This window comes from Giraffa tippelskirchi, chromosome 13 (assembly GCF_054371585.1).
Source record: "Giraffa tippelskirchi isolate mGirTip1 chromosome 13, T2T-mGirTip1v1.2.pri, whole genome shotgun sequence".
Classification (NCBI taxonomy): Eukaryota; Metazoa; Chordata; class Mammalia; order Artiodactyla; family Giraffidae; genus Giraffa; species Giraffa tippelskirchi.
In genome coordinates, this window is record NC_137287.1 from 100,883,116 (window position 1) to 101,170,688 (window position 287,573).

Sequence of the window (287,573 nt, forward strand, 5' to 3'; positions counted from 1 at the left end):
TCATGAGAAACGCTGGGCTGGAAGAAACACAAGCTGGAATCAAGATTGCCGGGAGAAATATCAATAACCTCAGATATGCAGATGACACCACCCTTATGGCAGAAAGTGAAGAAGAACTAAAGAGCCTCTTGATGAAGGTGAAAGAGGAGAGTGAAAAAGTTGGCTTAAAGCTCAACATTCAGAAAACTAAGATCATGGCATCTGGTCCCATCACTTCATGGGAAATAGATGGGGAAACAGTGGCTGACTTTATTTTTGGGGGCTCCAAAATCACTGCTGATGGTGATTGCAGCCATGAAATTAAAAGACGCTTACTCCTTGGAAGGAAGGTTATGGCCAACCTAGATAGCATATTTAACAGCAGAGACAAAATAAAAAATAAAAAAAATAAAAAAATAAATAAATAAAAGCAGAGACATTACTTTGCCAACAAAAGTCTGTCTAGTCAAGGCTATGGTTTTTCCAGTGGTCATGTATGGATGTGAGAGTTGGACGGTGAAGAAAGCTGAGTGCCAAAGAATTGATGCTTTTGAACTGTGGTGTTGGAGAAGACTCTTGAGAGTACCTTGGACTGCAAGGAGATCCAATCAATCCATCCTAAAAGAGATCAATCCTGAGTGTTCATTGGAAGGTCTGATGTTGAAGCTGAAACTCCAATACTTTGGCCACCTCATGCGAAGGGTTGACTCATTGGAAAAGACCCTGATGCTGGGTAGGATTGAGGGCAGAAGGAGAAGGGGACGACAGAGGATGAGATGGTTGGATGGCATCACCGACTCGATGGACATGGGTTTGGGTAGACTCTGGGAGTTGGTGATGGACAGAGAGGCCTGGCGTGCTGCAATTCATGGGGTCGCAAAGAATCGGACACGACTGAGCGACTGAACTGAACTGAACCAGACCACCTGACCTGCCTCTTGAGAAACCTGTATGCAGATCAGGAAGCAACAGTTAGAACTGGACATGGAACAACAGACTGGTTCCAAATAGAAAAAGGAGTTCGTCAAGGCTGTATATTGTCACCCTGCTTATTTAACTTATCTGCAGAGTACATCATGAGAAACGCTGGGCTGGAGGAAGCACAAGCTGGAATCAAGATTTCCAGGAGAAATATCAATAAGCTCAGATATGCAGATGACACCACCCTTATGGCAGAAAGTGAAGAACTAAAGAGCCTCTTGATGAAAGTGAAAGTGAAGAGTGAAAAAGTTGGCTTACAGCTCAACATTCAGAAAACTAAGATCATGGCATCTGGTCCAATCACTTCATGGCAGATAGATGGGGAAACAGTGGAAACAGTGGCTGACTTTATTTTTCTGGGCTCCAAAATCACTGCAGATGGTGATGGCAGCAATGAAATTAAAAGACGCTTACTCCTTGGAAGGAAAGTTATGACCAACCTAGACAGCATATTAAAAAGCAGAGACATTACTTTGCCAACAAAGGTCCATCTAGTCAAGGCTATGGTTTTTCCAGTGGTCATGTATGGATGTGAGAGTTGGACTATAAAGAAAGCTGAGTGCTCAAGAATTGATGCTTTTGAACTGTGGTGTTGGAGAAGACTCTTAAGAGTCCCTTGGACTGCAAGGAGATCCAACCAGTCCATCCTAAAGGGGATCAGTCCTCTGTTCATTGGAAGGATTGATGTTGAAGCTGAAACTCCAATACTTTGGCCACCTGATGCGAAGAGCTGACTCAGTGGAAAAGACCCTGATGCTGGGAAAGATTGAGGGCAGGAGGAGAAGGGGACGACGGATGATGAGATGGCTGGATGGCATCACCGACTCGATGGACATGGGTTTGGGTGGACTCCTGGAGTTGGTGATGGACAGGTAGGCCTGGCGTGCTGCGGTTCATGGGGTTGCAAAGTCGGACACGACTGAGCGACTGAATTGAACTGAACTGAACTGGACTGTGACGCACATACGCCAACTATGAATATATCATCTGGCTTCCCCCTCCCCCTTTATGAATATCTAAAGGGAAAAAAAGGGGGGGGGGGATTGTGGTACATACACTGAACTTTCTCCTTTTCTTCTCAGTGTAGGCTGTGTACCAAAAACCTTGACGTCCGAGGATCCAAAGGACCTAGTTATAGAATGAAGATTCGGAAGGTCTAGTGTGGGTCTAAGAACCTACAGTTCTAGCAAACTCCCAGCTGAAGTCGCCAAATGGACCACAGTTGAGCACCAAGAATCTATATATTTAGAAATCACTTGGGGAAACTTTTTAAAAAATAACTGATGCCTGGGCCTCACTCTTGAAGATTCTGATTTAGCTGGTTTGGGGTGGAACAGAGGGGATTAATACTTTTTAAAAGCTCTCTTGAGTGATTCTAAAATGCAGCCAGAGTTCAAGAACTCTAGTCTAAATAATGATAATAGCTCGTTTATTATCTGGCTGCTCCATCTCCTGTAATTTCCAGAGCAGGCCTATAGGGTAGCTGTCTCCATTTTAGAGAAAAAGAAAATGAGGCTGAGAGAGGTAATGTGACTCGTCAGACATCACACAGCTGTTAAGCGACAGAGCCAGTTGAAGTAGGTCCTGTACCTACCTCTCCCAACCAGCAAAACCTTAGAATCATCTCTGACAAGTACTCCCTCCTCAGTGACACCGTTCCTCATTCTTTCCCACATGAATCATCTCATACCATCTCTCCTTTCATCTTTCAAAGTCCTTTCAGTGCTTATCATATTCTGTCTCATACAGTCATGGGTGTATTTGCCTTGTCTAGCTTCCTAGATTTTAAACTTTGTGTTTTACGCCCACATATATAGCACCGAGCACAGTCTTGCATATTTTGGTGTTTAATATGTGTTGAATTATATTTTCCATGTCCAAGGACTCTTCTAGAAGCCTCTGTTATATACAGATTCTTGTATAGTATTGGTTATTCAGCATACTTTAAAAAAATCTTTCTGCTGTTTAGGAATATGTAATTGACAAGCTGCTTTTCCATACCCCATCAGTGGAACAATGGTAGCAGCCTGTGTACCAAATGTAGCAATAACATTCCAAGAGTGTTATTCAAACCCACACTTGTCCTAACAGTTACACTACAGAATAGCTATTATTACTGTTTTCCCCATTTTACAGTCAGTGAAACCAAGGCCCGATTGTAACTTCTCCCAGTTACAAAGGCGGTGAGTAGATGTGGAACTGGGATGCAAGCAGCCTGCCCCTCAAAATATGACTTTACAGATGGAAGACAGCCTGTGGTGTCACCTAACTTTTCCCCTCAGAAACAGGAAGAGGGATCAAAACCATCTGTATCAGGGGGTATGATTATTGAGCCATAAAATCAAGGTGAAATTATGAAAAATTAATTAAAATTCAGTTTTGTTCATGGCTATTATTCACATTAGTAAATCCTTCTGCAGTGTTAACACAAGGGGCTATTTATGAATGACTATAGAGCTTCCCAGGTGGTGCTAACAGTAAAGAACCTGCCTGCCAATGAGACGTAGAGAGTTGCAGGTTCGGTCCCTGGGTTGGGAAGACCCCCTGAAGGAGGGCATGACAACCCACTTCAGTATTCTTGCCTGGAGAATCCCATGGTCAGAGGAGCCTGACAGGCTACAGTCCACGGGGTTGCAAAGAGTTGGACATGACTGAAGCAACTTAGCACGCACACATATAGTTTATATTCCATTTTTAGCTGAGTAGAGACTGAATATATTTGTAATTTTAGTATCAATTTCTTTTCATTTGCAGTGATCTTTAATTCTTCTATTTCAAAAGTCCTAATATGTTGTCTTAGGTTTTTGTAAATAGCTTGGTTGCAATGAAGCACACATTAAGTGTAGCGTTACAAGGAATTGGGGGCATCTAAAGCTGACGATACAAAACGGGTTCCTGTGTAGAAGTACTCAGTCTCACACAGAAAGCCTCATGGTTTTCACAACCTCTTGTATCTCAGACTCTTTCACCCCATTCCTGAAAACAAGGGCTTGAAAATATTACAAGGAAATGTCCACCCAAAATAGTGGAAGAATTTGAGAGAACTATAGAGCTTCTGCCAGCAGAGGGAGAGCTTGACTTCTTTTTACAAGATTGTTTTCTTGGTGAACAGAAGTCCAAACAGAAGTAATGTTTCTCAATAGTTTACTACAAAAACATTCCGCTGAAAATATTTTTTAACATCTATGTACTTGTGGCTTAGCTTTGACAGCATCCCTTCTTTTCAGCATCACTGAAGAGGTATTTACATCAAACAGTTCAAATGAGACACTAAGGGAAGTCATAGATGGAAATCCTGGACTGTTTTTTTTTGCCTGTTTTGTAGAAAGTGCAAAATGGGTTTATTTTCCCATGAAATCATGACTTCTGAAATCAATTAGCATCATCAATGATGACAGTTAAATTTCCCAGAAACCTGGGGATATTATGAGAGCTTTTATTTTACAAGGGTGATTATGAGCCCTTAAGGAAAAACCAAGATTCTCTGAACATCTTACTGTTGCACCAGTTTTTATTCACTTTAATTATAAACAGATTCCAACCCAAATGTTCTTTCTTGATTAAAATTATGAAAATATTAAAAATAAATACAGATGGTAGAGAGGATGTCTGTTGTCAGATGCCATTTTAAACATGTGCCTATTTTACAATAATCCTTTTTAGAAACAAATCTTAAGACTTAGAATTTTAGCTGGGTCCCAAACAGCTATTAACATTAACTTTTCATCTGTATCTAATAAAGATAGGGAGCTAAGCCCAACTGCAGTGTATTTTGCTCTCCTTTCTCCTCCCATTTTTGTTTCCCAAAATAAATGAAAATTAGTTTACATAAATTTCAAACATAAACTTGAAAGGAATTTAATTATCCAAAGTGAATGTATCTGCAAACCTTTTTCAAATCTATTTTCAGATTTTAATGACTATGGTAGATTTTTTATTTCTCCTCATTTTGACAGTATATCCTAATCCAGACCTTCTGTGGCTTAACCACATATTTCTAAGTTAGTATTTTCCTCCTTTACAAAACTTGTCAAAATTCAATGATTATTAGATGTTAAGGGAGGAAGCGTTGTATACATTCAAAGAAAACTTGCAATTTATAACATGTTTTTTAGAATTTGCAATAGTCTCACAAGTAAGTCAAATTAATGGTATACTAGAATATACTCAAGAGGAAATATCTGGTTCTGATGTGACTAGAGAACATAACGTAACAGGCTTGACATCAGGGACCCTTACTGGGCAGTGTGCATGCCTGGCCACACACGACACACTTGACAAGCACCAGTACCATGATTAAAGCATGAACTATGGAGTCAGACTCCCTGGGAGTAGGTTCCAGCTCCACTGCTTTGTAGTTATGTGACCTTGGGAAAGTTACTTAACCTCCCTGCATGTTTGATGCCTCATCTGAAAATGGAGATAGGAAAGGTACTTGCTCATAGGGTTTCTGTGAACATGAAATTAGTTAATGCTGGTAAACACCTAGAAAAATATCTGGCAACATAATAAGTGCTATACAAGTATTTTCTTTCATTATTGTATTTGACCTTATTTACCTCTTGAGTAGGGTTGCCTTACACCGGGGCAGTCACACAGGGCCTCGTGCTGAGTTTAAATCTCTGCTGCTGTCATCTTGAAATTCTTAATAACTCTGAAACAAAGGACCTACATTTACCTTCTGCACGGGGCCCTGAATATTCGGTACCTGGTCCTGCCCTGGAGGTAGATGGTGTCACTGTCCCCTTCTGCTACATCTGGCTGGGGCTTTAGACAAGCAACAGCCTCTGTGTTCTCACCTGTAAACTGTGAATCTAACTACTGCCCTGACAAGGCTCTTGGGAGAGTTAAGTAAGATAATATGTAAGCAGTGATTGGCGCATATAAATTCTCAGAGGTATATTCTGTTCACATTTATCGTGATAAAAATTAACCCAACATTTCATCACTTCTCCTGTAAATACATATTCTTGCCTACAATTACAAGAAAGTTTTCAGTGCAGTTAAAAGTTTGTTGAAAATACAGAATAAAATCATAAAACTAATCTCTGGAAAATTAAGATAGGTTTATGAGAGGAAAAGATCACACCTTTACTGTTACAGATAGGCCTTATTAAAATTTGAGGCTTCTGTAAATCTTGAAGTTGAACAAGTTCTTTGTTCTATAAACCTAGGCTAGAGAAGAATTCAATTGAATTTCAACTTGAATTTGGGTGAGAACTGATAAAACCCTGGGGAGATTTTTCAAATAAGTATATTATTAATAAGAAGTATGCTCAAAATCTAATCAAAGCACTGAGGATTACCTCAACCCAGTATTTATTCATAATAAACATTACCATTACTTTCACAGTGAATGACTGAGGCATGACCCCTACACTATGAAGGCAAAGGAAAATGTAACTAAGAAGAAACTGCTGGATACTTGCATTAATTTGCAACCTTTAAAATTTAGGTTATTATTACTTTTGTTACTGGGGCTTCCCTGGTGGCTCAGACTGGTAAGGAAACCTCCTGCCATGCGAGAGACCTGGGGTTGATCCCTGGGTTGGGAAGATCCCCTGGAGAAGGGAACGGCTACCCACTCCAGTATTCTGCATAGTCCATGGAGTCGCAGAGTCGGACACGACTGAGTGACTTTCACTTCACTTCTTCACTTTTGTTACTAATAGGATATTTCATGCCTTAACATTACTTGTACTGTAGAAAGTAAATAAAGCATTTCTGCAGACTTTGATGACATGTGTTAGACATTTTTTCAAACAAAATTTAAAAGTCAAAATAACATACATTCTTCTATGATTTAATTTAGAACATAGGATAGAAATTAATCTCTAAGAGAATGATAAAGCCTTCTCGAGAAAATTAGAGTATAGCATTTTTTGACAAAGTTACAATTATGAAAAATTATTATATTTTACCTCTACAAAATGAAGAACATTTGTTCTTTCCACAACAGTATCTACTGCTGAAAACAAAACTAATGAAAAGCCTCTTGTGATCACAAGATATATTCTGACATATTTTTATATCCACCCACCAAATTTTAATTTATTAGGTAAGTACACTCTGGAAAGATAGTCTGATGAGAGGAAGGTCAAAGCTTGAATTTCTGCCTTCATTTTAGAGTCTCCCATTATTTCCATCTGTCAATAAAAGTAAACTATAGTCATACCAGAATCCTTTGCTACAGTTCTGTCAACTCAAACTGGTACATCTAGATTTGTTTTAGTCTCCAAAACCATGGGCAATAAACTTTAGGTCAGCCAGAATATTCTAGAGCTGCTACAGCTAAAAATATTAGTATGGGTTCCTTCAATTATTAGGAATGGTCTGGCATCTTTATAATTTCCTTTTCTGCTTTTTTCCTTCATGAACTAGGATAGAACCGTAGACAATAGGTATTTAACTATGATGAGAATAAATTAGGTCAACTCCACCCAGCTAATCTTATCTATTAGCATTCACAATTCAATGTTTCAGCAACAATTTACTGCCAAACAATGCACGTGGCAGTTGCTGGTTATATAAAAATTCAAGAAGGATAGCTTCAAAATATGATGCAAATAGCCACTGCTAAAAGTAAAAAGCAATAAAACATGACATTTGCATTTTAAAAAGAAACATACTTCTTTTCTCCAAAATGGTTGGCAAGTAATATAAGGTCTCTTTAGGATGCTGTCAAGTTTCATCTGGTCCCGTTTTGTCAGTGGAATTAAAGTACCTTTGGGTATATTTAATCTGGGGGGAAAAATAGGTGAAAAAAAAATCAGTAAAAACAAAGTGCTCCTGTAACTTTATGGTCACATACATTTCATTTTTATTTATCATGCTATTTCAAAAGACTCAGAAATAACAGATGAAAAAATCAGTACAGGTTCACTTTTAAATATGGAGTTTGAGGGAATCTGGTAGGTCTTCGACCAGCAAGTGTTCAAGATCATAGTGGAAGTCTGTTTCAAGTTGTTGTTTTCTTTCATGCCACACTCACAGGATGATGACAGGAAGATAGACATTGGTTATAAAACAAATGCCGGGAGCACTAACATCATGTGTCTCAACACCAAGGCTGCCCCCAGAGCACCGCAGTCTTAGAGCAGTGAGTGCCAGTGTGTGTGTGGCCAGCAGTGAGATCCACTGTGGGATTTCAGGTCCCACTGAATCCTTAATTCTTTGTAATTCAATGAGAATTTTCTGGGCCAAGGAAGTTAGTCTATCAATTTTCACTTATGCACTCATGCGTGCACACAGACGTACGTACACACATCTATCTTGTTTCAAATTTTTAAAAAGTGGATTGTAATTTTATCTTGGTATGTGTTTTAAAAATAGAACATGAGAGGTCCAGGATTTATGCTGTGAATTGCTTTTTGAAGTCACAAATCCTGGATTTCCCAGCAGAGCTCTAGTTTCAAACAGTCTTTCTCAATGTCCCCACAATAATGACTATTTGCCACTGGCAGCTCCTGGATAGGGTAACAATTTGATTGAAAGGGAGGCCTAGAGGATTTCCCTTGAAGCCATGTTTGTGTAGTTATCATGCTGTTTTTTCTTTGATTGTATATTTATTTAGAGTACATTTTATATTGAGGGCACTGGTGGAATTTATGAGATACACCTAGAGTTTCTTCATTTTCCACCTTAATCCTATTCTCTGTCCTAAACTTGTATTAGAAACAATCTTCATACAAATAGATCACCCCCAAGGGATTTTGACCATGATGTATACACTAAACTGAACAAAACTTTGCTTCACTACAGCGTAAACATTCAAAAGTCAAAGCCTGAATGTTTTCTCTTGTGCCCTCATTTTGTAAGAAGCAGTGATCATTCCATTTTTAGAAAATAAGCGCCTTTAACCAAGGTTTGCTCACTGCTTGAAGAAATCCAAATATGTTTAATTTCACTCTCACCTCTCACTAGCCAATTAAAACAATAAAATATCTTAAAATATCACATTAGCAGAGATGAATAAAGTGATAATGTCTTATGCTGAGGGGCAGGTGGGCTCTTACTCTCCAGGGAAGACAAAATAATTAACCTATCCGGAGGGCAGCTGAAGCCTTAAAAATGTGCATACCCTTTGACCCAGCAATTCCTGGAATTCAGCCTATGGGACTAATTAAGGATACAGGCAAAGATTCAGTCACAAGAGGGTCGGTCAGAGGACTATCTTTCAAAACAGAGATTTGGAACCCATCCAAATGTCCAGCTACAAGGGACTGACCAAACAGACGCACTCAGAATTGAAACCAAGTGGAAGAAGACATTCAAATAAGATCATAGGGATGTATTTATTGATAAGGAAGTGCAATTACATTGTGTTGTGGGAGAAAAGATTACAAAATCAAGCTCTTCCAAATTCTTTTGGAAGAAATTATGGCAACGCACAGCAAATAATCTACAAGGGCAGAACTGTTCGTCTATAGGTGACTTTTATCCTGTTACTTAATGATATTTTTTTCTATAATGAACACATATATCTTAAAACTGACAAAATGTGGATCCCCTAACTTTAAGTAATCTTAAAATGAGATTTTTAAATGAAATTAAGAACCTATGATAAAATCAATTCAGATGGCAAATGGTGTTGTCAATGATTACTATTTAGATTCAATGTCTTAATACTTTCTATGCATAAAAAAATTATTAAAGGCTTTAACCATAAGGGTAAAACAAAAAAATGTCTTCTAACTAGCTAAAGGCTCAATTAACCAAATATATTTAAGTATTTTAGTAGTTGAAACAGAAACATCGATAAATTAAATTTATAATGATATAATCCTGAGTTATTGTGAACAACATAAGTAAAAAACAGTAAGCGCTTCTCCTGGTAGTGACTCTTCAGGCTGAATGCTACATGTTACAGTGAGTCATCATTTTAAATACCTTCATTCTGCTAACTGTCTAACCTTTTGATATCAGAAGGGAGGAGACCAAGCCATCTAATAGCTGGAACTGTGAGATTATGGGCTTCAAAAGACATAGCCTAAAATAAAGAGCAGAAGTATATTAGCTAAACCTTTTGCAGAGAACTAGCATACTCGTTTTTGCAGCAATTTTTTTTCAACTTTTTAAGGACTAGTACTGAAGACTTCACACTCCCCGAGGCCACAGAAGTAAGAATATCACCAAGAGCTTAGCTAAACTGAACTTTCGGTGGAGGTTTTAAAACTGCTCTATACTATTTCTGTGTTGATTTTCTATAATGTGAAAGTACAAATGACCCTCTCTGACCCAAATTTATTGTTATTTGTGATTCCACACCTTAATCCTTGCTCCACCATCCTTTTCTTCTGCTATAAACATATATATCAGGGACACGTAAAGTGTATACCAATGGTTCCTAAGCTTTACCATGAGTCAGGATCACTTGGAGAGCCCACCCTTAGAATTCCAGACTCAGGAGGTCTGAATGGGGACTGAGATTTGCATTTCTAACAACTTCCCAGGACCACATTTTGAGAACCACTGATGTTAGCAGTTGTCGTCCCTAGTGGTAAAGTTTGGTGGTCTTTGCATTTCTCCTGATGGTTGAATTGGAAAAGTCAGAATTCAAGACTATATATAATTTTCAGGGTATAATTGGTAATCAGTGTTGTTATGCTGAGGGCTTGCAGTTACTTCAGCAGGCCAGGAGAGTGGAGGATAATTAAGGCCTCTTGCCCGAAGGTAATCCCACTCTGTCATCTGCAGTCACACTGGTTATGCTGGAAGCTGGAATCACAGACTCTGAAACAGAGCGCCCCTAGACTAGGACAGTAGCTTCCCTGGTAACTTTTGGGGGCCCTCAGCTTACTAGGGGCTGATAAGTAAATGCAGAAATCACTCCGGTGAATAATATAAACTATCTCAATAGTGGAAAAGGAAAAATATTTTTCTATACTTACCATAGATCCGTACTTGTAGATACACATTATCTCTATGCCTGTTAAAAGAAAGTTAACTTTGAAATTTGTCTTCTTGCATATTAGAGTTAGATAATTATATCTAACATCTGCAATTTTTATTTTTGTGGACGATACCAATGGAAAATTTATGGTTCAGTTTAATACAGTAAAAAATGATAAATGCCCCAAATGATTAGTCATTCATTTAAATCTAATAATCATATTCTTTTAAAGTATTTTATGAAAGTGTTCTATGAGCAGAAAAACACAGCTATAAATATGATTTGATTATGACTATTTCAAATAGTCTAACAATAAATTACCATGTGGATCAGCATCTACCAGAGTGAAAACAGGAATGTGAAATGTATCCCACAGCTTCTTGACTAGAAGTCTTGTATTCAGATCAGGTACCCCCTTTCCCTAAAAGCAAGGATTGAAATCACGCATTTTAATTTCAGTAGAATGAAACTGATGACACTGTATCCTTATTTTATTATTAACATAAATATCTTCATAACTTTGACTTAGCTATCCCAGTCCTAGGAAAATATTTTAGCAGAAACAGAAATAATAAAAAATGTGACCTACATAAAGATGTCCACTGCAGTGTTACTTAAAAGGACAGAAACCACAGTAAATATATAAAAGATCTAACAACAGGCACGTGGAAAGGCAGCATAGCACAGTGGTGACATGCATCAGCTTCAGGGCTGACTGCCTGCGCAGGCGTCTGGCTCTGCTACTTCCTAGCAGCATGGACCTCAACAGTCATGAAAACTCTTTGAGGTTTGGGGCTTTGTAATAACACCTTCCAATATTATTACAGAAACTAAATTATATTTAATAATTAGAAAGCATTTAAAAGTATCTGGTTTAAATTCAGGATTTAATAAAACCAAACAGTAGAATAGTATTATGAAGTCACTAAAACAATAAGTATGTAGAAAAATAATTTGAAGAGCATTACAATAATGTTAAAAGAGAGAACAGGAAACCAAATGAAATGTGGAACAGGGAGGAAGCAAGTAGAGATGAGAACGGGCTTTTGATGGGACAGCCCTGAGTCTGAATTCCCTCTCCACCAATCACTAGTGGGTTTCCTAGTCTCTTTAGGCTGTGGCTTTATTTATAAAACTGGGATAAATACGCCTACCACCCAGAGTTATGGCACTGTAGCAATGTGGAGTTGAACTATCTTAATCCCAGTACTAGTTGTTTTTTTTTTTAATATGTATTTATTTAATTTACTTCTTTGGCTGTGTCTGGTCTTAGTTGCAGCACACAGGATCTTTTGTTGTGGCACTTGGGCTTTGTTGCCCTGTGGAGTGTGGGATCTTAGTTCCATGACCTGGGATTGAACCCACATCCCCTACACTGCAGATTCTCAACCACTGGACCACCAGGGGAGTCCCTCACCAAGTCCTAGTTTTGACCAGCCTTGAGATTGTGGTAAAATACCTTCCGGGGTCCCAGTGTCCTATTGTTAAAATGGGGATGATAATAATACCTATCTCATAAGGCCTGGTAGGCTGCAGTCCATGGGGTCGCTAAGAGTCGGACATGACTGAGCAACTTCACTTTCATTTTTCCCTTTCATGCATTGGAGAAGGAAATGGCAACCCACTCCAGTGTTCTTGCCTGGAGAATCCCAGGGACGGCAGGGCCTGGTGGGCTGCCGTCTATGGGGTCGCAAAGAGTCGGACACGACTGAAGTGACTTAGCAGTAGCAGCATAAGGCTGGAGAGACTTTAGAAGTTGATATGAGGGCATGAAGAGAAGGGGGCAACAGAGGATAAGATGGTTGGATGGCATCACTCACTCAATGGACATGAGTTTGAATAGGCTCCGAGGGATGGTGAAAGAGAGGGAGCTGGTGTGCTGCAGTTCATGGGGTCTGAAAGAGTCATCAGACACAACTGAGTGACCGAACAACAAACAACGTAGAAAACAGCAGTAAATGTGAACCCTTATTATGTAAAGTGCCTAGCAGAGTTCCTGGTACATCACGAATACATAGTGAATGGTAGTGTATTTTAATTGTTTCCTTTGGGAGAGATAACCCATATATGTGGTCGAGGAGTCAGACAGTACCAAAGATTCCTTCCCAGCCCAGCCCTTGACTCTCAGCTCCCCTCTGCAGGGGCAGCTACTACAGGCCAGCTTCTAGTGGGTGTTTCACCATAGTAACAGCAGCAATTATCAATGGGTGCCATGACAGCACCAACATGTATGTAGATAAAGACTAGAAGGCAGCATTCAAGAGGAAAGACAAGGTAAAGAGAGAAATGTGACCAAGAGCTGAGCTTTATGTGCATCTCCAGTGCACTAGTACTAGCTGTGATTCAAACTCCAAGGGCTGAAATGGAGGCCTGGGCCACTGTTGGTTTCTTTGTCTATGACGGCTTGTCTTCTGATCAGTCCAGCAAGCATGCACTCTCACCAGGAAGGTGTGAGAGCAGGAGGACTCCACCAAAAGTGAACCACAGGACAACGCCACTGAGAGATCACTTCAGGGGTTCAGGTATGGCCTTTATTACTGACGAGGTCTCAGTGTACATTTTCTTTCACAACTGTTCTCCCCTCTCTTCAAACTGGGCACATGCCACTAGGATCTCCTGTTATCATCTCAAATTTTTATTTCTAAGACTACGTTCAACATCTTTTTTCTATGAAGAACCAAGCCTCCCTGCCACTTGTTCTATAGCATCCACAGGGACATTGTGGTAAAGCTCCACACACCAGAGTCATTTTGACTCATTCCTCTCATCCCGTGGTCATCACGTCCTTTTAAACTTGCCTTGGAATGTCCTTTGCTTGAGTCCTTTCTCTTTAACCATTTCCCTGGCAACCTGCCACCACGGTAACTACCTGAAAGCCTCCAGACAGGCTCCCTGAATCCAGTTATCTCCCTATCCATCTAACTGATGATGCTACCACACGAATCCTTGTCATTTCCTTCCTCACCAATCCTCACTTTTGTTAACACTTGATATTTTTGCACTAAATCAGGATGCCTCCTGGGGGTGGCCAGGCCTTCCAAGATGCCAACAGCTGCCCAACATCCTGCTCCCTCGGCAGGGCAGCTCTCCTCACTGCTTCCACAAACATACCTCACAAGCATCATACTTACCATTAATAAGCCAGGAGAACTGTAAGTAGATGAGCTTTTTTTTTTTACTCAGAGAACTTGGTCTTTATGCAGATCTTTAAGAGTGGAGGAAGGCTGGCACAGAAGGGGGAACCTGATGTGTCTGTTGCTCTCCCATCATCTCACTGACCCACACCCCTGGCTTCCTGGACTGCCACCTCCTTCTTCCCCAGGCCAGCAGATGTCATTGGTCTCCCCGGTTTTATGAACACCTCCCACAATACCCTTTGCTAATTATTGCCTGTAGCTCTCTATGTATTACCTAAACGTATGCTTCTGTGTTCTTTGCTCTTCTTTCAACATTTATGTTAGAAAAAAAAAATACACCAGTATACAAACCATGTGAGGAAGAACAAGAAGTGGCTCTTGTTCATTCAACCCTGTCAAAGCTCCCATGTTACCATATTATAGTCAAGACAAGTAGCCCCTGTGCGAATGGTGTGAGGGTGATACTGAGAGCCTGTGTCAACTTACATTTTTATTAGACAATCTCTGGTATTTAGGAATCGGGACCATCACCTTGATTTCAGTCAGATTTGAGGATGGTTAAATAAACGCCTTGGAAATTCTTGTTCTATAATCCCAAAGGATGCTTCATAGTGAAAAGAGAATGCTGTTCAAGCTCATAGATGATGTTATAAACCACTCTTGTGTGTATATGTGCTTCAGTCGCATCTGACTCTTTGCAATTCCATGGACTGTAGCCAGCCAGCCTCCTCTGTCCTTGGGATTTCTCAGGCAAGAATACTGGAATAGGTTGCCATTTCCTACTCCAGGGGATCTTCCTGACCCAAGGATAGAATCCATGTCTCCAGCATTGGCAGGCGGACTCTTTACCACTGAGCCACCTGGGAAGCCATAAACCCCTCTTACTGATCGCCAAAGTAGTACGTTAGTCTGCTAATTGAGGTAAAAGTAGATAATATACCGTAATCATGATGCATGGAGACATTTTGTTGCAAAAGTTGTCATCCAGGAGTCGCTGAAATGTCGCATCTTTTTCTACAATTAGTAGAAATTTCGCATCCGTAATTAAATCTGTGAAGTTAAGGCTGATAAATTTAAGGCATGTGTGTTTCAACTGAACCACTAATTATAAGTAACGATGCCATACAGATCAATTCAAAAGTAGCTATAGATATAGAATTTTTGTTTTTACCTTCACACTTCAGATACCTAGTCTTTTCCAGGGCATCTTCCCAACCCAGGGATCGAACCTGCTTCTCTTGCCTCTCCTGCATTGGCAGTCAGATTCTTTACCACTAGCGCCACCTATTTATACACAGTATTTACATATCTGTCTTTCTTACTAGATAGTGAGCTCCTAAAAATATCCTAGAAAAGGGAGCATGGTGTGTTCATCTTGACCAATACAGGGTATGGCTTACTGGTTACACATTAAGGAGGCTTTATTTATTAAAGTAAAAATGAATGAACATTCTGTAAGTTTAACTAGCTTTCTCACTCAAAGGATACTCTGAATTCCTTGAATATTAGATGGCACAGCAACAGCCTAAGTTAACAAAAGGAGAAAGTTTTTATTTTAAATAAATAACAAGTATAACAACATTTGGGTTTTTCTGGTGGCTCAGACGGTAAAGAATCTGCCTGCAGTGCGGGAGACCTGGGTTTGATCCCTGGGTTGGGAAGATCTCCTGGAGGAGGGCATGGCAACCCACTTCAGTATTCTTGTCTGGAGAATTCTCATGGACAGAAGAGTCTGGCGGGCTACAGTCCACGGGGTCACAAAGAGTCGGACATGACTAAGTGACTAAGCAAACATACACAATAACATTTAAAAATTTATCAAGAACACTTTTTGTTGTTGTTTAGTCGCTCAGTTGCAACCCCCGTGGACTATAGCCTGCCACGCTCCTCTGTCCATGGGATTTCCCAGGCAAGAACACTGGAGTGGGTTGCCATTTCCTCCTCCAGGGGATCTTCCCAAGCCAGGGATTGAACCCATGTCTCTGAGTCTCCTGTATTGCAGGTGGATTCTTTACCACTGAGCCACTGGGGAAGCCCTATATTTTCATTTTTTAAAAATACAGTGGTCAGAAGTCTATGCCTCAGTAAGAAAATAGTAGGACACAGATTTACTTTTCAATAAGAAAACAGACATACGACCCAAACTACTTCCCAGCAGGTGAAAATTTCTTGGAAACTTTATAGATATGTGGCTTAAAAAGCAGAAACTGATGAAGGAAAGACTTCCTTATGTAGAATCTCATAGGTGTCATTCTCCTCTTTCCAAAATGGTGAGTTGACCATTTCCAAACTTCCGTGCTAGTTCTGTGACTTTCTACGTACTAAAGCCTAGCAAACACTTTAGTATCAAACTTACAAATTTCAGAACCAGACAATTTTATGAAGATTACATAAATAGCCATGCTAAAATGGTCAAGTCACACTCTACCTGAAAACAACAAACAGTGCATTTAAAAAAGGAATGTATATGTTTGTTTATTTCAATACGACATCTGACAATTGGCATATTTGAAAATTGGGTAGTGTACAACCCCATAAAGCACATACCTATTCATCCTTTCCTTTTATTTTAAAGTCTTAAGCTCTGAACTACATAACAAGGCCAGTCAATAAAGTGCATTTCAAACACAAAGGAGTTTGAAATGGAGTGGAAGCACGTGAACACATTATGATGCTTACTGTTGCACGTGTGCAGTTCACCTTGGTGCCATCTTCCTCGAGGTACTTTAAATCGCCAGCAATTAAACCTTTTGATGTAGACAGCTGAAAAAAGTAATAGTCATATATGAAACCTTTTTCTCAAGTGCATTTTATGCTTCCAAGTCCCTTCTCATGTTCACCTGCTAAATTATATAGGCATTTTGGATTAGACTGGAATTTAAGAAATAAAGGAGAAAATATGTAAGCGTTTAGGAATGAAAAATATTTGAAAATTCATCAGTTTTGCTTCCTTTAGCCAAGGGGATACACTGAGACTATATTATTCAAATTCATAGTGAGAAAAATATAATATCAAATATATGAAAAGAAGGCACAGGTTACATTTATTCTTCTATTATAATTTTCATATATTTTGTCTTAAAATATCTTGTATTAAATGCTACTTACTATATGCAGACTCCTCCTCGGGACTTTTAACATACAGGAAATATCATTGATAATATTGTCCACAACAGTCTGATTACCAAAGAGTTGGCTATCAGTGTAATAAATGTCTCTGTGAAAATTTTAAAAATATATATTTTAATTAACCATATTTTCTCTGAATATAAGTATTGGAATATTAACTGAAGAAAGCTTTGAGTGGATGTAAACAAATAATTTATTACCCACAGTCTAGTTTTATGTAACTTTTCAAAACACATAATGAAAGTCAATCCCACTAAACCTCACAACGCATTTCAAAAAGTAATTTATTAGAACAATGTACTTACCTTTTGGTTGCATAAGTGTTGCTCTGTACTAATTTATAAATCATGGAAAATATTTTAAGAATTAGTGCTGGAAAATAAGATGCAATAAGTGAGTTATTCATCACTTACAAAAATCAAAACATTCTGTGATCAAGGATTAACTCTCTTCAGTTACTTTCCACAACATTATAAAAATTATCTTTCCAAAAGAGAAGTGTTAAGTACAGAATGATAATTGTCTACAAGTTAGATAAAATTAAGTGTTCTATGTACAGCAAAATTGAAAGAATATTTTTCCACTGAATCATATACTTGAACATTCATTTTGGAATAATACTTTACTTCCACAGTTATTGACAATGCAAAATTCTACAAATTTATTTCAAGTACAGGAGGGCCTATTAATGAACAAGTAAAATTATTTAGCTCAGAACAACTATAACCCAGAAAGTAATCAAAATTATTTATTTTACCACTAAAAGCTAAGAAAGATGAATTTACCAAAATTTTTAACTGATTTTGGTGAATCACTTTTGATTTTTCTTGTGGTACAATGAGATACCATGTGAAGACCCACAGAATCTTCAAACCTGTCATTTTGTTTAAAGCAAGGGAATAGAATAAAAAAGAGTTAACTTCTGAACACCAAACAACATATGATTAATGTCTTCTTCTGAACATCATTTAAATCCACATTTCTTCTCAATGTAAGCACTGAAGTTTTAGGATAACCTCGTTTATAAGCTTAGAGAATTCCAAGTGGTAATTAGGTAATTATCTTTGCAACATACAGAGGCACTAAAAGACTGTTTGAAATACATGAATTAAATACTTTTGATTATAGTGTGTGCATGTGTGTGTATTTCTTTTCTGGGAAGACATTTAGAGTATATGAACTATTATAAATTATTTCACAATTTTATTAGAATTTTGCTTATTGATTTAATACTTTTATTCAATTTAACAAGAAGTTTTGAAATATTTCATTTAATTTACCCCCAAAGTTACAGTAATGAAATAAGTTTATACTAAGTTGTTAAATTGAACTGCCAAGCCTGTCCTAAAGATGGCAGAAGGCACCAGGCAAACAGGCCAGGTGACAGCCGCTTCAAGACTTGGTGAAATCCACCTTGCAAAATATGATTCAAAAGTTTACAGTTTCACTAATTATACTGATCATAAAAGAATAATGAATGACCAAAGAGCCTTAAGATTTCTTTAATTCTTTTCCTGTAACTCTTACTGAGGACTAATCTTGCAGTGTTTTTCATTGTTTAGTGAAAAGGGTCTACAAGTTGAGGACCTGAAAGAACCAAACTATATAACTAGATTCCAAGACTCTGATAAAGCTGATTGCCGATTTTACCCTCTTGGGGACATGACTTCGCATGGGGAGATCTGCTAAGAGAATGAGCCATTGCAATGTGTTCTGTGCTCAGGATACATTTATTTTGGTCTCAATATCAGGGCTGGTTATAGCTCCCCAGAGCAAGTGGTTTGCTTCTGCAGTACAGATAAGAATTCTGATGGTGATATTTTCCCCCTTGAGTGCTAGAAAGCTTAAATCCAAGGCTGGAGCCTATTTTTAGCAGGACTGCAAGACTTTATCATATGCATTTTGAATTCTAACTTCTTTTGGTGCTCCATTTTTTTGTTCCTAGCATTGTTTTCCCTTTGCCTTATCTTTTACACCTACTTCTAGTTTACATAACCTGCCTGTATGGTATGTATTTTATAAACTTCCTTAAATCCTTTTTGGCAGGGTAAAGGCAACAAATAGAATTAAATCCAACTAGAACTCTAACTCAAATAAATTCTAATAATGACTTAGATAATGCACTTAAAAATTTAAAAATGCAAAATGCCCACTTTATATTTTCCCAGCTTGATCTGTTGTCTATTGTGAATGCAGGCGCTTCATTTCTTGCCAAGCTTGTGACTATGTCTTGGATAATTTTTTCTATAGATGAAAGAACCTCAGAACTGAAACAATAAACACAATGATTCAATCTTAATTCTAAATTAGACCTTTACAATAGGTAACATTTCCCCAGAATATTAATTTTTTGTTTCATTGGTTGTTTTTTAAGACTAGATGATACATGTCAATAATATTCTCTCCCATAAATTTTAACATGAGTAATACATTAAAACAATTGTATTTATAGTGGTGAATTTCAAAGAAATTTCATTTGCTTATAATTTTACTTCTCAATTACCAACTTAAGTAATATCTCCCTTTTAATGACCAATTTATAAATACATATTTATCTACTCTTCAGATCAACCTACTTTAAATACAAACTCATTGACTTGAAATACTACTGATAAATGTTTTAATTGATGTAGTACTGGCTTTGAATTTATTTCCCCAAATGCAATGTGAAACTATTTCAAAAGAAGTTCTTACTATAGTATGTTACCCTAATTGATGTCATGCCATAAATCAGCCCTTTTGAATTTTAGTGATACAAAAAGAAAAAAGTTTAATCATTACCATAAAAGGGCTTGGCAACTACTACACCACAGAAAATTATTAAGACTTAGCCCAGTTTTCTGTCAGCTGACTCTTAATTTCACAAGCCATCAGCTTCAAAAAATGTTATTCTGTTATGAACACCATAAGAATATTGCCTAGGAAGGAAAATCATATTAAATCTAGAAAATGCACAAAACGTAGTGTTCTAATTTCCATAGAAACTTCACAGCTTTCATTGAAAATGCATGTATCATAAAATAACTTTTAAAACATTCAATATTTTCTAATTTTGAGAGGCAAAAACTGATTCAAGTATCTTATTCATTTTCCTAGTTTGGAAAAAAAGCTGCAATAATATTATGACCAACCTTAAAACAATCAGATTTACATCTGAAACCTAAACAGGGACTGCCACCCCCTTCTTTTACCCTCTTCTAGTACTCCCTTAAACTAAAACATTTTGTAAAATTTGTCTGTCACTTTCTAGGGCTTCTTGTTTTTTTTGGTAGTTGGTTTGGGCTTAAATAACAGTAATTTGTTTAAGTGAAAAACCTTGCTGATAAACTGGAAAAGCAGATCAAGTAAGCGGAAAAACAGACCATTTTAAGTGAAAGTGGTGAATAGTGTAAACATATTTCCTGCAGTTAACTCCAGGTTGGGCAGCTGGAGAATCTCTGTAATTGATTTTATCAGCACCACACTCTGAGCTAAACTCTAACTGCTTTAACTGATTTAAAGAAATGTGTATTTTCTTCCCTTTCAGGTCCATAAATCCCATTGTCTTACTATAAACCACTTAAAATGTGTTGACTTCCTCATTCATTTTGATAAAACACTTATTAAGAACTCACAACATTGATTTCCCACCTTTTCTTCAAAAAAAAAAAAAATGCTTGAAAATCTCTAGATTGTCACAATTTAAAAAAAATAAACACCAAGCCAAACTGTGCCTTAAACTCCTCAAACTGTCCAGATCTCAGGAAACCTGTGACCCTAGCTGTGGAGATGCTCCTGGAACATTCTAGAAGACACAGCGAGGGGCTGATGGGGTGCGGTGTAGGTGCGGCTGGCACCAGGCTTTTTGAATTGAGAATAAGTTAACAGAAGAAATAGGGGGCACTAAACAAGGGCCTTTCTTGGGGTTCAGGGCTGGTGAGCCAAACAGGCCTCAACATTCTGAGGCGGCCTTGCTCCCCGAACTGGGGAGATGGGAAGGGGGCCCAGCATTTCTCCACAGAGCACCTCAAGCCGGGCTGGGCAGAACCTTCTTGAGCCCTAACTCCCAGCAGTCTGTGCCCCAGAAAGAGCCCGTATACCTAGAAGCCAAGCGCATCCCCCCGCCCGCGGGCTCCTCGCCGCCTCTCCTCAGGGAGGCCAGCAGGGAAGCCCTGTGCTGGTCCAAAACCTCGAAAAACGAGGCCTCAGGGCCCCTGGGCGTAAAGGCCATAAGGACCGACTGCAACAAAAGCGTCCAACAACAGGAGCTCCACCTGGCCTGAGATCACCCTTCTCTGTACCCACAATGCACTTCCAGGCGTGGGGCCTGGAAGGACAGCGCTCCTCTCCCGAGCTGGGGGCGGGGTGGCGGGGCGGACTGCGCATGCGCACACCTCACCCCACAGTAGGGCTGGACTAACGCATGTGCATAGCACTTGCCCTGACTGAGACATCTGAGCACAGGACTCTATCAGGTGCAATCTCATCTGGGAGACGAAGTGATGGGCCCCTTCCTGGGTCCCTTCTGACAAACCTCAGGGACCAGCGTCAGGGACCAGCAAGATATATTTGGGATACGGGACCAAGATTTGAGACCTTGAAATGGTTTTATATCTCCTTTTTTTGGCTATTTAGGAAAAGTCCTATCAGTGATTTTTCACTAAAACAAGTAGCTATGGCTGTCCAACTGTGTATCAGACACAGTTCTAGGCACTGGGTTCAGATGAGGATCAAGGCAAACGAAATTTCTGCCCTTGCTAGCATTTATGTAGTAGCCCAGGGCTTAAAAACCTATTTCATTCAGCCTCTCCCTTTAAATTCTCATAACCACACCAGTGGGGATTTTGCAGGAGAGGAGAAAGCGGTCCACAAGCCCAGGCAAGCCTGGGTTAACATCCCAGCTCCATCACTTTGTTGGCCTGCCAGATTTGCAAATTACAACACAGGACCCTCAGTTAAAATTGAATTGCAGATAAACAGTGAATACTTTTTTTTAAGGATAACTTGGTCCCATGCAATCTGTGGGACACTCTTTTACTAAAAAGTTATTTCATTGTTCACCCAAAATTCTTTTTTAATTGGTCATCCAATATTTTAACCTAGCAATCCTCCCCTTGCAGATTTGAACTGAGCCTTCACCCCTACTCTCTTCTAGAGCAGAAGACAGAAATTCTGAAGCCTCAAGGAAGGAGTGCAGCCCCTGGGGGACAGTTTCCTTGAGGGAGAGGAAACAGGGAGAGGCCCTGGAACAAGGTGGCGCTGAGGCCTTCCTAGGGAGTAGGGGGCAGGATGGTGTCCTGGGGTCTTGACCCCAGAAGAGCCACCTGACAGCAGGCTCTCTCCAGAGAACTGTTTCGTTCCCTCAGTTCCTGGTCATTTGATACTGTTGAAACAAAACCTGCTTCCCACCGTAAATAACGAACTCCCTGTGTTGATAATGATGATTGTGCCAAGCCCTGTGCTGAGGGCCTTTATTATTATTAACACTAATACTTCCTCACTGCCTACCCTGCACTAGGCAATTGTAGTCTGCACTAGGCAATTGTAGTTACTGAGGACACGTCTGTGAGCAAGGCAGGCAGAGTCCTTGCCCTTAGGGGACTCACAGTCTAAGGGGAAGGGGGAAATTGAGGAGAAATAGGTGAACACCGAAATAATTGAGGGCGAGCTGTGCATTTTGAGTCAACAACCCTACGCAGTAAAAATTATTTTCCCTATTTCACAGATGAAGAAACTAAGGCTTGGAGAGCCTGAGTGGGTTGTGCAAGACTGCATTGTGATCAGCACGATGAAGGTAAATCTCGACTCCAAAGTGGAGCTCTTACCATTAGGTTATGAGGCACCACTGAGGGTCTGGCTGGAAATGGGTCATAATTTTGTGGGCGTTTCTTTGGTGGGTGGAATTGCCCCTCCGGCCTCAGGTTTCTCACCTTTCAGATGAAGGCTTTGCAGCAGGTGGGTTCTCCATAAGAAACAAACAAATAAAAGTCTTTGAACGGAGAGGCTGAGTGGGGTGCCTCTCTCCCAGGACTGGAACCATCTGACCACTGGTCTCTGTCCCTCAGGAGGGCAGACCCTTCTGTATCACACAGTGCTAACACTCAGCCAGAAGCCAGTGGCCTCTCTAGACCTGACATGAAATGAAAGGTCCTGAGCTGGGTGGGGGCCGGGGCAGGGGATCAAAACAGTGAAGGGAACAAACCCATAATAAAGCTGGCCTTCCTACAGGTAGAAACTGCAAGGTGCAGACTTGAAAGGGCCTCTCAGGGATTCTCCCTGCATGGACCAGAAGGGGCGCCCTGAGCCCTCCTCCCAGGCAGCACATCCCTGCCCTCAGTTATCCATCTCCACTCAGGTAACCCGCATGCACCTCCTTTACATCAAAGTGAACTGGCCCAGCCCTGGGCTGAGAGGAAACCAGAAAAACAGATTCCACCCCTAGCGACAGATTGCAGAGGAAACTTGCAGGTGTCACTTTGCAGGGCAGTCCCGATACCAAGTTCCCTCCTCCTGCTGGTCTGCTGCGCTCAGCACAGGGACGAGCATCGGTGTCAGGGAGCTCCCGAAACTGCATTCCAACTCCCACACCTTACTTGCGGGTCTTTCCTCCAAGCTCGGCCTGTCACTCAGAAATGTGTTTGAGGACCAGTGGCTTCACGATGGTTGGAAAGAGCATCATTTAAATTAGGTGCAATGATTCTTTCCCTGTCTAACGAACCAAGAGGTGGGGAAGGATGGGGAGGCCCTTTCAGCAAACCAGACAGGACAGGATCCTGTGCTTGGTACATTTAAACAAAGTGGTTTTTTTCCTTGAAGCAAATGTGAATGAATTTTAACATCTTGTAGAATTCTTGAGAGGAAAGAGTAGAGAAAATGCTATAATAATTTCTTTACTTCTTGGGGCTTTATAAGGTGTTTTACTTTTGTGTGTATATTTTTAAATTTTTTAAAAATTGTAAGAATGATACACGCTTCCATAAAATATTTACATAATTCAGAAGGTATGACGTTAAAATGAAAGAACTGCAACTCCATTGCCCTTTGTCCTGCTCTGGACTCTGTGATCCTTCTGACCCTGGAATTAGTCCTTCTTGCCCTGAGGGCCTTTGCACTTGCTCTTCCCTTAACAGCCTGGAATGCTTTGTCCTCTTTTCTCTCCGTGCTTTCTGCCCGCCCTCCCTAAATCCAGCCTGGCTCGTTCTCCTGTGTCCTTCAGATCTGGTCTGGACCTCTTTCCACACTGCCCCTAAGTCTTGACCCCTGCTTTTTCCTTGTCTTGACATGCCTTCTTTTCTCTTCCCTGGGGAGCAGGCGCTGAGCTCAGCGCTGGTCCCAGTTCCTCTGTGCCTGACACAGCTGTGCTTGTTGAATGAAGGAGTGATACCCTGAGGGATTTATCTCTGTGATCATCTCTCTTTAGTATTTCATCCAGTCATCTTTCTACAGATGCCCAAAGAAGCATAATTTTTTAAAATAATTTTATTTCTTTATTTTTGGCTGTGCTGGGTCTTTGTTGTTGTGTGGGCTTTTTTCTAATTGTGGCAAGTGGGGGCCACTCTGTAGTTGTGGTGTGCAGGCTTCTTATAGTGGTAGCTTCTTCTCTTGTGGAGCATGGGCTCAAGGGCTTCAGCAGTTGCGACTCCTAGGCTCTAGAGCACAGGCTCAGTAGTAGTTTAGTTGGTCCGAGGCATGAGGGATCTTCCCAGATCAGGGATCGAACCCATGTCTCCTCCATTGGCCAGCGAATTCTTTACCACTAAGCCACCAGGGAAAGTGAAAGTGAAAGTCGCTCAGTTGTGTCGGACTCTTTGCAACCTCATGGACTATACAGTCCATGGAATTCTCCAGACCAGAATACTGGAGTGGGTAGCCTTTACCTTCTCCATGGGATCTTCCCAACCCAGGGATTGAACCCAGGTCTCCCACATTGCAGGCGGATTCTTTACCAGCTGAGCCACAAAGGAAGCCCAAGAATACTGGAATGGATAGCCTATCCCTTCTCCAGGGGCTCTTCCCAACCCTGGAATCGAACCGGGGTCTCCTGCATTGCAGGCAGATTCTTTACCAACTAAGTTATGAGGGAAGCCCAACATAATTTTTTAATATGAATAAGCCTCTACTGTGAATTATTCTGGTGTTGCTGCCACTGGTCATAGCATCAAACATGCAAAATCTCATTTACTCCTTCCCATTTTAGGAGAGAGAGTTGAGGCTCTGAGAAATATAAGTGAATTTGCTGGGTTTTCTAGAGATGCAGATGACAAAACACAGACAGGAATAGTTTCTCGGCTCTCAGCCACTATATGATATTGCCTCTAAGTCAAGCTAACTTAGTGCTGATGAATAAATTTGTACATTTTTCATAGCCAGTGTTTGTATACCTGGATGTAGGTTGTAAGGCAGAGCAATGAAACAAAGTTAAATTGAATTTTAATAAGAGCCCCAAAATATTTGTAAGCCTGTAGGTCATTTGATTGATGAAGTCATGCTTGTTTTCAGGGAGGGGCTATGTAATCCACTCCCATAGACCCAACACCAGCTGCCAGGATTGGTTAACCAGGAGTTTGTTTGGATTTTCCCATAAAATGTTACGGAAAACCCCAAACAAATGTTTTGGCCAATCCAGAACATCCTCCCCTTCCCCACCCTCATTCCAGATTATTTAGAAGCAAATACTGGGCATTGTATTACTTCATCCACAAGTATTTGAACAAATATCTCTAAAAAATAAGGATCCTTTAAAAAATAACCATGATCCATTATCATATCAAAACTTGACTTCACAATCATCCTTTCATATCACCGAATATGCTATCACTGTTGAAATTTCCCAGCCATTTCATGAATTGTTTTGTTTGTTCTTGTCAAAATGCAAACAAGGTGTATCTGTGCATGGCTGTGGATTGATATTTCTCTCTTTGCTGTTGCTGCTAAGTCATGTCCGACTCTTCGAGACCCCATGGACTGCAGCACACCAGGCTTCCCTGTCCTTCACTATCTCGCTGAGTTTGCTCAAACTCATATCCATTGATTCAGTGATGCCATCCAACCACCTCATCCTCTGTTGCCCCCTTCTACTCTTGCCCTCAATCTTTCCCAACATCAGGTTCTTTACCAGTGAGTTGGTTCTTCATATCAGGTGGCCAAAGTATTTTAACTTCAGTTCAGCACCAGTCCATCCAATGAACGTTCAGAGTTGATTTCCTTTAAGATTAACTGGTTTGATCTCCTTGCAGTCCAAGGGACTCTCAAGAGTCTGCTCCAACACCACAGTTCAAAGGCATCAATTCTTTGGCACTCAGCCTTCTTCATGGTCCAACACTCACATCCATACATGACTAGTGGAAAAACCCTAGCTTTGACTGTATGGACCTTTGTTGGCAAAGTGATGTCTCTGCTTTTTAATACATTGTCTAGGTTTGTCATAGCAATCTTCCAAGGAGCAAGCATCTTTTAATTTCATGGATGCAGTCACCATCCGCATTGATTTTGGAGCCCAGGAGAATGAAATTTGACCCTGTTTCCACATTTTCCCAATATACCTGCCATGAGGTGATAGGACCAGATGCCATGACCTTCGTTTTTTGAATGTTGACTATTAAGCAAGCTTTTTCACTCTCTTCTTTCACCTTCATCAAGAGACTCTTTAGCTCCTCTTCACTTTCTGCCATTAGAGTGGTATTATCTGCATGTCTGAGGTCATTGATATCTGTGTAGAAGCTAAATAAACAGGGTGACAATATGCAGCCTTGACATATTCCTTTCCCAATTTGGAACCAGTCCGTTCTTCCATGTCTGATTCTAACTGTTGGTTCTTGACTTGCATACAGATTTCTCAGAAGGCAGGTAATGTGGTCTGGTATTCTCATCTTTTTAAGAATATTCCACAGTTTTTCGTGATCCATACAGTCAAAGACTTTAGTGTAGTCAATGAAGCAGAAGTAGATTTTTTTTTTTTTAATTCCCTTGCTTTTTCTATGGTCCAGTGTATGTTGGCAATTTGATCTCTGGCTCCTCTGCCTTTTCTAAATCTAGCTTGCACATCTGGAAGTTCTCCATTCATGTACTGCTGAATCCTATCTTGAAGGATTTTGAGCATAATCTTTCTGGGATGTGAAATGAGTGATATTTCTCTTAAGACTCTTTCATTCTAGAGGATTCTCTCTTTTCCTTCCTTGCAGTTTACTTATTGGAGACACCAAGTCATTTGTCCCAGAGAGTTGTGTAGTTAAGAGTTCGTGGGTTACATCCCTGTGGTACCATTTAACATGTTTTTCTGTCCCTGGTAGTTCCTACCAGTAAAAAGTAAAAGTCCCATTTAGGGACTTGACTGTTTCTGGTTTGATTTTTTTTTTTTTTTGGGAATAAAAATATTCAGTAGGTGGTTGGAAATGTTTAGAGCCTCCAGTCTAATCTTCCAGGGTCTCTGTGGCTGAGACCTCCAGCTCAAGATGCTCCAAGCAAGCCTGAGCCTCTCATTAACAGAAGGAGAAGCCAAGCCTAGAAGGTTTAGTTATGCACAGCAGAATCCCTGCAGAGTTCAAAATCCCTTAGCGGAAGACCACCCTCGAGGAGGAGGCCCGGGAGAGCTTTAGAAACTGCAGGTCCATCCACTTCCTGTGGGTCTGCGGGGGAAAGTTCCTCAGACTGGCTCCCTCTCTGCTTGCCGGCATGCAGGGTGGCCCACAGCCCCACTCTGAGTCATCCTCTCTGCCTCATATTTCTTTCTTCCTCACACCCCAAGCGGACTGCTCATTGCTCTCCTCCACTCTCCCCTGTCGTCCGAACTGCTGAAGCTGGGACCTAGAGACACCCCACCACGACTACTTTCCACTCTTGCTCCAAGGTCTAGTCCCACTTTATTTGAAAAATCAGCCGATACTTAGCAGAGTCTTGCTCTGATTTTAAAAGACTTTAAAAATTTTAAAGTAATTCTCATCTTCCTCTTCTGCTGTTTCTTTTCCTTCTGTTATTGTTTGTTTTCCATCTTAAAGACTTCTTGGCAACCAGTTTTAGGAGAAAGAGATCTTTTACAAAAGACCAGAAGGCATGTTCCATGCCCGCAGCCAAGGTGATAAAACTCCTCAGGTGTTTTTCCCTTCCACTGCCAGTGTCGACCGAGCCCGGGCACGCGCCAGGAGGGCTTCCCAATACCTGTGGACAGGTTCGTGATTCATCCAGCACTCAGAGACAAGCTGCTGCCTGGCACCCAGGTTCTTCTTGGCACTGGATATTCAACGAACAAAAGCACCAGATGTCCACACACACATTGCTGGTGTTTTAGTGAGGAGGACAGATTTTAAGGAAGAAAACCCAAGTACACGTCATAAATTCAGTAATGGTGTGTTACAAGGAAAATGAATCCGGGTGTTACAGGAGTGAGTGACTGGGTGGAAAACAGCAAAGAAGGTGGACAGACAAAACCTGAATAATGAGGAAGTTGGGTCCAAGTCTTGGCACTGTCCCTTGGTGCCTGTGTCATCTCCAGCAAGATTCTCAACCTCTCTGGGCTTCAATGTCTTCTTTGTGAAGTGAGAGTATTAATAGTATCTACCTTATAGGGCTAGCATAAGAAGTAAATTAGTTAATATGTGTAAATGAGTCAGTGTATGTCTGGCCCATTGTGAAAACTCAGTAAATATTATCTTTTATTAAGACATGTTCCTCTTAGGAGTGTCCTTGTGCATATCTACAAATTGAAGGCTCTGAGAAGTCCTGCATTAAAACCTTACTGAACTTGTTTGGTTTACATTTGCCGAACTTTCTTTTTTCATGACATTCCCTCATGAATGTTCAGGAAACCAGAGCTCCTTAGAACACACTTTAAAAACAGCTTTATTGAGTTATAATTCACATATAAAATTTGCGCATTTAAAGGATGCAATTCAATAGTTTTTGTAGTATATTCACAGAGTGTGCAACCATCATCACAATCTAACTTTAGAACATTTTTGTTCCTCTGAAAAGAAATCCTGCATCTACTAGCAGTGATTTCTCATTTTTCCCTTCCCCCAGCCAATATAACCACTAATCTGCTGCTGTCTTTATAGATTTGCCTATTCTTCACAATTCATATAAGTGGAATCATACATTATGTGCCCTTTTGTGACTCACTGCTTTCATTCAGCGTAATGTTTTCAAGATTCACTCACACCATGGCATGTATCTGTGTTTCATCCCTTTCTATGGCCAAGAAGTATTTCACTGTATGGACATACCACATTTTATTTATCCATTTATTAGTTGATGGACTTACATTGTTTCCACTTTTATGAAGAATGCACTGCAAACATTCCTGCAGATGAGCATTTTGTTGGTGTATGTCTTCATTTCTTTTGGGTGTATACCTGGGAGTGAAATGACTGGGTCATGAGATAGCTCTGTTTAGCATTTAGCAGAAAAGAGCACTCTGTTTGGTGTGTTGGTGCTGTCGTTTTATCTTCTTTGTCGTTTTCCTTCCTCTTCCTCCCCCCTACCACCACCCTCCCAACCCTTCCTACCATCTAGGGAACAGGTCAGAACTTTGCCACTTCCCAGCTGTGTGTGGTTTTGAGCAAGTGAAATTTACATTTCTCAGAACCTCCATTTTCTCACCTATAAAATGGATATAAAGATGAAATGAGATTATTTATGTAACATTCTTACACTAGTGTCCGGCCATCAATGGTAGCTGTATTCTTGTTAGTAGCATCTGTGCATGTGTTGGTGAGATCTTACCAGTATAAGCATTATATGTTGGTAGATGTGATTGTAAACACTGTCATGACCAGGAGTCCTGTGCTTGCCTCCCAGGAGGCTCATATGTGTAAATGAGTCAGTGTATGTCTGGCCCATTGTGAAAACTCAATAAGTATTATCTCTTATTAAGACATGTTCCTCTTAGGAGTATCTCACCCTCACCTCCACTTGATTCTGCCAAATGAATCTCTAAAGTAATTGCATTGATGTGCAGTGTCAGTGGAAGCTTCACTCACTCACATCCTTGTCAACCTTTGATCATGTTTTAGCATTCTTTACTTTTTGCCACCTTATGGTTTTGATGTGGATACCAGGCACCTTATCTGGACTGTTTCATTCAGCACCTACACACACCCCATGAGGTAGGTACAAAAATTCTCCCTGTGTTGCAGATGAAGAAACAGGCTTTGTGAGGTCAAAGGCCAGCCCTTAAGATATGAAGGCAGGCGGTCTGGCTCTGCTGCCTGGGCTCTCAGCCTTGGCTTCACTCTGCTTCCCATGGAGCCAGGGCTGGCAGATGCACATGAGAGTGACCTCGGGGTGACTATTTAAAACCATTAAGAAACTTAAGAAACATGTTCTTCCTTTCATTCAACAAATATTTATTGAGCATCCACTCCATGCCAGACGCTGCAAGCAAAGTCAAGTCCCTGTCCCCAGGGCTTAAGAGTCCAGTGGGGGAGACAGATCAAATAAATCTTCAAGAGCACTTCAGCTCCAGGGAGAGAAACGAAGCAGGATCAGGAGGCTGCAGAGGGACGGGGGCGATGGTTCCGATGGGAGGTCGGGGAAGGCTTCCGAAGGAGGTGGCCTTTATATGAAGGCCTGAATGAAGTGAAGGATGGGCCACATGCCAACCTGCAGCGAGAGCTTTCTTGGAGGAGGGAACAGCAAGCATGAATCTTTGAGGCAGGGCTTGGTTGGGATGTTTGAGGAACAAGGAAGCTGTCGTAGGTGGAATTCTAAAGCCAGACCGCCAGTCTCTGGTCATTTGACCAAACACGAATCCAGCTAGTGCCATAAATGGACTTTGTGTTTGTAATTAAGGTCCCAAGTCTGTTGACCTTGAGGTGTGGAGATGAATCAGGTAGGTTAGGTCTAATCAGTTGAGCTCTTTAAGAGCAGAGAGCTCTCTCTCTGGCTCCTGGCAGGGGAATTAAAAGGTGGTTGAAGCACAGGAAAGATTCCATGTGCTACTGCTGGCTGCAAGTCGAGGGAGGCACATGACAAGGTGGCCTCTAGGACCTAAGAGCTGAACACCATGAAGGAAATGGGGACTACAGTCCTACAACCACAGGAATGGAGTTCTGCCAGTTACAGGCAACAGCTCGGAAGAGAATCCTCAGCTCCAGACAAGAGCACAGCTGGCTAACACCTTGACTTGCACTTGAGTGAAGGGTCCAGCTCACCCAGCTGGACTTCCAGCTTCCAGAACTGTGAGCTAATAATCAGGTGTTGTTCTAAGCTGTTGACTTGGTGGGTAATGTGTTACATAGCAGAGAAAATGGATACAGAGTCCTCGTGGCTGGGAAGGAGGATGGGAGAATGGTGGCAGGGAGAGGAGATGGGGCCTGAGAGGTCACATCGGGCCAGATGCTGTGGGACTGCGTAGGTGGTGGTGAGCACTTTGGCATCTGTGCTAAGGGACACAGAGAACCACCACAAGCTTGTAGTGCTCAGCCCGCCTCGCTGTCCGTTCCCAAGCTTGCCTCCTCTAATTTTCCATCCTGCCCAGTGTTCCTCCCCCCCCCCACCCCCCTACTTCCTGGTGTCATCTACCGATGTGTGCGTGTGAATTGGTTGGGGCACTATTGATGGAAAGTGACTGGAAAACAACACAAACTCCTTAACCCGGGAGTCCATGGACTTCAGGCTTAGCCGGATCCAGGAGCTCAAGTTACCTTCAGAAATCTGTGCCTTTGTAACTCTCTACTTTGCTTTCTTCGTTGCCTTCATTCTCAGGCAGGCTGTCCCGGTTCTGGTGGTGGAAATGGTTATCAGCAGCTGTGAGCTCACATCCTGCCCTGTTATCAATCCAAACAGAGCCATCCCATCTCTCCTGCATGGTTCCCCTAAGAGTCCTGGGATAACTGGCACTAGCCCAGGTTGGGTCACATGACCACAGCAGAGCCAGTCACAAAGGCTGGGGATAGGATAGGGAGAAGACTTTCAGTGGCCAGGCCACCACTGTGTACCTGTTCCAGGACATGGAGCACAGGGGAGGGTGGGGAGCAGGGGTCTTTAAGCCTACCTGGAAACCCCTTGAATGGAGAAAGGGAGAGATGGTCCTTGAGGATCCTCTAGGTGGTCACTGGGGTGCTGGAGCAGCCAAAGAGGGTCTGGATGCTGGGCGGCACAGTCAGCAAACGTCCACTAGAGCAGCCAGCCCCATCTACTCCTCTGGACGCCATGGGTGCCTGTGGCAAGGATACAGCTTCTGCATGGGGCTTCCAGAGCCTCACGCTGGGTCCTGCTCAGATCACAGGGCCCTCACATCTCCCCTTGTTATCTCTGCATCCTATTAGGTCTTGGCACCGGCGTCAGGGGTTGTGGAAATACCACAGAGCCCTGCCTCTGCCCTGTTGTTTACTGAAGAAATAAATAGAGAAAGAAACTCGACTGAACAGATGCTTGGACCAGCAGAGCAGCCCTGGGAGATTCATGCCACAGAGACTCATCGTCATAAACAGGCGCTGAGAGGGGCAGCCTGGAGAGTCTGTCCAAGTCCCAAACAAACGGGGACCCGCAGCCAAATGCGAGGCCAGCTGGAAGGCCCCTAGCCAGGGAGGAGGGGAGCCCCTCGGCTGGAGGAGGGTCCAGCAGGACGCTCCAGCTCGTTGTCTGTGTGGAAGGTCGGAGTGGGTGCCAATGGCTGCATCTGCTCCTTGTTGCTTTTTAGAGGCAGCGTTGGAAACAGATCTGGGAGGACAGGTGTGCTGCATGGTTTGGATAGAACGCCTCCCCTCCCCAGACACCAGTAATTGTTGTGCTTGGCCTCACAGTGGCTGACAAGGACATCATCGGGTACCCCTCCTTCCCCACCCTGCACCTCCCGCTGCCACACTTTACTCCTGGGGCCGCTCCAACCACACCAGCCTCCTGCTGTTCCTGAAATCTACCAGCACACCCCTGTCTCCGGGCCTTTGCATCTGCTGTTCCCACCACCTGCAGTACTTCAAACTCATTGCCTGACAGCTTACTCCCTCACCTCCCCTAGGCTTCTGCTCACATGTCCCCTTATGACACAGGACTTTTCCATCAGGCTGTTTGCTGCAATAACAAACAAGCCCCAATTCCTCACGTCCAGGCACAGCCAGTGCTCATCTCTCACACACACTGCATATCCGGTGTCATCACCTGGGGGCTCTGATGATCACCCAAGGCTCCATCTCTACTTATTTTTTGCGGCAGTGCAGTGGGTGGGATCTTAGTTCCCCAACAGTGGATAGAATCTGCCCTTCCTGCAGTAGAAGCCTGGAGTCTTAACCACTGGACCGCCAGGGAAGTCCCTCCATCTCTGCTTGTATTTTCACGGTTATAGTGGCCACGGGACGGGAGGGTGGAGAAGCACATGGTGGCTCTGCAGGTCCTCCAGGTAGTCACACCTGTCACTTTCATTCACGGCTTGTGGCCAAAGCCAGTCACGGGTATCTGGAAGGAGAACCAAAAACATTTGGTGAACAGCTCAGTGTCACCCATTTTCTTAATCACCCTGCATCTGTGGACCCCGCTCTGCTTTAATGCCTGTCCCTGCCCTGCTCCCTGCCTGACATTACATTTAGTTTTTTTGCCTCTTCCACTAGAATCTAAGCTCCGTGAGGTCAGGCTTTGTCAGATTTTGTTCACTGCTGTACCTGCAGCACTTAGAGCACTGCCTGGTATACAAAAGACACTCAGATAAGTTTTATTCAGGTGGATTAGCAGTAATACCAACAGGCAGTGAGTTAGGGTTGATGATGATGTGTGTGCTCGGTCATGTCCAATTCTTTGCAACCCCACGGACTGTAGTCCGCCCAGCTCCTCTGTCCATGGGATTCTTCAGGCAAGAATACTGGAGTGAGTTGTCATTTCCTCCTCCAGGGGATCTGCCCAATCCAGGGATTGAACCCACATCTCCTGTGTCTCCTGCATTGCAGGCAGATTCTTTACCTGCTGAGCCATCAGAATCTTGGGTTAGGGTTATTGCCTTATTTTATAGCTTTAGTGGGAGTTGTCACCTGGTCCCCCACTGTAGAGGGAGCAGCAGAGAAGGCATTACTCTATCTCGAGACCCTCTTTCTTCTACCTGTGTTGAAAACGATACCCACGTGTTTGGAGCTGTTTATTCATCTTGCATGTGGAGGTGATGCTGGTGGCTGGACAGCCCTTGAACTCAACTATCCCAGGGCCGCTCAGCATCCCTGCCCGGTCTACCACTTGGGTTTATTCGCCAGCCGTTGTATCGAACAAGTGGGTTTCATTAAGAAGCACTACCAACCATTCAGACCTTCTCAGGTAACTCATTAGCATATTGTCTAGACAAGGTATATTCTGGAAAGAAAACAGCAGTAAGGCAGGCAGAAAGGAGCAGTCACCAAATTCGTGGTTGGGGAACCTCTCAGGCGATTGTCCCCAATCACAGGGCATCCAATGACCAATGGCTTCTGTTTCTACCGCATTCGATGGGGAGTTTGTTTGGCATCTCTTTCAGAAGATTGGTTCAAGCCTCCACAGTCAAGACCAGTAGCAAAGACCTCCCTGAGAGTAAGCCAGCCTGCCAGCCGCAGGCACAGTTCACGTTGGCTTTCATAGTGGCTGAGAGCACATTATCTGTGGCCAGAATTCTTGGGTTCACACTTGAGTCCTGCCAGTTATTAGCTGTGCTATGTGCGGTGCTTAGTCACTCAGTCGTATCCAGCTCTTTATGACCCCATGGATTGTAGCCCTCCAGGCTCCTCTGTCCATGGGATTTCCCAGGCAAGAATGCTGCAGTGGGTTGCCATTTCCTCCTCCAGGGGATCATCCCCATCCAGGGATCAAACCCGCATCTGTTGCATCTTCTGCTTTGTCAGGTGGATTCTTTAACACTGGCACCACCTGGGAAGCCATCATAGGTTGTTAGGAGGATTAAATGAATTAATACATTTCCTTAATTAATTAATACAAACATTCATAAGTAACGAGCTTAGAAAGGGGCCTATCACATAGTAAGTGCTCAGTAAAATTTAACCATCATTATTACCACCATTATGATGATGATGATTATCTTTCTGTTGTGATGTAGATGTCGGTCAGTATAAGCACATGCTCAGAACTCTGGTCATATCTTTTCTGTGTCCCTTTTCAGCAATTTGATCAAAAGTCTGGCTTTTTTGGCTAAAGGATATGTTCTGGCTCCCTGCAAGATGCTGGAGTGTGTTAACTGTAGCATCAGCTTTGCCCCCTAGAACTTGGGAATCTCACTCATTTAGTTTGCTCCAGCCATCACCTGCAATCTCCCCCATGCTGTTGCCTCTTCACACAGAATGCTGCCTCCTTCCACTGGTTGGTGTTGTCCATTCTTGGGGACAATCTTCCCTATAAGTCTTCCTAACACCCCTGCCCACTCCACCTCTTACTCCTTCTCATTCTTACAGCTCCCAATTCTGGAAGCACCCACGTAGAATCTTCTCTGGAGACCCACCTGCCCACTCAGTCTCTTATCTGTAAGTGGGACATTGGATCCAATCATCTCTAAGATCCTTTTCAGTCTGATGTGGGTTTTTGAAATATAATTAAGAGAATATTAATGAGATCTTTACAGGGAAAATCATAAAACATTATTTAAGGTCATGAAAGAAGGCCAGAGTAAATGGAGACATATGCCATATTAGTGGGTGTGAGATTCAATATTATAAAAACAAGTGTGTGCCCGAAACAACTTAGTCCCAATGAAATTCCAATAATTATTTTTGGAATATGCATTCTCAGTGGAGGTTAGCAAATCGATTCTAAAGCTTGTATGGAGAAACAGGCAAGAATAATTTAGACAAATTAAAAGAAGATCATGGGGTAATTTAAGACATCAAGATTTGTTATAAAGCTCGAGTTTTTGAGAGAGACTGATATTGAAACAATGATGGATACATAGGTGAATGAAACAGTGGAAACTTGTTCTGCAACTCAGGTGACCTTGAAGATACAAGGAAAGGATGGACTACTTAAAAAACAAATAGTGCTTTAGCAACTGTTTTTCCAAGTTAATTTTTTTTTAATTCCTAATATGTATCATACTCAAAATTCAATTCAAGGTGGGTTAAAAACCTATGTATGAAAAACAGAACTTCAAAAGGAAAGCATAAGAGAAGATGACTTTGGTTAGGGATGAATTTCTTTAACACTGTAGGTGGGAAAGTTCAAGAAGACTAGTGGCCAGGCTGTGGGTCTAGAATCAGCACCTGCCTGCAGTGCCGTGTTAGACACCCAGCTTCATCTTTCTGCACCTCAACTCATTTCTCATAAAGGGTGGGTGAACGTCTGAGAAGACACCATCAACTCTCTCCCTCCCCCAGTTCCCCTCCTTTCTGGCAAAGCCCACTACTCACCCTGGGAGGTGAACATTCAGGCTAACTCCTTGCTAGTGAACTGCGGTGCTAAATGGAAGGCTGTGCCCCAGTCCTGGGAGTTGACACCCAAGAGCCTTTGTGCGTTAGGTTTAGGGGGAAATCTTCCATCCCTAATAGACATAGATAAGGCAAATGCCTCTCACCAGGATGTTGTCACATCTGCTGGAGCTGCAGCAGCCTTTCGTGACCATGAGGAAAGAAGTAGGTCTGCTGTCAATGGGGGAGCAAGAAGATGAAGATAGCCTAGGTCCTTGAAGAGTTCACAGGGACACCAATCCTGCCTGGACCAGCCTGCCAGCAGACATCAAGTGCTGGGAGAAAGTCCAGTTTCCTTCTTATTCCATCTGATTTGAATTGGTTGACCTGTGACCTGCTGTAAGAAGTGTTGCAGTGGTCCTGATGTCATAGGTTTGCTGGGAAAATTAAGTTAGATAATGATATTTGTAAAACGCTTAGCACGATCCCTGGAGGCTGAGAGAGTTGGACAAAGGGCAAGCTTTACAGTCACAAGAACACGGAAGCCCTTCAACATTGTGCATGCTAAATTGCTTCAGTTGTGTTAGACTCTTTGTGACGCTATGAACTATAGCCCACCAGGCTCCTCTATCCCTGGAATTCTCCAGGCAAGAATACGAAGTGTGTTGCCTTGCCCTCCTCCAGAGGATCTTCCCAACCCAGGATCAAATGTGCATCTCACCTGTCTCCCACATTGGCAGGCAGGTTCTTTATCACTAGCGCCACCTGGGAAACCCCTTCAGCATAGTAACCACAGTAAAAGTAACAGGGACTGAGAGGTACTCACGGTGGGGAGGAGTGGGGAAGGGTTTCCAACTAAAGGCTCTTGGTGAGTCCTCCTAAAGGTCCTTTGAGATTGGTGCTATTATTGTGCTATTCACACAACAGGAAGCTGAGGCTCAGAGAGGTTTAAAACACTTGCCCCAGGGCTCCCAGCAAGAAAGAGGTGGGGCTGGGACTTGAATCCTGGCCTATCCCTAACTCTGAGCTTGTCTGCAGCACTGGGCTGGTTTTCTTGGGACAGGAGCCCTACTGATTCCCCTCCCAGGTGGAAGGACTTGTGCGATCAGCAAACCCTGCAGAATCAAGTGCCCCTCCACCCCTGGAGATCCCAACTCAGGGCCTCTGGTCGTGTTTCTGCTCTTCCCTGCGTTATGGCTGGTCCTGACGTGCTCCCCAGAGAGGCAGGGACGAGCCAAAATTGCTGGCTCACATGCCTCCCTAATAGAATTAGAATGTTCTTGTCAAGATGGATTTCTTTTGGGAATGGCCAAGCAAGCCACGTACTCAGCCGCCAGAGGCAGAGGACAAACATGCTGTGTCATCATAGCTGACACTTTGTCTGCAGGGCTGGGCGGGCAGAGAGGGGCCTGTTATTTGCACTTCAAATCCAGCTTCACTGGTGGGGAGTGGGTTGGGGAAGTTTTGATAGTTTTTGATAACTTCGGGCTTTCCTCCCACATTTCTGTCACTTCTCTCCTTCTTCTGAGGCCACTCTCCCTGTCAGCTTGCAAGCGCCCCATTTCAGGGACATGATGTGGTGTGGTGGCCCTACTCCTTTGGGGGTCTGATCAACCCATAACGGGAACAGCAGGTACTGATCTGGAGTAGAGGCCCCTGCTGGTCTTCCTTGACCACCTGAACATCACCTGCTTCCAGGAATTCCACTGACTGTGGAGAGCCCTGGGTCAGAAATTGCTGTTTCTGTTGGCTTTCAATTCTGTCCTTGGCTGTCTTCTCGGATTTCTTGGCTGGCTTCAGCATGGACCCTGCAAGGCGGACTCCTGCCGGAGCACAGGACGCGATGCTAGTGAGGTCACCACTGAGCTCCCAGAGGCTTCAGAGGGGAGAGCAGCTGAGAGGCTGCAGACCAGGGCCTCCACGGGACACAGCTCTTGAGCTCCAAGACTCAGTATCGGGAGACAATTGCATGCAGACCTGAGTTCTCTTTCTTCTTTGTCCAGTGTCCTGCAAATTTAAAATGAAAGTGTTAGTCTCTCAGTCATGTCTGACTCTTGGCAACCCCATGGACTGTAGCCCTCCAGGCTCCTCTGTCCATGGGATTCTCCAGGCAAGAATACTGGAGTGGGTTGCCATGCCCTCCTCCAGGGGATCTTCCCAATCCAGGGATCAAACCTGGGTCTCCCGCATCACAGCTAGATTCTTTACTGTCTAAGCCACCAGGGAAACCTGCAGATCTAAAACACCGATGCCCTTTGGCATGATTTGTGACCAGCAAAATCGGCCATACTGTCCTCTGCCTGTGAATCCCTGTGTCAATTGGCTTCTCACCTGTCCAGCTGCTGCAACTTTGGGTTTAGCGTCTACATTTTATTTACCCTGTTGAAATTCCATCCTGGAGTTCTCAGCTCTTGCGTGCTGGTCACAGATGAAGGACGTCCTAATCAAGATTATGCTGAGCTTTTGACCACTCACCTAAAAGAAGGCGATATAGGATTCAGAAGACTCCTTCCCAAGTTGGCTAAGTGGGCCAGGGAGGCTCATGTGGACACCATCTGCTGGGAGCTGTTCCTGTTTTCACCCTGTGTCGTTGGCTCTGAAAGTCCGGGCTGGCAGGGGTAGGATCTAAGGAGCCCACCCCTAGGTTGACCTCATCGACCATCCCTCTCTGTTGTCATTTCAATACCCGTGTTACAACTCTCACTGCTACATGTTGGCATTTAATTTGACCAAAGCATGACAAAGTCACAAATACATCACCTTTGGAACTTTTCTCAGTGTCCCTCTCATTCTAAGAATCCCACATTTTCAAGCAGACTATAAATTCTTTCCTTTTCAGCTCCTGCCTGTCTCTTTCCCATTGTGAAAGTGAAAGTGCTAGTCACTCAGTCGTGTCCGACTCTTTGCCACCCCATGGACTGTAGCTTGCCAGACTCCTCTGTCCATGGGTTTCTCCAGGCAAGAATACTGGAGTGGATTGCCATGCCCTTCTCCAGGGCATCTTCCTGACCCAGGGATCAAACCCAGGTCTCCTGCATTGGCAGGTAGATTCTTTACTGTCTGAGCCACCAGGGAAGCCCATTGGACAGCTTTATTTTTCTTGGCATCACATCTGACGTTATACTGTAATTTTACATAGGTGACTCTCAGGGCACTGTCTGTCTCCTCCACTGGAATGGGAGCATCAGGAAGTCAGGGACCTTGCAATCTTTTGGTTGCTCCATTCTTGGGGTATAGAATAGTACCCCAGGCATGCCACGGGCTGAACCAGTATTTCATGACTGATTGCATTAATCCATCCACTAAATATTGACCAGTGGATGCTCCACAATGTGTGTGGAGTCCTGTGGAGGATAAGAATAACTATCAAACAATACAGTTTATGGACAGCCTGGTGCATATGCTCTGCGGTATGTGTTTCACATCTGTCATCATACTGAACTCGGGAGCGTTGGGGCCAGCGGTCAGAAAGCTGGGCTCCACTGTCCAAATGCCTGGTTTTCAGTTCTGGCCCCAGCACTTGCTAAGTCTGTGACCTCAGGCAGGTTGTTCAGGCCCCTTCTGCATCAGTTTCCTCATCTGTAAATCCCCCTCATCCGGGGAAAAGATTAGTACCTGTCCCACTGGGATGTGGTCCAGATTAGATGAGGCCACGCATGTAACACACTTAGAAAGATGCCCTGCACAGGATAGAGGCTCAGCAGAGGCCGCTGTCGTATGAAGCCGGAACCCCCAGAATCCCCATGTGGCAGATGGGGAAACAAAGTAGGCTCCTGAGCAGACAGAGCCAGATGAGACCCACCCTGCCCCTCAGGGATTTGCAGTGTAGTGGAGGGTCAAATGCAGACAACATACTTCATTTTCACTACTCGGTTCCCAATTCTTACAGAGGGACTGGCTCCAAAGCCTACACCCAGCTCACGAAACTGTATTTCATGACTTCTAGTACGCCTTGGACTGATCTGTGTCATTTCGAGAGAATCCCAGTTATGCAAGGACACTTGGGTGTGACCTCAGTGTCATGTGGTGGGGAGTATCTCATACAAGCAGCAGGATGTTTGAAGAGCGCTGTGTGAGTGGAAAAAGCTCCAGTAATACATATCACAGCCCAGGATGCTCACAGCCAAGGAGCAGCCCCAGTGATGGTTTAAGGTGGGCGTGCTGTTCCAATTCTTTCATAAGCCAAATTCAGTTATGGGTTTTTTTGCATTTCTGGCAATGTCCATTCATTGACTGTTCCATTTCTGCAGAGCCTGGGGCCTGAGAGAACCAGCAGCAGAGTTCCCGCATGCTTCTTATTCCTTAAGCGGAGGTGAAATGCTCCGTGCAAGGCGAGGCTCTCTGCTACAGCCTCACCTAAGAGAAGCTCCAGGCCCCGCCTAGCATGCTGGAACATGCCTTAGACTAAGGGCCCATAAGGGTAGTCATTACCCGGCCCTGGCCTTTGAATCTTGCCGATGGTGGTATTTATATTCTTAAAACCTGGCTGAGCAGGCAGGCATTTCATTGGGGTGGGCCTCGTTTGGAGAGTTAGGTCATCGGCTAACAGTGCCTGCAGATGACTTCATGGAGACCGCCTGGGAGATGGCCAAGGGCTGGTCTCCTCTTTTTTAATCCTCAAGGTCACAGGTGGCTATGGGCATTAGTAGACCAAGGACTGGGGAGAGGCCATCAAGATTAAGAATAGTAGTCAACATGGATGAGTACTTCCTATGGACCATGCAGTGACATGGCGTATTTATAAGACTCAAGAGTAGAAAGTATTATCCCCATTTTACAGAAAAGGGAACCCAGTTTCAGAGAGGTTAAGTAATCTGCCCACGTCACACAGCTGAGATGCTTGATATCTCACGTATATGATTCCGGATTCCACACTCAGCCTTCATTGGTCCTTAATTCTTCCTCTTAGGAAAGCAGGAAGGAAGACAGCCTCTGAAAAAGGGAAGAGGGAGAAGAGATGGGGTGGGGGAACAGGAAGATCAAAGGAAGAAAGGGTTTCAGGTGTTAGAGAGCCAGGTTGGGTGGCCTTGATGGTTTGCCCCAAGCCTTCCAGAGGAGCCCAAGCCTGTTGGGCAGGAGCGTGAGCTGGCAGCTGGCTACGGAACTCCCAATGCAGATCATGGAGGTGCGGCACTAAAGCAACATCAAAAGCGATCCTGTGCGTTCTGCCTCAGGATGGCCAGGACTCTATAGGTTGCTAGTGACAGAAAACCTAATCAAACCAGCTTAACAGAAAAATAAATACGGGCTCACAGAACTTAGAAGTTCAGAGCCAGTGCCTTCAGGCAAGGCTGCGTCCAGGTGTTCCACCAAGACTTCTCTCTGTGTGGATCTCTTCATCTTAATGCATGAAGAAATTGACTGTGTGGATGTGTCATATAACCAGCCCCCTTTGTTAGATATATTTAGATTGTGGTTGCTCTTTTGCTGTTCCCAAGAGAACTACATTTAATAAGCTTGTGCAGAAATGATCTTGCCTGCATGTGAGAGGAGATCTCTAGGATTAGTTTCTAGAAGTGGCATGGCTGGGCATGAGAACCTGAAATTTTGATAGATGTTCCCAAATTACCCTCCAGAGGAACTGTACCACCGGCAACGTGTGACAGCCTCCCCAGCCTGGTGTATTGTTTTAGCCTTAGTCTCCTTCTCGAAGAGGAGTGGGGCTGGAGCTGAAGGGTGGCATCCAGGGAGCTGATCCTCTTCAGAGGTTTCTCCTGACACCCAGCCCAGCAGCTTCCACTGACATCTGGTAGATTTTATAGAAAAGGGGGGGGGGAATCACATAGCAATTGCCCATATCCCTATGGCCCATATCCCAAATGGTGCTAGTGGTAAAGAACCTGCCTGCCAATGCAGGAGACATAAGACACACGGGTTCAGTCCCTGAGAGGAGAGCCTGGCAACCCACTCCAGTATTCTTGCCTGGAGAATATCATGGAAGAGGAGCCTGGTGGGCTACAGTTCATGGGGTCGCAAAGAGTCGGACATGACTGAAGCGTCTTAGCATGCACACACATGCCGTGGCCCAAGTTTCATAATTAACATTTACTAAACTTACTTTTCCTCATTATCTCTCCAGCTTGCAGACACTAGTGTAAGGAAGCCCAGTTTTATTTTATTTTTTGGCAATTTGTGGGATCTCAGTTTCCCTACCAGAGATTGAATCTGGGGCCACAGCAGTGAATGCCCGGAGTCCTAACCACTAGTCCTTGAGGGAATTCCCAGGAAGCCCAGTTTCAAAAGTTATTGTAAAAAGTTTACATAAATGCTAAGTTTGATAGATTGAGGTTTATAGGACTAGAGTGGAGAGTTATTTTATTCACTCATTTAAATTTTTGGACTATGCGCTGTCATAGTCTTCTAGGACAAGTCTATCTCTTTCCCATCCAAAGGGCACACCTACCAGATTTTTGACACAGGAATTTTAGGGTAGGTTTTCAGTGTTAAAAGTGTATGTAAAAATCAGGCTTCCCTGGTGGCTCAATGGTAAAGAATCTGCCTGCTGATGCAGGAGACACGGGTTCGATTCCTGGTTTGGGAAGATCCCACATGCCGAGGAGCAACTATGTCACAACTACTGAACCCACATGCTGCAACTACTGGAGCTTGCACACCTAGAACCAGTGCTCCACAGTAAGTGAAGCCACAGCAATGAAAAGCCTAGGCACCACAACTAGAGAATAGCCCCTGCTCGCCACAACTAGAGAACAGCCCGCTCAGGAATGAAGGCCCAGCATAGCCAAATAAATAATTAAAAAAACAAACAAACTACTGAATAGAATAAAGTGCTATTTGGTAAAAAGGAAGGAAGGAAGGAAGGGAGGGAGGGAGGGAGGGAGGGAGGAAGGAAGGAAGGTTCTGTATATGTAAAAATTTTCATTCTCTTTTATTCATTCACTCACTCATTCAGAAACACTTGTTGAAGTCCTTTTAGGAGTCAGGCACTGTTTAAAGTACTATCAGGCATCTCCAGATTAGGACAGGGGGCAGTGTATTGTACGTAGAAGATGCTCAATCGATATTTGTGAGACAATGATATGACTCTCTAAAGAACTTTCTAGCAATGACATTCTTGGATGTTGGTTGGTTTATTAATATTTATTAGGTTTTGTGTGTGTGTGAGATGGCTTCAACATATGATGAGTTTAAATTCCAGCTTTTACAAGTAGTAAAAATTATAATATGTACAAAAAGATGTACACATTACAAATTTGGAAATTCCACAGTTGCAGTATGTGTGGTTTGAGATGAATTATTCAAATCTCTGAGCCTCAGGTTCTTGACTGTGTGAAGGGAGATAATAACCAAACCCCATTCTCCTCGTTCAGGAGATGAAATAAAATGAGCCATAAAAATTGCTAAGCACACCACGCCTGAAGAAAGCCCACAGGAACCCTCACTCTAGTTACACGTGTGACCTAGACAGCTTTGTGCCATCTCGCAGATTCTGAGTGGTTGGGGCTGGGAAGGAGAGTCTGACGGAGGTGAAAAGGAGAGGAGGATTGTGACCGCCTTGGCCCCCTATCCAGCTGTCTGCTTTCTCCTCTCCCAGTTTGAAGCAGCCGCATGCCAAGGTGGAGGAAGCTGGTTTGCCAGCTCTGAGCCTGAGGTCTCTCTGGTCTGAGCAGCCTAGAGGTCTCTCTAGGCGGCCGGAGCGACTGATACCGGCACTGCATGCCCCATTCCTGCACCTCTAAATATCGAAATGTCTCCTGGCCTGGCCCAAGGATCCCTGAGGTCAAAGTCACACTTGATGCACTGGAGGTTCCTTTTGCAAAGTAAGCGACAGCCCTTTCCAGGTCAGTGCAGTGGAATTTGACCCCTGGAGCCCAGCTCTCCCCCTTTCCAGAGCCAGCCTCTTGCCTATGGGTTCTCACCAACTCCCAGAAGCTCAGCTTCTGCCACCTCTGAGGAGGACAGTTACAGCCATTTTCATTTCAATGTCTCTTTATTGTATGACTATGTTTAGATTACAAAAGCCATGTGGTCTCATTGCAAAAATACTGAAACACGAATGTCACAGCAAATCCCTTTCCTCAGAAATCAGCAGTTTGTGAAAATTCTCTTAGAAAATTTTTTGCGTATTCTGATGATTTTTTTAAAACAACAATCGGATAACACTCTACAGATTATTTAGTCACTTCCTTTTTTTAACTTTAGAGACGTCTTGGATGTCATTCCAAATCAAAGTTGTTCTTTTTTGACGGCTGCAAAGAATCTATTGTATGGACAACCTATATTATTCCCGCCCCTGTGGGTAGCTATTTAGGTGGTTGCTAATTCTCTGCTGTTACAAATACTGCTGCAGCGAACAGCCTTATGCATTTATTGTGAAGCACTTGGGCAATTGTGAAATTGAACACTGGAATTGGGAAAGGAAAATCATTGGCTCAACTAACCATCCTAATATTAATCAGGAGACACAGCCGTCTTTGAAACAGTCATTATTAGTCCCATTTATAGGTGTGGAAACTGAATCACAGAGAGGCCAAAGGACAGTAAGTCCCCTACATACAAACCTTCAAGTTTCAGACTTCCAAGATGCGAATGTGCATTCCATCCCCATCAAGCATGAGTGAAACTGCAGCTTGCCCTCCGTTTCCTATTGTTGATGATCCTTCAGCTCTACCATTGCTCATCTCCTCTGCCACCTCCAGTAACTCTTCTTGCCTATTCACTTGATGCCAGCCCCTGTATACCAGCTGTTGGAACTGTACTACTGTATTTTTCAAGGTACTGGGCTGTAAGATTAAAAATATTTTCTTTATATTTTGTGTTTGTTTTTTATGATTATCTATGTGAAAAGTATTATAAGTCTATTACAGTACTATATAGCCGATTGTCTTAGTAGGCTAACATAGTAGGCTAACTTAGTGGACTTAATGCACTCTTGAAACAGAACTCATTCATATGCAGGGGGCTTTACTGTATTTGAGATCATAGCTGGTAAGAAGTGGGTTTTACATTTTGACCTATATTCTGATATTGATCTTCAGAAAGATTGTTTCCAAGTATGCCCTGCCATCAGGCCATACTGAGGACCAGAGATCACATTTACCCAGAGCTTCATCAGTTGTCTATGTATCATCCTGTTGTAATCTTCACAACCACCCCGTGAAGCAGGAACTGTTGTTACACCAGTTTATGACGGGGGAAAGAAAGCCCAGAGGTTAAGTGGTTGCTGGAAATCACCCAGCTGGCGCAAAGGGACTGGATATGATGACACCTCTTTCATTTTCAAATTAAAGAAAATTTATGTGAATATGTTTTAAGAAGTCTGTGGCCACCGAAGGGTTTCCTGGATGCGCCCCACCCCACCCCCGCCACACCAATGACCCTCTCCCTAATCATTCCCTGAATATGTGGATGTGTGTGGTCGGGTGGCTGGTAGTGACAGTGCCTTTGGGGGGTCTTTAGGGGTGGCTGGGAATGACTTAGGCACAGAGTTGGGAAGAGTTTCATGATTGGAAGAGCAGGACTCTTTCCAGGGTGAGGCTTTCTATCCTTCAGGAGGAAGGGGCGGGGGCAGAGAACCCCTGCAAATGTGATAGAAGGGAGTGACCTTCCACTTCCGGAAAACAACCAGGTGAGTCTTTTCTGGGAGTTTCCAGCACTTCTGGGAAAGCCACCTCCATGCCCTTCCCCCTCCCCATCCCTCTGCTGCATACACACTGGTCTGGACTCCTCTCCTCTCCATGTCCCTTTGTGGCTTGCAGGTGCTCACACCTGAGTGTCAATTGCTTTACTTGGCTAATTAGATCAGCACCTTGCCTCCTGGATGCCCAAGCCTCCCAAGGGCTTATCTGAGAGGAGACAGACTAATTTCTGAGGGAAGATAGCCCAAGGCTGAGCAGTGGAGACCAAGTGGTGGACATGGAGGGAGGAGGGAAGAGGCAGGGCTATTTTGGAGGGAAGAGGTAGGGCTGTTTTCTGACCACTTCCGGAAGAAGGTTGGGGTGGAGTTTACCCAAGAAGGTGGAGGCTTCAGGATGGCTTGGCCCCCTGGGTGACTGCAAAGCCCTTGGGGAGGCAAGGTGACTGCTCACACTGGTCAAGAAGGCCCCTGGCCACCCCAGTTAGGATGTGACCCCACCCCACATGGGGGTCCCATGGGCCCAGCTTCTCTGTGGATTCTTTGTGTCTCCTCTTTGGCACATCTTCACCTGCCCACTTTCTTTCCTCTCTCTCTCAGAGTGAAGATCTCTGGCTCTGAGTGTGAGAGGCCGCCAGGTGCCCCCTGTCTACCATCAAGTCCAGACTGCTCAGTACAGTGGACTTGGGGCTGCAATCCTTCCCTCCTTGAGCATCTCTGAACCTCCCCCTCGCAAATCCAACCTTCAGCTTCACTCAGCTGACTCTATGCTTTCTCCTCTGTACCTTTGCACTAGTTGGTCTGTCTTCCCAGAATACCTATTCTCCAACCCCAGGGACTCCCCAGGTGGCTCAGTGGTAAAGAATCCACCTGCCAATGCAGGGGACACAGATTTGGTCTCTGCTCCAAGAAGATCCCACATGCTATGGAGCAACTATGCCCCTGCACTGCAACTACTGAGCCTATGCTCTAGAGCCTGGGAACTGCATCTCCTGAGCCCAACTTGCAGCAACTACTGAATCCCTCATGCTCTAGAGCCTATGCTGTGCAATAAGAGAAGCCACCACAATGAGGAGCCTATGTGCACTGCCATTAGAGAGTAATGCATGCATCAACGAAGACCCAGCACAGCCAAAAATAAATAAATTATTGAAAAAAAAACTTTAACACCGTCAGTTTGACCTGTAACCTGCTGTTTGAAACCGCTTGGCTAAATGTCACTGCATTAGGTTGTGTCCCCCTGAAGCATAACCTGAATCATGGATTCATGTGCCCATGATTTCCAGAGGATATATGTCCAGGGGCAGCTGGACAGGGGTGGGAAGGCACTAAGCGTGAAGTGGTTTCAGGCACACACCACTAAGCTCAGGACCCCGCCTACAGGGAGCTCTGGAGTGTGAGTGACCCTCAGATCCCAGCCTGCCTGGAGGCAGGGAGCTGGATTTTTGATCATTAGTTCAGGGTGACTGGGACAGCACCAACCAGGTGTCTCCAGCTCCTTGTGCCTGCAGGCAGAGCAGAAGCAGCGGCCCAGGTGTCTTGCTCTGAAGACACCGGCAGGTCCGGGGCATCGGGGAGACAGGAGGAGAGTACAGAGCTGAAAAGGGGATCCGAAGAGGCCTGGGCAGATGCTGGCACTTGGATCTGCAGGATAGACAGGAAGGCAAAGTGGATGTTGCACTGGAAGCAGGGGGAACATGCCAGAACCCACAGGCACAAGCTGGAGCCCACAGGGATAGACTGGAACTCATGTTGGTTCTTGTCCCTTCTGACCATGGTAATGGGGGTGTCCTGCCACAGCCGAGACCTTCACCAGGGAGCTGAACCCATGTCTGGCCTGGGAGTTGGAGGAGTTGAACGAAGAGCCAGGTGAAGGGGGGCTAATGGCAGCCTCTCATTATGGGTTGAATTGTGTCCCCCCAAAAGGTATGCTGAAGCTCTAACCCCCAGGATCTCAGTGCATGACCTCATTTGGAGATAGGATCGATGCTGATTGCGGTAATAAGATGAAGTCGCATTGGAGGAGGGTGGGCTCCTAATCCAGTAGAATTAGTGTCTTGAGAGGAGAGGGGCAGTTGGACACAGATGTGTAGAAGGAGGATGACGTGAAGATGGAGGCAGAGATCAGAGAGATGCAGCCATAAGCCAAGAACACCCAAGCCACCAGAGGCTGGGAGAGGCCAGGAAGGACCCTCTCTTAAGAGTGCTGGTCCTGCCAATACCTTGATTTTGGACGTCTAGTGTCCAGGACTATGAGGGAATAAGTTCCTGTCATTGTAGGCCATCTGTGTTTGGGGTGTTTTGTTATAGCAGCTGCAGGAAATGAATGTATCCCCCCCCCCTTCAGCCACTGCAGAGAAGAGAGTTCCAGGAGATAGGTCCTGTCCTGGCCACACCAGCAGATCTGAGCCACCCAGCCTCTTAGATGACCATCACCACCTCAAGGAGGACCCCTGAGCTGAGCCCCTTGCCCAGCTCCTTCCTGGGGTCAACCATGCATGATTAAGCAGTGTCGAGTCACTGGGCATCGTTGCCAGTCTCCCCTGGGACCCATTCTCTCTGGCAGAGGCGTGTGCCATCTGGTTCCTTCTCGCTGTTGTCTCAGGCCTAGCAAAGTGCCCAGCACACTGTAGGGCCTTTTGTAACTGACAGAAGGGGTCGGAGTTTGCAGGAAGAGAGTGGTGACCACCCCTGGGCTGGCATCCGAGCCTAGGTGGGCGGGAGGGGCACCTCCTCTTCCCAGACCCACAGTGGTCAGGAGATCTACCTCTCGGAGAGAACCCAGCTTTTCTTCCTTGCTCCTTTGGACAGGCAGCCCCAAACTCTGGCTTACCAGTTTCCTCCAAGTGTTAATTTATCAGGACAGTAATAATCTTCGGGAAGATTTATGGTTTGGAGGGATTACCAGCCTGTAGTGGTGGAGCTGATAGGCGTTTATTACCTACTTAACCATTTAAGTCGAACAAAAAGGGAAAGCCTTGTTGCACAAAAGGTGATGAATGTTTCTGTTAAAACACCCTGTTAACATGATTCATTAACATGACAAAGAATGGCCTGGTCTCCCCAGCCAGAGGAGGTTGGAAGATCCCACCAGACCTGCTCTTGGGGAGGTTGTGGGGAGCTGCAAGAATTCAGGGATTTGCTTCTACTTTGCTTGGGGTGGGGGGTGAGGGCATATCTGCACAAGTCTGCTTTGTGGGAATCAGGTCTTTTTTAAGAATCCTCACCCATGTTCACCTCTACAGCTACAAGCTGTATTAGGAAGGGAGTGCGATCCCTGGGTTGGGAAGATACCCTGGAGAAGGGAAAGGCTACCCACTCCAGTTTTCTGGCCTGGAGAATTCCATGGACTGTGTAGTCCATGGGGTCGCAGAGTCAGACATGACTGAGCGACTTTGACTCACTTCACTTAGCTATGAAAAAAACCTCAGAGGTCTTCCCCCAAATCTGCTCCTATTGAAAATAGCAAAGGGATCTGCTAAGGATATCATGACTGTGCTGTCTGACTCTGGTGTCTGGTCACTCAGCAACCAACAGAGAACAGTGGATACTGAGCCTTTCATGAACAGAAATGTGCCAGACGGTGATATAGTGGAGTGTCCAAAAGCTAGGGGGTGGGCAGTGGACTGGCCTGGGTTTAAACTCTCACTCCACTCCCCCTCACTGTGTGATCAGAACTTACTTCTCCCTGAGCCTCAGTCTCTTTGTCTATAATACTATAATAGGAGCTAAAACCTGGACCTGGTTCCAGACTTGTTACTGGGGTTCAGTGAGATAATCACAGCAAAGCTCTTGGGTCAATTCATGGGCAGAGCATAGCACAGTGGCTGGCACAAGTGGATGCTGAATATAGGAACTTTGGGGGATCTCCAGGCTGCTTTATGAGATTCCTGGTTCATCAAACCTGACCACTGTGCTCTTAGCCCTTCTCTGGAGTTCTGCCAACTTGTTACTGATTTTTTTTTTTAAATACTGATGAACTTTATCTCATCTCTCTGCCTTGATTCTCTCCCCAGCCCCAAGAGTTCTGCACCGTCATTAGCTCCATTTTGCAGATGAGGATCATTGAGGCTCAGAAAGGGTTAAGTGGCTCACCCAGGATCACATGGCCAGGGAAGGATGAGTGCCCAGTTTGAACCCTAATCTGTCTGAATCTTTGTCTTTGGTATTTAAAAATGTGTCCTGCCAGCTGGGAGAGGCAGGAAATGGGCAAATGTTTCTTAAGGAATCACGTACCAGAATCTTTCATGCCTTTATCTCATTGAATCACCATGGCAGCACTTCAAAGTAAGTATTTTAATAGTCTTGATTTATAGCTGCTTGCTCATAGAGTGTTAGTCCTTCAGTACAAGGAGTGACTTTGGGGAGGTAGCCCGGCTTTGGAGCAAACCACTTTCAGCTTCAGCTTCAACTATAGAGCTGTGTGACCCAGGATAAGTTGCTTAACTTCTCTGTGCTTCAGCTGCTGATGGATAATCCTGGCACCTACCTCCTAGGTGGTTTGAGGCTCCATGACTTTATATCTCCTTGAGAGGCTCATGGTCAGGGCTCAGTACTTGTTTTCTGTTATTATTTGGCAGCCTTGGGCTAGACTCTGGCACTGCCCCCCCTGACCCCCACACCACCCATTGCTCAGTGTGTTATAATGATCTACAGGATTTTCATCACTAGAAACTATTCATGCCAATCTGACCCCACCGATAACAACTTCCCCAAAACACACCTCCTTATTTCTCTTTTATTTGAAGATGAAATTCATATTTCTACTATCTACTGTAGGTGTGTCTGAGAGAGAAAAAAAAAAAAGTAATTTAAAAGCCTGGAATTCAAAACCCAAAAACCTTTGAAGCTGCAGCCAGCTGAAAAAAAAAATTGCAGTCAACTGTAGTCACTCATGTTTATCACGGAGAGAAAAAAGCGTTCACTCCAAACAAAGCCGCTTACCGGGGAGAGGGAAAATATGAGAAGTATTTGGTCAAATGCTTCACTTGCTGCAGAGCCGGCCCCTGAGCCGCTTACCCAGCAAGGCATTTCACCCACCGGGGGCTTGGCCTCTCCCCCCCACCCCAGGAAGTTATTAAGTTGAAAATAATGAAGGTTGCTAAGTGATTTCCCCTCTTGTGAAACCGCTAGAAAGGAATCCTGTCATTGTTTAATTAAAAAGTGAAGAAGGGAAAGAAGGAAGGAAAGAAGGGGAGGAAGGAAGGAAAGAAAGAGAGAGGGAGGAGAGATGGGGGAGGGAGGGGACGGGAAGAAAGGAAGCCCTGTGATGTGCTTAGACGCTGCTGGGGCTCTACTGGGGGCTGGAGTGGGGCGGGGAGGACATCTCCGCTTATCACAGAATGAGTTCATTTCCCACTCAGCTGGAAAGTGGTCCCTGCCAGGCCCTCCTCCAGCTGCCCCCACCGCTTGCCAGCACCACTATTTGGGCAGTTGCCGCTTTCCTGCACCCAGGAGGGAACAAAGGGATTCTGAAGTTCTCTTGGCACCTTCTGTCAGCTTCTAAAGGCACAAAGGTCCAAATTAGAACACAGAGCAGAAGTTCTAGATTCGGACTGACTCCAGTGTTTCCCAGTTGCATGGCCTGGGAAGGTCCCTGGCTTTTGCTTGACTGTGACTTTGTGTGTGTGTTAGTCACTCAGTCGTGTCTGACTCTTTGTGTCTCCATGGACTGCAGTCCGCCAGGCCTCTCTGTCCATGGAATTCTCCAGGCGAGAATACTGGAGTGGGTTGCTATTCCCTTCTCCAGGGGATCTTCCCGACCCAGGGATGGAACCCAGGTCTCCTACATTGCAGGCAGATGCCTTACTGTCTGAGCCACCAGGAAAGCTTACTTATATGCAAAACAGGATCAGTAATGTATTTATTCTGTGTACATATTTAGGCTGAACTCTGTTTGTGTAGGTCAAAAATGGCCAAATATCAGTAATTCCATAAGGTTCTACCTGAATCTGGGGCTTCCCTGGTGGCTCAGTCAGTAAAGAATCCTCCTGCAATTCAGGAGACCCAGGTTCGATTGACCCAGGTTCCAGGGTCAGGAAGATCCCTGGCAACCCAGTATTCTTTCCTGGAGAATTCCATGGACAGAGGAGCCTGGTGGGCTGCAGTCCATGGAGTTCCAAAGAGTCGGGCACAACTGAGCGACTAACACTAACACCTGAATCAGTTAAAAAGGGAAGAGCATAGGAGTGTTAGGGGAAGCACACGGACTGAAACCGCCCACCCTCGCCAGGCACCATGGTAACTATTTGCATGAGTTGTTTTACAACAGGAGGTCCTGGTAAGGAACACGGAACTAATAAGCCACCACCAACCGGAAGAGTTTGGGAAAGGTCAAAAGGAGACACCACATATCCAACCACCTCCCAGAATCCTTCTCTCCGGCATCCATCTTGGCTGAACAAGGCATGCACCATCAGAAAGGACTTTGAGTTGGAATGCTTGGCTAAAGACAACTGGGAAACTAATCCCATCACCATAAAACCTGAGACTGCAAGCCAAATGGCAGAGCAGTTCTCCTGGGTTCCTTTACCCTACTGCTCTCTGCCCAGGCGCCCTTTCCCAATAAAATCTCTTGCTTTGTCAGCACATGTGTCTCCTTGGAAAAGTCATTTCTGAGTGTTAGACAAGAGCCCAGTTTCGGGCCCTGGAAGGGGTCCCCCTTCTTGCAACAGGAATATTTTGTAAGTGGTTAAGTGTTGTACTGATTTTGTTATTGTTTTTCAGTCTCTAAGTCATGTCCAACTCTTTATGACCCCACGGACTGTAGCACACCAGGCTTCTCTGTCCTTCACTATCTCCCAGAGTTTGCTCAGACTTGCGTCCACTGAGTTGGTGATAATCATCTAACCATCTCATCCTCTGCCACCTCCTTCTCCTTTTGCCTTCCATCTTTCCCATTATGAGGGTTTTTTCCAGTGAGTCAGATCTTCACATCAGGTGGCCAAAGTATCGGAGATTCAACTTCAGCATCAGTCCTTCCAGTGAATATTGAGTTTGATTTCCTTTAGGACTGACTGGTTTGATCTTCTTGCTGTCTAAGGGACTCTCAAGAGTCTTCTCCAGCACCACAGACATTAACTTATCCCACAGGGATTCCCTGAATGTCTCCAACATGCTGGTACTGGGATGTCAGCACCTACTGGGGACACTGCTTTATCCTTGCAACAACCTCAGGGATGAATGCAATTTTTCCTCATTTTATGGATGAGAAGACCAAGGTTCTTGTGGCTAGAATCACATATCCTGGGACATTCAACGGAATGTAGAGTAGCCAGACTTTGAACTCAAGCAGTCTGGCTTCCAAACCTAAATTAAGCAAGCTCTTCATCATTAAGTAATCAATCATCAGTTATTTTTTTTTCAAATCTTTATATTCATTCAATAAATATTTCTTGATTTTTAAAAATGGTCCAGACACTGTCTAGGCATTAGGAATAGAGTGATAAGGAAGATAAAGTCTCTGCTCCCATGAGGGAGAAAGACAACATACAGCAGATGAGTACAAACCATTACAGATACTGGTAGGAACAGGAAGGAAGATAAGGAGTGGGGTGGAGAGGCTTGCATATAACGGGAAACTCTTAAAGCCTTTGGAATTTTCTGAGTAATAGGGGTGATAGGAGCATTTTTTTTTCCTACTATTTGGCCTTTGATGCCAGTTCCTTTGGAATTTTGTGATAGGAACATCTTTTGCTCTGATGAGGCATCCTTTGGTAGATTCCTAAGTAGCTCCAGGATGGGGGCTGGTCACTGGAAAGACCTGATCTTGGTTAGGAGCTTGGGACTATGAGCCCTGTCCCCTCAATCTCAGGGGAAGGGTGAGGAGCTGGGAAATGAGTTAATAACTGATCATGCTTACGTGATGAAACTTCCATGGCTGTTGTCGTTGTTCAATTGCTATGTCGTTTCTGACTCTTTACAACTCCATGGACTGTAGCCCACCAGGCTCCTCTGTCTATGGGATTTTCCAGACAAAAATACTGGAGTGGGTTGCCATTTCCTTCTTCAGGGGAATCTTCCCTGACCAGTGATCGAATTGTGTCTGTTGCATTGGCAGGTGGATTCTTTACCACTGAGCCACCAGGGAAGACTGGAATTTCCATAAAAAACCCTAAGTGATGATGTCCAGGAAATGTCCAGGTTCTCAAATGCATTCACATGCTGGGATGTGGGAGCACTCCAGCTCCACAGGAACAGAAGCTCCTGGTTTGACCATTCCCAACCTTGCCCTGTGCACCTCATCATCTGGGTGTTCGTTTTTACTCTTTATAATAAACCAATAAATGTAAATAATGTGTTTCTGAGTTCTGTGAGCAGTTACAGCAAATTATTGAGCCCAGGGGTCATGGGAACCCCCAATTTATAGCTGGTTGGTCCGAAGTACAGGAGATCCTGGACTTGTGATTGACATCTAATGTCAGGTTAGTCTTTTGGGACTGAGCCTTTAATATATGGGGTCTAATTGCAGGTGTTAATATCGGGATTGAACTGAATTGTAGGATACTCAATTGGTATCCAGAGAGTTGGAGAATTAGTTGGTGTAGGAAAAAACCCACACACACATTTGGTGTTAGAAGTGCTAAGAGTGCAAACAGAGCATATAGTTGGTGTCAGAAGTGGGATTTATTAGCCCAGTGCTGTCTCATGGAAGCATGTGGCTTGAGAAGAGAGGATGAAAGGGTGTGGGATGAGGAAATTTTGATTCCTGGATGACCACGTGGCCACCTGTGGTGTGGAACAGCAAGAGTGCTGCAATCAGTTACTAAAGATAAAGTTTGCTAATGGAATTCAGAGTGGGATCTAACTCCTGGGAGGTTAGCTTACTGTATGCATCAGGAAATTGTCTTTCCTGATAGCTCAGATAGTAAAGAATCTGCCTGCCAATGCAGGAGACCTGATTTGATCCCTGGGTTGGGAAGATCTCCTGGAGAAGGGAATGGCTACCCACTCCAGTGTTCTTGCCTGGAGAATCCCATGGACAGAGGAGCCTGGCGGGCTGCAGTCCATGGGGTCACAAAGAATCGGACATGATTGAACAACTAACACTTTCACTTTCAAGAAGAAAAAAAAGCAAGACATATAATGCTTTGGTTTTTGTTGTCTGTAATAGCTAAAATGAAATTAGAACACTGAGTTGGACCTTGACCCGAGACAAAGCTCAGATTTCAGTCAGTCTGCCCTTGGTTGCCACCCTCAAAGCCACCCATAAAAGGAAAAATTATGTGAGCACCACAGAGAGTACCCCCCCAAGATCTCTAGCCACCAGGAAACTAGTCTGTTGTGAGCGGAGGGAAAAACCAAGAAACGTTTGAAAACAAGGGGGATAGCGTGAAAGGAGTTGTCTTGTGGATCGGTGTCATCCGGCTCCTGAAGAACCTTAACTAGAAGGAATTTTGAGAGTGACTAACTCAGGGGCGGTACCATTAGTGTGTAAACTGCAGAGTAGAAGAGGCTGCTTTTGATGGGTGGTCTGGGTGCTGATACTGGGGGAGGCCAGGATGGCTGGGACATCTGGAATGGAGCAAAGGCAGTAAGGAAGGGCAGCCAGAAGGGTGGAGCAACTGCGAAGTGTGACCTGAGCTCCTGCAGGAAGCTCTTCAGGCAGAAGTGATGGTGGTCAGGGTCCAGGCGCCGGTGGGAGAAGTGGGTGGAGTCAGAACCTACCTTGAAGGTAGAGGGGGCAGCATCTGCTGATGCACTCGGTATGTGAGAAAGAGAAGGCTGTGGTCTTTGAAATTCCAAGTCCACAGCTAGTAACTTGGAGAGAAAAGCCTTGAGGTCCAGGCTCTTGATACTGCTCAGATGTTCTCTTCACTGTTTATTCATTTCACAAGCATTTATTGAGTGCTTACTGTGTTCTTGTGCCCAGCACTGGGGCAGACCTGGTCTGCTCTCAGCGTACATTCTCGAGGAGAAGGCAGATTCCAAGTCACACATGTCCTCACGGCCAATATAATGAAGTGGAGGTAGAGAAGTGGGATGCCCTAGGAATACAGAGGGGACCTCATTAGTCCAGACTTCACTGGATCTGCAGAAGGACAAAGCCGGACCAGAAAGATAGCCAGCATCTCTTGAACTCTGCCCAGGGCTGGGGTGTGTGCTAAGCCGCTTAAATCCCTGATCTCATTTTAATGTTGGTAGAAACCCTAGGAGAAAGGGATTATTTTTATTCCCTTTTTATAGACGAGAAAACCCAAAGTTTCGGGGCAGTGTGGGGTGGGGTGTGGGCAGGTAGCTCAAGATTACACAGCTGGTCGGGCCGAGATTCAAACCTCAGGATTTGGTCCTAAGCTTCTCCTTCTTCTCTGTTCAAAGTTCTCTGCTATCAGCCCCTTCCCATTACTTCTTGGGGAAAAAAGGGACGTGATTAATAAATCAATATGTCACATAAGAAGCGCGGTTTACCTCCTGACAGTCCCCTGTGATAGAAGCAGGTGTGTTTTCTGGGGCGGGGGTGAGTATGAGGGAAGGTTGATGAAAGTCCAGAGTTTCTCCCACAAAGTCCACCGTGACCTTTAATTACTTACAGATTTAATAAAATATCGTCCCACGTGATTTATTCCACTGAAAGATTGATTAGTAATATAACTTGAATTGTATTCCATTTCCCCATGCAATTTAAGATGATTTAGTGCCAAATAAAGGCTAACCCCAAAGCCCTTGCTTCAAAGAACGGCAGTCCCCCTCCCTTGCTGTCCTGACACATTTGGGAGGGAGGAATTGTGCCCCCGCCCGTCAGAAAGCAACTCCATCTTTCCTAACTTTTAACTAAGCGAAGCTCTGGGCCCTTCCAGTCTTGGCCGTGAGTCTGGGTCACTTTATTCTAGCCCAGGGTTCCTCAGCCTTGGTACTGTGGACATTTGGATCAGACTCTTCTCTGCTTCGGGGCCGTTCCATGCCCTGTGGGACAGTGAGCAGCACCCATGATCTTCACCCACCAGATGTCAGTAGCGCCCCCTGCAGTTGTGAATAACTAACAACATCCCCAGACACTGACGGGCAGAATCTTCACCCCTGGCTGAAAACAACTCATCTGGACTTCACTGATGTGGGGGAAACCAACATGTGTTCTTTAGAAAAGAACAAATAAGCACATTTAAAATCTCACTTGCACATGTACAATTAAAAAAGGGGAAACTTCCTCCGAGGGAGAAATCATAGCTTTTGTTTCTTGTCTCTCTGGTCCTTGTTGTTAATGGAGACAGCATCCTTTAGGTCCACCTGGGAGACCCTACATGGACCCTGGGTTTTAACAGGGGTGTTGAACAGGCAGAATGCCGTGCCCTGTGAGCAGCTACTACGTTTCAGCCTGTTTCTTCCCTTCTGTGTTCTGGATCCTGCAGGAACTGAAGGGACTTCCGAGACCCCCAGATGAAAACACAGTGGTTAGAATGTGGCTCCCCGACGCAGTCCAAGGTCTTCAGCCAGGGAAACACATGTTCTGGTTACTGCACTGGCTCTACCAAATCCTAGGTTTTCAGCTTTTGGGAACCCCGTCCCTCTGGGAGGGGTTTCCCCAGTGGCTCAGTGGTAAAGCATCCACCTGCAGTGCAGGAGACACAGGAGATGAGAGTTTGATCCCTGAGTTGGGAAGATCCCCTGGAGAAGGAAATGACTAACCACTCCAGTATTCTATACTGGAAAATCCCATGGATAGAGGAGCACGGTGGGCTACAGTCCATGGGGTCGCAAAGAGTTGGACACGATGGAGTATGCACGCAGTTGTAGCAGTTGTCTGGGATGATATTTGATGTTACTGTGTGTGTGTGTGTATGTGTGTGTGTGCGCGTGCGCGCGCACCCGCTTGTGTGCGTGCGTGTGCATGTGTGTGTATGTTTGAGTATGGCACTAATTATGGAAATTTGTGGGACAGTCCCCCTCACACCAGCCCCCTTCCCTTTTCCATTTTAGACAAATAAAACAGCCCAGTCCTCCTCTGCGGCAGGACCACCAGGGCTGAGCAAAGGGCCGCCAGCCCCTCCCGCCGGGTCCTGCGTGCTCTGCCCCACTTGGCTCTTTCAAGGACGGCTCAATGAGTGGCCTTGTTGAGACTTCCACTGAGGCCTGGCTGAGAAGGGACCATTAAAAACAGTTTAATCAGAACAAAAGCAGTTCTGTTCGTATTGTCCTCTGGTTGCAGTTTGGACGCAACAGCTGAAAATCTATCTGCACGAAGCCACAAATCTGGACACAGCCATGCCTCGGAGTCCACCCTCCACAGGGACTTCAGGATGGATCCTTGGAGCAGATAATTTACAACGAAAGCAAAACACGAGGAGAAGTCTTTTTATTTGGCACAAATGTTTCCTATTAAAAGCCTTCCCAAGCCCCTGGTAACTGGAGCACTCCTTTTCCTGCCCAAGCTCAAGGTGATCATACTCATGCATACAGAGTGCCTTGAAAGAATTTCTGGCTTGGATGCCAGTCCTGTCTGCAAGGAACGGTGTGGAGCTCAACTGTGAAAAAAAGTACACAGAGGCAGAAGCATGTGAAACAGAGTGTCTTTCGGTTGATTTTAAACGCCTGCCCTGGAAGCTTTGTGGTCAGTGATTTTCTGCTGCCAAGAAGATTCAAACAGGTAGGGGCAATTGTGGTGAGCCTCCACAACCTTCCAGAAATGGAGAGAATTGCCCCAAAATGGAGCTGCTTGTGTGTCGTGGGGGATAGGCATTTTTGTGGCCAGCTTTTTGGGACTTGAGAAGAGCTCAGTGCCACCTATCCTTTGTAGCAAACCACCTGAAGTTCAGTCGCTCAGTCGTGTCTGACTCTTTGCGACCCCATGAATTGCAGCACGCCAGGCCTCCCTGTCCATCACCAACTCCCAGAGTCTACCCAAACCCATGTCCATCGAGTCGGTGATGCCATCCAACCATCTCATCCTCTGTTGTCCCCTTCTCCTCCTGCCCCCAATCCTACCCAGCATTAGGGTCTTTTCCAATAAGTCAACTCTTTGCATGAGGTAGCCAAAGTGTTGGAGTTTCAGCTTCAACATCAGTCCTTCCAATGAACACCCAGGATTGATTTCCTTTAGGATGGATTGATTGGATCTCCTTGCAGTCCAAGGGACTCTCAAGAATCTTCTCCAACACCGCAGTTCAAAAGCATCAATTCTGTGGCACTCAGCTTCCTGAAAGAGGTTGTTTAAACATTTTTTGTTTTCAAAAAAGACCCTGATGCTGGGAAAGATTAAGGGCTAGAGGAGAAGAGGTGACAGAGGATGAGATGGTTTGATGACATTACCAACTCAATGGACATGAGTTTGAGCAAACTCAGGGAGATAGTGAAGGACAGGGAAGTCTGGCATGCGGCAGTCCATGGGGTTGCAGATAGTTGGACACAACAATTCATTGGAAAGACTGATGCTGAAGCTGAAGCTCCAATACTTTGGCCACCTGATGCAAAGAGTCAACTCATCAGGAAAGACCCTAATACTGGGAAAGATTGAAGGCAGGAGGAGAAGAGGATGATGGAGGATAAGACGGTTGGATGGTATCATCAAGTAAATGGACATAAATCTGACCAAACTGTGGGAGATAGAGTAGGATAAGGAAGTCTAGTGTGCTGCAATCCATTGAGTCACGGAGAGTTGGACATGCCTTGGAGGCTGAATAACAACTAAATTAGTTTTTAATTCTATTTTTTTCTGTATTGGAAAAAATGAAATTTCTAGGGATGCTAGGTTCAGAAGCTCATCTTGTTCGACCTCAAGACCCCTCGTCTGGGTGTCTTGGATGGGCAGCTCATGGGGCTGTGGGCTCTTCTTGTTGTGGGGGGCTTGATGCAGCTCAGAACCATGTTCCTTCTAGCTCATGAGTAGATCTGAACAAAAAGAGCCAAAGAAACAAGTCTTACTGTTTGGGACTCAACTTGGGGGAAAATGTTGGCTCTCTTTTGCACTCCTGGTTCTCAGACCTTCAGACTCAGACTGAATTACACCCCCAGTGTTTCTGTTTCTCTAGCTTATAGAGGGTAGGCTGTGGGACTTTTTGACCTACATCGTGTGTGTGTGTGCTTTGTCGCTCAGTCATCTCTGGCTCTTTGCGACTCCATGGACTGCAACCCGCCAGGCTTCTGTGTCCATATACTTTCCCAGGCAAGAATACTGGAGTGGGTTGCCATTTCCTTCTCCAGGGGATCTTCCTGACCCAGAGATCAAACCCTCATCTCCTGTGACTCCTGCATTGGCAGATGAATTCTTTACCACTGTACCACCTCATCTCATGAGCCAATTCCTATAATAAATCTCAATAAATATTGGTGCTCTTTCTTTGGAGAACTCTGACTAATACACTCCCATGGCATCACTGTTGTTTGTCCATCTGGCAGGCCATCTCTACCTGCTTCTTACAACAACAGAGGAGATAAACATGGTACTTAGTTTCCCAGCCTCCCTTGCAGCGAGGCATGGTGATGTGACCTGCTCTGACCAATGGAATAAAAGGGAAGTTCACTAGGGACTTCTGGGAAAATGTTCATCCCCAATAAAAAGACAGAGAGGCAGAAGAGTGGTTTCCATGCCCACTCCCTTCTATCTTTGGAGCAGGTTGTGTGAGGTCATAGTACTTGGACCTGTGGCAGCCCTTTGTCACCTTAAGTTAACAAAGCAGAGAAAGAAAAGCCAACCCAGTGAGGAAGGCAGAGAGAAGGGAAATGGAGACAGCCTGAGTCTTTGGTGACTCTGTTGAATTTCTGAGTCAATTCTAAAACCATTAACCTTTTTACCTGTTGATATTTGAGATCATGTAATTGTATGATCTTCACAGGTGGCTCAGTGGTAAAGAATCCTCCTGCCAATTCAGGAGATGGGGGTTTGATCCCTGGTCCAGGAAGATTCCCTGGAGAAAAGAATGGCAACCCACTCCGGTATTCTAGCCTGTGAAATTCTATGGACAGATGAGCCTGGTGGGCTACAGTTCAAGGAGTTGCAAAGAGTCAGACACGACTGAGCATGCAGACGTACACATACAATAGTATGATGTTTCAATTCAGTTCATTCACTCAGTCATGTCTGACTCTTTGCGACCCCATGGACTGCAGCACGCCAGGCCTCCCTGTCCATCACCAACTCCCCGAGCTTACTCAAACTCATGTCCATTGAGTCGGTGATGCCATCCAACCATCTCATCCTCTGTCATCCCCTTCTCCTCCTGCCTTCAATCTTTCCCAGCATTAGAGTCTTTTCAAATGAGTCAGTTCTTCCCATCAGGTGGCCAAAGTATTGGAGTTTCGACTTCAGCATCAGTCTTTCCAATGAATATTCAGGACTGATCTCCTTTAGGATGCAATGGTTGGATCTCCTTGCAGTTCAAAGGACTCTCAAGAGTCTTCTCTAACACCACAGTTCAAAAGCATCAAGTCTTCGGCTCTCAGCTTTCTTTATAATCCAACTCTCACATCCATACATGACTGCTGAAAAAACCATAGCTTTGACTAGATGGACCTTTGTTGGCAAAGTAATGTCTCTGCTTTTTAATATGCTATCTAGGTTTGTCATAACTTTTCTTCCAAGGAGTAAGTGTCTTTTAATTTCATGGCTGCAGTCACCATCTGCAGTGATTTTGGAGCCCCCAAAAATAAAGTCTGTCACTGTTTCCACTATTTCCTCATCTATTTGCCATGAAGTGATGGGACTGGATGCCATGATCTTAGTTTTCTGAATGCTGAATTTTAAGCCAACTTTTTCACTCTCTTCTCTCACTTTTATCAAGAGGCTCTTTATTTCCTCTTCGCTTTCTGCCATAAGGGTGATGTCATCTGCATATCTGAAGTTATTGATATTTCTCCCGGCAATCTTGATTCCAGCTTGTGCTTCATCCAGCCCAGCATGTCTCATGATGTACTCTGCATATAAGTTAAATAAGCAGGGTGACAATATACAGCCTTGACGTACTCCTTTCCCTATTTGGAACCAGTCTGTTGTTCCATGTCCAGTTCTAACTGTTGCTTTCTGATCTGCATACAGATTTCTCAAGAGGCAGGTCAAGTGGTCTAGTATTCCCATCTCTTCAAGAATTTTCCACAGTTTATTGTGATCCACACAGTCAAAGGCTTTGGCATAGTCAATAAAGCAGAAATAGATGTTTTTCTGGAATTCTTGCTTTTTCGATGATCCAACAGATGTTGGCAATTTGATCCCTGGCTCCTCTGCCTCTTCTAAAACCAGCTTGAACATTTGGAAGTTCATGGTTCACGTATTGTTGAAGCCTGGCTTGGAGAATTTTGAGCATTACTTTACTAGCATGTGAAATGAGTGCCATTGTGCAGTAGTTTGAGCATTCTTTGGTGTTGCCTTTCTTTGGGATTGGAATGAAAACTGACCTTTTTCAGTCCTGTGGCCACTGCTGAGTTTTCCAAATTTGCTGGCATATAGAGTGCAGTACTTTCATAGCATCCTCTTTTAGGATTTGAAATAGCTGATAGTATTTGAGTATTTGAGTAGTATGATGTTTAAGATCATATTATTTAAGATACCAGCCAGAGTTTCCTGCAGCCAAACACATCTCAACTTACATCACCTTCTAATCCGAACCCTAACCCTTCTTCTTTTTTGGCCACATGTGGGATCTTAGTTCCCTGACCAGAGATGGAACCTGAGCCCCCTGTAGTGGAAGCACGGAGTCTTAACCACTGGACCACCAGGGAAGTCCCTAGGCAGTACCTTTTGAAGTCTAGTAAGCAAACGGTCCCCTATCCTGACCCCTACCCTGACCCAGGGGCAGTCAGATGACCATTTCCTGGTCCACAAGGTGACCAAGACCTGGACATCCTCTTCTGGGAGTGGGATACCACCCCCACCCCAACCTACCCAGGATCACCAGCCAGCACTGGAGGCATCTGTGGCTGAGACCTCCTGCCATGCAAACGAAGGCTGTCTGTGGTAGGAAGTAATGGACATTTAGACAGATGCTGAAGCAGAAGAGAGAGAGAAACAAAGGCACAGAGAAGAAAGCACCGTAAGCCCCTGGCCCAGCATGGCCTGGACGGAGCTCCCTTTTAGCGGCACCGCTTGGATTTGCACTGGTAGCCCTGGCTCCCAACAGCCCCCTGACTTGCTGTCACAGCTCAGGGAAACCATGCACTCTAATTAGACTGAGGAGCCAGCAGTGAAGGACCAGCAGTGAAGAAGCCTGCTGACGCTTCCTGAGCTCATCATTTGTTAAACCTTCCTTACCAGACATTCCTTTTCTGCAAGACCCATTGGGTCATTTTGATGATCCAAGAGAGAGAGGGCATTTCAAGTGATGAGACAGCAGAGGTGTGGAGGAAATATTTGCAACATAAAAATGCATCTAGGCGACACAGGGCTTTAAGGTAGCCTTTTGAAGCCAAATGTTGAGAATTATCTAAATCCCCCCCAAACCTTTGTATCTCTTGTAGGGTTCACTTCCTGAGGGAGGAGCTCTGTGTCAACGTGGGACCATTTTTACAAGATGACTTCTCTGAGTCACATTCCGTTGTTTTATCTATAAAAATTCTGCCTCAGAGACAGACCAGCTTTTTAAACACAGGGTGGTTTTATCTGCTTGGCCTGTTTATTGCTTAATGCCAAGAAGGCTTTCTGAAGATGCAGATGCCTTGAACTAACCTCTAAGCAAGAGGGACTCAGTGTGGCTCAACTGATTTTCTTTTTTCTCTTTCAAAAATGGAAATGAAAGAACCGAAAGTCTGTAAATTAAATTTTCTGGTTAGAATGATGCTTTTGAACGACTGTAAATCATCCTTTTGTTTCTCAGGTTCTCATCTCCCACCCCCAGAAAATTCCCACAAGGCATTTGGGAATCAAATCAAAGAATATTACCCCATAAAACCAAAAGCAGGGCCACAGTGCCAGAGATATGGAGGGACATGGGAGCTCCAGATTATGGCGGGGGTGGGAGTGGCGGCTGAGGACATTGGTAGCTTCTACCCTTCATTAGAGCCCTGGAGAAAAAATGTCAGATTCAGTATCTAAACAGCAGCTGCAGGAAAAGGTCTGGCTCTGGGGTGACTGCAATTTTGGAACCTCTTTGATGTCCAGGAACATCATGCTTCCTGGTTTTCCAGCTGCAGATAGTGTACCGGGAACACGGGCTTTACAGGCGGCTGGGGATGAGTCGGGCTGATGAGGATGGTAAGCTTCAGACCAGGAGAGATGGAGGAGTACCCAGCAACACAGTGTCTGAACTCTGCTTGGGGACAGGGACCCAAGCTGGTTCAGGCTGAGTTCTTTCAGCTCTAAGAACTAGGCACCTGCTTAATACAAGCCAAGGAGTACGTGGGGATCTTAAAGACACTAGTGTCTGGGGATCTGGGCACAGGGAACCATCACACCCCAGGAAAATGTGGAGTTAGAAATGATTTCTGGAGTCAAGCGGCCAGGATGCTCTCGAGACTCACTTTGGGGCTTTTGCACTTGCTGTTTCTTCCACCAGGAGCACCTATTCCCTGTTGTCACATGCCTGGCTTGTTCTCAGACATCTCCTTTCCAGAGAGGCTTCCTCCTCCTGTTGCTCTGAGTCTCTCTCTTGATTCTATTTTCCTCTTTGGAACTTGTCACTCACTCTTATTTCTTGTCTGTCTCCTCCAACTAGAATATAAGAAATTTTGAATGCTTTTCCACTGCTGCTACCGCAGGGCTTGTATAGAGACTGCCCAGTACATAAATGTGAATGAATCCTGAATAAGTAAAATCCCAGGGCTGCCAGAGACAGTCACTCAGAGTGTGCACTGCATAAGACTGGAGGTCAGCACTCTCAGACAAGGATGGGGTTGGGGATCCAGGGGAATGCAGTGTACAACCTGTGCTTCTGGACACCGTGGCCTTGAGCTTTGTGATGCTGGCTTGCCCACAGCCCATCATAGCTATGCTCTCTTCACTTTCTATCTCCTGGCCTGGACTTACTACTGTTTCCTCATGATAAGCCTCATTTTTCAGTAATTTTCTACTTTGAATATGAAAGAGAGTGAATCTGATAAACCTTGCTCTGGTCTGATACGTCTTGCTCTAAGCCATGCCATTGATCACTCTGGCCAGCCTGGAATGGTGGCCCTTAGGTGGCCACCTCTAGCATAATCATCTCTGACTGGAAAAGGGGCAGAGTTGCTTGTGGTGGGCACTGAGGCCCATGCAGATACTTCACCCAACATGCCAGCTAGGAGGAACTGTTATTACATTTGTTTTACAGATAAGAACATGGGCTCAGAGCCTGATATCAGGCTCTCTAAGTTCATATTTGATTCCACTGCTTTCTGGGAAAATTGCTTACTCTCTCTGAACCTCAGTTTCCTCATGTGTAAAAAGGGCTGGTTTTGAAATACTGATTTCAAAAGAGCCTCGATGATTAGATGTGGTCATGCAGGTAATGTGCCTGGAAACCCAGACTATTTAGCTTATTATTGATAAGAATGTATGTAAGTGTTTTCCTTCCATCTGACACCGAGGTGCTTCACATTGTTGTCTACAGTGTTCCTGGGGGTGGGCAGCTTGCACACACTCTGATCACTGGGTAAAAAAAGTTAAAAAAAATTTTTTTTTAATTAAAACAATTTTTTTTAAATGGGAAAAGTTGACCTTTAGGGTTTGTATTCCTGGGACTCAGTTGTCTGGGGCATAAGCCCTTGGATGAGAAGGGGAAATCATACTTGAATACTTGAATACACGGCTTTTCTAATCTGCAGCCATCATGGAGGTTGTTTGGTCACCCATGATGCTGGACTATAAGGTGACATTAGGGATGTTGCCTTGGGGACAGGGTGCCAGCTCCTGATTCTGAGTCAGGCAGTGTCCAGACAGAAACCAAGACTTGCGCTCAGGGAATCCTCACTTACTCAACAAGTACGCGTGAGCATCAACTGTACATGAGACACTCTTGTGGGCTCTAGTGAACAAATCAGCCCCAAATCTATGCCCATGTCCCAGCAGGGCGGGAAACATTAAACATGTAACTATAATATTTCAGGGGGTAGTAAGTATTGTAGAGGGCTTCCCAGGTGGCACAATTGTAAAGAATCCACCTGCCTATGGAGGAGATGCAAAAGGTGCGGGTTCAATCTCTGTGTCAGGAAGATCCCCTGGAGAAGGAAATGGCAACCCACTCCAGTATTTTGCCTGGGACATCCCATGGACAGAGGAGCCTGGTGGGCTATACAGTCCATGGGGTCACAAAGAGCCGGACACGACTGAGTACAAACGCATGCAAGTATTATAGAGAAAAAACATGGAGAGGAAGGTAGGAAGACAGGAGTGGGGAGACACTGTGATTTCTGGTAGGGTGAGTGAGGAAGGCTTCAATGGTTAAATGACACTTGAGCAGAGGATTAAAAGAGGTGAGGGAGGGAGCCATGAGCATATTGGCAGATGAGCCTTCCAGGCAGATGGTGCAACAAGTGCAAGGGTCCTGAGTTGCACTTTTTACCACAAGGTAGAACCTAAGACACAACTGATGCTTCTTGGTTTACTCAGAAGAGCCCCTTAGTGTAGAATTGCCAAATATAAAATATGGGATGCTCAGTTAAACTGAATTTGAATTTCAGATACACAATGACTAAGTTTTAGAATATGTCCCACACCATTTGGGCCATAATATTTTAAAATTTATCATGTATATCTGAAATTCAAATCTAACTGGGTGACCTATATTTTTATTTGCTAAATCTGGCAGGCTTACTCAGCAGTCAGTCATTGTGTAAGCTATGGAAATAAAAGTTGTGAGCTGGATTTAATGCAGAGGTGTGGCTGGAGGGAATAAGGGAGTCAGAGTCTGGTTACCCACGATTTGAATACTGGTTTTGGCCTTCATTAGCCAACTGGTCTTGACCAAGTTTTTTGATGTCTGTGTCTCCATGTCTTCATCTGTGACATGGGAGACACAGCATCTGATTTCAGGGTTGCTAGAAGATTCAATATAATCTGTAATAGGACTTCCCTGGAGGTCCAGTGGTTAAGACTTGGCACGCACTGCAGGGGATACAGGTTCAATCCCACCATTCGGGGAACTAAGATCCCACATGCTGCATGACACAGCCAAAAGAAAAAAAAAAAAGATAATCTGTAATGTGCTCAATACCAGGCAGCAGTGTCATTAATATTAACTTTCATTAGTCTTCGCATCATGCAAAAGACGAGCTCAGATCTGTTCATCTTTCCAACTTATCTTTTTACATGAATCAGGGCTAACCTACTTAGACTGAGGGTATGCCTGCAGGAGAGAGAGGGAGGCAATATATATAAAACTCAAAGTAGAAGAAAGGACAATTTTTCTTAAAAAAAAAAGGTCAGAAACACAGGGAGGAAGGGAAGAGAAGGAAGAAGAAGCACAGATGAGGAGAAGCATGGTGCAGAGCAGTGAAGATCTCCTGGGACTCTGGGAGCCAGGAGCCTGAATTGGAATCCAAGCTCTGCCCTGACTCACCGTACAACATCGGGCTCCAGCCCAGTTTGCCTCTGGGCTGTAACTGACGAGAAACTCAGTACATAATGGTTTAAATCATCAAACGTCTTTTTCAATAAACAAAGAAACTTCCAGCATAAATACGTCCCAAGTAACACACAGGACATACTTATACTAAAAGGTGATGCTTTCAAGTTGTGGTGCTGGAGAAGACTCTTGAGAGTCCCTTGGGCTGCAAGGAGATCAGATCAGTCAATCCTAAAGGAAATCAACTCTGAATGTTCATTGGATATTGAAGGCTTGATGCTGAAGCTGAAGCTCTAATACTTTGGCTGCCTGATTCTAAGAGTTGACTCATTGGAAAAGACCCTGATGCTGGGAAAGATTTAGGGCAGGAGGAGAAAGGGGAAACAGGATGAGATGGTTGAATGGCATCACTGACTCAATGGACATGAGTTTGAGCAAACTCCAGGAGACGGTGAAGTACATACAGGGAAGCCTAGAGTGCTGCAGTCCATGGTGTCGCAAAGAGTTGGACACGACTTAGTGGCTGAACAACAGTAACATACTAAAAAGTATTCTTTGTTTATCTGGAATTCAAATTTAACTGGGCATCCTATATTTTTATTTGCTAAGTGTAGCAACCCTACCCGCTTTCTTGCTCTATCAAATCAGAGAAGCTATGCTATTTTCTGTGTTGGCCATCTGTGGAAAGTTTCTTGACCAAAATTTTCAGCTGCTGAAAAAAAAAGAGGTCTGTAAACTTTAGATCATGTGATAGCCATGGCCCCTTTTAGCTCCTTGATGCTGTATCCTGCAGGGTTCACAGCTGTGGGCAACAGAAACCATCTGGGGCTAACTGGTGCAGAAAAAGTGTTCATCAGAGGCTCTGGGGAGGCTTGCAGAGCTCCCAGGAAGGCCGGAGAACCTTGAGGGCTTGAGGGCTCTGCAGCTGGGAACATTGCCCCAAATTGCTGTGAAGAATAATAGCTTCTGGGGTGGATGCCTCTGATTGGCTGAGACTTGGTCACATGCCAATGCTCTGGCTGCAAAGCAGGCTGGGACAGTGCATCTCGGGATGTTCAGCTCCTATTTGGGGGTGGGGGGGAATGGAGGGCAGGGTCTGCTTCCCAAGATGAGAAGTTCCCAAACCTAAGAAAGGGTTCAGATAGAGCTGGAAGGAGGGTGATGCTTAGAAGAAAAGACCAACATTCTTGCTCCTAAAGAAAGAATTCTGGGTTTTGAAGTTTCTAGGTAATTTCTGACTCAGGGTGAGGGAGAGGGTGAATTTATCAGAAAAGCAGTTGGAGAGGGAGCTGAACTCTGCCTGGGGGTGAGGAAGTGGCAGGTCCTATCTTTTCTGCCTCTGTTCCCTGAACAGTGAATTAAAGGACTCTGCTTAGAAATGCCCTAGCCATGGTGGTCCTTTGGCTTGCGGTTAGGGGAAGGCTGGGTTCGTCCTCCCAAACCAGCAGAGCCTTTTATAAAGCCGGAGGAAAGCAGCGTTTCCGAATCTGACTGGTAGAGGGGGTTTTCTTTGGTCTCACAGTTCAAAAACAAATGGAAGTCTTTGCCAACAGATGCTCATCGAGAGTGGTCACATGCAAACCCGAATTCCCAGCTTCTCTTGAAAATTAGAACTACCCAGTAACATTGGAATCAAATTCCCAGAAGGCATCACCCATGGTTCACCCTGGTCCCCACCGCTCCCCTGTTGTATCTGGGCCTGGGGTTCCTTACTAGCTGTCATCATGTCTATGTTCATGGTCCCCTTTAGTGGAATTAAGGGGAAAGCTAGTTGTAACTTCAGACATTCGGGGTCCTTGAACCAGCAGCATTGCACCCCCCTGGGTACTGGGTGAAAGTGCAGAATCTCAGGCCCCAGTGGGACCAGCTGTGTGGGAATCTGCATTTTGACAGCTCCCCAGGGATGTGTGCATGGTGGCGATGGAGAAGTGTCACTTTAGAATCAAGCAGAGGAGAAAAGATCTCCTCCCAGGCCATTAAACCACCAGAAGGTGAGGAGCCTGGGCTGTGTAGATGGATGTGGTTTTGAGTGAGCTGAGTGACTTTGGATAAGGCGCTCTCAGAGTCCCGGTCTCCTTCCTGTGGTCTGAGAAGTAGAATAAAACCCCTCTGTGTCAGAGGGTGACATGGGCTAAGGCAGTGCAGGGCTTAGCAGGTGCCCAGTGGAATAGAAAGCTCTGGAGTAGTCAGAGCTCTTAGTCATGTCTGGGAGGGAGAAAGGGCTCCCTCTAAAGCTGAACTAAAACTAGTTAGTTCTCAAAACCCATTCAGATCGCCTCCAATCAAGGAAGAAATTGCAGCCAAGCTAATGATAAAACCACATCTTGCCATTAGTTGTTTGGGAGACCCTGGAAATCTCACCTTGGGCATCAGCTTTTTCTGGAGGGATGTGTGTGTGTGTATCTTTCTGATGTTCATGTTTTCCATTTGGAGCTGTGGCTACTGCCACATGTATTTAAGACTGATAGAAACTGTTTAGTATCTTACTTCTCTGTTTAAAAAATTGTGCAGAGAAAGTCCCAGTGTGAGAAGGCATGTGTTTCCATCTCCAGCGCAATGAGAGCTGTGCATGGAAAGCAACATCGAATTACAAGTGTGCTAAAATCATTTCCTCTCTAACGTAGATCTCTTTGCACACAAGGATTTTAAAGCCCGTGCATGAGGAGGCTTTGGCCCCCTATTCCCTACTGGGCTCTGAGGCCCAGGTCACCAGGCCTTGGCCAGGTGGGTGAACAGAGGGGGCGGCCCCAGGTTCCCTCAGCTGTCCTGGGCCCCAGGGCGCCCCTAGGCCTGCTGTGCTTCCTCCAGGGCAGATGGTAGCAGAGTCCTGCCCTTGAGGATGAGGTCCCGACCTCCCACTGAATGTGTGTGTCAGCTGGATTCTTTTCTTCTTTTTATATTGCTTTCAAGACATATGCTGACTTGGTCAAAATCGCTTCTGCAAGATGTGACTGATGATGTATGAAATGAAATCTCCTTACCCAGAGCTGGGGGGCCAGCGAGCGAGTGTGTGGACACTCAGCCGGGGTCCGCCAGACACAATAACACCCCTCAGATTTCCAGGCCATCTTTCATCCCATGTGGAGCAGACCGGGGAGATCGGGTTACGGGTCCAGGAGCCCTGCGCTGGGTGCCCCGGCTTGGGGGAACCTCAACTGGGGGTGGGTGGCTGGGGGCTGTCTGCTGGGGAAATGAGATAGGCCCCAGGGAAGTTCCTGGGCCCTGGATGGCACGGGGGAAGCGGCTGGGGCACAATGGGGGACAATGAGAGGATCGGAATGCACGGATTACCCTTTCATCTCTGCTCCGTTCTCCCCTTCTGCCCTGTTCTCTCCGCTCGTCCTCACCCCTGCTCTGGATCCACTCCTAGTCAGGATACATTTGCTTTCAGTGCTTGGCCAAAAAGCAGACCCTCCTGAAAAGTTGTGTTGTTATTTTTAAGCTTAGGAGGCTTTCCTGTTAACATAGTTTCCTTTTCATCCAGATGGTAACTAACATCTATCAAATGCTTTCTCTGTGCCCCAGCCACCTTGTGAAGTCAGCTACAGGAATTGAATTAACTTCCGAATCCTCCCAGCAACCCTGGAAGACAGGCGGTCTTAGTCCTCCCCCCTTATACAGATGGGGGGACTAAGGCACAGAGATGGCAAATCCCTGGTATGGGGCTGCAAGTGGCAGGGTGGAGGTGTGAAACCAGACTGCCAACTCCCCCACCCAAGACTTTCTCCAAACAATCCTGAAGGGTTTGCTGGTGGCCTCGGCTTTCAAACTGGCATCTCATGTGCTCCTAATCAGATATTCTCATTTGTGTGATGTGCATTCATTCATTGATTGAGCAATCCAGCAGGCATTCACTGGGGGCCTGGTGCAGTCTTAAGGACTCCTTTAAGGGAGGAAGCAGGAAAGATAAAGAGCCACCTCCCGCTACTCCCAGCATGGATCACTGGAAATAGACGGCTAAATAAATAGGAGGTGGGGGGAGTTTAGAGGAAATCTGGTCTTTTCTGGGTCTCAGGTATGGAAAGCATATTGTCTCTGTCTTGGATGAGAAAAGATGGCATCCAGAGCACGGGCGGGGTGAGGGCTCTGCAAGGTGTCTTAGCCTGGTGCCTGCACACTCAGCCCTCGGTCCACCATGCCCATTAGGTAATGGCGATGTCTACTGCTATTCATTCAACAGGTACTTACTGAGCGCTTGCTGTGTGCCAGGCTCAGTGGGATTGTCGCTGTTGTTCAGAAGCTAAGTCGTGTCTGACTCTGTGACCCCATGGACTGCTGCACACCAGGATTCCCTGTCCTTCACTATCTCCTGACATTTGCTCAGATTGATGTCCATTGAATGGATGAACGCTATCTAACCATCTCTGCCTCCCTCTTCTGCCTTCAGTCTTTCCCAGCATCAGGGTCTTTTCCAATAAGGCGGCCCTTTGCATCAGGTGGCCAAAGAATCAGAGCTTTGGCTTCAGCCTCAGTCCTTACAATGAATATTCCGGACTGATTTCCTTTAGGATTGACTTGTTTGATCTCCTTGCCGTCCAAAAGACTCTCAAGAGTCTTCTCCAACACCACAGTTCAAAAGCACCAATTCTTCGGTGCTCAGCCTTTTTTATGGTCAAACTCTCACATCTGTACATGACTACTGGAAAAACCATAGCTTTGACTAGATGGACTTTTGTCGACCCAATGATGTCTCTGCTTTTAATATGCTGTCTAGGTTTGTCATAGCTTTCAAGGGGCAAGCGTCTTTTAATTTCATGGCTGCAGTCACTGTCCGCAGAGGTTTTGGAGTCCAAGAAAGTAAAATCTATCACTGCTTCCACTTTTTCCCCATCTATTTGCCTTGCTTCAGGGCCTCAGGGCCTTCCCCTGGGGGACCGGGTAGATGCTGACCAATCAGTTGTTTTCAGATTTAGACTGTTGGCACCAATACCTGGGGTCCCCACCCCCAGTCTACTGTCTTGTTAAAATCCCCCACCCCTAAAAGATTTATCAGAGGATTTAAAAGCAAATAAAGCTGCTGCAAAGGAGTAGTATTTCAGCTTTTGGAAGAAAACAACCTCCTTTATCTCAGCTGGCATTGGAGGTGGCACAGCCGCTGCAGTGGCTTTGTCCCTGGAAGGCCAGCCCCAGGTTAAGCAGGGGGGACAGGCAGCCCTGGGGAGACAGAGCCTCATGGCCACTCCTCTCTCTGCAGGGCCTGTGCTGTACTTCCTGCTCCTTCTCCCAGGGAAAGCCGTGTCTTTCTCATCTTTCCAGGACTCAGGTCAAAGGCATCTCCCCTGGGAGATCCCCTTCCCACCTCCCTCCACCTCTCCCTACTTGTTCACTCCTGCCACTTATCACAGGCCACTGTGAGCTGGGCCGCGCATGCTCCAAGTGATACTGGACCAGCCAGTGCTGCTCCAACTGTATTGGCTGGTCCCTGTGTTGTTTCTCACCCTCCACGGTGCCCATCTGGGGCACTCCCCCGGACCCTCCCACATGCCCTGTGGGAGCGTTCTGTGTCCTGCCTGAGAGAATCCATGGCGGAGCACTGGCCCTCCCACCCCCAAACCACATGTAAGGTTCCCGCTTTGTCTCCCCTGGCCTGGAAGCCAGCTTCGTAGTGGAGGCCACCGTGTGAGCTCGCTTTCTCCTGTCCCTTCCAGCCCAGCACTGTGCTGGCACTGGGATGGGCCTCATAACTCGCAGGGCCCAGTGCGAAATGAAATCGGGGCCTCTTTGTTCATAGATCATGAAGAGCTGCAATATGGCAACAGGAGAGCTTTAAGCGATGTGTGAGACCCTTCCTACCAGGTCACACGCCCACGAAGCCCACCCCGCCTGACCCCCAGGAAGTACTCAACAAACCTTTGTTGAAAAAAACAAGTTGATGGACAAATGCAGGTGGAGGGGGTTTTCACAGCACCTTACTGACAGGTGGGCAGAGGCACAGCCCTGGGCCAGGGGGCCCAGGACCTCTTCCATCTCACAGCCTGGGGCCTGCATAACAAGGCCAGGATGCCACTTGAATGGCTAGGACCTGCAGCCTTGTGTTTCTCTTCTCCTTACTTGGCCTCTGCCTTGCCTACCTCCACCCATGTGGCCCCTCACGCTGCCATCTTGTCCAAAAGCCCCCAAAGGGGGCTGCATAGCAGAACCACCTCTCCTTCAGAAAACTTAGAAGATCAGGTTCCCTTTGATCAGCCCTGGAGCTTTCTGCCTCCCCAAAGTGAGGCTTAGCCAGACCCCTCCCCTCAAAGAGAACCATTGTCCCCAAACTCAGCCCTTTACCTTTCATCCCAGACTCCCTGTGGTCACCCTTCACCTAGCCCATCATCTGGGAACCACTGATTTGTGGGTTTGCCGTGGTCGCTCAGACGGTAAAGAATCTGACTGCAATGCGGGAGACCCGGGTTCGATCCCTGGGTTGGGAAGATCCCCTGGAGAAAGGAATGGCTACCCACTCCAGTATTCTTGCCTGGAGAATCCCATGGACAGAGAAGCCTGGTGGGCTACAGTCCATGGGGTCACAAAGATTATGACACAACTCAGCGACTGACACACTCCTTGGGACAGGAGAGGAAGGAGGCGAGATTGAACTTGACCCATGGTGCTGCCATTCTGGGTCAAGTGTGATTTTGCTCCTGGTTTTACAGATGAAGAAACTGAGGCTCCGAAGAGCAGTAGTTCACTCAAGGTCCCACCACAGTTCTGAGTTGTGTGGGGTGCCCGTGTGCCATGCTCGGTGTGAGCTGGGCCCCAAGTGGCCAACTCAGTGTCATCTGTGGAATGAATGAATGAGGAGAGGGAAGAAAGAAGGTCAGGAGCGTGTGACAAGGTCTATGGCTCAGAAGTGAACTGCGTGCAAGGCCAGCGGGCCAGGCGATCTAGTCTCAGAGCTAGGGAGGAATTCTCTAGCCCACAAAATTTCAATCACTGAACAATCATGACTGTGTAGCAACAGTGGCTTCCAGGCCCTGGGTTCAAGGTTATCTGAGAGAGCACCGGCCTGGGCCCCCAGGGAGCTCCTTGGCTAGTGGGGAGACAGGACAATAAAAACAGGACAAATAACTCAAACAGTCATTCCAGACAGGGGAGGGAGGAGGAGTTAAAGAAAACAGGTGCGTAGGGATGAGGAGGGGAAGGAACCTTATCTGCGCTGGTCTGGGAGGAAGTGGCACCTGAGTGGCACCTGGAGGTGGAGGGCTGGCCAGATGGCTGGGGTGGGGACAGAGACAAGCAAGGAAGAGGGTTAAGGCAGAAAGACTGGCAAGTACATAGGCAAACTGGCAAAAAGTTCAGGGAGGGATCAGCGTGTCTGGAGTAAATGGAAGGGGCAAGAGGGGAGAAGGGCTCGGGTGCCACCTCCTCCAGGAAGCCTTCCTTATCCCCGAGCTTCCTCCGCTCTCCTCCAGCTTGTTCCACCGCAGGGCGATCCCACGGGTCCCGCTCAGGCCTCCTCCCCTGTCCGGACCGCGAGTCCGGAGAAGGCAGGGCCGGCTCGGATTCCTCTCTCCGCATCCCCGCGGCGCCCGGCCAGGCGCTGGGCACCCAGCGCGCACTCAGTAAATATTTGTAGAGCGCACTAGAAGGAATGAATGAACCTATTGGGCGCCGCTGGGGGGAGGGCGGGGCCGAGGGCAGGTGGGAGGCCGCGGGCGCGGGAGGGGCCCTTGGAAGCCCGTCCTCCTCCCCCTCCTCCTCCTCCTCCCAGGCCCCAGCGCGTACCACTCTAAGGCTCCTGAGGCGGCCTCTCGTGCGATCAAGGGCGCGCGGGGCTGGGTGAGCGACCTGAGGCCCCTGCTCTGAGCGCCGGAGTTCGGAAGAGGGTGGGTCCCTGCCGCTCGAGAGCAAGAGTGCGAGAGGAGCCAGAGGAAGGAGCGTCCGCTCGCCAGCCGCCTCGCCGCCTCCCCGGCACTCGCTCTCCCGGCTCCTGGGTTTGCTGGCTGCTCCTCCCACCCGCGCCCGCCTCCTCGCTCGCTCTTTCGCTCGCTCGAGCCGGCTTTCCAGCCCCGCGGTGCGCCCGGGCGAGTGCGGGGCGAGGGGCCCCAGGGCCAGCGCCGAGCCGGGGGCGGGGGTCCGGGCAGAGCGCAGCGGGTCGGGGAGGGGCCATGTCCGGCGCGGACGCAGCAGGACCCATCTGCAGCAAGTGACCGAGCGGCGTGGACGGCCGCCTGCCCCCCTCTGCCACCTGGGGCGGCGCGGGGCCCCGGTGCCGGGTGCCCGGAGCCCGGGTCGCGCGTAGAGCCGGCGCGATGCACATGCGCTCGCTGCGCGCCGCGGCGCCGCACAGCTTCGTGGCGCTCTGGGCGCCGCTGTTCCTGCTGCGCTCCGCCCTGGCCGACTTCAGCCTGGACAACGAGGTGCACTCGAGCTTCATCCACCGGCGCCTCCGCAGTCAGGAGCGCCGAGAGATGCAGCGCGAGATCCTCTCCATCTTGGGCTTGCCCCATCGCCCGCGCCCCCACCTCCAGGGCAAGCACAACTCGGCGCCCATGTTCATGCTGGACCTGTACAATGCCATGGCGGTGGAGGAGGGCGGCGGGCCCGACGGCCAGGGCTTCTCCTACCCCTACAAGGCCGTCTTCAGTACCCAAGGCCCCCCTCTGGCCAGCCTGCAAGATAGCCACTTCCTCACCGACGCCGACATGGTCATGAGCTTCGTCAACCTCGGTGAGTGGAGGCAGGAGGGAGGGGGTGCGCGTCTGGGTCAGGAGTCGCTTTGGGACAGGGAGGGGGCCGCTTCTTACATCCAACCCTCCCATCTCTCCACTCTTGGTCGTCAGCAAAACTGCAGCGCTTGGCCAAGGGTCTCCCACCCCCCTGCCTTAGTGGACCCCTAGCCGCGCGCGCCGCAGGTAGGGCGAGCCGGGCTCATCTGGCCTGTGGGAGTTTGGGGGGAGTAAGGACCGGTCTGAAGCCCTCTCTGGGTTAAATCCGTGGCCGCACCTCTGGGGCAGGAGGCGCCGGGCGGGCCGCGGCTCAGTTCAAAGCGCGGGGCTCGGTCATGTGAGCTGTGCCCGGCCGGCTCGGCCCGCGCTACCTGGATTTAAAGGGCCCTGCTCCGCGAAGCTGCCTTCCCGCCTTTTCTGAGCCCCTCTCTGCTCTGTCCGGCCCTGGCATCGCGGGCGTTGCCTCCCATCCCGGCCCTGGCTAGCCCTACCTGTCTCCTCCCGGTGCGCCCGCCATAGTGTGCAGCGCGCCCCGGCGCCTCGGGGGCCCCTTTCCTGACCGCTGGGCACCCCCCTCGCTCTCGGCTCTCCTGGCTGGAGCTGGGGAAAAAACAGGGCCATTGCGACCTTTCTATTTTAAATATTTAATGATAGGTCCCGGACCGGCAGAATCCATTTTCAGCGTTTATCACGTGTGGCGCGCAAACCATGGCTTTCGGCGAATGGGTGGCGAGGGATCTTCCAGCAGACGCCGCCGGAGTAGGCTAGGGGACCCGGTTTCTGACCAGAGCCCCGACGGCCCCGGGGACCCGAGGCTGGCGCTGCGGCGGGGGCTCGGTGCTCCCCTTCCATCTGTGCACGCACACTCACCAGGCTTGCTCAAACTAACCCCCGACTGAGCGCTGTAGGGCTGATGATCAAATATTTGGTTTCTGAGATAACATGCCCCGATAGCGATGTTTCCTGAGCCGCTTTCATTCTACATGTGTAACTTGCTGCGAAAATACGTACGAAGTCAAGACAGCAAACTCACGCCCACCGGCGCTGTGTCAACAGGGGAATAATGGTCCTAAAGCCCCTCGCGGGGCACCCGGGGCGTGGATGTAGGGTGGCGGGAAGCGCGGACCAACCTTAGAGTTTCTCGCACCAGATAAGGTCCCTGGAGCTCCCGGGACGCCATTGTCTGTCTTGAATAATAGCCCCAAATCAAATAGTGAAACGAGTTGCAACGAGAGCAAGGGGTGGGAGGTTTAGATGCCAAAATGACTTCAAGAAAGTTTAAATTATGCTAGGCAGCTTGTTAGAATGAGGCATGTGTCCTGATTTAGAACAATCTCCAAGATGTATGAGGTGGAAAAAAGCAAGGTGCAGATCAGTGAGGTTACATACGTGCGGTATATCATCCTTTCCCACTGGGAAAGACACCATGGACTGGAAATAGATTTCACTGCAGGGGGAGGTGTTGAGGGGTGCGGCAGGGCAGAACTGCCTTAGGGGTTGGGAGTTCGGGCCAGATTTTTTCATTGTCTGCACTTCTGTCTGTGTGATTCCCCCCCCATGTGTATTTGTGACCTATACCAGAAACTGAAGAAAAATCCCAAATATGTACATATAAATACATCAGTTAAAGCAGAGCTCTGTAGCCATCCTGAAGCCAGGGGTTAACCAGGGCCCTTTCTCTGGCTGGGGATTTATGGTATCTTTTCTGTTCTGGGTACCGGCGACTCTCGGGGAAGGCAGCAGGTCCCGGTGGCGGCCTTCAGAGCCTGGCTGAGGTCATTCGAAAGGTATTTGTAAGCCCTGGCTTCTGTGGAGGGCTCTGCAAACCCAATGCTTTGGAAAGGACCCTACGACTTACGGACCAGCAGCCTGGCCAGACCCGGGCTCCCCCCATGCCAGGAGAAAGGACCAGGTTGCCAACTGGGCACCTCTGGGAAACTTGGGGCAGGGCTGTTTGCTCCCCCATGGCGGTGGGGAGCAAGCTGGAACTTGTTTGGGAAGGCCACAGCTGGGTGGTTTTCCTTCTTTGGCTGTACACACACCTTTCAACCCGTTAGCCACATTTCTTTCATCTTGAAAGGACAAAGACCGGCTTGTCTGAGCCTCTTAATCAGTCGGGCTGGCTTTGGGCTTTGTGGGACAGTCCTGACTTTCTCAAGTCTTGCTTTCTGGAACATCACTCCAAATTAGATGGCAGAGTGGCTTTTAACAGAGTGCCCTGACCTTGTTTTCTTTCTTTCTCGGCCCCTAAAACTCGAGGTAATTAGTTGGGTGAAGACCTGGACCGCAGTTGGGCAAGACGCTTCCTGTAGATGTTTCTATGGTTGCCCTTTAATTTCTGCTCCGCAGCAGCATGGGAACAAACCTCCGATCTCTTCTGTTCTGTGGGGGTTCCGGGATTTTGCTCAGGAGGGGCTGGGGTAGCAGTGGGATTGGAGGGAGGCATGTAGGAGACTTGCTTGGAGTTCTGAGAGAAAACACACGGTTTTTCCTTGGATTGCAGTTCATATTGACCTGTAACATACAAAGTTTTCTAAAGGTGTGTGTTTAGTCTCACACTTTACCTAAAAGTGAGAAAATGTCATTTGTTGTATGCAGCTACCTCTTGTTATCATGCAGGGGACCCGAGGGGTCTGTTGGGGATTGTCGACAGAGACCTTGAAGGCAGACTGACCTTCTCCACCACCCGATCCTTGCCCCAAAGCCCCCTCCTCCTTCCACCACCCTCTTCTCCCTCACTGCCTACCCCTGCTGTCCTGCAGTGCGCTGGGGACTTCAGCCTGAATTCTGAAGGCTTTTGCAGACCTGGTACATTTCTTCTTCCCTCTGTCTGCAGCCAGACTGGTTTTTGTTCCTGCAAGTCATTCTCCTCAAAATTCAAGCTTTTTGCCAGGCTGGAGCAGGATCTAAACTAGAGAGGGAACTAGAGGAGGATTTATGACAAAACCAGGTGCTGAGAATGAGGACCTCAGACCGCACCTTGTGACAAAGACCAGCCTGTACAATAAAGCCCGTGTAACGCTAGCTGAGCTGCCAGACGGAGACTCGCATCTTCCCAGCCTGGGCCTCTTAAGTTCAATGGCGAGATTTGTAAACTGGTTTGGATTAACAAGCCCCCAACTCCTCTGTGTAGACTTAATTTTGGAATTCAAAACAGGCTACCCTCTCTTAAATTGTCCCCAGGCAATGTGAGTTCTGCAAACCGAATCTGGCTATAGCTGCCCCCCCACCCTTTTTCTTTGGAGAAATTCAGCAGCTCTTTCTGGAATCTTCTAAAGAAACCCCTGGCAGTGGGGGTGGGCAGTACACGTCTGTCTCTGGTCCATGTTATGAAGGAACCAAATTTGTTTCATCTTCGAAGTTAAGGTTAAAAAAAAAAAAGGAAGTTGGAAACCTGTCCTTATTGGGCTCGGGGTCTAGAAGTGGCTTTTGTTAATGTAGCCGAGGCACAGGGAGGAGGCACAGGGAGAAGGCCGTTCCGTTTTACTTTTATTTTATACCATCTGGCGATCCTTTTTGTTGACAAGTGTTTGGCATTAAGATCTCTCCTTTTGCCCCTTCAGAACAGGCCCTACCACTGTAGAGTATTAGAAAAAGATTCAGTTACAGTTTAAAAATTTCCTTCAGGGAGTGCTTGCCGAGGGAGCACGGGCTGCAGGCACTCGCAGCTGTAACCTGGCTTGTGTTAAAATTTGGAAAGGGCTGTCCCGCATTCCAGCGCTCAAGTGCCGGCCCTCACTGGTGAGCAGCCAGAGGTTAATATAGATGTCACCCAGCCTTCCCTCCTTCTCTCTTTCTTTCTCTCTTTTCTGCAGAGTGCCTTCGCTATAGGAGCGCACCAACAGCTGTGTTTTCAGTAACCCTTTCAACATCACTTCTTTTAAACCTCATTTTCCTGCTTATATAAATCAAAGATCTTCTCCCCCACCCTCCTCCCAAGGATATATGTGACCCAGATTTGAACTTTTTGGATCGTCTTTGTAGTTCCCTTCTGGAATCAGAGCAGGTTAAGGCCAAGCCCTGGATGCCAGCTTGCATGGCTGTTTGTGGTTTTGATTCCAGAGTTGTCACTCGGTTGTGGGGTGGCCCTTGAAGGGGGTGAGAGAGGAGACCTGGAGAAGCAGAGGCGGGGTTCTCTGTGTGCACAGAGAGAGGAAACAGCTTCTGAGATGCAGCTCCTGTGAGCTCTGGGTCGGGGCCTTCCATTGCGTCGCTGCCTGTCAAGCCTCTGCCGAGATAAACACAGCTGGCCCGCGATCCCTTGACCACCGGCGTGCCTGCGATGTGAGCGAATATCACATGTCCGCTGAACTTGGAGAGAGTGATGACTTCATTCCAGGGAGAGCTTCATCTAAATTGATTGATCACCCCTATCACTTTAATATCATCTCCCCACACTGGGTAAGGTCATATTTGGCCCATTGCGAGAATCAGAGTGTCCCGACACTCTCCCCTGTCTCCACCCTTCCCCAGCCTGCCCGTTCATTTAACCAGCTGGAAATTTTGAATGGAGAGCCCCTTGGACCAGGCGGCTGACCCCGTTCATTTTTTGGTGACCACCTCTTCAGACCTTGCTGGGGGCTGTCGGCACGGCTGGTTTGAGGCAGGGGATGCTGGAGTGCTTTGCTTTAATTTGCTCTGGCAGTGTCACCGGGGTTAGGGCACAGGCAGGGATGTGTGGGACCTGTCATGTTATTGTCAGAAGGAATGCGAGGATTAGCCTTTAAAACGTGGCTATGGGAGAACACTGCAGCTGTGTACACTTATTATAGCAGATTTAAGTCCCACTGGTAAAATCAATATATTGAATTGCTTGACCCTCTGCTTTTAATTAGTTTCAATCAAACGCGCCGGTGTCATTTTGCCTCCTCTCGCCTTCCTGGGGTGAGGAAATACCAATATTTACATAGAAACTGTTAATTTGTGGTGCAAAGGAGAATGCATTTAGCTTTGCACACCCAAATTGCTCCGACGATGTGAAGCATCGGCGTGGAGGTGAGCGGCGATGTCACCTGGGTGAGGGACTGGCCACATCAGGGATGCTTGCTGCCTGGCTCCAGGATGTGCTCACAGGTGCCTGGACCCGTAAGCGCAGTGTGTGAAGGTGCAAGTCTTTCAAGAAACTAGCCGAGGCTGACTCTGCAAGCCAGTCATGCCGCGATTCACCCCCGCCCTGGTCATCTAAAATCTTTTCTCTTAAACATTCTTACAGAACTGTGAAGCGGAGAGGCCACTGCCTTTCTGGTTGTTTTGAGTCTGTTCTCCCAGCCTGCTGGGTCCTTTGTACCGAGCGGCTCAAGGCACAGTACTTTATTTATTCCAGAGCTTCAGAGGCTTTACTTTCCAATTCCTGAAACAGTTTATAGAGGAAGGGGGGTGCTTTCGCTGCAAATGATCCCATGTACAACCACAGCTATTATGTGAACTGTTCGGTATTAGTTGTGTGTTCAGCTGCAGTTGAATTCTGGGTTTTGCAGCAAATGGCATTTGACAAATATTATTTGACAAAAAATGTGACTCGATATTTCTTAATGTGGAACAGATACTTCCCAGTTAACCTTCTGTGGGGAAAAGTTGCCCAAACCCAACGTGAAATGGCAACGTGGATGAATACCAGGGCTGCCTCTGTGTGTTCCTCCCCTCTCCAAAGTGGAGTGTTTATGATTTGGGGGGATATTAGCAGTGCATGAAGCTTGACACTTACTTATGTGAAACTCAGAGTAGCATGTGCGATGCTGTCCTTTCAACATTTGTGTCGGGAGGCATTGCTGGGAGCCGAGAAAAGCCTTAGCTGATCCGAGTGGAGTGGATTGAATTAATGACAACTCTGAGAGCACCAGTTTTAGGGTAATTGCTTTATTGTTTTGGAGCCAGGGTGCTTATAATCTGGTTCCTGTACAAACATGTTTAACGTGTGTTAATGCATTTGCAAACCAGAGCCTCTCAGCACAACCCTGCTTTTCATTAATTGATGTCGGTAGCATGGTACAGTATTTCAAAGAGCTGGCCAAGTATAAACTGTGTTTCCAATTTCCTTCCTTTCCTGTGTTTGGAATGCCAATGTTAATTTGTTCCCATGCAGGAGCAGGGGCTGCCAACTGCGGCTTTCTATAAAGGGCTTCACGGTGAAGGCTTCCAGCCCTCACTGATGCTTGGGGCTGCCTGGCCAAGTTTCCTGACACTTTGCAGCTAATTCTGGGTGATATATGGAGTGGGGGGTTGGGGGGCTTCACTGCCGTGTAGCGGAAGTTCCCAATGACAGCAGAGGGTGTGACTTGGCGAGGGAGAATGGCACGGCATCCACACTGATTCTCTTTAGACACAGTTTAAACCCCTGTGTCTGTTTCCGTTATGGTTGCATTTTAGCTGTGTGACCTTGAGCAAGTTACTTAATGTCTCTGAGTTTGTTCCTTCGTTTTAGAAAGCTGGATAGGCATCTCCTCCTCCACAGGCCCTCATAAAGACAAAATCAAATCTGGCGTGGGTAGCCTGGCACACATAAATGGTGAACCTTGTTTCTGTTTTGGTGGCCAGGTCACCATTCATGTTGGTATAATAGTCCAAATTTCAGTTTTCAAGTACTTGATCTTAAAATACCAAGATTAAGCCACCCATGTTGTTTTAGACATATGAAGACAATGGCCCTAAAGATGTACATCTTTGTGTACACCCATATACCCTTCACACATTCATTTTCTTCTTTAGAGATCAGTGAAATTTGAGCACACCAAACTTATCTGAGGATAGGTAGAGTCTAATGCTGGGGCTTCCCAGGTGGCTCAGTGGTAAAGAACCCAACTGCCAATGTAGGAGACCCTGGTTTGATCCCTGGGTTGGAAAGATGCCCTGGAGAAGGAAATGGCACCTCACTCCAGTATTCTTGCCTGCGAAATCCCATGGACAGAGGAACCTGGCCGGCTACAGTCCATGAGGTCACAAAGAGCCGGACACGACTGAGTGACTGAGCACACACACGGAGCCTAATGCTGACTTGCTCTCGATTTTAGCATCGATGGCTATTTAAAAATTTTCCTCCTAGGGCACCTGAAACTTGAATGAGGGCTGCACAGGAACTGTCTGTACTGTCCTCACAACTTTCCTGTAAATCGAAAATTATTCCAAAATAAAAACTTTTTTATTTCAAAAACTCACATTACTGACATATTTCTTCCCATCCCTTCCTGGAAGGCGGTCAAAGTACAAATTGTCTTTTCCTTTGAGGGAGTGACAAGCCCAAAGCATTCATTAACAGACCGGCACAACTTCCCCACTTTTTATGGGAGCAGGTGCAAGGCTGCTCCCCCCATTCCTCCAGCTAGGGTTGGGATAACAAATCCCCGAGTGGATTCAGTGTGTTTGGAAGCCTCTGGAGATCAGTGGACGGTGGAGGTCTCCAGGGCCTGAGACGCAGGGTGGGCTTTCTCACCCAAGGTTTCCCATAAATTCTCTTCAGCTCTTCCCACACCATTTGAAAACTCTTGACTTAGCGAGTATTAAGGTTCCCCACATCTTTGAGGTCACGTGTTATTCTTTCACTTCTTTATCTCCCCAGAGTAGCTTTCAAGTTTCAATCTTCTGTTGTCTGGCTTAATTAAATTTGGCTGTGAATAAAAACTTGCAGTGTTTCCAAAATTGCGGACTTGCATGTTTTTAAACATTGAAGTTAGGCCTGTACCGTCTTGTAATGCCAGCCTCTTTCCTGCTTTCACGTAGTTTGGAAAAAAAAAAAGAACCCAAGCACTTAGCATGGCCATCCACCTAGAATGGTCCCTGCGCTCGTCTGTCCAGTAGTTTAACCACGCACTCAAAGGCAGGCGGGTTATTCTGTGGTTTCGATGACTTGTGTTCTGGCCTTCGATAAAGGACTCTCCTCTTGACTGTTTTCTCAGGCATTCTTCCTAGCCTGCTCTCGCCCTGCCCTGCAGAATTCTCATGGTGCAGAAAGTGTCCAGACATCGGCAGTTTGTATGCATGAAAGACGTAGAGCTGTTCTAAGGCAGTGTCTTCTGAGTGTGTGTGTGTTTTTTAATATTTATTTATTTGGCTGTGCTGGGTCTTAGTTGCAGCATGTGGGATCTAATTCTCTGACCAGGGATCAAACCCGGGCCCCCTGCATTGCAAGTGCAGAGTCTTAGCCACTGGACCACCAGGGAAGTCCCCCTGAGTGTTTTTTAATACTGAATCCCTACTAATAAATCTTTGAGTACATATCCAAAGTAGAAATAGATCATATAATTACTCCAGTTTTAGGGTGGTTTGTACTTTATAAAACAAAGACTAAAAGAGAAATCTAAGTAGGAGGCACTAAAGATAAAAAAAATACAAAATTCTGATGTTCACTAATATACATTTTAACTAATGCATCATTAGTAATTAGTGCAAAGATTGCAAGTTTAATTCATTAGCAAGACAAATGTAATTTTTGCTACCACTAAAATTTTCAACGTGATGGAGTTTGGTCTTTCAAACTTGTAGTTCAGCAGTTTGGAGGCAGCGAGCTAAAGGTCTGGTCCTAAATTTTGATTATTTTGATCCTTCGTCTAGTCAGCATCACGAGTTCACAAAGAACCCCATGAATCTCGGTAGCTTGAAACCACAGAACCTTGTTGTTCTCTTGTTATGGGTGCGCTGTGGGTTGGCAGGGTACTCTGTACATCAGCCAGGAGGGAGGATGGATGCTCAGGACTCCGGGCTGATAGAGCTGCCACCCTCTTGAATGTCATCCTCTTGAATGCCACCCTTTTGAATGTCACCAGTTACAGTACCTAAGGGAAAGACAGTGTGGCTTGTCCATGGGCTTTTCATCATTCCAGCTGGAAGCAACATGGGTGCTTCTGCCCACATTTCATTGGTCAGAGCCTGTCACATGGTCAGACCTGACCCAAAGTGGCTGGAGATGACAGTCCCACCCCAACCTTGGAAAGAGAGAACTGGGAAATGGCCCTCATGATGAGCACACTGTTGTAAGTGAAGGTGCTCTCACCAGATGAAATTATGGGAATAGAGCAGGTGAACTGTTGGCTGCCTTACTGAAACAAGTATTTTTCAATCTCATCCACCAGTTGTGCAGAGATTTTTTGAATCCCCATCTTCCCTGACGTCCATCAGTTCTTGAAACTTAGTTGAGATTATGCTATTTCCTGCCCCATGTCCCACTGGATCCCTCTTGCCTACCCTAAATCCTTGCACCCCGTTTTGGAGAACAGTGTTTCTGGAAGCGTCCCGATCACTGAAGTATTCACATGGTTGGACAAGAATAACCACTTCTCTCCCTTCCCTTGTAAAATGACTCGCCTCTTTAGGACCTGTCTTTCAGCAAAAGCACGCTTCAGCTGCTCTCGGGTTCACTAGCCAGAGAATCAAGGAGCCTGACTCTCGTCTTGGCTCAAGAGGTTCTTGCCCTCCTGGCTGGTGTTTGTCCGGGCTGTGCAGGTGACTGCCTTGTCATGAGGTCCGGCTTTTCCTTCAGAGGCACCTCCTCGTCCAGCCACGGTCTCCAGGCAGGGTCTTGCAAAGCTGAATCTAGAAACTAAATTTCAGAGGCTCCTTCATTATCTAAATGCATCGCTGAAATAAATCATAGTGATAATGTGGGAGGGTTGAGATCTTTCTGTAGCGCTAATGGATTTATAACAGCCTCCCTTATCAGGTTCCACTCTTTCTGGTTCTGCATAGCAAGTTGTATCATTCCCATTTTAAGGAGGAAGAGGCTAAAGGGCCCCGAATTTACAGAGCTAGGAAGTGGTGAGGTTGGCCTTTGAATCCAGCTCTTGCTGAATGTAAACCCATTCATGCTTTCCTCCGGGGGCCCAGTGGAGGTGTGTGAAGGGTGGAGATAGAGCACAAGGGCAGTGGTGATGAGACCACCAGAAGAGCCTCTCAGCCCTTGACCCTGACTTTGTGGTTCTGTGCTCTGAAGAGGAAGATAAAGATAAGCAACTCACACCTTCCCCTTCATTCTCCACCCTGCTGTGGAAACTCCCCTCTGTTCCATCTCTGTGCATTAAGAATTAATGCCAGGGTCAAGGACCCTGAGTGCCTATGTACTAGGGTTCCTATGTGCACCCCACACCCCACTGATGGGAAAATTCCAGAGGCAGCTAGGGACTGATATTTTAATAGCAATACACTATATTGCTATTCAAGACACTGTGTGGAAAGGAGGAGGTAGTTTTTACTACATGTATGGAAATAAATATTGCATACTGATTGTAATAGCATCAAATCATCATCAGTCTAAATGTCCATGAGCAGGGGATTGGAGAAATAAATTTGTGATAAATTTATGAAACAGAAGGAAAATGCAAGAACTTCTTTTTTTGTGTATCAACTTAGACTCAAAACAGAGTGTCGAGAGAGAAGGCCAGTTGTATAGGAGGATGTTTAGGGTGTAAGCATTCCTCATGGTGTCACAACGGACACACATAAGATCACCAGATAATACTGTCTATAGTTGTTGGGCAAATACATATATGGTAACATTATGGACACTCGGCCATAGAACTCACACCAGCCGCCTTTAGGGAGACAGGAAAGGGATGGGATTGGGGAGACATTTTAAATAAACTTCAACTGTTCTGGTTGTTTCCTTTATGTTAATAATAAGACTGGGCTCCCCCCGCCAAAAACAGAAAAGTAATATTGGACTTCCCTGGTATCCAGTGGTTAAGAATCCACCTGCCAATGCAGGAAACATGGGTTTGATCCCTGGTCTGGGACGATTCTATATGCTGCGGGGCAGCTAAGCCCGTGCCCCACAACTACCGAGCCAGCACTCTAGGGCCTGCGTGCCACAACTACTGAGCCCACAAGCCACAACTATGCCTTCACACTGTAGAGCCTGTGCTCTGCTACAGGAGAAGCCGCCACTATGAGAAGCCCATACATCTCAGCTAGAGAGTAGCCCCTGCTCTCCGCAACTAGAGAAAGACTGTGCCCAGCCAAAAAGACCCAGTGTGGCCAAAAATAAGTAAATAAATAATTTTTAGAAGCAATTTTTTTAAAAATGTGTTTTAATAATAAGAAACCATTGGGAAGTGCAATGTAGTATTCTGGATTGGATCTTGGAACAGAGCAAGGACAATAATGGAAAAACTGATGCAATCTGAAAAAAATTGGGAGTCTAGTTAATAGTAATCCATCCATGTTAAATTCTTCGGTTTGACGAGTGTCCCACAGTTATGGAAGATGTGAATCTTGAGGGAAGTTGATTGAGTATGCACGGGAACTTTATACTATCTTTGCAACTTTTCTATAAATCTAAAGTTTTTCTAAAACAAAAAGTTTACAGGGGGAAAAAGGAAGCAACCGTGATATTGACTCCTGCTAATTCTTAGTTGTTTGAAGGCAGGAGAAGCAGGCAACGGAGGATGAGAAGGTTGGATGGCATCGCCGACTCAGTGAACATGAGTTTGAGTAAACTCTGGGAGAAAGTGGAGTTTCAGGAAAGGACAGGGAAGCCTGGTGTGCTGCAGTCCATGGGGTTGCAAGGAGTTGGAGACAGCTTAACGACTGAACAACAAGTTTTTGGTTGTGGGTACCTGGATATTAGTTACGTTTTCCTCTGCATTCAGGGCTTTCTTGGTGGCTCAGACGGTGAAGAATCTGCCTGCAATACAGGAGACATGAGTTTGATCCCTGGATCAGGAAAATCCCCTGGAGAAGGGGATACTGGCAACTCACTCCAGTATTTTTGCCTGGAGAATTCCATGGAGAGAGGAGCTTGGCAGACTACAGTCCATGGTTTTGCAAAGAGTCAGGCACAACTTAGTGACTAAACCACCACCACCCTCTGCATTTTTCTCTGTGATTACATTTCTCCAAGCCCCAGTGAACCAGAAACCTCTCCCACTGGACACAGAAGAGTCCTTGCTGAAAGCTCAGCCCTGAGGTGGCTCTTGGTGGTGTGGACCCGGGGAGCTGTCTTAGAGTGTGTTCAGGATATCACGCCCCGAAGACCAACAACTCATCAATCCACAGAACCATTAACCCGCCGAGGCCTCAGCGAGCAGATGAAAGCCCCACGTGGCAGCGCCCTGAGACCTCTAAAACTCTCTCTGCTTCCCTTGGAGAGATGCCCTTTGTAAAGCCGTTCTCTGTTTACAAGCAAGAAAGAGGGTGGGTGGGTGGGTTGTATCAGGTCTTTCGATTCTCTTCTTGGTCCTGAACTTTGTGAAATGCACCGACCCCCCGCCCTCCCCCCGTATCTTCCCGTTCTCGGGTTCCTTTTTCTGACTGACTTGACCTAACATTTGTTCAGGGAGAAGCTCTTAAAAATGGCAGTGGGGGCCTCAGAACCTTCCAGGGCTAGTAAATGTTTATAGGGTGGAGGCACTGGTTGGTCATTTCCTTTAGGAGGAAACAATAAATGAAGCGACTTGCCTTATACCTACTTACCCCTGAGCTCTTAATTGTCTTAATATACTGGGGGGGCGGGGATGGGGAAAGGGGATCCAGAAATCTCTGGGTCTCATGTGCGTCAAACACCCTAGGAACTTGGAAGCGGCCTTTTCAGGTAGCTTTAGAGCCGAGTTTCCAGCCTCCGCACTGCTGACATTTTCAGCTCACTCTTCTCTGTTGGTGGGGAAGGTGTCCTGTGTGCTGTAGTAGAATGTTGAGAAGCATCGCTGAGCCCTACACGCGAGCTGCCAGAAGTTGTGACAACCAACATGCTTCCAAACATCCGTCAGAGGTACCCTGCGGGGAATGCCCCCCGATTGAGAGCCACTGGTTTAGGATTGATGTCGTTTTAGTCATTAAGTCGTGTCCGACTCTTTTGCGACCTTCTGGACTGTAGCCCGCCAGGCTCCTCTGTCCTTGGGATTTTCCAGGGAAGAATAATGGAGTGGGTTGCCATTTCCTCCTCCAGGAGATCTTCCCGACCCAGGGATTGAACCTGTGTCTCCCTCATTGGCAGGCGGATTATTTACCACTGAACCAACCAGGGAAGCACTGGTTTAGGGTACCTTTCCTCAAACTTGGAAATTAACTTGGGAACTTTTGCTTCAAACCCATCTGCCCGTGGCGATGAGTTGGGGCAAGACTGAGGGATCATTTTCCAGTTGAAAGGAGGACAGATTACAATCAAAATGTGAGTCCTGTCCTGGGATCTGAGCTCTGCCTGGATTTGAAACACCCTGGAGACGAAAAGGAGGTCAGATCTCTAAAGTCTCCTGGGAGCCAAAATATTTTACAGCACCTTCTGCCCAATGATACTAAAAAATGATTGAACACACACTTAGAACTGGTGTCTCTTTGTTTCCTTCCCCCAGCTTTGCTCCGGAGCAAATAGGGCAAAACTGTCTCTGTTGCGGTTTCCCTGGTGGCTTAGATGGGTAAGGAATCTGCCTTACCAGTACTGGAGACCGGGGTTCGATCCCTGGGTTGGGTAGATCCCCTGCAGGAGGGCATGGCAACTCACACCAGTATTCTTGCCTGGAGAATCCCATAGACAGAGGAGCATGGCAGACTACAGTCCATGGGGTTGCAAACAGTCAGACATGACTGAGCGACTTTCACTATTCACTACTCTCTCTTTACCTTGTTTCCCTCCAGCAGGTAACTTGCCAGGGGCAAGAGGGTGCTGGGAGCACAGAAGCTGCATTTTCTATTTCTCAAGGCAGCTCAGAGCTGCAGTAAATAAAGCGGGGAGACCTGCTAATTTTTGTGCAGCCTGTGAGCAAAAATGACTTGCTCATTTTTTAAAAAAGAGTGGTAAAAGAAGAATATTCCATGATGTGGAAATGAGATGAAATTCAGGCTCCAGTATCTATAAAGCTTAATTGGGACTCGTTTTGTTTGCGTCTCGTCTGTGGCTGTTTTCATGCTCCATCCACGGAGTTGAGTGGGTGCTACAGAGATGGCACAGTCTCCAAAGCCTAGAATATTTTTTATCCGGCCCGTTGTAGAAGTTTATGACTCCTGCTTTAGAACATTAATAACCCTCTTCCTGGGGAAAGGTAAATAGTAAAAAAGGAAAAACCCTGAGTTTTATCTGCCTCCTTTGTTTTCTGTGGACATCCAGTGATGCACAGATACCCTTTCTCTTCCAGGTTGTTGGAGGGGCTCCTCCGAGTTTGAACAAACTCTTAGCTAAACAGATTGCTCCTTTGAACACTTTCTGGCATCTCTCATGTGGGGCGTGCATGCATACATGCTAAGTCTCTTCAGTCATGTCCAGCTCTTTGCAACCCTATGGACTGTAGCCTGCCAGGCTCCTCTGGCCATGGGATTCTCCAGGCAAGAATACTGGAGTGGGTTGCCATGCCCTCCTCCAGGGGAATCTTCCCTACCGAGGAATTGAACCCTTGTCTCTTACATCTCCTGTGTTGGCAGGCAGGTTCTTTACTACTAGTGACACCTGGGAAGCCCCTCGTGTGGGGCGGGCATCATGAATTCCCATCAAGGAGATCAAGTAGACTGCACAGCTTTTCCTAAATTTGCTTCATCCCAGCAGCCCCCTCCCTATCCTCTCTCTTTTTTTTTTTTAATCTCCTAAAACATCTCAGGTGGTAGCTAAGACTAGCTGTGGGGTCGGACATGAGTTAAATCCCACCTCTGCTACTTGTTAGCTCTGTGACCTTGGGCAGGTTATTAGACTCTAGGTCCCCATTTCCTCCTCTGGGTTCGTGTTGGTGCCTGCCTCCTGGGCTGCTGGGAGGATCTGTCCCCTCCAAGGTGGGGGGTGGTGGCGGTGGAGAGCTGAGCACAGAGCCCACAGGGCAGCAGGCGCCCCATATGTAACATTAGCGGCTGGCAGCAATGCTGTTACTTGCCCGGCCAAAACTCGGAGCGCTCTGGAGCTGGCTGGCCTGTGCAGGTCCTCCTGCTCCTCTGCCTGTTGTGTGGGACGGTGGGATGCACAGCCGCCTCCTTCTGGGGGTGGGAGCTGCGTAGACACGTATCCCACCTGCTGAGCAAGTGGGACCCGGGGTCAGGTGGTCCTCCCCTGGGTGGATGCCCTGTGGTGAAGTGCAAAACTGGTCTCTGTTGCCTGAGCACGAGACAAACCAGGAATCTGGCCTTCTTATTACGGATCCTGTTATACTAGAAAGTTGCCTCTTGCTGATGGTAATCTGTGTTTATCAATGCGGAGTTTGAAGGAAACACCCAAGGGTCAGGACTAGCTTTCGGTAAGCCCTCCAGCTTATGACACAAACACGACTATGGACTGGCCTATTTTAAAATCATAAGAATAATAAGACTTTTATAGTAAAATTATACTTTTTTTTCTGAACTCTGTCTATGTCAGACTTAATGGCATTTCCTGTGTGTGTGTGTGCTAAGTCGCTTCAGTCGTGTTCGACTCTTTGCGACCCCATGGACTGTAGCCCGCCAGGCTCCTTTGTCCATGGAATTCTCCAGGCAAGAATACTGGAGTGGGTTGCCATACTCTCCTCCAGGGGATCTTCCCGACCCAGCGATCAAACTCGCATCTCTTATGCCTCCTACATTGGCAGGCGAGTTCTTTACCTCTAGCTCCACCAGAAGCACAGCATTTCCTTGTCTCACCTCATTTTTTGAGGTGATTGACATTTCTCCACCCGAAATCAGGACCTACCCATATACCGGTCACTCATCAAATAGCATGATTTCTACATTTATTCTTATGTGTGAGGAAACCAGGGCTTGGGGGGTGACAAGTCATTTGCCCAGCTTTGGGGACAGCAGCTCTGCCTGGCTTGGAGTCCCAGGTAAAGGTGTGTGACCTCAAGCGAGTGACTGAAGCACTCAGGTGCTCCAGGCCCCAGCTTCTTCTTAGTTGTCTTGGGCTCCCATAACAGAACAACACTGCCTGGGCAGCTGAAGCATCACACGCTTATTTCTCACAGTTTTGGAGGTCCAAGATCAGGGTGCCTGCTTGGCTGGGTTCTGTTCTGTCTCTGGCTTGTAGACGGCTGCCCTCTGGCCGTGTCCTCCCAAGATGGAGAGAGAGCTCAGGCCTCTTCCTTTTTCTATAAAGGCTGTTGTGAGGATTTGGGAAGAGAGCCGAGCACGGTGCCCACATGGCAGCAGGTGCCCCACATGTAACATTAGCGGCTGGTAGTGAAGCAACTTAGCAGCAGCAGCAGCAGTGGTGCTGTCACTTGCCTGTCTTCCCAGCCCTTCATGACCTCAGCTAAACCTCATCATGTCCCAAAGCCCCTACCTCCTAATACTCTTCTGTTGAAGGTTGGGGTTCCACATATGAATTTAGGGGGGCCCAGGGCTTCCCATATGGTGCTAGTGGTAAAGAATCTTCCTGCCAATGCAGGAGACTCAGGAGACCCGGGTTCAATCCCTGGGTTGGGAAGATCCCCTGGAGGAGGAAACAGCAACGCACTCCAGTATTCTTGCCTGGAAGATTCCATGGACAGAGGAGCCCTGGCGGGCTACAGTCCATGGGGTCGCTAAGAGTCGGACACAACTGAACATGCATGCATGCACGCCAATTTAGTTCATAGCAGTTTCTCTCTTACATGGGTGGCTTAGGGACCAGGGCAGCAAGGATTAGATGGGATGAAGGCAACGATCTCTCAGTAAATGGGGGCTGCTCCTGCGACTGCCTTTGGAGCCCAGACTGGCTGCAGAGTCTCTTCATGGTCCTTCTGTGATGGTCTGATGTCCTGATTTGTCCTCATTGCGGATGCCTGTCAGTTCCTCTCCAGGTCCAACCTAGTCCTCACATTGAAGACTTTGCATTTTCCTAAGTGGGCTTGCCTGGTGGCTCTGCGATAAAGAATCCACCTGCCAGTGCAGGAGATGTGGGTTCAACCCCTGGGTCAGGAAGATCCCCTGGAGGAGGAAATGGCAACCCACTCCAGTATTCTTGCTTGAAAAATCCCATGGACTTAGGAGCCTGGTTGGCTACAGTCCATGGGATCCCAAAGAGTTGGACAGGACTGAGTGACTGAGTACATTCACCTAAGTAGTTTCACATTTGAAAAACTATATTTGTATTATTTATTCATCTCCCATTATAGATTTTGACGAGGCCTAGATGTTTTGAAAGTGTGTTGCTGCATTTGCCCTTTTGTAGGGGCTAGGCTGAAGGTAGTGGGTCAGACAGAAATTGGGCAGAGTGAAAATTACCCTTGGAATTCCTTAGGAAGATGCCACTTTGGAGATAGACACACTCTGCATGTTAAGTCCCTACTGCTGGATTTTCTTCCATCATTAGGATAGATTGTGCTTCTTCCATGACACATGAGATGACACAAGAAGCTTTAGTGTAGTGCCATATTGTACCAATATACTTATTTGTAAACACTAGCACCACTGGCACCACTTTCATGGACAGGAAGTACTGCAAGATATATACCTCCCAAACGCTACTCCTTGCTTCTGTGGACAGGAATGATGTCTCTTTTAGGATTTTTTCTAAGTTACAATACACCTGCCTAACAGTGGCTTCAGCTTTAAAAGCATATCAGTGTCTCCCGTAACAGCAAGTCTTCAGTGACATGATTCCATGTTTGGGGTAGCAGCTCAGTGATATCATCCAGGAATCCATGAACTTTCCTCCTTGCCTTCACCATCCTCAGATGCCTTATGGCTATTACCTCACAGTTACAAGATGGCTGCTGCAGCCCCAGACATCACATCTTCATATACTCCCACATTCAAGGCAAGAGAAAGGGGAAGGGCCCAAAGAGCTCTCCTTGCTTGCCTGTTTCCTGGCTTTCTCTAGAAGACGTCTCTGTAAGTCCCCTGGCCCAAACTGGTTCACAAGGCCTGATCTTGCTGCAAGGAAGGATGGAAAGTATGAAACTGGCTTCTGGCCCACACAGTAAAAGGGAAAGTGTGGGGATGGAAAGTGTGTTGAAAGTGTTCATTGGATAACCACATTCAAATATTAATAATCTAAGTTGTTTGTCTCTCCCTCTTTGTTTTTTCTATGTGGTGTGTAGTTGTATTTACACAGGTTATTTGCACATGATTTGACTCAACTCTAAACTATGCACAAAAAATTTGGAACCCTAAACTGGTTGCTTCCCAAGTGGCACAGTGGTCAGAAATCTGCCTGCCAGTGCAGGAGACTCAAGAGATAGGGATTCAATCCCTGGGTCAGGAAGATCCCCTGGAGAAAGAAATGGCAACCACTCCGGTATTCTTGCCTCAAAAATTCCATGGACAGAGGAACCTGGCAGGCTACAGTCCATAGGGTTGCAAAGAGTCAGACACGACTGAGCACACGCTCAATATATTGCTTCCATATTTAACAAGCTAGTTGCAAAGTCTCCATATAATAGTGTGCCACAGTGAATATATACAGAAAGTGGGTTGCATGTTGGCATTGATTCAACCAGACCCTCTGTAGCCTCTGGAGAGACTTCAGTTTCTCTTTAAAATCAAACCTGTGAGTAGGTGCACCTCTCACCCTGACTTTGAAGACTCTGTGGGATTCTGACCAACAGCCAGTTGTCTGCTGAAAACTGCTTTATCACTATCTCCTTAGACTAGTAGCAAAGATCTTGAAAGTGATCTGAGATGGTCAGCATCATTGTCCCCTGGAAGGAAGCAGAGGCCAGGTAGGGTTTGGACAGTTCTGCTTGTGAGATAGGAGGCTCCTATCTCCCTCTGGGAAGAGGATGAGCAGATCAAGATACTTAAGACATTTTAAGAATCTGTGTCATTGTTTATGAGCCGAGGGTGGAGGGCTGCTTGGACCCAAGGCCTGCCCATCCTGGTCAAAACCCTGTTTGTATCTTGAAAGCCTGTAAGAACTTTTTCCAGTAGTGGGTTCCAGGCCCATGGGTTACTTCTGCTTATTCCAAGAGAGATAGAAACAAGAGACCTCTGGTTGGTAGAGATGATCAGGGGGAAAGGATGTAGAGGTATTTTCAGAAATTGTTTCTGGGCAGTGTGTGTTTGCTGTGAATAACATTATATGTAACAATTCTTTGGTTGCAAACAAAAAAATATATCTTCAAACTGGTTTAAGGAGAGTAAAAAGAAAATCAATGCATGCTTAAGACTTGGGATGACTGATGCTGAAGGTGAAGCTCCAATACTTTGACCACCTGATGCAAAGAGCCAACTCACTAGAAAAGACCTTGATGCTGGAAAAGATTGAGGGCAGGAGGAGAAGGGGGAGACAGAGAATGAGATGGTTGGATAACATCACCAAGGCAATGAACATGAGTTTGAGCAAGCTCCAGGAGACAGTGAAGGACAGGAACGCCTGGTGTGCTGCAGTCCACGGGTCACAAAGAGTCAGACTTAGTGACTGAACAACAACGAGACTTTGGAAAGGACATAACAGCAACAGGTCCTTAGAGAGTCCAGGGGTTATTCACTCTAGGTCCATCATCTCTGCACTGAATAGCTTCCCTGTGACCTCTCTGCCTCACTATTCCTCTGGTACCCTGCCTATTGGGAGAAAGATGCCACCCACACCAACTTGTATTTATGGCTCTCTGGCTAGCCACATGTTTGCCTTACCAGCTTCCCTAGTGAGTTGGAAGGGCCATGAGATGCTGGTCTAACCAGTGAGATACAAGAGGAAATCTGCTGGGAGTAGAAAGGGATGGGAGGTGGTTTTGAAAATATTTTGCTTCCTGGTGAGTGACAGATAAACAAAGAGAACACTCTATCTTTTTCTTCCTTTTCTTACCTTGAATGTGGTCCTGTGAAGATGGGATGTTTGGAGCCATGGCAGCCATCTTGTGACCCTTAGGCAACAAGCCTAAGAACTAAACATCAACATGCAGACAATGGCAGGGCAAAAAGATAGAAGAAACTTGAGTTCCTGAGGACTCAATTGAGCTACTGCACCCAACTAAAATTCATGGTTAGGGACTCTTAGACAGCTTGAATTACATGTTCACTCATGAATCAGTTGGGTCTAGAAGGTAGACCATGCTACAAAGGTTAGGTTTCTGAGAGTTAGCCTTTGGCCCTTTGTGGCTGGATTGGGGAGTTGGAGGCGTGTATACTATCCAATTATTGCTAAGTTAGTCATAAAAATAGTAATAATCTTAGTAGCTAACATTTGTCAAGGGTGCTAAGCACCCTTTATCCTCTTGGCTTGTATTGCTTATTTAATTCCCATAAGAGCCATTTCAGGTGGGGGCTATGACTATCCTCCCTATTTTGGAGACTAGAAAACTGAGCACAGAGAAGCATCAGCTGGCCCAGAAAATGTATTTGAATTTGGGAGTCCAGTTACTTAATCTTGATCCTGAGCTGCACCTCAGGCTTCAAGGATGGGTTTAGAACAAGTGAATAAACAGCTTTGCTGTCATAGGGTCACAGGTCAGGGCAATAGGACGCCATGTAAGCATTTCCCAATTATTTGCTTTAGGTAAAATCTTCCATTTCTTTGATTATTGATGCTTCTGAAACCAAGAAGTCTTAAAATTGATAAAGGTGGGGCCTTCCCTGGTGGTCCAGTGGCTGAGGCTCCATGCTTCCAATGCAGGGAGCCTAGATTCAATCCCTGGTCAGGAAACTAGATTCCACATGCTGCAACTAAGAGTTCAAATGCCACAACTAAAGATCCTGAGCTGCAACTAAGACCTGGCACAGCCAAAAAAAAAAAAAATTGATAAAGATGTTACTATCTTTTCCCCAAAGAGTTAGTATTAAGTTAATCACACCTCTTAAAATAGGGGAACTATGGTGACAAATGCTTCTTGAGTAGAACTGGAGATGGATATAGCCAGCTGATACGTATTATTAACAAAATTTTATTGAAGTGTAACATGTGTACAGAAGTGCACAAATCTAGAAGAGTTAGGAATTTTCACAAAATGAGACACTTTCAGACACTCAGATGTCTGAGTACCAGTGCCCAGATGCAAGAAACAGAATGTGACTAGCTGCCAGAAGCCCTCACAGGCAGCTGCTGTCCTATCTTCTAATGCCACAGACTAGTTTCGCCTGTTTTAAATCTTCATCCATTTGATTGCACAGTAGTCAATCAGTCTTGTCTGACTTTTTGTGATCCCATAGACTGTAGCCTGTCAGGCTCCTGTGTCCATGGGACTGGAGTGGGTTGCCATTCCCTTCTCCAGGGGATTTTCCTGACCCAGGGATCGAACCCAGATCTTCTGCATTGCAGGCAGATTCTTTACCCTCTGAGTCACCAGGGAAGCCCTTTCGTACTTCTTAAATCCTACTAATCATTTCCAATGAGTTGGACAGATGACCCCTATTCAGACCTGATTCATGTAAACTGGACACTCACATTGGAAATCTGTTTGCAGTTACATTCAACAGAGGACTCACACTGTAATTACAGAACCATTGTTTGGTTTGATCTCTGATTCTCCCTCACTTACCAGAAATAGTTTCAAGGGACAGCAATGCAGTTTTCAGGATGTTTTGATAGTTCAGCTTGGGAAGTCAAGTTCAGTTTGTTAACATGTGAGCATGAAATGAATGAGGGTCTTTTTTTTTTTAAGATTTTAAAAAATGTGAACCATTTTTAAAGTCATTATTGAATTTGTTACAATATTGTTTCTGTTTTTTATGTTTTGGTTTTCTGGCCGTGAGGCATGTGGGAGCTTAGCTCCCTGACCAGGGATCGAACCCACAACTCCTACATGGGCAGGCGAAGTCTTAACCACTGGACCACCAGGGAAGTCCTCTGAATGAGGGTTTTGGTTTGCTGGTTTCCGCCAGACTCCGCCTGCTGGTCCCCTGGAGTGGCTTCTGCACGTCCCTTGATCGTCCTATTTGCAGAAAGGGAAGCCGATGCCTCTGTAATGAGAGTTTTGCTCCAAGTATGTGGGGCTTTAGAGAAGGCTCTTATTTTGAAAGGGAGATGGGAGCCCAGCATGAAGGAAACGCGGACAATCTCTTCCTTAGCTGCACCTGCACTGCTCGGGCCTAATGAGTTTAGGTTGATGGAACCCAGACCTCGGGAAGGATTATAAATTCTCATTTGATTTGATTTGCCTCTAAAATACCTTAAACCAGCTGTGCCTGCCCAGCTGACCCAGGAGTCTCTGGCTGCTTTGGGGGAAGGCCTGGGCAGGCACCCTCCTGTCCTAGGGGAGGGGGCGTGGGCTCCCGTGGTGCCTCTCCCACCCCAGCCACTCTGGGGCCTGCTCTAGGCGAGCATGTGTCCCTGCCGTGTCCCGTGATTGCTGGCCTCTGCCTCCTGGAATTCTCACCACGGCCCCATAACTGGGGGCTTCTTTGTGTCCCCATCTTAACGAAGGGAAAGCTAAGCCTCCTGGAGATGGGTTCACAGGTCCCCAGTCACTGCTGGCAGAACCCAAGTCTGAACCCAAGCTGTCAGGCCCCATCTCAGCCCAGTTTCTCTGCTGCTTCTCCAGCTGAGCAAGGCCACGAGGGGCTTTTCTGCCCTCCTAAGGGAGCCCAACTTCCCTGGTGGCTTAGTGGTAAAGAGTCTGCCTGCCAATGCAGGAGTCGCAGGAGACACGGGTTCGATCCCTGGGTCGGAAAGACCCCCTGAAGAAGGAAATGGCAACCCCCTCCACTATTCTTGCCTGGGAAATCGCATAGACAGAGGAGCCTGGCAGGCTACAGTCCCTGGCGTTGCAAAGAGTCAAACATGACTGAGCGACTGAGGACGCACACACGCATGCAAGGGAGCCCAAGGGGAACATTTCCAAAGATTGTTCACTAAGAGGACTTCCCTGGTGGTCCAGCGGCTAAGACTCTATGTTCCCAATGCAGGGGACCCGGTTTAATCCCTGGTCAGGAAACTGGAACCCACGTGAACCCACATGCTGCAACTAAAGATCAGAGATCTTGTGTGCCGCAACGAAGATCCAGCACAGCAAATAAATATTTCTTTTTAACAACTTGTTCACTAAGATACTTGAGAACTTGCCAAGTGCCAGGCAAGTGAGTGTGGTGGTTGGAACAGTGGAGAACAGCAAAATAGTCACAGTTAACATCGTTCAAGACTTTCCTATGCTCCGAGGACTCCTCAGACAATCTCTATTCTAGAGGTTCTCTAAGTGGCGTCCTTGGACCAGCAGTATCAGCATCTCCTGAGAGTCTGTTAGAAATGCAGGTTCTTGGGCCCCACCCCAGATCCCCCGTGTTAGAAAGACTGGGAGTCAGTCCAGCAGTCTGTGTTTTAACAAGCTCCCCGGCGATTCTGGAACACACTGAAGCTTGAGGATCTGTGGTCTGTTTTAATCCTATGCCAACTTAGTGAAGTCAGGGTTACTCTCCTCATCCTCGCATTTGACAGACAAAGAGTTACTTGCCCAAGTGCCCCGTGGGTGACAGAGCCTGGACTCAAACCCCATCCTGGCTCCACGTTCAAGCCTCGTACGCCCTGTGCCCTCTCCCAGGTCTTACTCTAGGAATTAAAAGCTAGAAGATAGTTAATAAACAGGTCAACAGGCCAATCAATCACGAATGCAGAGCATGAATTCCTAGGAAGGAAATGAACAATATGGGAGGGGAGGGGGTGCTCAGGGAGGGTGAATGGCCCACTCAGTGCAGGGGAGGGGATCTCGGTGCCGTGCCCCTGCCTTGCACCCCTGAACTTGGTGGGTCTGATGATTATCCAGCCTGAAGTCATCTAGCAAGTGACAAACTCCCAGGTGGCCCTGTGACCAGGGCAGGGGTCATCATGCCTGTTTTACAGACAGAACTGAGAGCCTTGGACCCATCTGTGTCCACTCAGGCCTCTCCCACAGCTCTGGAATTAAGTTCCCCCGTACATGTGTGCTAAGTCGCCTCAGTCAAATCTGACTCTTTGCGAGTCTACGGACTGTAGCCCTCCAGGCTCCTCTGTCCATGGGATTCTCCAGGCAAGAATACTGGAGTGGGTGGCCGTGCCCTTCTCCAGGGGATCTTCCTGACCCACTAATGGAACCCTCGTCTCTTGCATCTTCTGCATTGCAGGTGGATTCTTTACTGCTGAGCCACGGGGGAAGCCCAAGTTCTCCCTAATTCCATGCACTTTCTCACCCTGGGAACTTTCTGAGGAGCAACCTCCGGTGTATCTCTGAGAACATGTATTTGACCCTTATTAGCAATAAGCTCTATATCGTCATGTTGCTATCAGAAGCCAGCCCATTAATGCTGCAGAGCCATGCTATCCAATTGAAATTTCCACTATGATTGAACTTTTCTGTATCTGCTGCCCAGTATGGGCGCCCCCGGGCACATGGGGCTGTTTCAATTTAAACCAATTACTCTGAAAGAAATATAAACACTGCCACACCAGCCACATTGCAAGTGCCCAGTATATACACATGGTTAGTGGCTATCATACGGGACAGTGAAGGTGTAGAATTCAAGTTTAGGTTGAACCACATATAGGTCAAAATCAATAGAAATTTCCCAACTCTTTATGGTACAACCTAATAGAAGTGAAGATTTCCCTGGCGGCTCAGAGGGTAAAGACTGCCTGCAATGCGGAGACCTGGGTTCAGTCCCCTGGTTGGGAAGATCCCCTGGAGAAAGGAATGGCAACCCGCTCCAGTATTCTTGCCTGGAGAATTCCATGGACAGAGGAGCCTGGTGGGCTACAGTCCATGGGGTTGCAAAGAGTTGGACACGACTGAGTGACTGACACATACATACACACAACAGAAGTGAAAGGGGACTTCAGAACAATTAAATCCATTCCTTTGTTACAGAGGGAAGAACCGAGGCCCACTGAACCTGGGGTCCCACCCAGACACATGAGAGCCCAGTTGGGACTGAAACCAAGATTTCATGAGGCTTGTGTGTCTGTTAGCTCCGGTATTCTCAACTCCGTCTGGTTGGCAGTTGCGGCTGGACCATCCCCTGTAGTTCAGAGGATGTTTAGCAGTGTCCCTAGCCACTACCTACCAGATGCCAGTAGCACACACTCCCTAAATTGTTACAGGGGATGAGTAGGGGTAAGAATGCAGGCATTCATTGCCCAATAGCCCTCGGGGAAGGTAAGGGCAGGACAGAATTGCCCCAGGCTGAGAATCCCCAGTTCAGTCGAAATAGTAACTAGTTTCCATTCTTTCCCTTATTTTCAATTAGCCAAGGATGGAGAGGGAGTGGGGACCCAGAGATCCCTGGGGGTGGGTTCCCCCCTGGGGAGATGGGGTACTCATGGGGAAAGGGTGTCTGCCTTAGTTTATGGTGGAAAGGTCGATGGAAGCTTATAGCCCTTTTTTCTCTGCAGCTCTACTAGCGTCTGGGGCTTTTTAGGCAAACAACTGGCTTCAGCCCTAGAGATAATTAAACCCATCTTTTCTCCTTCTCCCCACCCCATCCCCTAAACCCTTTGGTCCATTCAATTCACAATGATAACATTGTTCGAGCAACACTGCACACATGTTGACACCGGAGTGTTTAATCTTGCGGTACAGTAATTCCCTGCCCCACCCCCACCCCACATCTGTGCAGCTGCCACGCTCATGACAAAAAGCCTGGCCGCCAGTGGGCTCGCCTCCGCGCCCCCTATCCTGGGATGCAGCCCCCGGCATCTAACAAGGAGGCAGTGTCTCTGAAGACCCTCTCAGAGCGCCCGGCGCTGGGGCTCCAGGTGGTCCTATTGGCAGCCAAAGCATTTGGTGGAAAGTTCGAGAGTTGAAGAGGCGGTTCAGGGGAGACAATGCTGCTTGTGTGCCCTCTGCCAGGCGGAGCCCACCCCCTGATTTGGGGAGCTGGGGAGGGATGATGGGGAGACGGGTTAATGCTACCCTGCCTTCAAGCTGTCAGCCTCCCTTGGGGTGACTCTGGCATGAGTGAGATTTACAAAGAGGGACCTGAGCAGGATGCAGTCTTCACTCTGAATTTAGCTTTTAAGTAGATTATTGTTGTGATCATGTCATGTGTGTTGAGAGCTTGAAGTATACTTCAGGGAGGTCTTTTTTCTTAATTTTAATTTTTTGGTCATACTGTGCAGCATGCAGGATCTTAGTTCCCCAACCAAAGATCGAACCTGTGCCCCCTGCAACAGAAGCATGGATTCTTAAACACTGGACTGCCAGAGAAATCCCAGGGGTGTCTTTTTTTCTTATCGTCTCCATGGCTAAGAGGTTGGCAGTGGTTCCTGGCATGAGGAAGAGAGTGTGGCTGAGTGGGGAAGCATTCAGACCAGCTGTGCGGCCATAGGCAAGTGACTTTACCACTCTGAGCCTCAGTGTCCTCATCTGTAAAATGGACACGATGTATGTGCTTACTTCTGAGCAGGGGTTTTATAAGAATTTGAGGAAATGTGTATGTGTGACATGTGATGTTGCATTCAGGCCAGTGGGAGGGCTTTTAGGCTGGTGACCATCTACCTCCCATCATTAAGATGGCTACTATCAAAACAGATCATCAGAAAATAAGTGTTGGTGAGAGAATGTGGAAAAATTAGAACCCTTGTGTGTTCTTGGTGCCTGAAAGAGTGCTCAATCACTGAGTCGTGTCCTACTCTGTGACCCATAGACTGTAGTCCACTAGGCTGCTCCATCCATGGGATTCCTTAGGCAAGAATACTGGAGTGGTTTGCCATTTCCTCCTCTGGGGGGATCTTCCTGACCCAGGGATCGAACCGATGTCTCCTACATCTCCTGTGTTGCAGATGGATTCTTTACTGCTGAGCCACGGGAGAAGCCCTGCATTTTTACCACGATTAAAAAATAAAAATTTAAAAATGATAGCTCTTACCTAGCTTGGGGGTTGGGTGGGTGTCAGGATTATAATCCAAGTGAGCTTTTATCAATTTCTCTCAGCTAGCAGGTCAACAGGGCTCTCTCCCTTATATTGGGCGGTCAAGAAATACTTGTAGAATGAATACAGTGTGGGGCGAGGAGACATCAAAATATTTTTGTGGCAGTGTTTATCATTTTAGACTTTTACGCAGTGTTGTTTTTCACTATGTTTAGGACCGTCTCCTCTCTTCTGTAAGAGCAGCAGAGTGTCTCATGCTCATGTTATTGAGAGAGCATTCTCCTGTAATGTCCGTTGCTATGCCTGTTCACTTCTCTAGAACTCCCGATTTATGGTATGCCTCTGGAGGCTTTTCCAAGCTCCTTAATCTTGCCATGATTAAATTCCAAGTAAATCTTGGAATGAATGAAGAACCATCATCGAATGTCACATCCCTGAAGCTGCAGGGCTGTAAATCACTAGGTGACAGCAGCCTTGGTAACATCAGCTCCAGTGAATTCTGGCCTGTGCCAGAATCTTCTGAATGGATCATATCCCCCTAGGACAGGAAGGAGATGGGGTTGAAAGCTTCAGAGTGAAATCGGGTTGAGGGGTGGAGATACTGGGCCAGGGGATCCTAAGCAGTCAGGGGTCTTTGAAAACTCAGCTCTAGTTTCTGGTTATATTGTGGACTTTGGTGGTTCTGCTGGTTCTCAGAGCCTCTTGAAAGGGGTTCAAGGGTCTGCCCCCGGCCCATAACTGGAGCTGTGTGGTCCAGACTGAGCTCCTGAGCGAGGAACAGACTTCTGATGCTGGACTTACAGTTTTTACTTGGAAAGTATTCCTTTGCTTGTACAGTTCTGGGTCCCCTCTCATAGATTAGCAGCATTTTAGGGAACAGTGAGAGAATCGCATAGTCTGGAAAGTTAACTAAGCTTTTTCTAAAAACCATAAAATTTTTGGAAGGAGCAGCTGGGCCATTAACTTGATTACTACTGTTTATCAAGTCTTCCTAGCCCTGGCCAGGAGAGCTGCTCAAGGAGGGAGTGGAGGCAGCCTTGTATGGGAGGACATTCCCCCCCAACCCCCACCCCCACTCCACGATGCAAATGTCTCTCATGTGCTGCTGGCCACAGTCTTGCTCTTTTTGCCTTTTCTGCATGGCTGTCTCGACCATGACCATTGTCTGGGGTCTCTGAGCAACTGATGACCAGATCCCGTGAATGGTCACCCTGCCCCTGTTATCTGAATCTGGCCCCAGGCTGGTCGTCTTATCTTGCCTGTCTCTGGTCCTGCTTCTTTCCCTGGGCTGAATTCTTCCCATGGCTGTGTTCTCCATCTCTCATGCAATAGTGGTCTGAGGCCACTACGTTTTTCTCTTGTGTGTGCCTTTCTCCCACAACATGTGATCCATAAATGCAATTCAACAGTCCCCAATTGGACACTCAAAAGTCCAGTCAACTTTCCCACTTGGATTTCCTGCAGGTCACCTCAAGTTTAACCTGTCTGCCTCCACATGCATTTTCTTCCTTCCTGCTTCACCTGTGTGGTTCTTCCTCCTGGTTGCGCCCACTGCTGGCATTACTGGCCACCAGGCACTCTGGGCTAGCACTCGGCTGCCCTTTTCTATGCCCCTTATTTCAAAATGCTTACCTTTGACCAATCTTTGATTTCTGTGCGTTCCCAGTCCTGCTTCAAGGTGTTTACTCCCTAGAGCTGTGTTCACCAAAAAGCAAGAATGTTCATCATGGCCCCAATTGTGATGGTCCCAAAATGGAAACTACCCAGATGCCTATAGAAAAGTCAGCTGTGGCCTGTCCATAGTGACGTCCAGTATAGCCGCTGAATGAGTGACTTGCTGCTCCACACAGCCACAAAGCAGGGGGGGCAGGGGGCAGACACGGTTGATTGAAGGACGCAGATGCAGGTGGGGAGACCCCAAGTGGGCAAAGTGAGTCTGCGCCGTCAGGTGTTCGAATGGCGGTCACCTCTGGGGACGAGCAAGGGTCTGGTGTTAGACAGAGGAGCCCTGTGAGGGTATCTTTGGCACTAGTCGGGAATGTGCTGTGTTCTGCTCTGGGGACGTTTGCGTTGAGAAAATTAACAGAATTTCATGAACACTTAGGGTCTGTGTGCTTTACTGCATGTATGCCATTCTAACAAATTATTGACTAAAAGACTAACAGGGAATTACACGAAGATGAATATACTGAATCCAGTAGACTAATGGAGCCCTACTAGGCATCAGGCTGTGTGGGACAATGGTGGTTCAGGATCGAGAGAATTACTGCTCCTGGCCCCAGAGCTGGTCAGAGTGTCAGCTTCTACTTGTACGTTATCCATGTCTGAAAATAGCAGCTTTCATGGTGGATGGCCACCTGGACACCCCCACTGTTACCTGGACATGTTTCCTGCCTGTCCATTTCCAGCTGTGTATATAATTGGGCAGGTTTCCCGGGTGGCTCAGATGTTAAAGAATCTGCCTGCAATGCAGGAGACCCTGGTTGGATCCCTGGGTCGGGAAGATTTCTGGAGGAGAAAATGGCAACCCACTCCAGTATTCTTGCCTGGAGAATCCCATGGACAGAGGAGTCTGGGGGGGCTACAGTCCATGGGGTCGCAAAGAGTCGGACATGACTGAGCGACTAACACTATATATAATTGGGCTCGGTTGTTTTGCTCAGAACTGCCTTGGTTGCAAAGGACAGCCACCTGACTCTAACTTACAAGGATCTTGTTGGAAGGATCTCCATGGGACTCACAAATTAGAAGGACTGAAACCCCAAACTTCAGGAAGTGTGGGGACCACCAGGCCAGGGGATCGAACTTGGAAGGCGTCCCCCTCAATTCTGAGCTCTGTCCTCCCAGTCCAGAATCTTCTTTCCCATGGACCAGATTTCTCTGTGAGGCAGTGTTGATGAGTGTCTGTCCAGGACATCGCATCCTTAGGGTTCAAGGCAGAGAAAACAAACAGGACTCTTTCCCACCAGGTACCAGCAAATAAAAGAAATCCTGTGTTTGGCCCAGTGAAGGGCTTGTGCTCTCTCATCCCCCAACTCTGGAGAAGGGGGTCATGGGACAAGATGGTAGCTCCCTTGGGACCATGTGGCTTGATTGGAAGAGCCATGATGAGGCTCTCCAAGAGAAAGAGATGGTGTGGATGTGGCACCCTCTGGTGACATCACAGCGAGCTGTGTCCCAGCATGAAATGATCCCCTAGGGAGCAGGAGAAATACTGTATTTTCTATATATTTTTTAATGTGTATAAGAATGTATGGTATCAGTTTATCTTTGTGTATTATTGTGTATTGACTATGCGTGCTGTGCTTAGTCGCTCAGTTGTGTCCAACGCTTTGTGACCCCATGGACTGTAGCCCGCCAGGCTCCTCTGTCCATGGGATTCTCCAGGCAAGAATACTGGAGTGGGTTGCCATGCCCCCCTCCAGGGGATCTTCCCGATCCAGGGATCAAACCCAGGTCTCCCGCATTGCAGGCGGATTCTTTACCGTCTGAGCCACCAGGGAAGCCCATAGTATGTGTATATCAGGGTGTGCATACCCCTAATTTTTAGTGTGTTAAGTATAGTTCTATTCTGAATACTTCCACTTAGGTACCCTGTAAATGTTTGCTTCCCTCTGCAAGTCAGCAACATGAGCTGCATTTGGTTATCATAATCCACTTGTGCAGAGGACACTAATTTAGTGAGGGGCACGCTTTTATGTTTTGTGTGATTGTAAATGGGAGGAGGCACCCCAGATGCTGAGAGGAGGCACCCCAGATGCTGAGAGGAGGCACCCCAGATGCTGAGAGGAGGCACCCCAGTTGCTTAGAGGAGAAGCCCCAGATGCTGAGAGAGGAGGCAACCCAGGTGCTGAGAGGAGGAACCCCAGGTGCTGAGAGGAGGAACCCCAGACGTGGAGAGGAGGCAAGACACTCCTGAGTGATGCTTGGGGATCAGGCTTGACCTAAATGTGGGGCAGAGATCTTGGCTGACATGGCAGAGGGTCAAGAGAGGAGACACCCACCTGAGGGGCCTCCTGTTCTTCTCCCCTTTACTGACACCCTCCAGCTCAGAATTTCCCCTCCCAGGGCCAGTTTTGGGGTTATTATTTGAGGCTTTTATCAAAGGAGGATGGTATAATTAATTGGCTTTGGGGACTGTCATGAGGCTGGTTACTGTCAGGATGGTTTTTCCATAATCCACTTTCTTTGGATTTATCTTTTGGTCTCAGGGATTTGGATCCTTTTAATCTTTTGAAGGTGAAAGTCCTATGTTCACATGTGTGATCTCTCTCAGTCAGTGGTATTTTGGAATACAAGGGGCTGTGGGAGAAAAAAACTGGATTCCTAGGTTCTGGGTTTCCTGAGGTAGCTTTTCTTAATGGACTCAGGGACATATCAACTCTGGACATTTATTTTAACTCAAGTCTTGGCTCATCAACTACAGTGATTTAACAACAGAGTGTAAAGACATAATTTTCTCCCTAAAAGTACAATTTTCTCCCTAAAAGTTTCTCCCTCCCTAACAGTTTAGTGGTGACTGATAAACTGTCTTGATCCCTGAGGTTCAAATTGTGTAGATTTTACACTGTGGAGTGGTGTCTATATAAAAAGGAAAGCTTGAGAAGATAAGATTTGGGATTTGGTTTGAACTTTGAATTAGTCACTGCTCTTCTTTTGAGAAATGCCTATTCTGACTTTGATAAATCACCAGATTCTGTGGGTTTCAGGAAGAATAGAATAATGTCATGGTTCATGCCTCTCATTGTCTTAAAATAATTAATGAAAGAAATTCACTTAGAAAGTCACCCCAAGGATCCTAAAGAAGTTTAGTTGGACAATTTATTCATTTATCTTTTTAAAAAAGAAGTCTTATAACCCTGATATCTCAACTGTCTTAGCAGTTAAAATACAGTTTATTTTGCACATTAAAAAAGTTGTATATACACCTGCTCCAGCAAACTGTATTTGTGATTATATGTCTGTGTTTTCTTTCTTCATTGCCTGTGATTTTAGTGATTGTACCTGTGTTAATATCATGCTTATTCAAACACATTTCTTTTCCACTTGATCTATTGTAATTTTTTTTCAAATAAAGCTATCATAGCTGAACTATGTAAATACTTGCATGCACATTTTATTTCTTTTATGGTGATTGTTTCTCTCAAAGCTCATTTGGGAGGCTCTGTAACTACGACAGACGCAGTTATTTTCCATTTGCCTGGCTCTGTCCTAAACGCCGCCTCCTGTGATCTTCCCTATGAGAAAAAGCCAGTGATAACCCTGGAGGAAGGGGCACACACAGTGGTCAAGTAACTTGGCTAAGACCTCAACTGGCACAACTGATACTTGGACTCAGGCTGCCTGGCTCCTGGGAGTGTAAAGGTTAAGAGTGTGGGTTTCAGAGTTCAGCCACTCACCTAACTTGTGACCTTGGGCAAGTTACCTGGCCTCCTTGAGCCTCAACTTCCTCATCTGTAAAATGGGGCTAAATCCTGCCTCCATGTTCCATCATGTGATGGCCAAGAGTGCTCATTGTGAGACCCATCACAGAGCATACGATGGGCAAACATGCATTTTTGTACTTTTGGGTTCTTCAGCTGTCTTCATTTGTAAACTGGGGGTCCACACCCCCATTCTCGGCTTGGCCTGGCCTGGAACAGGCAGTCGTCACCGGGGGTTGCCGGTTATAGGCAGGTCTCTATCAAGCATAGGCATGATGCTTGGACTCTGAGCTGGAGAGTGAAACGCAGTCACTAATGAGCTCTTGGTGCCCATGTGTGTTTCCTTCCCTTCCCAGTGGAACATGACAAAGAGTTCTTCCACCCGCGCTACCACCACCGGGAGTTCCGGTTTGATCTCTCCAAGATCCCAGAAGGGGAGGCCGTGACTGCAGCTGAGTTCCGCATCTACAAGGACTACATCCGGGAACACTTCCACAATGAGACATTCCGGATCAGTGTCTACCAGGTGTTGCAAGAGCACCTGGGCAGGTGGGTACCATCCCGGGGCCTGGGCAGGGTCCTGAGCTCCTCCTGAGAGGAGGCGGCGGCAGAGGAGGAGGCAGGGGCTGTCGTGGCTACTTCCCATGTTGTTGTTGTTCAGTCACTCAGTCGCGTCCTACTCTTTGCGATTCCATGGCCTGCAGCACACCAGGCTTCTCTGTCCTTTGCTATCTCCTGGAGTTTGCTCAAACTCATATCCGTTGAGTCAGTGATGCCATCCAACCATCTTGTCCTCTCTTGCCCCCTTCTCCTCCTGCCCTCGATCTTTCCCAGCATCAAGGTCTTTTCTAATGAGTCAACTCTTCACATCAGGTGGCCAAAGTATTAGAGCTTCAGCATCAGTTCTTCCAATGAATATTCAGGATTGATTTCCTTTAGGGTTGAGTAGGGGAGCACCAACCACATGCCAGGCTGTTTATCTTTTTTAGAGAAAGTGTATGGTATAGGTCGGTCTTCCCTGGTGGCTCAGTAGTAAAGAATCCACCTGCCAATGCAGGAGACGTGGGTTCAGTCCCTGGGTCAGGAAGATCCCCTGGAGAAGGAAATGGCAACCCACTCCAGTGTTCTTGCCTGGGAAATACCATGGACAGAGGAGCCTGGTGGGCTACAATCTATGGGATTACAAAGAATCGGACACGACTTAGTGACTAAACAACAACAATGGTGTATGTCGCCATTTCTTAAAACTAGCGCCATCAGCAGGTTGGGTTAGGAACAGGGACAGCCAGGAGAGCCTGGGGTTGTGTGACCCCCTGTGGATATTTATGGGTCATCTGGGTCAGTGTGTCTTTAGGGGGATGAAGAAGAGAAAGAAGCATTTCTGATAGTCTGCCTATCTCCCACGCATCACTGAAACCCAACATGTGATGTAAGGCCACCAATGAAAGTGGTTGTTTGTAATGAAATGTTTAGGGGATAAAAATCCACAAATGAAAAATAAACAGGCAGAGAACTCTTAGCCTTCCAAGAATCTTGAGGTCAGGAACTGGAAGCTTCTGTTGAAAGACTTTAATTTCTTGAGACCTTTTAGTTTTGTTTCAAAGTCCTCCAAGGGGTGAGAAGGCTAAGAGAATGAGCTGGAACATTCCCCTAACAGGGACATTCTGAAGTCTGGAGATGGACGCTGTCTAGGTTGTGCTACCCAGTGGCTGAGTGTTTGGACCTCTTGGGATGTCAGACCTCCCCCTTCCTACCACTCATCATAATTAATGGAAGGAAGACAGTGTGGGTGCCCCCTTTCTGCTGGACTGTTATGGCCTCTTCAATGGGAAAGGGAACCTGTTAGCACATTAGGCTTGGCAAGCACTGTCACTTGGGGGGTCATCTTAAATACTAGAAAACCAAGTTTTTCTTGAGTGTTTCCAGTGTTTTGCCTTAGTTAACTGTCTCTGCCCCCAGTTTCTTGAGTTCTTTCAAATCAGCAAGTATATTTGTGCATTTAAATATTTTTACAAATGGTATCTTATCATGCGGTGTCTCTTGCGCCTACATCTATCACTAAACCTTGATGATCTTGACAGTGAACCTTGTTGATCCTTCCACATCACTTCCCGGGGGTATCCTTGTTCTTCTCATCACCATGCATCTCTCATCGTGCAGATTGTACTAGAAGGTATTTAGCCAATTGCCTGTGCTCACACACTGAGCTCTCAATTTTTACGAATTATAAACAGCATGGGCTGTGTGACCAACACTTGCCTATCAGTCAGATACAGTTCTAGAAACGGAGTTGTGGGGTCAAGGGCCCACATGTCAGTAACTCTGATAGATTTGGCTGAACTGTTCTCTTCGGAGGTTATGTCAGTTTATACTCCCACCAGCCACATAGAGGAGGCCTGTGGCCCTATGGACTCCCGAACATGGTCTGATCACACCGTTCTGATCTTTGTCAGTCTGTCTGATGGGTGACAAATGGCATCTCAGTGTAGACTATATCTGCATTTTAGGGTCCCCACTTGTCTGCACTTTCCTGTACTGCCCCCCTGCTGGAGAGGATGACAGACCCTTCCGGTGGGAAGGAATGTGAGTGTGGTTCCGGGCAGGCAGCGACAGCCTTGGCAGTCACCTCCAAATCTTGCTGAAGGCCTTCAGAGGCCCCAGTTAACCTTGGCAGGCTGGACCCTGGCTCCCAGACCCAATTACAACAAGAAGCATTGAGTTCATTCCCCAAGGGTGACATATGTTTGCTCCGTACTCTCACAAAGCCCTTGGGGCTCTTGAACAAGAGCATATGTTTGACTTTTTTTTTTTTTAGTGAAGGCTGATGTACTGGGGGCGAGGCAGGTACCCAGAGGCTATTGGTTAATGGCACTCTATCGGTCCACTTGTGCAAACCTCGAGCCCAGCTCATGTTCTGGGCTTTCTGGCAGGCTCCCCAAACCTGCCTCAGAAACCTCCATCAAGAGGTTTAACCTCAGGAATGTGGCTGCCCCAACTGGGTTTGGCTGAGCAGGACTGCAAGGGTTGATTGGTGTCGCCTGGGTGGCTCTTCCTCCAAGATCTCCAGGCAGGAATGTGCTCCCCCTCCCTGGCCGGGTCGTTGGGGTCAGCTGGGATGCTGCTGATGTGGGTGGAGCTTGTTTCAGGACTGGAGTGTCCTCAGGCACTGCTCCTGATGTGAGGAGCACCCCAACTAGCACCTCAAGCACCTGCGATGCTTACTCCCTCCGGTCCATGTGCTGGGAAGAGCAGCAGAGACTCAGTGATGGCGAGATGGGGCTGGTGGGCACGAGCTTCCCCCACAGGACACAGAGGCCACTGCATTTGGAGAGATCCATGGGAGCCCAGCCATTTGCTTATTCAATCACTGTTATTAAACCACTGGGATAAACCAGCCCAGCTCATGGAGGCAGGGACCTTGTCTCAAAGCTGGGCAATTTTTTATTTTCAATTTTTTTTTTAATGCAGTGTCTTATTTTTTAAGTCTTTATTGAACTTGTTACAATATTGCTTCTGTTTTATGTTTTGTTTTGTTTTGGCCATGAGTCATGTGGGATCTTAACTCCCAGAGCAGGGACTGAACGTCACCCTCTGCATTGGAAGGCGAAGTCTTACCCACTGGACCACCAGGGAAGTCCCCGTCGGACCCACTGGACCACCAGGGAAGTCCCCGTCGGGCATTTTTAAATGCCCTCACAAAGCGCCACACATGGGGTGGCTGGGAAAGATAGAAATGTGCTCTCTCACAGAGCTGGGGGCCAGAAGTCTGAAATCCGGGTGGCAGCAGGGCCGTGCTCCCTCTGACATCTGCAGGAACGGGTCCTTCCTTCCTCTTCCAGCTTCTGGAAGCGGCTGGCCGTTGACTGCATCCCTGGCTCTCAGCCGCGCTGCTCTGGTCTCTGCCTCTGCTGTCAGATGGCTCTGCGTCCTCTCTGTGTGCCTCTCCTCCTCTGATAAAGAGACCAGTCATCTTGGCATAGGGGCTGCCCTGCTCTAGCATGACTTCATGACTTACCTAATTACATTCGTAAAGACCCTAATTCCAAAGAAGGTCCCAATCAGAGGTCCCCACGGTAGGACTGGTGTGTATGTTTGTAGGAGGTACAGTTCCATCCATAATGGGGTGAAAAAGATGGGCAATCAACAGGTTAGCAAATAAGTAGACCCACTGGCCTGATAAGGCAATTGGTGTTCCTAGACGGCTTGTTGAGCTGGGTTTGTTTGAATGACTAGAAGGATCTGAAACGGGGTGAGGAGAGGGTATCTCAGGGAACTGTAGGGGCCACTGTCTTGAGGTGGAGACAAGCAAGAGTGGGTTGTTGGAAGGACAGAAGGGAGGCAATGATGCCAGGGTGGGGCAGGCCATCAGGTCCTCGCTTAGATGAAACACAAGACTTTGGCATCTGCAATGGTTGTCGGCAGCTCCTCGTCTTTCTGCCTGTATCAACCTACTGACTTCGTGGGCCCCTGGTTCCGTCGAGGTTTGAAGTGGCCACCTACTCACCCCTGCCTGAGATCTGTGAGGTGAATCCGGAGGCCTAGGAAAGAGAGAAGGCCTGAGTCACTGTGGTTGAAAGAGGAATGGGCAGGACAGCTGTCAGTGGCTCTGTGGCCAGCGTGGCAGGTTGTCTTGATGAGCAGCTTAGCCATAGGCCATCTCTGGGGCCTCTCAGCCCAGTGCTGGGTTCCTGCCTCAGGGGCCTTTGGGCTTTGCTGGGAGACCAAGTTCCCATCAGCAAGTGTTTGAGCACCTGCTGTGTGTTAGGTAGTGGTGGATGTGACCGGACCCCAGTCCCTGCCCCTCGAGGAGGTGACATTCAAACAGAGGAGGTGACACAGGATGATGCAGCAGGTGCAAAGTATAATGTAGAGCAGGGAGTGGACAGAGGCAGCCAGTGGGCAGGAGGGGCTGCTTGCTTTGACTTCCAAACTTCTTATCCATAGTACTTGAAAGAAAGAAGCAAGGCCCTCATTCTCCAAAAGTTAAAAGGTTAAAAATTTTTTTCCAAAATATTATTGATTTTTTTTCTGGGTGGATTTTGTTTTTGAATCCAGAATCAAAACAATCCTATGATGTAATTCCCCAGCTAGGACAGCCCAGTTCTTTAAAGTGTAGATTTGGGGACTTCCCTGGCAGTCCAGTGGTTAAGACTGTGCTTCCACTGCAGGCAGTATGGGTTCCAGCCCTGATTGGGGAACTAAGATCCTGCACACTGCAAGACATGGCCAAACAAACAAACAAACAAAAAAACAACAACCAGAGTATAGATTCAAATCCCGACACTGTACCAGCGTGGCCTTGGGAAGTAGTAACCCCTCAGAGGCTCAGCTTCCTCCTCTGTACAATGGGGATAATAACTGAACCTGCCTCCTAGGGTTGTGGTGAGGATAAAGGGAGTTGGCAAATTTACTTTGAACATAGTACGTGCTCAGTGAAGGTTTAGCAAATATTAGAAGCATCACCATCACTGTCACCATCCTCACTACCATCACCACTACCATCCTCACCACCTTCATCATCCTCATCACCATCACCATCCTCACTACCATCACCACTACCATCACCACCATCACCATCCTCACCACCATCACCACTACCATCACCACCATTACCATCCTCACCACCTTCATCATCTTCACACCGTCACCACTACCATCATCACCACCATCACCACCATCACCATCCTCACCACCATCACCACTACCATCCTCACCACCTTCACCACTACCATCCTCACCATCATTATCACCCTCATCACTGGGAATGTAGAGACCTGCTTAGGAAAACGAAGGACTCCGGGTTTTGGGGGTGGGACTGCCTTTGCCCTCTATGCTAAATCCCTTAATTCTGCAGTATCTGATGGGGGTGAAGGCCTGAGCTTGCTTGGAAGCGGAGCCCTAGTTTGCATTTCCTCAACCTGGGTCGTGCATCCTCTTCAAGCTGAAGGCCTTTGGCTGATCTGACCCTGAGAGAAGCCCTATTCCTGCCCCCGCCGCCTCGCTGTGTAGCTGCCTGCTCCCTCTGCTAAGGGAGTCATGGCCTCCCCGACCGACCGCCCAGCTGCGCAGAGCTTGGAGCTGAGACATCTGGCGAGTCTCTGCCTGAGCTCTAGGAAAGCCCTCGGGGTGCTGGAGATTAGCCGGCTTTGGGTCGGCCTCAGCATCTCTCCCCCTGTGGCAGCCACTTTCCACAGAGTCCTCTTGATCTCTTGGAATCCAGATTAAATTCCGATAATGAGCCAAGCTGGAGGCCTTCCACGGCCCTCAGGCTCAGCTTGCAGCTGGAGAAGCGTGTTGGGGCCGCCCTTGGCCTGCTGTCGGGGGAGTGGGGGCTGAGAAGCAGGTCTGGGGAAGGTGGCCTTGGCTTCAGTGGCCTTGCTGGGGAAGAGGTGTGGCGGGAGGTGCTAAGGGATTAGAGTCTTGCCCTCCTTTTCTGAACCCTGGATCAGGGGCTGGGCAGTGGGGCTCAGCTTCAGGCTCTGGTCCCACTTCTGTCCCTTTTGGCTCTAACTTTGGTTCCAACTCAGGATGAAGGTGTTTGAGATGGGGGTCCTGAAAGCTCATGGGTTTCATTTGTGGAACTTGGACATTTTCCAGCCTCCCCCTTCCCCTCCCTTCTCCTTGTGGGTCCACGCTTTGTCCCCGCAGCAGTGCCCCACCTGTAGGAGATGCAGCTAGCTGGTCAGTGAGACACCATGGGGGCAGCCGGCCAGCAGAACCCCCTCGTGGGGGCTCCGTCACTGCCAAAGTCAAGATGAAGCTGGCAGCTGGATAAAAAATGTCCCTCGGTGTGTCTCAGGGACTTTGGCTGCCAGGAGGGTGGCCTCAGAGGGACATGGTGAAAATGCAGGTTCCAAGTCAGATGGCTGGGGTGCCACCTGAGCTTCTGTGTGTCTGACAAGCTCCCAGGGAAAGCGATGCACAGAACTGGGAGAGGAACTGCTGGGGGCGAGGACGTCCCACTGTGGGGGGCCGAGAGGGGGGTGCTGTGGCATGGAGCACTGCAGTCCCCATGCCCCAGGGCAGCACCAGGGCAGCGGGTCATCAGACCCTTCCCAAGTCTGTCATGTCAGGACTTGGTAACGAGACTGCTTCTTATCTGACTTCAGGTACTGTGAGCAGTGGACAGAGGGACATGGTCACATTGCAGGGCACTTCACCTTCATTGAGGACCTTGGAGATGACCCTGAAGAGACTTGATATCCCCGTTTCACAGGTGTAGCAACTGGCTTAGAGAGGGGAGGTTATTTATCTGAGACCCCACAGCTCCAACAGGGCAGAGCTGGGACTCAGCCTCGGGTTTCTTGGATTCCAGGGCTCACATTCTTGGTCACAGCAGCACCCTGGAGGAAAGAGGCTCAAACAGGGTGACTCCAAGTTCCTGGCTGTGGTCCTGACCCTTGGCTGTTCCTTAGAATCACCTGCATAACCAGGCCTCCCAGGCAGCTCAGTGGTAAAGAATCCGCCTGCCAATGCAGGAGACGCAGGTTCAATCCCTGGGTCAGGAAGATCCTCTGGAGGAGGAAATGGCAACTCAATCCAGTATTTTTGCCTGGAAAATTCCTTGGACAGAGGAGCCCTGTCCATGGGGTTGCAAAATATGTGGATACTCAGTACACGACTGAGTATGCACAACAGCAATAGCCATAACCTGACTCTGGCTACATCAGGGTTTGGGGTGCGGCGGGGCATCAGGATTTTTTAAACTCCCAGGTGGTTCACTGTGTAGCCCAAACTGAGAGCAGTTGTCTGAGCTCTCTCTTTTCCCTTCTCTGTGGGCCATCACACATGCCCAGGAGAGCAAGGGGGAGAGATTTCTTCTAGCCCAGGCCTCCAGACTCCTCTTGGCTCAGTCTCTCAGAGAAGACTGTCTCCCTCACATAGGACTGAGCCCAAGTGTGGCCCAGGCCCTGACTCATAGCTCAGGGGCAGGGGCAGGCTGAGTGGAGAGGTCCTGTTGGGCGCTGGTTGTAGAGGCTCCAGGAGCTCCTGAAGTTGTCTTGCCCCCACAGAGGGCCTACGTGCCTGGTTCTGCGTCTCCTGGCTTTCACCTCGCACCACAGCACCTCCGCCCCAGGGCGTGAGCTCTGGTTTTGAGCTGTTTTCTTGGGAGTTGCTGGTTCAGCTCCCCAGAGGGCAAGGAGGGAGCACTGGCTGTCCAGACGCAGCTGGAATGTCCTGGAAAGTCAGGGGACAGCGGCCTGGTCCAGGGTGCCCAGGCACTCCTGGCCGCCTTCCTCCAGGCCCCCCTCCAAATCCCAGCACAGAGCAGCTTCAGCAGGACCCAGGGGCCCTCGGGGTCTACTCACGTGCTGGAGAAAACCTGCATCCAGCGGTTCCCCCACTGAGTGGACACCAAGCTGTGTCCAGCTCAAGTTGTGCTGGTCAAATCGCAGTTGGCCTGCCTTGCTCTGCAGCCCGGGACCACTTGTCTGTTGGCCCCCTGTCCTGTGGGCTAGGGCCAATGTGGGCCTTGATGCCTTTTAAAAACCTTTGTGCCTTTCATTTCCTTTTGTAATTCATCCCCAAACTGGCTTCACAGGGGAAGACACAAGTCAGTGGTGGCAAATTCTGTGCATCGAGTGCTTCCAAGTTGCCCGCACCCTCTCTAAGTCCTCATGTCATCCTCGAGATGTCTTATTCTCCCATTTTGTGGATGGGGTCACTGGGGCACAGAGAGGTCAGGTGACCTTACCGAGGCCACACACTAAAGGTGGAATTCGAAACCAGGCATCAAGTAAAATTTCAAGTGCCTGGTCCACCCCCGACCCCCAACCCCCTCTACCCCCCAGAATTCTGATGTAACAAGTCCAAGTATCCCCAGAGTGGGCTTGTTCCCTGTTCTTTCCTACTTCTTGAGGATCTGAGGGACCTTGTGGGAGTCCTGTCATCCGTTCAGTGCGGGTGGAGACTCCTGCCCTGCCTCCTCTCCCAGGACGATGCTTTGCTGGTGTGGGGTTCCCCAGAGTGAGCAGGTGGCAGCTGAGACACCTTTCTGGGAGAGGAGATTACAGATAGAGATGCTGAGGAGCCTTTATAAGGAGTTGCTTCTCTGCCCTGTTCCTGTCACTGCATGGATTGAATGCTTAATGAATGCAAAGGTCAAGGTCATCAAGTGTCCCATGAGGCAGCCCCTTGCAGACCCACCATAGAAAGGGCCGCTTCTTGACATCTTGTTCGTTTGGCCGATGTCTTCCGAATTTGCGATGTAATCTGCACGCTCCGGTTTGGGTAACACCGCTCCGAACTGAGGGAAGAGTTGTCTGTCTTTGGCCGACGGTGACGATGACAAAGCTGGATGCGCAGAGCACTCAGTGTGCTGTCAGTGTCCTTCCCACCCCAAGCCCCCGAGGGAGGTACCACCATTCACCCCATTTTGCAGGCAAGGGAACTGAGGCACAGTAGCGGGTTAGGGATTAAGGAAAGAACGTTTGTATCTGTCCCCGATCATATCTGGTTTTCCTCCTTGGCTGGTGGATAACACACATCCCTTTCTTTTCATGGCCATCCTAGGAATTGGGTAATGGGAGGGGAACATTTTCTGCACAAGGAAACGAGGCCGAGAAGACAGAAGAGGTGCCCTGCTTATCTCAGAGATGCTGTGTGGACTGTCAGTGAAGACCAGGGGCTTGGGATCCGCATGGACTCGGGTGGCTTGTGAGCCCCCATGAGCCTCGTTGGGCCTCAGCGAAGGTCTGAGTGGGAGTGTGGAGACCATCATGGTGGCCCAAGAGCAGAGCCAGGGGCGAACTCTCCATGAGGACAGGCGTCTGGTGTGCTTTGCTCACTGTTCATCTTTTGTGCCTGGAACCTGGCATACAGTAGGTGCTCAGCAAGACATATATACATGAATGGAGCTAGAGGGATCTAGCCTCCTAGCTGTGGGCTTCCTAAATGGACTAACAGTAGCAGCGGCTTGCACGAGGAGTCTTAGCACCAGGCGCAGCGGCTGGCACAAGGCTATGAGAAACAGGTACCTGCTGGCTCCCCTCTCTCACTTCCCTAGCCTTCAGCCTTGGGCCTGTCCATCCTCGCAAACCTTCCAATGTGTTCTCTCTTCCAGAACTGAAACCCGAGAACACCTCTCTTGCAATCTTTCTTCAGCATCTGAGCCCAATTTCCAAAAAGTGAAAATTGCCCATAATTATAATACTTTTCGATCCCAGGGAAGTTTCCCTGTGATGATTATAATTATATTATTTTGAGTTTGTGTGCCAGTGGGTACCCAAGGGTGGGTTGGTTCTTGTTTGCAAGTAGGGGACATGTCAGCCTGTGTGCCCTGGCCCCGGGTTCCCTATGCTGGAATGAATTTTGGAAGAATGGGCTTCAGTATTGGGGGCTGGTTGTATAACTTGATCCCGGTGCTTTAATTCCAAAAGCACTTCATACTTGGACCTCTGCTCGTCCATAGGAGTCTGTTTTTCCAAATGTATTAACATCTGTGTTTCATATCAGGGCCTGTAATTGCTTTAGCCTTTTTGGCAGGAGACAGAGAGAATTAATATTTTTCAATTTGGTCATGAGCGGTCATCTGTAGCTGGGAAGAAAAGTGCCTGCTCAGATGTGAACTCAGTAAGGATGGGAAATGCAGGCTTACCAGGAAGGGGATGTTTTAAAGGAGTCAACCGTGACTAAGGAAGCCCTTGGTTACTTCAAGTTCAGGGTGGAAGTTGGCACTTGGGTAGATGCTCAGAATGCTTCCAAACGTTGGCTCCTCCTTAGTCTTCCAATTGCTAGCCCACAGCAGCACCATTTTCTTCTTTTCCCTCCATAGTGCCCAGGGCTTTGGGCATTTGGAGGCAATTGGAGGAGTGGATCTTCCCTGGTGGTCCAGTGGTTAAGACTTTGCCTTCCACTGCAGGGGATATGGTTCGATCCCTGGTCAGGGAGCTAAGATCCCCCATGCGTATGCATGTGTGCTAAGTTACTTCAGTCATGTCCGACTCTTTGCGACCCTGTGGACTGTAGCCTGACAGCATCCTTTGTCCTGAATTTCCCAGTCAAGAGTACTGGAGTGGGTTGCCATTTTCTCCTCCAGGGGATCTTCCCCACCCAGGGATTGAGCCCACGTCTCTTGAGTCTCCTGCACTGGCAGATGGATTCTTTACCATTGTGCCACCTGGGAAGCCCAGCCAGGTACATGAGTTTGGTGCATTTGCTGTATTTAAGGAACCAATGTTGATGCATTATTATTATGAACTGAAAGTCAATAATTGACCCAGATTTTCTTGGTTTTACTCAGTGTCCTTCTTCTGCTCTAGGACATCACATGACGTTTGGTTGTCACGTCTCCTTGGGCACCTCTTGCCTGTGGGTTTCTTATACCTTGCTTTTTCCTGGTGACCTTGACAATCAGCCAGCTTTAGACAGAGCATTTAATCATAATCCTCTACTACTCTTGCTCGTCTGTCTCAACCTTACCTCTTTCAAAATCCAGCTCGACACCCACATCCTCCAAACCCGCATGCAAGTGGTCAAGATTGCCAGGTCCTCAGCCTGTGGCCCCTGGGGCCTTTGACCATCGCACCCCTGGTGCTTGACACACATCCTGTGGTTCCTCTTCTTGAGTGAAAACTAGATGATGAGAGCCTTTAAGGGGGTAGGATTTTAAATTTTGGGGGCTCTTCCTCAGAGCCTAGTTAGGGACTTTTTAAAGATGACACTTGGGTCCAAAAGCAGATGTCTCATTTCACCTTGATGCTGTGGGTGAGGGATTTGGGCTCAACGTTTGGCTCCAGGGTTGGCTCCAAAGGCCAGGGGAATGGGGGTGCAGGGTGGTTTGTGAGTTAGGTTTTCATGTGGGACAAGGGTTCGAAGGAGCTGCTCCTAGAGAAGCCAGTCCTTGTTGAAGGAAGAAGAATGGGGTGTCTTCTTGGAGAGCGTCTTCCAGCAGAGCCCTTGGAGAACATCTCCCAGCATTACACATGCAGGGTGGGCTTCCCTCATAGCTCAGTTAGTAAAGAATCCTCCTGCAATGCAGGAGACCCCAGTTCAATTCCTGGGTTGGGAAGAGCCCCTGGAGAAGGGAAAGGCTACCCACTCCAGTATTCTTGGGCTTCCCCTTGTGGCTTAGCTGGTAAAGAATCTGTCTGCAATGCGGGAGACCTGGGTTCGATCCCTGGGTTGGGAAGATCCCCTGGAGAAGGGAAAGGCTACTCACTGCAGTATTCTAGCCTGGAGGATTTCATGGACTGTACAGGCCATGGGGTCACAAAGAGTCGGACACGACTGAGAGACTTTCACACGTGCAGGGCTCGGGGCACATCCCTCCTTCCTAGGAGAAGAATCCATGAGGTCTGTAGTCTTGATTCCTGTAAGAGGGACCGCCCACCGGCTTCCCCTTTATCCCTGGGTCTTATTTCCAAGGCCCCACGCCCACAGGCGCCCCCTACAGATCATCATGGGGACGGAGTCCCTGGCTGCCCAGTATGGGCACTCCTGCTGTGTTGACCTCGCCAGCTGTGACCTGGGACAAGGCCTCCATCCTTCCTCCCTGTGACAGCTGGCTAGAGCCGCAGTCTAGATGCTTCTGCTCGGCACCGCCCTCTCCTGCGCCTGGGCTTTCTCTGACCCCAGGATGCATGCAACCCACTGCGGAGTCAAGCCCCCGGAGCATCCTTCCGTTGCAGGTGGGCAACGGCAAGTGGATATTGACTCCAGCCTCCTCATGCCCCAGGAAGTACCATGTAGAGCTGTGTTCAGACAGCGTCCGGGGGGCCTGGTGGGTGTGAGCCCCAGATGCCCACAGCTCCATGTTTTGACCTCTTTCCATCCCTGCCTCACATACCGCCCCCTTCCTGGTGGTTCCTGGGGTCACTTCTCAGACAAACCACTTGCATTCAAGCCTTTGACTCAGGATATTCTCCTGAAAGAAAGAAAGAAAGTGAAGTCGCTCAGTCTCAGTCGTGTCTGACTCTTTGTGACCCCATGGATTATAGCCTACCAGGCTCCTCTGTCCATGGGATTTTCCAGACAAGCATACTGGAGTGGGTTGCCATTTCCTTCTCTAGGGGGTCTTCCCAACGCAGGGATCGAACCCAGGTCTCCCGCATTGCAGGCAGACACTTTACCATTTATCTTCTCCTAGGGGAGGGACAAAATATAACAGAGGACAAGTGTGCCCACCTGGTAGGGCTGGCAGGGGTACAGTGGCATAAGGCACATGTGATACCTGGCACAGTGGGTGTGTCCTCAGCCTTCCTGCTCCCTATCACCTCTCTGGTTTGAGGAGCCACAGTCTCAGCACCCCTCCTTCCTCTGCATCGTGCTATTCGGATCTGGTCTTTGTGTTTGAAAACCTGGACTGTGGTCCTCACAACACTTGCTCTGTCTGTAAACTCCATTGCTGAGTTCATTTCCTTTTTCCCAGCTTCACTTAACTTTTTTGCGTCTGGGTTTGGAATCTTAAAACAGCCTGTGGTTCTTTTTTTTTTTTTTTAAAAAGGTAGGAAAGATGACCCAACATGAGTGTGTTTGTTTATTCCTTGAGTGTGTGCGTGAAGGAGGCTGAATTTACCTTGTGCTATTTCGGGCTGGAGCTGGAGGCTGGAGGAAATGGAGCAACCGGGGAAAGTCTCGAAAGATGAGTCTTCCATGCTCGGCGTCTCGCCCGCCCACCCCCGGGATGCCAGACACAGGCAGCTGCCTGGTGCGTGGGATTTCCCGTCTCAGAGCTCCACGATGTGCCCCACAAGGCCTGGTTGTTCTGGGAGCACCCAGGGGCCTTTATGTCTCACCTTCGAGCTCTGAAATCCCCAGCATGTCTCACTTCTCAGTATTTGGTTTCTGTAGGGATCATACCACCAGTTTTCTGGGAATTCTGTAGCCCAAACCCTGGAATCTTAAGTAAGCAGGAACAAGAGTTGGGTCCCAAAGTAAACTGGAGGTTGACTTTCTTCCTAGTCGAGGTCCCCTGTCCGTCTGTGTCCTCTGGGTTTCTCCTGACAACATGCAGATCGAGGAGCTGACCGTGACCGAGGGCTGAGGACACAGAAGTGGAGGAGGTGAAGCCCAGGCGGCAAGGCAGCCTCCAACTGGGGTGGGCTGGGGGCCGTTTGGCCACCCTGTGACTACCCAGGCCCTGTGTAAAGTGGGGAACGTGGAGGTACGTGGGCACGGACCAGCCTATGTGACCAGGCAGCCTGGTGCCCATGAGCTGGAACAGGACTCCCGGCGGGTGTGGAGTGGCTGTGGCCTGAGGCCCAGAGAAGTGGAGGTAAATCCATCTCCGGAGGCACCAGTGTGGGTGCGTGCTGTTGCTCAGTCGTGTCTGACTCTGCGACCCCATGGACTGTAGCCCACCAGGCTCCTCTGTCCATGGAATTTCTGACACAAGAATACTGGAGTGAGTTGCCATTTCCTCCTTCAGGGGATCTTTCCAACCCAGGAATCAAACCCATGTCACCTTCACTGCAGGCGGATTCTTTACCACTTTGCCACCAGAGAAGCCCAGAGGCACTTGAATCATTAGAAACAACACTCACTCTTCCTTTTTTTCAGTAACATAAACTACAGAAAGTGACACCAGAAAACCTCCTTGCCTGAAAAGAAACTCCAGTTAGCAGCACATTCATTCAAAGGTCTTTGAGACCTACTGTGTGCTGTGTTGGTTGCTAGATCCTGGGACTCCAACAGAGGTGAGCAAAGCAGGACTGGTTCCTGCCGCTGAGGAGCTTACAGTGTGTTGGGGTGAGAGGAAAACCTAAGAACCATACGAGCACATTTCAGCTCGAACCTGAGTGCTGGAAAGGAGAGGCTGTGAGGCTGGATGAGGATGCGCCCGTCAGGCAGGAGCTTCCCTGGGGGGTTGCAGGGTGTCCAGGTGTGACAGGGGGAAAAGGACAGGAAAGAGTGTTCCAGGCAGTGGGAACAGCATGGACCATGGCCTCGAGTAGGTGGAATCTGGCCCAGATGAAAGCTTGAAAGGAGGCTGGGGTGGCTGGAGCCCTGGGGGGCGGACAGAAGAACACTGGGGTGGGAGGAGGTGTTGGAGAGTGAGGGGGACCAGACGCCCCCAGAGCCTATAGGAAGGGTGACAAAATGCCCCCCTGTGCCCACCTGGAGTTAACAGTGCCTCCTTTTTCTGCCCAGTGTTTCCCAGTTTGGACCAGCAGTTACATCCTCTCCTTTTTCATGAAACACAGTGGGGAATTTGGCTTTTTTATTCTAAGAGCTAATAAAGGGCGTAGGGCAGGGCGGTGATCTGTTCAGAATGGAGGTTCTGAAGGCCCAGCAAGGCTGTTGGGGACGGAAGCAGGGAGGGACCAGAAGGATGGAAAGAGGATGCTGAGGTTCCTCTAGGTAGCCGCTCTCCCTCCACCCCAGGAGCTCTGTAAGCTCCCCTGAGCCTTACTCTCCTACCTGTGAAAGGGGACAACAGGACACCTCTTAGGTATCGTGGGGTTCAATGGGCCGTTTCCATGCCAGGCCTGTTCTAAGACTGCCGCCTCTCAGAGGGGCAGAACGAGGTGGTTGTGAGTGAGCTCTGCTGTACCCTGGAGCCTTGAGCCTTCAGCTCCATTCAGGCATCTCAACTGTACAGTCTCAGTTAATGCATCCTTAGAATAGTCCTCATTGTTATCCCCACTTTACAAACAAAAGAGCCTTCCCAGGATCACTACGGTGATTTGATTTCAACTTTCCTAGGACCCAAAGCCTTACTTCACAATCCTACGTCCCTGACCTCCTCAGAGTATGATCTACCCTGGGGAGAATCTTGAGCTCCACTTAGACCTCCTGGCTGTTTTCTCCAGTTGGTAGCTGCATCCCATTTTTAGTTCCAGTCCTCATCACTCTCCACCGCCAGCCCCGGTGATCTGCTTGTGTACATAAGTTCAGAACCTCTGTAAGCACTCTCCATGGCCAGAGGAGACAGTGCTTTGCGGCAGGGTCTCTCAGTTCAGTCGCTCAGTCATGTCCAACTCTTTGCCACCCCATGGACTGCAGCACGCCAGGCTTCCCTGTCCATCACCAATTCCCAGAGCTTGCTGAAACTCATGTTCATTGAGTCGATGATGCTATCCAACCATCTCATCCTCTGTCGTCCCATTCTCCTCCTGCCTTCAATCTTTCCCAGCATCAGGGTCTTTTCCAATGACTCAGTTCTTCCCATCAGGTGGCCAAAGTATTGGAGTTTCATTTCAGCATCAGTCCTTCCAATGAATGTTTAGGACTGGTTTACTTTAGGATTGACTGGTTTGATCTCCTTGCCGTGCAAGGGACTCTCAAGAGTCTCCTCTAATACCACACTTCAAAAACATTAATTCTTCGGCGCTCAGCTTTCTTTATAGTCCAAAGAACTATATATAGTTTCTTCATAGTCCAGGATCTCTCAGAGCCTTTCAAGAGCTGATGTGCATCATGAAATCTCTTAGTGCTTTCTGGGGCTTGCTCTTGGTACTTTCTGGTCTTATTTGAACACAGAACTTTGTGATCTTCAACCTGTTCATTTTCCTCTCTCGATACCTTATTTGTGGGAGACAGTTTCTGAGAGCTTGGCACACTGCCAAACCTTCCTCTTGCAAACGGGGCAACAGAGACCCAGACCTTAATGGTTGCTGATCTGCGTCCTGACTTTGATAACATAGGCCTCTTGGGCTCTGGAAAGGAGTGTTCTTGACCCTCCTGTGAATGCCCTGGTAGGTGGATGGGGAAGGGAAGAGAGGAGGGACACAGACAGACAGACAGTCTTGGGGTGGGGAAGCTGTGGGCTGGTGACTCGTGCTCTGGCTGCGGGAGGATATTGTGCTTTAGTGTGTGTATTTTTCCACCTTTCTCCCCAAATGACTTAATTTTAGGCTTCCTGGATAGGCGCAGCCTTAAGGAAAAAAAATGTTTAAAAAAAGCCTTGGACCTCCCTGACTTCATCTTCTCGTCCTGGGGTCACCAGGGACTGTCTGGGTGACTTGGAAGGAAGATGGGGCATTCCTTGAAGCCCAGTGGGGTGCTGGGATCTGGGCTGGGTCCTCCCCTGCCCGGAGGGGCACTCCCAGGACTGAGAACCTCAGGGCAGCCACGCCTCACTTCCTCCGTGGGCTCCTTTGATCTCCTTCCCCGCTTCCCTGCAGGGCTGATGTTTGCCGGCTGGGCCGACTCCAGGTGCGTGGTGGCGGGGCTGCTGCCTTCCCAGCCTGACTCATCCTTAGCAGCACCATCGCCTGCTCCCCCTCCGTGACATCGAGTTAGTCTGGGAAAGCTCTGGCCTCTCCATCGCTCACTGCCTTCTGAGGAGTGTTCTCGAGGCCCAGAAACAATTTACAACATGCAGGGTTTTAAAAGTAAAATGTCCAGCCCTGCAGTTTCCGAAAGAGCCATAGGGTGAGGGTGAGGGTGAGGGTCAGAGCAGGGCTGAGGGAGAGTCCATGTGCTGTGCCTATCGCTCAGCCGTGTCTGACTCTTTGTGAACCCCATGGACTGTAGCCCGCCAGGCTCCTCTGTCCATGGGGTTCTCCAGACAAGAATACTGGAGTGGGGATCTTCTCCAGGGGATCTTCCCAACCCAGGGATCAAACCTGAATTTCCTGCATCGGTAGGTAGATTCTTTACCACTGAGCCACCTGGGAAGCCCTAGGGAGAGTCTACCCAAAGCCAATTATTTCCATTCCCTGCTTAAAACTCTTGCCAGCCGCCCAGCTCTCCCAGCATCGGAACCTTCCTGTGGCCGGAGGCTGCCCTGCAGGTTCGTGCCACCACCCACCCCTGTGCTTACCGAGCTCCTGCACCCCCTCCACGGTTGCCTCTCTCATGAGATTTTGCACATTCTGTTCCCTCTGCTGGAACACACTTCCTGCCCTGGGCTACATCAGCCTGCTCACCCTTCTGGCCTCCCTCAGGAGACACTTTTCAAGGAATGACTTCCCTGGACAGCCTCACCCATCCAATCCGATACTTTCCTCTGTCTTGCTCAGCCTGAGGGTCCTTCCTCAGGGTTTACTTGTCCTCAGGTGGGATGCACTCACAGCCCCTGGACCATAGCTCTCGCTCCTGTCTGCAGAGCTCGAGGGCCAGAGGAATCCTCAGGCTTCCCATCCTGCCCATTTTAGGCTTGTGTTCCCAGGAGCTAAGTGTGTGAAAAGTGTTAATGATTTCTCTGAGGCCCTGGTCAGAGCAGTTGGCATCTTGCATCCTGCGTGGGGCTCTACTGCTCCAGGAGTGGGTTGTGGGTGAAGGCCCTCCTTGAGATCACAGTCTCTAAATAGTCTCTAAGGAACCACAGGGCAGGAAAAAAAAAAGAAAAGCAGAAAGAAAAGGTGGAAAGAAAAGGACTTTCCACCTTCCCACGCTGGAGATTTTAAAATATCCACTTTTCCGTCATGGTAGGACTTTCCAGAGGGAGGTGGGTTGAGATGCTGGAAACTGGGTCAGGTGATGGCATGGGCTTCCTCCTGCTTCCCGCTCTGGGTTAGATTTCAGCTGCTCTCCTGGGTGTCCCTGGGAGGGGGAGCCTGCAAGACCCAGCAGTACTCTGACCCCAGTGAAAAGTGAAGGTGTTAGGTACGCAGTCGTTTCAGACTCTTTGCGACCCCAGGGACCATAGCCCGCCAGGCTCCTCTGTCCATGGAATTCTCTGGGCAAGAATACTGGAGTAGATTGCCATTCTCTTCTCCAGGGGATCTTCCTGACCCAGGAATCAAACTCAGATCTCCTATATGACAAGCAGACTCTTTGCCATCTGAGCCACGAGGGAAGCCCACTCTGTCCCCAGGCCAGTGGTTAAATATTGACACCCCTCCCTGCCACAGAGTTGGGATCACTGGTGGTTTGTGCCTCACACAGAGCAAGAATTTGGGGGAGCCTGGGTTTGGGGAGGGGAGAAGTCTGCTTTTGGGGTCTCCTGATGTTTCTTTCATTGGAAGGTTAAGTTTGTTCCCCAGCCTGGCTGCCTCTGTGAGCCTGGAGGAGTGGGCAGAACTGTCCCTACCCCGAAGAGGGGGTGAAGCCAGGCCAGCTACCATGCCGGGGTTTGCTCCACTGACCCAGTAAAACGTGGAAATACACAAACTCGTACTTTCTCACTTCTTTCAGAAACAGATGGTGCTTGCTGACTTGAGCCAACGTTGATGTGTGTGTAGAGGAGAGAAACACTCTTCAGAAGGAACTGTTGCTGCAGCTCTGGAGTATCTGTGTTTAGGCTCCCCATGTATAGGTGTGTCAGCTTAGAAAAAGTTGTTAGCATCATGACACTGTGCTCTATATTTTGAACTTAGGTTGGCTTTATTCACTTTTTAAAATATGGCTTCACTGAGATATAATTCACATACCATCATCCAGTCAACCTTGTAAAATGTATTATTCTTTAGTTTTTAGTATATTCAAAGTTGTGCTATTTAAGGGGCTTTCCTGGTGGCTCAGTAGTAAAGAATTCTCCTGCCAATGCAGGAGACACAGGTGACGCTAGTTCGATCCCTGGGTCAGAAAGAGTCCCTGGAATAGGAAATGGCAACCCACTCCAGTGTTCTTGCCTGGAGAATTCTTGGACAGAGGAGCCTGGCAGGCTGCAGTCCATGAGGTTGCAAAGAGCTGGACAGGACTTAGCGACTAAACAACAACAGCAATGGCTAACGATGTTGACCCTCTATTTATGAGTTCACTGGCCATTTGTGTATCTTTAAAGAAATGTCTGTTCAAATTGGCCTTCTCCATCTTTGGAATCATGCTAGCTTTATGATACAGCTTCTCAATTTGCCTCTGTGTTTTCTTGACCAGTTTGTATAAGAAGCAATTTTCTCTTAATAATTTGGTGAACTTGGTAAAAATACAGTATTAAACCATCTGGGTGTGGGTTGGAGAAGGTGTTTTACTCGTATTTCAATTCATTAGTACATATTGAGTAACTTGACTCAAATTTTCTATTTCTTTTTTTCTTAACCAATATTAGCATATTATATTTTCCCAGAAATTTGCAAATTACACATCCTGTTTATGACACCTTCTTACTTAATACCATCTATCCCCCTTGTCAACAAGTACATCCTTTGATGGAGCTGTGAAGCGCTGGGATGAGCTGGGATGGTTAGTTGTCCATTTTTCTGTTCTGAACAGTGTAACTGTTGTTTGGGTTCTATCTCTGTGGTGAACAAGCCACCCACAACGCAGTGGCTAGAACAACAATCGTTTAATTGTTCAGGAATTTGGGCAGGGCTCAGCTGGGCAGTTTTTCTACTCTTGGTAGTGTCTGTTGCAGTCCTCAATGAAGCTGGGAGCTTGGCTGGGGCTGGAACGCCCTAGATGCACCTCCCGTGAGGGCTGGTTTGGTTTCTCTCTCTTTCTCCCCTCGAAGACCCTCCTCCTCCATAGCCTCTGCCTTGTTCCCCTTCCATGCCTTCTTTCTCTCCAGCAGAGGAGTTAGGGTTGCCAGTCCAGTGGGCAGCAGAGCAGATCCGAGAGCCTCTTGCGTCCTTGCCCTGGACATGGCAAGGCCTCCTTCCCACTGGTCCACAGCAAGTCAGATGGTCACTGCAGATGTGAGAGGTGTGAGCAGACTTTTCAATTTATGAGAGCGCTGCGCATGGGGAGGGAGAGGAGGAATTGTTGATGGCATATTTGCAGACAATGCATGACTGTGAACATCCTGATACACTTTGATTAATGTTGGTGTCAAAGGTGAATGTTGTTTGAGTGGATATGTGGTCTATTGTTCCGGGAATCTTAGAAAGTCACATAAGGACTGGGACCAGGATAAAGTCCCCATCCTAGAATTTCTTGCTGTCTAGCAGGGACTGTGTACCAACACTGGCATGACTTGGAGTAACTATAGCAATGCTCCAAGAGCCTTGGGAGTTTGTCCTTAGACTAGTCTTCCCTCAGCTCCCTCACCTGCTGCAGGAGAGGGCATTCTGGCCATTTTACAGAGGAGGAAACTGAGGCTTTGCAATCAGCTAGCTTGCCCTACTTGCTTCCTTCATTCCCTGCTGCCAGGACTTCATCCCACGCCCTTTCTCTAATATTTTCTCTGTTCCCCACAATGTTGTGACAATAACATGCATTGTGCAGGACTGAACAACCTCCTGATCTCTTGCCCCTTGGTGAGAGGGTGAGTTAAGGAGGTGACGAGGCTTAAGTGCCCAAGTCCTCAGGTCACGCTTCCAGCCCTGTGTCCTGGTTCTCTCACTTATAAGGTTTATCAATGTGGACTTTTGGCCTCCCCTTTCTAAACCTCACTCTACTTGTGTGTAAAATGGGAACAATAACCTGATTGTTGGAGATCAGGGAGCTGGTGCACAGAAAGCACCTAGATTCTCAGCAGTGGCAAAGGGGGGAGAGGGCATTTAGGTTCCCTGAAGCCCAGGTGGCATTAGTGGCAAAGAATCCACCTGCCAGTTGAGGAGCTGTAAAAGACATGGGTTCAGCCCTTGGGTTGGGAAGATCTCCTGGAGAAGGGCATGGCAACCCGCTCCAGTATTCTTGCTGGACAATTCCATGGACAGAGGAGCCTGATGGGCTACCGTCCATGGGGTCGCAAAGTGTCGGACATGACTGAAGTGACTTGGCACACATGGGGTCCCCACCCTGACGTGTCCAGCTTCTGCTCTCACCCAGGCTGAGTCAGGGAGGTTGATGTGGTCGTGGTGAATACACATGTCACAAAGCGCTTGTTCCTTCGTCCTGGTGTAAGAGCCATTGTGTTCTAATAAGATGCTCCAGGTGGTGTCAAGAAATTCGCACTTTCCCAGCCGTCCGTCTGGACGTGGCTGCTGAGTAATTTCTCGCTTGTCCCTTTCACGGGGCCAACCTGGGGCTGAGCCCTCTGTCTCAAAGCGCAGCCTGTGTGAGCCTCCCATTCCCCCGCCTCGACAGGGCTGTCCTGTCCCAATGCCTTCCACGAAGGCTTGGCTCTTCCCAGCAAGGCTGGAACACACTGCGAACCAGGACTCAGGGGAGGGAGACTGCGCTCGCATGCACGTTGATTCACAATGAGTCAACGCTCGCCTGTAACATCTGGCCCTCGGTGTCCCGGCTGTAATAAGAGAACGTTTAGTATCGTTTGGCAAAGCGTTCTCGCTCCAAAGGCCTGATTCTGTTCCCTGAGTTACTATTCATTGTTTTACTGTCCATCAGGGCCTATCCAGATATCTGGTCACATTTTCCTGCAAATAACAATTTTCTGGCAAAGTCGCCACCCAGGTTGATGACTTCTGTGCTGCAGTGTGGCGGTTTCCTGCTGGGGCCCTGGGAGCCTGAGCGAGTGAGGGGATTGTTTCCGGAGTGTGTTTCTTCTCTCATCTGTTAATTGTTGAGAGCAGCAAGCTGGTTCGTTGACAGTCTTGGTAACTCTCCATAGCTAAGAAAGCCATCAAAGCGAATTGGAGATGAAGACAGTGAAAATTCTTATTTGAGATCTGTGTGAACATCCTTCTCCAAGTCAGTTTTGAAGCTACATCTGAAAGGGCCCCGGGAAGAAGTAGAAGTAAATGGGTCATGGAAGATTGTCTCCTTATCTTAATTCGGTTTGGCCGTGAGTTGAACAGCATCCTCAAAATGTTCTATGGCTCTAAAAGGCCTTCCTTGCTCCTCTGATCTCTCTGTATTACAGAGACAGTGAGTATCCTACAGTCACAAGAAACTGTGGTTTGGCTGGCTAAGAGACAAGGCACCTTCTTGTATCATGGCTCTGCTTGTTTGTCCATAATCTTGGAAGTCGTATCTCAATCACATGCATGGTGGTGGGGGTTTAGTTGCTCAGTCGTGTCTAACTCTTTGCGACCCCGTGGATGATAGCCTGCCAGGCTCCTCTGTCCATGGCATTTCCCAGGCAAGAATACTGGAGTGGGTTGCCGTTTCCTTCTCTGGGGGATCTTCCTGACCCAGGGATTGAGCCTGGGTCTCCTCCATTACAGGCAGATTCTTCTCTAACTGAACCATGTAATTTCCCAGGAAAATTAGATTCCCCCCAGTATGAAAAAGATTGTCAACACCTTGGAGCAGGAACTGGTTGGATGCTGTTCATCACTGTACCCACTGCCTGGTACAGTATAGGAGCTCAAATATACTAACTAATTATCAGAGGACTCAAAATATTTGTTTCAAATCCTTATAATTAAAAGTTGCAAAAGGGACATTATGATATCTTATATACTAGGATTCTACTATCTAGGAATGTAAAAATCCATTCATCCATCCATCCATCTTTCTTCTATTCATCCATCATTCACCATCCATCCATCCTTCCATCCATCTTCCATCTATCCATCCATCCATCCATCTTCATCCATTCACCCTCCATCCATACAAGGTCAGTTGTGGTTTTAACCATTTTGCTACTACAAATCTGAGGAAAAGAATTAAAGTACTCCCTCTACTAATGATGTTAGTCTGGGGGTCCACTTCCTAATGTTTGGTGGCCTCATGAAGAAATTACATAGTGTGGAAATGAGGAGCATCTCTGCACTGGTGCTCAGTTGCCAGGGCTGAAGCCCCTAGTCTAGCATCTTCCTGGCTAAGTGACCTTGGGCAAGTCATGGTTTTATCATGGATCCATTCGAGATGGTAATACCCCCACAATTTAGTGTTGTAAGAACTGAACGAGACAACGTGTGTACAGCATTTGGGACAGTGCCTGGCAAGCGGTGAATAAGTGAACAAGGGTGAACTTCTGTTCCCTGAGACTTCTAGCATCATGGAGATGGTGAGATTCCTGCCTTCCAGTGCTCTGTATCCCACTGGTATCCCTTCAACGTTGTTGTTGTTGTTCATTTACTCAGTCGTGTCTGACTCTCTGCGACCCCATGGACTGCAGCACACCAGGCTTCCCTGTCTTTCACCATCTCCCGGAGCTTGCTAAAACCTATGTCCATTGAATCAGTGACGCCATCCAACCATCTCATCCTCTGTCACCCCCAACAAATTTGAAGGGCACGTCTGTCTTGTAGCAGCTCCTTGTCTCCTGTGTGTATCTCTTTACCCCTGTTCTGCACTCTGTCTCCCGTCAGGGGTCTCCTGGCTGGATCTTGGTCTGATGAACACACTTGGTTGGGGGAGGGACCAGCGGACCTCCTGCCAGCTCCCCCACTCACAAAGTCCTCCCATGCACCAGTGGCTGACTGGCTGACGGGGTGACCGAGCCACGACCTGCTGACCTGGAGCCTGCGACTCTCTCCTCTCTTGCAGGGAGTCCGACCTGTTCCTGCTTGACAGCCGCACCCTCTGGGCCTCAGAGGAGGGCTGGCTCGTTTTTGACATCACGGCCACCAGCAACCACTGGGTGGTCAACCCACGGCACAACCTGGGCCTGCAGTTGTCGGTGGAGACTCTGGACGGTAAGTCCCCGGCCAGCACCCCAGATCATGGCGGTGCAGCTGTAGACCCCGGGGGGATCTCAACTCATGTCTGTTAGGACCAGGTTTCCTCTGCTCCCTTCCCCATCAGCACTTCCTGTCCAGCATTCTAATCTAAATGAAAGCAGTCCCTACCCCTTTTTCATATGGCATTTATACTGTTGGCCAAAGCTGGGTTGGGTAAGGCCTCATTGCTCCAAGTGTGGTTCCAGAGCAGCACAGGTGGCCCCCCACTGTTAGAAACGCACCCTCTGGCCCATCCCAGGCCTGCCCTATCTGAACCTGCACTTCAGCTGAGCCCCTAGTGATGCTCGCACATGCAACATCTGAGCTGTGCTGATGCAGGCCCCTCAAACTCAGGACACAGGACATCCTGGGATGTCCTGGGCTTTGTAGGATGTTTCATGGTATCCCTGGCCTCTCCCCACTAGAAGCCAGTAGCCTCTCCCACTTGTGACACCAAAAATGTCTCCAGACATTGTCAGATGTCCCCTGCAGGGCAAAATCACCCCAGTGAAGGACACTGCACTGGTGTGAGGCATGAACTCCCTTCCAAGAATCCCGATACTTGGAGAACCTACTACTGTTTGCCCTCCCCCAGCACCTCTCCCACATGCCATGGCCGTGTTTTCTGAGATGGGAAGACAGGAAGGCAAGTGGAGCAGTAGGGTGGGCCCGGCTGTGCCAATTTCTCCTTCTGCAAAGTCTATTTCTTATGAAGTGGGGATGGTTTTAGGATGTGTAACGTCTTCCTTACACCAGTTTTAAAAAATGTTTATTTTAGCGTGTTATGTTGTGTTAGTTACTCAGTTGTGTCCGACTCTTTTGTGACCCCCATGGACTATAGCCCACCAGGCTCCTCTGTCCATGGGATTCTCCAGGGAAGAATACTGGAGTGGGTTGGCATTCCCTTCTCTAGGGGATCTTCCTGACCCAGGGATCGAACCTGGGTCTTCTGCATTGCAGGCGGATTCTTTACTGTCTGAGACACTAGGGAAGCCCATATTTTAGTATAGGTATTAACAATACATGTTCCAGGCCCAAAATTTAGGTTCCAGATGTGTGCAACACTGAATAGTTTCCCTCTGACGTCCTTCCTCCAGCTGCTGCATTCCGCCTCCCAGAGGCAGCTATGTCCGAGTTATTGGGTACTTCCCTTGTGACTCGGCTGGTAAAGAATCCGCCTGCAATGCGGGAGACCTGGGTTTGATCCCTGGGTTGGGAAGATCCCCTGGAGAAGGGAAAGGCTACCCACTCCAGTATTCTGGCCTGGAGAATTCCATGGACTGTATAGTCCATGGGGTCACAAGGAGTTGGACACGACTGAGCGACTTTCACTTCTTTTCAAGGATGCTTCCTGGGTATCTAAGCCATTAAATGTATAGAGTCTGCTTTTTCTCCCCCCCCCCCCCAAATACTGGCATAGTCTCTACAGTGTCCTTCACCTTGCTTTTTTCACCTGACAGTGTATCTCGGAGGCTGGTCTTTGTCCGCCGTTAAAGAGCTTCCTGGTCTTTGAAGGCTGTTGTGTGTTTGTGTGCGTGTGGAGTAAATGTAGCCCTACTGCTCTCTCACTGTGAGACTATGGACAATTTCCCTAATGTCCCAGAGCCTCCATTCCTCATCTCCAACAGTCAGGTAATGAGAGGGCCTGGGCCATTGGGTTGTTCTGAGGTTGAGTGATGTCATACAGAAGCATTTTAAAAATCATGTCCTAAGGTACACAGGAATCCCCTGGGCTTCTTGTGAAAATGCAGATTCTGATTCAGCAGGTCTGGGGCAAAGAGGAGGCTGTGGTCCAAACGCCCCCCTAAGCGATGCAGAGGCTGCTAGTCCCCAGACTGTGCTTTGAGTAGCGAGGGCTGAGAAGAGGACTCAACTCGTAATACACATAATGCACATGCCCTATAAGTTGTTACTTACCACCAAAAGTGACTCATCCAGCCCCCCCGTGATGAATGTCTAAAGTTTCCCGTCTTTCACTCTTACAAACAGAGCTGCAGTGCATATGTCCTCGGACCCTTGAGTGAGTGTAGCTCTAGGAACAGTTCCTAAAAGTGACATTATCTGCTTGTAGTTTTGATCAGTATTGTCAATTTACCCTCCTGAGAGGTCATTCTATTTGCACGAGGGCACTGGTGCCCCTTCTTTGTTGGAAAAAAGATGCTCAGTCGTTCAGTCATATCCAACTCTCTGTGGCCCCATGGACTGTAGCCTGCTAGGCTCCTCTGCCCTTGGAATTTTCCAGGCAAGAATACTGGTGTGGTATTTCCTCCTCCAGGGATCAAACATGCATCTCCCGCACTGGCAGGCGTATTCTTTACCAGCTCTCAAACTTACCTGTCTTGGCTAATCCGATAGATGATATATGGGATCTCATAGTTTTGCTTTGCTTTTCTCTCCTCTGTGTGAGGCTGAGCCTTCCTCTAAATTTGCTGTTTCCTCCTTGTCCGTCTCCTCTGTCCATTGCTTGCAGAGGGTGTTGGGCTTTTTCTGCTTTACATCTTAGGGACATTTGGTCCTTTGTGATCTGAGCTGTAAAATTGTTCCAGTTTTTAGTTTTTATTTTTACTGTGGTTAATGCTGGGTTTTGCCAAGTAGATTTAAGCAGTGTAGATACATTTTGTAATTTTTTCTCCAGAATTATCTGTCTATGGTCATGTGCTATATGGGAACAGTCACAGAGTTTAGGGCCACACTTGTCTTCTTTCCAGTCTAGTCCTCCTACTGACGGTTTCCCCCAAGCTTCCGTCCCCGCCCCAAACCTTCCCCTTTCCGTGCCCCTAACACTTTTTAGTGGGGTCCTAGAAGTTACTGTAGTTTCCTATTGTTCTATACCTGATTGACAAATTATGCATGGTGGACCAAATTCAGCCTCCAGCCTGTTCTGGGGTGCCTGTGAGCTAAGAATAGTTTTCAAATTTTTAAATGGCTGAGAAAAATTTTAAAGAGAAGACTTTTGTGACACATAAAATTATATGAGATTTACATTTTGGTGTCCATAAATAAAGTTTTAGTATTCCACAGTCACACTAACTGGTTTATGCATCACCTGAGCCTGCTTTTGTGCTGTAACAACAGAGCTGAGTAGTTGTGACAGCGACACTATGGCCCAGAAAGCTGAAAATATTGTTTTCAGAAATGCTGTTTACAGAAGGAGTTTGCCACTACCAGAATTTCTTAAACTGTGTTCTGTGAAGATTCATGATCAGTTACATGCAAGAAAGGCTAGGCTGGATGAACTAAGCAGGTTTCACTGCAGGACTTATCAGAGCCTTTATTTTGCCGATGTCCATTGTGAATCTCCTGATAGGGTCAACAGCATAGATGAATTCCAAACTCATTTGGCAATAGGTTCATTCAGTTCTTCTTTGTCCTTAAAAGTCCCTGTGGAACATATTGGAGATGGGGCATAAATGAGGGTGAGGGAGACTTGATTGCTCTCTTCAGAGTGACCTTTTCCCTGAATTTATGGATATGGGTTTGACCTGCTAACTTGACCTCAGTGGGTCTGGTGCTCCTCTGTCCTGCCTACCCTTCTGGCTCGGGGTGGCTTAGGTTTGGTTTTTCTCTTAAGTGACACTCAACCCAGTGTCAAGCCTGCCAGCCCCTTTCTCTCCCACACCCAGGGTCTTTGTCCCCCACCTTTTGCTGAGGCTCGGCATTTATTGAGGTGTCACAGCCCAGTGGTTAGAGCCTGGGCTCAGGAGCTGGCTAAATTCCCTAGTCCCAGCTCTGCTGTTTCTAGCCACATGACCCAGGGTGAGTCACTTAATGTCCCTCATCTGGAAAATGGGGTTAATAATAGCTTCCACCTCTCAGGGTGGTTGTGAAGGATTAGATGAGCTCATGCCAGTGAAAAGCTTAATTGCTTAACATGTGGTAGCTGCTAAGCACAAAGTAAGTGCTTTCTACCATTGTCTCCTATAATCCTCACCACTACCAGTTGGGTGGATGCTATTATTAACATCTCCGTGGGACAGGCGGGACAGGCGAGGGAACTGAGGCCCCTCAGGGGTGTTGAGTCTCCATATTCCATCAGCTGCCTCCATGCAGGAGGAGTATAGCCTAGTGGCCACAAGATGCTGCCTAGAGTTAGGGTAAGGGTTTGATGCCGGGCCCCTGACTTGGTGCCTCCCCTCCTCCCCTTCTAATGGGGCCCTTGGGGCTGGGCATGGATGCTGCTGCCCTTGGACCTGACTTGTCCAGGTGCCATGCACGCTGAGGCAGCAAGTTTGGTGCAGTTGCCCGAGTCAGGGAAGGCCCACCCACCCACAGCATCTGGGAGGGTCAGAGCATTCAGTGGCCAGTTGAGCATGTGAGTTTTTGTATCTCTGAAGGGGGGATGAGATAAGAAGTGAGGGAGCCCAGCATTTCTGAGACCACAGGCTCCTGGCTGGGAAACTTTTCCTCCGCAGGGTTCCTTCAGCATCAGAATGCCTGGGGTGGCAGGCACATTGAACATACAGATTCCCGGGCTCTGCCCCCAGACCCTCTGATGGCGAGTCCCCAGAGATGGGCCCAGGAATCTGCCTTTTTTCACAAGCTCCTCAGTAACTTTGGATCTGGCCCAGTGATAAGATTCTGGTGAAGTCATGCCCTGTGTTTTGGGATACGCTGTTTATAAGATGGTGCTCAGGCTGGCCATGTCTAAACATGAGTTCAAACCTTTTCATGTTGGATGCCTACACAGGTGAAAGGCCAGCGGGGCCTGCTGGGGAGTCCATGGATGCTGGGGTCCACGTGATGGGCAGATTAGTGGGCAAATACTGTGTGCCAGCCCTGCGTGGCCTGTGGAAACAGCCTGGTCCCCGCCCTGGGACCACCTGCTAGCTGTAACATGAACTCAGTGAGGGTTGCTGCCTTGGACAGCACCTGCAGAGGATGAGTTCCAGGGCATGGCACCCGCGCCCAGCTCCCACTGCCCCATCTGGGAAGAGAGGGGATGGGGCCCTGAGCTAGGAGTGCAGCATCTTACAGAGAGCTCACTTTCATCCTTGTGAAGTACAGGGGTTACAGACCTCCTTTCCTGATGTTTGGCGTGAGGTGAGGTGAGCCTGGGTCTCCAAATGCCGCCTGAGACCACCCAGGAAGCGTGTATCTGTTTCCTCTTCCCTCCAGCTGCGGCCCTCCTGTCGGAGAGTGTGCACAGCTGGGGCCTCCGCCAGCCAGCAGGCCCCTGCGGGAGAAGCCCATAAACCCCTCGGGCACCTGGGGCTCATCAGGAACCTAGTGGGGAGCCTCATCTCCGAAGATGGGATGCTGCGGGAAGGAGGGCTGGCGTCTGCTGTCCCTCCTTGCACAGAGGAGGACAGGAAGCCCCTCCCCCGCCCCAGGCACACAGGCTGGGCATCCCCCAGGAGAGGGGAGAAGGGGCCCCCTGAGCGGAGGGGACCCTGACACTAGAGTGGAGGGCCTGCCAGCTGGCAAGGGGGCTATCCAGGCAGTGCTGCTGAGAGCTGAACCCTCACAGCCTGCCTGGACCGGGGGGTCTCGTGCAGGAGCAGAAGGGGGTCAGGCCTGCGGCTCCTGCATTGACTCCAGGGCCCAGGAGCCTGGTGCTCCAGGGGGTGGCCTCATCTGATCTTGGGAGTTCAGTCCAACCTCCTCATGCCATGTCCCTTGTTCCTCGGGCATGATTATGGCTGGGAGGAAGAAAAGAGTGAATTCATGTAAAATGCTGAGCCCTAGGCCAGCACCCTCTCCGCGGAATGACGTCACCAGCGGCCACACCTGGGGGCAGTGTGTCATGAGCAAGCTCCTGCTGGGTGCACATCCGGCCATCCAGACAGAGCCCGGGACCCTAAAGCGACTTGGTTTCTGCCCGGCTGTTCTCTCCAAATCCCCTCTCCTGAGAAGAGAGTTTGAAAAAGGACCCAGAAAACAGTGAGTTTCCCACAGGACTAACTAGAGGAGCCAGTGTCACTGAAGTGGCCAGGGGTCCTCCCTCCATTCAAAAATATTAAACATTAGGTTTATAACCATCTGGGTATAACAATGAATATAATCCTAGCTGGATTAAAAATGAAAACATTGTCTCCAGCCCTAAAAACCCCATGTTTTGTGTTCTGATTTTAAGAGACGTTAGAATGTTTTCCTGGGCCCCTAAAAGTACCGTGGGCCTGGCCACAGGGCCTGATGGACATGTCAGCCCAGGGCCTGCATGCCAGCCTGGGGAGTGAAGATGAACCCTCTGAGCCCCAGCACCTAGTGGTCAGAACCAGCTTCCTACAGTCAAGGGCCTTTTGGCCCACGTTGAAAGCACATTTATTCACTCAACAAACATCTGTGTGGAGCTCTGATGGGCCGGGGGACCTTTGCAGACACTGCTCCAGGTTGAACAAGTCAAAGCTTCTGCTGCCATCCTGAGGACGGCTCAGGGGGGTTCCTGCACATGGCATTCCTGATACTGCTTCCCATTGCCAAACAGCAGCGAAGTGAGTACTGATTTGGGCTGGAGACTCTTACATCTTTGCAGACACAGAAGCACCTACTCGTTTGTTCCCAAGACAAGGGTTCCAGCCTCTTGACCTTACTTACAGGATCCTCCTTCTCTCCCTTGTCTGCTTAAGAAATCACTGATGGCTCGGGAGAGCAGTACTGATCAGCCCCAGCTCCCTGACCCAAGAATATAATCTGAGGGTCTCAGTTCCCCACTCGTAGGGGACCTCCAGCTTCCTGACCTCCCCAGAGCTCCAAGACCAGAAGGGCCCCTTCTTCTCCCACCCACCCATCTCTGCCTTCGGGAGGCAGACTCGGGCTTGTGCTGGACTTCTGTGTGCAGAGAGGGCCTCGGGCTTCTCTCCAGGGCCGCAAGAGTACATATCCCTATTCTTGATCATCCCAGATGGGATCAAATGGGATTGCGAGGCACTTAAAGGATTGAGGGCATATGCTCTGCAAGTGTGGCGCTGGCCGCAGCAGCTGGGGACAGCCCCAGGAGTGAGCCGATCGCCCACAGAGGCCGAGGAGACTAAGCCCCATCAAGCTGAGGTTGGCGAGCAGTCCACCTGAGGCACAGCCGGCTCCCAGGTGCCTTTGCCCTTGCGATTGCTTCACATCCTGTTTGTTCAGAAGCCAGAGCGAGAGAGCCGAGGAAGAGGCCTTGATGACCCAGAGGCTGGGATGGATCCTTCCAGGGCTGGTGGTGGGCACTGGTGGCTGGAGTGGCCTTGGGAAATCAGGGCAAGGAGATGTCACAAACATTAACTGTGTTCTCACTGGTCACTTAGGCTTTGGTCCATCGAGAGAAGTGGCTGGAATTAATGTGTTTTGCACAATGAAGAAGGAGCATTCTTATGCTCCGGGACTCTGAGGGGTAGCCGATAGCTATAGGCCTGGAAAACAAAGAAGCCACAAGAAAACCAAAATGTCCCCACTCTCTGCAGTTGAGCTGCACCCCCTCCTCTCCTGGGCAGCCCATCTTGTGCTTCTTGTCTGCTCCTGGGCTCTTCTGAGCTGGGCGTGCCATTTCTGCTCAGGCCACTGGGACCTGCCAGCCATGGCCTGATGTGCTGGCTCATCCTTGGTCCTCAACTCACTTCCCAGAGTCCAACATCCACACCCTTGCCCACCTGGCCCGCCTCTTGTAAGGACCTCCCCTTCGAGCCTCCATGGATCCCTCCAACTCCTGGAGGCCCCAGAGGTGGTCTGTGTCCATGCCTGGGCAATCTCTCCTTTCTGCTTTTCCAGCCACTTGCGCTTGGCAAAGGCTCTGTAGTCCATTGTAGCCTCCAGTCAGCTTACTCCATCTGTAAATGGAGTAGCTAGTAGTCAGTGGGCTTCCCTGTTGGCTCATACGGTAAAGAATCAGCCTGCAATGCGGGAGACCCAGGTTCAATCCCTGGGCTGGGAAGATCCCCTGGTATGGCAACCCACTCCAGTATTCTTGCCTGGAGAATCCCCATGGACAGAGGAGCCCGGCGGGCTACAGTCCACAGGATTGAAAAGAGTCAGACACAACTGAGTGACTAAGCACAGCACACTGCATAGTAGTCAGTAGTCCTGCCTGAGGAGCCGTACACAGAATGGGCCCCGCACAGCGCCTGGCACGAAGCACATATTCAATAATCTGCTGTGAACCAGCAATGGGTAGAGCCCACTCTTCCAGGAACCCTTTCCTCGGCAGATAATAGACAGTAAAGGCATCTTATCTCACGGGGACATTTTATGGTTTTCTTTACAAGTCTAGAATTACATGGATCTGGGTCAGTTAGTCCAGAGATCAGCAAACCATTTCTGTAAAGTGCCAGATGATAAATGTTTTAGTTTTGTGGGTCAGACGCTCTCTGTGAGGTTCCTCAACTTGGTCATTAGAGTGGCAGTGAATATATGTGCTAAAGCAGATGGTAGATGTGTGCATGGATGTGCAAGGCTTTGTTCCAACAAAACTGTATTTGCAAAAAGATGCAGAGGGCTGGATTTGGCCCATGGACTTTAGTTGGCCACCCCTGGTTAGCGTTAGCAGCAGACCCAGCCCTGCCAGGGAAGCAGAGATGCTCTGTAGCCTCCCTGGCCTCTCCAGATGGCAGGCGGGATGATGCCAGCCCTGATGGACTCTGAGAGTGTGCAAAAAGTGTGGGGAATGGGCAACACGAAGGACTGCACCTCTGCTTCACATCACAGAAATGAAGATGTAGGTCCACACAAAACCTGTCCCTGAACATCTCATGACACTTGGGCTCACCCACGCTGGAAACAGCCCACATGTCCTTCAGCCGCTGACTGCATCACCAGACTTCGTGTATCCACACTATGGACCATGAAACTCATGGCACCAGGAGAGCATCTCAGAGACACGTGGGTTGAAATAAGCTGGCACAAAAAACTAGGGGTGCCTGTATATGAAATGTCTAGAAAGTACAAACCTGTAGGGATGCAAACAGGTCAGTCATTGCTAGAGTCTGGGAGTCAGGGAAGGGGGTGACAAGAAAGCAGGGTTTCTCCTCCTTGGCACTGTTGGCATTTTCTGTGTGTTTTTTGGGGGTGGGCATGTCCTGTGGACTGTCGGATATTTAGCAGCATCTCTGGCCTCCACCCGCTCCATGCCAGTAGCATCCTTTGCCCCAAGTTGTAAAAACTGCCTCTGTCCCCTGGACGGGGCAGGCTCACCCCTGGTTGGACGCACTGAGATTAAGCAGCACAAGGGGATTCTTTGGGGTGTAGGTGCTGCCCTGTATCCTGATAGAGGTGATGCTGAGATGAACCCATACACACATTAAAACAGATCTGTTGACCAAAAGAAGGTCAGTTTTTGTTGTTCAGTCACTCAGTCACGTTCGACTCTTTGCAACCCCATGGACTAACACATCAGGCTTCCCTGTCCTTCACCATCTCCGGGCATTTGCTCAAATTCATGTCCGTTGAGTCGGTGATGCCATCCAACTATTTCATCCTCTGTTGCCCCCTTCTCCTCCTGCCCTCAACCTTTCCCGGCATCAGGGTCTTTTCCAACGAGTTGGCTCTTCACATCAGGTGGCCAAAATATTGGAGCCTATACGTTAATTTGAAAACAAAAATTTAAGAAAAGCCAAAAGGTAGAAACAGAATACCCCACAGACAGGCAAGCCATGAATTAGTCTAAGGACGAAGAAATCAGCAGTTGGCAGAGTTATCTACCTGTTGGGTGGGTGGGAGGCCTCCCCGCTGTGGTTGTTAGAGTCTGTGGCGGGGTCAATCACCATCACATGCCGGGAAAGGCTTTCTATCTTGGCTAAAGGAGCATATCTTGGCAGATAAAACACAGATGCCTGGTTCAATGTGAATTTCAGATAAACAGCAAATGACTGCATAGTATAAGTATGTCCCATGTATTGCAAACATTATTCATTTATCTGAAATTCAAATTTAACTGAGCATCTTGTACTTTTATTTGCAAAATCTGATAACCCCATCCTTGGGCAAATCTTCAGGGTTTTTTTTTGTTGTTTTTTTTTAAACCTATTAACTCTTGTCTAGGGCTTCCCAGGTGGCTCAGTAGTAAAGAATTCACCTGTTGATGCAGCAAACACAGGTTTGATCCCTGGGTCGGGAAGATCCTCTGGAGGAGGAAATGGCAACCCACTCCAGTATTCTTGCCTGAAAAATCCCATGGACAGAAGAGCCTGGCAGGCTACAGTCTCTGGGGTCCAAAGAGTTGGACACCACTGTGTGACTAAGCATGAGCACTAACGCTTGTCTAGAATATAAATCTTTTTCAGCTTTCCCAAAGATACAGACCTATGTTAAAATAAGTTGTGTCTCTTTTGCCTAGATGAATGTCCCCCACCTCAGTCCCTCTGCCTGATACGTTTGACTTGGCTCTCTATTCAGTGTGGTTTGCCCTGGACATTTAGAGACAAATAAAACAAATACTTGCAAGTGCTAAGTGAAGCCCATATATTGTAACATCATAAAATGAAAAGGAATTCCTCTCCCAGCCAACCCACGCGTCCTCTCCCCCAATATAACCTTTCTCTGCCCTTTGTGGGGATATTAAAACAAAAATAAACTTTATGTATGTACATATCCGCATATGTTGGTATACGCTTTAACTTTCTTTGCTCCCCTGTGGAATCACACCGTATCATGTTCTGCCTGTCACTTGGCAGCCCTTCCTTCTGTCGGCCTCATGAGAGCCTAGACCTGTCTCATTCCTGTCGGAACACCCCTCCACCCTCAGGCACAGAGCCGTGCTGGGCTCTGGGCATGTGGGCGCCAAGGATATTTGTAAATAGATGAGTGGATTGTTTAGGTGGCTGGTTGGTACTCCATGCCATGCCCCCTCATCCAATTGTCCTGCTTTAACAAAGCATCACATCGTCTCTGGGTTTCACATCAAAAAACTTGACCACAGTGACTTCCCTTTTGCATGTCTGTGTTGCCTGGCTTACTTTCGGGAGGGTATACATAACTGCTGGCTCTCAACCTGGGACATTTTGCCTCCCAGGGGACACTTGGCCAGGTCTGCAAACATGTCGGAGATGCATTTTGGAAGCAGCCAAGTATGCTGCTAACACATCCTACAATGCCCACAACAGTGCCCCAGAGAACCATCAGCCCAAATGCCCAGTGCCAGGTGGAGAGGTGGCTGTATTTGTGATCACCTTCTTGGTGAATGTGCTTTTTTTCCCCCTAAAGTACGATCCCAACTTTATCAAATATGTGCATGAGTAAGAAGAGAAAAGCCTAGAAGGAAAAGCTCAAACTATTTACAGAATTACAGACTTAGCACACTTTTGAGTATGAATTTTGGAAAATCCCTTTAACTGGACCAGGGTTTTTCATGCACTGTAAAATGCAGTAAAAAGGTAAAAGTTTCAACATGTAAATGCTGGGTGGGCTCAGTACAACACGCTTAAGTATGAAACTGCCACAGGTGGCATACTGGTCAGGATCTAGCTGCCTGCACAGATGGGCAGTCAGAGGGCTAGTGACCAGTCCTGCCTCTGATCTCTCCTGCCTGTGGGCCAGAGTTTTGGTGAAACATGCTTTGGGTCCCCTCTGAGAGCTCTAGCCTGTGTGGGGACAGTGGGTGCAAGGGACCATCCCTGACCTGAGTTGCTGATTATTTGTAGGAGGACAATGTGTATTCAGGGCCCAGAGAGGCCGCCCTGAGCACTATGGGGGTCCAGGGGAGGGCATGGTGGGTGGGGGCTTGTTTCTGGACCCCCATTTGGTTTCCCCTCTCCCCACTCTATCTGCTCCCCACACACCAGCCCCAGTGGGCCTCTTACGACAGAACTCTGGCCCTGCCACATCCTCTGGGGCTGCTGTCACACCTAGAACATGATTCCAAGTCCCCATTGAGACCTCATGTGACTCACTGCTGACCAGTTCCCCCTCGTCCCTGAGCACATCTCCCTCTCTGGTTAGCTCATGGGGGCTGCCACCTTGTTTGGTGCTATACCTGGCATCAGCACAGCACAGTGCCAGGCACACAATGCGGGCTCCATGAATCATTGTTGATTGAACTACTAAATGAATAAGCAAGTTGTTTGTTCAAACCTGGGATGGAAGAGGACAAGGCAAAGGGATTTGCAGATGCAAGACCCCTCAGCAGCCACAAGAGATGAGATCAACATGCATTTCATTGACAAGGAAAGATGTCCACAGTACGTTGCCCCCAAACCAGTTTTTTTGTGAAACAGCAAGGACAGCACATCACTAGGTAGTGTTTTCATAACCTCCCACCCTAACAGGAAGAAAAGCTATGACAAACCTAGACAGCATATTAAAAAGCAGAGACATCACTTTGACGACAAAGATCCATATATATAGTCAAATGTTCGGTTTTGCTAGTAATCAGGTACCAATGTGAGAGTTGGACCGTAAAGAAAGCTGAGTGCTGAAGAATTGATGCTTTTGAACCACAGTGCTAGTCATGAATCTGAGCAAACTCCAGACAGTGAAGGACAGGGGAGCCTGGCATGCTGCAGACCATGGGGTCACAAAGAGTTGGACATTGACTTAGCGACTGAACAACAACAACCCCAAGAGGAAGCCAGGGGATGGACCCAGTTCCGAGTCCTTCATTCCGCATTCTTCCCAGTGACCAGGGTCACATAGTTGATGTTTCAAGGAACACCAGGGAGTGAAGACGAGTCTGGGAGAGAGCTGTCTCCTCCTCACCCCCTGGGTGGCTCTTTGAGGTGTGGCCCTGAGCGAAGGAGGCTCCAAGCTCATGTCAGCCTCCACCCTGTGTTGGGGAACCTTGCCCTCTTTTTAGCACACGGGGCAGCCCAGGAGGGAGGCTGGGGTATTTGTAGCTCTGGGACACGCTGATGTCACAGCTGAGAACTCGACCTTTGGCTCCAACAGAACAGAGTTCAGATCCTGGCTCCACCACCGACCTGTTGTAAGGCCTTCATAGTGTAACCTTTCTTCTCTTTACAAAGTGACATCATGATATCTGCTCCGTGGGGCCATGTAGAGGGTTGGATGGACTGTGAGTGCTCCATCCACTGTTGGCATGGAAGGCATTTGTTCATTTAGTAAATGGTCATTAAATCCATGAGTGCCAGGCACTGTGATAGCCATCCTTATACTATTTATTAAGAAAAACTGTTGCCCAGCATTCAGTGGTTGGATCATCCCTACTCCTGTTTTTTTTTAAATTAATGAATTAATTTATGTATTATTTATTTTTGACCTGCTGTGTGCAGGCTTTCCCTAGTTGTGGCAAGTGGGGGCTACTGTTCATTTTGGTGCTGGGGCTTCTCATTGCAGTGGCTTTTCTTGTTGCGGAGCACAGGCTATAGAGTGAGGTGGCTCCAGTAGTTGTGGCGTGGGCTTAGTTGCTCTGAGGGATGTGAAATATTCCCAGACCAAGGATCAAACCAGTTTCCCCGGCATTGGCAGGCGAGTTCTTTACCACTGGACCACCAGGGAAGTCCTCGTCCTTTTTTTTTTTTTGTACTTTAAAAAATTAACTTATAACTCACATAACATGGAATTCACCATATAGTGATTTTTAGTACATTCACCTTCTTGTATAGTCATCGCACTGTCTAGAGGTCTTCCCCAGAACTGACTTCCTGTCCATTAGCACTCACCCCATGCCCTTCCTTCCCCAGGCTCCTGGAAACCATAAATTTACTTTCTGTTTCTATGGATTTACCTATTCTGGACATTTCGTATGAATGAAGTCATATAATATGTGATGTTTTGTGACTGGTTTCTTTCACGTAGCGTAACGTTTTCAAAGTTCATCCATGCTCTAACATGGATCTGTACTTCATTTTTTTTTATGGAGAATAATATTCCTTTGTATGGATACACCACGTTTTATTTATCCATTCATTAGCTAATGGACATTTGGGTTGTTTCCACATTCTGGCTGTTATGAATAATGCTGCTGTGAATACTTGTGAACCTATGTTTTTAGTTCTCTTGGGTGTATATACTTAGGGGTGGAATTGCTGGGTCGTATGAGAACTCTGTGTATAACTCTTTGAGGAACTGCCAAACTGTTTTTCAAAATACCTGCAACATTTTTATAACCCCGACAGCCGCGTATGAAGGTTCTACTCTCTCCACATCCTCACCAATATTTGTTTTTTGTCTGCCTTTATTTTAGCCATCTAAGTGGGAGCAAAGTGACATTTCACTGTAGTTTTCCATACTCCTGTTTTTTGTTGAAGCTGAATGTTGTGGTGACACAGCTTTTACCTTGAAAGCCTTAATCTTTTCTCATATTTGGTGACAGAAGGGGAATAATCCATACCCACGCTCTGAGTGCCTGTGCTCTGCCAGGCCCAAGATAACTTGCTACCCTGTTCCCTAGTTCCCAAGCCTCTAAGAAGACAGGGTAAGAAAAACCCTAAGATGGCAACTCGGACTAAACAATCAAAGAGGTTTATTCATTTGGGTGATTGGGGCAAGAATCCGGCCAGCTTCAGAGCTGGTTTGATCCAGTGGCTCAGTGATATCACCAGAAATCACATGTCTGTTTTTCTCTCTGCTCTTCCTTCCACCAGCTCACCCCCATTTGGTGATGTAGTCCACCTATGGTTGCCAGATGGTGGCTGTTTCTGGGCTCTCCTTCCTCCTCAATGCTGTCCAGGGAAAGAGAAGTTTGCTCTGAACCCTACACTTGGGAACTTCCATTCACTGGCTCAATTGGGTCACTTGAACCAATCACTATGGCTGGAGGGTTGGTTGCTGAGTATTAGAATACAGGCCCCGCCTGCTATGGCCAGGCTGGAGTCAGTTTAAGGCACAGCTGCCTAAATAAAAATTGAGTTGAGTAGCAAGAAATGGGGTGGGGGAGAGAGGGCATGGATGAGACAATTGGCATTGCCCCTGTTTCACAGATGAGGAAATAGAGGCCCCAGCCTGCAGCTTCCTCATGAGCTGGTCACCAGCAGATGTGGGTTTCAGCCATCTGGAGACCCTCTTCCCTCTGTCTTCCCATTTCTCAGCTGAGGCTGTGGAACCCTGGACCTGGCTGTACTGCCAGTGGCCAAAGCGAGCCAGACACCCTCCCTCAGAGGTGCAGTGACTGCATTTAGTGGATCTGAAACAGCATCGGGTTTTCAGGGAGGCATTTTTATTTTTGCATTTTTATTTTGCCCTAACAGCCTTCCGGGGGGAGGGGGGTGGTGCACAGTTCCTAGGGGCTCGACTTTAATGGTTTCTTTTATAGAATCATTCAAATTATAGATGAGTGAACTCGAGGAAACCCTGCTAAAGAATGCAGGAAAGCTGGCGTTAAGAGGGACTAAGGTGAAGTAGTGGTGGATGGGGGAGCTGTTTTGAACATTGCTGTAACACAGCTAAAGCAAATGCCCCTGATGCTGAGCTGGTCCTTCGACGTCTGGGTTTGTGGACATCTGGCCTGTCTGGAGAGCTCCAAGGGAAGTTGATTCCAGAGTGACTGGGCCCAGTGCCTTCGCTGGCCTCCAACCCCTCTCACCAAACTTGCAGGGACCATATCTGTCGTGGTTAAGCAGACTGCCCTGGTTTCAAATTCAGCTCCCTCACTTCCAAGCTCGTTGTCCTTGGGCAAGTTTTGAGCCTCTCTGAGCTGTTTTGTCTTCTTGCTTTATCTTCCTTTGGAATAGTTATCACCACTGGACATGGTAGTAGTTATTGACCGGGGGGAACTTCTGCAGAAATTAACATTTGTGGCTGGCAATTTGTTATGTAAGTGAATACTGAGATGTCTCCGATCAGTTAACATTGGAGTAACAACACGTTTTAATACGTCTCTGGTCAATAATGAGTTAAGTGTGTATTGACCAATAGCCTCATTGTTGCTGCAGCTGGTAGCCTATTCTTAGCCCCCATCATACTGGACCCACCCGCAGAGCACAGAACACCATGACTGCCTCACCCGCCTTCTCACCCAGTATCCGGGGTTGCCAATTCTCTTGGCGTCCCTCTTCCTCTTGTTCTGGCTTCCTTCAGATCTGTTGCCACCAGGCAGTGCTTGTGCACAGCCTCTGGTGCATTCCCCAGACCTCTCAGATGGAGACAGAGCCCCTGGGCTCAGCCCTCACGTTGCTTGTCTGATCTCCTGGACCACTGTCCTGAGCTAGCATCCAGTCCAATGAGCACTTCCGGTGTGCAGAGGTCTGCTGGGAGCATCTGTGTGTCAAATGGCAGAGGCCAGATGTGAACACAGGAAGGTGGGCCCAGAGCCAGAACCTGTCCTGCCTCCAAGGCTCTCTCTCCTGCTGGTGGAGTTGATTCCAGATGTGGCTGGGCCCAGGTGAAGAGGGATGGGGAGTCAGACCAGAACTCAGAGGTTCCACTGCCTGCCCACCTCTCCCTCCCTCTTCCCTTGGGCGTCAGGTGGGGGTTTCAGTTGGGAGCCTCTGAGTCACACTGTGTCACACCCCTCCTGGCTCCGTTTGTCTCCGCGCACACATCACCATGGGCTTCCTGCCCTGCATGATTCCTGCCTGCCTTCCCCACCAGTGTGCACGCCCAGAGGCCAGGGAGTTCTCTCTGTGACTCCCACTGTGTTCCAAGTTCCTAAGACAACCCGGTGTAGCGTCAGAGCTGAGGCCATGCTTGTGATGGAGGAGTGGCGAGTACACGGATGGACATTGTAAGGTTCAGCTAACATGACATCTGTTCAGTCCTTCCCACTAACCACCTGTTTCCCGTATAGGGCAGAGTATCAACCCCAAATTGGCGGGCCTGATCGGGCGGCAGGGGCCCCAGAACAAGCAGCCCTTCATGGTGGCCTTCTTCAAGGCCACTGAAGTCCACCTCCGAAGCACCCGCTCCACGGGGGGCAAGCAGCGCAGCCAGAATCGCTCCAAGACACCCAAGAACCAGGAAGCCCTGCGGGTGGCCAACGTCGCAGGTACGCCGGGGTGGGGGGTTTACTCCACAGACCCCAAGGAGCCCACAGAGGGCCCCTGCAGGACCCCAGCCAGGGGTGGCTCAACATCCACGCATGTGCTCCACAGATGGTTCTGGAACCCATGCAGCAGGAAGCACCACCCACAGAATCCCTTCCTGCCCAGAGCTCACCATCTTCATTGTGTAAATTGTGTCATAAGTTCATTTCGAAATGCAAGTAGCAGAACATGAGTATCACAGGATGCCAAATCATGTGAAATTTCTAAACAAACAAAACAAGAGCTACAATTAAATGAAGGAGAACTATTAAAACATACACAGAGGGAAGACTTCACCCCATCATCCTAAGGAAGGGAGGGAGAAAAAGTGAGGGGGAGTTGCTGTATCTTTAATTTTATTTCTTCAACTGAAATGCATCTGAAACTCATGGCAAACTTTAACACTTGCTGAACATGGGTGGTAAGATTTTCTTGTAGAGCTTTCCCAGCTCTGGGTTCATCATGAGCCGGAAAAGGCCTGGGGTTGGTGGGAGGAAGTGTGGAAGGGAGTGTAGGGGTGTTTAGAAGGGAGAGGGGGTGTGGCAGAGCAGCCCCCACCCTCAGATCCACATATATTGTCAATAGCTTCTTCTGGCTTACCTGGAAGGTCATTTCCAGAATTTTGAAATTGCTGTTCATTTTCCTTTCCAGGGAAAAGCAAAAATACAGTTACTGTGATTGGTGATGTTTTTTAAGAGCAGGGCGCCCTGCCAGATGGACTCCAGTGAGTCTGTGTGGTTCCAGAGTTTGTGTGCAGAGATTTTGTAAGAATTCTTTTCTGGCAGGTGCATCCACTCTTTTTTAGGCTGCTCAAGTGGAATCTGATCCCCCAAATTAAAAAGCAACAAAATCTCTTCATTTGTATTTTAAGCATGCTCTATGCCAGGTTCTTGGGGGTTGGGGTTCAACAGTGAAAGCCCAGCTATGGCCCACAGTTCATGCAAGGTGGGCAGAAGGGGGCTGTCATTCACAGGCACACTAATCACAGCCCTGGGAGCCAGGAGATGGTGACGAGGGACCCTTTAGGGAGTGGTTCTGAGGAGACTACTTCACGGGCAAGCCAGTGCCCCCAAGGTCAGGCTGGGTGGGCTGGAGACCAGCACTCCAGATAGTGGGACCCACAAGTGGAGGGAGTTTTCATGGCAGCTTTGGCGGGAGGTGGAGGGCAGGCCACGTGGCTGGGACAGGGAGGGTGCGGCTGGGGAGTGAGCAGAGTCAAGTGTCCTCTTGGGAGCCACATCGTGAGTTTGAATTTCATCCAAAGCAAATTTGGAGGCCTTTGCAGGGTTTCAAGCTGTGATGTGGGGTGGGGTTGATAAGCAGCTCATTCTGGCTGCTCTGAGAATGGTGGGGAGCAGGGTGGGGCGCTTGGGGAGGGTCAGAGTAGGGAGACTTGTTAGAGGCTTTTCCATGTCAGGCAGGCAGGAAGTGCTGGCAAATGTCAGCCTTACAAAATCTCCCATGTTTCAGAGGTCTGTCAGGTGTAATGGTCTAACCAAGGTAATGAAAGGGGAGGGACTGCCTTCAAAGTCTTAGAATTGCACACCCAGCTTCCCCCACCACATCCTTATCGAACCGCCATCGTCTCCACTTACATAGCCCCCGGGACGGGGCCCTCACTACCACACATGACAGCTCTTCTACCTTGGCCAGGATCTGCTTTCTGGCTCTCGATTTCTACTTCCTGGTCCTGTTTGAAGTTCACTTACATCCTGCCTGGAAGTTTAATTTAAAAAAAAAACCGAAGCCTGGGCCCCACCACAGGCTTAAAAAACCAGAATCTCGGAGGGTGTGTTTGCCTGCACATGCCCGTTGAAAGTGCTTTGCCTCCTGCCATAATGACTTCCCAGATGGTGCAGTGGTAAGGAATCTGCCTGCCAATGCAGGAGCCACGGGTTCAATCCCTGGGTTGGGAAGATCCCCTGGAGGAGGAAATGACAACCCATTCCAGTATTCTTGCCTGGAAAATTCCCATGGACAGAGGAGAATAGTGGGCTTGCATCCATGGGATCACAAAGAGTCGGACACGACTGAGCGCCTGAGCACACACACACCTCTGGTGATGGGCTGAGAATCCTGCCACAGGGCCACACAAGGAGAAGCCTCTCTCCCATGGCAGCCCTGTGTGTGCTGCAGGGACTGGACTTGTCCTGCCGGCCAGCCTTGCCTCCCAAAGGCCTTCAACTGCTCTTCAGACTGTGTGGTTTGGGGTGAGAAGCTGGGATCCTCACTTCCCTTCCACTTCCTCTCCCACCCCCATTTGGACCCAACTCCCTGGTCATTAGCCATCTTCACCAGATGACCCATGGGGGTGGGAGCTGAGACCAGGCAGCTGCTCAGGCGGGGCTTGCGGAGGTGGATGAAGCAGCTCCTGCTTGCCTGCCCGCTGTGGCTGGGGGTGGGTGGGGCAGGGCAGGAGGGCAGGCCAGCTGGGAGTCCACTTCTTGAGCATCTCTTCTTCCTTTTCCTTGTCTTTCTGTTAAGAAGAGGTCAGAGTGAATAGGAGTTCTGACCACTTCCTCCCAGAGCAGCTGCATTCCAGGGGAGCCTGGAGGAGCCAGGTGTCTGGGGTGCCTGAGGGAAGAGCCAGGGCCCAGCCCATACTGACATGCCCACAACCAGCTTCAGGAGCTGCTCTTGGCCTTGGCCTGTGGGGCCTTGGGCTTCAATATTAAACCAAATATCACTGACTTGTTTTCAGGGTTGGGGAAACTGGCACTGAGGCCCCTACTCACCATTCCTCTGCTCATGGCAGACATTACTAATCAATTACGGCACGTTCTTCTCAGTGAGTCTGCACGTACCTTCAGATTCTTCTTTACTCAGGGCACCAAACAGCCAGCAATGTTGGTCCTCAACACACAGCTTCTTTGCCCCACCCCTGGCCCAGGCTAAAGTGCTCAGACCTTTGTCTTGTTCAGGCTCCTTCACACAGCGTCATAGCTGAGGTTGCTCCTGTCTCTCCCCTCTCCCTTCCACCTGTCTACAGGGAAGGAGGGGAAGAAGGCTTGTGGAGTTGCTGCCCGGGGTTACAGGTGTGGTCACAGCGATGGAGGCCTTCCCAGATTTCCGCTCAGTGTCTGTGCCTTGCAGATGGCACAGTGAATGGTCCAGGAGATTGCTCAGTTCACCTCTGACAGGTCCCTTGGCCTTGACCTTTGCATATGAATGACCACCAGGCCCTCCAGCAGCCGTGCTACCCTCATAGTTGGTGTTCTCTCTCTCTTTGAACCCTCAGGTTAGGTCCTGAGGTGAGGAAGAGGGGCCCAGGACTCCCATTCCTGCTCCATCCTCCCTAACCTCCCTCACCCCCAGCAGTGGAGCTCAGTTCAGACCGTTCCCTTCCTTGCTGCCAAATGCCGACCCCAGCACCGCCTCTTCATTCCCATCTTTCTGCCTACCACCACGCCTGTCCTGGCTCTTGCAGACTTCTAACCCTCCTCTCTATCCCACTCCGTACTTATCCTGGAATCTCCTACCTGGCCCACCATCTCACTTCCTTTGGTTCTTACACAAGCACCACTTCCTCTGAAGGCTCTTGGTTAGCACCCACAGCACAGAGCCCCCAGCACATTCTTCCTGTCCTCCTCTCCTCCCTTAGTTCCTCCTCGATGCTCATCTAGATGGAACGTAATTGGTGTTTACTTGTTTGGTTATCATCTGCTTCCCTCTCTGGAAGATAAGCCCCTCGATGGCAGGGCTTGGTTTCATTTCACACTTGTAGCTCCAGTGCCCAAACCAGTATCTGCAAACACATAGGTGCTCTCTAACAATTTGTGTGAAAGAACAAATGAATGAATGATATACTGGGCACCAATGTAATGAGGGCCTGAGACACCCAAAGGCTGGTGCTCCCTGCCCCCTTCATTGGGATCATCTCACTGGTTCTGAGTATTTCCTAGGGGCCAGGATCCCTCCCTCCTAGAAACTTACCGGCCATTCTGTCATAATCAAGTGTCATTTCCTTGTTGGTTTGTACATTTTTTAAAATATCTTCTCTCAACTCTAGATATAAAGATGTGTGTAAAATTAGGAATATTCACAAAAGCCAACAGAAAGCCTGTGGGAAGTTTTAGATGGAAGAGAGAGAGACTGTGGTTAAGAAAAAAAAAAAGAGAATCCCTCTTGCTTCTGGGTACAGGGAAGATTGTGCAGCGGCAGCAGAGAGTGTGTGTGTGTCACAGAGAAAGGGAGACAGAGACCGACATAAGGAGAGAGACAGAGAAACAGATATTCCTCATGTTTACAAGTGCTCAGTTCCAAACCCCAAATTCCTACCAACTCTACATACTTCTGGAAAACCCCAGTGCATAATTTTCGTTCCTCAGAGAAACCTCAGTGTTGTGTTTTTCTGAAAGGTCAATGGGACTTGACTTTTTGCCCTCTCGTGTCTTCTCGGTGGTGGGGACATTGTCCCAGGCCCTGTCTGTGCCTCCTCCTGCCTCCCTCCACGGGGCTGAGCATCTCGAGGCGTGAGGCTGAGTGGAAGCAGCATACCCCCACCCCATTCAGGCTCTCGCAGCGGCATGACGGGATGCAGGTGGAGATGGATTCCCATACGGAATCCGGGCAGACGTCAGCAACCAAACCAGAGAAAACAGTGCGCACAGGAGGATCCAGAGACAGCTGTGAACTAAGACTGTGTGAGAGATGGGGGCTTTGGTACCTCCCCTATGGAGGCCATTTGCAGGGGGTAGAAATGAGTTTTGAGGCTACAGATGCTTGAACGACTTTTGTATCCAGCTCCTGAGGTTTGCTTGGGATCGCGCCACTGCCTTAGACTGAGGAAGCATTAATACCTCTGTTTCCTCTTCCTCCCCACGGTACTGCACCTCTGCTCCCCATCACTGCAGAAAACAGCAGCAGCGACCAGAGGCAGGCATGTAAGAAGCACGAGCTATACGTCAGCTTCCGGGACCTGGGCTGGCAGGTAAGGGGAAGGGTGGCTGGATCTGCCCTGCTGTCGAGAGCCTCTGGTATGGGCTCCCCTGTGCTCCCCACCATGGCGGTGGGACTGGGTCCCCTATGTGCAGTGAGCTGTGGTTCTCATCTCTTGAGATTCCAGCTGTTTAGTCGTTAAGTCGTGTCCAGCTCTTTTGAAACCCCATGGAATGTAGCCCACCAGGCTCCTCTGTCCATGGGATTTCCCAGGCAAGAATACTGGAGTGGGTTGCCATTTCCTCCTCCAGGGGATCTTCCCAACCAGGGATTGAACCTGCGTCTCCTGCACTGACAGGTAGATTCTTTACCACTGAGCCACCTGGGAAGCCTCATGTCCTAACTAGAGGCTGCAGCGGTGCCTCATGAAACCCAGGAGCAAAAACCTGGTTTCTGCTAGAGACTCAGGCTAGAACCAGAAACTCAAACACTGTGGACTGTGAACGTCATTCTCTGCGTGAACCCCATTGGCATCCTGCACTGGCTGCTTCCCTCAGATATGGCCAAGTCCATGTGCTGGAATCCAGCCACCTGGAGGGTGGGCCCCCACCCTCTGTGGTGTCTGTCTGCCCCTCCTTCCCCCATCTGTGCTTCAGACTCCCAGGGAAGGGGCTGATTGGCCCAGCTTAGGCCAGGTGCTTGTTCCTGAACCAATCAGGTATTGTAGGGCTGGGATCATGTCCTAGGACCATGGCTGACCCCCTCTGGAACCATTTAGCTGAAGCAGGGCAAAGGACAAGGGATGAGTCCTAGAAAAAGAGTATCTCAACTGTTGAGTTTCTATGACCTCCTGGGCCCTTTTCTAGGCATTGGAGATGCAGCCTTGGGCATAGCAAGGTGCCTGCCTTCATGAAGCCCAAAGGGTGTTGTCATGAGATCACCAGGGCCACTGGTTTTGTTGTTCTCCCCTCACAGGGCTTGTACTTCCGTGGGAGGGTCCAGATTCTTCCCAGGGCATTGTGTTCCCAGATGTGCCCTCAGGGCTCTTGTGCACACAGACAGCTTGGAGCCCTCCTGGGATTCTGTCCTCACTCTTAGGATAACATCCACGGTCTAAGGGGTTGCTCACGATCCAGTGTGGAATGGAGCCCCCAGGTGCACTTGAGTCCCTGAGGGGTGCAGTTATTGCTAGAGCGCCATTTCTGTGCTGAGCTGACCATGAGCATCCTTTGTTGAGTCGCACAGTATATCAGGCACTGTGCTGGGTGAAGCGAGGTCTGAAGGCTTTGTTTACAGACCGCCCATGTGCTACCATATAGCAGGGGTAAGATTGATACCCCCGGTCACCTCTGTCTATGCCACCTTCTAGTGAAGAGCCAGTGTCCATTCTGGGCTCAGCCAGCCCCCCTGGTTTTTTCCCTCATTTTTACTGTTGGGACAAGGGCTTCACAGCTGGCTCAGTGGGTAAAGAATCTGCCTGCACTACAGTAAATACAGGAGATGTGGGTTCAGTCCCCAGGTCGGGAAGGTCGCCTGGAGGAGGGCATGGAAACCCACTCCAGTATTCTTGTCTGGAGAGTCCCATGGACAGAGGAGCCTGGCCGGCTACAGTCCATCGTGTCTCAGAGTCTGAAGCGATTGAGCACTCACGCACTGGACCAATGGACCAAGAAAGGCTGCCTCCTGTTTCTTCTGCCTCTGCAGGAGCCCCAGCTGCCCAGAAGGAGGTGGGCTATGCCTTTGACCTCTGGGAGCTTCAGAGTCTGGCCCACAGGGGGAAAGTTTCAGCCTGGAGGGTGGGACCCTGCAGTTCCCACTCTCCCGGTGTTCTGACCACGTCCCCTCACGCTCTCTGCTCTCTCCCCACAGGACTGGATCATCGCACCCGAAGGCTATGCCGCCTACTACTGTGAGGGGGAGTGCGCCTTCCCTCTGAATTCCTACATGAATGCCACCAACCACGCCATCGTGCAGACGCTGGTGAGTGTGGCCTGCGCGCCGTCCAGGGTGTGGCCTGCTGCTGGAGCAGGGCCACCAGATCCGGCCTCATGCCCCTCCAAGCTGAGGCCACAGCAGGTCTCTGACACGTCGTGAGTTTCTGGAGCCCTGGGACCTGTTGCTTTCCTGGGCCCTTCCTCCGTAAAAAGTATGTTTAACAGCATATAAGTATAATCATTGTGTATGATCTTCAACCCTAAAGTGCATTTATTTCTCCAAGTTTTAAAAGCAGCCAGAACAGTTTCATGGGCTCCTAAAAGTATCATGGATAAACATCACTGTGCCTAAGGGCAGTTGTCCTGGCCTTGCCTCAGTCTGGGTTGTTCCTGGTAGTCAGCATCCACCTCTATAGGCTTCCCCCATCCCCTGCTCCACAACATCTGGGCTTCCTACAAGTGAGGCAGGCTTGAGAGTTCGTCCTTCCCAGAGTTCATGTCTTTGCCTCCTAGCCTTGAACTTCGTGGCACAGCCATTCGAGGGTGTTTATTGAGGCAGAATCATCTAATATAGCCTAGACTTGGAGCATCCAATATGGTACCCACTTTTATATGTGGCTCCTGAATACTTGAATGTGGCCAATCTCAATTGAGATGTTTTGCAACTATACAATACTCACTGAATTTTGAAGCCTTAGTATAAAAAAAGTAAAATATCTCATTCATGACTTCTTATGTTAAGTATATATTGAAGTGATAATAGCTTTGAAATGCAGGGTTAAATTATATTATTTAAATTTGTTTCACTTGTTTCTTTTTCATTTTGTAGAGTGTAGCTACTAGAACGTTTTAAATTACACTTATGATTTGCATTTGTTTTTCTTGGACAGGACAGGCCTGGTCCAGAGGCCAGCAATCTTTTTCTGAAAACAGCCAGATAGTAAATATTTTTAACTTTAAGAGTCATAAGTTTCTGTTGCAGCTATTCACCTCTGCTGTTATAAGGCAGAAGCAGCCACAAATGCTGTGTGATGAATGGGTGTGGCTGTGTGCCAACAAAACTTTATTCATAAAAACATGTGGCAGAGCAGGGTTTGACCTGCAGGCTGACCCTAGTCTGGCCCAGGGGTTCTCAACTTGGGGCAGTTTTGCCTCCCAGGGGATATTTGACAATGTCTGGCTTTCTCGGTGGCTCAGCAGTAAAGAATCCACCTGTAATGCAGGAGATATGGGTTCAATCCTTGGGTCAGGAAGATCCCCTGGAGGAGGGCACGACAACCCACTCCAGTATTCTTGCCTGGAGAATCCCATGGACAGAGGAGCCTGGTGGGCTACAGTCCAAGGGTTGCAAAGAGTCAGAGGCGACTGAAGCGACTTGGCATGCATGTACAGAGACATGTTTAGTTGTCACAGTTGAGGGGTCGGGGTGGAGTGCCTTTGACTTCTAGAAGTGGAGCCCAGGGATGCTGTCGACCATCCTGGAATGTCAAAGAGGACAGCCTCGTGAGGGAGAATGACCCGGCCCCTAGTCTCTTCCTGCCGTGTGACCCTGTCTGGTCTGGTTCTCTCATCTGTAAGTCCAGGATAACCCCGGAACTGAGTTAGTTAGCCATCAAGTGCTTAGAACTGGGAGTGCCCAGTGAGTGTCACCAGTGGGGATTCTGTCCAAGCAGTCCTGTTCCTTACAGAAGTATGGAGGCCAGGGAGGAGTGGCTCTCCAAGTCTCACCACCACCTCTGTTTTGGGGTGTGTTCCAGGTGCACTTCATCAACCCGGAGACGGTGCCCAAGCCTTGCTGTGCTCCGACTCAGCTCAATGCCATCTCCGTGCTCTACTTCGATGACAGCTCCAACGTCATCCTGAAGAAATACAGAAACATGGTTGTCCGGGCTTGTGGCTGCCACTAGCTCTTCCTGGAAGTCACATACTTCCGGGTCATGTTTTTCTGGATCCTGGGTCTCTCACCGTCCAGCACCTCCCACCGCCTCGGCGAGGAGCCAGCAGACCACCCGCATTTTGTGAGGCCTTCCCATTCCCTCTCCCCAACTATAATGCTGTAGGAGTGTTAAGGAATTTGAGAGGCAGATGGCTTTTGATCCGTTTTTCATCAGTATCCTACGGACAAGATCCTACAAGCTGCTGCAGGCAAAACCTAACAGGAAAAAAAAAAAAAATATATATATATATATATATATCAAGAAAAATTGCCGGGCCCCGATCGCTGGCTATGAAGTCTCAGCCATGCACCGACTCGTTCCCAAGGGTAATTATGACACCCTTCACCCCAGCCACCAGCAGCGGGAGGAAGGGGGTGTGGCCAGGGGTGGGCATGCTCTTGTTTGTGCAAGAGGAAGACCAACGCAGAAGTCCCTGTAATAAATGTCACAATAAAACGAATGAATGAAAATGGTTAGGATGGTACAGATATATTTTCCTAAACAATTTATCCCCATTTCTTGGTTTACTCTGATTTCATAAACAGAAGCTGTGGCTGGCAGAGGGAGTGGAGGCCCCCTTTCTGTGCCATTCCAGTTTCTTTCTGAGGCTTGCCCAGGCCCACTGTTTATATAGACTCACCCCAAAGCCAAGATTTGGCCAGTGAAGGAGAGGAAAAATTTCTCCTTGGAGTTGGGAGCGTGTTGACCTTGAAGGATAAATAGGTTCCATCGTTCAGCCGGGTGCCTGGTGGCAGAAATTAAGATAAGTGTGTGAAGCACTGGCAGACACTTGGAGTCAGTTTTCCGAGTCTCCCCCAGATAGGAAGTCAGTGAGAGGTGGCAGTTGGAGGAGAAAAGGAGTCAGGACAAAACTTGCAGCTCAATCCTGAGTTAGGGCCACCATAGCCCTATTTTAAGAAGCACACTAGCTCTTAACAGGGGTAAGTGGGCAGTAGGGTTGTCCATCCCCCAAGCAGACTCCTCTATTGGCCATTGATAGCAGCATCCTAGAGTCTGGGCTGTGACAAGGGCCTCTGTAGTCACCAGTTTTCTTTTGCAGACCCCTACGGGAGGACCCTGCAAAAGAATGAGCCCCTGGAAGCAAGGAAAGATGAAACAGTGGGAGCTTTGCTGGGGGCAGGATGTGCAGATATGCCTCTCAAATGGAAGGCTAAGGAAGCTGTTTTGAGAGTGTCCTGACTGGAAGGTACCGTTTCTGACGTGGCCCTTGGCACACGCCTCCCTCACCTTAGCCAGAAGGTCCCCAGCCTCCAGCTGTACCATGGGCCCTGGAGACCACCAGGCTGTCTGTGAACAAAGAACAGGGTTATCCAGCCTGCAGCCCCTAGGATCTGGTCTAGTGAAGAACTGTCTCTCCATGTTGATTAAATTGGTTCCTGGAAACACAAGGCCCTGGCTTAATTTTCTTTTATTTTTTCTTCTTCAGTAGCTTGGGCTGCAGCCTTCACTCTGCCTGCTCAATGGGGAAGAGTCACTGTTTTTGTTACATTTTGTTTTGTCTGTTGACAGATCTGGGGATTTTGCCGTGATTCCCTCTTGCTGCAAGCTTTCCCACCACGTACACCCCTAGCATCATTTGTACACTGAAACCTGTAAATAGCTGTTACGAAACGAAGAAATTATTTATGTCCATCTGAAGCTCATTTTAGACCCTCTCCAATCCCTTGTTCAGGACAACAAGCTTGCTTTCCTCCAACCTGTTTATTTTCTTATTTAAGACTATTTATTAAATGGTCAGACCGATGTACCTTCAGCCGTTGCATAGAGCAGTCCTCAGAGAAAATGCTGTATATAGACAAAATAAAAAGGGTTTTGACTTTGCAATAAAAGGAGACATTTGGTTCTGGTTTTGGGCCTGTGTATGTCTGTGTTGTTTTTTCTCTCAACGCCTGGATATTGGAGTTCTCTTGGTCTGCCGAGAACTCTTTGCCTTGGCCTCCACCATTAACACGCTGTTTATCATCCAGGCCTGGGGGAGAAAGGGACGCTCATCAGTATTTGGTACAGCTGTGTGGGGCTCCGGGCAGGAGAGATGGAACCAAACAACAAATGTGAATTTGGTAGGCTTGACTACAAAGATCTTTGATTGAATTACAGTGCAGCTGTCAGCAGCTGTTTCAAAGAGGCAGGGGGTAAATTAGCTGTGTTTACTGCTAACATAGTTGAAAGATTTAGTCATCCCAATAAAACAGAGGCACAAGAAAGAAAAAGAAATAGTAATGGGGGTAGGGGGCGTGTACACCCAAAACTTTAAAGCGGCGCGGGCCCCAGAGCCCGGCATTGTCCAGTGCAAATTATTTCAGCGGTTTGGGGGCTGCTGTTGGCTCCCGGCTTAAGCCATGGATGGCCCCCAACGGGCCTGGTGAAGGCAGCCAGGGGCCCGCTGTGCACGCAGCAGCCCGCAGCCATGCAGTGTGGAGCAGCCGCTCGGGTCCCTTTCCACTTTGAAGTGCACACTGAGGTCACCTGATGGATGTTAGAAGCTGGGCCCATTCCCTGGCCAAGCTGCCTGCTCTTTCCCTGTTGCCTCAAACGAAGCAGCCGCTTCTAACAAGTTCCAGCCCCCGGTTTCCAAACCTTCTTGTCATTGTCCCGATGCGTGATCCAGCTTTTGTTCTGTTTCCAGGCTGGAGACCAGAGCCGCACACCAGAGGGCCAGATGCGGCCTGCAGACGTGTCTTATTCCTCCTGCGTGCATGGTGTTTATACATTTTTTAAAAGTGAATTCATTGCCAACACGTTTTTAAAAATCAGAAAGCTGGGGTGAAAAAAAAATCTCAAATTCTGACTTCTCCTGAGCAGTTGGCAGATCTGGCCTCTCCCAGGCCCTGTTCCTGCGTGGCGGCTCCCGGCTGGAGCCCAAGCGCAGTTGTGGCCGCAGTCTCCACTGCTCCCTGTTGTCTAGCTCAGGAAGGCGCAAACGTCAGCTGCTGTTTTTAAAAGTGTAGGTTATCTATTGATGTGTGCCCATGTATCTATTAAGAGTAGGAAAGTAAAAGCTGGACTGAGGGCTTCCCTGATGGTCCAGTGGTTAAGAATCCGCCTGCCAATGCCAGGGACATGGATTTGATCCCTGGTCCAGGAAGATTCCATATGCCGTGGGGCAACTAAGCCCGTGCCCCACAACTACTGAGCCCGTGCTCTAGAGCCCAGGCACTGCAACTACTGAGACTTCGGGCCACAACTACTGAAGCCCATGCACCCTGGAGCCCCTGCTTTGCAAGAGAAGCCACTGCAATGAGAAGCCCTCACATTGCAACTGGAGAGTAGCCCTCACTCGCCGCAGCTAGAGAAAGCCCGTGCAGCAACAAAGACTCAGTGCAGCCAAAATTAAATAAATAAGTAATTTTTTAAAAAGCTGGACTGAGTGAGCCACACTTCAGGGGGAAGAGGACAACTTTGCTCCTCTCTGGCTCACTTCCCCATAGACTGCCAGTTGGATCCCTGCAGGCAGGTGTGTCTGGCTGAACTGCCGCAGGTGACATCATCTTTGGCCTGCTCCTTACTCCTTCCTGGTTCCCACCTCTCTTGCTCATTGTCATCTTGAAGCCTCGTCTCCTCGTCCCACTCACTGAGCCCCTGTGTCAGGGACCATGGCTACCACCACTTGGCATGATGTTATCGTGGCCATTCTAAGAGGGTGCAAAGAGGTGAAGGCGTTTACTCAATGTCACCAGCTAATAATTGCTGGACCTGGGACCCAATGCCTAGGCTCAACCCTATGTTTGTCTTAGAGCCTCCTAGGTCTGTTCGTGAAATGTGGGGATACCTGGCCTCCAGCCCTGGCTCTCCAAATGACCTTCCCCAGTTTCCTACGTCTGTCCTGAATGTACGCTGAGTTCCTGGACCACAGGCTCAGGTTTTGGGTCTCCTTCCTGCTTCTAAGTGTCTTGAGGGCCTTCATCTGTGAACGTGATGTTGAACCTTTAGCTTCCCCTTGGCTGGGCCCAATAGCCCCACCTGCTATACAATGTAGCTTGACTGACCTGATTTCTTTTTTTTTTTTAATAAATTTATTTATTTTAGTTGGGGGCTAATTACTTTACAATATTGTAATAGTTTTTGCCATACATTGACATGAATCAGCCATGGGTTTACATGTGTTCCCCTTCCTGGACCCCCCACCCACCTCCCTCCCCATCCCATCCCTCTGGGTCATCCCATTGCCCCGGCCCTGAGCCCTTGTCTCATGCATCGAACATGGAATGGTGTTCTGTTTCACATATGATAATATACATGTTTCAATGCTATTCTCCCAGAACGTCCCACCCTCACCTTCTTCCTCAGAGTCCATAAAATTGTTCTATGCATCTGTGTCTCTTATTCTGTCTCGCATATAGGGTTATTGTTGCCATCTTTCAAATTCCATATATATGCATTAGTATACTGTATTGTTGTTTTTCTTTCTGGCTTACTTCACTCTGTATAATGGGCTCCAGTTTCATCCATCTCAATAGAACTGATTCAAATGTATTCTTTTTAATGGCTGAGTAATATTCCATTGTGTATATGTACCACAGCTTCCTTATCCATTCGTCTGCTGATGGACATCTAGGTTGCTTCCACGTCCTGGCTATTGTAAACAGTGCTGCGATGAACATTGGGTTACATGCGTCTCTTTCAATTCTGGTTTCCTCGGTGTATATGCCCAGCAGTGGGATTGCTGGGTCATATGGCAGTTCTATTCCCAGTTTTTTAAGGAATCTCCACACTGTTCTCCATAGTGGCTGTACTAGTTTGCATTCCCACCAACAGTGTAAGAGGGTTCCCTTTTCTCCACACCCTCTCCAGCATTTATTGCTTGTAGACTTTTGGATAGCAGCCAATCTGACTGGTGTGAAATGATACCTCATTGTGGTTTTGATTTGCATTTCTCTAATAATGAGTGATGTTGAGCATCTTTTCATGTGTTTGTTAGCCATCTGTATGTCTTCTTTGGAGAAATGTCTGTTTAGTTCTTTGGCCCATTTTTTTGATTGGGTCGTTTATTTTTTTGGAATTCAGCTGCAGAAGTTGCTTGTATATTTTTGAGATTAATTGTTTGTCTGTTGCTTCGTTTGCTATTATTTTCTCCCATTCTGAAGGCTGTCTTTTCACCTTGCTTATAGTTTCCTTTGTTGTGCAAAAGCTTTTAATTTTAATTAGGTCCCATTTGTTTATTTTTGCTTTTATTTCCAATATTCTGGGAGGTGGGTCATGGAGGATCCTGCTGTGATTTATGTCGGAGAGTGTTTTGCCTATGTTTTCTTCTAGGAGTTTTATAGTTTCTGGTCTTACATTTAGATCTTCAATCCATTTTGAGTTTATTTTTGTGTATGGTGTTAGGAAGTGTTCTAGTTTCATTCTTTTACAAGTGGTTGACCAGTTTTCCCAGCACCACTTGTTAAAGAGATTGTCTTTTGTCCATTGTATATTCTTGCCTCCTTTGTCGAAGATAAGGTGTCCATATGTGCGTGGGTTTATCTCTGGGCTTTCTATTTTGTTCCATTGATCTATATTTCTATCTTTGTGCCAGTACCATACTGTCTTGATGACTGTGGCTTTGTAGTAGAGCCTGAAGTCAGGCAGGTTGATTCCTCCAGTTCCATTCTTCTTCCTCAAGATTGCTTTGGCTATTCGAGGTTTCTTATATTTCCATACAAATTGTGAGATGATTTGTTCTAGTTCTGTGAAAAATACCATTGGTAGCTTGATAGGGATTGCATTGAATCTATAGATTGCTTTGGGTAGTATACTCATTTTCACTATATTAATTCTTCCAGTCCATGAACACGGTATATTTCTCCATCTGTTTGTGTCCTCTTTGATTTCTTTCATCAGTGTTTTATAGTTTTCTATATATAAGTCTTTTGTTTCTTTAGGTAGATATATTCCTAAGTATTTTATTCTTTTTGTTGCAATGGTGAATGGTATTGTTTCCTTAATTTCTCTTTCTGTTTTCTCATTATTGGAGTATAGGAATGCAAGGGATTTCTGTGTGTTAATTTTATATCCTGCAACTTTACTATATTCATTGATTAACTCTAGTAATTTTCTAGTAGAGTCTTTATGGTTTTCTATGTAGAGGATCATGTCATCTGCAAACAGTGAGAGTTTTACTTCTTCTTTTCCTATCTGTATTCCTTTTATTTCTTTTTCAGCTTTGATTGCTGTGGCCAAAACTTCCAAAACTATGTTGAATAGTAGTGGTGAAAGTGGGCATCCTTGCCTTGTTCCTGACTTTAGGGGAAATGCTTTCAATTTTTCACCATTGAGGATAATGTTTGCTGTGGGTTTGTCATATATAGCTTTTATTATGTTGAGATATGTTCCTTCTATTCCTGCTTTCTGGAGGGTTTTTATCATAAATGGATGCTGAATTTTGTCAAAGGCTTTTTCTGCGTCTATTGAGATAACCATATGGTTTTTTTCTTTCAATTTGTTAATGTGGTGTATTACATTGATTGATTTGCGGATGTTAAAAAAACCTTGCATTCCTGGGATAAAGCCCACTTGGGACTGACCTGATTTCTACTTCATTACCTGGTGATGATAATGCGTGGACCTGCTGGGAGGCTGGGAGGGTTAGCAGTGGTCGTGGGGCCACCTGCTCAGAAAATTCTCACATGTACATATTGAGTCCTTCCCTCTGTTCATGTCTTTTGGAGAAGTTGAGTGTATCAGTTTCCCAAAGCTGCCATCACAAAGGATGATAGAAATGTGTCCTCACAGTTCTGAAATGTGTCCTCACCGTTCAGAAAGGTTGTAAGTGTCAGCCAGGTGTCAGCAGGGCCGCGGTCCCTACAGATGCTTCAGGGAAGGCACTTGCTGTGTTTCTTCCAGCTTTGGTGGCTACTGACATCCTTGGCTTGTGGCTGCACCTCTCCAGTCTCTGCCACTGTCTTCAAATGGCTTCTCCATGTTTCCATGTCCTTCCTGCCTCTCTGTGTCTCTTAGAAAGACACTTGCCACTGGGTTTAGGATTCACCAACATAATCCAGGATGATCTCGCCTTGAGATCCTTAGTTACGTCTGCAAAGACCTTTCTTCCAAGTCAGGTCACATTCCAACATCCTAAGGATTAGGATGTGGATGTGTCTTTTGAGGGGACCACCATTCCAGCCCTCATCATGAAGCTTCCTGTCCCTTTCCTGAGACCTTGACCCGCTTTGCTGCTGCAGAATTTGGGCATCCTGGCCAGCCTCCGTGGTCCTCACTGTGCCCCCAGCTGCCATGAGTGCTGCTGTGCAAGCCCTGCAGCTCCTTTCTTGCCCCATGACTGGAAGGGGGTTGTTGGAGCCCAGCCCAACTTCCCCCCTCCATTCCAAGCCTTCACCCAGGCATGCTGGACCCAGATGCAGCACAGGGGCCAGGCTGGTCAGCTGTGGAGGGGAGGGCAGACTGTAAACAAAAATGACCAAACCCACAGTTCCCTTTGCAGGCACAAAGGTGTCTCTGAGGGCAGCACAGGCATCCTTTTTGGCCAGAAGCCTTCATTCGCTCATTCGCTCACTCACTAGTTCCTTGTGTTTCCTCTGTGTACTGGGCTGCAGACACCAGAGTTATAGGAGCAAAGCACAGCCTCTGCTTAGGGAAGCATGTGTCCTCCCGGGGCACAGGAAACCAATAGTGTCTGGCACCGCAGCATGGCCACCTGGGCTTCTTCCTCCAAACAAAATAACACAGGGTTTCTATTATGACTGTGTTGGTATCAAGATGAATATAAACCAGGCTGCATCATATTTTTATCTTCTCCTTAAAAAAAAAATTAAAATATTTTTGTAGGCTCCTAAGAGTACCGTGGGGACCAAGCATAGTGTCTGCTGTGCCTCCCATTTAGTGGTGAGTAATAATAAGCAGGGGCTTCCTGGTGGCTCAATGGTAAGGAGTCCGCCTGCAGTGCAGAAGATGCATATTCAATCCCTGTGTCGGGAAGATCCCCTGGAGAAGAAAATGGCAAAGCACTCCAGTATTCTTGCCTGGGAAATCCTATGGACAGAGGAGCCTGGCGGGCTACAGTCCATGGGGTCACAAAGAGTCAGACAGGATTCAGCGACTAAAAACAGTGATGAGCAAGGGAAGGGAGGGTGGTGTCGGTGGCCAGGCTCTCAGAAAGAGTGGTCGGGGAAAGCCGATGAGGTCACCATGGGGAAGAGCATTTTTGCCTGAAGAATTAGCATGTGCAAAGATCCTGAGGAAGGACTTGCTTGCCAGGCTGGAGGAACAGCAAGGAAGCCAGAGCAGAGTGAGTCAGGCAGCAATGAAGGCAGCAAGGTAAACGCTTTGAAAGCTGCAAAAGGGCCTTGCAACAGGGTCATAGAACGTGCCGAGCAAGAGAGGACATGATAGGAAGACCAGGGCGGGGGCTTAGGTAAAGCAGTATGGGAGGGCTTCCAGGAGAAAGTGGCATTTTAATCTTTCCTGCCCCAGGTGAGCCTCTTCCTGCTCCTCATATGCAGAGGCTGGAGCTGGAGTGAACACTCAGACCTCTCTATCTTACTTTTGAGATGGAAGTGGCACCTGGTCAAGGTGATACACAGAGGCAGCTGAGAACAGGCTCACTCACCACCCCTGGGAGAAGACCTTGGCTGCCTTCTTACAAATGTTGATTTGAGAAGGGGTAAATTCTCACTACACAGAGGGAGTGTGTGCTGGGCAGAGGGGCCTGGGGTCAGTGCCAGCTCAAAGTCCAGCTCTCTTATTTTATCAGCTGAGAGGTCTTCCCCCTCATGCAACCTCCACTACCCTCTCCCAGGACCCAGGCCTTCTCGGAGCCCCAGGTTGGAGGCCATCCATCTTTTCCAGGGATGTTCACAGTGACTTCTTCCAGACACGGTGTCCTCTGCCTGTGGATCGGGTCCTCCTGGCTCACATCCCTCCAGGATTCTGGCACCGGCCTCTCTTGGTCTTAGATTTGAGGAAATAAAAATAGAAGGGGAAAAACACAGAGCTCTCCAAAGTCTTTGGAGTCATGACAGCTGTTTGGACAGAGGCGAAGTTCACCTGGGCCAGGCAGGCAGTGCCTTCTTCCCTGGCGCTGGGCCCTTCTGACCCGCCCCCTCTTGGCCACGGCTCTCTGGTGGCAGAGGAGGTGGCCAAGTGGAGCTGGGTCTCAAGCCCGCCACTCCATGGAATGCAGGCCCGGGGCTGGCCCTACCTCAGGGCTGTGAGCCTGGCAATGTGACCATAGTCATCTCATAGCACCGGTGGCCAGTGCTATAAGACTGTATCAGCTACCCCCAGGGAGGGCATGTGGCCTGGGTGGCCACCCGGGGCTCTGAGTGCTTCCATGTTGCTCTGGGTCCCCAAGCTTCCATAGCTGGCCTCATGTCCAGGGGACAGAACGAGAACTTAGAAGTACTGCCCAGTGTCTGATTCACCCTCTGCCACTGTCATTGTTCAACGAAGACATTTGGGGCATCTATGCATCTCTTTTGGAGAAGGAAATGGCAACCCACTCCAGTACTCTTGCCTGGAAAATTCCATGGATGGGAGAGCCTGGTAGGCTACAGTCCATGGGGTGGCAAAGAGTCAGACAAGACTGAGCGACTTCACTTTCTTTCTATAGTCCCTTTTGGAAAAGGAAATGGCAACCCACTCCAGTGTTCTTGCCTAGAGAATCCCATGGACAGAGGGGCCTGGTGGGGCTGTGGTCTATGGGGTTGCAAAGGGTCGGACATGACTAAGCAACTAACACACACACACACGCGCGCGCGCGCGTGTGCATCTCTTTACAACTCTCTCCAGCCCTCCTCCTTCCCTCTTCCAGGGACCCTGTGGTTACGTCAGGGCTCACCCACACAACCTAGGAAATCTCCCCATCTCAACATCCTCAATCCTTTGCAAGGCGGGACATAATAAAAGATAAATATTTGGGTTTTAGTCTCTGGTTCCTGGCACACAGCTTTTAAGAGGCTTGGAATTTCCTGAGTGATGGGAAGAATAGGAAGTTTAGGTTTTTTATAACTGGCTCCTTTCAGCCCTACCTGAGTTTATGCAAATGGGTTAGCTAGCCTGAGCAGAGGAAAGGACCCTGTGATTGGGGGGTTGGAACTCTCAGCCCTGCCACTGACCTGGAGGAGGGACTGGAGAGCTTCCAGGTGAGTGAGTGCATGGAGGTGTTGGAAAGGTGGCAACTCAGGAGGCCTGAGGGCCGCATGCTCCTTCCCCGCCATCTCCTTGTCCCGAGCATCTCTTTCACGTGGCTGATCCTGAGCTGTATGCTTTATAATAAATGGGTAATAGTAAGTAAAGCACCTTGCTGAGTTCTGTAGCCCAGTGGTCCCAAACCTTTGTGGAAGACAGTTTTTCCACAGACTGAGGTGTGTGATGGTTTCAGGATGATTCAAGCACATTACATTTATTGTGCACTTTATTTCTAATCTAATGCTGCTGCTGATCTGACAGGAAGTACCAGTCTGTGGGCCAGAGCCTGGGGACCCCTGCAAAAGCTATTCCAGCAAATTATTGAACCCAAAGAGGGGGATGTGGAAACCCCTGATTTGTAGCCAGTTGGTCAGAAGTGCAGGTGACAACCTGGGGTTTCCGATTGGTGCCTGAATCTTTAAACTCTGGGGTCTGTACTCTCCTTAGGGTGATAGTGTTGGAATTGAATTGAATTGTTGATATCCAGAGATTTGGACAATAAAGAAGCCTGAGCGCTGAAGAATTGATGCTTTTGAATTGTGGTGCTGGAGAAGACTCAAGAGACAATTGGACAGCAAGAAGATCAAATCAGTCAGTTCTAAAGGAAATCAACCCTGAATATTCATTGTGAGGACTGATGCTGAAACTGAAGCTCCAATACTTTGGCTACCTGATGCGAAGTGCCAGCTCATTGGAAAAGACTGATGCTGGGAAAGATTGAGGGCAGGAGGAGAGGGAGACAACAGAGGATGAGATGGTTGGATGGCATCACTGGCTCAATGGACATGAGTTTGAGCAAACTCCAGGAGATAGTGAAGGACAGGAAAGCCTGGCATGCTGCAGTCCATGCAGTCACAAAGAGTCGGACATGACAATGACTGAACAAGAGATTTGGAGAACTGGTTGATGTGAGGAGAAACTACCCCAGCCCTCCATACATTTGGTGTCAGAAGCGTTGTGAGCGAAAGTAGTTGATACAAACCAACATTTGTCATACCTTCTATAAGGTAATATATTTACGGCTTCCAGGGCTTAGGGCCTGGCCCTCTTTGGTGTGTGGGGGGTATCATCAGCCTCTTGTAACCCCTGCTAACCACCCCTCCCCTCACACATTCCACTCCAGTCACACCACCCCACTTGCCAGTCTCCACATGCCAAGTGTGCATTCCTGCCTCAGGGCCTTTGCACTGGCTGTGCCCGCTCCCCAACCCCCTCCCCCCCACCACCCAGCCATGAAAGCTGTTCCTCCAGACAGCTGCAGGGGCTGTTGCCTAGGCTCCTTCAGGTCTTTGTCCCAGATCAACTAGCCTGCTAGCCTCTTCTGATGCCTGCGGGTGACTTGCAGTCTCTGCCCTGGCCCTCCCTGTCGTTTTTCCTGCTTACGTTCTCTCCGTAAAGCACATCACCACCTGACGAACTGAATGTTTCACTTATTCATGTGGCTGTTGTCCATCATGGTCTCTAGAGGACAACGGGCTTTGTCTTTTGGTTGCTGCGGTGTCCCTCATGCCCAACCCAGCAGAGATTGATACACAGCAGAGATTCCTTGACGTGGTTTGGTGAATAAATGTCTTTAGTGTTGTTTACAAGCCTGGAATCAGGAGACTTAGGTTCTGTTCCTGGTAGGTGAGGGCTTTAACCCTAGCCCCTGGGGCCTTGTCGTTCAGATCAAGATTAGATTGGGGGCTGTATGTCGGCTCCACCTGATCATCCTCTTTGGCATTTGGGTCACAATTTGGGATCATCTGTGAGGAGCATGTGTTAATGGAGCGTTGAAAGTGACCCTCTGATTTTCATCCCCAACCCTGCAGTTTCTTCCTCTCTTCCTGTTCTGGGAAAGGAAGGGACTGGGGGAGATTAAGAAGGATGACTCTGACCTCAGATCCGTCTTCTTCCAAACTCACGTCATTATTTAATGCCATGAGCTGACTAACAGACTAAATAATTTCCAAGAAAAACTTGTGCTTGTGTGTGGGGTGGGAGTGAGGGACGGTGGGGGTGAAGGTGGGGGTGAGATGTTGTCACAATTTGCTCAGAGGCCCATGTCCTTGTCCTTGACGCTTGCGTGTACACGGCCAACTTATTGAAGTTATAGAAATGCTGAATAAAAATGGTCTGGATAGCTAAAGCCAACAGAGAAACTACATGTCTGAGATCTGACCCTTCTAACTGAATCCAGATCTGATCGACTTCAGGATGTTTTAGCAGAAATCATCTTAGGCCTTTTGTCCAGCCCCAAGTTGGGGAGCAATGGCTTTGCCCCTCTGCCTGGCAACCCACTTGGCCTATGGGTAGGGGGTGGGGCCATCCAGGGGGAGATGGAGAGTTGTTCTAAGCAAATGTCTTTCCCGAGTATCTTTGGGGAGAATGACTTTCCAGCTCGGTGGAGCCTCTCCAGCCCTTCAAACAAGCACTGGTCTTTGTTCCATTCTTGTTCTGCGTGTTGATGAAGGCAAGGATGACAGATGACCCAGGCCTCCATCCCAGCCTGTCCTTCTGAGTGGTCCCTAAAATAATACCATTAGTGGGGCCAAGCGGAGGCTCCTTATCTTCAGAGGGGCCTGGTGATAACCCTGAGTGGGGCTTCTCGGATGCCCAGGGCCGAGACGGGGCAGCAGCCGTGATCTTGATGGGGTCTTTGCTTCCCGGGGGCCCAGTGACATTCCAGGGGTATAAATAGTCCGGCGGGCTGGAGGCCTGCGTATGCAGGCGTGACATCGGCAGAGTCTGTCATGCCTGGTCTGTGACACTCACAGAGAGTCATGTGTGTATAGAGACCTATCACAGCTCCTGCCCACATATCCTCAGCCAGACAGGGCCTGTGAGTGCCAGGGACGCAGGGTGGACTCATCTACGTGGCATTTCTTCCCAGCTTTTGCCCAGCTGCGACTTCCCGTCCCTACCGTTGGCTATGGGGTGTTCACCATCAATGTCATTCCTTAAGCCTTTCTCTGGCTGCCTATGACTCATCCTCAGAATGCTCCTTTGGTTAACAGTGATTATTCCTGATCGGAGATTTGAAAATAAAGAACTGCATATGGGAAAAGGTAAAACATCACCCACCAATTCCATGCTCTCCTCTCCCTGGATATAAACGCTGCACACACTTTCATACCTCTGTTCTGTGGACAGATGTCTGACCAGTTCTTTCAACATCCAGCCCTTACAAGGACTGCTTCAGCTTCAGCTCTGCCTCTGTGCCAGGCACTGTTCTGGAAACAGGGCACAGAGCAGGAGGAAGATGGACAGCCTCCTATTCTCCTGTGCTCGAAGGTGAGGAGGCAAAGCAGAGACAACACAATCAACCAATGGAAGCAGACAGGCAAGTGACAACCCACCAGCCAGAGAAAGCAACCCCCAGAGAGACAGTGACGGGGTCCATGGAGAATTCATGGGGCTGTGATGCTGACATTTCAGTTGAGAAGGGATAATGGGGGGTCACTATCAGCCTGGTCCTCACAACCCTTGGACGAAGGAAACACGATCAAGATTATATGCTTGTAGTGATTTTCAGTTATCTGCTGAAGTATGATAGCTATGCAGGATATTCACAATACGAACAAAAAGTGAATCTCTGCACCTGAAATCAATCAAGCAATAGTATCATGATCCTTAGAGGCGCCCTTCACATCATCACTCCGCCTCCCAGAGTAATCATTGCCTGAAACTCTCACTCCATAGGTTGGTGTTGCCAGTTTTGGAAAGTTATACAAACAAAATAGTATAATACTTATTCCACAGCACTGGCCTTTTTCTCAACATTATGACTTACCCATCTGGCTGTGCTTAGTTGTAGTTTGTTTCATTTCCGTTGCTGTATAATATTGAATTGTGTGACCATAGCAAATTTGTTTATCTATCCTACTGTTGATGGGCATTTGGTAGTTTTCAGTTTCTGTTTAATTAGAAAATGCTGCTGTGAACGCTCTTGACTCTGGTGGGTCTCCCACTAGGAACGGACTAGCAGAGCTGGGTCACGGGGTCTGTGAATCATCTGCTCTGGCTGATTCTGCCAGATGACTGAAGCTATGTTCTCCCCACCAGTGGGTAAGAATCCCATTTTTGGACACCCTCATCAATATTTGATATATCTGGTTTTTTTTTTTCCTTTTATGTATGCTGGTGAGCTATTCCATTGAATTTTGAATTTGATAATTTGAATTAATTTTGAATTGATTTAAAATTAATTTGAACTAATATTTAATTCAAAATTAATTTTAATTAATTTTTGGAAAGGGATTCACAATCACACAAATGTAACTAATGTCCTGCTCACTGACCATGCTCTAAAGGAGCAAACGCAATCGTTCAGGCTAGAATTCACTTTGCTCAGTGGGTCCCATCCCACTGGGAAGCCCGGCGGGTCTGTCATGAACACTGGTTCCACCAGGACAGCTGTGGGAAGGAGAGTGATGTATTTATTTGATTTAGGATTTATAGATGGACTGCTTCCCAAAAAAGCTTTGCTGGAAGGCTAACAAAAAACTTAAATGCATGAAAAATAAGAAGATTTAAAATAAAATTGGAGTAACAGGGTTTAAAAAAAAAAAGGTAGTGACATTAACAGCAGCAGACATCTGGCATGGGCTGACACACAAATGTTTGAGGGCCCGCCTTGTGGGATCTGAGCGAGATGCTGATCCCAAGGAGGGCAGAGCAGAGAGACAGAAAACCTTGGCTCTTGCCGGGGTGACCAACCGGCCCAGTGTGCCTGGGACAGACAGCTTTCCCTGGAGTGTGGATACTTCTGGGCTAAAACTGAAAACGTCCCAAATTGGGTTGCATAGCCATCCTAGCCCTTGGTGACATCACTTGAGCTGCAGAACCCAGCTGTGCTTGAAAGCAGACCACCCCGCCACCACCCCCTGTTTTGCAGATGTATACAAAATCAATTCCTTTTCCTCCTTTTCTTACCCATAGAAAACTCTCCTTTTATAACTTATTAAATTTAGCTTCTGTTTGTGCAAAGGTAAATAAAGAGCTAACCTATAATACCAGGTTTATAATAAAGATCAGCTGTGATCTACCCACCTCTTAAGCACTGGCTCTTACCTGCAGTGGGGATACAGATGAATTGAATACTCATCATGTTGAATTTTATTGTTATGGGAACGTGGGCACCTTAAATCTGGACATTAGTGCCTTCTAGAAGACACTACTCTTGCTTTTTACTCTTTTAGCTCTTTCTTCTCATATATGAAAGTGTCAGTCACTCAGTCGTGTCTGACTCTTTGAGACCCTGTGGACTGTAGCCTGCCAGCCTCCTCTGTCCATGGAATTATCCAGGCAAGAATACTGGAGTAGGTTGCCATTCCCTTCTCCAGGGAATCTTCCCAACCCAGAGATCAAACCCGGGTTTCCTGCATTACAGGCAGATTCTTTACCATCTGAGTCGCACCCTTATTTAAAACTTATTTTTACCTTTTTAGCACATTTTATGGATGGAATAAAGAAAAATGTATGCTCAGTTCCCTGGGTTCACCAGGAATAGGGTGACCAAATCATCCTGCTTTGGCCAGGACTTTCCTGGTTTTAAAACTGGAAGTCCTACATCCCAGGAAATCCCTGAGTCCTGGAAAAACTGTCTTTCTCCAGCTGCAGCTTTGAAGTCTTCTTCACCCTGTCAATTGTCTGAACTCATCTGAGTTTGATGTTCCTTGAGCAGCCACTGAAAGTGCTCTGGCTTGTCCAGACGGTGGTCCTTATGGCCTCAGAGGATGACGCGGACTGAATCACTCATATCACAGACAGTCACAAGTGTCTGGAGAAGTCCCTGTATTTCTGGAAACCCCAAAGATAAATGGCAGGCATGACTATCATTACTGAAATTGCTGGCTGTGGTGGAGACGTGCAGGTCCAGTGGCCTCCTGGAGGCTCAGCCCCCGCCTGCACAACCTCTGTAATTACGAGAGAGCATTTTAAATTGTTCCAGTCCAAACAAGACCTGGAAATGCTGAGAGCAGGCTGGTCATTAGGGCTGGAGATGAACAGTCTCCATGGAAGAGCCTGGAAGGGCTTACTCACAACCTAGCAGAGCTGGAAGTGATGTTTTCACTGTCTCTAGAGCAACAGCCTGTGTAGACAGAAGGGGAGTCAGCAGGTCTTCCTCTGCACCCCAGTCTCATCCCTGGGCACGGACACAGGAAAGGTACCTTTTTGCTTGGTCACTGCTACTCTGTAAGTGGCTTCCCTGGTGACTCAGCGATAAAGAATCCACCTGCCATGCAGGAGACGCAGGAGATATGGGTTCAATCCCTGGGTGGGGAAGATCCCCTGGAGAGGGGTATAGCAACCCACTCCACTATTCTTGCCTGGAGAGTTCCATGGACAGAGGAGCCTGGCCGGCTACAGGGTCATAAGGAGTCCGACATGACTGAAGTGACTGACCACACATGTATGCACCCTCTACTCCACCAACTACACATGCATTTGGATAAACTAGTATTTAAAATTAAAAAGTAGATATTTGTATGAAGAGTTGAGCTTAGCAGTCACTCACACTTTAGAGTAGGTAAACTCCGGAAGTTGGTGATGGACAGGGAGGCCTGGCGTGCTGCAATTCACGGGGTCGCAAAGAGTCGGACACGACTGAGCGACTGAACTGAGCTGAACTGAACTCCCATGAAGAGCGAGGAAAGTACAACACAAGGCAGTTGGTAGAGGGCAGGCAGAAGGGTGACTGGTGGGGAGCATGGACCAAAACGTGTGCCCTGATGGTGGATACCCCTCCGATTAAGTCCCGCCGCCACCCACTTATTGACTGTGTTATCTGGCTTCCCCAAGCATCAGTTTCCTTATCTGCAAAATGGATATAATTATTAGCATCTACCTCATAGCACTGGTGTGAAAATCAAAAAGAAAAATAAATATCATGCGCTTAGCACATTGGAGTATGGAACATCATAAGTGCACAATGACTGGTGTTATTATTGTCATTATTACAGTTATCAGGCTTATCATTCTTCAAGGACCCACCTGACTCAAAGTGGAAATTATCCCCACCCTGGTGTAGGTTGCCACCACCTGAGATGGGAGGTACAGGAAAGAACAGGTCTTTAGCCAACCTTCAGCCAAGTGAGACCACAGTTAATTGGAATCCAGCTGATCAGCCTGCCCATTCACCAGATCCTGCTTCCCCCAGCACTGACACATCGACACCCGGTAACAAATGAGGACCAAGCAAGGACTTGCCCAGCAGGTGCTGTGGGAGGGAAGAGGCTGGCCACTGTGGAAGCATGTCTACCTGCCTCCATTCCCCAAGGTGATGCTCCAGGCTTTGTAAAAGCACAGGTGCTATAAGGTGGTCCAATCAGGCTTCCTGGGTCCTGACCACAGAGGAGAACCAGACCAGAGTATCACAGCAAGATTCCAACATCAGGGGGTCATGGAGAAAATTTCTGATTGTTGGAGCTTTTTCTTTTTTTCACCCAGGGTCCTTCTCCGAGAATATTGTGGCACATTCCTGCATCCCTTCATTTGTCTAACAGATAGCAAGTTGGACTCCCAGTCTCAAAGGAACCAAAAGAGCTGACAGTCTCCTGGGGGAGGCTCATAAGTCCAAGGTCATCACATCACCATCTGAGGAACGAACCCCTTAGTTCTTGCTGAAGTGAGGGAGGGATCGATGGGGGATTGAGAGAAAGAATGAATGAATGAGCTAAAATGCCAGTTGTGGGTGGGGTAAGTGCAGGTTTGGTGGAAGCCCACAGGGCTTAAGTGCCAGAACTGTCACAACTGCCAAGACTTCCCAAGCTGAGTCAGTCCCTCCCTCTCCCCCTCCTGTGCCTCCTGCTTTGCCAGTTCCTCTGCTTCTATCTATTCTCCCATTTCTATTTCACAGAAGCCCAGGAACAGACTGAGCACTTTATAGAGCAGGAAAGAAGAAAGAAAATACTGAGCAAGCGAAATTTACAAAACTTCTTTAGTGGTGGTGGTTCTCGGGTGCTTAGGTAAAAGAAGGAGCATTTGAGCATTTATTGATTTGTGTCTCCGTCATAAACACCTGGAAAATATTTTGAGGCATTGCTTAATGTTCCTTTTGCCTTTCCTTCCTGCCTGGAACGTGGGTGTGATGTCTGGAGGTACAGCAGCCATCTTGTAGCTATGAAAGTAGCTACAAACATGCTGATGAGAGGAGAAATGGGAAAAGATAGGAGGAGAATCAGAGGGTCAGAGATGGACACACACAAAAACTGGGAGAAGAGAGAGGGGTAAGAGGGAGAAAGAGAGAGGAGGAGAAGAGATGTCCCCACCTAAGTCACCACAACATAATTGAATGTTGACTCCTCTGTGGAGCCCCATATCTGGGCACCAGTCTCCTCAGCCTGCTGTCATCTCCAGCCTGAACGAAGGCAAGAAAGCTGTTCACCTCCTGATAAGGTCAGAAAGCTGTCCCTGCCCTGGGGAGAGTTTGGAGGGTCCATATCACGTGTCCCACCAGACTCCTGATGACCAGTTTCTGCTGCAGATCACAGGATGAAGTCTGCAGCATGAAGTGTTCCTCCTAGTTGGTATATTTATTCAGGGCTTCTCCCTGGAGGACTTGGCAGCAGATGTGTTTTCCTAAAGATGAAGAATAAACAGGGAGAATCCAGCAGGGGAGTGGCGCAGGTCTGGCACTCAGGCAGCCAGGACTGCGTGTGTGCATGTGAATGTGAGTATGTGAGCACATGCATGTGGGTGCTGTGCTGTGATCATCGCCACTGTCCAGCACTTTGGAATTTAAAAAGCACCTTTTAAGTATAATTAAATATTTCCTGGAGTAGGAAATGGCAAACCACTCCAGTATTCTTGCCTGGAGAATCCCATGGACAGAGGAGCCTGATGGGCTACAGTCCATGGGGTCGCAGAGTCGGACATGACTGAGCGACTAACGCTTTTAAATATAACATCCATACAACTCACCCACTTAAAGCACACAAGTCAATATTTTGAGTATATTCACAGAGTTTTGCAATCATCACCACAATCCTAGCAATTGGTTGAGCTGTGGTTTGCACCCAGGCCCTCTGGATCCACAGCCTGCGATCCTAACCTCTGCAGGGCATGCACCCTGGGCTCCTTTACTGGCAATGGTGACCCGCTGACCAACAAGCTTGAGTTCTCAGTGCCGTCCTGGACCTGCCAACATCACTGCTGCCCACGCCTCTGGTCCAGGCTCCATGCCTGCAGATGGAGGTGGCTCTGTGGGGCTTGGGTTTTTATCAGCATGCTGTACACTTCCTCAGCCCCCACCCACTCTGGCCTGGGCTCCCACCACTTTGATGTGGTTCCTGTTTCCCGTCCTGCATCTGCCCTGCACATGGAGGGCCAGGCAACAGAGCCTCCCCCCAACTCCCATCCCAACCCATATCCCCTTGGCCACTTCTCCAAAGCTGTTCACAATCCCAGCATCTTCCAGATTCTGTCCTCCCGCCTGGGGCTCTGCATTTGAAGAGGCTTGGGAGTCAGGGCTTGCAGGCAGTGCCTGGGGAGACACAGGAAATCCTGGCACCCCCCTGCTCTTGAAGGAGAACAGAGCTGTTCTTCACTGTGCCTGCAGCCAAAAGTTGCAAGTCAGCAAAGAGCCATTCAAATGTGCCTCTTGTTGCCCTGGACCCTCCTTCACTGCCCTCAGCCCAGCGTCTAAAGGGACAGCATTCACCCAGTGGGACAGCCAGCACCACACTCAGTCTGTGTGTTGCTAAATATTTTGAAAAACATTTAAAAGTGGAGGTGGTGTGCTGGTGCAGGGCATGAGTCTCTAGGGACAATATAGGGCCACGCCTGCACCCACAGACCCCAGCCACCAGCCACAGGCTGAAGTGGAGAAGTTAGAGCTCTGTGGCCATCGATCAGGGAGCGCCTCCACATGGGTGCTTTCTGGGTCTTGTTGTCTGGGTTTGAATCCAGTTCCTACTCTCAGGGTTGTGTGGCCATAGCTGGTGACAGAACCCTAAGTCTTCAATTTTGCATCTAAATCTGCTCATGGTAGTACTCTCCTCCCAGGGGTGCTTGAAAGATTAAGCTAAACAGTGTATTCTGTTAGCACTCAGCTTAGAGTCGGCACTCAAAAACCATAGTGTTACATACAAATTTAAAATAAAAAGGGGTATCTGTGCTGATGTGTGACCTCCTTTTTTGTTGTGGTTTTAGATTTTTTTAGGTTTTGTTTTGATGTGGACCATTTTTTAGTCCTTATTCAATTTGTTACAAGACTACTTCTGCTATATGTATATATTTATATATTTATATATTTTCCATGAGGCACATGGGATCTTAGCTCCCTGACCAGGAATCGAAATGATGAAAGTACCTACTCACAGGTTTGCTGTGAATCAAGTGCAATGATGAATATAAAGACAGAGCTGCTGCTGCTGCTGCTGCTAAGTTGCTTCAGTCGTGTCCGACTCTGTGCGACCCCATAGACGGCAGCCCATCAGGCTCCCCCGTCCCTGGGATTCTCCAGGCAAGAACACTGGAGTGGGTTGCCATTTCCTTCTCCAATGCATGAAAGTGAAAAGTGAAAGTGAAGTCGCTCAGTCGTGTCCAACTCTTAGTGACCCCATGGACTGCAGCCCACCAGGCTCCTCCGTCCACGGGATTTTCCAGGCAAGAGGACTGGAGTGGGGTGCCATTGCCTTCTCCGATAAAGGCAGAGAGTAAATAATATATAAACCCCTCTGGCTTTACAGTCAGAAAGAGCTGGACTGGCTCCCAGACCAGCCAATTCCCTACACCAAGTCAGCCCACCTGTCCGAACCTCAGTTTCCTTATCTAAAAAATGTGAAGGATGGAGAAGGAAATGGCAACCCACTCCAGCACTCTTGCCTGGGAAATCCCACAGACAGAGGAGCTTGGTAGGCTATGGTCCTTGGGGTTGTAAAGAGTCAGACATGACTTATTGACTAAACAACAGCGTGCTGTCTATTCAAAGGTAAACCTTGTAGTATATTATGATTACTTTGTCTTTTCCAGTGTATCTTTTTTTTCCTGGAGTGATTTTTCGGTGTTTTTATGTTGGTTGAATTTTCTATATACTTAACAGTAATTCAAATCCAAACACTTGTTTATTTAAGTCTCTTTTCAAAATCTTCAGGTACATTGGGTGTTTTGTTAAGCTTGTATTCTTGAAGAAATCACTCCTGAAGACTTCTCTAACAAGGTGGGTTCAGTGTTCTCTTGGTCCGGGTCCCCTGTGTCCTCAGGATTCCTTCTGATTCTGTCTTGTGTTGAATCTTCTGTATCCTGGACCCCAGGTATGTTTTTATTTGATTCAAATTATGTCTTTATTTGGTTCAAATGTCCTCTACCTCATTTTTTGGGAGAGGACATTCTCCAGTAGTTTTCAAATAGGCATTTGGAAGAAGAAAAGAAAAAAATGTGAGAGAAGATAGTGTTTTATCTGAGAATGAATATAAGTCAGATGGTGCAGCGCTAACCCGGTCGTTGATGCTATTGGTTCAGGGTCACCGTCACTGTCCATCAGTCCTCAGCCTCCTGGGATGGCTCAGTTGAGGCCAACAGAGTCCCCATCACTTGGGTTCCTGGCACAGCACAGCCCAGGGCCACCGAGGCTCAACCTTCCCTCCCAGGGTTAAACTGATTAAAGCTGAGCACCACTCTGTTAGGGTATCATGCCATCACTGCATTTACTTATGTTAAAAATAACCTTGAAGGGTTAAAGCATGTGAACCATTAATCGTGTGGACGTTTTAAAAATATACTTGCTTTTAAAAATCATTTGGCATGCCACAAAGAGCAAAGATTACTTTTATAATGAAATAAAATTAAACCAAAAGGATATAAAAGTTAACATAAATAAATGAGCATTTGTGTCATTTGATCTATGTGCAATTTCTCCCAAGCCTCCTTATGACAGGCAGAGGAAGCCCAGTGGTTATGGCCTCATGGCCTGCATTCAAATCCCAGCCCTAATGCTTACTATTGAGTGATCTTGGGCAAGTTTACACCGTGAGATTTTCCATTTGTCAAGTGAGCGTAAGACTTTATCTAGCATAGTATTAGCACATGATCCAGAAATTTCACTCCTAGACTATATACCCAAGAGAATTGAAAGCAGCTGTTCAAACAAAAACTTGTACATGAGTATTCATAGCAGCATTATTCACAATAGCCAAAAAGGGGAAACTACCCAAACATTCATCAACTGATGAATGGATGAATAAAATGTGGTATATCCATACAGTGAAATATTATTCAGTGATGAAAATGAGGGAAACATTGACACCTGCTACAACATGGATGAACCTTGGAGCCAAGATGCCAATTGAAAGAATCTAGACACAAAAAGTCACATATTGTATGACCCCATTTATAGAAATTGTCTGAAACTGGCAAACCCACACAGACAGAAAGTAAACTAGTGGTTGTCAAGCCTGGGGGATGGAGAATAAGGGATGACTTCTTTATGAGTATGAGGTCTCTTTTTGGAGAGATGAAGATGTCTGGCCTTAAACAGTGGTGAGGGCTGCACAAAATTGTGAATGCATGAAAAGCCACTGAACTGCACGCTTTGAAATGGTTAAAGTTCTGAATTTTGTTAAGTGAACTCTACCCCAATAAAAAACAAAAATGAACAATATTTACCCCCAAAGAGCAGCCAGGAAGCATTTGCATAGTGCCTGGCATAGAATCAGAACTAGCTGAACTTAGCTCCCTGGAAGGAAATAAGGCTTGCACAGTTCCAGAATCTTCTATTCTCACCATCCAGCCTGAAAATCCCACTCAAGCAAGCTGATGATCTGTCCTGGGTCTGGGAAGCTGAACAAAAGCCCTCTCCATGAACCACTCCCATTCAGTTTACATATCACCTGAGGACCCAAAGGAATGAAGGCCAAACAGGGCAATTGCTGACTTATTGGAAAAGACCCTGATGCTGGGAAAGATTGAAGGCAGGAGGAGAAGGGGGCAACAGAGGACAAGATGATTGGATGGCATCACCAAATCAACTAATATGAGTTTGAGCAAGCTCCGGGAGATGGTGAAGGACAGGGAAGCCTGGTGAGCTGCAGTCCAAGGGGTCACAATAAGTTGGACACAACTTAAGGACTGAACAACAGCAACTGCAATAGAAGGGAATAACTAGTGCGTCCTCCTTCTTCATGAAGACCAACTCAGGAAAAATAGAAGTCTTCCATGTGGCACTTCGCCCATCTAATAATGAACATTTTTAAAGTGTGTCCCATAGAAAATACTCTGACATGCTAGGCTGTATGTTCAATACTGCTTTGAACAACAGCATAGTCAAGCCAGTTTGGGAACCAGGATGACTGAGGTCAAATCCTGCCTCTGAGGCAGAGGCTATGGAGCCTCAGGCAAGTGGCTTGACCTCTCTGTGCCTCAGAGTCCTCTTCTATCCCTACCTGATTGGATGGCGGTGAGGATTACATGCAAAGTCCTCAGGCCCATGTCTGGTATGACACGAAGACTCTATGAACATTTGTTCTTATTAGTGATATTATTATTATATGAGAGATATTCATGAGAAAACAATCCCCATGTTTTAGCCAACAAAATGTTAATTTCTGGGTAATCTTTAGTAATGCAATAGAGAGACGAATTTCCAGTCCTTCAGTCTGAGATTTAATTTCATGAAATAAGTAAGATGGGTCCTCATTAGGACCTAGAGTGTTTCTCAGCCTGAACATGATTGACATTTGGGGTGACTCCTTCCTTGTCGTGGGGGCTGAGTTGGGCCTGGGAGGATGGTAAACATCACTCCTGGCCTCCATCCGCTGCACCCTCACCCCCATTTGTGACGCCAAAATGTCTCCAGACATTGCCATGTCCCCTGGGAGCTAAGTCATCCTTGGGTGAGAGTCACTGCTATTGAAGGCAAAATAAGAACAAAGTGATATTTATCACATTTTATCATGTTTTTCTCTGCTTCTAGAGAGGCCTTGAGAAATGCTACATTGGGGTGAGTTTGCAAAAATCACATGTTATAATAAGTGACTTCTTAGCCCGGTAGAGGCTTAATCCTTGAACCAAGGGTTAAAATCTATCATCTGGTCCCTGGCATGTAACCGGATATATGACTAGAGATATATATTTATTACTGCCCTCCCCGTGTTTTGTCACCTGTCACCTGGAGACAATAGCACATGTCAAGTGTGTTCTCTAGATTTGCAGCCATCTGTTGAGCAAGAGTTCCCCAGGCTCAGTCACTCCATGATTTTTACCTGTACCCATAAAATAACCAAATTATTATTTGGCATTTTATATAAATCAATTGTAACCCTGCTTTCTTTTTCCTCACTTAAATACCCACTTTAACCTTGACTTAAGCAATTCCAGGGCTTCCCAGGTGGTGCTAGTGGTAAAGAACCCGCCTGCCAATGCAGGAGACTCAGGTTTGATCCCTGGGTTAGGAAGAGCCCCTGGAGGAGGACATGGCAATCCACTCCAGTATTCTTGCCTGAAGAATCCCATGGACAGAGGAGCCTGGTGGGCTACAGTCCATTTGGTCACAAAGAGTCGGACACAACTGAAGTGACTTAACACACACACATAAGCAATTCTAAGTCATGTGTTTGATGTGCTTGTTATATTTTCTCCAATACAGTTAAAAGGAAACACAGAAAAATCTTAACGGTCTGTGCCCTACCTAAAACCTTCTCACCAGCTGCTAAGTCGCTTCAGTCGTGTCCGACTCTGTGTGACCCCATAGACGGCAGCCCACCAGGCTCCCCCATCCCTGGGATTCTCCAGGCAAGAACGCTGGAGTGGGTTGCCATTTCCTTCTCCAATGCATGAAAGTGAAAAGTGAAAGTGAAATTGCTCAGTTGTGTCCGACTCTTGGTGACCCCATGGACTGCAGCCTACCAGGCTCCTCTGTCCATGGGATTTTCCAGGCAAGAGTACTGGAGTGGGTTGCCATTGCCTTCTCTGTCTCACCAGCAGGGGTGTTCAGAGTAGCGTTCGTGAAACGTGGATATAAACCTGAACAGGTGAAAATTCTTTGCAATATAGAGATCTTATTTTGAATGGAAGATAGAACTTAATTCAAACCAATATTTGATGAAAAAACTAACTTGGAACATTTGAAATGAGACCAATTGCTTTCTTTTCTGCTTGGTGGCCGTTCCTTGCACCCACTAGGGGGTGGATCTCTGATGGGGTGTCTGTCTGGGACCTCGGCGACTCCCCCTCCCCAGCCTTCACACCCCAGGAGCTGTCCGATGGACAAGAAACTCACTCCACGCAGGGGAGCTGAGGCAGCTTTGAAGACCTCTCTGATGGTCTCTGATCCTCTCCAGAAAACCTCTCATTTGTCTAGGCAGTCACAGCAAATTGATGAATCCGAGAAATTAAAGGGTCTCCATGCAAGGTCTGTAGTGGTCAGAGGGAGAAAGGAACTCAAGAAGCAGGCTTGCTTGTGCAGGAAATCAACTCTGTGTACTGAGCCTCTCCTATGTGCCCCTTCGCCCCCATGCTATGGGATTTTTCTAAACATTTCCTAGATCCTAACCTCTAACTCCCCAGAAGCACGGAATGCTGTTGCAAACACACACACACACACACACACACACACACACACACACACAGACACACACACACAAACAGTTCTTTAGAACGTCCCTGCCAATGGCCTGAACCTGTTCCCCTGATTCCACTGCCCCCACTGTCTCCAACCAGAGTCAGAGAACTTTTTAAAATGAAAATCAAGTCTCATTATGCTTCCATTGAAATTCTTCTAGTGGAGCCTCCACTACACATGACACATCAGCCAGGCTTTTGGTGTCCAGAGCCTCCCGCATCACTGTCCCTGTTTCTCCAGCATTTTCTCCCTCCACTCTGTTCCCTCCCTTGTTTCCAGCACCTTCCAGCATCTTGCTGTAGCTTGAACATCCCCAAGCCCTGTCCTGCCTCAGGGCCTTTGCACGGGCTTCAGTCACAGATGCTACATCCTTCCCTTGAGTGTTTGCCTGGCTACTCCACATACACGCATTCAGGGCTCAACTCCAGCATCACCTCAGAACGGCCTTCCCTGACCACCAATCTTGGTTCTTTTAGGGCATATCTCATTCTGTTTGTTCTCTTATTAGCATCATCATGACCTAGGGGTTTTATTTTAAATTAATTTTTATTGGAGTATAGTTGATTTTATGGTGCTAATTTCTGCTGTACAGCAAAATGAATTAGTTACACATACACACACACACACCCACACATATATATATCTACTCTCTTTTAGATTATATTCTCATATAGGTCATTACAGAGTATTGAGTAGAGTTCCTATTGTACAATAGGTTCTTACTAGTTATCTGTTTTATATATGGGCTTCCCTGGTGGCTCAGTGGTAAAGAATCTGCCTGTCAATACAGGAGACATGGGTTCAATCCTTGGGTCAGGAAGATCCTCTGGAGAAGGAAATGGCAATCCACTCCAGTATTCTTGCCTGGGAAATTTCATGGACAGAGGAGCCTGGCGGGCTACAGTCCATGGTGTTGCAAAGAGTCAGACACGACTGAGCGACTAAAACAAACAAGTGCGTATATGTCAATCCCAATCTCCCAATTTATCCCTCCTGCCCCTAGAAGTTTTAAAATTATTATTATTTCTAAATCTTGTTTCCCTATCTGTAAAAATAGATTTGCTCAGAATGTAAGAGCCATAAAGGTAGGAATCTGGTTGTGTTCCCCACTGGAGCCCGCATGCCCAGCCCAGGTTCTCTGAGTATTTTCAGAATGAATAAATGAAGTCCATTTTGCAGACGAAGAAACTGATCCTCAACTCTTCCCAAAGCTCTGAAGGAGTTTGCTCTGCACTGACTGGGATCTTCCACTGGAAGATTCCTGTCCGCTCATCAGACCAGCTCCCGCACCCTCAGTCTGTCTCTGATTACTGGTTGCTGCCACCCACCCGCAGACTAACAAACGTGGAACAGCTGTGCCGCAGGAAATCGCCTCCAACTCAACCCTGATGCAGCAGGAATGTCTTTACTTAACGTAAATAGGCTTTTAACATTCATTTTATTCTCTTTGTGCAAAATACCTATCATTAATTCTGACTTGCGAGATCAAACGGTTAACAACGTGTTGATCCTAGCTTACTTTCAAGTGATGTATTGTATCATTTCAGAGAGTTATGGGAGGCTGATACTTTCTATGACAAACACATCCCAGTCCATGAGAGGGGGTGAACCAGCATCCCGTCCCTGGGAAGGAAGCAATTAACAGCTCCACTCCACGGGTTCCAAGCATTGTTGCGTCATGCCTCCACGTTTTATCGAACACTGGCTTTTTCTTTTGCATTCTTTTTTATTTTATTTTTTCCAACCAAAGGGAACGAGCTTCTCTAATCCATCACCCCGAGCAGCATCAGAAGTAGAGTGGAAAATAAAACAGCTTCTTTGAGCATCACTGAGGTATTTTCCTCCCTTCATGTTGCCTGGCATTGCCCTGCAGGGCTCTTTTGTGATGGACTTTTCTTCCTTCCTTCCAAGGAGGACCTAGTGGCTTTTTAGCTCTTTGAACCCCAAATGCCAATAATTCCAAGACAAGAACCCGTACCCAATGTCTCCAGAGTCCAAACGAGTATATAAGTCAGTAACGTTGTCTGGGTATAAGACACTAGGGAGTGGTGGGGACTGGGGTAAACTACAGAACCCATGCCCAGCCCAAAGGGGCTGCCACTACTCAGAGACACATAAGGGCTATTTTTCAAGAGCCCCTGGAAATCTGGATGTGCATGTATATGTGTGTGAAAACTTAAAACTACCACACAAGCCAAACAAAACCAGAGGGCCAGTGGCCATCCGTTTACAAGTCCTGCTCTCTAACCAAGCGTCTTAGGTGGGAACATGTTTGCTAGCCAGATAAAGTCAGCAGTGAAGGATTTGGAAAAGCCACTGAAGAAATGAGGCACGTCCTCTGGGAAAGTTAATTTTATTAAAAGTTTGCTTCGGGGGAAATTTCTGGAATTACTGATAGACCATTAAAAACATTGTTTTTATGCAAAAACAGACTGAGAGATGTTATAGAGAAGAATATAAAAAACAGCTCCCTAAAAATCAGACTTCAGAGCTTCCCTGATGGCTCAGTGGTAAAGAATCTGCCTGCCAATGCAGGAGACAATGGGTTCGATTCCAGGTCCTGGAAGATCCCACATGCCAAGGAGCACCTAAGCCTGTGTGCTACAACTAACTGAGCACAACTACTGTGTTCTAGACCCCAGGAACTATAACTACTGAGCCCACGTACTACAACTACTGAAGCCCGCATGCCCTAGAGCCTGTGCTCTGCAACAAGAGCAGTCACTGCAATGAGAAGACTTCGCATCACAGCTAGAGAGCAGCCCTCACTCACTGCAATTATAAAAAGTCTGAACACAGCAACGAAGACCCAGCACAGCTAAAAATAAATAAACAAAATTATTTTGTAAAAAACTCAGATTTCAAAGCAATTTTGCTTTTGCAGCAGGTGGATATGGGAAGACCTTCCAAGTCCCCACCTTATGTGCAATTTTCTTCTACCAGTGAACCAGTGAAGTTGCTCTGTCACGTCCGACTCTTTGTGACCCCGTGGACTGTAGCCTACCAGGCTCCTCCATCCATGGAATTTCCCAGGCAAGAGTACTGGAGTGGGTTGCCATTTCCTTCTCCAATTTTCTTCTACACCCAGGAACATTTTGATGGCAGCACTGAGAAACTCAAGAGACTTGGTTTGCTCATCTGATGACTGGGTGTAATAATTGAGCTTGCCTTTTGGAGTCACTTTGAGGAATCAACGATAAAGTATGTGAAGTTTCTGGCCTCTCAACCTGCCATCCTACCTTCTAGCTGTCCCTCTAGTGTGGTCAAGTCCCTGCACTGTTCCCACATCAGCCAGAGAGCATGAGAAAAGTGGGAGACAGTACTCAGAACTTGTCTTGGATTTGATCTCCCATCTCCATGAGAATTTTGTGAATTTTAAATGGCCCCAGAACAAACAGGGGCCTGATCTGCATCTCATGATCTTCGCAGCTGGTTTTCTGTATTCCTGAACATTCTCTCCTGTTTCCCACCCTTGCATTTTCCTCTTTCTCTTGGCTGTAGATCCAGGTACTAGACACAACTCCCTCAGTTACTCCCAGTGCATGGCGTGTGCTGACACACAGTAGGAACTCATCAAAATCTGGTGGAAAATAAAGCATACCAAATGAGTTTCCGAATCAGGCCATCTGCTTTCGTGAAAATCATTTCTGGCAGAATTTTAATCAGATTCAAGTATGTTGAGTGATTTACAGAGCTGTTAAACATACACTCAGTCCATCTTGATCTTTAAGGGTGGGGGTGGAGAAGTGACATCCTTCAGGGAAAATAAGTCTTGGAGCTGGAATTTGCAACCTGGGGCCTGCCAGGGCCCAGAAAATGGCCACCGCTGTAACACGAACCCAGCCTGTCAATGTGAGTATGATAGTTTTAACGTTCCCCAAATCTTGCAAAACGTGTGTCCAATTAACCACTACTGAAGGGCCTTATTTATAAAATAATACTTTTGTGGTCAGGTTGCACTTTTTCCATTCATTTCTGGTACACGGGCTCGAGTTGCAGATTCTGCCTGTGATTAATAGACACAAACATCGGATTTCTGCTGGCCTCCGCAGCGCTGGGTGGGGTCTGGCCAGAGCAGCTTTCCGTGTGGAGCTCAGGAAAGAGACTTCTCCTCTTCTTTTGGCCTCTACTGCAGAACCCAGGGCCGAGGGAGGATCAAAGGAGTACTGGATGGGAGGGCATGTGAACTGTAAGAGGAAAAGTCATTTTTCTTGGATAGGAGCGAGGTCCTACTGCCGTGCGATCCAGGCAGGCCCCTGACACATCCCATCGGCTAATTGGAGGGGGAAGTCTGCAGAATTTTGTGGTATGTGGGAAATAGCTCCCTGGCCCACTCAAGGGTTTGGTTTCCTTTCATAAAGCCAGTTTTATTCCTATTAATGCTGTGTGCACTGTTGAATTACTTTAATGGAAGCAAAGTTCAGTTGGTGAGGATTTTGAATTTGGAGCTGGCAAGACAGTCAGGGACAGTTTGGTTCAGGGGTGGATAGCTTTTTCTGCAAAGTACCAGATAATAAGCATTTCCAGCTTTGCGGGCCAGACCATCTTGCATTTACTCAACCTGCTTTTGCAGCCCTGGAAAATATGTAAACAAATGGGTAAGGCTGTTCCAATAAAACTTTATTTACACAAGTGGGTGGCGGGGTGGAGTTGGCTCACAAGCCCTAGTTTGCCAAGCCTGGTTTAGCCCAACAGGAACTGAGATGCACAAATTAAAGCAAGCTGACCACCTCATCCAGGGACTAAGTAAATTCTCTATCAGTCAGTTCATTTCAATGGCTCAGTAGTGTCCAAGTCTTTGAGACTCCATGGACTGCAGGCTTCCCTGTCTATCACCAACTCCCAGAGCTTGCTCAAACTCATGTCCATTGAGTCGGTGATGCCATCCAACCATCTCATCCTCTGTCGTCCTCTTCTCCTCCTGTCTTCAATCTTTCCCAGCATCAGGATCTTTTCCAATGAGTCAGTTCTCTGCATCAGGTGGCCAAAGTATTGGAGTTTCAGCTTTAGCATCAATCCTTCCAATTAATATTCAGGGTTGATTTCCTTTAGGATTGACTGGTTGGATCTCCTTGCAGTCTAAGGGACTCTCAAGAGCCTTCTCCAACGCCACAGTTCAAAAGCATCAATTCTTCAGTGTTCAGCTTTCTTTATAGTCCAACTCTCACATCCATACACGACTACTGGAAAAACCATAGCTTTGACTAGACGAATCTTTGTTGGCAAAGTAATTTCTCTGCTTTTTAATATGCTGTCTAGGTTGTTACAGCTTTTCTCCCAAGGAGCAAGTGTCTTTTAATTTCATGGTTCCAATCACCATCTGCAGTGATTTTGGAGCACCTCTCTGTCTATAATGAATGTGAATTTGAGTCTACTGTCTATGATGTGCAAGGATGATAACTCTGGTTGAAGTTAATTTCTCTTTCAAGCTCTCCGTTTCAGGGAGCAGAAACATAACTTGAGGGGTTTGGGCTCCTCCTTTCCCTGGAGCAGAGCTGAGGGGGCCCATCTAGCCCCAAGTGAGTGAGTAGGATCTGATCCTGGTTGTCCCGGGCACTTGCTGAGCCTGCCCCTTTCCCCTCCACCCTGGGTTCAGGCCACACCTGCGCAGTCTGCATCTTGACAGCAAAGCCTCTCCAGGGTCCTGGGTCCCTGGGCCACATCGGCAGAGCAGCCCAAGAGCCCACAGCAAGCCTTCTTTGGATGCTGTGGGGTTTGGAGCTAAAGGAACTCTGTGAAGCTCCCATGCACACCAGACAGAGGTTGCTGAGGCAGCTTCCCCTTGTGTGTCTCAGGACACCAGGAGCTGGCTGTTCCCTGAATCTTCTTCTACAAATGACTGGCATAGGTTTTTCTGTGTTCTCAGATCCTCAAAGTAACAGGAGGTTCTATCACTCACCTTTACCTAATATTGGGAGTCCTAGGGAAGGGGAGGGCACAGCCTTCTGGCACTTTCCTCTTTGTGTTAGTCAGCTATTGATGCAGTAGTGCTGTGTAATACACAATCCCTAAACTCAGTGGCTTACAGCACAAAGATGGGTTGAATATAGCTCAGCTGACCTTGGCTGGGCTTTGTTGGGGTCTGCTTCAGTCTGAGGGTCTGCTGGGCTGGGTTGCAGTTCTCAAACTGGGCTCACTCAGCTCCATGTGGGTTTGCCCTGAGGCTCAGAATGAAGGGGCAGCAGCCGATCCTGAGGTTAGTCTTCTCCAGGTGGGTCACTGGGGCACAAGTGCTAGCCAAAGCCTGCACACACTTTGAAGACCACTGCTTGTGTCACCTCCACAAATGTTCACTGGCCAAAGCAAATTACATGGCCAGGTCCATGGTCAACCAAGTCAGGAGGGATACTCTGCCCATAGAGTGCAGGAGAGAGGAGTGACTGATGCTGAACAATAACCCAAATGATCACAACCATCACTCACATCTCTGTTAGAAATGTTCTTATCAGCAAAGAATAGAAAACACATCAATGTAGCTTAAATAAAAGATTTAGTAACCCCACCAATTGTGTGGAGATAGAAGCTTCCAAGATTGGTTTGATGCCTTTTCTTCAGCAATGGCCTCAGCCTTGCCTCCATCTGGCCTGCAATCCCCACGCTTGGTGCTATCTCATGGTGGCAAAATGGCTGCTGAGCTTCCAAGTCAAGCATCCTAGCATGATGGCATTCTGAGCAGGAGAACAAGGGAAGCTCTTTTCCCACAACCTTGCTCTTATCGGGAGGTTTCACCTTTGCTCTCTGTTCCATGCAGCCCCGACAACCCTGCCCCCTGAGGCCCTTTGTCTCAGGTTTACAGTTACAAAATCTGTGAGTAAAGAACCATTTGAGATGAGAGAGGAGACCAGGAATTGTATAGCATTTGTTTGTGATACAGCATTGGGGATGCCAACGCCCCAGAGATGCCAATGCCCCAGAACCTGTGAGGGTGGTATGCTTCATGACAAATGCACTTTGCAGACCTGATTAAGGTTGTGAATGTTAAGACGGAAGGATTATGCTGGCTTCTCTGGGAGGCTCACTCTGGTCCCATGAGCCCTTAAAAGCAAAGAACTTTCTCTGGCCAGAGTCAGAGGTGTGGCAGGTGGGAAGCCAAAGATTTGAAGCAGGAGAGGAACCTGACCCACTGCTGCTGGAGGGGCCACCTAGAAAGCACGAGAAGGAACGTGGACAGCCTTGAGGAGCAAACCCCTGCCCCCTCCTGTCAGCCACGTAGGAGTGGGGACTGCAGCCTGACAGCCACCAGGAGCTGAATCCGGGCAACAACCTGATGAGCTGGAAGCAGATTCTCCCCTGGAGCCTCCAGGACAACGTTCAGCCCCGCCCAGCCGACACCTGGATTTCAGCCTTTGAGACCGAAGTGGACCAGCGCCTGACTGACACCTGACCTGCTGAAGAACAGCAGCTTGTCAGCAGGAACTGAGGTTGTTGTTACCATTCAGTTGGTGTGAATTTGTTTGGGGAACAACAGAGAAAATACACAAATGGCGTTTCTCTGTTCCATGTCCAGGGCGGCCAAGCGGACGGTCCAGGTGTGACCCTTGGCCTCCCTGAGGAGGACACAGAGGGCATTCTCTCTAGTGAGCGACCTCTGTTCAGCGGCTACTCCACGCCCCAGTGTTTTATAGGATGTGATCTCTGCCCCCCTAACTCAGAACCACCTGGGATGACAGTGTTGTGCTCACTCCTGGGCCCACCACACACCTGCCAGTCTGACTCTCGGGGGGGGCCAAGTGCCAGCCTCCAGCTCCCCAGACTCTAGTTGAGCCCTGAGGTAGGTGGTGTTGGCAGGGTCTCCATCCCAGCTGAGCCGAATCCCCCTGGGGCAAGGCCCTGCCTTCTAACATGTGTCCCTCAGCAGACAGGCATGTACCCCTCTCCGTCCCTATGCCAGGGGACCCCACAACTTTCAACTGCAAACCCTACTTTCTCCAGCTGCTGGGCATGGCCCAGCAAGTGACTGACCTGGGAGTTTATGCCAGCACAGATTAGCTGGGGAGACAGAAATGAGCAGGGTCCTGCGGTGGGTGCGTGGGGATCCATCCCGCTGGGGGCCCCACCCCAGGAGACAGTGTCAGACATGCCTTAGTGTTATCTGGAGAGAAAGACCAGTTCCTTATCCACCTGTCCCTGTCCATCATTGCCTGAGAATTGTTCCCAGAGGTCAGCTGGCACATCTGAGGAATACCTGCAGGTGCTGCATCGGGACCTTTGGGGTTGTGTGCTCAGGAGGCATGAGGGCCAAGAGCATGTGGGTGAGGCCATGGCAGCAGTTGCTATAGTCACCATTCATCCCTCCATCACCTCCCTTTGGACATAAAACAGATGTCCTTCCAGGTAAATGAATATAGTTAACATCAGTTAACATCATTTTCATGACTGCAGAGTATGGCCTCAGAAAGGCTGCAATCCCATGCCATTGAACGTTTGACTGATTCCATTTTCTCTCTTGTGATAAAGAGATTTGCAATAATAGCTTTTTTGGAGGGCCATGCCTTACAGATTTCTGAAAATTATTCATCCGTTCTCTCCCTATCCAACCGCACGCATGCGGGTGAGGGTGCAGGCACACACGCCCTGCCCTGCTTCTTCTGGCTCCCGACTGAATCTGGATGAGAAGCAGTGAAGCTCCTGCAGGTGGGAGCGGACACCTGCTCCAGCAGAAAGTGGCAGCTGAACCCTCACGGGGCTGCAGGAGCTCCAGGCAGGGGGACGGCACGTCTACAAGAAGCCCAAGTAGATTTCCCAAAGCACAACGTCATGCATTTGTTTTGTTTTCTGGTGGGAGTAAAATGGGCACCATAAAACTCACCCCATAAAACTCAGGTCTTGGAAGACCTGTGACCCTTGGAGGATGAGCAAAAGAGAGCGTTTGAGGGAAGTGCAGACACCTTTGGAGTCACAGACCTGCAGGAGCCTTGTTCTTGGCATAAGAATCAAGAGGCCTCTGACACAGGGAGGCGGGGTATGGGAGAAGTTTCAGGGGGGTGAAGCTGACTCTCTTACATACAGGATGTGTGCAAAAATACATTCTGTATGTGCTCCGTCTTGAACCTTCCTGTGCAAAGTCCTGGTCTTGTTGTCCCTCTCTCTTCCTGCCCTCCCTCTTTCCACCCCTCTGCACAGCTCAAAGGAGCTGGCTCCCCATGTTGCTCCAGAGGATTAGTAGACTGAGCTCCCCAGAAGTTCACCTGCATGAGCTCTTGTTACCAATGGGCGCCTAGCAGGCTGAGCCTGCCTTCCTTCCATTAGTCTTGAACTTTTGTGATGTCAGATTCACCGGTGGTCCTGGGCATCCCAAGTCCAGGGTAGAAGGTGCTCTGTTGGCACTTTTATTCATTCAATCCACAGATTACTGGTTTTTTTTTAATATTTTATTTATTTGTTTGTTCACACTAGGTCTTAGCTGCAGCATGTGGGATCTAGCTTCCTGACCAGGAATTGAACCCAGCCCCCCTGCATTGGAAGCATGGAGTCTTAGCCACTGAACCACCAGGGAAGTCCCACAGACTATTACTGATGGAGTATCTGCTGTGTGCTGACCTCTGATAAGCTGGGGGCTCAGAGTGAAGCAGAGACAAACTCTGAATCGCAGTGGTGACTCCCCAGAAGATGAGACAGAGAGCAAACAGAATAAGCAAACAGGCAAAGAAGGAAATTCTACAGGGTAGTAAGGGCCATGCAGCAGGTAAATAGAGCATTGAGGGAAGGAGTAACCAGAAGAGGGATGGTCAGTTGGGGAAGGACGCTTCCTTCGAGGAGCTGGGGAAACCACAGCTCTTCAGGTGCTGGGTGCATTCAGCATATCTGAGGACTCAGAAGACCAATAAGGCTGTAAAATTGTGGGTGAAAAGAAAAATGACATGAGGCCAAACAGTGAGCAAAAGATAGGTGATGGGAAGTATCGAACTACGGGTGAGGAACCTATGAAAATGAGAAACCTAGGGACTTTCCTGGCAGTCCAGTGGACCATAAAGAAGTCTGAGCACCAAAGAATTGATGCCTTTGAACTGTGGTGCTGGAGAAGACTCTTGAGAATCCCTTTGACTGCAAGGGGATCAAACCAATCAATCCTAAAGGAAGTCAACCCTGAATAGTCATTGGAAGGACTGGTGCTAAAGCTGAAGCTCCAATCAGCCACCTGATTCAAACAGCCAACTCACTAAAAAAGATGCTTGGGAAAGATTGAAGGCAAAAGGAGAAGGGAGCAGCAGAGGGTGAGGTGGTTAGATAGCGTCACAGACTTAATGGACATGTATCTGAACAAACTCCGGGAGATAGTGAGGGACAGGGAAGCCCGGTGTGCTGTAGTCCATGGCCTACAAAGAGTCAGACATGACTTAGCGACTGAACAATAACAACAACCAATGCTTAAGACCTGACCTTCCAATGCAGGGGAGGGTCGAGCCCCAGGGACTGGATCCCTGTTTGGGGAGCTAAGATCCCAGATGCCTTGAGCCAAAATACCAAAACATAACACAGAAGCAATATTTTAACAAATTCAATAAAGACCAAAAATGTGCTGTGTGTTGTGCTAGTCGCTCAGTCACGTCTGACGCTTTGTGATCTCATATACCGTAGCCCACCAGGCTCCTCTGTCCATGGAATTCTCCAGGCAAGAATACTGGAGTGGGTAGTCATTCCCTTCTCCAGGGGATCTTCCCAACCCAGGGATCAAACCCAAGTCTCCCGCGTGGCAGGCAGATTCTTTACCATCTGAGCCAACAGGGAAGCCCAACACTACTGCAGTAGGCAGCCTATCCCTTCTCCAGGGGAACCTCAAGACCCAGGAATCGAACTGGGGTCTCTTGCATTGCAGGCGGATTCTTTACCAGCTGAGCTACCCGGGAAGCCCAAAGCCTAAAAGTGGTCCACATCAAAAATAAATAAATAAATAAAATAAAGAATATGGGAAGCATAGACCTCCCATAGGATGCCTGCCCTCACCCTCTCTCTTGGATGGTGCATGGCTGGTTGAAGCCCCAGGGATCATGGAAGCCCACGGTAGGAAAGTCCTGATCACAACTTGGATTGAGAGATGAGCAAGAAGTAAACTTTTCCTGTGTGTATATTTCCAATGGCTGCTATTGCAAACTACTCAAAACTCAAGGGCCCCAAACAGCACAAATGTATTATTTTCCAGTCCTGGAGATCATAAGTTTGAATATCATGGTGTTGGTTGCCTCCTGGAGGCTCTAGAGAAGAATCTACTGTCTTTGCAGCTTCTAGAGATGCCTGCATTCATGGCTCTTGCCTCCACCTGCAAAGCCAAGGATGTGGCATTTTCAAATCTCTCATTTCTTTCCAAGTCACATCTCCTTGGCTCTGACCCACATGCCTCCATAAGGAAACTCGGGCCCACCCAGATGATCCAGGCTAATCCCCCATCTCAAGGTCCTTAATCACATCTGAAAGATTCCTTTTGCTGTGTATTATTACTCACAGGTTCTAGAAATTAGGACATGGTGATCTTTGAGGGGCCTTCATTCAGCCTGCCACCCCGAGTTAAGCCACTGAAGATTAGGGATTATTTGTTACAGCATCGCACAGGGGTTACTCTTACTATTGCCCTGGGGTATAAGGTTGACTACCAGTATCGAATATCTCCATCTTCTAATTATGCCATGCTCAGACCTAAACACAAATCAAAGAAAAGTGAAATAAACTTTCTTGGAAGGACAGAGATTCCGCTTTAAATAGTTTTATTTACTGGTGATTTTTGGCTGTACTGGGTCTTTGTTGCTATGGGGCTTTCCTCTCGTTGTGGTGAGTGGGAGCTACATTCTAGTTGCTGTGAATGGGCTTCTCATTGCCATGGCTTCTCTTTCTGCAGAGCATGGGCTCTAGGGCACCCAGGCTTTAGTAGTTGTGGCATGTGGGCTCAGTAGTTGTGATTCTCGGGCTCTAGAGCACAGGCTCAATAGTTGTGGTGCATGAGCTTCATTGCCCCAAGGCATGTGGGATCTTCCCTGACCAGGGATCAAATCCATTGTCTCCTGCATTGGCAGGCAGATTCTTTACCCCTGAGCTACCAGGGAGGCCCCAGAGATTCTTCTTTGAGTGGAATGAGGATGTCCACTAGGAGTTGCTCTGTAGAAAATTTCGGTTGCCAATATCTGATGCTAATGGTAAAAGGAGATAGGACTAAGATTCAGGGGAAATGACCACCTATTCCTACTCAGCTACCAAAAGGCTCAGAGCAATTTACTTTCCCTCAAAGAGCCTCATTTATATCCTCTGTAAAATAAAGGCCTTCGCTCGGTTCAGAGTCAGAAAACACAGCACTCAGGCTTCCCCTGGACCAGTCTGTGCCCACCAAAGACATAATCAATCAATCGCAGCAGAGCACTCCATCTCATTTAATTCAGTTCAGCTCGAACAGTTGCTCAGTGCAGCGCTCCAGGCAGCCACTGCCATTGAAGGGGTCAGCCCCCAAGATGAGACCCAGCTGAATTCGGAGGCCCAGACAGCCTTGAAGCTGATTATGTGAGCAATCTAATCTTAGCAGGATGGAGTGCAACCAAGCTGTGAAATCTCAGAATGTTTCTTCCAATGATTACAGTGACTCAGCCTCTAGACCCACCTAAAGACAGCCCCGGGCATCTTTACCTGGGAGGCAGCTCCCCGCTCCCCCCAACCCCTTGTAGTCCAGTTTCTCAATTACATGTTTCAATTTTCCCTTCCTCTGGTTTGGGGTAGGGAAAGGGCTATTCACTTTAGAACCGTGGAATACAAATAATATTTCTCTTGGAGAACTTTCTCATTCCCAAGGCCATTTTGCTGGGTCCCAGGAGTTCACAGACATCACAGGGTGTTGTTCAGCTCTGTTTCTTAAACCCACAGAGCCCATTGAATATTCATTCACACCCATGGGCTCACACTGTGTTCTCACTTACTTCAAGCCTTCCCTCTCCTCCCTCACAGCCACTTTACCTCTTTATACATTTGTTTCTCTCTTTTTTTGAGATTTTTTTTTTTATGTAGACCATTTTTAAAGTGTTTATTGAATTTGTTACAATATTGCTTCTGTTTTATGTTTTTTGTTTTTTGGCCACAAGCCATGTGGGATCTTGGCTCCCCAGTGTCAAACCCGTACCCCCTGCATTGGAAGGAGAAATCGCAACGACTGGACCACCAGGGAAGTCTCTCATTTCTTCTTTTTGATGATCCCCATTAAACGGACTCCTGGGACATGGGATGGGCTTCTCTTCCCTGGCAGGACTGCTAATCTCTGAAAACTGGTCTTTTCGCTTTCATCTGTACGTGTGTGTCATGTAAACATTTTTGCTCAAGTTTTTGTGCATTTGCTATAATCATCAGAGTGTTTTATGAAGTGCTGATATTTGAATGTCTGATTTGTTTGAATGTTATGTTTTCAAAAAACAGGATCTGACAATCATCAAATCCTACTTACATAATTGGCATTTAAGAAGTTAATTAAGTCAAATTACATAATAGTGGTTTATTACAGGCAGAGGTGCTGGGGACAGGCTGTCAGCTGAGTGTCCTTGGGTAAGTTATTTAATCTACCTGAGCCTCAGTTTCATCCAAAAATGAGGATAATAATAGTATCTATTTTTCGCAAAATCTGCTAATTATCTCTCACTATGCTTCTCCCCTTCTCCCTTAGCAAGAAAAACCCTGATTATTACCTGGTCCTACAACCAGCTGGAATAAACACTATCTATTGCAGCTTTACTTACACCAAAGTCACATGACTGAATTAGGCTAAAAACTGATATGTTGTGCAACTTCCAGAAAGTGTGCTCAGGGAAGGAGTGTGCTCTTCTTTGTTGCTTCTTCCTCCTTGCTGGCTGGAATTTTATGTAATGGCTGGATCACCAGCAGCCATCCTGGACCATGAGGGTGACCTTAGGAATGGAGGTCACACATGGTAGAACCAGAAGGAAAGAGTGAGGAGTCTACCAATCCCAGCTTTGCCTTGCTTACTTTTGAATTTTTAAATTTTCTCGAAACCACTGATAGTTTGAATTTTCTCTCACTTATATTGGACTTGACCCAAATGGATACATTTACCTCAAAAGGTTATTGCGGAGATTAAATGGGTTAAGAGTTGGGCGAACAGCTTTAAACACTTAGTACATGGTCTGGGGAAAAGTTAGTATTCAATACACATTAGTTACTATTCTCATTATTCTTTTAAGCAAAATTAGGGTCACATGCAAGTGCTACATCTCTCACAAGAGAAACCCAAGCTGATTTGCATGTCGGATATGAGTGTGTATTGCTCTGAGTGTGCCATAGTCCCTGACACGTTTGGACCTAGACCCCATATTCTATACTTCATGATCCTAATAGGTTTGTCAGATAAAAAAGAATTCTCAGATTTGAACTTTAGATCAACAACAGATAATGTTACAGTATGAATATGTTCCAAATGTCACATGTTGTCATTGTTCAGTCGCTAAGTCACATGAGACATATTTGTACTAAAACATTATTCACTGTTGATCTGAAATTCACATTTAATTGGGATTCCTGCATTTTTATTTACTAAATCTGACAACCCTAGAACCCACCCCATCTCGGTAGCTGGTTGTTGTTCAGTTGCTCAGTCATGTCCTACTCTTTGCAACCCTATGGACTGCAGCACACCAGGCTTCCCTATCCTTCACCATCTCTTAGAGCTTGCTCAAACTCATGTCCATTGAGTCAGTGATGCCATCCAACCATCTCATCCTCTGTTGTCCCCTTCTCCTCCTGCCTTCAATCTTTCCCAGAATCAGGGTCTTTTCTAATAAGTCAGCTCTTAGCATCAGGTGGCCAAAGTATTGTAGCTTCAGCTTCAGCATCAATCCTTCCAATGAATATTCAGGGTTGATTTCCTTTAAGATTGACTGGTTTGGTGTCCTTGTGGTCCAAGGGACTCTCAAGAGTCTTCTCTAACACCGCAGTTCAAAAACTGGGGTAAGAATGGTTACAGATCAGGATCCTGAGGAGCAGACCCTGAAACAGCATTCTAGTGAGGGAAGTTTACTGGGAGAGTTTTGGGGATGAAAATGTATCTGGAAGATGTTGGGTTGTGACATAGTCACAACAAAGTCCCCACTGACCCCCCAAGGGAGCTCTGGAGTTGGATGCCCTGAATGGTCATGGTCATGGACATGGACAATGAGTCTGGACATTTATTCTTTGTCTTTGGCCAGTCATTGGATGCAGGCGACCGAAGAAGGGGTCTGACCTTGGGGGTTGTGGCTGTCAGGGGCTTAAAGTGGTTCCTGGAGAGGGGCGCAGCTAAGAATTTTCAGTCATCGGCACCCCAACATCCCTAAGAGGAGACTCTCAGGGGCACACAATATTATTCCCTACAGGCCCGGACAATGATCTCAGCAGGGGCTGTTGGTGGCCTGGCTGCCAGGATCCCGGTGTTCCTCTGCCTGGGAGAGCTATGCCCATCAGGGACACACAGAACTGTTGGTGATGACCAAGCAACCAGATCATTTCAGGGAGTTGAAAAAAGAAGCCTTCAAAAGAGGAGGAGTCTGTGACCAACTCACAGTGGTGACCCCTTAGGAGAGGGACATGACAAGCCCATTTCTATGTGGGAACTCCGTAACCAGGACCCTAGAGTCATCTGGAACCCTGAACAAGCTTCTCAGTCTGTATGCCAGCTCTTATGACTGTTTTCTCCCTTTCTCACTTCCAAGAGTATCCTGAAAACAGACCCCTATCATCTGGAGTGACCTCTGTACACTAAAAGGAATCAGCATTGTAGCCCTAACAACTGGGCCCCACCGATGGCCCAGTCTCAGAACAGAGTCTCATATGAAGAAGCACAGGCCAGGGACCAAAAGTTATTAAAAAGGAACTGATATTCAGCGGCTTCAAAAAACAACATAGAAAAGGGTCCAGGTCACAACCCACAGCCTCATTTCTCAGATTCTCACTTCTTCCCTCCCAACCTCCCGGCCCCTTCTACTGCTCTGGAGCCTCTCACCTGCTTCCAGACATGTCAAACCTTGCTGTGCTTAGTCGCTCAGTCGTGTCTGACTCTTTGTGACACCACGGACTGTAGCCTGCCAGGCTCCTCTGTCCGTGGGAATTCTCCAGGCAAGAATACTGGAGTGGTTTGCCATTTCCTCCTCCAGGGGATCTCCCCAACCCAGGGACCGAACCCGGGTCTCCCGCTATGCAGATGAATTCTTTACCGTCTGTGTCAAACGCTCACGTCTCCCCATTCCTCCACTTTGGTGTCTCTTCATTATGTGGGTTGATGGCTTTTCTAGGTAGGTGATAGCCACTTTGGTCCCAGGTTTTCATCCCTTCACTTGCCCTATCCTTCAAATTTTCATTCCCAAACATCTGGCAGATACATCATTTTGAATTAATTTGAGGATGTCAGGGTGCAGCACGGGCAGAAACACTTCCACATCAATAAATCTTACTCTCACCACAAAAATTAAAAAAAAAAAAAAAATCCTGCCTTTTATTGAGCAAATACTATGTGTCAGGGCATCTAGTCCTCTTGTAAAATCCCTGATGTGTAGAGAATATCTGTATTGAAGTCCAGGTGTCCTGAACCCTAAAGTCCATCCCATTCTATGACTCTCTAAGAAACAACCAAACAAAAAAAACAAAGCCTGGGATGACGAGTTTGCAGGAGATTCTTCTGCAGTGCCTTTTAAGGCTTTAATGTACTTGTTTTTCTATCTCTCTTTAGCTACACAGCACCACAAAACCCCAAACAAACAACACAAGAAAAACTAAAAACAAACCAAAAAAATCTCCCAAATGCCAGCCATTTTCCAGTATCCCTTTGAAAGGAGAAGCTATTGCTGTTTTAAGGTAGCTTTCAGTAGACCTCTATAGTACATGGGAAACAATCATTTCAGAAACAAGTTCTGAGAGAATTATTTTCCTGTTGGAAGACATACGGGATGGTCGGGTGGTGAATATTTTAGCTCTTCGTTGTGATCAGTGTTTCAGGTCTTTGTCATGGTCACTGCTTTTGTCTCCTGCTTACCGGGAGACATTTTTTAAAGGCTGAAATTACAGGCACCTTTGCTGGGAAGCAGGATTCCTGAGCAGATGATAGGCACTGGAATAATCTCTGAATCTCAGAAAAAAAGCAGTTCTTTTCTTAGGAATGTTCCCAGTTCTGCACGGAGAGGGCCTCTAGGTATGGTGTAGCCTCCTGTTTGTTATGCTGAGGCAGGTAGGCTCCTGTGAGATAAGAAGATACTGGCCTGCAAGAGATGGTGACCAGTGACCCGTGTGCCTCCACCTTCCACACGGCAGCCAGTGGGGGCCTCCAGGAAAGTAGGCTCCACCACTGACAGGAGCACCCAGGGTGAATGGGGAGCTCCTGGCCTGACAGACCAAGAGTGAATTCCTGACTTCCTTGGAATGTAGGGGCTCCACGCAGCAAGGAGGGGTGTTACGGAAAAGGAGGCTGGCGTTTCCTTCTAGGGTACGCCATGTGCGTCTGATTCATGGTGGAGCTTGTCCAGGATGGTTAAGAGGTGTGCATGAGGGAATTTCTTAGTGGTCCAGTGGTTAGGACTCAGAGCTTTCACTGCCGAGGACCTGGGATCAATACCTGCTTGAGGAACTAAGATCCTACCACAAGCTTTGCAGCACAGCCACAAAAAAAAAAAGAGGGATGTGTGTGTGTGTGAGTTTCTATGAGAACATAAATTTTGCTCATTTCAAATATAAATACACATCTTTAATAAAAACAGACTTGGGATTCCTGGATGTCCCCCCGTCCAGGTGATACCCAGGGTCTGTGCCCATCTCTGGTCTTTGGCTGCAGTGGATGTCAGGTTCTGCAGTCTGACTGTCAGCCCCTCCCACTGCTTATCCTCTCCCATCTCAGCCTTCCCCCTTCCCACCCTGTCACCCCCCAACACCCAGCAACTCCCAGCTCCAACCCCTACCCCGAAGTTCTGAAGGACTCTCCCCAGCTTGGGTCCCAGTAATCTCTCACCCGAAGCCCCAGTGGCACTCAGAACCCTAACCTTCCATGTGCTTGGAGTTCCCATCAGAAGCCCCTGGGACTCTAAAGGCTCCCCCTGAGGCAACAAGCCGAGCCCACCCCAAGGCAGGTGCTCAGCAAACACAGCCGTCTCTGCTGGCCACCCTGCGTCCACCTCCTTTCCTTTAGTTCCCAACTGAACTGCCCTCCCGGGTCCCCCATAACTCAGGGTGAAAGATATGTGTGTGTGGGAAACTTTCACCCCCAGATGGTGATGGAAACCAGCTGGACAGGAGGCAAAGACCGTGGACTCCACACATCCTCCATGTTCACAGCTGTGCCTGGCTGCATCCTCAGCCCCCTCCTCCAGGCCAGATCACATCTACACGTGACCACAGGTGCTGAGCGTGCAAGGAAGCGAAACAGGGAGCTGGCAGTGTAAGGGCAGAGGTCAGGGTGGTTCAGCCCTTGGAGAGCTCCTATTTCCACGCAGCAAAGGGAGGAGGCCTGGGAGGGAGCCATCAACCCAGGAGACTTGGAATTTAACCTTCAGGGCTGCCAGCGCCTGCCATTCCACTTCACACGTGGGATGATCCCTTCCCAGGCAGGGATGAGCGTTCAACTTCCTGGAGCCCCCTCGTCAGGCGGAGAGGGATTCCTGGCTGGGAGTGAAGGGGTCAGAAATGCCAAACCTTCCTGGCCAGGAGCAAAGTGAAAGTGCTAGTTGCTCAGTCGTGTTCGACTCTCGCCACCCCATGGACTGTAGCCTTCCAGGATCCTCTGTTCATGAAGTTCTCCAGGCAAGAATACTGGACTGGGTAGCCATTCCCTTCTCCAGGGGTTCTTCCCAACTCAAGGATTGAACCCGAGTCTCCTGTGTTGCAAGAGGATTCTTTACCCTCTGAGCCACCAGGGAAGCAAGCATCTGGGTAAATTTTAGAATCAACTTGTGCCCTTCCACTGGCCTTTGGCGTTCAGCAGGCCCAGCAGAGCACACATGGTAAAGAAAGCTCTGAAATAACAGGACTGGCACACAAAGATAACATAAAAAATACCATGCAGTGTGGTGGGGTTCAGAATAGATCCAAACTGAAAATACCAGAGATGTTCATTAAGAGGGGACCTTTTTTTAAAAGCAGCACAATCACAAAAGAGAATACCAGCTAATTCTTGGAAACCAGTGATGTGCCTGGTCAGACAATATGGCATTCTTGTCTCTGCAGATCAACACAGCTGAATATTGGTGACGTCACACAGTTCAAACGTTGACCTGTGTTTATATAGAGGTCAACCATAATATAAGTAAAAATGCAGGTACTTAAACGATAAGCAAATAAGATCAAGTAGACTTGTGGCTCCCTGTCTAAGACATATCCTGGCCTCCCATCTCCATGTCCCCAGCATCCACCTGGTCCTGGGCACCATCCTCTCTCTCCTGGATGACCCCAGCAGTCTCCCCTCCCCTCTCCCTGCTGCCAGCTTTGCCAGGAGGACTTTTAAACACACAGACGACTTTTGAACACACAGACGTGTCCCCATCCAAGCCCTGCCCAAACCCTCGAGGACTCATTTTTGCCCTAAGATAATGTCCAGGGCACAGCCCTAGCAAGTTCACCATTGGCCGCCTCGTCTCTAGCTGCTTGTCCTTCCCCAAGGATGCTGTGTTCTGCTTTGCCTCCAGGACTTTCCACACACTGTCCCTGTGTGAGGAACACAGACCAGACCAGGTAATGACCATTCGTTGAGCATTTACCACGTGCCAAGCACAATTCTAATCCTTGTAATGGCTCTATCATCTCTGTTATGAGTTTCAGAAAATGGAGGATCGGAGTGGCTCCTGAGTGTAGGTGATGGGAATCCAGGCAACCTGGCTACAGAACCTATGCTCCCAGCCACCTCACAACCCGTGACTCTCTATGGCTGCATCTTCAGCTCCGAGAGTGGGGCCAGTGAACTGCAGAACCACGCCCTGGAAAGAGTTCTCATCAGCACCTCCTGGGCATTGGGAGGGGTGTGAGGCCCTTGGCCTCAGGCAGGGCGGGATGGGGTGTGGGGATCTGGGTCTGAGTCCAACTCTGCTATTCCCTGGCTGAGGTCCTGGAGTCAATGACCTAGCTGCTTTGGGCCTCAGTTTCCCCTTCTGTAAAATGGGAGTTAAAGACAGTACCTCACTCCTGAGGCTGAGGTGGGGGAAAGAAGGATGATGCAGATAGAATACTGAATGCCTGGCTCCCATCAAGTCAAGTCTCAGCAAACTGTAGCTCTTTTTAAATATCGTATAGCAACATATATATGTGGAATCTAGAAAACTGGTGTAGTGTGTTAGTTGCTCAGTCCAACTCTTTGCAACCCCATGGAATATAGCCCGCCAGGCTCCTCTGTCCATGGAATTCTCCAGGTGAGAATACTGGAGGGGATTACCATTCCCTTTTCCAGGAGATCTTCCTGACCCAGGGATTGAACCCTGGTCTCCCACTTGGCACACAGATTCTTTACTGTCTGAGCTACCAGAAAAGCGGTACAGATGATCTTATTTGAAAAGCAAAAATAGAGACACAGGTATAGAGAACAAATATATGTGTACCAAGGGGAAAGATGGGGGTGGTGGTGGGAGGAATTGGGATATTGGAATTGACACATATACACTATTGATACTATATGTAAAACCAGATAACTAATGAGAACATGGGCTTCCCTGCTGGCTCAGTGGTGAAGAATCTGCCTGCAATGGTGGAGATGCAGGAGATGTGGGTTTGATCCTTGGGTTGGGAAGATCCCCTGGAGGAGGAAAATGGCAACCCACTCCAGTATTCTTGCCTGGAAAATCCCATCGACAGAGGAGCCTAACAGGCTACAGTCCATTAGGTCACAGAGAGTCAGGCACAACTGAGCACACACACACACAAAGAGAACATACTGTGCAGCACAGCGAACTCGACTCTGCTCTGTGGTGTCCTGAATGGGAAGGAAGTCCAGACGGGAGGGGATATATATTAGAGATACACACACACGCACGTATAACTGATTCACTTCACTGTACAGCAAAACTAATGCAACATTGTAAACTAACTATATTCCAATAAAAATTCATTTTAAAAAATTGTAGCTGCTCTTGCTGTTTCTATTGTTGTATTATCATCACCATCATGACCTGTGCATGGAAGATGAAATGCGGGTCAGAGGGAAGCTGTCTCCAGGAGCCATCTTGCTTTTTCTGGTCCCAGGGTCCCATAAGTGGAAGCTCCCATTTTCTGAAGAATTTTTTTCTAGATCGGGAGCAGACCTCATTTGCAGGAGCTGACTAGCTTTGACTCCTGAAGCCCACTCCCCACAAGGAACCTCATCTAAGCAAGTGACTCCAGAGCCCAGGCAGGGTTCCTGCCTTGCTAGACCCCACTTTCTCATCCATGTGACAGCAAGGGGTGGTGACCACGAGCTGAGAGGATGAGGTGAAGTTCCAGTCTGGTGACCGGCCCCGGTGGACGGTTGGTCACTGGTGCTGTCTGTACCCTGAGACTGGGCCCCACCCTCTAGCCGGGTGGCCCTGGGCACAGCTCGTGGCCTCTCTTGGCCGCTCTCGTCGCTGATAGAGGGGGTGAGTCCTCTTTTCCAGGGCGTGTCTCCCCAGCCTCTCAGCATCAGAATGGAATGAGAACACGGCTTTCTCATCGCTCAGGCTGGGCGTGGGCTTCTTCCCTGCGCCTTCCAGCTTCCCGAGGTGTGCCCGAGCCCACGAGAACAATTAGGTCTAATATTTATTGAGCGCTTCTCCGGGCCTCTTCTTCCTCCTCACGGCAACCCTGGCAGTGGGTGGCCTTAACCCCTTCCTGACAATGACCCGTGTGCACACAGAGAGTTTAAGCTGTCCACTCACATTGCGGAGCTGGTGAGAGGCCAGTGGGGCACCCAAGTGACTGAGACCCACCCCGTGAACAGGCACACCATGAGTACCGATGGGAGTGGTTCCGAGTCCCCCGGCCCTCCAAGCCCTCCACAGGCCCACCAGACGTCACCTCGGGCTCCCCAGCTCTCCACATCTCCACATTCACTTCTCCAAACTGCCGCCCTGCAGCTGCCCCCCTCCCCAGCTCTGTGGGGACTGGGAGGGGGCACTGAGATCACGGGGAGGGCCCGCCCCCGCCCCACAGCCAGAGGCCTCACCCCAAAGCAGCTCTGGGGACCTTGCCGGCCCTTTGTCAACCTCACACACTCATTAAGCTGGGTTGAACCAAAGGTCAGGGTTTGCTGCACATCCAGAAAGATCCTCGCTGCTCAGTCCAGCCCAGACACCAGCCCTGTGAAAGGGCTCTGGCTCTCCCTGCCATTTCCACAGAAGTTTTTACGACTCGGTGGCTGAAAAAATCAGAGCCGAGCTGAGAGATGCTCTTGGCTCCCTGTGAGCCAGCAGCGAATTGGCCCCGTGGCTGGGAACCTCCAGTGCTGTGGCGGCATGAACCCAGCAGGGGCCCTGTGGCTCTTTCCTTGGCTGCACAGAGTCAAGTTTGCCCAGCAAAGGAACAAGAGAGGATGCAGCAGAAGGCAGGGGCAGGGAGACCTAGTGATTGGACCTGGAACATGAATGATGTGTGTTGGAGGTTCTCCTGCAGAGAGAGGTGCAGAGAGAAATAGAAGTCCCAGGGCAGGTTCTCAAATTCCTCCTCCTCGCAGTAGATTTTTTAAGTGGCCCCATTCCCCACCACTCCCTCTAGCCTCACCCTTTGCTGTGACTTGGTGGCACCTCCCACTAACAGGTGGGGTCTGTCCTGCCTCCTGGAATCTGGGCTGGCCCGTGACTAGCTTTGGACAAGTCTTATGCATGAGGTTCCAGCCCTAGGCCATGAGAGGCCTTGCACACTTCTACTGTGGCTCTTGGATGCCTGCCTCTGCTGGGATATAAGCTGGAGCTGGCCACCTGGAGGATGAGAGATGGGGAGGAGTGGACGGGTACCTGGCACCCTTCTCACACCAGCCACACACCTAGGAAAAGAGTAGGGGAAGCTTGAGTCTGGATGGTATAGTCAGAGCCCCTGGATCAAGCTATATGTATATCAGTATACTTTCTGACATCTCGATTTGCCAGGAAAATATCTCCCTTGTCCTTCCCTAACCCAGCGTGAGAAGAGTTTTCTGTCATTGGCCCAGAGAGGCCAAGATACTCGCATGAGGTCACACAGCAAATCAGATCTGAATCAGGACTGGACATGAAGATGCAGAGTCCCAGTTTAGGATTCCTTCCTCTTCCTTGTAGTGAGGAGGGTCAGCTGGCCTTGTTCCCACACCTAAGCATATTTTACGTGAATGTTCATGAACTTGAGAAGCAAAAGGAGACAGGGGTCAGGGTTTTGAAGCAATTAGGCTGGATTCTTACGAGGCTGCGCAAAGCGGTCTGGCCCAGGTTGACCTTGGAGCCCCACACTAGGGAATTCTGGATCTGAGAGCCTCTGATTGGGGCTGAAGATGCAAACAACAGACTTGCGGTTACCTCCCGGGTCTGTGTCTTATTGGTTATGATACTTATGCTCCATAAACCTCTGTCCACTTTTAAACTGGTCATAGCAATATACCAATGTCATTCACCGAGTCATTTGACAAACGTGTATTGAGCAGCTACTATATGCCAGGCACTCTGCTGAGCAGTGGAATTCAGGATGTGCAAGCGGGCAGAATCCCTTCCTGGTGCTTATGGCCTGGGGGTCTCTCAGGGTTGATGCAAAGGTTAAATGAAGACCACACACAACTAAGGGAGTTTGTGCAGGGTGGAGGGGGCGTGGAACTCTTCATCTCAACTATGGGGGCTGTTACATTACCGTGTTTGTCAAAAGTACATTTACTAACAAAACAAAACTTTACATTTACTACACAAAAATTCTAGCTCAGTAAATAGAAGATATGAAATTTCATTAAAAAAACACAAACAAAAAACGGAGAACATCTTTCCTTCCTGCTATAGGAGTTAGGCTTATTTTGCAAGTGAAGGAGAAAAGCTTTACATACAATGAAAGATGGACTCATTCAATAAAAAATTCAAAACAGAGTCAGTCAGGTGGATATTTGGGGAAACAAAATCCCTAGTGGAGCGAGCAGCTGTGCAAAGGCCCTGGGGCAGCAATGTGCTCACTATGTTCCAAGCACACCAATGGCTGGGTGGGGCAGAGAGCTGGGAGGTGGATCAGAGATGCAGCAGGAAAGTAAAGTCATGAGGACACTGGCCCAAGAATAGGACAGTGGGGTTTATTCTGAGCCAGATGGGAGCCAAGCCTTGAGGTGTGAGAGTGCCGTGACCAGGCAGGCCCCTTCACCACGGCAGACTCCGTTCACAGAGCGGAAGGTGCAGGATGGTGTGTTATAAGCAGCCATGAGCACCAGGCCAGGGATTGTTTGTGAACAGACCCCATGTCGGAGTCACCCACACTTCCTTCCCACCTGCAGAGTTTTCCACCTTGGGGAAACAACACCAGGGCCATTGTTTGGAGGATTTGCTTTCCTTTTTCTCTAAAAACATAAAACGCTGACAAGTGAGAAGGACCCACCTATGTCCAGACCCACCTGTCCGTATTTCAACCGGGATCACCTGCCATGAAACTGGAGACCAGAGACAGGGCCCCACATCAGACGGACGTCTTGGAGCCTTGGCGTGATACACGGCCATATTTGCCAACAAGTTAAAAAAAAAAAAATGATGTTTTGCATGATCCAGGATTTACACGGTGCAGTCTCGGAGGTGTCACCTTTCTCCCCTTTTCTATCTCAGCAATCATCTTAAATTCTACTCAAAACAAAGAACTCCCTGTTGGCAGTTAATCCTCAAAGGGGGAGCTTTGTTTGAGACTAAAAAAACCTCTTTCAACTATGTTGGCAAGGAGCTGGCATTCCTAGTGCCAACCCGGCCTGGTATGTCCAGCTCCGACTACAAGCCTGTGTTTGGGAGCTTAAGTTCATTTTTTTTTCACCCCTTGCAAGGAGGGCTCTGTGTCACATGACCCATTTGTGGAGCAGGTAGAAGGGGATGAAAGTGAAATTAGGACAGAAACAGGAAGAAAAGCAGGGGAGGGGGGAAGAGGTCTCAGGGTGCTCTGGGGGAAGGGAGGCTGAGGACAGTGGGGAGCCTGGGGCCTCAGGGAGCTTCCTTCCAGCCCAATGGATCTGTGAAAGGATCTGCTTTTGTATTAGTTTTCAGGGCCGCATAATGAATGGCCACAGATGGTGGCTTGAAACAGCACCACCTTTTTGCTCTCATTTCTGTAGGACCGGAGTTCACAGTATAACTGGAGCCCCCTCTCTCCCAGGCTGAACTCGTGGTATCAGCCAGCCTGTCTTCTCCTTAGAAGCTCTCATTTCTTTTCCAGCACACATGGTTGTAGCAAGATCCATCTCTGATGGTGGAAGGACTCAAGGCCTGTGTTCTCACTGGCCGTCAGTTCCATCCTGGCGACATGGCCCCTTCTGCTTTCAAAGCTGCCAATGGAGACTCTCCTGTGTGTTAAGTTCCTTATACATGTTGTTCAGGAAAGATCTTGTCTCTTTCCAGGATCCATCTGGTCGGATCAGGCCCACTGGGAACCAGCTCCTTTCTTAAGGTCATGCTAAGCTGCTTCAGTCGTGTCTGACTCTCTGCAGCCCCATGGACTGCAGCCCGAGGCTTCGCTGTCCAGGGGATTCTCCAGGCAAGAATACTGGAGAGGGTTGTCATTTCCTCCTCCAGGGGATCTTCCTGACCCAGGGATCAAACCCTCATCCCTTGTGTCTCCTGCATTGACAGGTGGGTTCTTGACCACTAGCGCCACCTAGGAAGCACTTCTTAAGGTCACTTCTTAAGGCCCATAATATATCTGTCCACAGGCCCAGCTCCTGATGCTGACGACTATGCTAAGTGGTCATCTTAGAATTCTGCCTGCTCGCTCTTTATTCATGGTCCTTAGTGGACTTTTAGGGGCACTTGCCGATGCCAGGCCTCAGAAGCACCAGCTGCAAGCCTGAGAAATCCTCAAACTCTCTATCAAGGCGGGGAGCTGGGGGCTGAGACTGGGAGTCAGATGGACAGGGGCATGAATCTTAGCTCTTGATCACGCGACCGTCCATTAGGGTGGAATGGGTTATGCTGTGGTAACAAACAGTCCCCACAACTAAATAATTCAAACTACAAGGTATACCTCTCATCCATAACACGTACCCATCGCAGAGCAGCACAGGGACAGTGCTCACCATGGGCACCCAGGGACCCAGGCAGACAGAGCAGCCATCCTCTCAGTTGTGACCAATAGCCAAAGGTGAGGCAAAAGAGGATACAGTCAAAGCAAATAGCCTGGCTACATCGCACCCCGAGAAGGCAGGGAAGTGCTCACAGAAATAGTGAGCTGGGCTGTTTTTGAACAGCCCTCTTGAAATGGGCAGGTGCTCTTTGATGCTTTTCACTTGTATTTGAGCCTCAGTTTTCTCATCTGTAAAATGGACGCAAGAGTGCAGACTACAGAGGTGAGGAAAAACAGGCACTGAGGGCTTGATAGAGCAAGGGCCACTCATGAACTTTTCTGCACCCCTTGGGATGGGTGGTATGAACATTTCCACTCTATCGAGTAGGAAACCAAGGACCAGAGAAGTGAAAGTCACACACAGGCAAGTGGTGGGTTTGAATTCAGGTCAACCTGACATCGGGCTTCCCAGGTGGAGCTAGTGGTAAAGAACCTGCCTGCCAACACAGGAGACATAAGGAGATTGACATATAGATCCCTGGTTTGAGAAGGTCCCCTGGAGGAGGAAATGACAACCCACTTCAGTATTCTTGCCTGGAGAATCCCATGGACAGAGGAGCCTGGTGGGCTATGGTCCATAGGGTTGCACAGAGTTGGACATGACTGAAATGACTTAGGGTTGCACACAGGCATGACCTGACCTCAGTGCCCTGTCTCTATACCCTCCCCTAGGAGCCCCTTATTTGACTTTCAGCTCCTGCCTCCAGGCTTCTTAGATCAGCACAGGTCTCAAGACATGATTTCTTTCTAGCCTCTCCACGCAGAGATCTATTCAACCACCACTGCTGACCTGAACAGCAGGTTGATTGACTTCATTTTTTGTTCTAAACTGCTGGTTCCTAAGAGACTCGCTTTATAACACTCTGCCAAGTCCTCATGGCTGGCATTTACCCCAGAAATCACTTAAGCCAAGGATAGTTTCCATCAGGAAGGGAGAGTGTGTCTACCGGGTGCTGATGGCAGGTCCCTTCAGCTATCTATCCATCCTTGAAAAGCACAATGGGAATTTCACACTATCTGTGACGACATTTACCATGATTTAAAATGTTGTGATACATGTGTGTGTATGGTTGAATCCCTTCGCTGTTCACCTGAAATTATCACAACATTGTTAATCAGCTGTACCCCAATACAAAATTAAAAGTTAAAAATAAAATAAAATAATAAATTGCACCAGGGACTGGGGGTAAGGATGGGGGTAGGAGGAGAAATGGGGAGTGACTGTTAGTGGGAATAGGCACTATTTGTGGGGAGTGATGGAAGTTCTGGATTTAGATGTTGGTGAGAGTTGCACAGCTTTGTGAACATGCTAAAAACTACTAATTGTGTACTTTAAAATGATGCATATTATAGTATGTGAATTATGTCTCAATTAAGAAATGTCATCTTGGTGGTTTCTGCCATACATCAACAGAAACCAACAAAATTCTGTAAAGCAATTATCCTTCAATTAAAATAATAAGAAATGTCATCTTTCTTGGTATTACAGCCTATTTCACAGTTGGTAGAGTCACAACTCCACTCTTTTTCTGTGCAGTGTTCATTTCCCTGTTTTTTTCATGTTGAAAGTGTCCCATTTTTCCTGAGAAATTGCCCTTCCACCACTGACTTTGGCCACAAAAAAAATGAGCAAAGGACTTGGCATTTCTCCAAAGAAGATATACACATGGTCAATGGGCACATGAAAAGACACTCAGCATCACCTGTCCTTAGGGAAATGGTTATCTTTTGGTTGTTGAGTTGTTGCAGTTCTTTACATGTTCTGGATACTAGATGTCTATTCAATGAGTAACTTCAAAAGTTGGTCGACCAATGTTGACATTTTAGAACTGATAAGGAAAAACTCGAATGCCTACTCCTGTTGTTGGATGGTCATTATGATAGGTTGAAAAGATGGAGGTTGGGGTCACTCCAGGCTGCAGCACAGGACCCTTGTTAAAGCCAGGATGTGGCCCTCATGCTTTGCCTTTTTCTAAAAACTTTAGATACTAATGTTATGAATATCTGTGTTACTGACTTCGGGATTTGTTTGAAAAAGGACTAAATTATTACAGAAACAGTCAAAGTTCCATTTCCCCTTCTTAATCCCATGCCCGTGGCTCCATTAGGAATTGTTGTTATTTAAAGCCACTTTCCTGAGGAATTCAAGGCTGTTCATAAGAGAAAAGTGTTCAAAGTGTTAGTCTCTCAGTCATGTCCAACCCTTTGCGACCCCGTGGACTGTAACCCACTGGGATCCTCTGTCTATGGGATTCTCTGGGCAAAAATAGTGGAGTGGGTTGCCATTCCCTTCTCCACGGGATCTTCCTGACCCAGGGAGATCACATTGGCAGGCAGACTCTACCATTTGAGCCACCAGGGAAGCCCATAAGAGAAGATACAATTAAATGCTGACTGAGTGGAAGTCAGGACAAGTGATAAACTTGCTTGAGCTCATCCTTCTTGTTCCTGAGCTCTTAAGAGGTCACCCAAATTCTGTCACCCACCAAGGCACCGTATCCCCTCTCCTGCTTGGCGGACAGTGGCCAAGACATTACCTTGATGTCAGGAAGGAAATGGTCACAGCTGGGTGTAACCTATTCATGGTTGAGAGGGCGCGGTGGTCAACTTGGTCTACTAAGCAGGGCCCAAGAAAAAGGAAATTGTGCCACTGGAGGAACATGGAGGGGGGAGGATTACGCTGAGAGAAATGTCTGACAGAAAGACAAGTACCATACTATATCGCTTCTTGTTCTAAGTCGCTTCAGTCATGTCTGACTCTTTGCAATCCTAAGGACTGCAGCCAGCCAGGCTCCTCTGTCCACGGAACTCTCCAGGCAAGAATACTAGAGTGGGTTGCCATTCCCTTCTCCAGGGGATCTTTCCAACCCAGGGATCAAACCCAAGTCTCCTGCATTGCAGGCAGATTCTTAACAGTCTGAGCCACCGGGGAAGCCCTATGTGGAATCTAAAAAAAATGACAGCCATATAGTGAAATGGACAAACTAGTAGGTTACAGGTGGGTGGAGGGAAGGGGGAGTGGCATAAGAGGTACACTATCAGGTGTGAAATCAGCTAAAAGGATATCCTGTTCAACATGGGGAATAGAGCCAATATTTTATAGTAAGGGTCAGTGGACTCTAACCTTAGAAATTATAAATCTCTAGACTATGCATACACCTGTCAGTTCAGTTCAGTCGCTCAGTCGTGTCCGACTCTGTGACCCCATGGACTGCAGCACGCCAGACCTCCCTGTTCATCACCAACTCCCAGAGTTTACTCAAACTCATGTCCATTGAGTCGGTGATGCCATCTAACCACCTCATCCTCTGTCGTCCCCTTCTCCTCCCGCCTTCTATCTTTCCCAGCATCAGGGTCTTTTCAAATGAGTCAGTTCTTCGCATCAGGTGGCCAAAGTACCGGAGTTTCAGCTTCAGCATCAGACCTTCCAAAGAATATTTAGGACAGATTTCCTTTAGGATGGACTGATTGGATCTCCTTGAATCCAAAGGACTCTCAAGAGTCTTCTCCAACACCACAGTTCAAAAGCATCAATTCTTTGGTGCTCAGCTTTCTTTATAGTCCAACTCTCACATCCATACATGACTACTGGAAAAACCATAGCCTTGACTAGACGGACCTTTGTTGGCAAAGTAGTGTCTCTGCTTTTTAATATGCTGTCTAGATTGGTCATAACTTTTCTTCCAAGGAGTAAGCGTCTTTAACTTCATGGCTGCAGTCACCATCTACAGTGATTTTGGAACCCAAACCTGTAGCTTTCATAAGATTGTCGAGCAAGCTTTACTTCAGTAAAGAAAAAACAACAACAACTACTGTGGACAAGATCTCCATGATTGATTTAAATTTTCCTGTGGCTGCCTTGAAATTCTTATTAATTGCATACTCAATCCTGTCCATTTAGGGTTGCTTGACATAAAAAGTAATAATATAAGACTTCCAGTTACATATGACTTCTGAACAAACAATGAATACTTTTTAAAATATGTCCCATGCGATTTGTGGGACATACTTATCCTAAAGAGTTATTTGTCATTTATCTGAAATCCAGATGTAACTGTGCATCCTGTATTTAACCTGCCAGCCTGTGCCCATCCCCCTCCACGTGACAAGAGGAGTTTGGCTAGGATCCAGCAGCTGGAGTTGGATCCGGGTTCTTTCACTTAACATGACACTGTGGGATGAACAGAGACGACAAGATTTGTCTTTTCTGTAAAACTGGTTCTAAGAAAAAATATGCACCGGTACCTTGCACTGGAAAAAGACCAGGGTCCCTGTTTTTTGTGAGGAGATGTTTCTGCTCCAAGCCTCAGGGCAGACGGGGAGGCTGAGGCTGCGGCCAACCTCTGAGTCTCTGGCTTTGCCCTCGCTGAGACTTTGAGGCTTCCTCCAGCTATAACTTTGTTAGAGAATCTGGGGTTCCAGGGAGCAGAGGAGGGGGGAAGGATAATAGGCAGAGAAAACACACTTATATTGAGCGTCCACATGCCAGGCTCCGAGTCAAGTCCCCGGGGTGCAAAGATAAGCAAGAAAAATCATGCAGTCTGCGAGCTTCCCAATCTGTGAAGGGCACACGACCCACGGATGCTGCTAACACGTAGAGTGTGATGCTGAGCAGTGGGGGACAGACCTGAGATTCCATAATTCTAACAACCTGGGGGCTGCGATGCTGCTGGTGCAAGACCACACGCTCAGCAGCCAGGGGGCTGTGTCACATAGGTGATGATGGGGTGGAAATTTGGTCTTGGGGGCAAAATTGGGTCAGCCAACCCATCTTGCCCTCACTTGTGAGAAGGTATCACTTGATCTGAGCAGCGTGCGTGTGTACTCAGTCGCTCAGTCATTTCCAACTCTTTGTGACCCCGTGGACTGTAGCCCACCAGGCTCCTCTGTCCTTGGGATTCTCCAGACAAGAATACTGGAGTGGGTTGCCATGCCCTCCTCCAGGGGATCTTCCCGACCCAGGGATTGAACTCGTGTCTCCTGCATTGGCAGGCAGAGTCTTTAAACTGAGCCCCCCGGGAAGCCCCCTGATCTGAGCAGAAAGAACTTTTATTCTGATGAGGAACCTAGAGTGGGAGGGATTTTCTGGGGGGAGATGACCGAGGTGCTGACCGAGCTGGACGAGGGCCTTGGTGTCTGTGATGAAGAGTCACAGTCAGCAGAGGCCTTGAGGCCCTGAGCATCTGCCCTCCTGTGTCCCCGGTCACTCAATGGGTTCTGGCCAGGAGGGCCACACAGCAGACAGTAATTGAGGACAGCATGTTGTCACTAAGCGCCTGGCGTCCACACACAGAGGCAACGGGCCCTCTGCCCTGCTGACCACCCTCCAGGATGGGGCAGCAGCTAGGGACTGATTCTTTGATGTGGGGCTGCTCTGGGCAGTTATCCAGAAGACCCGCTCGTGAAATCAAATATAAGGGGTTGGAAGACTTTTATGGGGGGCTTTTCTGCTTCCAGCAAATTCCAGGGCAAGATTTTACAATTCCTTGATTCCAAGTCTCCTCTTGCCCCTTACTCCCCGGTGTCTGAAATGAGGGAAGTGGGCTTCCACAGAGGGTGGGGCTCACACAGGTGAGGGTGGGGTTCTCAGGTGGCCACCTGAGAACCCAGGGAAGTAGGGAAGCTGGACGAGGGGTGGGCAGGGAGCCTGGAGATGAGGGTCGAGCTCTTCAGCAGTCTCGGGTCAGGAGACTCCAGTCACTGTCCTGGGAGCCACACAGGGCCCCCTTGTCCTCCACTGAGGCCTGGACTCAGTGCATAGTGAAGGGAAACTTGAGAGGCCCACAGACTCGACATTTCCACGAGGGACTTCAAAAGACGTCCACGAACTCTACACGGGACACCCGGCAGCCTGTTCTCCCCGCAGGATAATGCGGGATGGCCCAGGGTGGACCGGAGGGGTGCAGAAATGTGTGCGGAGACCAGAGATGAAGGTTGAGTGGGGAGATTGCCCAGAGACAGATGCAGTGCTGGTGAGACTCACAGGCAGGCGGAGACAGCATGCCAGGCATGAAGGGACAGAGCAGGACAGTGGGACAGAGAAATACACACGGAGAGGCAGACATAGGGCCAGTGGAGAGAGACAAGGTGAAATGGCAGAAAGACGGAGAGACAGACAGAGGGACATGAAGAGATGGAGAGAGAGTGAGACAGAGAGAGAGAAGAGGGACAGAAACAGAGTGGCACAGGGAGGCCAAGTTTCAAGGAGAAAGCGAGAACGTGAGAAAGGAAAGCATATGTTGTAGGACTTCTGATGACCCATCTGGACGGTGTTAGGGTATGGAGTCTGCTGTAAGCTCTGCAGGCGGCTCACGGGCCGACGGGACACGGACCCCGAGGAGGACCGGGGAGATGGTCCCCACCCCGCGCTCGCCCAGGGCAGATAGGGGACCACAGCCCTCCCTTGTGGTTCCGCGGTGTAGCTGCTGTCATATTGTCACGTCTGCTGTTGGTGTCAGGGACCGTGCATGCAGACAGACTCAGCTCTGGAGGTCACTGCTTGGGTGGAGCCCAGCTCTGCCACCTAGTTGCCAGGGCCAGGCCCATGGGCTCCCCAAGCCCTGGTGTCCCTCCCATGGAAGGAGGATCTAACAGTGCCCACCACCTGGGGCCACCGTGAGGGCCAGGTGAGTGGCAGGCACCCTGCCACCCAGGGTCTCCTGGCAGGTTTGTAGATCTGAGGTCATCATGGTGGGAGGCCACAGAGGGGCCCAGGACAGGCTCTCCAGGGTGCCTGGTGCCACCTGAGCAGCCTCCACGGGAAAGGGTGTGTGTATGAGTGTGAGATGTGTGTGAGAGAGTATATGTGTAAGTATGAGGTGTGTGAGTGTGTGTTTGTGTAAGTGTGTGTAGGTGTGTGAAAGTGTGTAAGGGGAGAGAGTGTATGTGTGAGTGTGGGTGGGGTGTGAGTGTGTGTGAATGTGAGGGATGTGTGTTTGTATGTGTGAGTGTGAGGGATGTGTGTGTGTGAGGGGTGTGTGTGAGTGACTGAGGTGTGTGTGTGTGTGAGGGGTGTGAGTGTGAGGGGTGTGTGAGTGTGAGGGGTGTGTGTGAGATGTGTGTGTGAGTGTGAGGGGTGTGTGTTTGTGAGGGGTGTGTGTTTGTGAAGGGTGTGTGTGTGGTGTTTGAGTGAGAGTGAGGTGTGAGAGTGAGATGTGTGAGTGAGAGTGAGGTGCGTGTGTGTGTGTGTGTGTGTAAGAAGCACCATCTCTGGGCAGTCAGGCTTGTGAGGTCATCCCATCCCAGGATCCTTAACTTGCTCACATCTGCACAGTCCCTTGTGAGGTGCAGGGTGACATATTCACAGGGTCCAGGGGTGAGGACATGGACCTCTCCCTCACCACTCCCCCCACAATCTTCAGCCTCTGAGACCCTAAAATTGGTCCTGCCTTCTGGGATTGTGCTCCTGGGAGTTGTACATCTGCACAGTCATGCCCTCGGGAACTGGCTGGGGCTGTGAGGACCCCCAGGGTGGTGGAGGTTGGCAGGTGGACTCTGCCACCCGCCCGCCATGGGACAGGACACCCTCTGTGCAGGGCCAGAGTACGACCGCTGCCTGCCCCAGAGGGCGGGAGGGCTGGCGGTGATCAGACAAAGCCTCAGCTCTGGCCCCAGTCAAGGCCATGAGGGTCCCCCTGCTGTTCTTGTGTCAGGGACACTGGTGGTCCAAGTAGGGCCCCGGGCTGGCAGCTCTGCCTCTGGCTCCCAGCGGGGTCGCCTCCCTTACAGATGCGTTTGCTGCCCTCTGCTGGTCACAAGGAGGTTCGCTGGGCTCCCTGTGGCTCCTTGGGGCTGCCTCTCCCATTGCTTCCTCACCTTAGGTGGGCTCAAACTTATGCCCCTGTGAGCTCCTGTCAGTTCTCTAAAGAGTCCCTAGGATGAGGTGGCCCAAACACAAACAACCCGTGGCTCTTTGCTTTGGGCCAGAAAGACCACAGGCTAGTAGTGTCTTCTTGTCTCTGTCCAGTGGTCCTGTAGCCTCGCATCTACTTGCTGACATTCTAGAGCCACTCGGACCCATGCACCAACCTTGGTTAAGCCACTTCTTGGCTGTGTGCCATTGGGTAAATTACTTAACCTCTCTGAGTCTCAGTCTCCTCTTCTGAAAAATGGAATTAATATCTACCTTGTAGTGTTGGAGCAATATATATTAGATAATATATCTAATGGCTTCCCTGGTGGCTCAGCAGTAAAGAATCCGCCTGCAATGCAGGAGCTGTAGGAGATGAAGGTTCAATCCCTGAGTCAGGAAGATCCCCTGGAGGAGGACATAACAACCCACTCCAATATTCTTGCATGGAGAATCCTATGGACAGAGGACCCTGCCTGGCTACAGTCCATGGGGTCGCAAAGAGTCGGAAATGACTGAAGTGAATTAACACGCACACAATATATCTAATATTTGTTGAGCACATACTAGGTACGAACCCTATACTAGTCACTTTATAATCATATGTAATTCTTAATTGGTTTCATCAAATCTTCTCAAGAACATTAGGAAGGTGGGACTTCCCTGGTGGTCCAGTGGCTAAGACTCACTGCCCCCATTGCAGGGGGCCTGGTCAGGGAGCAAGATCCCACATGCCACAACTAAAGATCCTGTATGCCACAACTAAGAACTGGTGCAGCCAAATAAATTATAAAAATAAATATTAAAAAAATGAAAAGAAAAAGAGAAACTTAGGTCAGAGGCATTGTTGTGATCTCCATTTTACAGATGGAAAAACTGAGTCTCAGAGAGGTCTCCTGCCCCAGGTGGGTGCAGCCAAGCATGCAGAACCAGGGTGCAAAACTGGTCCCTCTAAACTCAAAGCCTACTTTCCGCCTTGGGTCCCTTGGTCTCTGGTTCCAGCAGAAGTCCAGATTGGCCAATACATATGCTCTTTATTTTTTTTTTTAAGGAAAATAAATGAGTTAATGAAATCATTTGTTTGGCAGTCATTTTCTTTCAAACCATGGATGGGTTTAGCCCCAGGCTATAGTTTGCCAACCTGTGACTTAGCCAATATTAACAAAGATTCTTGGGAATGCAGAGTTGGGACCCCCATCTTCGATGCTTGTTGCCATGGACACCCTCAATGTTACGTCTTGTTCCTGCCCCCACTTGCAGCCCACAGCAAAGATCCCAGTTGGTGGGACACCCCTGGTTTCTGACACCTCGAGAAAATTCATCCCAACCACTCTTTACCACCCTCTGTGGTCACATTGCACAATCCTCCTTTGGAGTTTTTACTGTCAACTCTTTCTGATTTTAAGAAAGCTCCTAAAACCAATTCTAGCTTGAGTAATTTGACTTTTGTGAGAGCAGAAGCAAAGTTTTGATTCTAATTAGTAAACCACAAATCCCATTGGTGGCCTCTTGTTAGGAGGAGAAACTAACAGCCTAAAATCCGTTAGAAAATTCTTGAAGGGAATATAAAAAACACTTTAGGGTCTATTTTGTACCAGGTGCTTTTGGTCTATCACCTTGTTTAATCCTTGCAGCCACCACAGAAGGTTTTACCTCTTACAGATGGGGGAGCTGAGCCTCAGAATGCCCAGGGGTGCCCCAAAGACACACAGCTCTTCTGAGACACCGCTGGGTTCCTACCCAAACCACCCTGCCCTGCTCCCCACCCTCTCTCCCTGGGCAAGCCTACTTGTTTAGGATGGCCCCCATTGTTCCTGTCAGTCTAAACCTGGGGGTAGAAAACATTTTCTGTAAAGGACCATCTAGTAAATATTTCAAGCATGTGATCTCTGACTTTGGAGGATGGGAATAGTCATAGGCAATATGTAAGTGAATGGACGTGGCCATCTGTCTACAAAAGCAGGGGATGGATGGGTTTAGCCTCAGGCTATAGTTTGCCAACCTGTGACTTAGCCAATCAGGGCAATCAATTTCCTTTGCCAAGTGTTGCCAGGAAGGGGCTTGGGCTATGGTTCTGGCCACAAGCCCTGAAATGATGTCACAGAAGGGGTTCTGGAAACATGTTCCTTTAATCTTAAAAAAAGACACTTGTTGAAAACCTTTTGTGTCCTCCTGAATCTGGATGCAGCTGGTGAGGAGATGATGGTTGGAGCAGGTGCAGCTCTCTTGCGGATCTAGGAGAAGAGTCTGAGGACCAACGCTGTATATGAAGGGTAGAAGAATCCTGATGATGGTGCCAACAAGTCCCTGGATGAGCAGTCTGGCTTTCGAGCCCTACTTTGGACTTAAATGATGTAAAGTTATAAAGATACATATTATTTAAAGCATCTCCAGTAGAAATTTCTTTCTTTGTAGCTAGAAGTCTCCTAAACTAGGTTGTCCAAAGTTTATCCTTTCCCTACTTCCCCACATGGTTTTCCTATCTTAACTGGGTTGATTTTATGTGCTGCTGAGTGGAAGAAACACCGATCTGTTTCCTTCCAGAGGACAAGCAGCTGCAACCCGTGAGTCAGCCCAGAATACCTGGGAGAATTTTCATTTATGTGACTTTTGCATTTTAAAGCCAATTATGGAAATGGATGCAGTTGAGTCTCAGAGCAGGTGTGTTTATGATTACAGAGAGAGGTGTACGGGTTGCCCTCTGAAGTCATCTGATTGACAGGTAGGTGCAAGGATGACCTTGAGTGTGTTGGGGGTTTAATAGAAGACAGACGGGGGAGGGCAGAGGGTTGGAGCACAGCCTTGCCTGCTTGGCTGTTCCACAGCAGATCAGACAGTGGGTTCAGGCGACCCTGAGAGCACTGAAGTCTGTGAGATCAAGGACTCCTTCTTGGCGGAAGAGTCCCCCCAGCCAGGCCCTGCCAGCTGTGGACTGTTAGCAGGCAGTGGTGGGTGGGGGGAATGTTCCCCACATGGAGCAGCTTGTGCAAAAGCCACATATGAGGATGAGCCAGCATGGGATTTCTCCCGGATTTTGTGTTCTGGAGCCAGAATTTGCCTTCTGTTAATGTGATTCTTGAAAATCTCCTGAAGAGCCCACAGGTTAAAAACATCCCTAGACTGTGTTCCCAACACAGGCTTGTGTGACAAATCCCTGAGCTACCCCAGGGTTTCTCCACCTGGGCCCTGGAGAGGAGGCAGGAGCCAAGCAGGCCCCTGGGGGCAGGAGAGGGGTGCTAGCACCTGAGCTGGAGGTGAACCAGATACCCAGAGCTCTTCCATCAAGTGGAGGCCGACCCCCCCCCCAGCTGCCCCCGGGGACTCCACTAGATCTTCCTCACCACACAAAAGCAGTGCTTCCTGCAACTCATTAAGGTTTTTTTATGTTCCATTTTTAAGTTAAAAATAAAATAAATAACAGAAGACTATGAGGAGGAAAATCCCCTCCCTGAAGCCACATGATCGTCCTCAGTGCAGCCGAGCCCCTGAAGGCCAGTGCACCCTTGGTCCCAAGGCAGGGTCTTCATGTGGTCAGGGAGGGGGGCATTGAGGTGCAAAATGAACGCAGACCTTGCCTAGTAAGATGTCCCCTCTCTGGGGCATTTTGCTGGAGAAAGGAAAGCTTTCTGACAACAGAGCAGGTGGCCATTTGACTGCAGGTGCCCCACGGGATGTCTTTGTCTTGTCAGTTCTGCACTTGCTGAGCTCTTCCAGCTTCTGAGCTAACCTCCCAGATCATTCAGATATTTAGTTGCTGGGCAGGTCTCCTTGGCAGGTGAATCATATTCAACCTGGCACATCATGGAATGAGAGAGGGCAAGAGGACCGCCAAGGGCCCGGAGTTCTAGAACTTCCATGATTCCCTCGTCTTTGTGGTAGCAGCCAGAAGGTGGAGCTGAGAGCATTAGATCATCCAGAATGACTGGCTCTTAGGCTGCTAAAGCCAAGGCTTTTGTCTTTCAGGAGCTTCGTTGATTCATTAATTCTCTTTGACAATAGATGACTCACATTTCCTGATTTCAAAGCATATTATAAAGCTACAGTAGTTAACACAGCATGGTACTGCCATAAAGACAGACATACAGACCAATGGAACCAAATTGAAAGCCCAGAAACAGACCCCCAAATACATGGTCAAATGACCTTCGATAAGGGTCAAGATCACTCAATGGGAACAAAAGCAGTCTCTTCAACTTCTGGTGTTAAGAAAACTGGACATCCACATGCACAAGAATGAAGTCAGACCTTTATTTCATCCCATAGGCAATATCATTTATGACAGCCAAGAGATGGGATCAACCCGAATGTCCATCAGTGGATGAATGGATAAGCAAAATGTTGTATATACATACAATGGGATATTATTCAACCTTAACAAGAATGGAAAACCTATCACATGTTACAACATACATGACCTTTGAAGACATTTTGTCGTTGTTCAGTCACTAAGTCATGTCCGACTCTTTGCAACTCCATGGACTGTAGCCGGGCAGGCTCCTCTGTCCATGGGATTCTCCAGGCAAGGATGCTGGAGTGGGTTGCCATGCCCTCCTCTAGGGGATCTTCCCAACCTAGGGATCAATCCCATATCTCTTATATCTCCTGCATTGGCGGACAGATTCTTTACCACTAACACCACCTGGGAAGCCTCCTTCTTTTTGAGGGTTCTGTAAAGTTTTACTGGCCCAGGGAGGCTGTTTTTGCAAATCAGAGGCTGATAGATGTTTAGGGCAACACTAGTCTCTCACAAATAAGGTGATAAGGAATATCTTTGTGCTTAAATTTGTGTATACACGGGCTAGGATATATGGAGGATAAATTCTTAGCAGTAGAATTGCTGAGCCAGTTCTATTTTAAGGAGCACTGTCTATGGCCTCCAGAGAGACAGCCCCAGGAAGCATCTTCCCCAGCAGCCCTGGAACAGTCACCTTCTGGTCTAGGGGAAGTTTGTTTTCATCTGGAAAAAAAAAAGATGAAAAATCTAAGTTCTCCCTCTGGCTTACCTTTCTTTCTCCAGAATAAGACAGAAGCTCTTTTTGATGGATGCAGGTAGGGAGTGACCTATGCTTCATCCTGATTTTGGTTTCTCTCTCATCCTGCCCGGCCACCTTCATGCCCACTAATTCCTCCTCCAAAATACGGCTTGTATCAGCCACCTTTCCCCTCTGCCACCATAACCCAAGCCACCACCCTCCCTCCCCTGGACAGTTGTCCTCACTGCCTCACTGGTTCTTCTCTGGACCCTTAATTCTAGTCTTCACAGAGGAGTCAGAGTGGCCACTGTCACCCCCTGCTTAAAATCCTCCAAAGGCTTCTCATTGTCTTAGGACAAAATCCAAGCTCCTATCCCGAGTCTCCAAATCCTGCATCATTTGCCCTCTACCTCTCTCCAGGATCATCCCCCATAATGGTCCTTGAGGTCCCTTACCCCAACCACTCAGACCTTCCCACACTCAACTCATCCAGCTTCCTTCCACCAGAGGGCTTTTAAAAATATATATATTTATTTAATTTATTATTTATTTATAAGACCACAACAGGTCTTAGTTATGGCATGCAGGATCTCCAATGCAACATGTGAGATCTTTAGTTGCAGCGTGTAGGATCTAGTTCCCTGACCAGGGATAGAACCGAGGCCCCCTGCACTGGCAGTGCAGCATCTCAGCCACTAGACCATCAGGAGAGGTCCCCATCACAGGGCCTTTGCACATGCAGCCCTCTCTGCCAGAAATGCCCTTCATCCAGATGACCACATGCCTGACTCCTTCTTATTGTTTAGACCTCAAAACCTAAATCACTGCCTCCAGGAAGCCTTCTTTGATCACCCAATCCACACTGTCTTTCTCCCAGCCACTGCTTTCTATATCCCAATGTTTGATTGTCTTCATAGCCCGGATTGAAGTATATAAATGCCCTGTTTGTTTGTTTCCCATCACTCCAGCTCCAGGAAGAGCTTCATGGGAGCAGATTTTGTTAGTGACATTCTGGGGGAGACAGCTGTAAGCAAAGATGGACAAGAAGTTCAGCGGTCCCTGTAGACCTCACGAGGCAGAACACCTATATAAAGCCAGCCTCCCAGAACTGCCATTGCTTTCACAGACCAAGGAGACACAGTGTCTCTTATATCTAAGAAAATCCAAACAGTCAGACACTTCTAACCACCAGGCTGATATTTAGCTTGTGACTTTCAATGCAGAATGGGCGTTCCAGTGTCAGCGCCCCAGGTTCATGTTTAGGGCCTGGGTCATGAGAACCCATGGAGCAGGGTCTGGACAGGCTGCTCGGGCAGTAATCCTTGGGGAGTGGTGAAAGGCGTGAGCTCCCACTGCTGATTAGTGAGGTGGGTCTGGGAGGGGCCCACAAAGCCAACGAGAAGCTGAGCCAATCTGCTCCCCGTGATGCAACCTGGGCCCAGCCAGCAGTTTCTGAATCAGCATGGAGCAACTTTGCCTGATCTTGGAATTTGGCACTGAATTCAGCACAGCGTAGGCGGGTACTGGCAGAAGAGAGTTCAGTGCCTGAGGACTCAGGGAGCTCAAGATGTGGGAAAGATTCCCATCTTTTTGAAGTTTCCAGAAGTTGGGAAGCAGGCAGAGGAATCCAGAACTTTGGATACAAACAACCTGTCATTTATAGCATGGGACGGGGCAGGTCTGTTGAAACTCAGTATTTTCAGTCCACAGAGTTGACTTGAAGATGGACAAATTATGTGCAGGAAAGTGGATTGTGGACTCCCAAGCCCTGACTGTAAATGCCATGAGGCAGGAGGTCTGTACACCACTGGAGTAGAAGCTCCTGGAGGCCAGCCTAGAGTTTTTTCCCCAGTACCTTGCACACGGGGAACACCATACACACAGCTTGTGGAGGAATGTGGAGTATGCCTCTGGGTCTTAAGTGATTGAAACCCAATCTGAACCAGCTGCAGATACCAAGAGAATCTAACAGAAGGCTCCAAGGGCAGCGATATAGCTGGGCCTCAGGAACCCAAGAGTCAAGACTCAGGAATCTCTTCTCTGGGTAGATCTGCCTCATTTTTTTTCTAGAAAGACTAGTTTCTTTGGCTTCACAGGGTCACGTGGAAGAAGACATGCCTGTCAACAACTTCCAAGGTTTACAGTTTCCCATCCAGGTACAGGAAGGCCGTTTCCCAGGGAAGGACTCCGGTTGGCTCAGCTTGGATCCTGTGCTCATTTCTGGACCAATCAAAGAAGAGCAGGAAGTCAGGGCCTGTATTATAACTGGCTGCTTCTATTGGCACCGAGTGAATGATGGTGGGGGTGGGAAAGGAGTACAAGGAATTTCTAATCCTAGAAAATGGAATGCTGAGTGAATAATCCCCTGGGTGTCCATGAAAGAAATCATTTTATATGAAAGAACAAAGCTTTTAGAACTTTATAAAAAGAATACACTCTCACGGTAAGAAATTCTAGTAGGAGAAGGAAAAAAAAAATCACCCTTAATTCAACAACTCAGAGATAATCACCATTAACATTCTTCCCATCTCTCTTTCTGGTTCTTCCCGATGTTCTTTAATGTTTCTGAATGCTAGGGAGGGGGGTGAGGGGAGGGCAGGACTCGTCCTCGGATCTCTTCTCTTTTCTGTTCACATTTACTCATTCCCTTGATGAGCTCATCCCGCCTCACGTCCAGAAGACTGCAGAGTTTCCATCTTCTGCCTGCGCCTCTCGCTGATACTTCGTGTGTCTCTAGTGACCATCTCAACACATTTATGGGTAATAAACATCCTAACTGACCCCCTCAGAGAACCAGTTCCTACCCACCCACCTGTGTTCCCACAGTCTCCCCACCTCCTTCAGTGGCAGCTCAACCTTTCCAGGGGCTCAGTTCTGGGGTCATTATGACGCCTTCCCCCCTCTCTCTCTCCATATCTGATCTGTCAGTAGAGCCTATTGGACTCTGTTTTCTAAAAACACCCTTTACCAGACCACTTTTCATCCCATCCACCTTGCCCCCCGGTCTCATCTGTATCATTGCCCAGCCTCCTAAGTGGTTATCCCGCTCATCTCAGTGCCCACTTTTAATCAAGCCCAGTAATCCTGCTAGGGTAGATGTCCTTTTGTACTGCTTGAATGTATGAATGTCCTAACTGGTTCTCGCCTCCCTCCCCTTAATAAAAAGCAATACTTTTGTTTAACCATGTGCATTTAAGCCCCACTATTTTGGGCTTCCCAGGTGGCTCAGTGGTAAAGAATCCGCCTGCCAATACAGGAGACACAGGTACGATCCCTGGGTTGGGAGGATCCCCTAGAGAAGGAAATGGCAACCCACTCCAGTGTTCTTTCCTGGAGAATCCTATGGACAGTAGAGCCCGGCGGGCTACAGTCCATGGGGTCGCAGAGTCGGACACGACTAAGCAACTAACATTATTAGTATCAGCCACCAGTCAGGATGCACAGCACTTCTGGTCCATCTCTGTTCTCCTGCTTGCTCCCCCAGGGCCTGGTCCTGGACGACTGAGCCAAGGTCCCAGCAGGACTGCTGGGACTCAGAGCACTGGGAACTGAGAGTGCTAGAATCACTCTCTTGATTAGTTCTTCTCCAGCAGTAAAGCACACACTTGATAACAGGGCCCCAAGTATGACTTGGCTGAAGCTTGACTTAGCTCAGCAGAGCTCAAAGATGACCTGAACTCCTGTAGGGTGGGCCCTGAAGGGGCGGGGAGTACTTTAAACCAGAGAAGCTGCCCCAGGGAATTCCTGGGAAGGGGAATGACCCTTCAGGGGCAGCCTTTCCCTGCGTTTGATGGGGAAGGTGGCAGCATCGCGGGAGGTGAGGCTGGAAGAAAGCGTCAACTAGCCAGCAGCAGGTCAAGACCCCCACATGCGTCGGGGAGCTTGTGGTGCTGTCTGGAGCCTGGAAAAGACAGTCACCCTCGGGGCTGGCTCCAGGGTTTATTAAATACTAAGCCTTCTGGGCCAGGAAAAGACTAAACAAAATGTGTTTTCCCTCTGTGAACTGATTGCATCTCTTCCAAAGGGAACACAGGGGAATCACCTTGGAGGGTATACTACTCAAAGACCAGCCCTCCGGGACCCCTGGCCTGGCCTAGACATTCTGCCCCTTGACCCCAGTCTAAAGCCTTGGACAAGGTCACCAGCTTCCCTGGGAGGGGAGAGGGACAACCCTGTCATGAGGCAAGTGGGAAAGGGCTGGCATCTCCAGAGGAGGTGGCTGGATTCTCAGGTGGTTCAGAGAGGAAGCTTTTGGGGGCTGCTGGGTAGAAAGAGAAGAGAAAAGGTCTAAGGAAAAATCCCTGGGACAATCCACGATAAGAGAGCCACAGGAAACAACCCAAGGGGACAAACTACAGGCTTCCCTGGTGCCTCAGACAGTAAAGGATCCCCCTGCAATGCAGGAGACCCAGGTTCGATCCCTAACTAGGGAAGATCCACTGGGCTACCGTAGTAGGGAACGGCTACCCTCGCCAGTATTCTTGCCTGAGAATCCCATGGACAGAGGAGCCTGGTGGGCTATGGTTTATAGGGTTGCAAAGAGTTGTACACGACTGAACAACTAACACTTTCACTTCACTTTCAAGGGACAACCAGAGAAACAGGATTAGAAGGAGTGCTATATTCTGCCTAGAAACTCAGTTGAGTTGAACAAAAACAAAAAACAAAACTCTGATGTAGAACCATGATGTGGCACAGTCCTATTTTTATGCTTAAAAATATTTTAAAAAATTATTTAATAAAAGATAAAGACTGATGACATATTTTTTCATGTTAATTTTTTCACTGCCAAGAAAGTTTTAATGAATTACTGCAGAACAAGGAAAGGCCTTTTTATTCTAAAAAGTACAACAGGATGACCAATGGGATCCATTCTAGAAATGCAGGAATATTTCAATAGAAAGAATTTCATTAAAGAATTCATATTAGCCAGGAAGATCCCTGGAGGAAGGCATGGCAATCCACTCCAGTATTCTTGCCTGGAGAATCCCATGGACAGAGGAGCCTAGCAGGCTACAGTCCATGGGGTCGCAAAGAGTCGGGCATGACTGAAGTGACCTAGCATTAGCCAGTTAAGGAAGAAAGCTATATCATCATCCTTGAGAGATGTGCAAAAGGATGTTTGTAAACATGTACCACCAGAGCAGGTGTAACTGGGATGCCATTCCAGACCGGAAGTCCTACCCCCAGGGTGACAGTCACAGCAGATGCACTTGACATTAGCAGCCACGGATAGAGCTGTTTCCACAAACAACCGGGCTGTGAGCATCCAACTTCCTCCTTCCCAGGCAGCAAAATCAGAAGACGATTGTCATTCTTTTACTGGCCTCCGTGCTATGCAGACAGAACTTGAAGAAGGAGAAAATGTGGCAAGGTAGGTTGCCATGATGATCCAACATCACCGGGGCGACTGTGGTGTACAGTGGGTACCAGGGTCCCCAGGGTGGGGGAAGTGTCAGAACTGCTGAGCTGCTGGCTGAGGGCCGTTGTGGGCTGGACGCTGTAATTCCACAGTCAGAGTGAGAGGAGAGGGCCCAGTCTCTCCTGCTATCTTCTCCCTGACATTTTTAAATCTGTGACTTCCATCTCTCAGAGCCATCTGGATGAGAGGTCAGCCAGGGCCTCTAGCTGTTGGATGGAAAAAAAAAAGGTCAGAGGAAACTGGCTCAGGTATTTTTCACTGATTGAAAAGACTGTTACTGGTTCCTATCTGGTGGGGAGGAAACGAATCTATTTGACTGAAACAGAATTCTTGGTGATGTTTTCTCCCCCAGCCCATGCATCCCTCCCTAGCCCTCACACGCCAAGTCTCAGCATAAATGGTAAGACTGCTCATCACTATTTGAGTGGGCATCACCCAGAGTCCTTTTCTCCCCCTCATCACTGCACCCCCAGTTCAACCCACCGGTTTTAGTTCTCCTGCCCTACTTCCAAAGGCCTGAGTCCAGTGCTTCTTATCTTCTACCATCAGCCTAAGTCAGTGGTTTTCAACCAGATTGTGTTTTGGTCCCCAGGAAATATTTGGAGGGACTTCCCTGGTGGCTCAGAGGTAAAGAATCCACCTGCAATGCAGGCGACACAGGAGATGCAGGCTTGATCCTTGGGTGGGGAAGATCCCCTGGAGGAGGGCATAACAACCGACTCCAGTATTCTTGCCTGGAGAATCCCATGGACAGAGGAGCCTGGCAGGCTACAGTCCATGGGGTCACAAAGAGTCGGACAAGACTGAATGACTGAGCATCTGGAAGGTCTGGAGACATTTTTGGTTGTCAAAACATGGGGGGGTTGCCTCTGGCATCTGGTGGGTAGAAGCCAGGGCTGCTGTAAACATGGGACAGGACACAGAACAGCCCCACAGCACAGAGATACCTGTCCCTGAACGTCAGTAGTGTGGAGCTGAGAACGCTAGTGTAGGCAGAGCGGCCTCCCCCTGGGCAGCCAGGTCTCCAGCTTGGGCCTCGCCCAGTCAGTCATCCCCAATGTCACCCTGACCTTGCCACTCCCTGATTAAACCACCTCGATGATTGCTCTTTATGAGTAAAGCCCGGTTCCTCTCATGGCCTCCAGCCCTCCTGAGGATGCTCCTGCTCTGTGGTTTGACTGCTTCCTTCTTCTTCCAACTCTAGAGTCACCTTTTCCCGGAAGCCTTCCTGGGTGTCTACTCCCTGGCACTTGCTGCCACATTACCCCATTTGATATCCTCCAGAGACTCATCATCTTTTCTGTTATATTATTTATTAATTCTCCCCTTGGTAAACATTCGCAGCGTGCCCATTCTAGGAAGCAAGCTTTCCAAGAGCAGGTACTCCCTGCTTCATTCACCACTGTCTCCTCGGTGCCTGGCACCGAGAGAGGCCCCATCAACACTTACCAAATGACTGAAAACCATGCATCCATGCAGATTTACCAACTAAAGCCATGCCATCATTTTCAGGGCCCAGTGCAAGATGAAAATGCAGACTTCCTTGTTCAAAAATTACTGAGAATTTCAAGGCAGCGGAGCATCAAACCCAGCACAGGATCCTTCTGAGTACAAGGCCTTGATATGCCCTTGAAGCAGGCTCTGATTACTGTTTGAAAGGTGAAAGTGTTGGTTGTGTCGGATTTTTTGCGACCCCCATAGACTGTAGCCCACTCGGCTCCTCTGTCATGGAACTCTCCAGGCAAGAATACTGGAGTGGGTTGCCATTCCCTTCTCAGTGTTACTTTTCAACAATGACAGAAGAATAATTTCTTAACATTCTCACTTCAGCCATTGCTCCCCAAACTCAGGACCCACTGGCCTGAAGCAAAATAAGGAAAACGTGGAAAAGGCATTAAGGTTGTTCTAAGGCTGAATGGGCTTCTAAGGAAAGCTAATATTATCTATTTTGCAATTACTTTCATTTTATATTTTTGCTGGAAAAAAAATGTCTTTTCTGAAATGATAGTGTTGAAAGATGTAATTATAAAATAAAAGGTTGGAAAACTCTCCCATCAAACCCGCCCAATGTTTTTGGTGTTTGCTTTGTAAATTCCCACTGTGTGGACCCACTCCAGCATCTGAGAAAGCCCCATTCCATCGTCCCACCCAGGAGTCAAGAGGGAGGTCCCTTGGCACACACCCTTTCAGAGAATTGGCTGGTGTTTGTGGCCAGCAGAGGGGGCCCCAAGAATGCCAAATCCTCTTGGCTAGGTCCCAGACAAATCATAGCCGGTTCCTAGCTCTCAGCTCCCAGAAAGTGTCAGTTGCTCAGTTGTGTCCGACTCTTCACGACCTCATAGACTGTAGCCTGCCAGGCTCCTCTTTCCATGAAATTCTCCAGCCAAGAATACTGGAGTGGGTAGCCATTCCCTTCTCCAGGGGATCTTCCCCACCCAGGGATCAAACCCAGGTCTCCCACATTGCAGGCAGATTCTTTACTGTCTGAGCCACAAGGGAAGCCCTCTCAGCTACCAGTGTTATCCTTTTTATTAGTGGGGAGATTCAGGAAGATTCAGAATTTGTGAAAACTTTCCTGGCCACCCTTTATCCCTTTTTGCATTTTAGACGTGAATTAAAGCCTCTTTTCTTTAAATTGGTGGCTCTCAGCCCTGGCTGCCTGTTAAACTTACCTGGAGAGCCTTCCAAAATAAAATTTAAATGCCCAGAAATTGTGCTTCTGTTGATCAGGAGTGGGGCCCCAGGCATTAGAGTTTTGCCTACTCCTCCCTTCCCCTAATTCTAATTCTAATAGGTTGAGCACTCCTGCCAAATACTGTTGCTATTAAAAAATGGTGGTTCGGTGGTTAGGACTTGGCGCTTTCACTGCCATGACCCGGCTTCAACCCCTGGTCAGAGAACTAAGATACTGAAGGCTGCCTGGCATGGACGAATAGACGAATAAATGTGTTAATCGCCCAGTCAGTCGTGTCCGATTGGTTGTGACTCCGTGGACTGTAGTCTGCCAGGCTCCTCTGTCCATGGAATTTTCTAGGCAAGAATACCAGAGTGGGTTGCCGTTCCTTTCTCCAGGGGATCTTCCCAATCCAGGGATCAAACCCAGATCTCTCGCTTGGCAGGCAGATTCCTTACCATCCGAGCCACCAGGGAAGCCCCATATGTTAATTAAAATGATATAAATTCTTAAAAAAGAAAATGCATTTTTAAAAAAGGTGGTTCATATTTTTTCAAAGGGAATGAGTATCTTTTTTTTTTTTTTTTTTTGGCCTGGAGCAACTGTCTTCATTTCACTCTTACAGGATAGTTTGCAGCAAAGAATGGACAGAACCTTCCAGCTTTGACTAGAAGATTTGGAGACTGAGGGTGTCTATTGCCTTGTCATCTGAGCTGTAGGCACTTAAGCAACTGGCCCCGTCTTTGCAGAGTTCTCCCTGGGTTTCCTGTCATGACTGCGTCTTAAGCAGACACAACCCTGGGAACTTTGCAGCCAGATGTCTGGGCACAGTGGGCCCCAGGTCACTGCTGGTCTGGGCCCCACTGCCACACTCTCCCAGAGCCAGGCTGAGCCTTGTTCTGCCAATCCTGGCAGGGCTCCACCTCTGGGCAACATGGTGACAAGTACAGACTGCTGGCCAAGGTGTTTCCTGCTAATCATCTTTACAACAAAAAGAGTAACTCAATGTCTCTGCAAGGCGCTAGAAACCCCAAATGACTCAAAAGGAGTTTGGGGGGGGCAGTGCGGTTCCTCCCGCTAGTCAGAATGAGTAATCCTTCTGAGAGATTATGAGCAATTGAATAAGAAAACTGTCTCTTGGGCGAAGGGCCCAAATGGGGAACTATTTTGGTAGGAAGATTTGCGCTGAATGCCCCTTCGGGAGGTGTTCACAGGTAGAGACTCCTTCCCGAGGTGTGAAGAAAGGCCCCTCCCCCGTGCCAATCTCTTTATTTAAAACCAAAGGACAAGGGACTCTCCTGTCTGTTTCATTCTGAGAGAGACGGACACAAGGGGCCCTCAGAACCTTGCCCGGGTCAGGGGGTGCCAAGCAGGAATGGACGTGTTCACCCAATCCCCCCTCACCTGGGGAGTGGACCTATTCACCCTGACAGCCTGGAATTCCTGCCTCACAGCTGGGAAATGAGGCCTCACCTCTCTGTTGCATATAAAATCTTTGTGTCATTAATAAACCAGCTCTGTCTCCAGCTGCCGTGGAGGAGGCAAAACCAGTGATTTCACCGCACTGCTCACCTGTCCCCCTCCGCCCGCCTATTTCCTAAGACCTTTTCCTTTTGAATCTTCTTAAAGAGAGTGTGTATCTTCCAGCATTATCTTAAAAAAGGAAAAAAAAAAAAAACTTTCCTTTTTAAAAAAAAAAAATTATTTATTTTAGGTGCTTTGGGTCTTAGTTGCAGTTCGGGGTCTTAGCTGCCCCTCAGCATATAGAATCTTAGTTCCCTGACCAGGGATCCAGCCCGTCTTTCAATCCTTCGTTGAAAAGTGGATTCTTAACCACTGGACCACCAGGGAAATCCCCTCAGACCAGCCGAGGGAGAATCCTGAACTACAAAAACCCTGAGAGTAAAAAGGACCCGACAGCCCATCTTTCTTCCTACAAAGCACAACAGCCAAAGAGCTGTCAGACCAGCAGCATTTGGAAAAGGTTCCCTCCCAAAGGCCAAGACCCCTTGCTGTCCTTAAAAACTTCACGCTTCTTTTACTCATTGACAGGGGACCCTTCTCAAATCCAGAGATCACAAGCAGAATGAAGCCTGGCCCAGAAAACTGTTGATCCTAAGAAGGAAGATAAATAGGAATAAACAGCAGAGAAAAACCAGCCCGGAGTGGCAGTGTCCCTCCAGCTCCCAGAAGGCAGCTGTGAGCTTTCAATGAGGTGAACTCTCCAGAGCATGGTTTCATAAACACTAGTTCCTATTAAGTAATACATACGGGAATAACAATATACTTAAATCAATCACAAACGAAGCCTGGTTTATCCGGAGTCTCCAAGTAGTAAAAATTGGTTCCAATATAATTTTGCCCACGTCAGAAGTCAGGTTCAAAATGAGTTTTGTAGGGAAACTACAAATTACATTTTTAAAGATTGGTCTATAATTATAGCCTTAATTAATTACACCAGGGATTTGTTCTTGAAAAAGTGTATAAAATGTGTCCTATTTTGCACTAGGGAGATGGCCTATGGGCAGGAACCCTCTTGTTCTTATAGATCTGAGAACTCTGAGGTTTTCACACATTAGATTTTGCTTCAGAGGAAGCCTACTTGCTCTCTTAGATAGAAATTTGATAGATGCCATTTAACAAGGAAAAACCAAAGAAGTACATACTATTTGGGGAAAGAAAGTTAATGCAAATAGAAGAGGGTTGGTTTGGAAGGACTAGTAGGTACTTTCCCTTCTCTCTCCTGGGTACAAACTTATTTCAGATCTTGGTGTGATTCTTCCCATTTTTAACGCTTGTACAAACATCTGCCACCTGTGCATCTATTTTTTAAAATTTTGTTTTACTGTGTTAAAAGTCACATAATATAAAACATACTATTTTAACCATTTTTAACTATGCAATTCAGTGGCACTAAGTACATTCACGCTGTTGTGTGACTCTCACCATCATCCATCTTCCAAATTTCTTACCTTCCTAAACTGAAACTCTGTTGCCCCTTAAACATCCCCATTAAACACTAACTCCCCATCCTTCACCCCACTGCTACTCCCAATCCCCAGCCCCTGGCAATGCACTTTCTGATTCTATGCCTTTGAGACTTCTAGGTATCTTGTATAACTGGAACCCAACAGTATTTGTCTGCACCTAATGTACATTGGGGGGCTTCTCCGGTGGCTCAGCGGTAAAGAATCCACTTTTAATACAGGAAATGCAGGTTTGATCCCTGGATCAGAAAGATCCCCTGGAGGAGAACATGGCAACCCACTCTGGTATTTTTGCCTGGAGAATCCCATGGAAGAGGAACCTGGCGAGCTACAGTCTATAGGGTCGCAAAGGGTTGGACACAACTGAAGCGACTTAGCATACACGCACGCAATGTATATTGGAAGGCATTTTTAAGGTTAACCTGATACATGTCCTACAAACAGATCTATTTTTAATGCAATATGCTACACGTTCTGAGCTGCAACTGCTTTCTCACCGTTCAACATTCATTCTGGCAATTGCCAACTCAGCTCTCAGTACAAAGCATTTTAAGTTTGAAGAAATTAGAGTTCTGATCTCAAGCCTAGCAGGCGTGAGGTCTCAGAAATTGGTGAACAAACTCAAGCAACACAGGACAGTTATCTAAATCCAAGTTATCTGCCTCATCCATATCGTGACCCCACCCCTCAGAAGGCCCTCTGGAAACAGCTGTGAGTATGGTCCTTCACACCCTCTGTGCTCATGTAAACTCACCAACACCCATCTCTAGTTGGGTTTGTTTTTAAGCAAACTTGGGCACATACAGTATGTACTGTGTTGCATCTTGTACAGTAAGTCCCCTACATGGAAATCTTCAAGTTGAGAATTTTCAAACATGTGAACACGCATTCCATCAACATCAGGCTGAGTGAAACTGCAGCTTGCCCTCCATCTCCTATTGTTGACAAACCTTCAGCTCTACCATCTCCCACCTCCTCCCTCCTCCAGCCGGTAACTCTTCTTGCCTGTTCGCTCCATGCCAGGACCTGTATGCTAGCTGTTTTTCTGTACTACTGTGCTTTTCAATACCCTGTACTGTCATATTAAACATGTTTTCTTTATTCTCTGTGTTTTCTTGTTTATGTATTATCTGTGTGTAAAGTATTACAAACCTATTATAGTACAGTACTATATAGCCAATTGTCTTATTTGGGTACCTAGGCTAACTTTGTTGGACCTTTGAGCAAATTAGACTTGCAAACAGGCTCCCAGAATGGAACTTGTTTGTATGGAAGAGGCTTATTGTACCAAGAACAAGGGGGAAATTCGGCACAGTAGAGATTGCCTCTTAATCTCTCTGGGTCTCGAACACAGATGACCATTTTTGTAAACTCTGGAGGGAGCCTCTTGCGCTGTTATTGACCTGGTTTTTCCATCTGGAGCAAGGCTCCCGCCCCTTTGCTGCTTTCAGTGTCCCGGTAGGTCGGGGTGATGCTAAGCGCTTCCTGAGAACCCAGGGTTGTTTTTCAGTCTTCTACAGAAGTCTTCTCGCACTCTCTGACCCCTCCACAGGCAGTAACAGATTTCCTTGCCCCATCTCTGGCACTGGAAGTGAGACTCTCTGTGGAGAGTGATGGTACAGATATGGTGACCAACTCATCCAGGTTCAAAGTGCAGAGTCCGGTATCTTGAGAACCCCCTTAGTCCCAAGGAAACCAGGACAGTTAGTGGCCCTGGGTGGGGATCAAATCTCTAATCCCTTCTTGGGAGCTCAGTCAATGCCAAAATTAGGAGGTTAAGTTGATGGCTGGAACCAAGCAGGGGTGTTTATCCCAAATGTTCTGTGTGCTCAAGATGGTTATGTTTGTGTGTGTGTGCATACTCAGTCATGTCCAACTCTTTGCGACCCCATGGATAATAGCCAGCCATGGATTACAACCCGCCAGCTATATAATAATTCTGTCCACGGAATTATCCCAGCAAGAATACTGGAGTGGGTTGCCATTTCCTCCTCCAGGGGATCTTCCTGACCCAGGGACTGAACCATGTCTCCAGCATCTTCTGCATTGCAGGTGGATTCTTTTACCACTGAGCTACCTGGGAAGCCCCTATGTTTGTGACTGGCATTTATCCAGAAACAAATGGCAAGCTGTGACATTGGTGCACTGCCTGGCTTTTTGGCCTCGGCTGTGAACAGCCACAGAAGCCCCATCTCTGGAATTGTCCTTCATGGGCAGCCCCACTGACCATCAACCTCTGCATGTAATGTGGGCCATGGGATCTTGCAGCAGAGCTGGAGACCTGGCTCAGCCCCAGAGGAATCCACCTAGAAGCTGGGAAGAAGCAGCAGCTGAAGGAAGGCAGGCTGGGACTGGATCCGGTGCTGCCTTTCCCCGAGGCTCAGGTGAATTGATGCAGAGTGATCCACCCCCCAAACCCTCTCCCCCAATGCATGGCCTGGCCCCAGCATCTGGGAAGCTGGGACACTTTGCAAAGCTGGAATTTGCAACATACAAGAAGGGTTGAATGAGTGGCCCGGGTCACCCTGCTCACAACCCATGAGGTTTGGCCATCCAGTCTCCCTGGCAGCCCTGGGCCCCTCACTCCACCAAGCACCCCAAGTCACCATCTCCCAGGGTTGAGGGAAGTTTGGAGGAGAATGGATACATATATAGATGTGGCTGATTCCCTTTGTTGTCCACCTGAAACTATCACAGCATTGTAAATTGTCTATACTCATACAAAATTAAAAGTAAATAAATAAATAAATCCCCCAGCCTTGCTGGATTTGATTATGTTTAGTTAACCCTTCCTCCTCCCCCTTAACAACAGATGTACAAATTTCATTAGATAATTCCACATGATGGGGTTATTCTATTTTCCTGTCTGTAATCAGAAGATAAAAACTTGCAGCCTCCCCTGAGTCGAAACTTGCCAATTTTATTTGCCACTCACATTTCACAAATTTTTAAAAATAGTCATAAAACTCAGTTTAAAAATTGAGAGATCACACTCTACAATCTAAATGTCTTAATGCTCTTTTAATCAAATAAATAAACAAAAATAAAACCCTGGGACCAATAGGCCTGCTCCAACAGTAATCAAGCATGACTGAGTAGAAGACACCTCCTGGAGATGGGCATGGATCCTCCGGTTGTCCACAGTCTTCACTGCTCCCTATTGTTATACCTGGCCTTTATTGGCATTAGCGAGCAAGAGCCCTGCCCCTCACCACCAGTGAGCAGACTGTATTTCCTAATCTGCTCTTCAGTATCTGAGGGAAAAGTAGCTACACCCTGTACCACATGTAACTGGGACTGCTAGGTGCCTAGCCAATATCATCTCTCCTTCTCTCTTTCCTTCCTAAGAGAGCCCTGCTTTTATTCTGAATGGTGATGTGTCCTGCTAAATGACTTTATTTCTAGACCCCCTGCAGCTAGAAATGGCCCATGAGATGCTAGGGAAAGTCAATGCATGGGGCTGCTCAGTAAGTTTCTTAAAGGCAGGCTGGCTCAGCTGAGAAGCATGCCCTTTTGGGGGGCAACCCCCTGCTCCTTTATCCTGTCTAAAATAAGGCATGATGGCTGAAGCTCCAGCAGCCATCTTGGACCATAAGGAGACTTGAGACTGGACATTTCATGCTAAGAGTGAAAAGCAGAAGGAGCCTAGGTTCACCATGATGGGGTATCACTTGCTGGTCCTGGCCTATTCTCCTCTAGACACTTTTTAAGTGAGAAGGAAATAGGCCTACTTGATTTAATTAAGTCATTTATTTGAGTTCTCTGTTATAGACAACCAAATGTAATTCTAATGATATATGTTTTGACCTTCATTTTGCTTCCTCATGGAAGTGTTTGCAATACACTTCAGCTTTGCAGTTTAGATTTCACCATCCCAGATTCAATTTAGAAACTTGTGCTCAGGAACTAGATAATCCCGGGGTTCTATCATCTCCAAATACTTCTTGACTTGATCATCTCATCAAACAATCCACTAAGAAATTAGGAGGGAAAAAAAGGCAAGAATTGACATACACTTTTTTAAGGGCTCTAGCTTGTTTTCTTAGAGTTCTAGAACTTTTAGGAAGGGAGCTTTAGGACTCTGGTTTCTTTTTAGCATACATATATACCCTACCCTTAATTTTTTCTTAAGGCTCTAGAACCTTCTTTACAGTGATTCAGAATTTAGGTTTTGCCCTTAGATGTAAGCAACTCAAATATTTACTTACAGTTGACTTCTTCACTGGGGGCCCTAATAAAATATATTTTTCTTTAAGGTCTTGGAAGACTCAGTTCCAGAGTCAGGAAATTTTTTCCTTAGTCCCTAGAGTGGCAGGACTGTCCAGCAGAATTGTCAGTGATAATGATGATGTTCCACCTCTGCTCCATCAATATGGGAGCCACTGGCCACACGTGGTTGTTGAGCTCTTGAAATGTGGCTCATGTGTCCGAGGAATGGAACTCAAATTCAATTTTAATTAGTTTAAATTTAAACAGACATATGTGTCTTCTGACAACTATAGTGGATAGTTCAGCTCTTCCTTTTCTTCTGTAAATTATTAGAATTTCCCTTTCAGGCTCCAGAGATGCTGTTCATCTCAACATCTCCCTTTCTCTAAGACCTAAATTTTGTCTCGATCCTTTGAGTTGCATCAAGTCTGGGTTGGAATCCTAGCTCCCTGATCACCGTTGTGTTGTTTGGAACAACTTCCCTCTCCTTCTGGGCCCTGGTTTTCTCCATACACAACCTCTCAGGGCTAAGCACTGCATTAAACAACATGGTATATGCAAATGGCATCTGGCAAGGAATAGTTGCTCAAAAGTTACTCTGTCCTGGTTTCCCGTTACTTGAATTCAAGCTTATCTTTCCTTGCACAGTATCAGCTCCTGGAGGGCAAGGTTCTGGTTCTCCTTTGAACCTGGCTCAGTTCTCAGGGCTGTGGGCAAGTCAAAAGTCAAGTGACTTGAGCAGCTTTAAGATGGAATCAGTTGCCTGTGTCCTGGGTCCTTCTTCCCCCACAGGGAGCCTTGCCTCCCATAGTGGGACATGGCACCAAAGGAGTTGGTCTCCAGCTCAGAAGTGGTATGTCTACCCAGATGGTCCCCATATGGTCCTCCAAAGGACTATGTAATGGGTTTGTCCTTTCCAAATCCCATAGACCGTTCGAGTCCACCCTCTCTGACTTTGACAGCCAAAGCGCCCAACATTTGAGGGTTGAGGCACCGCCTCTAGGGCCATGTTTTCTTCCAACACAGGTCTTCTGATCTTGTCCTTTCAACAGAAAGACTATCAGATGATTTGGTTACGGATTCCCTAGGAATTCAATTGAACGGATAAAAAGATACCATTTAAGTGTGTTTGGGGGCTTACTAAGTGCCAGAGTCTGTAATTGCTTCACATGAATAACATCACAGCCTTGTCACAACACCCTTATAAAACAGGTCCTAGTGTGATGCCTGTTGTACACAGGGAGAAACTGAGATTCACAGAGGTTCCCCAGGTGAATGTTTTTCGAGTACGTCTTATCCTGGAAATGGGATTCCGAGATGAAATTTGGGACACTGTTCAAGTTGAGTTTCAGGCAAACAACAAACAGTGTTTTAGTGTAAGTGTGTCTCATGCAATATTTGGGACATATGTATACTAAAAGAAGTGCTTGCTATTTACCTGAAGTTCGCATTTACCTGGGCTTCCTACATGTTACTCTGTTTGGGCAGCCCCCACCGGGCAGGCCTGGTCCCATATACCAGTGGAACTCCCTGCTGCGGGCATTAGACAGGTTATTGTCAATTCAGATCTGCATTAGACTCGAAGAAAGAGAAAACCAGGTCTCCCAGTCACTATGAAATATATGGGTGCTTATTGGCTTATCAATTAAACTGCACAGGTCTGTGCCCCACCAGCTCTCACATGTTCTCTGCTGCCGTAATTTACAAGAATGCCTGAGGGGATGGCAAGGCGGGACCCCATTCCTTTCATTTGCTGCCAAGAGGCAGTGCTACCAGTCATCCTTGTCAATTTCTGGTTTAATCATTTAGCCATCGTAAAGGACTCATTAAAAACGCCCAGGTTTATAGGAAACACCTCCCACCCGGTTCGGAGGCAGGCCAGGTCGGGAGCCCTTGTACCCACTTGCTCTCTGAGCCCCATGACAATACTGCTGACTGTAATTACACCCCAATATTTGGAAATGGGTGTGGGAGGTGGGGTGAGTGGGTGGAGAGAGGTGGGGAGAGAAGCAGAGGAGAGTCCCTGAAACTCCAGGGGCCGGGCTTTGAGGGGGCAATGCCTGGTGGGGAGCCCTTCCCAGACCTTTTCCCCACCTGGACTCAGGCCCCTTCACCCCTCGTCCTCCCCAGAGGCTGTTCTGCTCTCTGCATCCTGCATGCGCTGGTGGGCAGAGTAGACTTGACTCTTCTCTCTCTTGTTGTAAGTATGTGCTGTCTGGATGGTCTTACATGTGAATGAAAATCCTTGCACCAGCCCTGTCTTCCCTGCCTGCATGTCCTCGCACTCACCTGCACAACTCTGTCCCCTGAGCTCCTCTGAGCGCCTGCTGGTAGCCCATGAAGGCGCTGGGTACACTGTCCTTCTCTGACCATCAAGCCCCACAACCGGCCATGATGGGGCCCCTTTCCAGGCTCAGGGGATGCAGTGGCCAACAGGCTGCCCCTTCACTGTTTTTGACCCTTGGGCTTTACCCCCTAGTCCCCTACTTTTGAATGTAGACACTGCTCCCATTTTTTGTTATTTTTTTGGCCACCGCTCAGGGCTTATGGGATCTTATTTTCCAGACCAGGGATTAAACCTGGGCTCTCAACAGTGAAAGCACAGAGTCCTATCACTGGACTGCCATTCCCAGCAATTTTTTTTTTCTGTAAATCATAACTCTGGCATTCTCATCTGATCCCTTTCTGAACCTCCCCCATCCCTTATAAATCTTTTTTTTTTTTAATGCTTTTTTATTTAGGCTGATAGCTCAGGCTTGGGAATTACTGGGTGAGATGAGATCACAAGGAGGGATGAACTCTGACCCATTGTCACCTGTCCCAGGCCACCATGCTCTCACCTGCTGTCTCTACCAGCACCTCCCTACGCGGCCTGCTCCCACCCTGGCCCCTGCGCTGTCTCTTCCCAACACAGAAGCCAGGGGGCGCTGTTGAAACCTAAGTTGGATCAAGTCCCTCTCTGAAATCCCTGCAATAGAGTCCTTCACGTCCAGGGTGACCTTCGAGGTCATTGTAATGACTTCTAAAGCCCTGGAGCAGAGTCCTGCAACTTCCACATCTCTAACATTTGGGGTGGATAATTCTCTCGTGGCGTGTCCTGTGCGTTGTCAGGTATTAGCAGCATCTCTAAGCTCTATCTACTAGATTGCAGTAGCACCCTCCCCCTAGGTATAACAGCCTAACAGCCACCCAACCCCAGCGCTCCTTAAGCCATCATGCTTTGCTTCTAACACAATACTTTAATCTGACAGGCTGTATTTTTATTTATATGTTAAATAAGTAGAATATTGCATGATATACAGCCGGAGGTGCAGCTGCTAGGCTGCGGCTCCAGGTGGGCCAACTATGGGCTGTCTGGAATCCCAACCACTGTTTATTTGCAACCAATGTGCACTAAGCCACTGGAGGAAGACGTGAATTCTGAAAATTGGAGCCTCAACATTATTTGAAATGCATGATGTGGAGAAGTTTGATCAAGTATGAAATTGTTTCATCCCAACATAAGATATTGCAATATTACATGTGTCCTTTTTAAAGGACCTTTGGATTTTTTTAAAATGTCATTTCACTTGTTTTTTCTTCCCTTTATGAATGTCGTTTTAACATTTTTAAGATTTTATTCCTTATTTATTCAAAATTTTTTACAGAGAGTAACAAATACATGAAGACCATCTTCAGCAAAATTTGTCCACAGGAATCATGTGGTCATAACAATCATAAGATCTGACATAAACTAGATAAGTTAATCGCAGCAAGTTCAAGTTTTTTTGTTTTTTTTTAAGATGATAAAGTTTTATTTGGAAATTTTAAACAGAACTCAGTATCAAATATATTCCCATAATCCTTTGTATTTTGTCCTCCTTATCATAGTTATAGAATATTTTTAATGCAGTGCATTTTTTTTCCACCAAGCTCCATGCAGATGCCCCCCACCTGTCTGGCTGACCCCAGTGCACAGTCAAAATACTATCATTTTCTGTCTGTACTAGTTGTCAGCAAGGGGTAGTGCTGGCCTAGAGAACAGAGGTTAGATTCTTGGTGTCCAGCATCAGGCTTGGCTCAAGAGATGGATACAAAGGTCTTTGCTGCAGATGATTTAATAAGTACATTCAGGCTTTTTTTTTTTTTAGCTTATAACAAAAATCAGCCCATCCTTACTTCAACAGGGATCCACCCACAGTGAAGCAGCCTGCCTTCCTGGGTTCAAAAGATATGACAGGAGCAGTCAGGGTGTGCTGGGCACCCTTCTCAGACTAGGGGTTCCAGTGAGCAGCAAGCCTTCCTTCAGAACCCAGTCTGGGGGTGCCGCCTTGTACCGGCCTGGGATGTCGCAGTCAACAAGACCCAGTGCCTGTCCCATGGAGCTCACGCACTCATGGTGAAATCATTCCATGGGAGGCCTATGGTGAGGACTTCATATGTATTAACCTGCTTCATACTCACATCAACTCTCTAAGGGAGATAGTAATATATTAATGATCAGAGAGGTTGGGTGACTCATCCAAGATCACACAGTAGCACCTGGTGTTTGAAGCATGTGCTAATCCTACCGTCTTTCTCAGGGGTGGCAACTGAAGGCGGCGTCAGGCTTTGGAACCATGTCTGGTGTTCAAGGTGACTTCAGAGGCCCTGGTGCCCTGAGCAGGGGGTCTTGGGCAGCAGGACAGGGCCCTGCATGCCAGAACATGAGCATGTCATGCTCCCAGTCAGCAGTCTCACCCCTGAGATTCCCTTTCATCCCAGAAAATCTGCCATTATTCACGGGAGATAAAAATCAGCATTCAACCCATTCCAAATTGCAACTGGCTGAATCCCGGGACAGCTGCCACAGGCTTTTGGGGTTGGGCCGAGTTTACAGCTCAGGCAGAAGGATCGGAGGCAGAGACAGATGGAGCACCACCAGGAGGACACTCCAGGTGGACGTGTCGCAATGGCGAGCGCGTCATGTTTTTCTGGGCATGGAGTCCACCAGCCCCAGAACATCTCTGGCAAGCTGGCACCGTCTTGTTTTCACGTCGGGCACTGATGGGGAGCTTTGTGGTTTCACTGCACCAAAGTTTGTGTTGGCTGCTGCAATATATACACAGATGTTTCAGATGGAGCCACAGTTCCCGTTCTTCTTTCCCCCGGTAGATAAATTACCAGACTTCCAGAGGGAATCCTAACCCTGTCCACCTCCTTTATTCCCTGCTCTACTCCACCTCAGGAATTCCCACCAGCTTTACAAGCATCAACATAAAATTAGACGAAGATTCATGTTTAATTCATTTTAACTTTAAAATAGACCCATTTTCTTTAGACTCAGAGCCTGAAAAATCTGTCCTTAGGCCATAATCAGAAATGTGGGCACAAATTTGGAGGCAAATACATCCAGGGAGCAGCATGTGATGGTGCAAAGCTAGAAACAACCTAAATGCCCAGCAATGGGGGAAGGCTCAATTATGACAAAACCACAGGATGGCATGGGCTGTTGTGCAAGCCCAGAAGTCATTGTTTTCCAGGAAGACAAAATGACATGGGAAAATTCTCATGGCTTGAAATTAAATGATTAAAACCTACCCTCTAAACTGTAAGTAATGAAAGGAGTTTATATAATTACATCTCAAATGTGGTGTGTGTGTGTGTGTTAGAGAATAGAAGGAAATATGCTGAGATCTTAACGGTAATTATCTCTATGCAGTGCAATTTTTATTTTCTTTTTTATATCTTTATTTTCCAAATTTCTACTTTAATAACCTTTAACTTTAGATAATAATGAGGACAAAAATGTTGTTTTAAAGTGTCTTTTCCTTTCTCTCTTTTATTTATTTACTTTTCCAATTTTTTGTCCATGAGGCGTGTGGGATCTTGTTCCCTGACCAGGAATCGAACCTGCACCCCCTGCTTTGGCAGCGCAGATTTTTAACCACCAAATCACCAGGGAAGTCCCTCCTTTCTTTATCGCCCCTAACTACAACATGAACATACACTTCTTACAAAGGATTAAAGTAATATTCATTTTATTTTTCTGGGGAAAGAAGCAAATATATATTCCATAATGTATGATGAAGGAGGTTATTTGATGTCATGGAATAAAATAACATCAAAGCAACACAACTTCAGAGGGGAAAGAAATTAGCAGCTGGAAATGGCAGGCACCGATGAGATTGATTTTGGCACCAACAACAGATTCATAATCCCAAGATATTAAAACACAAAGCACATAAAATGAAATGTCAACTAGAAGGAAGATTAATTGATTTAGATCTTCAAAAGCACAGAAACAAGACTTTATTTGTTTCTTGCTAAAGACGTTTCCCTTTTCTTTCCTCTCCCTCGTGTCCCTCCTATTGTCTGAAGCCAGAATAAGCTGCAATCATGTTCAAGGTGTCCTAGAGTTTTACTAGCACTTTCCTAAAGCCTATATCCCATCTGGATGGTTTCACTGCAGTGTTCTTCATCCAGGTACTTGGTTGTGACCCACTCCACAAAAGGAGGGCCCTACCCCCAGGTCCCTCCTGGTGCTCCTGTACTAATATTTTAATCTCCTTATTAAGATCTCACAGCAACATTATAATGAGGGGCTATTCTTCCTATTATAGTTTCAGTGTGTCTGCCCTGTGATGCCCTCTCGCAACACCTACCGTCTTACTTGGGTTTCTCTTACCTTGAATGTGGGGTATCTCTTCACGGCTGCTTCAGCAAAGTGCAGCCGTTGCTCCTTATCTTGGACAAGGGGTATCTACTCACGACGGCCCCTCCTGACCTTGAATGTAGAGTAACTCCTCTCGGCCCTCCTGTGCCCATGCAGCCGCCACTCTTTGGACCTGGGGAAACTCCTCTCCAAGTCAGGCTTCAGCAATACGTGAACCGTGAACTTCCAGATGTTCAAGCTGGTTTTAGAAAAGGCAGAGGAACCACAGATCAAATTGCCAACATCCGCTGGATCATCAAAAAAGCAAGAGAGTTCCAGAAAAACATCTATTTCTGCTTTATTGATTATGCCAAAGCCTTTGACTGTGTGGATCACAATAAACTGTGGAAAATTCTGAAAGAGATGGGAATACCAGATCATCTGACCTGTCTGTTGAGAAACCTGTATGCAGGTCAGGAAGCAACTGTTAGGACCGGACATGGAACAACAGACTGGTTCCAAATAGGAAAAGGAGTACATCAAGGCTGTATATTGTCACCCTGCTTATTTAACTCTCATCCAGGTGGCTCTGAGAGATGGAAGTCAAAGATTTAAAAATGTCAGGGAGAAGATAGCAGGAGAGACTGGGCCCTCTCCTCTCACTCTGACTGTGGAATTACAGCGTCCAGCTCAGAACGGCCCTCAGCCAACAGCTCAGCAGTTCTGACACTTCCCCCACCCTGGGGACCCTGGTACCCACTGTACACCACAGTTGCCCCGGTGATGTTGGATCATCATGGCAACCTACCTTGCCACATTTTCTCCTTCTTCAAGTTCTGTCTGCATAGCACGGAGGCCAGTAAAAGAATGACAATCAGTCGTCTTCTGATTTTGCTGCCTGGGAAGGAGGAAGTTGGATGCTCACAGCCCGGTTGTTTGTGGAAACAGCTCTATCCGTGGCTGCTAATGTCAAGTGCATCTGCTGTGACTGTCACCCTGGGGGTAGGACTTCCGGTCTGGAATGGCATCCCAGTTACACCTGCTCTGGTGGTACATGTTTACAAACATCCTTTTGCACATCTCTCAAGGATGATGATATAGCTTTCTTCCTTAATTGGCTAATGCTAGGTCTTATTTACCTTATATGCAGAGTACATCATGAGAAACGCTGGGCTGGAAGAAGCACAAGCTGGAATCAAGATTGCCGGGAGAAATATCAATAACCTCAGATATGCAGATGACACCACCCTTATGGCAGAAAGTGAAGAAGAACTAAAGAGCCTCTTGATGAAAGTGAAAGAGGAGAGGGAAAAAGTTGGCTTAAAGCTCAACATTCAGAAAACTAAGATCATGGCATCTGGTCCCATCACTTCATGGGAAATAGATGGTGAAACAGTGGAAACAGTGTCAGACTTTATTTTTTGGGGCTCCAATATCACTGCTGATGGTGATTGCAGCCATGAAATTAAAAGACGCTTACTCCTTGGAAGGAAGGTTATGGCCAACCTAGATAGCATATTTAAAAGCAGAGACATTACTTTGCCAACAAAAGCCCATCTAGTCAAGGCTATGGTTTTTCCAGTGGTCATGTATGGATGTGAGAGTTGGACGGTGAAGAAAGCTGAGCGCTGAAGAATTGATGCTTTTGAACTGTGGTGTTGGAGAAGACTCTTGAGAGTCCCTTGGACTGCAAGAAGATCCAACCAGTCCATCCTAATGGAGATCAATCCTGGGTGTTCATTGGAAGGACTGATGTTGAAGCTGAAACTCCAATACTTTGGCCACCTCATGCGAAGAGTTGACTCACTGGACAAGACCCGAATGCTGGGAAGGATTGGGGGCAGGAGGAGAAGGGGATGACAGAGGATGAGATGGTTGGATGGCTTCACTGACTCGATGGACATGGGTTTGGGTAAACTCCGGGAGTTGGTGATGGACAGGGAGGCCTGGTGTGCTGCGATTCATGGGGCTGCAAAGAGTCAGACACGACTGAGCGACTGAACTGAACTGAACTGATTCTTCCTATAATTCCCATTTTACAGAAGAGGAAACTGAGGCTCAGTGGGAAAAAGGAATTGGTGCAAGCTCTCCTAGCCAGGAAGAGGGGGGAGCCGACATTCAGATGTCAGGCTGTCTTCTTCCAAAGCTTTATGAATCCTGCACGTGAGAGTGAGCCCTGAATGGAAAGCAGCCAGATTAGTTTTACCTGGAAAACAGGTGAAGACTGAGATTCTGAAGCAAAGAGTGCACTGTGTATTTAGCCTGGCTGATTGGTAGAAAACAGAATCTCAGTGGAGAACCTCATGGCCCACTGTCCAGGGTGGGTCTGCAAGGAGGACCAAAGCCCCTTGAAGCCATGACAACCTCGCTGTGGGGAGTGCAGCATCAACAACTTCACAGGTGCCCCAGCAGGTGAGAAGGGCTCGACAGATGAAGGCGGTGGAACACAATTCCTCACCCAGCAAAAAGCTATAAATCAAGTGATTACAACACTGGAGTTGACTGAAACAGTCCAGCAATAAACAACCACTGTCATTTTTATTATTTATTTTTCTGAAACTAATCAGTTCAGGTGTGAGTCAGTTTGCAGAGGCTGAGACCATTCCCCTGGAAGTGATGGTGCCCTGAGTAATTGTCCAATGAGCACATCGCAAAGATGACTCCCATCTTCCTGAAGAGTCCAAGGAAACAGTCATTGCTCAAAGCCTGGAGTTCCCAGGGCTCCAGATTTGGTGGCTGTGGTTGTGTTGCTGGGTAAACTATAACACATATAATGGGACATTCTATCCTACAAAAGTATATGTTGTTTACCTGAAATTCTGATTTAACGAGGTGTCCTGTCCTGTATTTTATCTCCAAACCTACCTATTTATCCTTCTTGTTCTTTGGCAATCTCCTTCTCCAGGGAATTGGCTATACTCCAGTATAAAATAAAAAGTTAAAATGAAAAATAAAATTTCATCTGTGTCTCCAACACCTGCCTCCTTTCTGCCAAGGTGCTGCCTTCCCCGACTGGGAGTATTCTGTTTCAAGCCTCTCTTAAATGTTGGCTTTGTGAGATTGCTACTTGACAGTTATTTATCTTCAAACCAAGCCCTTGGGGTTGAGTGTTTCAGGATTTGTGAAACAAGTTCACATTCACCCTTTGACACCCTTCAATATCCAATAGACTTGGCTCATATCCCCTGTCAGTATCTCAGTACTCTTGACTGAACTCAAAAGTACTCGTTTCCCCATCCCCGAATTCACACACACACACACACACACACACACACACACACACACACTTCTGTAGACAGAGCTTTGACACTGAAGTTGTCATGGCAACTGAATCTCATTCTCTGAATCTTCCTCTGGTGGTAGGATGGCACCAGCTTCCTGTCTTCTGTTAGAAGATAACGTCAGTTCTTGGCATCTGCCAGTGAAGGTGGGACAAGATTATGATTCCTGGTGGGTGAGTGGAGCCCAGGCTTTATTTTATTTTTTAAAGCTTTTATTTATTTACTTTTGGCCGAGGGTAGCATGTAGGAATCTTAGTTCCCTGAAAGTGAAAGTGTTAGTCACTCAGTTGTGTCTGACTCTGCGACCCCATGGGCTGTAGCCCGCTAAGGTTCCTCTGTCCATGGGATTCTCCAGGCAAGAATGCTGGAGTGGGTTGCCATGCCCTCCTCCAGAGGAATCTTCCCGATCCAGTGATTGAACCTGGGTCCCCCGCATTGCAGGCAGACTTCTTTACCATCTGAGCCACCAGGGAAGCTTAGTTCCCGGACCAGAGATCAAACCCATGCCCTTTGCAGTGAAAATGTAGAATCATAACCACTGGACCACCAGGGAACCCCCAGGGAGGGTTCCTTTAAAGTTCATCTAAAGAAATGAAGATTGAGCTGAGACCTGAAGCAAGTGTCAGCTGAGCAGAAGACAGCTGGAGTTGGGTGTTGGGTGCCTTCCAGTCTGAGGGAATGATCTAGCAGAAAGGAAGCAAGTGTGTTACAAGGCTGTAACCAAGGTGTCAGCTGGGATGAAATCTCGTCTGCATGCTCAGCTGGGGAAGGATTCACTTGGAGCTCTCTCAGTTGTTGTTGGCATCATCCAGTTGCCCAGGGGTTGCTAGATGATGCTCATCACGGCTTTTCTGGATGTTGGCTGGAAGCTGCCTTCAATTCCTTGTCCTGTGACCTCTGCATCATGGCAGCTGGCTTCCTCAAAGTATGCAAGGTGGGAAGGCCACAGAGAGAGTCTGGCAGGAGACAGAAGTCACAGTCTTTTGTAACCTAACCCTAGAAATGACATCTATCCCCTTTGCTGTCTGCTGCTTGTTAGAAGTGCAGGACTGGGCCAGCCCACACTCACAGACAGGACTTCTCACAAGGGTGTGACCACCAGGAGCTGTGGGCCGTTGGGACCATCCTGGAATCCGCCTTCCACAATAGAGGGAGACATGAAAGATGCAAGTAGTCAGGTGCATGAGCCAGGGGGTTTCTCAGAGTCATAAGTCAGGTGATAAGAGAATGATGGATAAATTGACACTCCATGAGGACAGGACTCCTGCTCTGTTGCTGTTCATTCACTGAGTCATGACCGACTCTTTGCAACCCCAGGGACTGGAGCACTCCAGGCCTCCCTGTCCCTCACCATCTCCTGGAGTTTGCCCAAGTTCATGTCCATTGAATCAGTGATGTTATCCAACCATCCTGCTCTGTACCACCAGCCTTCTGCCTGCAGCCTGGGACACCATCACCAAGGGAACGGTGAATTAGTGAATGGAGTTATTTGTCAGGTGTGGATATCTTACATATCACAGCACTGGGGCCAAGGGTATGCTTTCTGGTGCCAGACCAAGATGCCATCTACCAAAGCCTCCACTGAATGGTTGTATTTCCTGTTTGGGGTTTTCCCGTTTATTTTTCTTTTCCTAAAAGCCACTTACTGAGTTTTCTTAGCTCTGAGTTGGGTATTTAGTGGTTGTTTGCGTTCACATCTTTGGAGGAATTAATAAGAAAGTTTTCAGCCTCTCCCAGGAATACAGTTTCTGGGCTTCCCTCCTTGTCTTTCATTCAGCAAAGGTACACACACACATTTCAAGAGAGACACAGAACCTTTTCATGTGAATGGAAAGCTCAGGATTTTACTTAATAAGCTCTCAACTGCCCTCCTGTCTCCATTTGAAAAAAAAACAACAACCTGAAAAACAAGAGCTGAATTTGATTCTTAAAGGTGCTGGATGCTATCTGTTCCCCTCTGATTCCAAATCATGCTGGGGGCCGGCCACTGTTGTAGCGGGAGCCCAGATGGGAGGGTCTTGGGGGTTTTGCTCCTGTGGCTCCTGCAGCTGGTATGTTTCTGCAAGAAAGGAGGATGGAGGCAAAGAAGAAGCAAGCGATCCAAGCAAACAGACACAACTCAGATGCAAACTCAGAGAGGTGCCCACAGCCCTGGTCTCATTTATTTCAACTAGAAATTCTCCCTTGAATGTGCTCCTTCTCACCATCCCCACTGCTACTCCCCTAGGCCAGATTTCTCACCTCTAGCACTAGTGAGGTGGGCAGGTTCATTCTCTGTAGCAGGGGCTGTCCTGGACTCTCCAGGATGTTTAGCAGCTCCCTCCCCTCACTCAACCACCCCCCCAACTCTGGCGTCTACCCACTAGATGCCGGTAACAATGCTCCCCACCCCATAATTTTTAAAAAAAATTTTTAATGTGCCTGTTTATTATTTATTTTGGCTGCACTGGGTCTTTATTGTGGCTCTCGAGCCTCTCTAGCTGTGGTATGTGGGATCTTCTTCGTTCCAGACCAGGGATCGAATCCTGGCCCCCTCCCTTGGGAGCACAGAGTCCTAACCACTGGACCACAGGGAAACACCACCCGCCCTCAAATTCTGACAATCAGAAATGACTCCAGCTGTTGCCAAATGTCAGGGGTGGGGACAGAGTCACCCATGGTTGAGAACCTTTGGCTTAATCCAAGGGCTCCCCTTCTCAGTCTTACTTTCCCTTCTGTCTGGCCTCCTGGCTTCCACTGTGGCCACCTTGTGTTTCAGCCACAAAAGCACTTGACAGTTTCCTTGATTGCATGACTATAGAGCAGCATCCGTATCCTCAGGGCCTAGGACAATGCCTGGGATGTAGTAGATGCTCAATAAATATTTGCTGAAAGATGACAAGCTCCTGCAGGCAGACAAGGTGTCCTTTATGCTCTACAGCCAGCACTCTGCTCCACAGGCTCTTGGGTCCTCTGTCACTTGCAGCCTGTCCTGCCTGAAAGTATGAATGGAAGTGTGAACCACCTTCTTAGGGTGGCATGACTCTTCCCAATTAACAGATGGAGAAACCAATGTGAAGGATGGTTCAAACCTTCTTTCCAGGAGCTTCTGCAGCAGAGCTGGAGATTTAACACAGATCTGTCTGAGCCCAGAGCAAAACTGGATTAAAAGAAATTCCTCTGGAAAAAAAAAATCCCATATAAAACAGGAAAACAGTAACTAGGAAGCTGATCCAGTCATACAGAGTTGCCTCGTGGGGAGACACGGGATGAGCTTCATCATGTGGGTCTCAGTGTCTCCTTTTCAAATTTGTCAAAGTTGCAAAGAAAAAAAGTGTTAGCGCTCAGTCGTGTCTGACTCCTTGCGACCCCATGGACTGTAGCCCGTCAGGCTCCTGTGTCCATGGGATTTTCCAGGCAAGAATACTGGAGTGCGTTGCCATTGCCTCCTCCAGGGGATCTTCTCAACCCAGGGATCAAACCGGCACCTCCTGTGTCTCCTGAACTGCAGGCAGATTCTTCATCCATGCAAGGATATCTCTAAACATCCTCATGGCTCCAGAAGGTTTAGGTTCCACCTCTCACCTCTGCCATCAATACCCAGGGGCACGCTGGACCTGTGAGCACTGCCCCACCCAAGCTGCTGTTGGCAGAATCCGGCGTGGATCCTTTGCCTACAGTAAGGGAGCCGGGTCCCCTGCATGCAGCGCTCTCATTGCACATTTGGTTTTAATTCTCCAAATTCCTTTGCACATTTTGCTGTCACAATGAGATAAAATCGAGTGCATGTGAACCGAGAGCCGAGAGGGCCTGGGAAAACTCAAGGGAAGAAAAGCAAGTCTGGAGTTGCTAGGACTGACCTCCTGAACGTGCCCACCTCAGGATGGGGGGCTTACCAGGACCGATGAGTGAGCGGTGCCGTGGGGCCCAGCTGGACTGGGGTCCCTCCACAACCTCCTGGAGTGGAGGGCTGGAAGGGGTGGCCCTACTGAACCCAGAGATTATTTCCCAGCCCAGAGCTCCCTAAGCAGGTGGGGCTCCAGAAGTCACAGATGTTTTCAAAGAAATGGGGGAAAGAGCTACACAAACCCCATGACAGGTTAGGGTCCAGGAGGGCCCACACACATGCTCACACACACACTCTCCCATGTAGTCAGTGGACCAGGGTCCCTGGAAAGATACCAGATTGCCTGGATTCTTCAAACAAGATGAGGAATTTACATTCTTGTGTGAAGTCTTCCAACACTGAAACGTCAAGACCCCACCAGGGGCCAAGCCAAGTGCACTGGCTGATCCCGCAGGGTCTGTGGGCTGCCCGCCTGCCTCCCTGGTTATCAGGTTGCCTCCGCCTTGTCAGATTGACCTCTTGCTCTGGGTCTTGCAGAAATGTGTGATTTAACAAGCAATTACTACAGCTCAGACACGGCCCCAAGGGCGTGACGGATCTTGTGCTGTGCTATGCTTAGTCGCATAGGCGTGTCCAACTCTTTGTGACCCCAGGACTGTAGCCCGCAAGGCTCCTCTGTCCATGGGAATTCTCCAGCAAGAATATCTGGAGTGGGTTGCCATGCCCTCCTCCAGGGGATCGTCCCAACTCAGGGATCAAACCCAGGTTTCCTGCCTTGCAGGTGGATTCTTTACCCTCTGAGCCACCAGGGAAGCCCAACGGATCTTAGCTCATTCAATTCCCACAGCAGCCCTGCGCTGTGGGGACATGATCTTCTCCCTTTTATGGTGTGGAAGGGGAAACTGAGGCCCCTGGGGGTACAGACTTTCCTTGCCTTTAAGTAGCTTACAACCTCTGAACAAATACTTCCTCTTCTCTGTGCCTTGGTGTACTCAGCTCCCTAAACCCCTGGTAATGGGAAATAATGGTTACGGACATAGAGGGATTTGTGTAGAGGAACAAGAAGCCACAGGAGAGGACTGTGTACCTGGCTTAGTCACAAGCTAGGGCCCTTTAGCAGTTGCATTTGTTAGGGTTGAATCATGTCCCTCCCCAAATTCATATTTGAAGTCCTAACCTCCAGATTCGCAGAACATGACCGTATTTGGGAACAGGAGTTTGCAGACATAATTAGTTAAATAAAGATGAGGTCATGCTGAGTAGGGCTGATGTTCTTTTTTTTTTTTTTGTAATATTCGAAGTTTTTTTATTTTTTTATTTATGGCTCTGCTGGGTTTTCTTGTTGCAGTGGTTTCTCTTGTGGAGCACGGGCTCCCGGGCGTGGACTTCAGTAGTTTTGGCACTTGGGCCCAGTAGTCGCAGCTCACGGGCTCTAGAGCATAGGTTCAGTAGTTGCGGTGCTCAGGCTCAGGCGCTCCGTGCGATGCGGAGTCTTCCTGGGCCAGGGATGGAACCCATGTCCCCTGCATTGGTATTCTTATCCACTGAGCCACCAGGGAAGCCCTGATGTCCTTTTACAGAAAGGGGACCTTTGGACACAGGGAGAGCCCCGTGTGAAGACTTGAGCAGTGCTGCCTGAGCTTAGGAGCATCAGAAGCTGTGGGGGAGGGCAGGGGCGAGAGGCCTGGAACAGATGTGTCTCTTCAGAGGCAGCACGGCTCTGTCAGTACCTGGATCTCAGACCTGCAGCCTCCTGAATTGTGAGACCATAAATTTCTATTGTTTAAGCCACTCAGTCTGTGGTACTTTGTTACAGCTCCAAAAACTTACAGATCGTTACCGTTCTGGCACAAACTACAGTATCATGGTTCCTTCCCTTTGCTTGTTAATTCTTAAGGTGTCCAGTTACAGAAGGTTGATTTTCAGTTCATCTTTTAAAAGCTTATTAGAGTACTTGTTCTCTAAAGCACTGACCTGGAGGCTGGGGTGGGGCAAAGGGCCATGGCTGAGTGAGCTGGCAGGGGGGCACCTCCCACATTCAAAACCTGCATCCTTATCCAGGACATCAGTGGTACCCAGGGCAGGGCGAAGAGCCATTCTGAGGTGAGGGGCTCTGGACTGTGGAGTCGCCTCATCCATTGCCTGCTGCGGTTTGTGTGGACCTGTGTTTCTCAGCCAGGAAGATTTTGATTCTCCCCCCGCCCACCCCCACAGGGGACACTTTGGTTGTTACAAGTTGGGGAGGTGCTACTTGTCTCTAGTGGGCAGAGGACAGGGATGCTGCTAAACATGCCACTGTGCACAGAACACCCCGCCACAGAGAGCTACCAGCTCCAATGTCAGTAGTGCTGCAGCTGAGAGCCCTGCTGTAGACAAAAGACACAGGGGTGAGGACCCCGGCTGGGGACCTGCCCTACCCGCACTCTACCCTTCTCTGAGCTTCAGACCCCTTATCTGTAAGTTAAGCCACGCAGGAACTCTAAGACTTGTGGCCCTGAGCCTGGCAGGTAGCAAGAGTTCAACCAGCCCTCCTCCTATCACTTCTCCCATTTTGCAGGAAGTTGTTGCAGAGGTGCCGGCTTTACAGTATCTGCTTCTCTAAAAGGGAATATTTTAGATTAAGATAAAACGTGTCCCATAAATTGTGATTGAACATATTTTTAAAGATTTATAAGTGTTGCATTTCCTTGATCCTAAGAGGCTGTTCATTATAATGCAGACTTCAATTTAACAAGAACTTCTTGGAGGTGGAGCAGGGGGAGGTAGACCCACAGTAACTGTACATGTTGACTGCATCTCATTTCAAGTGCATTTTATTTCAGCCCCAAACTAAATTGGGGAGTTCCAGCTTCCACCTTGGAGCTAGTGTCACCACGATGCTGCATTCAGAGGAAATACAAACCCAATCCCCAAAGCCTTGACAAGCCACGTTTATCCTTACTGGAATCTGCTTAAGGATTAAGAGGGAATTGCTCAGCATAGCATATCAAGCAGCAAAACTTTCTAAGAATAAATGATTCATAGCATGGTCTGAGCTCTTACTGTGAAAGGCCAAGGTATGGATCAGTGTCCGCTCAAGAATAAAGCAGAGTGAAAGAGAGTCAACTGTCCCTCAAGACACTCAAATTAGATGAAAATCCACAGAAGTGTAATGAACAGAAGGAACATTTGGGTGAAAAGATGGATGGATGGAAGGATGGATAACTGAATGACTGGATATATGAAATGAAGATAAATTATTTAACACAGAGAAACAGAGGCTAATCAATGAGACAGAAGCAGATATAGAAATACACAGTGTATGCTAAGTCTCTTCAGTTGTGTCTGACTCTGTGCAACCCTATGGGCTGTAGTCCACCAGGCTCCTCTGTCCATGGGATTCTCCAGGCAAGAATACTGGAGTGGGTTGCTGTGCTCTCCTCCAAAAGAGAACTCTTTTTAGACATGCATAATTCATTAAAAATAATAATGCAGTTTGCATATGGTGGCACTCAAATTTGTTGTTCCCAGAGAAGGTCATCCAAAGAGTTTCTTTGCAGAAAATTGCTAATCCTATTGTGATTTCCTGATTAAAGAAAAGGTTAGAGAAACAGGCAAAGAAATGGGCCCTTTCATTGAGGTGAAGCTCAAAAGATGTTCTTTTCTTCTTTCCTTGCTCAGGTGACTTCTAAAGAGAGTCCACCTTGATTTGATTTAAGAAACAGCCTTCAGTTCTTCCTCTATCTGCTCTCTCCACTCTCACTGCTCCCAGTGACTGGCCGCATCATGCCACAGCCAGAGAGGGAGGTGGCCTTCAAGACTTTGCCTCGTCTGGTCTTGCTGTTGCATTCCCAGCTTATAGTGACAATCTACCACTGACTGCCCCGCTTCTATTCTTCTCTGCTTCTAGTGAAAAGTGCAATAATTGTCTTTGGGGGCACTTGTCCCCCATTCTTAGCTCATTGCCTTGGGAGTACCTTGAGACTTAATTGGTTCAGTATCACCCAATGAATCACTGAAAGAGTCACTTCATTAGAGTCAATGAAACTTGCAGAGATGTTTGCTAAGCCTAACAGCTCTCTCTTCCACTGCAGAGGTGAGGATGTGACACCCAGAACTTCTGCTGCCATTTTGTAAACCAAGAGTCCAATCCTAGTGCTGTTGTTTGGGTTGGGAATCGAGTTGCATCTGATCCCAGTAGGTGATCCCACACTTTGTTTTTAAATCAAACCAGTGTTTGCTTCAGGCACAGGATTTTGACGCAATTCTGGCCAGTGAAGTGTGAAGGGAGGCTCCCCAGGGCTCCTGAGAAACATTCTGTTGCTCTTAAAACAGACACACAGGATGTACCAGCCTCACTTGGCCTCTGGAGGTTTTGGTCTTGGGATGAGATGCTAACTAGGGCAACAGCCATCCTGGTCTGTGAAGGAAGATAGCAAGGGAAACTGACCTCACACCTGCCCACTGACGGTTCTGAGACTTCTTCCAGATTTCTGCACATGAAAAAGACATCTCTTCTCTCTCTCATTCTCACCTTTTGGCCTGCCTGGGGCACACCTAGTTTTTTTTTAATTAATTAATTAATTTTTACTGGAGTGAGCAGAGGAGCCTGGCGGGCTACTGTCCATGGGGTCACAAAGAGTCGGACACAACTGTGCAACTAAGTCCACACACATGCATAGTTGATGTACAATACTACATAGGTTATAGGTGTACAATATACTGATACATAATTTTCAAGTTTATATTCCATTTCTAGTTATTATACAATATTGGCTATATTCTCCATGTTGTGTAATATGTCCTTGTAGCTTATTTTATAGGGCTTCCTTGATAGCTCAGTTGGTAAAGAATCCACCTGCAATGCAGGAGACCTTGATTCGATTCCTGGGTTGGCAAGATCCCTGAAGAAGGGATAGGCTACCCACTCCAGTATTCTTGGGTTTCCCTTGTGGCTAAGCTAGTAAAGAATACGCCTACAATGTGGGAGACCTGGGTTCAATCTAGCTTACTTTATACCTAAGAGGTTTTTTTTTCCCACAGAGTGATGCAGGGGTTTTATTTTATTATAGAGCAGAAGAAATAGTTATCAACATAAAATATTTTTACAGCCCCAAAATAGATTGTTTACAAATATTTTCAAAGTTCATTCTTATGGGATTCGTGTAGTTTTATACCTGATAAAACAGTATACAGAGGTGAAAAATTAAAATAGAACTTTTTTATTAGAAAGACAATAGTACATAATTTAGCCCTTACTGAAGGTATTCAAGAAGAAAGTGGAGATATTTTTATTACCAGGTAACTGTCATGTGTACGTATCTCTTTATTCTCTACTTCAGCTTCATTCTCTTTGCATCACTCTAGTATCCCTATCTCAGTAAAGCTCTCTGGGCATTTTCCCTCCTCTGTATGCATCTGTGCCACGGCTTCTGGTGTCATTTAAAACTAGAAAATATCTCCTTTTAAATAGACTTTTCTTCTCTTCTGCTGCCTGAAATGTACTGACAGTTTCAATTATCTAAGAAATCCATGATCATTACAGATCAATGCCGTTCCCCAGTAATGGAAACGTTCTGTAGTGAAAACTTCCAAGTCCAAAGTCACTATTACATGTGGCTCCTGAGCCCTTGAAATGCCGCTAGCACAACCAAGGCAGCACATTCTCAAATATGCGTGCTCGCTAAGTCGCTTCAGTCGTGTCCCACTCTTTGCAACCACATGGACTGCAGCCTGCAAGACTCCTCTGTCCATGGGATTCTCTGGGCAAGAATACTGGAGTGGGTTGCCATGCCCTCCTCCAGGGGTTATTCCTGATCCAGGAGTCGAACCTGAGTCTCTTAGGTCTCCTGCATTGGCAGGCAGGTTCTTCACCACTAGCACCACCTGGGAAGCCCGTCTTAAATATATTTAATTTTAATTAATTAACATTTAAATAACCACATGTGGCTCATCCCTACTGTATGGGACAACAGAGAGACAGAATAACTAGATAATATGAGCAAGCATCACAGGAAAAATAAAAGTAAAGCCTCTCCCCATTCCACCTCCAAGACACAGTTAATATTAAATTCAGTTTATATCCTTGAAGAAAGCAGCAGAGGATGAGGTGGTTAGATAGCATCACCGACCCAATGACATGAATTTGAGCAAATTCCAGGAGATGGCAAAAGACAGGGGAGCCTGGCATGATGCAGTCCATGGGATCTCAACGAGTTGTTCACAACTTAGCAATTGAACACACACATGCTTTATTCTATGCATGTAAATTCACTACTGAATTTCTTTCAGAAATATATAATGCTTTAAGCTTTATTTGTCTGTGAAATAAACTGTGAGCATCTTTCAAGCTCAGTGGATACATTTCTAAAGAACCAAGAGCAGAGAGCAGGCATGCCAGATTTAGAACTAAAACAGACAGGGTCTGTTACCTCCCAGGTCTGCCAGACTAGCTTTATGACCCTGAATGAGTTAGGTAACCTCTGTCCACCTCAGTCTACCCATCTATAATAGAGGATATTCTCAGTATCTTTATTGGGTGGATTACATATGATATTGATTATAGGGCTTAGTATGTGAACTGGGCATCATTGTACAGTGGGCTTTTTTAGTATTGATTTATTTATTGGGCTGTGTCGAGTCTTAGCTGCAGCATTCAGGCTTCTCTCTAGTTGTGGTGTGCAGGTTCAATAGTTCTGGTATGCAGGTTTAGTTGTCCCTCTCCCTCACCCTCACCCCAGCTCCCCTGGTAGCTCAGATGGTAAAGAATCTGCCTGCAACGCAGGACACCTGGGTTAGATCCCTGGGTTGGGAAGATCCCCTGGAGGAGGGCATGGCAACCCACTTCAGTACTCTCGCCTGGAGAATTCCCTTGGACAAAGGAGACTGGCAGGCTACAGTCCATGAGGTCACAAAGAGTTGGACACGACTGAGTGACTAAGAACAGCACACAGCTTACCCCAGCATGTGGGATCTTAATTCCCTGATTGGGGATCTAACTCACATCCTATGCATTGGGAGGCAGATTCTTAACCACTGGACCACCAGGGAAGTCCCTACAGTGGTTATTAATTTTGGTCCTGCAACATCATTTTTGTGGCTGAAGAATATCTTGTTACACAGTTGTGTCATGACTTGCCTATTCAACCTTTTATTAGAGAACATCCGGGCCTTCATTTTTTAAATAAGCAATGCTGCAATGGAAGCCCCATACCAAAATCTAAAATATGAAGGAGTGCCTGGGAGTCCATCTTCTAATACAGAGGCCATGGGAGAAGCAGCCTGAGATTCGCCAAGAGGACATCAAGCTCAGCCAGACCAGTTTTTTGAGGTTTTCCCCTGAAATATGCTCCTCAACAGCATTTGGCCAAGAAGTCTTTTTCCTTTCATCCCTTCAGAGTTTCCCTGGTGGCTCAGACGGTAAAGAATCTGCCTGCAATGTGGGAGTCCCAGATTCGATCCCTGAGTTGGGAAGATCCCTTGGAGAAGGGAATAGCAACCCACTCCAGTATTTTTGCCTGGAAAATCCCACGGACAGAAGAGCCTGGCAACTACATTCCATGGGGTCACAAAGAGTTGAACAGGACTGAGGACTGAGCAAGGTCAACTTTAGCTCAAACTGTCAGAGACTGCATCAGTGGAGCAAAAGCCTGCATGTGTTTAAGTTTGGATTTTTTTTCTCTGACTCACTGTGGGATAGAGGTATTTGAACCAATACAGTACAGTCCCCAGAGAGAAGAAATTCAAGTAACCTGAGATGCTTCCTCTCAGACATTCCCTGGGGGTTTTGAACCTGTAACAGAACCAGATTCTTTAATGTGACTCTCAAAGATCACGTAAAAAAAATTTTTTTTTGTATTGTGGTAAAATACATACAACATAAAATCTGCTGTTTAATTCAGTGGCATTAATTAAATTTGCAGTGTTGTGCCACCATTACTACTGTATTTCCAAATTGTTTTCATCACCCCAAACAGAAACTCTGTACCTATTAAGCAATAAATCTCCAATGTCTGTCCCTCTCCCACCCCAGCAACCAACCTCAGCCCCTGGTCATTCTAATCTACTTTTTGTCTTTATGAATTTGCCTACTCCAGATATTTCATACTAGTAGACTCAGACAATATTTGTCCTTTTGTGTCTGGTTTATTTCACTTTGTGTAATGATTTCAAGGTTCAGCCATGGTGTAGCATATATCAGAACTTTTTCTTTTTCATGGTTGAATAATATTTCATTTTGTATATAAGCCACATCTTGTTTATCCGTTCATCTGTTGATGGACACTTGGGTTATTTCCACCCTTTGGCTGTTGTGAAAAATGTGGCAATGAACACTGGTGTACAAGCCTCTGTTTGGGGAAAGGGAAGTCGCTCAGTCGTGTCCGACTCTTAGCGACCCCATGGACTGTAGCCTACCAGGCTCCTCCATTCATGGGATTTTCCAGGCAAGAGTACTGGAGTGGGGTGCCATTGCCTTATTTTTTTGGCATATACCTAGAAGTGAATTTGCCCGGTCATATGGTAATTCTTTGTTTAACTTTTTGAGAGACTGCCAAACTTCTGTTTTTGTCATTAATAGCTATTTGTTTATTTATATTAAATTTTTATTGAACTATAGTTGATTTACAATATTATGTTACTTTCAGGTGCATAGCATAGTGATTCAGGAGTTTTACAGATTATACTCCATTAAAAGTTATTGCAAGGTAATGGCTACCATTCCCTGTGCTGCACAATATATCCTTGTTGTTTATTGTATTCATAGTAGTTTGGATCTCTTAATCCCATACACCTAATTTGCCCCTCCCCACTTTGGTAACCCCTGGTTTGTTTTCCATATCAGTGATTCTATTTCTGTTTTGCATGTATGTTCATCTGTACTATTTTTTAGATTCCACACTTAAGTGATGTCATATAGGACTGCCAACTGTTTTCCACAGTGACTGCACAATTTTACACTCCCACCAGCAACATACTAGGATTCCAATTTGTCTACATCCTCATCAACACTGTTCTTTTACTTGTTAAAGTTTTTATTTATAGCCATCCTAGTGGGTATGAAGTTGTATCTCATTATGGTTTGCATTTCCCTAATGACTCATGATACTGAGAATATTTTCAGGTGTTTATTGGCCATTTCTACATCTTCTTTGGAGAAATATCTATTCAAGTCCTTTGCCCATTTCTCATTTTCTTTTTCTTTGCCCATTTTTAAATTGTGTTGTTTGTCTTTTTGTTGTTGAGTTGTAGGAATTATTCATATATTCGGGATATGAAAACCTTATCAGATACAAGATTTGCGAATCTTTTCTGCCATTCTGCAGGTTGTTGTTTCACTTTCTTGATAATGTCTTTTGATGCACACAAGTTTTTAATTGTGACAAATCCAATTTACCTATTTTTCTTTTGTTACTTGTGTTTTTGGTGTCATACCTAAGAATTCAGTGCTCACTGCAAGGTTGGAGTTAATTTTAAACCACAAAGTATTGCTTTTTTCTGTTATAAATTTCCTGTGCATAAGGGTGCTGAGTCCTTTACTATTCTAGTCTACTCAGGGAGCTGAGTTGGCTGGGAGGCAGGTAGGTAGGTAGGTAAGTATGTATATAGGTGGGCTTCCAGAGAGGCTCAGTGGTAAAGAATCTGCCTACCAATGCAGGAGCCATAAGAGATGTGAGTTCAATCTCTGGGTTGGGAAAATCCCCTCAAGTAGGAAATGGCAACCCACTACAGTATTCTTGTCTGGAAAACTCCATGGACAGAGGAGCCTGGTGGGCTACACTCCATGTGGTCACAAAGAGTCAGATTTGACTGAGCACAAACAAAACAGGTAGATAAGTAGGTAGGTAAGTAAAAAAAAAAAAATATATATATATATATATAATTTTACTTATTAATTTAGCCAGTTTAGCCAACTTTTATATTCTCCTTCTCTGGTCATTGTCCCCTAGTCATAAAAGAGGCTCCAAAATTCAGACTGGCCAACCATAGTAGCTTATGTACCTGGCATCAGTGATTGGTCCAAGAGGTGGTCTTGTAGTCAGACTGAACCAGTGAGACCTTCTCTGGGATGGATAGACATTTCCTGGGAAAAGAAAACCTCTTTTCATTGGAGGCGGCAAGCTAGAACTGTAGGCAGCTGTTCCTGACCACAAGAAGCTCCATCTGCCAGAGGCAAGAATGAAGCACAGGCAAAGCAGATTGAGACCAGCAGAGATGGAGACTCTCCACAAGTATGGGGTGGGGAGTCCCCTGTTCCAGTCCCAGGGACCCCCGTTCCTCCAGCTTCTCCTTTTATCTTGTGAACGTGTGCCAGGACACACCTCCCCATCCCCAGTGACATCAGCCAATTCCTTTCTCCTTCAGTTCTTTCGGGGTAAATTTTGATCTCTTGAAACTAAAACTACCCTGATGGGTACGCCCTCATCCCCCAGCAACCTGTGCTCCCTCTTACTGATTTATCAGCAGCTAAATACACCTGGGTCCCCAGTTCTCCCAAGCCTTCATGCTTCTGTGTCCTCTGCCCACAGCTCTCTCTCCAACTCCAGCTTCAAGACTCAGCCAACATATTTCCTCCTTGGAGCACCCTGCCCTGACCCTCCCTCCAACCCTCAAGGCAAAATGTGTTGATTTCTTCCATGCGCCCTCACACGACCCTGTAACACCTCCGAGTCTTACCACTTTGTTCTCTCATATTTCCCCTCTGGTCCAGGGGCTTTCTGGAGACAGCCACGGTGTCTACTGCAGGTGGATTGCTGGCATCTAGCCCTGGGTCAGCACATGGCAGTCTCACTAGGTACCAGCAGAATGACTAAACTTGGGCTTGCAGGCAAACATGCCAACCTGGGCTCTACCATCTGCTTGCCATGTGAACCTTGATCAGGTAATTCACTTCATGTTGCCTCGCTTGTAATACAGGTTGATGATAAATGGCATTTCCTTCCTGGGGCTCTCTGGGGATCTAGTGAGACATGCTTCCTGCTCAGCTCTGCTGTCAGCGCTGTCTTCCATCTCTGTCTGTCTCTTTCAGGCTCTCAGCTCTGCTGCCCTCAGTTTCTTGTGCCTCATTCTCCACCAGGCTTCCAACACAGGCAGTGGTGGCCCAACCCAAAGGCATCCTTACAGCAACCTTCTTGGCCACCATCTTCATCTGAATTCCAGGGAAGGACTCTGATTGGTCAGCTTGGGTCTTGGATCCACCCCTAGACCAATCATCATGTCCAAAGAAATGGGACAATCTCATTGGCCAGCTAGCTTCGGCACTACCATTTGGGCAAAGAATTGATGGAGCCAACCTGGACCACACAGGGCAGAGGGGAGCAGCTATTCCAAAGAGTAGATGCTGGGTGATTGAAAGAAAAATAATGCTTCCACCAGACTAAGTTTCCTTATTGTAGTCTTCCCATTACATTAAGAAATAAATAATACTCTGTTTATCCAGGAGGATAAAAGTTCAAAAAAAATTGGGGCTGCTTAAAGAATCAGCCCCAGGATTGGGAGATGGTGGAAAAACTCCTCCCGTCTCCCTGCCCGTCCTTCTTTTTGCCCCGACATCTCCCTGAAGCGGCTTCTCACTTGCTGCCACTCCGGTGTCAGACCCAGCCGTAGGAAAGATGGTTGTTCTCTGCTGGAATCTGGTTTCACGTCAGATTTCGGGGTGATTTTTCACTGCCTTAATTTTTGTTCTAGTCCGCTCTACTTGTTACACCTGTGAGTGTTACACCTGTGCTTGTTATACTATTCCAGTCCCCACTGCTAGTTACAGCTGTGTGTGTTATACCTGTGCTTATAACACCCATAGGTGTTATGCCTGTCCTCATCACACCATTCCAGGCTCCTGGGCTTGCCACGCCTGTGCTTATTACACCTGTACTTGTTACACCTGTGTGTGTCTGCTCCTCCATTCCCGTTTCTTCCCTGTTGGAACAATAAGTACATAGAGATCCCTCCCTTCCTGGAGAAACAGTGGCCAGTGCAGGTGAGAGTCAAGGCTCTGGCATTAACAGAGGTGAGTTCAAATCTCAGCTCTGCGGGTTATTAGCTGTGTGACCCAACTCCTATTAGGCACCTCCTCTATGTCCCCATTTTTTCCTCTCTCTGATGTGGATTGGTAATAATGTCTGTCTCTTTGGATTTGGTGAAGAACATATGAGAATCTGAAGAGCATATGAGATGGTACACATGAAGGTGGTTGGACTCAAGTGTGTGGAGTGTGAGTTCAAGGCCCCTCACTCATACAGGTCCTTCCAAGGCCCTGAATAGGGTCGCTGCATTGTCTCCTCGTGAGCATATGCTTTTGTAAGATCTGCAAAAGTTCAGTGATTTCACTGGATTCTGTTAAGGCCACTAAATCTTCCCACTCCCAGTCCCCCACCCCCCTTGTGTCCGGGGATGCTGAGACTGGTGGGTTTTATGGGATCCATTTAGCTGGAGTTTGGTGAACTCAGGCTGTGTGGTTTCAGCGCCAGGACTAGGGTGAGATGAATGAGGTACAAAATTGAGGACACGCTTTCAGGCTGAGAGCTAGCACCACCTTGGGGTTAAAACCACTCATTTCACCCTCATCCCATACTGCTGGCCAACCCCCACCCTCCTCTTCCTTCCTCTTTCGATCTTCCATTATATTCAAAAGTAGGATCACCAACGATGAAGCTTCTCATCATCTCTATTGTTTCTTTCTCTTCTGTGCTGGCTCCTTCCTGAGTCCATATTTAGTACAAGGACCAGAACTTCACAACGGAAAAGAGGAAAAACAGGCCACTTTTCATCTCCACTAAATGGCCACGTTTAGCACATATGTAATTGCAGCCACCTTCAAATAAAGAAATCACTTAGTTCTCCTTGAGAAATCCCAAGAATCTTAATCCTCATTTTAGCAGGCAATCTGAGTTTAAAAAATATCAGTAGAACCTCAAAACTTTCATGTGAAGTTTGAGTTTGACTTGAAACATTTAATTTATTTAAAAATAGAAATGTAAATGTAATCTCTGTGTTTTCCTCCTGCTGTCAGGAGCTCTCCTGCTCTGACTGATTCATTAACAAATTAACATGTTGTGATTGTGCTGTGAAAAGTTGCAACATAATTGTTACAGCCACTGGTCCCCAGGCTCTGGAGTTGGGCTTCCTAAACTCTTTTATAGACTACAAATTAGATGCTTTTCATATATGCTATCTAATTTTAATTAAAATTTGCCCTAAAGCTATCCTTAACAGCTTTGGAGTTGCTGGAGTTTTGTCATCTTGGGGTGGTGAACATTTGCAGTTGATCATGTAAAAATCTGTACCCATGGAAACCGTTTTCTAACCACTTCTTCCTAGGGCTAGCTCAGATCTGAAGGAGCTCTTATTTCAACTCGGCTCAAAATTTATTATCCGTTGAGAGAAGGGTGGTCCTCTGTGGGCAAAGTGGAGATTTAGAAATTCTAACTGGAAGACACAGAGAATGGCTTGCAAAGTTTCTGATTCTGAAGAAATCACAGCCCCTCTGAATGTTTCACTTTTCCTCATCTATAAAATGAAGATCACCACAATCCTATCTGTGACCTATGGAAGTGGTTCCTTGAGACCTTGAAGTCTGGAAAGATGAAGAAAACCATCCTTCTGAAAGCTATGAAATTGCACCCAAGCCCCGCCACGTGGCTCAGCATACTGGGAAGAATTTTTTTAAGCACCTTTTGAAAATCATCAGGACAAAGTAAGCAAGTCCTTGAGGTTCTTGAGGTAGTCATAGGACAAGTGTTGGTGAGTTAGAGCAAATGCTGCAGGACCCCTTAAAATTCCATTGAGAATGCTTCAGAATCTTTTGGGGTCATAGTCCCCATCCTCATTTCCTCCAGAGGGTTGATAAAACTGGGATGAAGGTAAGAAAGCTCCTCTCCTCCCCTGCCGGGATCCTGATGGTATCTAAGGCATGGACTCAACTACTCCCATATAAGACACCCCAAACCTCAGGAGCACGAAGGCACCACACCAGCCAGTTAAACCGAGGGGTGTGCTTCTGATTCCAATGCGGAATGTGATATAATAATAGCTCTTCCTGTGTCTTTTCTGGAGAGATTTTATAGCCATTTGCAGTGACCCTGGAAGGCATTAGGCTTCCCTCGTAGCTCAGATGGTAAAGCATCTGTCTGCAATGCAGGAGACCTGGGTTCGATTCCTGGGTTGGGAAGATCCCTTGGAGAAAGAAATGGCAACTCATTCCAGTATTCTTGCCTGGAGAATCCTATGGACAGAGGAGCCTGGCAGGCTACAATCAATGGGGTCACAAAGAGTCGGACAAGACTTTGCAACTAAACCACCACCACCACCACTTGGAGGGCATTAGAGGAAAAGTTCTCTTAAAATAGTAAATACTGTGATCCTTACTCTATGTACAGGGATGACGGAGGCCACAAACACATACTGCAAATATAAAGGGAAATTGAGTTCCAAAGAGATCCTTACAGAGGTGGCTGCTCACCTGGACACCTGCATGATTCCTCCAACAGCAGGTCCTTAATCTGCAAGAAGACATCTGGTTCATCCATCCATCTATCTACCCATCCATCCATCCATCCATCCACCCACCCACTCATTCAACACTGCCCTGTGACTTCCCCATGTCCTGTCCATAAATCCTCTTCTCTTTCATTAGTCAGAGCCAGTTTCTGTTGCTGGCACCCTCAGAACTCTGATCTTCTATCCAGTGTGAAGGTTCAGCAGCTCAGTTACAAATACTAGTCCTGCCTGCCACCCCAAAGAAGGCCTGCCATCCAATCAAAGCTGGAAGCCTCACAGGGTAGAGAGAGACTTGTGTGTAGGAGTGTGTGTACAGGCATGTGTGTGCATGTGTACACACATGTGTGTAACACACAACCCACTCCAAGCTGTTCAATGTTGTGTCTATAGTTCCTGTGCAGTGAGCAGACATTGTTTACCTAGGATCCTTCCTTTGGGAAGACACGCCTCCTCCATCCCATGTGGTTGAGATGGAGTCAACTCATGTGGAAGGAAACCCCAAAATCCTGAGTTCTTCACCTGCATCTGTACCACTCCCCCAGTCACTTGTTAGACTTGACTTGGCTGAGGTCCCGTCTTCAACAACATAGATATTTCTTCTCCAGGAAGTGTCTGAGGCAAGCTGGTCTCTCAGCATCGTGATCATCTGAACAGAGTGAGCCTACATCCTCCCTTCCTGCCACAGGTCCATCCAGAGCACCTTGGCTCTGATCGGTGCCTTCTTGTTGGGCTGTGACATCATAGCAGGGCCTTCTCCTCATTGGCTTCATTACCCCCAAGATGGATGCAACTTGAGACACTACTGGCAGGATTGTTAACTACTTACTGAGAGAGGGTCATTTCATGAGAGTAGAAATCAAGACAGTTCTATAGTCAGGGATTCCAAACCCATACAACGTTGTCTCTGTTTCATGGTTCATATGAAACCAAATCTCACTCAACATTTGACACACAAACACAATGAGATCTTTGCTTCTCTTTTCAAGGGGGTAGGAGTGAAAAACATTTTGGGGAAATTTCCAATATGTTGATTTCCTGAGGCTACCATAACAAATTGTCACAAACTGGGTGGCTTAAAACAACAAAACTTTATTTTCTCACAGTTCTGAAAGCCGTTAAGTCCAAAATCAAGGTGTTGACAGGCCACACTCTCTCTGAAGGCTCTAAAGAGATTCTGTTACTTCCTTCCTCCAGCTTCTAGTGACTCTGGCATTCCTTGGCTTGTGGCTGCATCACTCCTGTCCTTGGCTCTGTCTTCACACAGCCTTCTTCCCTGTGTCTCTTTAGGTGTCCTTTTCTGTCTCTTCCAAGAAAACTCTTATTGGATTCAGGGCCCACCCTAATCCCAGATGATCTCTTGCTCTTTACCTTAATTACATCCACAAAGATCCTACTTTCAAGGTCACATCCTGAGACTCCAGGTGGACATCAGTTTTGGAGGGGACACCATCAACCCACTACACAGGTTAATACGAATTTTACCTTATCTCATCTTCAAAGACTGGGTAACCATGAAAAGTTCTCTCAGAACTGTTCTCCGCCCTCTCACAGCCCTTAGCATGAGGCTAGGCATACAGCGAGTGCCCAGAAAAGACCCATATTATGAGTCAGTGATTTCAATGCTCAGAAAGTAAGTCAGGTGTACATACAGGGTGACTCTCTCTCCACTCCTTAACTGATTATTAAAACAATGGTTTGCAAACAACAGCTCTGGAACTTGATTTTGATGAAAAAGTTTTATCAGAACAGAGACCCACACATTCACTGAAACATGGTCTACAGCTGCTCCCATGCTACAAAGGTAGTGTGAGTTGATGGTCAAAACTGAGGCTGTGTGGCCAGTAATCTTAAAATATTTACCGTCTGACCATGTACAGAAATCTTCCCAACCCCTGATGTAGAAGAGTGACTGGGAGCTTCCCTGGTGGTCCAGTATTTAAGAATATGCCTAGCAATGCAGGGAACACGGGTTCAATTCCTAGTCGGGGAACTAAGATCCCACATGCTGCAGGGCAATCAAACCCGTGCACCAAAATCTGACAGCCAGTGACTCGTAACTACTGAAGCCTGCTTGCTCTAGAGCACAAGAGCCGTATGACACAAGTTTCTGCAAGACTCGACAAAGACCCCACATGCCTCAACTAAGACTTGATGCAGTCAAATAAGTAAAATTTTTTTTTAAAAAAAAAGAAGAGTGACTAGAATGATCTCAGCCCTCCAGGTGCTGGCATTTTTCGAGAGTAAAGAATTGAATATTAGGAAAACACCCTCATAAGCGTCCAGGGGCGTGGAGGTGAGGAAGTGCCTTTTGCAGAGTGAGGAAAAGATAACACATGAGATCACTAAGCGTAAACAAAGATGATGGAGAAAGCTGGAAAGGAAGAGAGGTGAGATGCTGGGGCTTAAACCAGTGGATACCTCAGCGAAGCTTTTACCAAGAATATCTCTCTCGTTTTCTTTTAAGTTATTTGCATTTTTCCTAAACCTTCAGGCAAAAGTGCTGCTCACAGAGGTCTCTGGGACTCCCCAGAGAGTTTGATTTCTTAACCAGAAGTTGGGAGAGCATCTGGGGTCCATGACACAGTAATGCCTGTGGTGGAATAGCGTGAGTAGACAGTGAGTGAGACAGTCCCCAGGCAGGACCCATGGGCAAGGACTGGAGGCCCCAGAATGCAGAGGACAGATCATTCTTCCCCAGAACTCCTGTGAGACTGGGTGGGACGCAGCACCCAAGAACAGGTGGCTTCGCCAACATGTGGCCAAGAAGAGATGTCCCAAGATGGAGATGCCCTGTCCAAGCGCCAGATTCTCCAGCCCCATGGAGGCACCCCACCCATCACCCGCACCCCCGCCAGACTCCTGGGCATGTCCCCGCCTGCAGCAGTGGCTCCTGCCCCTCCTCCACCTCCTTTCCAGGCTTATCTCAAATGCCATCTCCCCCACCTGCCCTGTGTGCCCATTTGGCCTCTTTGCTGTCACCAGCTCTGGGCCTGACTTCACCAGAAGACCTGGCTCACCCTGACTGGTTTCCAGGGCTGAGATCCAGGAAAGGATAGGTGTATTCTCACCCATGGAGCTCAGACACCTCACACAGTGGACTCTACTTCTGAGAAGGATGTGCAGTAGGGACAGGAGAGAATGTGGGACTTGCGGGCAGGAGCCTTAGGTTGGAGTCCTGGCTCTGACTCTCACTTGCTGGGTGACCTTGGGCAACTACCTGCACCTCTCTGAGCCACAGCTCGCCCATTATGAAAGCAGGGCCCATTGTCTTCTACTTTGTTCTGCTCACGTGGCTCTAATGAGAGCATGTGCAAACTGGAAAGTGCAGTCCCCCACGTGACTCTTACGAGAGTTGGAAGATGCTTGGAGAAGAGGCCTGGGGGTGCTCAGCCTGGCTGTGAAGCCCCCGTCAGGACAGTGGGGGATGGGAGTGTCCCCTGCGCCAGGATCACCTTCTGCCCAGCCAGTAATTCTGCTTTCCTGTGTCCTCCTCCATCCAGTTCATCCATCCCAGCCACAAAGGAAGGAACAGCATGGAAGCCATGGGTAAGCTTTCAGAAGAGACTCGAACTTGGAAACAAGGTACATGCAGCAGGCTTCCGAGGTGGCAGGCACTAGTGGTAAAGAACCCACCTGCTGATGCAGGAGATGTAAGAGACGTGGGTTCAGTCTCTGGGTTGGGAAGATTCCCTGGAGAAGGAAATGGCAACCCACTCCAGTATTCTTGCCTGGAGAATCCCATGGACAGAGGAGCTTGGTGAGCGACAGTCCATGGGGTCGCAAAGAGTTGGACATGACTGAAGCAACTTAACACACACATACATGTAACACTCTAATAACAAGAGGGAAGAGACACTAACAGAAACACCCAGAAGCCATGGACTATCTAAGGCTATTAACCAAGCTGGCTCCTTCCTTCCTTATTTCAAATGCCACCTCCCCCCTGCCCGCCCAGTGCTTTTATTTTGTACCACATGAACGTTAAGTCATAACGAACCAGAAGTCATCTCTGAGGGCCTTGGCCAAACTCTCAGATAAAAGGCAGCCCCCTCTCCCCCTTCAACCCTCCATCAGTCTCTTTGCTCCCGTTCCTCCCTGGCGTGGCTCGTAAGGAGGGCTCAGGGGGTTACCGGACTCTACCTGTCTCTCCCGCCTGACCACAAGCTTGCTTCCTCTGGTTCCGCAAGCCCGGGCTCTGCCAAGTGCTTGTTTGGCACGTGGGAGGATTCAGGAAATACTTGTTGAATGAAGGAGTGAATGAAGGAAGGATGAGCCATCTGGACGGAGGAGGCCTCTGGCTCTGGGAAACCCACAGTTTCTCGGCCGCTCAACACCAGGAACAGCCTCGTTACAGTGTGTTCCTTGCTTTTTAGATTGTTTTGGGGTTTTGCATAGGGAAAATCTAATCCGTATGTTTCTGAGTCATTTCTACATGTCCTCCCAAGTCATGGCACTCAGGAAGCCATTTCGTGTCTGAAATGCCCATTAAAAGGTAGTTTCTGAAATTTTTGGGTTCTTCTTCTGAGAATCAGGACACCTGCCTTGATCAACAGTGAATGTGGGTAAGCCCCCAAGCATTAAATGCCATGGGCACCTGGGCTCCCAGTAGGTCCGGGCTGTGGCCTTGAGGGCCTCCCCTGGTGACCTTTCTTGGCCCACCCCGCCCTTTCCCAGCTCTCTTGCTGAGTAGTGGGGGAAGGGAGCAGAAACAGCAGAGGGGGGTGGGAAAGCCCTTTGGGGGCACCAGCCAGATGCCATGAAACCTGGCAGGGAGGTGGGGCTCTTAGGATTGTCCATCAGCCCAGAGAGAACTATTTCATAATGAGCACTTGAAAGGAAGGGGGCAGGGGGGGCGGCTGACCACCCCGCCGCTCCCCTCCAACTTTCATGTTCCCTACCCTGTAATTAGCGGGTGTCGACATTTGAACGACACACGCCTTTAAAGGGCGCTGCCAGCACGGACATGTCGGCTCTCTGCAACCACGTTTCAAATCGGTAATTATGCATCCTCTCCCCTTCTCTCTCAGGATGCGGCCCTGTGAGTGGGCAGGTTTGCAGGGAGAAAGGACTGTCAGAAAAATTCCCACTGTTAATCATCTGTTTTGAGGGCAGAGTTTGGGGACTCTTGGGGACCTTCTTTGGTTTATTTTGCATAGAATGACGGGAATCAGAGAGCTTGCCAGGCATGGAGTGAAGCCTCTGGATAAAGCAGATGTGTATGTCAGAGCTCCCACAGAGTTGAAAGATATCAATAATAATAATAATAATCCCCAACATTTATCCTGGATTTACATGAATCCCAGCGAATTACAGGCCCTAAGCTGATGGATCTTCAGGCTAGAGACTAAGCCTGTGCTTTAAGCTCTATTTCTCATTTATTCTTCACAAAAACCGTATGAAACGGGCACAGTTATTATTGGGTTGGCCAAAAAGTTCATTCATAACAGTTTACAGGGAAAACCCGAACCAACTTTTTGGCCAACCCAATATTTTCATTTTATAGTTGGATTACCAGAAAACTGGAGCCAGCAGCTCTTTAAGGAGAGAGTGGGAAATCCGATTTTTCTGAGGCAGTCGTTCCTAGACTCTGGAATTTCACTCTGTAAAACTTCAACAACAAGAAGATGAATAGGTTGACGCAGGACTGCCAACTCTCGATTTGGCCAGGTATAAGCATTTATGGGGGGAAGAAAGTTGCCATCTGCTAGCATCTTCGTTTCATAAAAGGCATCTTCGCACGAACAGCTAGGAAGGAAAATCTTAGTACATCAATCACATTTCACTCTATAAAAATCTCCCTCTGGGCCCTTTGTTTTTCTTTCTTATTTGGGCAGTGTTCCACCCCAGGCTCGCTCTGGCTTGAAGACGTGTATTCAGGATCAGGGTCACCAAGTCTTCATTAGAGCTTCCCACCTTGGAGACGGGGGTTGGGGGGGAGAAGATTTTGCCCTCAAGGGGAGGGACATCTGACAATGCTTGGAAACTTTTTTTTTGTAATTTCCCAAACTGGGTAGGGAGCACTACTGTCATTTAGAAGGCAGAGGTCAGGGATGCTGTAACATCCTATAATGCACAGTACAGGCCCCAGTGACAGACATATCCCACCCCAGACGTCCGTAGTGCCCATTTGGGAAGCCTGGGGGTACAGAGGTCTCACGAGGAGCAGGTGGGTTGCTCGTCAGCACACCATGTGTGCCCTGGAGGGATGTGAAGTCTGTGGTCAGAGGAATAAGCTCTGTCCTGTGTATCCCCTGGCAAGGGCAGAAGAGACCCTCGCATGCCAGGCACCCCACCATTGTAAGCACCTATGTGGCACTGGACTTTCCCATCATGTAGGAGCGCTCACTCACAACCCAGCAACATGAACTAGAAACAGACGTCTTCTGAGGCCGGTTTTGTTACTTCTTATCGGTTGACACCTTCCTTCGGGCCTCCTTGCCCTGCCTCCCTGGTTTGACAGCTGCTGAGACACGGGGCTGAGTGGTTGTCCAGGGCTGTGCTGAGTTATTTCTGTCTGCAGGATGCCATGTAGACACCCTGAAAAAGGAGATCAAACAGACCTGTGAACCGTGGTTGTGATGGAAGCTAATTAGCATTTCATAACATTCAGCAGGGGAGAAAAAGCAATGACACTTCAGAGCAAATAAAACCCATTTGCAAATTTAATATTTTTCTGATGAGTTAATGTCTCTAACCACTCTTCCTTCCCCCCACCTTGGGTAATTTATTCCTTCAACATCTGTTTCGCCAGTTGCACTTGCTGGGAATTCACTGGTTAAGACTTACTGGGGCATCTGGACCTGCCCAAATCTGACCCATCACCTGCTTTAGGACAACCTGAGAGCAAAGAAAGGTGTTCATAGTTTAAATAGCCTGGAGAGGGACTCCCCTGTTCAGTGGATAAGAATCTGCCTGCCAATGCAGGGGACACGGGTTCGATACCTGGCCCAGGAAGATCCCACATGCCACAGATCAGCTAAAGCCCGTGCACCACAACTACTAGAGCCCATGCTCTAGGGCCCGTGAGCCACAACTACTGAGCCCATCTACTGCAATTACTGAAGCCCATGTGTCTAGAGCCTGTGCTCCACAACAAGAGGAGCCACCACAATGAGAAGCCCGTGCACTGCAAGGGAAGAGTTGCCCCTGCTCACTGCAACTAGAGAAAACTTGCAAGCAGCACCAAAGACCCAGAACAGCCAAAAAAAAAAAATAAGCCTAGAGAGAAAAAAAATCAAAAGAGGAACAATAGTTTGTGACATGCAAAAATGATGCAAAATTCAAAGTTCAATGTCCATAAATAAAGTTTTATTGAAACACGGCTGCCCTTGAACTTTATGTTTTATCTGTGACTGCTTTCGTACTACTATGGAAGAGTGGAGTAGTTGTGACAGGAACCATATGGCCCCCAAAGCCTACAATATTTATCATCTGGTTCTTTACAGAAAATTGTTGGCAGATCTCTGATTTAGGGGGAAACACTCCTGCAAACCAGACAGTTACAATCTTAAGAGACAACTGCTAAATGAGGAAAGGTGTGTCATTCCGAGGGAGCCCAGAGGAGGGGAAACAACCCCACCTGGAGGTCAGGAAGGAAGGCTTCCTGGAAGAAGAGGTTAAGGAAGTTGAGGTGAGAAAGAGGAATAAGGTCATCCCCTGGATTCATCACCTCACCTGTCAATTTTCTCCTTGCATCTCCCCCAGGGCCCTTCTTCCTGCATCCCACACCATAGGGCATCTTTACTGGGGTGAGGAGAGAGTACGGGAAAGCTTTGTGTCGGCTCATTGCTTGTTTCCCTAGATCCCTTGCGTCTCACTTGAGTCCTTTTCCTTCTGAAGGCTGTTGGGAAGATGACTCTAATATCTTTTTCTATTTTTTCCCCCTTTGGCCACACCACACAGCATGTGAGGTCTTAGTTCCCTGGCCAGGGATCAAAACCTACTCCCCCAGAAGTGGAAGTCTTAACCACCAGACTGCCAGGGAAGTCCCAAGATGACTCTAGTTTCAACGGGGTCTTTCCCAAAGCTTTTGTTTCCACATCCTGACAGTAACAGCTCTAAGGTTCAAGTTTATTTTGAACTCACAGTGATTTCTAGGAGTAGCCTGGAATTTGTCTGGCTTTGGTCCAGAAGCAAGAACTTGAAAGTGACCCACGGTGTCTGAGACTTCTCTTGTTTTCACCGGACACAGGTTGACAGCTCATTCTCTGAACCCTGAGGTTTCAGCTCTGTACCCGGCTCACAGCTCGATGTCTAGCGGTTGTACCCTTCCATGCTCAGCATTATGCAGATTGACAAAACTAGTCTCTCTTTGCCTGAGGACAACCAGCTCATATCACTGAGACCTCTGATGTCAGACAGACCCAGGTTCAAATCCCTCTTCCGCCACTTCTTAACTGTTTGTCATTGCACTTAGTTTGTGCATGCTATGTTGTTTCAGTCATGTCCAACTCTGTGGGACCCTATGGACTGTAGCCCTCTACGCTCCTCTGTCCATGGGATTTGCCAGGCAAGAATACTGGAGTGGGTTGCCATCTTCTTCTCCAGAGGATCTTTCTGACCTAGGGATCGAACCTGGGTCTCTTATGTTTCCTGCATTGGCAGGCAGGTTCTTTACCACTAGCGCCACCTAGGAAGCCATTGCACTTAGACATGCCACTAAACCTCTCTGAACTTGCTACCTGCAAAACTGAAACAATAGTAAGACACAACCTCATTCGTTATGGGAGAACAAAGTGAGAAAAGGAAGGTAGAAAGCTTCACCCAGTCCTGGGCTCAGAAAGCCCTGGGAAATGTCAGCCAGTGTGGTAATCCAAGGTGCCAGTGTGACAAAGAGGCTTCCCCTAGAGGACCGTTCTGAACAACAATGCTGCCATGTGGGTAAAAAGAAGGGAGAAAGATTCTACATGCATGCTTGACAAAATATACATAAAGTATCTTTGAGAGGATACTAGAATCTGTTAAGGGTGATTCCCTCTGGGGAGTGTAGGGGTGAGTGGATATTTTTTTTTCTCTAGCATGAGAGACAGCAAGACTAAACCAGTCAATCCTAAAGGAAATCAATTCTGAATATTCACTGGAAGAACTGATGCTGAAGCCAAAGCTCTAATACTTTGGCCACATTGATGCAAAGAGCCGACTCATTGGAAAAGACCCTAAGACTGGAGAAGATTGAGGGCAGAAGGAGAAGGGGCCAACAGAGGATGAGATGGTTAGATAGCATCATCAACTCATTGGACACGAGTTTGAGCAAACTCCGGGAGATAATGAAGGACAGGGAAGCCTGGTGTGCTCCAGTCCATGGAGCTGCAAAGAGTCAGACATGACTTAGCAACCAAGCAAATGAACAAAAACAGCACGTTTGAACATTGAGTAATATGAAAAGAATCTGTTCAAAAGAGCAAATCAATGTTTACAATACAAGGTGCCTTGTCACCGAAAAAGATTTGAAAACATTGGGGAGTGGGAAGTATAACATTTGGGTTGAGGTTAGGGCTGGGCAAATAGATCAGAGAAAGATGCCCACGTAAAAGCTTTCTATGCTAAAGTTCTCTTTATGCTAAAGCTCTCTAAAGGTGCAGCTTTAGCATAAACATCGGTGCCTGGGAAGCAGCAATTAATTTCACGAGTAGATTAACTCGGACCAAAATCCAGCTCAGTAAACACCCCCTGGGCGGCTGACAGCCAAGGCTCTGCAGGAGAAGGCAGGTGAAGGTGGGGACTTTCTTAAAGACATCTGGAGGGTCGTTCCCACAGCCCTGACCAGAAATATATTGAACGCACTGGGGGTCAAGAACCACTGAAACCTACGGCCTGCTTGTCCATGCGAGCACTTTCAGAAAATTGCTTTTGACATATAGTCACTTGTTTGGGCTCTGGTCAACCCCTTACTGTGTATTCTTGGTGACCTTTGACATGAACTTGCCGACAAAGATCAGGCCAAATCAAAACAGCATTCCAGAAAATTCTTTTCAGCAGCAGGTACTCACTGACCTAGATGAAGTTTTCTCAAGTGTCTAAACCCTGAAAAGGAGATGATAAAACTGATCAGAATGACTTGGGGTAAAAGAAAATCTTTTTAAGCAACCAAAGGATTCAAATCAGAAAACAAGAATGAAAGGAAACATGGAGGAAAGTGTGGACTTGAAGAGACTTTACATGCACTTTTGTAAAAAATAAAAAAAGAATTAAATTTTTCCCTTACAAAAATAAATATTCATATGTACAGTAGTGTGGGAGTAAAGGTAATTTGTGGGCAACTCATACATGCATGCGTGCTAAGTTGCTTCAGTAGTGTCCGACTCCTTGCAACCCCATGGACTATAGCACGCCAGGCTCCTCTGTCCATAGGATTCTCCAGGCAAGAAACTGGAGTGGGTTGCCATGCCCTCCTCCAGGGGATCTTCCCAACCCAGGGATCGAACCCTCATCTCTTGTCTCCTGCATTGGCAGTTGGGTTCTTTACCACTAGTGCCACCTGGAAAGCCTGTGAGCAACTCAGAATAACCATAATTTGATGGGGCGTGGGGGGGCACAGAGGAGTATAATAATAACAACAAGATGATGGTTTACGAGTTAGATTTTTAACTCTCTACAGCGGTAGAGACTGAATGGAAATTCGTTGATAAACAGATTTTCAATAGGCGAAGTCTCTTAGAAGGAATCATATTGGAAGAAGTCTATTCACTATTTTAATTTCATTTCAAGGTGTATGGCAACCTTTTTGAACTATAAAAATTACTCTCACTTCTTTACCCTCAATCCCAGATGTTATCTTGATGCCAGTGGATTACTTAAAGTGACTAAAAATACATTTATGTACACATAAAACAGGAAAAAAAATCAAGAATGGAAAAAAGGAAAGAAAATTCTCACAAGAGAGTTGGAACACCGAAGAGGCAAAAAATTCTTTACGTAGCTCAGCGTGGTGGTGGACAGTTGGAGCTTAAACAGACCTGGTTGTAAATTGTGGATCCTCCATGTATAAGCTGTATGGCTTTGAGCAGACAACTTCACGTCTCTGAGCCTCAGTTTTCTTTGTCTGTTAAATGGGTATAGGATGAAATGAGATCATGTTCACTATTACTTTTATGGCAGCTAGATATCATTTTCAGGTATTTACCTTGCCTTCCTCCTGTTCACCATGCCCCTGCCTCCTCTGTGGTCCCTTGTCCCAGAGGAGTGAGTAGGGGGAAGGGGGAAGAGGTCTTCAAGTCTTTCTGGCTTCTGTTCCCAAAGACAAGGAGACTTTAGAGAGATCATGGAGTAGCTGAAAGGAGGAAAGAGGAGGATTTGTGGACAGAGACAGATTGTCTTTGAAAAGCAGGGAAGAGAATCCCCCCGAAGCCCAGGCAGAGAAGATAAAGTACTGCTCTCTAGTGGCCCCAGGGCATGACTGGCAGATGGAGCCAGCCAGCATCCTTGCAAAAATCCCCATCTTCAAGCAAGCCATGGAAGCAGAGGAAAACCGGAGCCCAAGGCTGCCCTGTCACAAGGATGCTGATGTCTCCATGACAACGGGTGTGCATGTATCACTGAGGACTATGTGCCCTTCTACCCCAACATAGTCTCAACCCAGGGCATATCCCTGAAGATGCAGAACCTAAGTAAGAAGGCATGTTTTCCCTTCTAGCCCCAAATGGGTGCTTGGAATGAAAAGTAAAGTTTAATTAGAGAATACTAAAAAAAAAAAAAAAAAAGCAGGTATCTCTCTCACACACCTCTGTGAACTAAAATGTGTTCATCATTATTCCTACACTCATTTCCCAAGAAGCTATCAAGCTGTCCTGTGCACCAGGGTCCAGCTCGCAGTTGGCAAGATGCTGAGTGTGTATCGGCTCATGGGATGGAACCTTGGCCCTTGAAGTCTCAGGGTCTAGTGTGGGGTTCCCAACCCTCCCTGTGCTTCCTGGGGAGCACTTGAAGACAGAGATGCCCAGGTCCTATCCTGAGAGGTTCTAATTGCATTGATGGATGATGGTTCCAGGCAATGGTTTGCTTCCAAAATCCCTCTGGAGGTTCCACTGTGCAGCTGGGGTTTTGACCCAGTGGTCCTATGGGAGAAAAGGAGGCACAGAACAGAGGTACAGGACAGGGGTGTAGGGGGAGGCTGGATCCCTCCTGAGGATTCCAGGGAAGGCGGTTTCAAGGAGGGCCCCTGGCTCAACAAGTAAAAATGAGTAAAAATTAGCCAGTAAATACAGCAACACAGACAGACATAGAGACTGTCATACTGAGTGAAGTAAGCCTGAAAGACAAATATCATATGATATCACTTACATGTGGAATCTTAAAGAAGGGTACAGGGACTCCCCTGGCGGTCCATTGGTTAAGACTCTTTGCTTCCACTGCAGGGGGCATGGGTTCAATCCCTGGTTGGGGAACTAAGATTGCACATGCTGTGTGGCATTGCCAGAAAGTAAAAAAATAAAATAAAAAAAATCAACCTGATTCAAAAATCTTTTATCAAAAAATTTTAAAAAGAGTGCAGATGAACTTATCTACAAAACAGAAATAGATAACAAAGGTAGATGTAGAAAACGAACTTATGGTTCCGAGAGGATAAGGAAGGAAGGGATAAACTGGAAGATGGGGATTGACGTATACACTTGACTGTATAAAATAGATTTAAGAACTTACTGTATGTAAACCAACTATACTCCAATAAAAAAAATTAAACAAACAAATAAACAAAGAACCTATTGTATAGCACAGGGAATTCTACTCAGTACTCTGTAATGGCTTATATGGGAAAAGAATCTAAAAGAGTGGATATGTGTATACGTATAAATGATTCACTTTGCTGTACACCTGAAACTAACACAACATTGTAAATCAGCTATACTCCAATAACATTTTTAAAATTTGAAGAAAAAATTAACCAGTGAAGATGGTGGGGAAGAGAGCTGGCCGTCCAAGAAGGAGCAGAAGCATCAAAGGAACAGAAGTGAGGAAGAGCACTGGGGAGTCGGGGTGGTGAATGCCCCCCACTAAGGATGAGGTGGAGGTGCTGAGGAAGAGATTTGTCGCTCCATGTCTTGTCCCCCATGTGCCAAGTAGCCAAGCTCCAAGCCAACAGGCTTTGAATTATTGTAGTCCAAGGAGGAAAGTCGAATCAAATTCCGGTTCTAGAATGATCACTCTGGCTTCTGGGCAAGGACTGGACCAGCTCTAGACGGGATCACAGAAGAGTGTGAGGCTCAAAGGTCAGGCTGACCTCGGCTCCTGCCAAAGAAAAAGTGTTCTTGTGCTGAGAACCTGGAGTGACACCTGCAGAGAGGGGTGTCGAGGAATTCAGCTCCCAAGTTCCAGGCATGGAAAGCTAATGCCTTTATGGGGACTTCTCAATCACAAAAGCCAACTCCCATTCCCACAGCTGTTTCTGCTTTGAGACCCTCCCAGGGGCACCAGGGAGAGACGTGTGCCCCCAGCCCTCTTGGGGGCAGGTGTCAAGGAGGCCAGGCCTGTGCATCCGATTCGTGATTTCTCAGGCATCCTGGCTCTCATTACTCAGGGGGCCAAGGACTATAATCTCAAGAGGATGGACCTCGTCCCCACTTCCTGAAAACATTACACACTTGAAAATTCAGTTGCATCAAAGATTTTCAGTGACTTCTTTGCAAGCTCCCATCCTATAGTGCTGCTAGAAGTCCAAGTTCGTCCGGACCACCCAGACTGGAGAAGAAAGAAGGCATTTTATGCACCAGGCTATGTCTCAAGGGTTGGGGTGCAAACCTGTGAGAGAAGGGCTATCATCTGACTCCATCAGCACTTCTGTCGGCTCAGAGCTCTCTCGCACTGACCCTTGACTCAAGCTCTAGGATTAAAATCATTTCAGGAATGAGGAACTGACACCCAGAGGGTTTAAGGAGGTCCTCCAGGGTCACAGATACAGTAAGGATGACCTCAGGATTCACACCCAGACAGCTGGTCTTTCAGGGCCCACATCCCCACCCAGACTCAACATTTTCTCTCCCGGGGCCACCAGCCTGTGAATGGCTCGTCCATAGACTTCAGCCAAGAGGGAAATCTTGTTCATCAATATGAACAGAGATCTCGGACTGTCTGTGAACATGAGGCAAGGATTTGCCTGGTTGCGCTTCCCCTCTCCCCCACTCGCCTCCGAGTCTGATTTTAATGACTTTTGACAGTTATTTGTATAATTTGAGTTATGTGGCATCACAAAGCTCTTTCTCCCAGGGAAGATTACATGAAACTGTTTTGACAGCTCTCACCAAAGGGGCAATATTTAATATATAACAGTTCATAAAACAAAACTGGGATCCGAGAATACCTTTGGCTGTGAGTCACGTTGATTTGAGATGATATCACTTTTAGGTCTAAGGAGGGGGCGGGCAGGGAGCAGAAAATTTCTTTTGTGCTGTGTGACATCTCCAAGGGAAACGCCAATCGTTGAACCGGTATATTTTCATAAATGAAGCTGAGTCCTCTCCATCCTGCCATGTAATTAGAAACTTCTGGAGATTAGTGACCGCCATTTTAAAGATGAGTTTAAGGAGGCTTGAACTGACTCCAAGCCCTCTGAACTTTGTCTTTTTTTTCTCTCTTCTCTGGTTGAGAAGGAACTATTACATCTCTAAATCAATCAGCAATCTCCTTTTGAAATCCTATTTGAAAACATAACGTTCCCTCAGAGGCCTGTTACTCTCATTTTCCCCTCTCTCACTGCCTGGATAATTTGTTTTAACTCTGCAACCCTGTTACTTTATGTTAGGCAGCGATTTCAAATAGAATTTCTGTAAAAAGAGCTTTAGAGAGATAAAGTTGGAACTAGACCTTTCTGGGAAGGGGGTGGTGTAGGCTGAGGAGGATGATGCATGGTTGAGAAAGCCAGGTGTCTTTATTTTCATAAACAAATGCTACTATTTCTCAAGTCTCTTCCATACCACCAGCCCCAAAAGCTCAAGCCAAAAAGAAAAAACAACTCCAAAAAAGAGGCTTTATTCCCAAAGGGATGGAAGCTCATTCTGCAGATTTTGCAAGCTTGCTGTGAGGGCAGTTAATTAATTACTAGAAGCCAAAGAGCCAAAGGAAAAGCTTCTTATTAGGAATGAAGGGGAAGAATTCCCTTCGGTCTTCGTGTTTAATACTTGGTTTAGCCAAGCCTGGAACTTGGCCTGTATCTGAAGATCGTGCCTGGGCTGAGGCTGTAACATTTTCTGGAAATCCCACTTTTCTGAGCTTTGAAAGGTACAGAGACTTCTAATGGAGCTGAGAAATCAGAGTCTTTGTCAATGGGCTGGGGCTGGGGACCGGAGGAGGTGGGGGCCTGTTTTATTTAAAAGAATGATCAGTTACTTAAATTTAAGTAGTAGAGAATGTGAGTATCAGGGAATTCTCCACATGGACTTATAATCACTGTAAACTCACCATAAGTTAGGACACAATATGGACTGCTTTTTTTGTTGGCAACAGCTCTTAGGAATTTCCCATTTTGCACCCAGAGTCTCCCTCCTCTCCTTCATCATTGAAGGCCATGAAGATTTTGCTCACTAAAGCGCTAGGGCTTCCCCAATGGCTCAGTTGGTAAAGAATCTGCCTGCAATGCTGGAGACCTGGGTTTGATTCCTTGGTTTGGGAAGATCCCCTGGAGAAGGGAAAGGCTACCCACTCCAGTATCCTGGCCTGGAGAATTCCATGGACTGTATAATCCATGTGGTCGCAAAGAGTAGGGTACGACTGAGTGACTTTCACTCACTCACTCACTAAGTTAGTGAATGTATCAAAAAGTCACTGTAGGTTGGGACACAACATGGACTGCTTTTTATGTTGGCAATATCACTTACGAATTTCCCACTTTGCACCCAAAGCCTCCCTCCCCTCCTTCATCATTGAAGGTCATGAAAATTTTTCTCACTAAAGCAATAGATTTGGGGGTTTTTTATGTCTTTGTTTTTTTAAAGATGAAACAATGTTCTGATCATAGTCATGGGGAAAATATGAAAGGTAATTCCTTTCCTGGGTATTCCAAGGTACTTCCTTGATAAGACCTGATTGAGGTAAGTATGAACATTTTCAGGGGCTTCCCTGGTGGTTCAGCTGGTAAACAACCCTCCTACAATGCAGGACACTCCAGTTCGATTCCTGGGTTGGGAAGATCCCCTGGAGAAGGGATAGGCTACCCACTCCAATATTCTTGGTCTGGAGAATTCCATGGACTGGCAGGCTACAGTCCATGGGGTCGCAAAGAGTTGGACATGACCGAGCACATGAACATATTCATTCCCATTCATTCATGTAAGAAACATGCATGACTCTCCTTCCAGGTGCCAAGGTTTGAAGTTTAAAGAGACAACATTTATGTAGTATAAAAAGCTAATTAATTTAAGAAAAAAAAGAAAAAAGGGACTTCTCTGATGGTCCAGTAGTAAAGAAATTATCTATCATTGCAGGGGACACGGGTTTGATTCTTGCTCTGAGAAGATTCCACATGCCGAAGAGCGACTAAACCCATGGACCACAGCTACTGAAGCCCGTGCACCTAGAGCCCGTGCTCAGCAGTGAAGCCAACCATGCAAAAGGAATGTCGTCATGGGAGCTAATTCTTCCCATCCTCCAAGGATCAGGTGTGCCCCAGGGGCCTGTGACAGCCTGCTCCCCAAAGAACCTTTTTCACCTCTGCTGATACGATTCTGGCAAGATGCTCTAAATGCCCGACCTAAATTGGTTCATTGGACAAATTCTTATTAAGCATCCACTATGTGGATGTCCTGGGCTTCCCAGGTGGCACTAGTGGAAAGAACCCACCTGCCAATGCAGGAAACATGACACTCGGGTTCCATCCCTGGGCTAGGAAGATCCCCTAGAGGAGGGCATGGCAACCGACTCCAGTATACTTGCTTGGAGAATCCCATGGACAGAGGAGCCTGGTGGGTTACAGTTCATGGGGTTGCAAGAGTCGGACACGACTGAAGTGACTTGGCGAGCATGCATGTGGATGTCCTGTGAGGAGGAGACAGCATTGACGAAGCACACAGCCATGTCCTCTTTCTTGGAGCTCTTGAGGAGTGAACCAAAAATCAAATAAAGAAACAATACCTTATAACATGTCAACCCTGTTGGGTCCTTTGGGAAAATAAAGAGGGAAGGGGAGACACAGGGAATTCTAGGGTGAGGGTGGTGTCCCTGATCTTTGCAGGGAGGTCAGAAAGGGACCCCTCTAAAGTGGTAACATTATCAGGGAACATGCTTACATCATGGGGAAGAGAATTCCAGGCAGAAGGAACATGTGCAAAGGTCCTGAGGCAGGAGTGTGTCAGGCATGTTGGAAGAATAATCAGGGGGTTGGTATTGCTGAAGCTGCAGAGTACAGGAAGTGATACTGAGAGGGGATCTGGGGGGTCCTGGAGGCTCTGGCAAAGACTGTGCATTTGACTCAGTGCCAGGGGAGCCCTGGTAGGGCTGTGGGCACAGGGAATTCTTCAGGTCCACTGGTCACCTGTTCTCTCTGACCTTGGGCCTCCTGGGCTATTTCCTCCACAATAAGTCCCCCCTCCCCTCCTCTCGACCTCCTTGAAGAAGGAAATGGCAACCTACTTCAGTATTCTTTCCTGGGAAATCTGGAGCCTCGTATGCTGCAGTCCGTGTGGTTGCAAAGAGTTGGAGACTACTTAGCAACTGTTCAGTTGTTCATTGAACGACTGAACAACAACCAAGTCCAAGGCAGGCTTTGGTGCCCACATACAGCTTTCCCTATAGCCTACCGCAAAGCCAGTTCTGAGAGCCATTCTGTCATCTTCCTCTATTTGCCTTGGAGCCAGCTCGGGAGATGGTGTGACCCACCTACACAAAGCCTGGCAGCACTTATCGGCTTGGCAAGCGCCGGTAGAGATGTGCAGAGGTGTTCGTGAAGGGGAGGGCTCGAGGCCCCTCCACCCACCATCTGCCTCCGTGTGAAGAGAGCAGGTCACAGCAGAAGGAGAGGGTGTGCTCCAAAGACCTGAATGACATTATCTCTCCCCTGGGGCTCCGACTCAAGTCCCCGACCAGGAGAGAAGAGCAGTGTGGCTTCCCTCTGCAGCACAGAAGCAGCCATGTTTGTATCCATCCCAAAGGAGCAAAAGAGGAGGAAGGGATCTCAGTGGACCTCAGGACCCAGAGAGACCAGGCTGAGAGTGGGAGTGGAGAGGGGCTGCGTGAGCTGTGAGTGGAGATGGTGTTCTAGATGACTTAACCAAGGAAATCTTAGAATGTCAGCACTGGAAATGATAAAAACTGTTGCTACTGACTCTAAGAATTACAGTGGACCAAAAATAGCCTTCTCATCTTATAGACAGGGAAACTGAGGCTCGGGTTGGAGAAAGGGTTTGCTCATTGGGAGCAAAGACGAACCAGAACTTGGACCTAGAGCCTCAGGTTCTAGGCTCTGGTATCAGGTTTAGAGTAAAGGAGCTATCTGGGGTCAAAACCAACTCCCCAGTTCTCTGTCACCTGCTCTTGACTTTAGCAGCTCACGCAGCTCAGTTCTAAGACCCTGTCCCCTGCCTCTCAGGCCCCCCAAACCCACTGCAGCAATGGAAGGGGACAGGAAAGAAGGTGGAGAGGTGGGGCACCAGTATTCCCATCTTACAAAATGAGAGTGGTCAGGGGCTCTGTCAACACACAGAGGCATGAGAAAAGTCAGCTTGAGATATGTCTACACTCACAGAGGCTGCACTGGAGGCTCTCCGGGCAGTGTGAGCACACAGGCAGGAGGGGAGGAGGTTTGGGTCCTACACTTGAGCTAAATGCTCATCATTGTCCATACACAGGAACCTGGGCAGTCGACGCACAGCCATTTGAGTTCATTCTTTAGAGACCCGGTGGTAACCACTGGAAGAGCCGATCCTTTTAAGTGGTGTCCCTGGGTTCCATTTAGGTGGATCCTTTTAGGTGGGCTTCTCTCAGTTCAGTTCAGTTCAGTCGCTCAGTCGTGTCCGACTCTCTGTGACCCCATGAATTGCAGCACGCCAGGCCTCTCTGTCCATCACCAACTCCCGGAGTCTACCCAAACCCATGTCCATCGAGTTGGTGATGCCATCCAACCATCTCATCCTCTGTCGTCCCCTTCTCCTCCTGCCCCCAATCCTACCCAGCATTAGGGTCTTTTCCAATGTGTCAACTCTTCACATGAGGTGGCCGAAGTATTGGAGTTTCAGCTTCAACATCAGCCCTTCCAATGAACACCCAGGATTGATCTCTTTTAGGATGGATTGATTGGATCTCCTTGCAGTCCAAGGGACTCTCAAGAGTCTTCTCCAACACCACAGTTAGTTCAAAAACATCAATTCTGCGGTGCTCAGCTTTCTTCACCGGCTTCTCTGGTGGACGGTAAAGAATCTGTCTGCAATATGGGAGACCTGGATTCTATCCTTGGTTTGGGAAGATGCCCTGGAGGAGGGCATGGCAACCCACTCCAGTATTCTTGCCTGGAGCATCCCCATGGACAGAGGAGCCTGGTGGGCTGTAGTCCATGGGGTCACAAAGAGTCGGACAGGACTGAGAGACTAAGCACAGCACAGCCTGGGTGGGGAATGGGGTGAAGGAGGAGGGGAGATGTTGCTTTTTGTCCTAAGTTCTCCTGCACCATATTTGATGTTTTTTAAAATATGAGCATGAATTTCTAGGATGAATTTTTGAAAACCAAATATAAAGAAACTCTTAATACATGGAGATGGAGGGTTGTAGGATTCCAGAAGTTGGGGTGTCATTCTGTCTGTTCCTGGAACAATAAACCTCAGACAATCTGGTCAGAGTATAGTCTGTGGTTCAGCAGGTCCAAGCGGACCTGAGTTTCAACATTTCTAACAAGCTCCTCCTGAATGGCACAGCTGCTTAGCTGGGGACCACAATTTGAGAAATAAGAATTTCAGGCCAGGGGGACCCAGAAAGTGTAGTCAGTATGGGTTTGGACTCAGGAATCAGACAGCCTTGGGTTCAAATCCCAGCTTCAGTACTTCTGAGCTGTGTGATGTGGGGCATACTGCTTCACCTCTCTGTGCTCTGATCAGCGAAGCAGAAGTATGTTTTCTGTTCTGTTTTGGTGAAGATTCAAGGAGACAGTTCTATGAAATGCCTAGCCCCTGGACAGACACAGAGGAAACATGCAATAAAAGTAATTGTTATCGTCATTCTTCTGTAAAGAAAGTAACATGGCTTTGAGAATTGCAGAGAAGTTTTGTGGAAAGGACTTAGGCTACAGAGTTGGGTGATCTTGGATTTGAACCTAGGTAAAACAAAACCAAGATGGCACAGCTTTTTGGAAGCTCCAAGACATTGCATAAGCATGATCTTGTGTTTTCACAGGACAAGAGGTGCCAACCCCCTCTTCTCCCTGCTGCACCCTTGCACCCAGGAGGTGTGTGTGTAGAGGTCCCCACCTCCACCAGGTTTAGATTGGCAAGTCCAAGGGCCCTGGTTTACAGACGTGTTTGTTTAGTGTTACCGTCTTGGGTCACTTACCTTCAAAGGCAGCCTCAACAGAACCAACGGTAAACTTACCCCACGTCGTGTCTGCACACGAACCTGGACTCTGCCTCCCTCCGCTCGGCGAACCAAACCTCACTGCCTCCGGCTCCTGAATGGCCAGGTTTGTTCTCCAGAGTGAGTCATGTGGTTGCATTTCATCTGTGCTCCTCACTCACAGCCAAGGTAACCACCACTTTGAGGGTTAGGATTTCAACATATATGAATTTTATTTAAATTTTTAATTTCTCTGTTTTATTGGAGCATAGTTGAGTCACAATGCTGTTTTGGTTTCAGATGTACAACAAGTGATTCAGTTATACATACATCCATTCTTTTTCAGATTCTTTTACCCATACAGATTATTAGAGAATAGTGAGCAGAGTTCCCTATGCTATACAGTAGGTCCCAGTTGATTATCTATTTAATATGTAATAGTGTGTGTATGTTAATCACAAACTCCTAATTTATCCCTCCCCTCCACATTTTCCCTTTGGTAATGGTTTGTTTTCGAAATCTGTGAGTCTGATTCTATTTTATAATAAATTTATAAATAAATCCACTTGTGTCATTTTTAAAATTAGATTTCACACAGGAGTGATATCATATGATATTTGTCCTCTGTCTGATTTATTTCACTTGGTTTGGTAATCTCCAGGTCCATCCATGTTGCTGCAAATGGCATTATTTTGTTCTTTTTATGTCTGAGTATTATTCCATTGTATATACATACCTTTATCCATTCCTTTGTCAATGGACATTTAGGTTGCTTCCACATCTTGGCTATTGTGAATACTAGCAGTAAGTATGCCCAGGAGTGGGATTGCTGGATCCTAGTTCTATTTTTAGTTTTTTAAGGAACCTCCGCACTCTTCTCCATAATGGCTGTACCAATTTACATTCCCACCAACAGTGCAGGAGGATTCCCTTCTCTCCATACCCTCTCCAGCATTTATCCTTCATAGACATTTTGATGATGGCTATTCTGATCAGTGAAAGGTGATACCTCACTGTAGTTTTGATTTACTTTACTCTGATAGTTAGTGATGTTGAGAATCT

General features: G+C 47.5%; 2 protein-coding genes, 2 long non-coding RNA genes and 1 other non-coding gene across 14 annotated transcripts; 3 read left to right on the top strand and 2 right to left on the bottom strand.

Moving 5' to 3' along the window:
* Positions 1 to 410: 410 nt before the first annotated feature.
* Positions 411 to 3,355, top strand: LOC145533015 (uncharacterized). The gene is made up of 2 exons (XR_014073761.1): positions 411 to 1,832; positions 2,043 to 3,355. It is a non-coding gene; the product is annotated as an uncharacterized LOC145533015 (long non-coding RNA).
* Positions 3,356 to 4,453: 1,098 nt separating this feature from the next.
* Positions 4,454 to 21,384, bottom strand: SPO11 (SPO11 initiator of meiotic double strand breaks). 4 transcript variants are annotated; one of them, XM_081559344.1, is made up of 13 exons: positions 21,198 to 21,384; positions 19,272 to 19,385; positions 17,904 to 17,992; positions 17,424 to 17,490; positions 17,098 to 17,206; positions 16,669 to 16,752; positions 15,478 to 15,514; positions 14,930 to 15,039; positions 11,174 to 11,273; positions 10,851 to 10,888; positions 9,873 to 9,949; positions 7,590 to 7,701; positions 4,454 to 7,106 (listed from the first exon to the last, which is right to left on the bottom strand). In XM_081559344.1, the coding sequence occupies exons 1-13, from the start codon at positions 21,326 to 21,328 to the stop codon at positions 6,987 to 6,989; spliced, it is 1,188 nt and encodes a 395-aa protein (XP_081415470.1). In that variant the 5' UTR covers positions 21,329 to 21,384; the 3' UTR covers positions 4,454 to 6,986. The 4 variants fall into 4 exon arrangements, with proteins under 4 accessions (XP_081415470.1, XP_081415472.1, XP_081415471.1 ...); XM_081559346.1 differs by lacking the exon at positions 19,272 to 19,385; XM_081559345.1 differs by lacking the exon at positions 15,478 to 15,514 and having other exon boundaries at positions 14,930 to 15,053; positions 16,655 to 16,752.
* Positions 13,065 to 52,575, top strand: LOC145533016 (uncharacterized). 4 transcript variants are annotated; one of them, XR_014073762.1, is made up of 4 exons: positions 13,065 to 13,374; positions 13,863 to 14,004; positions 22,823 to 22,891; positions 28,092 to 28,837. It is a non-coding gene; the product is annotated as an uncharacterized LOC145533016 (long non-coding RNA). The 4 variants fall into 4 exon arrangements; XR_014073764.1 differs by lacking the exon at positions 28,092 to 28,837 and adding an exon at positions 32,361 to 32,459 and having other exon boundaries at positions 13,101 to 13,374; XR_014073763.1 differs by lacking the exon at positions 28,092 to 28,837 and adding an exon at positions 52,259 to 52,575 and having other exon boundaries at positions 13,105 to 13,374.
* A 22,490-nt stretch (positions 52,576 to 75,065) lies between these two features.
* Positions 75,066 to 159,749, top strand: BMP7 (bone morphogenetic protein 7). 4 transcript variants are annotated; one of them, XM_081559348.1, is made up of 8 exons: positions 75,400 to 76,040; positions 108,378 to 108,570; positions 132,127 to 132,275; positions 148,891 to 149,088; positions 153,979 to 154,055; positions 155,516 to 155,730; positions 155,873 to 155,983; positions 157,695 to 159,749. In XM_081559348.1, the coding sequence occupies exons 1-7, from the start codon at positions 75,623 to 75,625 to the stop codon at positions 155,937 to 155,939; spliced, it is 1,317 nt and encodes a 438-aa protein (XP_081415474.1). In that variant the 5' UTR covers positions 75,400 to 75,622; the 3' UTR covers positions 155,940 to 155,983; positions 157,695 to 159,749. The 4 variants fall into 4 exon arrangements, with proteins under 4 accessions (XP_081415476.1, XP_081415474.1, XP_081415475.1 ...); XM_081559350.1 differs by lacking the exon at positions 155,516 to 155,730 and having other exon boundaries at positions 75,066 to 76,040; XM_081559349.1 differs by lacking the exon at positions 155,516 to 155,730 and having other exon boundaries at positions 75,402 to 76,040; positions 148,891 to 149,098; positions 153,986 to 154,055.
* On the bottom strand, positions 84,120 to 84,192 carry TRNAA-UGC (transfer RNA alanine (anticodon UGC)). Its single transcript has one exon. It is a non-coding gene; the product is annotated as a tRNA-Ala (tRNA).
* Positions 159,750 to 287,573: the final 127,824 nt, after the last annotated feature.

What these genes read in the sequence shown, in the direction of transcription:
- SPO11 (XM_081559344.1), bottom strand. Translation starts at nt 21,328, where the DNA reads ATGGCCTTTACGCCCAGGGGCCCTGAGGCCTCGTTTTTCGAGGTTTTG. An exon ending in GGTAGATGCTGATCCACATG is followed by an intron (nt 10,889 to 11,173) that starts GTAATTTATTGT and finishes TTCTTTTAACAG; the next exon opens with GCATAGAGATAATGTGTATC. An exon ending in AACCATTTTGGAGAAAAGAA is followed by an intron (nt 7,107 to 7,589) that starts GTATGTTTCTTT and finishes TTTTATTGACAG; the next exon opens with ATGGAAATAATGGGAGACTC.
- BMP7 (XM_081559348.1), top strand. Translation starts at nt 75,623, where the DNA reads ATGCACATGCGCTCGCTGCGCGCCGCGGCGCCGCACAGCTTCGTGGCG. An exon ending in GCGGGTGGCCAACGTCGCAG is followed by an intron (nt 149,089 to 153,978) that starts GTACGCCGGGGT and finishes CCATCACTGCAG; the next exon opens with AAAACAGCAGCAGCGACCAG. An exon ending in TCCGGGACCTGGGCTGGCAG is followed by an intron (nt 154,056 to 155,515) that starts GTAAGGGGAAGG and finishes ATGTGGGTTCAG; the next exon opens with TCCCCAGGTCGGGAAGGTCG.